We start from the raw sequence: 286,628 nt of genomic DNA on the forward strand, positions 1-286,628 counted from the left end.
TTTCATATCAGAAATTCTGATTTAATTTATCTGGTAAGGGCAGTCTTTTTTAAGGAAAAACGTTCTTATTAATTAATTAATTAATTAATTAATTAGTTTGCAGTGTTGACACTCAAAATATAGAACCTTTAAAGTGCTAGTCAAGCATTCTGCCACTGAATTATACCTCCAACCTCTTGTATTAAAAAAAAAATAGAAAACCTCCAAGATGGTTCCAGTGTACATCCAAAGTAGTAATTCACTGGCTTTGAACACTGAGGTATCCTGCAATTCTGGAAGTTAAGCTTCTTCTAACTGGTGACCTTGGGTACTTGGGAAATCTGGAAGAACCAGTATCATTCAACATTGTTAACCTGCTGTTGGGCTCTTTACATTGAAAGAATTGGAATTAGTAATTATACTTCACCTTAGCTGCTCAGTGGTGCTGTGTGTGCAACAAGTGCATTGCACACACACACACACACACACACACACACACACACACACACACCACTACCACCACCATCACCAAAAAGTCAAAATTTGGGTCCCTCCACTTTTTTCCTTGATCCTAAGAGATGACATATAACCCTAACATCCAGGGCTTTAGAAGCCATTCAAGGATAGAAGTACTCATGATGCAGCTCACGAAGGCAGGACAGCAGCCATGCTGCACCTTTCCACAGGGTAGTGATCTGCAAGGGAAGAGGACACCATCTACCTGGTCTCTTCTTACTCTGTCACAGATGGCATTAACATGGGACAAAGAGCTGCCCAGGGACCATCATTCTATTTTGCTTTCAGGGAAGAGATTAGTCCAGCTTTTCTAATTGCTCAGCCTTTCTCCTCAACCCAGAGAGGAGTCCAATCTGGGTCAATCTCAGGCAGCAGGATCCAAGCTGCTTCGTAATCTGTTTCATTCTAGCACACGACCTCCACCTCTGCCCTGTTCTTCTGCCTCTCATAACTGTGGACTTGTTAAAGCTAGCCTCTCCCCTCTGCTTTATAAAATAATCTGCTCTCATACCAGAGAGCCCCCTTTGCAACTAGTTGAGATTATTGCTTCTCTTTGGATTGGTTCTGTAAACCCAGAGCACATCTGGGCAGCTGACTCATCTCCACAGCTGCCTCTCTAGGGACCAGAATCTCAGTCCCCTTTCTACTGCACCTTTGGTGAACAACCTGATTAAGTGTACCAACAAGGATATGCTATTCTTTGGTCTTTACCTCAGCATGCATTTGCTGAGCACAAGGAGAAAGTGGGCTGGGTTGCTCTTAAAACCGAAGCTTCTATTGTAAACACCAGAGACATGGACAGTGTGATTGCACTACAGCAAGCTGCGTATCACTATTTGTGTCACCACCACCTGCCCTTAGCCGCCCACACATACAGGACACCCTTCCAAGTTCAGATGTTAGATTCTCACCCTGAGGTAATGGTATTAGGAGGTAGAACCTTTGGGAATGGGTGGATTGTTGGATCAGAGTCCTTATGGATGGGATTAACAACCTTATAAAAAGTCCCCAGAGAGACCCGTTATCCCTCAAGACATGCAAAGGCCAAGACTAGGATGGCTAACTGAAGACATAAGCCCTCACTAGACAGCAGCCTCCAGAGCCATTTGAGGTAACTTAGTCTGTTCTTTACATAAAACCTGTCTGAGACATTTTATTGTAGCAGCCTGAACATCCTCAGACACAGCTTAGGAGGACAGCAGGAACATTTGGACTGGGTCTTGAGAAACCAAGGATGTTTGCTAGGCTGCTAAAAGTATTGCAAACTGGGTGACTTAACCACACATTGCTTCTCAGTGCTAGAATCTGGAAGTTGGAGATGAAGGGTCAGTGGTGTTGATTCCCTGAGGGACATTAAGAAAGATCTGTTGCTCCCAAGTCTGGGGTACTGGCAGTCTTTGCCATTCCTTGGCTTGTGGAGCCATCACTGTGGTTTCTGCCTTCATCTTCTCATTCAGTCTTTGAGTGTATATTTGTGGCCAAATCTCTCTTATGTAAAGACAGCATGAATATTGGTTTGAGGTGTCTACTGTACTTCATTTCAATTACAGTGAAGTCGTTACCAATAAGGAAATATTGGGATGCTGGGAGTCAGGTCTCCACTAGGGTGTAACTGTGGAGAAAGGACTGGAGAGTCTGAGAAGGTGACATGTCAAAGTTCATGTTCAAGCCTGCCTTGGCTTAGGGATGCCTTGGTGGGGGGAGGGGATGGGCTTTGGTGGTAGCTGATGAAAAGCTCATATCCTAGCCTTGTGCTTTTAGGCAAGACATTCAACTCATGGAACTGAGTTTGAACCTCTGTTAATTGATCTTATTGCCTGGCCTGCTACACACTCCCTAGAAATGGTAGCGTTTTCACTTTGACCTATTAGCCAGGAGTTTAGGTTAAACAGACAAAAACAGTCATGGTGAAGGATGTTGTATGGTGAAAAGCTGGAACTGACAGTAAGCTGATAGAGAAAAGATGAGTGACAAGTGCGGAATATCTGTTAAGGACCAGTTTCTTTTAAATGTTCCCTTAGTTGACACACCTACTTCGTGGGTCCAGGTCATGTGGCAGCCTGGACAGTGGACTATATATGTTCTGTAATAAGAGGAGATTTATAAGAACTGACTGACCTGGGTCTCCTTCCCTGCAATGAGTCATGATTCAGACCTGCAGCAGGCACATGTTTGCCCTTTGGGGGTGAGAGGCAGCTGGTGCTGGGCAGTAACCAAGGGACACCGCTGGCCCCAGGGCAGAGCCCACAGATGGCTCCTCCTGCTGGAATGCAACCGAGGTCGCTGGCAGGACAAACCAGGAGCCTGGAATTGTTTTCAGCACATTTTCTACCTGACAGTGTGTAACGAGAGGGGACTTGGGTGCATGTATCAAAAGACAGACAGACACACACACACACACACACACATATACACACACACACAAATCAAGACAGAGATAAACACTACAAATGTAGTATTTTGTACTTCTGAGGAAATACAAATACTTGATAAAATACAAGCACAGATAAAGATGCATTTTTAAAGTTATTGGTGGAGCTGTGTGTGACTGGAGAGATGGCCCAGCAGTTAAGAGCATGTAAAGGTCTTGCAGAGAACTCAGATTCAATACCCAGCACCCATATCAGGCAGCTCACCCCTGCCTGTAACTCCACCTCTAGAGGATCTGACCTCCTCGGGCACATACACATATGCAGATACACACATACACATAGATGAATAATAAAGTATTTTTTAAAGATTTATTTATTTATTTATTTTTTATATGTAAGTACACTGTAGCTGTCTTTAGACACACCAGAAGAGGGCATTCGATCTCATTACAGATGGTTGTGAGCCACCCTGTGGTTGCTGGATTTAAACTCAGGAACTTTGGGAGAGCACTCAATGCTCTGAGCCATCTCTCCAGCCCCCCCCCCCCCTTTTATAAATAAAGTATTTGTTAAAAGTTGCCGGAAAACATGAAAGTGTACACTGGACCAACGTGAATGCATCAGTCCTTGTCCATTAAGGTCACATTTCCTGTGATTCTGATGTGTCAGTTTTTTCCTGATGCCATTTATTTTATTTTATTGTTATTGAAACTAATTTTAAGCAGTATACTCTAATCATAGTTTCCCCTACACCATCTCTTGCCAGTTTTTTGCCACCTTCCTACCTACCCAACACCAGTGCCTTCTTTCTCTCATTTTAGAAAACAAACAGGCAAATAAAAACAAATCAGAATTTAAAAGAAATAAAAACATATGAGAAACATACACACAGAGATACACATGAATACACAAAAAAAACCATAAAAAATAAAATTGTAAACCATAATATTCAAGCTAAATACCATTAAGGAAAAAATCTGCAAACGTATCATTGAGTTCCTTTTGTGTTGGCCATCTACTGCTGGATATGGGTCCTAGTCATAAGTGTGGTTTGTATGCCCGGTGAGATTCGGTTGGAGAGAATGAATTTCTTTTTTGCAGGCATTCTGGAGACAGATTCTTCATTTGGGATGGGAGCCCAAGTCCATTTTCCCCTCTCAGTGCTGAGATCCCTTAGGGCTTGGACCTGTGCAGGCGGCCTTCTGCATGCTGCCACAGTCCCTGTGAGTTCATATGTGTATCAGTCGTGTTGTGTCTAGAAAACACCATCTCCTTGGTGTCATCTATCACCTCTGGCTCTTAGAATGTTTCTGCCTCCTCTTCTAAAGAGTTCCCTAAACCCTGAAGGGAAGGTTTGATGGAGAGGCCACAATTTTTACTGAGTATCCCAAAGTCTCTCACTTTCTGCACTTTGTCTAGTTGTGGGCCTCTGTATGAGTTTCCATCTACTGTAGGAGGAAGCCTCTCTGATGTTGGCTGGGTGACACACGGATCTATGAGTATAGCAGGATGTCATTAGGAGTCATTTTCTGGCTGTTCTATTAGCAGAACAAATAGTGTGTGGTCTTCCTGAATGACCATTTGCCTATCTAGCCTCAGGCTCTTGGCCACCCAAGCTGTAGTGATCATAGGTTCCATCTCATGGAATAGGTCTTAAATCCAATCAGATAATAATTAGTTACTACCACAGATTTTGTGTTACTATTGCACTGCACTTCATTCAGGTCACCATTGTAGATCAAAAGGTTTGTAGCTGCTTAGTGATTACCTTTCTCCTGGGGGAGCATATCGAGTACCTTCTAGTACCATGAACACTAGTTAGTAGGAGTGATCCAGTTAGGCACTATCTTGATTTCTCTGCGTTTAATAGACATGTAAGTTTTGTCTTCAGGAAAAGGATCTCACCATCAATTTCTGGAAAGCAATCGATAACCTTGGCAATAGATCAAGTTGTTTGGGGATTTCCATTTGGCCATTTTGGCCAACAATTTAATTACATTTAACCCATTTCTGTCTTTATTTTTTGATCATTTGTTTAGCGTTTTGGGATGTTTGTTTGTTTGTTTGTTTGTTTGTTTTGAGATAGAATTTCTCTGTGTATTACTAGCTGTCCTGGAACTCTCTCTGTAGATCAGGCTGGGCTGGAACTCCTTCTGTAGACCAGGATAACCTCAATTCAGAGATCTTCCTGCCTCCGCCTCTCAAGTGCTTGGATTAAAGGCATGTGCACCATGCCTGGCCTATGTCACCTATTTCTGACAGTGAAGGTTTCACTTGGTGGCAAAAGGTGTTAATCATTAAATGTATATAGTGTATAAACTGACAACATGACTGCTCTATGGTATGGTTACAAGAAAGGTTTTTATTGTAGATATGAGGGAGAGAAAAGCTAGAGGTATCTGGAGGAGTCCAGTACATAGAAAAAGTAGTAAACTGAACGTGGCTATCAAGCTGTATTTGGCTATGAGAGAAACAGGAACAGAAGAGAAACGGAGAGAGAGGTGGGGAAAGAGAGAGAAGAAGACAAAGAAAGAAACATGAGAGTGCATAGGCAAAAATAGGAGAGTTATAAGGAGAATTGAGATGCTGAGAGAAGGGAACCCTATGAGCTGGAGAAGTTTAGGGTAGAGGAGGATGTGAGGAGAGATAGGATATTAGCATAAACTCTGAAATGTGTAAAAGGTACTTGTGATACTGAGGAAGCCTGGGGGCCAGCATGAACTTTTATGCTAACAGGCATCACAGATATCCATTTGTCTCTTCTTCCAGTGATAAGGGTAATGGGTCCTATGATAGAAAGGAATTTATTTCACAAATTCCTTAGGAATGCTGGCTTTTGTCTAACCACCAGAATTTGTGCAAACAGAGTTTCCTTTGGACCTGAAACAAAGCAGAGGTAGAACAAGGGAGAATAAGGAAGAAAAGGAAAGAGAGAAATAAAGGCAGGAGTAATGAGAGATGAAATGCCAAACACAATGTCTTAACATATGTCAAAGGAGACCTAGGTGCTAAGAGAAGAGAAAATATGTATCAATGTTTTTCAAAAATGCCTAACACAAGAGAATGCAATTAATGCATGATGACCACTGTATGTCTGACTGACTGCTGTGGTTGTTAGAGTCCTTTCTGCCTATCCAGTTACTGGCTAGGTAGGAGGCAACCCAATGGCTTCTTGTCACTTAGAGGAATGTGGTTTTGGGAAAAGTCGTAAGACTTTGTCTACTTCACTGTTCTCTTCTATGGTGGGACAGGCCATGTATGCTGACTACATGCATATGGGTGGGCAGTATAGTTTCCCAATGAGAAATCCAATCTTTTTTGTTGTTGTAAGTTATCAAACAACATTTGAAAGCCAAGAGCTGTTCATAAAGACCTGAAATCAATCTTCTTTTGAATAATGGCCAGAACAGATAGCTTCCAGCTGGCCTTGGTCTTGTCCTCTCACCAGAGTATCTGAAACTCCCATTGCCTTCCCGGTACTAGCTCTCTTCATTTATTTGTATTACTTCCCAGACTCTGTGTGATAGTTTTAAAAGAATGGCCCCCCATAGGTCCATCTATTTGAATGCTTAGTTAGCAGGGAATGTCAATACTTGAGAAGGATTAGGAGACATGGCTTCATTGGGATAGGTATAGCCTTGTTGGAGGAAGTGTGTCACTGGGGGTGGGCTTTGAGGTTCCAAAAGCCCATGTTAGGTTCTCTCTCTCTCTCTCTCTCTCTCTCTCTCTCTCTCTCTCTCTCTCTCTCTTTCATTCTGCTTCCTGCAGATCCAGATGTAGAACTCTGAACACCATCTCCATCACCATGTTTACCCATACTTTCAACTATGATGATAATGGACTAAACTCTGAAACTATAAGTCAGCCCCCATTAAACACTTTCCCTGATGAGGCTTCCCATGGTCATAGCCACTCACTTCACAGCAGTAGAACACTGACCTAGACTCCTTGTTTATTCTCTATGACTTTGTTTTTATCTCACCTCATCAACACATTCTCTTCAAATTACTTTCTCATTGGCCAGCTCCCTCTCTCTAAGACAGACACTATGCCTTGTTCACCTGGATTTCTAGTCCTAAGTATGATACCTGGTTCATAGTGGGCACTCAGGAAACATTTGCTGAACTTACCTTCCCGTGATATTGCCCAAGAATGAGAAGAAGGGAGAATGAAGTGGAAATTTCTAGTTTCTTTGGAAACTCACTTATGTCATATAATGTTTTGCTGAGGCAGACAGGAAAAAGGATGTTGTGCTGAACCAGACACATGAGAGGGCGTGTGATGTTTAGAAAGAATATAAATATGACCTCCCAGACAATGGGAGGAGGCTCTGGTATTGGTTCACCTTGCTCTACATTCCTAGTCATTGCTAATGACGTTCTGGCATTGGTTTACCTTACATCACATTTCTGATCTTTGCTTGTCATGACTTCATAGACGATAACTCACCAAAGAATCTTTTGTGACATTCTTGTTGTGTCCTGAGACTCAGGCTGATTGGTAGAGCCTCGAGGTTTCTACTGGATCCAACTGCCATTGTTGATTCGTGAGTAGTGATTGCTGAGCAGGTTGCAGCTGCTGGTTTGTGTTGGTGTTTTACTAGAGGACTGGATTGCTGACAATGGAGATTGAAATTGCCCCAAAGAACTATTTCTAAACAGGTCCACAAACCCCATTTCCTATTAACCTTTCTTTTTCCACTACCTCTGGTGGGTGGTGGAGGTTAAAGCATTTAAGGAACCTTTATCAAAATATGTTGTGAAAACTTTTAGCTTACAGGAGAGCCAGGCACAGAGAGGAAGGTGGGTGCTACAGACAGCTTCTGTGCTGGGGCAGCACAGTTTGTGTGGTGCAAGTGCAACCCAGACTCACTTTCTTCTTCTCCCAGATAAACTCCTGCCTGAACTTTCTCCTGCTGTGGGAGAAGACAGCAAACAGCTACAGGAACTCCTGCAAGGAACATCAGTGTTTCACTTGGCTCTTTTATGAAACCTGAATTTGAAAACCTCCATGCTGGAAGCAATGCTAGAAAAAACACAGAACCTGATTAACAATACTGGAGTTGGCCCAGTCCCAGTGAGAAGCTGATATTATGGACTGACACACAGTAGACACAGAGAGCAGGTCATTTCCTCAGCATATGTTGCAGGAAGCCTCTGTTAAAAAGAAGTGTGCCTTTAAGAGTGCAAAACCATCAGAGTCTGACTTCTGGGATCAAATCCTGCTGAGTTATTGGCTAGAAATATAAGCTTGAGCAAGTCAATTGACTGTTCTTGGTCTGTTTGTTTTTCATTTGAAAAGTGAGTACAATAACATTCACTTCACAGAAAAATTGCATGAATTAAACGGGGGAAGGCATACAAAGTGGCACCAATCTCTCTCTCTCTCTCTCTCTCTCTCTCTCTCTCTCTCTCTCTCTCTCTCTCTCACACACACACACACACACACACACACACACACACACATAGACACAAAGACACTGGAACAAATGACTAAAACTTTTGCAGCGTTAGAGCCATAAGTTCAAAGTCAAGAGATCTGCAAAACTTGTTCCTCTAGGACTCTTGGGGGTGGAGGGTGTATTTTTCAACTCTTCTAGTTTCAAAGTTCCATACATTCCTGGGGCTGCCCCAGCCCAGTTCCTCTTCCATCTTTATGTGATCTGCTGTACATGCCTGACTTCCCTCTGTCTCTTCCAACACTTACTTACCATTGACTCAGGGCCCATCTGTTAATCCAGGGTGACCTCATCTCAACATCCCTCATTTTATTACTTATGCATATAGCCTCTCTTTCCAAATAAGGACACATTCATGGGTTTAAGGATATATATGTATCTCTTTAGGGAGGACACTGTTAACCTACCATAGTTCCTAAATCTGTATGTTTTTTTTTTCAGCTGGATCTTTACATACATTATTGATCCTTTGAATAAACTAAGTCTTGGGCATAGGGTTCCTGAATTCTGGTTCTTCTTTTCTAAATAAGATAGGACTGTCACTATTCAGGCGCCATGCATAGTGGCCAAAGGACAAGGACTGATGCACAGAACTAGAATATCCGGATTTTTTTTTTCTGCAACCCTCTGCCTGCCTTCGGCAATATCTCTTCCTTCCTGTACAAAGGTCTGTGGTGGGTACTTACTCACAATAAAATTATATACTGACTGGAAATTGTCCTTCACTGAATTTATGCTAGTGTCTAATGATCCTGCTTTCCATATGTACAGTGGCCTTAAGGCTTTAGGCTTTAAATCATGTTTTAATTATTTGGCTATGTTCCCGGGGCTTTTCCTTACAGCTTGTGATATACAAGACGAATCTAAGGCAATGCTAAATATTTCAAATATTTTATAAGTACTTGAGCAAAGCAGCACCAGTTTGACAGTGGCTCGTGATTGGCAGTAGCTTGTGAAGCTGGAAACAGTCCTGAAGTTCAAATGGATTCACACCTGTCTCTGAATGTTTGTATCCATCAGAGGGTGTGGTCTCTAAACAAAAAGTCAAAGTGGAACACAAGGTGAAGGAGGCTCCTGAGCCGGCTGGGTTAGTCTTGTCTCTACCACCTGGTGTCATTGAACTTCGTACCTCAGTTTCCCCATCCATTAAATGGGGCTCATTGCACCAGTCAACTTGCTGTTATTACAAGAAATACCTGAGATAATCAACTTATAACAAGGGAAGTTTTCCTTAGGTTTGCAGCGTAGGGGTTTCTGCTCCAACCATGGCAGAGAACACATGCCAGAGAAAAGCCGTTGGATTTACGCCCAAGATTTTAAAGAGAGAAAGAGGAACAAGCTGAGGACTCACCACCCCGTCTAAGTAAGAGCACATACCAACAACTTGACCTCCCAGAAGGTCCCGCTTCTTCATCATCTTTCATATAGCCTTATAGCACCAGATTGGGAAACAAACTTTTAACACAAGGGTCTTTCAGAAGCATTATGGATCTAAACTGTAATAACAACATAGAAACCTCTTATGAAGATCAAATGAGATTATTTCTATAAAACATCTGTAATTGTGTATATAATAAATGTTCTCTTTTCTCTCCTACCTGAGGGAATGTATATAAACCCAGTAAGTAGCATACACCAAACAAGTTTCTGATCCTTTAAGCCATTACTTACAGAAAATTCATGAAAATATGTCTGAACTTCAAAGACAAATGCCAAATACTTTTCCAAATTAAGGAGGTGGTTATTGGGTGTTCCACTACTAAACTGACACCAGAGTGACAACCTATCAGGAAAGCAGGCAGTCTGTGGGGAAGAGCATTTTGAACAGTGGGGATAGCTAGTGTAACATCCTGTGAGGACACAGCGGGACTGTTTGGCATGACAGAAGCAAACCAAGCATTGAGGGCTGACAATGAGGAGATAAGAAGAGGTTTGGTGACATGTGACAGGTCCTTGTGTAGAATTTGGATTTTGGTAAATGAGGTGCAAAATTGATAGGTCTTCAACAAAGAGCGGTGTGGCCCTGTTTTTGTATTGAAGGGAAGCCCTGACAAGTTTCGTTAGAAGGAAGCGTGGTGGGCAAGGCATAAGACATGAGAAGAGTAGGATGAGGAGGCACTGTGGTATCTCAGGGCAATAAAAATGCCAGCAGGGACCAATCAGGGCAGGTACCTGGTGTAAAGTCAGTCCCAAACAGGCAAGATTTGGCATTGTCTTGGGAAAAGGAGAGTAGTCAGACATGACTCTTAAAGACTCAAGCTTTTCTGTCATCAGCCATTGGAAATGAACTCTGTTAACTAAGATGGAGAAGAGGAAGTTGGACAGCGTGAACCATTCTCCTGGAGACCTGTTAAGTACAAGACAACTTTCAAGCATCCATGTAGATAATGGTCAGGTGATAGTGTACAGAAGCCTGCAGCTGTCGAGCTCCCCCAGCTAGGGTGGAATTTGAGAGTCATCGACCTCTAATATATGTAGTTATTTCTAAATTTGAGGGGGGGGAGGTAAAGCACCCGGGGAGTGGTCAGAAAAGGAAGAAGGAGTTTCAGGGAGAGCATTAGTCACTCCAGAGTCAAGGGTCAGGGAGAGAGGCCATCTGGGCCCAACAAGACAGCTGCTGTGGAAGGTAGGGAAAACAAGCTTGAGTGAGCAGAGCTTTGACAGCTGAACCGGGTGTTTTAGACCAGCAGACCTCAGAATGTGGGTCCAGGCCAACCTCAGCTGGAAATTGGCTAGAAATGTACAGAATCAAGAGTCCCACCCCAGAAGTACTGGATCAGGGACTCAAGCATCAACCTCTTCAGGGGATTAAAAACAAACCTACTCTAGTCACAGAAATGCCTGCACAAGCTACAAAGAAGATTAAGAAGCAGAAAAAAAAAACAAATTTACTTTTAACTATTTGATATCAGTAAAGTAGCCCCTTCCCCAACCTCACATTAGGATGGGTGTGTGCAGAAGAGGAATCCCCCCCCCCATTTCACTGGACCAGGGAAGGCTGAACACAAAGCATGCCAGACATTCTTCTGACTGGGGGGTGGGGGGTTTACTATTCCAGGGTTAGCAACACTAGGTCATTAGTTCTGAACGCTCTGAGAATTAAAACTTATCCCACGCCCACCATATCCAAAATTTCCTCTAGAAAGCCCTAAGAGAATTCCATTCCTTTCCATTCTGAGGAAAGGTGGTTAAAATTAGGGTCACAAACCCCACTCTCCCAGAGATTTACAAGTTACATGCAGGGAAGGCTGTCCCCTGAAATAAGCTGTTTCCCACCGCGGATGGGCGGAGCAGGAGAGCCTCTGGTCGCAACCCAGCAGAGGGACTGCCCCTTCCAAGTGTATGCAAGAGGTCTGGTCCCCAGCTTTAAAATTCTGGACGAAGGCACCGCTTGCTGACCTCTCCTCTTCCCCAAGTGGTGGCTGGCCCTTCCCAAGTGTGCAGTTGTCTCCTCCCTGTCCAGTTCTGCGGTCGTCCCGGGCCCAACTGGGCTACAAGTGGTCGGACGCTGCAGCCTTGCGCAGCGCTCTCTGTGCACAGACGCCTTGGCTTGCAGCTCCTGGGACTCTACGAATTTGAGCAGCCTGTGGCATCTCCAGCAGGTCCACAGTTCCTTGCCTAGTACCCTCCCTTCCCTAGGAGCAGCGGGCCACAGTGAGCCAGCAGCCAGCAGCCCTCGCGGGTCCTCCTGCCTGAAGTTCTACTATGCTGCTTGAGGGAGTCCTGCTGGTAGCGCAAGGTAAGAACCAACGGGAGACCCCGGGGAGGGAGGGCGTCCCGGAAACTCGCTCCCACTTGGGCTGTCAGGGTGAGGTTCTCGGCGTCCGCTCGGCCATCCAACGGCTCTTCTGGATCATTCTCAGCCACTAAGCTCCCTGCTCTCCCTGGTCAAGCCTGGGATGGGGGTGGGGGTGGAGTTGCGCAGAGGAGGGTCCAAGGAGTGTTGAGGGAGATCATGCATCCTTCTCTCTCTCCTTCCCACAAGACTCCCCGAACTTCACCAGGTAGTCCCCAGGACTGGTGCAATACTGCCAGGCAGAAACCCAAACTGAAAGTCCCTTTGTGCCCGCAGCCTTGCAGCTTGCCAATGCCCTGGACCTGCCCGCGGGCTCCTGTGCCTTTGAAGAAGGCACATGTGGCTTTGACTCCGTGTTTGCGTTTCTGCCTTGGATTCTAAATGAGGAAGGTAAGAGGACTCCGTAGAAAGGTGCTCAAAGTGAACTTTCTTCACCTTTTGTCGCCCCCCCCCACCCCCGCCCCGACCCTCCGGAAGTAAAGTTATCTTGGAGTTACTTCCCTATGGGAGGAAAAGTGTGAGTCATGAAGCCTCCTTCCAACTCTCCTGCAGCAGAGAGTGGCCAGGGAAACCACGGGGAGGCGGGGGTGGGGGTGGGGGAGAGGGAGGGACAGCTGCGTACCTGGCTCTGAGCATGCGTTCCTACCCCCAGCACATCCTATTGAAAGGGACAAAAGGGGGTTGTGTTAATGTTTGTTACCCCTAGCCTTGTGCCCGCTGCAGGCTGCTAGCCTTGCCAGTCCTCAATGGCTACTTGCCTGAGCTGAGAATGCCAATGGGGCTAGCTCTGCAGGAAGCTTTGCAGAAATGTTTCCAGACTGTTGTGGGCATCCTCTGTACTAAGACCTCCCGCTTTGGTCCATCCATAGCAGTTTTACCTGTGATTCATAATTCAGCACTAGGCGAAAGAGTTAACTCCACTGGGCTAGGGGTCAATTGATGTCACATTACTCTATACCACTGGGGTTCCGGTGACAACGTTTAAATGAAAAGGAATCTGTGATGTGTCTTGTTACCCTTTATTGTTACAGTAAAAAATCATTCCAGTAACGAGCACCAGTGTCCCTCTCCTTTCCTTTGTCCGCTCTTATCAACACCATCTTGAAACCTGTTACTCTGGACCATTTATTTGGGCTTGGAGTAGACTCCCTTAAAAGACAAGCTGCTTTGTCCCAACTCAGGTATCCTCCAGTTCAAGTCATCCAGCCTGGCTCCCTGGAACTGAACCCTTGCTTACGATGTAGGGCCTGTGACCACAGTCCTTCCTGCCTGTGTTTCTTTGGGATCCTTGCCTATGAGAGCTTCCCTGACCTGCACAGGTGGCTGATAATAGTATTCATATGAGAATCTGAGCCTTCAGCTGGTCACGTGGTTCACTGAGCGACCAATACTAAACTACCGCTAGGGAAAGAAACCGGAAGGTACTGAGTCAATAATCATCTTTGTCTCCAACACTCGCCGGGTCTTGAGTGCAGTTTATTTAGGCTTATGTGAGAAAGATGAACCTGTTGTTTAAGGGGTCACTGCCTTGCTGGTGGCTTTAGAGAAGCGTTTAAGCTTGTCCCGCCATTCTATTCTCTGTTCTGATTGGGTTTGAAACATTTTGAAAGATGGTTCTACCTGTGTTATGGTAGTGGTTTTAGGAACATTATTCTCAGAGTTTCTTTGAGAAGGCATCAGGATGACCTGGTGGGCTTGTTCCAACAGTTTCCTATCCCTTCTTGAGAGTCTGATTCAGTTGTCTGCATTGGGGCCTGAGAATTTCTCACAAGTTCCAAGATACTGGGACTGCTACTGTTTCTACTGATCTGGGAGCCACACTTTGAGAACCCCAGACTACCACAGTGTAGACACACACACACACACACACACACACACCACTTAAACCCATGCCTATGTCATTAGCCCCAAGTAAGACCAGGATCAAAATGAGCCACTCACCTGAGAGCAACCAGTGCCCTAATCTCACTTGTGTCACGCTGCTGTGGCCCTAGGAGAAAAAAGAAATGGCTATCTCTCTCACAACCAGGACTCTGAGGTCTTAAGTGCTTGCTGTGGCCTTCTGTCAGATCAAAATTTCTTCCCATCCAAAATCCTGGGTGAACACTAGGTGAACACTGCCAGCCTGCTGAGCACTGGGGCCTCCCAGGCTGGCAGGAAGCGCTGCACAGAGCTGGCATCTCTACACCACTGTGACCGTTAAACAGCCCCTCCAGGGAAAACAGGAAGACGCTTATAGGAAAAGGTAATGAGAGTTTAATCACATAATAAACACACTGTGGCTGTCCCCGTTTCTTTCTTGTAGCCAGTGCTTTCTGGCTGGAGGCTAGGACCTCTGGCTTGGCTGGAGGACATTAATTCATCTTGTCCTGAGGACTCCAGGGCAGAGCAGACAAGTGGGGCTTCCATTCTACAGATCCAAGTCTCAACGGCTGAAATTTGGGCACAAGTGCCCATTGCAGACTCTGGGGCAGCAAGGCAGATGTGTGCCAGCTGCTGTACTTGCCGGCTACAAAGTGATCACTGAGAATTCCCCTTACTCTGGATTGGGAAATTAAAACAATAAAATTGTCCCAGGGTTAAAATTTGGGAAGCTATTTGAAAACCTGCACTTTATTGCAGAGACCCTTTGAAATAGTTTCCAGACACTTCTGTGGGCTGTATTCACCAAGAAAGCTGTGAATGTCACAGACTTTTACCCACAAGTCCTTGCAACACAAATAGAACTTCCTATATGTCCTTGGTCAGTAGGTTAACCTACAAAATGGAGTAAACAATGTCAATGCGCAGTGAAGAGTGAATTCCAGAAATCAATTTGTAAATTAGAGTCACCTAAAGGAAGGTCTGAGAATAATTGACAAACACCCTAAGCAACAGAATCACTCCCCTGCTGTTCTCTCTCTCTCTCTCTCTCTCTCTCTCTGTGTGTGTGTGTGTGTGTGTGTGTGCGCACATATATACATATGTATATATGTACATATTAATTTTCCTACTTATGGAAGTAGGTGACATTATGTCAAACTCGAACTTGCTCTGAAATCTTAGGTTTGAATTCAATATTAGAAAATAAGAAACACATTTTTATACTCTAAAAACTTCTGCATTCATTTATCTTTAACAGAATCACCTTCATTCATTCATCATTCAGAGACTATTGGATGCCTTTTGAGCAACAATCCCCAGCAAAAAAATGAGACTGCCCCCTTCCACTTTCCCCCTGACAGCTGTCAGAGCAGAAGCCGATGGGCTGAGGATCCTTAGAGACCAGACAGTTGGCTTCATCACAATTCAAATTAGTAGCTGAGTGGGCTTTGCTCTCAGCTTTGGCTTAGTATCTTAACCTTCCCTCTAAAGAGTCACTTGCTGAACTCTGGGAAGAAGAACAAACTAAACTTAGGTACTACTCTCTTACTTAGGAGAAGAAGGTAGATGTGGGGATTATTCTGGTTAAAGGCCAAGAAGAAACAACACACTTACGAGGAAGATCTACTTTGTGCATCTTTGATAGCGTTCAAGGAGATAGAAATTTCTCAACACAAGAAACAGATGTGTGCCTCTTGTTCCTCAGCATGATCAACAATATGGAAGCTAAGAAAGAATTAACCATTGGCAGGGCGGGGCCACGGTAGGGCGTACTATTATCTCATCGTAATGATATGCATGCATCGCTTTCTGGTACCCCTTTCCGACACACCAACTCTGTCCATATCTTTTAAGGATACTCCCCATTGGCCATCTGAGTTTCAGTTCTGCACACAGTTATGTGCCAGTTATTATTAATAGTGATAAATCCTGCCTGATTCTTCTTGAGACCCAGCTGGACCTGAAGTCTGGCAAGGGTCCCAAAGAGCCTTTATGGAAGAGGAAGTCATTCTCTTTTTACTGTGCCAACCTTTTCCAAGGTCACTGGAGCATCTCACCCAGACATCACCAGGCTGTTAAGGAAGCTCTTGTCCCCACTGGTCTTGTGTTACCTCTGCTGACTGTTTTGTGAAGCTTTCCCAGCAGAAGCTCCACTCACCCACAACCATGCTGGATAGAGGCTGAAACCCAGAACAAGTCTAAAATGTTCCTTAGGTGCCTCTCAAAAGGATACTGGCTAAGTTGTTCGTGCTGAATCAGAGGCAGCTCTTTGAAGTCACCCTGATGTATCTGCTGCCCATTTGAGCATGACTGTGTGGTCTGGGCCTGAGCTTGGGCCCTGCTCAGTCTCTGCATACGATGCAAGAGCTGGACCTCAGAGGTCCAATGTAGGCTGTTTTCCACACTGTAGCCCAGACAGGCTGACACTCATAGTTGGGTACAAGTTTCATGGCAACCCTGGGGCAAGAACCTGTCTCACCTGCTCAATACCATTTTTCTCTACATAGCTGGTAACAGTCTCTTTTTGCTGAGCCCTAGCTTCCAAGCCTCACACTTCATCAGAGATACAGTTGTATGTTTAACATGTGGAAAAGCACAGAATCCCAAAGGTAGGATTGGGGCTTATCAAGCACACAGAGAACTAGATTTGATGCCATATTATCATATAGATGATATAGATAGAGATAGATAGATATAGATATATGTATATAGATATGGATGATATAGATATAGATGATATAGATATAGAATAGATATAGATATAGATGATAGAGATACAGATGAGATACAGAGAGATGTATAGATATAGATACATATATAGATATAAATATGGGTAGGGATATAGATATGGGTAGGGACATGGATAGGGATATATATATATACATACATACATATATATGTGTGTGTGTATATGTATATATATGTATATATATATACATATATATACATATATTCCCATCTTCACCCTGTTGAGATGTTCTTCCTGATTCTGGGATTTAGTCTTGACAGCTTCCGCCTGGCTGGCTTGTGGGATAGAGGCTTTCAGTATGGCCAAGCTCTCTCCAGGCCAATGCCCCGGCTAACTTCTTCCCCTTAGATTAGAATGTTGACTAGGGAGCTGTTCTCTGGATCCAGGACCTCTCCCCCAGAAATGCCTTGGGATTTTTAGGATATTTTCTCTCTCTTAATTACAGAAGTCAGCCAAGGTCATGGGATGCTGTCATGGGACTTTATGCTTGGTTTGCCATCCTCAACTTTCTTAACCTACTGTGACTGTGTTTTGTAACTGGGTGTCACAAAATTTAACAACACAATTTTTAACAAAAGTTCTGGCTCTTTCTGGGTGTGATGGTTTATCTTATCACTCAGGAGCTTGGAGATCAAGAGTTTAAAACTTGCCTGGGCTGTAGCACAAGTTCCAAGAATGAAGTTTTATCTTAACAAAAGCAGAGGTGGGGGGGGAGAGGGAAGTAAGGGAGGAGGGAGGAGGAGGAAGAGGGAAGAGGAAGGAAGAGGGAATCTTGTTGTTTTTTTTTTAAGATGTATTTTAATTTTATATGCATGAGTGTTTTGCCTGCATATATGTCTGTTCATTGTGTGGATGCAGATCCCATGGCCAGAAGAGGGTGTCAGATCCTCTACCACTGGAGTAACAGATGGGTGTGAGCTGCCATGTGGTGCTAGGGATCAAACCCAGGTTATCTGAAGGGCAGCCAGTATCCTTAACCACTGAGCCACCTCTCAAGTGCCAAAGTCCTAATTCTTGAGTCTTTATTCTTAAAATATCAGTGTTTCTTTTATTAGGTTACCCAAAGCCTGGTTCTATTTCTATCTTGTGTAACAAACTTGATGATCAAAAGTTTGAGTTAGATTTAGCTATGCTAATAGAGGTTTGGGCATTTCAATAAGGTAGAGACAGCTGATAATGAACCCATCTTAGGCATTCCAGATGAATGACCCTGATTTTCACACTTGTCAATTTTTCTAATACTCTTCCTCAATTTTTTTCATATGCTTGGCCAATCAAGTACATCACAAAATATGTATTCACTCCAGTTTAGAGACTTGGTGTGTTTGACTATCTATCAACTAACAGAAGTAGTGCTGTTGCATACTGAAGAACCCATTGCTAGTAGTATATGAAGAAGTTATTTAAGAGCAAGAAACTTTGTCTGAAATTCCTGTCCTGAATGCCTCACTCCCTGACTGGTTCACCTAGACATTCACTCTCAGCACTGGTTGGACAGCTCCTGAACATTTCCTTTCAAGTTGTCACATCTAGTTTCTACTCCAAAGGATCCTGATTTATTTGGCCAGAAACAAGACCAGGCTTCACATTGTTAAATAAGCTGACTGGCTGGCTCACAGACGGACTGACAGACTAATGTGCACCTGTGGTTCAGAATGGAACATGCGACTGACTGCCATTCCACAGTCCCTCCAGGTACAGTAAAGAAAAGACACCATCTCATTCGAAAGCCATTGACAGCTACCATCTATCCCTAACCGCCTAGCTGGGCATTCACAGTCCCTCATGATCTGCTTCCAGTTATATTTCTAGCTTTTCCTTCCTACTGATCCCTAGTACACTATTAACACATCCTTATTCTTTTTGTCAATGCCTCTGTTTATCCTATTTTCTGCACCTACCTTTCTCTCCCCTTTTCCTACTCCCACCTACCTTAAATGCTGTCACAGCTTGATGATGGTTTAAATATTTAATTATGCCAACTGAAGAGTCTATGTCTTAAAGGCTTTGCCCCTAGTTTATAGAACTGGGGGAGTGCTACAGAATATGGGAAGTTCTTAGATGCTCAGACATGTCCTAGGAAAAGACTATAGGACCCTACCTGTCCTTTCTCAGTGTCAGTTCCAGACTTGACTGTTTTGTTCCTCTGTGTCCTCCTATAATGGTATATTGCCAGCAAGATGTCACATGAATAAGGCTACTTGATCTTGGTCTTGAACCTTCAGAAACTGAGAAACTTAAAAATTCTTTTTTTAAATATGTAAAACTAGTTGCCTCTGGCATTTTATTGTAGTACCGCAAAGGTGACTGATACAGATGCTATAGACGCTTTAGAGCCCAGCTACTCATAAAACATTCCACAAGCCTTCAAGATGAATGGATAATTCTCTTCCCTCTGTTTACACAGAACTCTCCACCTTACACCTTGTAAATTCTTATTAGTGCCTCCTATTGGAGCCTCTACCCTTCACCTACCTCAATAGAGGCCTGAGGGGGAGTATATGGCCTTAGCAAACACCCTGAACCTAACCAATCTCTAATGTCTTTCTGAGAGTAGAAAGAAAAATAAAAGCCCGCAACAGTTTTCCTTATAGTGAAAGAGGTTTTGGTTGTGTTTAGTAGCCTTTCCTACTGGATGAATTCAAAGACTTTAGAGACTCACTTTGTAATTTATAGATGTAAGAGATGTACAAATGTAATGGTCAAGTGTCCATTAGCTTAACTCGCAGATGCCTTGTCTGTGGTATGTCAGTGAACAAATAGCTCTTGGGTTATTCTGCATCAAGGCTGCCTAAATGCCTTGACCCTCTTCCATCATAAACAACCACAGTGAGGGATTGAGAGCACTCCTGCTGGCTCTGGGAAGTAGTTTTTGGCCAAAGAGCTGTTGAACATGGTGTTTCTAAGGAGTTCAAGTATGAGGTGTCAGTAGTGCTCATTTTGATGGGGTAAGGAGAGATGGATACTCGACTGCTCTATGAAGTGAATCCATATGTAGGAAGGTGATAGCTGGGGAGACCAGAGAATAGGGCCAGCCGTCAGGAAGATCTGCTGGAACGTCTGATTTTCCTGCTTCATGAGAAAGTGAAGTGTTTTGGGGAGACTCTGAAGCTAAGAATGGGATAATTAAATAACCAAGCAGTGTAATTCCAGAAGTCCATAGTACCATGAATGGATCCTATTCTGTAGGATAGGGCTGTTAAAGAATATTTATCCTATCAGTAAGCTAATTGGTGTTTGCTGGGAAGCTATGTTGGTAGGTAGAGGACACATTGCATAGGGTACATGTGTGTGGAGTTTGTAGGCACAGGTTCTGTCCTTGGTGGCAGTCATAAACCAACAGGATTAGACAAGTATCTACAGTTCATGGAAGAGATTAGAAAGGACTGCGTATAGTCACAGATTATAATTGCAAATGACGAAAGTGGCCATTTAAGTAAGACAGAAGGGAACTTGTTCAAAGGGAATCAGTTTGCACCCGACAGTAATAAGCTCTAGAGGACTTTGAATGGGAATAAAGAGATGCAAGGTATTTCTAGAACTATTCGTCTGACTGACTTTCCCACTAGATATTGGTTACCCCACACCTGGACCTGTGTGTTCAGTAGCTATGAGACTACTCCGTCTAGGGCAAGTATACTACCTCTCAGTAGTCTGAGAGGTGATACCAGGAGGAATTGGAGCTGGGGATTGGAGCTGGGGAGTTGTGTGTGAGGGTGGAGAAATGTACTACAAAGGGGAGTCACATGACATGCTAGATGTCCTTGGACCCAGTAATGAGTCAAGGAAAGCGTCCCTCAGATTTCTAGTCTGGGAAGGTGCCACTAAGATTTGGAACAAATTCAAGAAGAGTGTCATATCTAAGATAGAGAAGGACATTGTATCTTCTAGGCTGCTTGGGAGAGATCCAAGTGAGAGGTCTCTAGTGGTTGTTTGATGTAAAAATCTAAAGTCTGCTCTGCTTTCGCCTGCTGAGAGGTTCTCTCACCTCTTCCATATCAAGCGCCTGGTTCTGGCAGAGCTGGTGATGTAGGAAAAGGCAACTCCTTTCTCACCTCCAGGATAATGAGGAGTTAGGGCCTAACCTTTGAGTACATATCAGAATAGTGAGGAGCAAGGCAAAAGTCACAGACTGTGGTGCTGAAGAAGATTAAGGAACTTACTGATTTGTCCTAAGACCTTTCCGCAGTGTTCTACATGTTCAGTTGGAGATCACATGTTTTTTTTTTTTTATGTTTTTTTTTATTCGATATAATTTATTTACATTTCAAATGATTTCCCCTTTTCTAGCCCCCCCCCCACTCCCCGAAAGATCACATGTTTTATTGGCAAACTACAATTATAAGACCTAATGACAGCCCATATCAAGGTGGTATGGCTTTGGTTTTTCTGTTTTTGTTTTTGTAATTCATTTTTCTTCAGGCTACCTCTCCAAACCACCTAGGGCTTCATATAGAAGAATTTATTATCCAAATATTGACAGTAATGGCAGTATTTGTCTTGATATTCTCAGATCATAGCGTCTCCTGCTTTAACATGTCTACAGTTCTTTTATCCATTTGTTCACTGCTATGTGAACCAGCCCCGGATGGTCCCTAGTGCCAGAATTGCAGATCTAAAACAAAGACAGAGATAAGTACAACAAAATATCTCCGGACTGGGCTCAGCAGTATGCCACGAGATGCTCCCTAAGGTCAGTAGGACTGCACTATAGCTGGAATAAATCCGAAAGTATTGTTCTTTTTTTTTAAACCAGGCCACTCCCCTCTCAGACCCCATCTATTTTAATTTTATTTTTGTTTACCTCCTTCCATGCATTCTCATGCTCATCTGAGAAAATGTAAGTTCTTTGAATAATAACTGCTTTTTCCCCCTTTTTGATTGATTTCTTTTTTTTATTCGATATAATTTATTTACATTTCAAATGATTTCCCCTTTTCTAGCCCCCCACTACCCGAAAGTCCTGTAAGCCCCCTTCTCTTCCCCTGTCCTCCCACCCACCCCTTCCCACTTCCCCATTCTGGTTTTGTCGAATACTGCTTCACTGAGTCTTTCCAGAACCAGGGGCCACTCCTCCTTTCTTCTTGTATCTCATTTGATGTGTGGATTATGTTTTGGGTATTCCCGTTTTTAGGTTAATATCCACTTATTAGTGAGTGCATACCATGATTCACCTTTTGAGTCTGGGTTACCTCACTTAGTATGATGTTCTCTAGCTCCATCCATTTGCCTAAGAATTTCATGAATTCATTGTTTCTAATGGCTGAATAGTACTCCATTGTGTAGATATATCCACTCTTCTGTTGAGGGATACCTGGGTTCTTTCCAGCATCTGGCAATAATAAATAGGGCTGCTATGAACATAGTAGAGCATGTATCCTTATTACATGGTGGGGAATCCTCTGGGTATATGCCCAGGAGTGGTATAGCAGGATCTTCTGGAAGTGAGGTGCCCAGTTTTCGGAGGAACCGCCAGATTGCTTTCCAGAGTGGTTGTACCAATTTGCAACCCCACCAGCAGTGGAGGAGTGTTCCTCTTTCTCCACACCCTCTCCAACACCTGCTGTCTCCTGAACTTTTAATCTTAGCCAATCTGACTGGTGTAAGATGAAATCTCAGGGTTGTTTTGATTTGCATTTCCCTAATGACTAATGAAGTTGAGCATTTTTTAAGATGCTTCTCCGCCATCCGAAGTTCTTCAGGTGAGAATTCTTTGTTTAACTCTGTACCCCATTTTTTAATAGGGTTGTTTGGTTTTCTGGAGTCCAACTTCTTGAGTTCTTTATATATATTGGATATTAGCCCTCTATCTGATGTAGGATTGGTGAAGATCTTTTCCCAATGTGTTGGTTGCCGATTTGTCCTCTTGATGGTGCCCTTTGCCTTACAGAAACTTTGTAATTTTATGAGGTCCCATTTGTCAATTCTTGCTCTTAGAGCATATGCTATTGGTGTTCTGTTCAGAAACTTTCTCCCTGTACCGATGTCCTCAAGGGTCTTCCCCAGTGAGTACACTGTAGCTGTCTTCAGACGCACCAGAAGAGGGCATCAGATCACATTATAGATGGTTGTGAGCCACCATGTGGTCGCTGGGAATTGAACTCAGGACTTCTGGAAGAACAGTCAGTGTTCTTAACCACTGAGCCTTCTCTCCAACCCCCTGATAACTTCTTTTAGGAACTGTAAAGTAGTTACCAGAGAATAGACTGGCCCAAGATTTAGATTTTTTTTTAAAGCTAGAGCATGGGTATTATGTGGTCAGTGTCTTCACTCTAACTTATGACACCAAACTCACCCTGGTTGCTCTAACCTGTTGAAGATGCCATTAGAGTCAGGGAGGGAGATGGACACTCAGCTGTCACATCAAAGGAAGCAACATCATTCTAGCAGCATCCATTCCTGTTTAAGCCTGTCACTGTTAGAGACTTGAGGTTACACCGTGTACTTTATGATCATAACAAATGTGGCTGGAGAAGTGGTATTGAATTATAGTATCAGCAGGCATAAAACATGATGTATTTGAGGCATGTCAATAAGGGAATGACCTACCCTTGTCTCCAGAGAATGGAAATAAGAGGCTAAACACCCTTTGTATTCCAAAATAGGGTCCCAAGACATTTTTTTACTTAAATTATTGGGAGGCTTGAAGATAATACTTAATCTATCTTCCAATATTGTTTAATATTGCACTGAAAACCAATGCAAATTGTCAATGGATAAGTGGTCAATTAATAGCTCTCCTAGCAACTGATTTATTGTTCTTCAGTAAAAGTTTCAGGACCCAATGGGGTAAAAAAGAATCTGGAAATCATTTGCATCTTGGAGGAACAGTGACTGCGGACTCTCCAAGCATACAAATAGCCAAAATCTTGATCCCAGGTGATGGAGACACCTAAGGAGAATGCTTTAGGTGATACCAGCAGGAGGCCAGAAATGGAGTTTTACACTCACGTTTAAGGACTCGGTACAGGAAGGAGATAAAGGTGTGAGAGAAGCAGAAGGAATGAGGGATGCATGCCGGGAACTGGGAAAGACAAAGGTACAGCAGCCTAAGGAGCTGGCCAATGAGAGGACTCAATCAACCTCATCCTGGTCCGCACAGAGAGGGTGCCGTACAGCCTGACCGCTCTACCATTCACAGAGCATGTGTGTTCAGCAGATGCATTTTCAATGACAGCAGAAGCAGAACATGTTGAATGGGACCTATTTTTTGGTAAAAAATTCTCAGCAAAAAGATTTAAATATTAGAAGAGAGATTCAATCATTTTCTTTTGTTTTGCATAGGAAGTGGAGACCAGGCCTTGCTTGCAGATTAGGGGGAAGGACCTAAATAAAAAAAAAAAAGAGGATTCAGCAGAAAGAGTTCAAATCAAGAGATGCCAGAGGACAAATTGGACCTAAGGGAACTCTAGTGACAGAATAGTTCCCGAGGGAAGTGGAAAGGGAACCCTATGGCAGTCACACAATAGTTAGGGCCTGTGACATATAGCTAGTAGTATTGAAGAGCGCCCAGCCAGCACAGCTATTGCTATTATCTCTGACCTTCACAATAATGGAGTAATATTACAGTAATTAAAACAAAACCAACACTGAGAGTGTGGCCAGCTTCAAGGCTGGACCTTCTGTGGATTCTGGACCATCATCCCCCAGTATGTAGGATGGCACCTGTACACTTGCAGAAGTCAGAACCAGGGAAGACAGACTGGCAGACTTTGTGCGAGTCTAGAGAACATGGAAAGTCTGTTAAAAAATACATTGGTGAGGCTACAGATCCCAAATCTGCCCTCAGTTTTTCAGTTACAGCTAATGTGTGTCCCATGCAGTCACAAGTCCTTGGGCAGAGGCAGGCAAATGTACTCAGTGTTTAATTTTCTTACCATAACAGATTAGAGTTTGCTTTCAGAGCCATGTGGCAGATTCACTGCTGAGGCCTCAGTGTAATCTTGGAAGAAAACTCCAGGGAACCTCACGGCCCAGACCACCATACTTTGACTGTTTTAAAGGATACCCCTGAACTTCAAGCTCATTACATCTTACTGCAAAAGAACTGAAAGTACACTCAGCTCAGTGTGCTTGTGAGCTGGCTATCCTGCCAGACACACAAGGCCAGGGCTTAGTCCCTTCCTCGGAGATCGGCACCACTGCTGTGCAGCAGGGTGATCTATAACTCAGCAAACTACTTAGAGAAATTTCCATGCCTTATTTGAAACCGTCCTGCCTTGCTGCCAAGGGCAGCAGAAGTGTTGTTTGGGCTGTGTTTATGATGAGATGACTTTACTACGCTGCACTTCCCAACAAGCCACCCCATGTGCTTGACCGTTTCTTGGGTCTTAGGATTGAGTCTAATTTTCTATCACAATCCAGGAGCTTTTCTCTTTAAAGGCTCTAGAGCAGCCATTCTCAGCCTTCCTAACACTGAGGCCCTTTAAGACAGTCCCTTGTGTTGTGACAACCCCCAACTATAACATTATTTTTTTAGATACTTCATAACTGTAATTTTGAGGCTGTTATGAATTGTAATATAAATAATATATCTGTGCTTTCTCGTGGTCTTAGGCAATCCCTGTAAAAGGGTCAGTCGATCCCAACAGGTGCTATACCCTACAGATTGAGAATCACTGATGTAGAGAATTCTATTTCTGTAAAACAATAAAACACACACACACACACACACACACACACACATTGCAAATCAAATTCCAGATTTTCTTTTGCAAATGTGTCTTGATCCTGCAAAGAGAAAACTTAAAGCATAAACTTTACCAACAGAAATGCTTTGTGTTTTATTACACACCCTTAAATATGGGAGTAAGTGCTGCCAATCATCACATCCTTGTTCCTGAAAACGTTATCCTTTTTTCACAAATGGTAATGTGAGCTATTTGAGCCATGTGTGTGTGTGTGTGTGTGTGTGTCTGTGTGTGTCTCTGTGTGTGTCTGTGTGTGTGTCTGTGTGTCTGTGTGTCTCTGTGTATGTTTGTATGTGTGTATATTTGTGTGTGTATTTGTATGTGTATGTCAACGCAGACAGTGTCCTCCTAAGCTCATATTTGCTACACAGAAAACATGAGAAACATAAATAAAAACTGAGTTCTGCAAGGCAGGACAGATTTTCATCTTGGTTGTCGACATAAACGCTAGTATGTCGCCGCCCCCCCCCCCCCCCCGCCACGTGGTCTGTCCTGAATATTGAGTAGCTCAGGAGAAATGAAGCTGGAGATGCAGCCGACGAGGTGCTGGGCAGCCGTGCAATATGATTCACTCCAAGCTGGGGCTCATAAACTGGGCCTTATCTACTTCATGAACATGTGCTTTACAGAGTGTTACATTTCAAAGGAAATTATGAGAGCTTTAAAGCGTAAATCCCAAGTTTTTGACCACTGCAATTAGAGGCCATGTCAATAATTGCCAGTGAAGTCCTTAATTTCACTGCGCTCAAATGCACTTCATCTGTTGCTGCTGTTACGCTGCATGGAGTGCATGAGACCTGTATATTCGAGTACGCGCTGGAAGTGGGTGGTTCTGGATGTTTCCCATCTACTCACGATAAAATGTCACCAAAGGAAGAAAAGGGACCAAGCTAGTTTACATTTTTAATTAACCCCTCTCATTTGTTATTTTGGTTGTCAGGAAGCTATCTGTACTTTTGTGAATGTGTTCCTGTCATAAAATAAGTTTGGACACATTTACAAGCCATCAAGGGCTGAGCATAATATTGGCCTGATAACTGAACAAAATTAAAAAACAAAACAAAACAGACAGTATTCTCCATTACCCCCTTGATAACGCAGTTAACACCAGTTATGCCCAAGACTGTGTGAGTTCCAGACTCAGGATGATCTTCTTGGAGACATTTGATGACTGAGCAAGCCTGGAGAGTGGGTAGTAGGGATCAGAGGGTCAGTCTCCATCTGGTCTTTGCTACCAGGCACTGGTATGTTATAGCATGTTTACATGACACCTTTTAAGTTTGCCCTTACATCTCATTTTAGAGTTTCTAAACAAACTCTAAAGCTAAAGGGGACATTTCATGAGTATGTTGATATTGATGAAGACCCTGTAGGAAGGTGAATGATGACCATAGGAAGCGCTTGTGAACAGCTTATTGTATGCCGGACACAACACTGAAGCTTCGGCTCTCTGGCTTCTTGCAGTGACCCAGTAAGGAAGATGCTCCTTACTGATGGTGACGTTAGAGTGGGTTTAAAAACAAAACAAAACAAACAAACAACAAAAAAAAAAACATTTCAAAGAACTAATAGGTCCTGGATCTTATCCTAGATCTGTTCTCAAAGATGAAGAATCTCCAGGCTTGTTGTCTCTCTGGTCTCCCTGCTGCTCGGCATGGGTTCCCAACAAGCTTAGTGGTAGATATAATAGCAGTCAGGAAGCCGGCTACAGTTTATGGGAGTGATTTCTCCTATCTGAGTCTTGGTCTGCATGTTTTATGGTGAGTAATTTGAACTTCTGAGCAGCCCGGAGATCTGGAGTTCACTTTAGCATTGTAGAAAACAAGGTACACTGAAACAGGCCATGGAGACCCAGCAAAACACAGCCATTCTTTTTATTATAGATTTCTTTTCTAATCTGAATTCTGTGAAGAAAATAACATTATATTTTACTCACTGAATTTTTTTTTCAGTTCTTGGGATTGAATCCAGAATCCTGGATATACTCAGCAAGTGTTAGTTATAATTCTATACTATACTCCCAGACCAGGAGATGGAAATTTTATTATTTACATTTTCTCTGCACTGTGTGATAGCAGTCTTCTCCACGATTTCTGGTGTAGCTAAGAAAACCATATATAAAAAGTTTACTTATTCTAGATATTTCTGTGCATAGAACCCCCACCACCAAATAAAGTCTAATTTGAGAAGAATTTATGCCAATCTTTTCTTTTAGAAACAGCATGGGGGCCTGGGAGAGGAGAAGAATTTTCTGCTTGCTTCCAAGTTCAATGAGATTAAGTTGAAAACTTGTATGTGAGTCTCCCACACAAAGAGTCCCCACGACTGCCTTGTGTTGCCTGGACAGAATCCAGTGTCACATTTTTTGATACTCTTGATGGCCTTGTTTTCGAAATGAGTCAGAGATATTTTATGCAAAACAATGTAGAAATGTCATATCTGCTTGCCTTAGGGATGTGATAAAGCCATGACATATAAACCTAAGGACTACAAATTTTTTTAACTTGAATAAAGGCAAGGGGTTAAGGTAGGCTCTCTTTCTGTCTTTGTACTCTCTGTGTACTAAACATGTCTTTTGATTCGTAGATAGACCCTGAGTTTCTCTCTAACCCTTATAGCTCACTGTGAAAGATAGAAAAAAATAGTCTTTATTAAGAAAAATGGGAACCATACAGGATTAAACATTTACAATTTTTTCATAAGACATGAATATAGGCTGGAAAGATGGCTCAGGGGTAAGAGCACTGACTGGTCTTTCAGAGGTCCTGCGTTCAATTCCCAGCAACCACATGGTGACTCACAACCATCTGTAATGGGATCTGATGTTCTCTTCTGGTTATATCTAAAGATAGGGACAATGTACTCATATACATAAAATAAATAAATCCTTTTTTTTACAAAAAGGATATGAATGTATACTTTAGGAAGCAGAACAATAATAAGGTTGATGGTGTGTGAAAATGAATGCCTTCAGTTGATTTTTTTTACTTCATTTCATTTCACAGCCTACCTGTAAAAGAGTGGCAACATTGGGTAATAAGGGTTCCTTTAAAAAAAATCACAAAGATATGTATGCATCCACATTTATTTCTTTCTTATTAATGATAGCCAATAAACAAACTAGCCAAGACATCCAATAACAATATAGCAATATAAAGAAAACACTGGCTGGGCAGTGGTGGTTCACCCCTTTAATCCCAGCACTTGGGAGGCAGAGGCAGTCCTGGCCTGGTCTACAGAGTGAAATCCAGGACAGCCAGGATTACACAGAGAAACCAACAACAACAACCAAAAAAAACCAAGAAGAACAACAAGAAGAACAACAAGAACAACAAGAAGAAGAACAAGAACAAGAACATGAACAAGAACAAGAACAAGAAGAACAAGAACAAGAAGAACAACAAGAAGAACAAGAAGAACAAGAACAAGAAGAAAGAAAGAAAGAAAGAAAGAAAGAAAGAAAGAAAGAAAAGAAAAGAAAAGAAAAGAAAAGAAAAGAAAAGAAAAGAAAAGAAAAGAAAAGAAAAGACTGTGTATATACACAGTAGGTTTTTTTTAGACATAAAGAAAAATAAAATCATGACACATGACCCTGTGTGGCAGGACATGACACATGACCTGGAGATCATTATGTTAAATGAAATAAGCCATATTCAGAAGGACACTGATAGAAATCAGGTATGGTGAGACCTTTTCCATTGTTGCTTTTGCTGGGGTTGTTTTGATGATGCAGGATCTTCTGTGCTTCCATACGACTTTTGTATGTTTGGGGTGTCTTGCTTACATGTGCAACATTTGTATGGCTGGTGTGAGAAGAGGAAGTTAGACCCCTAGGTACTAGATTTACAGATGCTCATGAGCTGTCATGTGGGTTCTGAACACTGAACACCAGTTCCCTGGGAGAGCAGCCAGTGCTCTTAACCACTGAGATGTCTCTCCAGCATCCCGTGACTTTTAGGTCTGTTTTTTCCCCCTTCTATTTCTGTAAAGAGAGGCATTAGAATTTTATTGGGGATTGCAGTGAATCTGCTGATTGGTTTTGGGGCTATAACCACTTATTATTCCATAATAGTGATTCTTCTAGTTGATGAGCATGGGAGGTCCTTACAACAGCATCCTGATGTCACACAGCCAGAAGTAGCAGAGCCAGGGCATGGAGGGTTATGGTACCTGTCCTCCCACCATAGTTCCAAAGCACTATGGTTATTTTTTGCCTCTCTTAAAACGGTTGTCAATCTGTTGAAGAACAAATTTATAATTCAGTTTAAAGATTTCTTGGTTTTATTTTGCAATCCTAGAATCCAGCAACACTTCCTTCCGTAAAATAGAATAAGCGTTTCATGGGATGAGCAGAAGAAAGGTTTTCTCGACAGAATAAAAAAAAAACAAACAACAGTAAAGCAGAAGCAAGTGGCTCTGTTGTTTTGTTGTTTCAAAGTTACTTCCCTGGTAACCAGAAATAAAGAGAGAACACAATAGAAAAACTGACCAGTTGCTTCAGGTTCAGTTTTCATGGGACTAAGTCAGGGAATGTGGGTCTGGAGAGATGGCTCAGTGGTTAAGAGCACTGGCTGCTCTTCCAGAGAATGACAGCTTTATCACCAGCACCCACAAGGTAGCTTACCACCACTGTGGCTCTAGTTCGAGGGGATCCAACTCCCTCTTCTGGCCTCCACAAGCACCTGCCATTCACATGGTCCATAAAGGGGAGAGGGGGGAGGGGAAGGAGAGCAGAGAGGAGGGGAGGGGAGAGGGGGAAGGGACGGGGAGGGGAGAGAGGAAAGAGACAGACACAGACACACATACACTAGATTTTTTTAAACAGAAAATGATACTATTGTGCTGATAGAAACTGATCTTCTTTGGGCATGAGTTGTTTTCCCTCTGTGCTGATAGAAAGGAAGGTCAGATGACATCCTAATTTGGGTTTAGTGACAGGGAGCATGAGTGACCCCACTGTGAATTTTAACCTGAACCGTTGGATTCTAGTTCAAGATCTTAATCCAACGCCATGACCCCCCATGATTTCTGCTCAACAAGTCTTATTTAAGGACAGCCTTTCCTTCCCATGAGGCTGAGTCTAGAAGCCAAAATTCACATCCATCGTTTCATTCTCATACTCTTGGGTGTGGTGTAGAAAGTGCTATCAAAAAAAAAACCTCAGTGCTCAAAATCAGTAATGTTTTAATACACTAATTTAAAAACTCAAATTTATTGCAAAATTAGGTCAACAAGGAATCAGAATTTCAAATGAACACAATTTCTAACCCAACACACGCTGCATACTCCTGCCTTCCCCGCCTCCCTCTCTTCTCTCACCCTAGCCCTAACCCTGTGAAGAGGATTTATGACCAATTGAATGAATGGGCATATAATTAGCATTTGGTTCATGTGAGCTGAACTCAGGATTAAGATCTAGTGAAATGTACTAAGTCAGAACTGAACTCACTGACAAATCCTGTGGATGGATTCTTTCCTGCTGTCAGTCTGTCCACAACTGTTGACTCAGATGTAGCAGTTGTGTGGAGGCCTAGAAGAGTGGCCAGCGGCCAGCAGCCAGTGGCTAACTTTCCTATGGCCTGTGCTGCACACAGGGCTTTTCTTAACAGCTGCCTAATAAGGAAAAAATCATTTTGGATGATTCTACTATAAAGCATCTGTGGTTGATTTTTTTGTTTTGTTTTGTTTTCTTCCTTTTCGTGTTTTTGAATCCTCCCCCCCCCATAAGAAATTATAATACAGCTATCCTTTGGTGTTTTCAAGGAATTTGGTTCTAAGTCCCAAAGAGGATACCAAATCCAGTGATAAAGTATTTGCTTGTAACCTCTACATGTACTGCTGGTTGCATTAAGTCACGTATAGATGGGTTACAGCACTTAGCATGGTATGAGACCTGCAGACAGGCTGTATTGTTTAGGTAAAATAACAAGAATCAGGTTTGAACAAGTTTAGTCCAGTCACAATTTGTTTCCTGTGTATATTTACAACAACCCATAGTTGGCTGGATCTGCAGATTTGGATCCAAAAGATGGAAAGACTGACGATAGCTGTTTAGAAACTCAGGATGATGACATATAGAAATACATGCAGAAATACACATTCATAGAATATTACTTCCTACCATATGCACCCCTCCACCAGGGGTAGGACACATAGGCTTAGTAAAATTTGCACTGTTGGAGATAGAAGGTAGGGGAAAAAAAAACATGCTTTAATTTAATTAGAATTAAATTAAATCCAAAGTCACCATTACATTTTATTTGACTTTTTTATAGTCCTCTTGCCTTGTAGACAAAGAGAAGGACAACTTGTCTAATTTGCTTTCATTTAAGTTAAGCCCACTTTTGCATGCTGTTCTCATTGTTAGTGTTTGGTACTCAAAAGGCCTAGACAAATGTGGCAATGTGGTCTTAGTGATGTTTACAGTTACATGTCATGAAACAAAAACCCAGGATCCTAGTGTGTGCTGGGCAGCCTTTCCTCTCATCAAACAACTGTTCTCAGTTTCAGAACAGATCACTATTTTTCTCTGGGAAACTTCAATTTTCCTATAAAGACATGTCACTTCTAGCACATCCAGATGAAAGCTATAGAAAGAAAGCTTGAGATGAGACAGACTTAGGGCCCCTACACATATGTAACAAATGTGCCGCTTGGTCTTTATGTGACAGCAATAATAGCAGGAGCAGGGTGGTCTCTGACTCTGCTGCCTGCCTTTGGATCCTTTGCCCATAACCAGGCTGCCTTGTGTAGTCTCAACAGAAGATGCACCTAGTCTTACTACAACTTGCTATAGCAAGGCAGGTTGATATCCATGGGAAGCCTCCACTTCTTTGAGGAGAAATGGAGAAGGGTGTGGTGTAGGAGAGAAGGATGGACTGGGAAGAAAGGAGGAAGGGAAAACTGTGATCTGGATGTAGAATTAATTAATGAATGAAAAATAAGACAAGTATCAGGCCTGCAAGCTATTAAATGAGAAGTCCCACAAGGTAAAGGACAATGAGTTTCCTGTGCTAATGCATCGGGGTAGGAGCACAAGCATCTGTCTGTTTCTCCATGGGTGTGTCAGCTCTCCTAGGGTGTGAATGCTGACCCTTTGGACATAGACTGCTGAAAAGAAGAAACTGTATCCTTCCCAGAGCTCTAAGTCAGTAGTGGAACAATTTCCTAGAGTTTACAAGACTCTGAGTTCAATTCCTAGCTCAGCCAAAAGAAAACTTGTTTTAAGTCAGAGTCTCACTATGCAGTCCCAGCTGGTCTGGATCTCTCACCGTGCAGGCAAGTCTGGCTTCAAAGTCACAGAGATCCACCTGGTTCTGCCTCCCACAAGATGAAAGTAAATGTGTGAACCACCACACTCAGCCTAAAGAGGTGGTTTTCCTCAGAATTCCTGTTTACCCAGAGGAAATTCTTCAAAAGCACAATTAGCTATTTTCAGCATGACCAGATCACTCTTTCGTTCAGAAAATATCTGCAGAGTGTTGACCTGAGCCCAGTGCTGGAATTTGACAGTGAAGACAGTAGCCAAATAGCTGTCTGGCTCATGTAGAGCAGACATCATGGTGGGAGGCAGTTTAAGGTGAACAACCAAGGAAGTGACATGGCCAGGGTGTGCGGGTTGTGTGTGCTCTATTTTAACACCATCCCCTTTATAGTAAAAAAAAAAACAAAAGGTGAAGTGAAAAGATAAAACTCAGTGAACAGTATAGTCAGTTGTGGAAAGACAGATAGAAGGATAGAGACAAAACTGATAGACCCTATGGAAATAAAAGGGTATTTAAAATGTAGTCAGGGTTAAGAGAGCCAACAGCATCACTTATACAGTTTATGTAGAAAGCAAGGAGAAATGAGAATGTTTTCTAAGCTTGATGGGCTGACACATGCCTAAATATCCCAACACTTGGAAGGCAGAGACAGGAGGATCACTATAAGTTCCAGGCCACTGTGCATTACACAGGGATTTCTAGGCTATCGGATGCAAGTCCTGTATCCAAAACTAATTACAAACCACACAAAAAATAAGCAACAATGACAACAACAAAACCAGACCAAAAAAGATGGTTTTAGTTGATTTTGCAACTGAATAAATAATGGTGCCATTAATGGAGATAGCAATGGGGAAGGTAACTGGGGAAAAGCCAAAATAGGAGCCAGAAAAATTCAGTATTTCTAGTGTGGATGTGTGCCACTTGAGTCCCTAGTTGGATATTTAAATGCAAATGTTCAGAACACTCTTCATATGGGCTTCTGAAGCGCAGGAAGTAGTCTGGCAAAAAGACAGAAATTTAGGGGTTACAAGCAACCAACAGTGTTAGCTACCCAAGGGTAGATGTGATGATCCAGAAAGCTGGTGCAGCCAGAAAAGAGAGAGGGCAGACGATCAAGCCAATATTCAGCACAGGGATGAAGAGGAGATGCCAACCAGGATGGCTGAGAAGTGGTAGCCTGACTGGGAGAAGGCCACTTGGGCAGAGAAGAACATGCCCAGGTAGGAGCGCTGCACGGATTTAAAAGAAGCCATGGGGTTGGACAGCACTGAAAATTTGAGATAAGCTCACAGGAAAAGTGAAGAATCTAGAAGAACAGAGACTTGGTGATCTTGAGTGGGATGAAGGAGAACAGTTTTGAGAAGTTGACCTTTGGACAAGAGAGCCACGTTTCATAACCCGTCCGTGAGGTCACTTGTGAATTTTTCTCTGTTGGATACAGAGAGATCCATTTTGAACAGTTAAAAATGCCGTCATTCCCTGAGACAAAATTAACCGAAGTGCTTGGTGTCTTTTGCTTTGTCTAAAGCCAACCAAAGTATCCAGATTCATTTGTGCCTACCACTTTCTATGTGTTGAGAATCATGGAACAGTCAGACCACCTTGACGATCATGTATACAGTTTCTTCACTCTGTTTATAAGGACACAAAATCATAGAAAAGTGAAGACTTCTTAATTTGTTTTCTTTGCTTGGGGTTGAACCCGAGGATTTGTATACACCTGGTATTTGTTCTACCACTGAACAGTACACACAGTTTCTAGACAAGTAAAATTATAGGAGTCGATGAGAACCTAGGAATTTTTGGGGTATATCATGTATTCAAGTTTCATGATCCATACAACTTTATACCCAATTGAATGAGTTTGAAGAGTTGTCTTTTAGGAAAGGCATTCTATCTCTCAAGTGTCATAACACAGAATCAGGTCTATCTATCAACTAATTGTCTAGGACATAAAAAGTGCTATTGATGAAGAGCAGAGACAAATGACTAAATAGACAAAATACTTTTCCTTCTCATCAGAAAGCATTTCTGTTCATCCCCTTGTCTGGTTTTGGTAACATGTATAGAATCTATCCCAATGTTAGATTTCACCATCCTAGGTTAAGTAGTAGACAGCTCTGTTTGTAACTAGATCATGCAAGGACCAAGGAAACAAATCTTGGCCAAAGTGACTCAAGGTCAAATATGCTTATTTCAGTACTTTTGTTCAAATTTCACACAGGGTCTGTTCACCTGACTCACAGTATGTGTGTCTTGTGGCTCACAGAAAAATCTAGGCTTAAACTCTGCTATAATCCTGAGATGGCGACATAGCTGGGAGCAGACGAGTATGTGAGGACCACATGGTTAAAGTCAGTGTAGTAGGTAACTACAGGACTAAAAAGGATTGTGTATGTTAGAGATCTCTTTCCTTTGAACACAATAGCTACTCCCATCTTAATTAGAGCAGCCATGACCACAGAAAACCCTCAGGATTGGACCTGTTAAATTTCCCTCTTAAGGAGAAGGTGAGTGACACTGGGCACTCACAGGAGAATCTATCTTCCTCCCTCTGTGCCCCATTCCCGCTGTATATAATATGTCTCAGCTGCATATGGTCTCTGGGGTTGTCAGGTTAGAGAGGGTAGAAGATTAACTGATCGGAGGTCTCACCTATGCAACTATGGAAAAGTCATCACTATTATAGGGTGGGACATTTTAGTGATATAGCTGTTTTAGGGGTCACCCACACACCTGATAGTAACCCAGTGAGCCCGTGGTTCACCAAGCCAGTCAGGAGTAGACTCAGACCTTTGAACATCATCAGGACCCCAGTCTAAGAGAGATGCTTACTCCTATCTCCCTGGGAAGGTTTATGCAGTGCCTGGTCACATTTAATACCAGAGTACAACCAGGACCTATGAAAAAGCTTAGAATTTCTCTAAGAAGTGTCTAGGTCCAGATGCTGGCTGGGTTGTGGTGAGAGGTCTTTTGTGCTCCATACTCCTGGTTTTCTTGCTTAGAAAGTGGTGGTGGGTAGGTGGCCCCTGGCTCTTTAGGCTGCTTTATTTCTGTGACTTGGGGTATGAACTAGAAACAGCAGCACCTTTGATGCCAACTGAAGAGCATCCATCTATAAACTGATTATACATGTCAAAGCTGAGTGAACCTACGTATCGATCCTCTGGGAGATGGCTTCTCCAGTATCAGCCTTGCTCTAGTTTCTAGTCAAATGATCTTTTTTCCTTCTCTAACTCCTCTCCCATAGATCAGAAACACCTTATGAATCAGATTCATGTTCTTTTCTTCTTTTAGTATCTTACCCAATAACAAGCACAAAATACACACTTGAGAAATAGTTATTATAGAAAAGAATTTTTTTAAATATTGGAATGTTCTAGAATCCTATGTTTCATGACCAAATCTATAGACACTATTTTTAAAAGTCATGTTCCAGGATTGAAGATCCAGAAATGAACCCACACACCTATGGCCACTTGATCCTCGACAAAGAGGCTGAAAACATCCAATGGAAAAAAGATAGCCTTTTCAACAAATTGTGCTGGTTCAACTGGAGGTCAGCATGCAGAAGAATGCGAATTGATCCATCCTTGTCTCCTTGTACTAAGCTCAAATCCAAATGGATCAAGGACCTCCACATAAAGCCAGACACTCTGAAGCTAATAGAAAAGAAACTGGGGAAGACCCTTGAGGACATCGGTACAGGGAGAAAGTTTCTGAACAGAACACCAATAGCATATGCTCTAAGAGCAAGAATTGACAAATGGGACCTCATAAAATTACAAAGTTTCTGTAAGGCAAAGGACACCATCAAGAGGACAAATCGGCAACCAACAAATTGGGAAAAGATCTTCACCAATCCTACATCAGATAGAGGGCTAATATCCAATATATATAAAGAACTCAAGAAGTTAGACTCCAGAAAACCAAACAACCCTATTAAAAAATGGGGTACAGAGTTAAACAAAGAATTCTCACCTGAAGAACTTCGGATGGCAGAGAAGCATCTTAAAAAATGCTCAACTTCATTAGTCATTAGGGAAATGCAAATCAAAACAACCCTAAGATTTCATCTTACACCAGTCAGAATGGCTAAGATTAAAAATTCAGGAGACAGCAGGTGTTGGAGAGGGTGTGGAGAAAGAGGAACACTCCTCCACTGCTGGTGGGGTTGCAAATTGGTACAACCACTCTGGAAATCAGTCTGGCGGTTCCTCCGAAAACTGGGCACCTTACTTCCAGAAGATCCTGCTATACCACTCCTGGGCATATACCCAGAAGACTCCCCACCATGTAATAAGGATACATGTTCTACTATGTTCATAGCAGCCCTATTTGTAATTGCCAGATGCTGGAAAGAACCCAGGTATCCCTCAACAGAAGAGTGGATGCAAAAAATGTGGTATATCTACACAATGGAGTACTATTCAGCCATTAGAAACAATGAATTCATGAAATTCTTAGGCAAATGGATGGAGCTAGAGAATATCATACTAAGTGAGGTAACCCAGACTCAAAAGGTGAATCATGGTATGCACTCACTAATAAGTGGATATTAACCTAGAAAACTGGAATACCCAAAACATAATCCACACATCAAATGAGGTACAAGAAGAAAGGAGGAGTGGCCCCTGGTTCTGGAAAGACTCAATGAAACAGTATTCAGCAAAATCAGAACGGGGAAGTGGGAAGGGGTGGGTGGGAGGACAGGGGAAGAGAAGGGGGCTTGCGGGACTTTTGGGGAGTGGGGGGGCTGGAAAAGGGGAAATCATTTGAAATGTAAATAAATTATATCGAATAAAAAAAAAAAGATATTTGACACCAAAAAAAAAAAAAGTCATGTTCCTTTATTACCACTGTCTTTTAAAAGTGAAAATGAGAAAGAACAATAACATAGCTGCTTCTGAAGCCTACTGTTGGCTAAGCACGTTCTTTTAAATGATTTCTAGTCTGTCCAACAGATCTGTATTTAGGTATTGTTGTTTTAAAGATTTATATTTATTTGTGTAGAATGTTTCTGAGTGTGCATGAGTGTCTATCTCTCTGTCTGACTGTCTGTCTGTCTGTCTGTCTGGGGAATTATGTGCACGTTGAGTGGACATTCCTGAGAAAGCCAGGTGAAGACATTGGATCTCCTGGAGTTGGAGTTAGAGCTAGAGCCACCTGGTGTGGGTGCTGGGAACTGAACTCTCGTCTTCTGCAAGAGCAGCCCAAGCTCTTTATTTTTGAGCTGTTTTTGAGATAAGGAAAATGAAGCTTAGGTAAGCTGCCTGAAATACAGGCTTTCAAATATTACATCTGGGATTTATACCCCAGTAACTTTCATTCCAAAGCCCATGCTCCTTGCAACATGCCAGTGACTAAATGGAAACCTACAAAAGTAATAGGATTTTACTCAAAAGGTCTTTACTGGGTTTTGCTGAGTTATATAGGAATAAGTGTTTTTATCTTAAAAAATAAAGTGCAATAAGTCCAAATAAAATGTATTTTTCACATCATTGTTGGCATTCAAAACTAGTGTTAGTAAAAATGGTTGTGCATAGACATTTTAAAATAAGTTATTCATTCATTATATTTATTAAACTATAAGTCTCCTTTTTCCCTAGCCTATCCTGTAAGTAATCACTACAACCAATTTCTTATGTGTGTTCTGAAATTGTATTTGCATTTATAAGTGTGTGTGTGTGTGTGTGTGTGTGTGTGTGTGTATTGGGGTGTCTGATGTGCTGTATCTGTGCCTGTCTATCCATTTCAGGTGTCTTCAACAAGCATTTCATTACATAACTCCTCTAAGTTTAAGAAGCATAAAAAATTTATGCTAGGGGATGGGGAATCTCCAAAGACCCTCTTCTGGGCAGATCCCTCTGGGTGACAAGTGACTGTGTAAGGCCATACAGTCAGTAGAAGGTAGGAAGCTTAGGCTTGCTATCCAGGAAGAAACTCAGTCTGGTACTTTGCCTATACAACCCATATTGTAACAACAAAACAAAGCAAAAGGCAAACACTGACCTGCTGTAAGAGAATGGAGAACAACTCGATAAGAGCTTAACTATAGCCAGGCGGTGGGTGGTGGCACACACCTGTAATCCCAGCACTCTGGGAGGCAGAGGCAGGTGGATTTCTGAGTTCGAGGCCAGCCTGGTCTACAGAGTGAGTGAGTTCCAGGACAGCCAGGGCTATACAGAGAAACCCTGTCTCAAAAAACACCAAATCCAAAAAACCAAGAGAGAGAGCGAGAGAGCGAGCTTAACTGTATGGGAGTAAATACTGATCAAATGACCAATGTTTCCATCTGTCCATGTTAAGTATAAGAAGGATAAATTAAGAAAGCATCTCTCCTTCAAATCACAGAGGAGACATACCTGAGAAAGGAGTAATAGAATACAGCATGCTAGCAAAGCCTTGGGCATCAGCTTTCCAAATCCGGACAGCCGGTCTGACATAAGATACTATACTTGCAAATGCATTTGTTTCCCTGAAAATGTGTCTCATGGCAAGCATTCTAGTACATCAGCTTTCACTGATGCCTTTTCTATTTTTCACTCTGCCTGATGTCCAGGGTTGAAAGCAAATGTGTTTCATCCTAAGAATCCTGGCATTTGTGCAAAAGATAGATACTTTTGTTGACCACTAGTCTAGCCATGTGTAAATATGGTTGTCCCTAATCTAGCCATAGGTAATATCTGAGGCTTAGAGCTCCATTGGTGATCTAATCTATCCACACGTAGATTTGCAGACCAACATAATCTATCCATAGGTAACATCTGAGACGTAGAGCTCTATTAGAATTGGCTTTAAGCCACTGAACTCTCAGTAGCTGGTAGTTCCAAAAGCACACTTTTCTTCTGGTCTTTCAGCATCCTAAGTGGAAAAGCAATTGAATCTTTATCAAAGAGAATGGACTGAGCCTCATCCAGGCAGGAGTCCAAGCCTTTCCTGGTTCATGCTTAAAGGCCTCTCAAATTTAGAATAGGTCAAAAAGTTGCACAGAGTTAGGATGTCCCATTTCACAATGAGCATGTGCTCTTCAATCTGCCCCTTGCCTAGCCAGTGCTCTCACACACAGAGTGGTGAGTGGCTGCTGCTTCTTTACCAGAACCACTTTCCAGACTTATGGGCTACTTTTGCAGAACTTTCCAGGGCCCAAGATTCTCACAGTACAGAATCTAGGAAGCTCCTCCCTGCATTCCCTCACCATCCTGATCCTGTGTGCTTTCAAGGATGTTTTCTCATTTTTTATTGTTTTCTTTTATTTTATGTGTATTACAGACAGTTATGGACTGTCATGTGGCTTCTGGGAATTGCCCTGCATGCATCCTCTGGAAGATAAGTTAGTACTCTTAACCACTAAACCATCTCTGCAATTCATAGATTTTAGCAGGAATCAAAGTTTTTTTTGTTCTTATAATAAAATCCATGAGTTACTCCATGTGGTAACAAAGAAACTGGGTATATGACAGTAAACAGGACAAAATCCTACACTCAAGGAACTTACAGACTAGTACAGGGGCATTGAGAATAAGTAAATGTGACAGTACTAGTTGAGTATTCTTTCTCCAAAGTTTGTATTGTGGTAGCTAATATTTGTTGACTCAACATGACTGAGTCTAGAATCACCTGAGAAATGGGCTGTTAGGCATATGTGTGATTGATTGATTATATTCATTGATATGGGAAGACTCATTTTATTGCAGATGGGACTATTCTTTGAGCAAGGGACTCTTGGCTGCATAGGAGAGAGGGATCTGAGCACTAGCTCACATCTCTGTTCTGGGTTTACTGGTGTCACGTGATCAGCTTCTTCAAGCCCCTGCTGCCTCGAATTCCGCCCCCTCCCCATGGTGGCCTATACTGTGACCTTCCAGCTAGAATAAACTCCCTCTCCTTTAAATTGCTTTTGTCAGAGTTTTTTCACAACAGGAAAGGAAAGAGATATTTGGGAAGAGAAATGTTTCACCTTTGAGATTTTTAAATGTTTGCATATACATAATGAGAAAGCTGGGAGATAAGACGAAAGACTGAACACAAAATTCATTTGTGTTGCATGATGCATCTTATACATATAGCCTGAAGATACATATAGCCTGTACAATGCCTTTAGCATAGCTGAGACTATTTTTTAAAGGTATTTCTTACTGGAAGTATCCAGCCAAGCCTTGAAATCATGGATGCATGTGATCCTCTGGCCTCTACCCCCTGAGTAGCTGGGACTATAGGCATGTACCATCATGCTTGACCTACACCTCTGCTTTGACCATGACTTGTCATGATGCCAGGTATGGAATTTCCCACTTGTGGCAACATGCAAGTACTAAGAAGTTTTGTATTTGTGACCATATTGGGTTTCAGATTAGAGTTTCTCAGCCTGCATACAGATATCCTGTGCTATGAAAAAAATTAAATCACAATAGGAGACCAGGTGTGGAGGAACCATCTTGGAAGACCTCTCTCACAGCTGAGTAGAGAGACCCCAAGAAATAAGGGAGGCTTTGTGTCTCTTTCTACAGTTCAAGTGCTACAACAGGTAAAGTGTGAAGGAAACTCAAAGTCTCTGAGGATAAAGTATGCTTGGAGTGTATAAAGACATATTTAGAAGATCATGAGTAAAAATGAAGTTGGAAGTAGCTGGTTTACAGCAGTTACACACTGACAAGGTGATTTCGAGCTGAGAAAGGACATGACCTGTTTCCTTGCAAGGATATGGTGGCTGGTACTGAGGAGTACACTGTAAGTAAGTCAGGGAACAACTAAAGGACATAATTACACAAGAGGTCGTAGTAGCTTAGGAAGAACTGGCTACACAGCCTTTGTGTTTGATTGTTAAGTTTTTGAATGTTCAAGAGCATCTGGGTTTCCTCATTAAGCAAGGCAGTTCCTAGAGAGCTTTCTTACAGGCCTTGTGTCATTGTCTGAGTTGCTTGCTGGTGCTGAAAATCAACACTTAGCAACAGCTCAGATAGCTGCAGAAATGAGAAGGAAATTGTCTTATAGAGGATATAGTTGAAGGATAAAATTGTCGCCTATAGTTTCATGCTCTACCAGGATTTAGCTCTGGGAATTAACCTTGTTACCAGCCCCAACCCAGCTTCCCTTGAATCGTCACATAAAAGACACTCACATAGTTGTTCCTTTTCAAATTGCCTTTGGACACTATTGCTGGGCACCACTATCTTCCACCTGGAAAATTATGCCCTTATCAATTTCTTATCTCCATCTCTTTCACCTCCCCTAAACTTCAGTTGCTTAACCTCCCTTGACCTGTAGGAGTAGCCACAGCTCCTCCAGAGACCTCACATGACTGCTGGCTTCTTCTCCCTCCAAAGCATGGCCAAACCCTCTTCTCTCTTCCTTGTGTCTCCCTTTTCTTCCTGGGACCCAAAAGTCCTGTGTGTACCTTCTGCCCAACAATTAGCCCATAGTTTTCTTTAATGACAAATCAAGAACCAATTGAGGAATAGGACCTTAGCATCAAAAACTGCTCCTTCATGAAACCAGAAAAGTTTGCTAATAAGGTACTGAAAAGCAATAACTCAAAAAGCATTATCCTGTCTTGGTCCCTGGATGTAAACCCTAAGAAGTTTACTGGACAGGAAACTTAGAAGAGCATGCTTGAGGGTTCATCTCCAGGGAATGGGTGAAGGAGGAAACAGGACCTGGTAAGGAAGACGCTGGGTTGAGATGCAAACTCAATGGCTAAAACTTACTTCATGGACATTGAGGCACTGGGAGGGCCTTATCTTATTTCAATTTGGGACAAGGGAATCAAGCCTTTTTAAAATTAATTTATCAATTTATTTTTTACACTTCATATTTTATTCCCTGCCCCACTCCCTGTCCACCAATGGACAGAAGCGGCTGATCCCTGTTGTTGAATTAGGGAAGGTTGAAAGGGCAATCCTGTAGAAGGACCCACAGTCTCATTTAACTGGGTCCCCTAAGATCTATTAAACACTGGACCACCAAACAAGGAATCAAGCCTTTAAATCCATTTCTTTTATACCCAGGAAAAGCATGAAATCTCAGGTGTGCCAGCCACTTTCAACAAAGACACTCTCCATCAAACTATCCAGCTGGTACTGCCTTCCAGCAACTGTCTGATAGGGTGGAGGAGAGTCTCCTATTCTGATGGACCCATGGCAATGTCTTACAACAGTCTGTGTCCCAGAATATACTCCATGCCCCTGTCTATGGCACATATACAGTCATATTTTTTCCTGTATATCCAGTTACAGTCATCAACAACTTTCTGGTCAGTTGTCAGTGAAATAAAATATATTCTCTTCACAGGGTTTATGATAATAATAAAAGTATCCATGCTCATACCCTCAAAAAAAGTTTCCACTGTTCAAGAGCAAAACTGCATATACAGCAAAGAAGTACTAGACTCAAACTGATCTGGCATGCACCTTCCAGTCTGTCATTGGCTAATACAGTCAACATAAGTTTTGCACCTGAGGCTGGGTCTTAAATTTGCTGATATGGGTGGAAAGTAAAGTGGAAGATGCAGCTCTTCCAGATAACTTAATAAAATCACTTGAGACTCCCATTGTCTGACTATAGCCTTACAGTGTGGTGTTGCCATGGTTACAGTTCCTCATTGGAAGGCTAGGTCAGAGAATCAGATTGGAGCCAACAATTATATATATTCCATCCAGGCCTACAGGGATGGTGTTGGATGTGGCACTTATCCTGTTTGAGTTCCAGTGTCTGTAACATGAAGGGAGCAAGGTCTGTGTACCCCATGAATAACATAGCATGTTATATGGCTCAGGAGCAAATGCAGGTTACAAATTCTAAAGCACAGTGCTATTTGAGGATGTTATAGAACTTAAAGAAGGAATCCAAAGCAGAGTTAAGCTTGACAAAGTTGACATCCTGAAAGTATGAATGACTATACAAGTAAGGAAACTACTTACTTTATTTAAGCTGTGAAGTAGGCAAAGATTATTTTGTGATTATTTGTACATGCATACCATTTAAAAGGCAGGATAGGAACTGTAGATATAGAGCAGTCAGTGCTTACGGAGCACAGCCTGGAACTGACAGCACATAAAACAGTTTTTGTTGGACAATTTTTCTATTGGTCCTGGAGCATTGGTTTGGCAGTATTATGTGACAATGGAAGCATTGTTCCTTCCCTCCAAAGATAAAAAGTCAGGACAGCACAAGAGTTAGACATTGGACTCCCTGGACCAACTCTTATGTGTGTAAAATGAGAACACAACATCCCTTCGTGGTCCAAAGAATGGAAGACTTTTGCTGGGAAAGAGAGGGCAGATGTCTTTTACATCTGTAAAAGAAAAATCTTTTACAGAGACAGAAATTGGCATTGTACACAACTGTGTGCAGGGTAGGACTCTGAGTTTTGAGTAAGCAAGCCAGCATAAGGCAGAGGCACAAAGATGGGTACCAAACTCAGTTCTGGTGTAGTTCCCTGAGACCGGAACAAAGACTAACAATGGAAGAGTTGTCACAGCTAATATTAAACCCTGACTTAAGAGCAGTAAGAGTATTTTCTTCAGAGAATTATCACAGCAACCAAGTGGATTATATTTGTTGGATATGTAATGTGGGGCACAGAGATTTGAATAAGTTACCCATCCAGCTAGCAAGTGGCTGAGATAAAAACTCAAGCGAGTATCATGCAAGAATCCAGTCTTTAAACCACTGTGCTGTACTGTGCCTCCAGGACCAATGAGCAGAAAAGTAAGGTGAGCCTTCTCTTTTGAACTTGCTGTGGAGGTGATAGGAAAAGATATAAGTGTGTCCTTAATTCATTAGACACCAGAGATCCTGAAAATTGGTGTGTGGGCTAGTGGTAGGCCAATGGATATTTCAAGAAGTGCATTTTAGTGTTATATGTTTAGTTTAACATGCATTAGTAAAAGTGTATTTAGTAAATAAAAACCTGGATCTGCTGGAAATGGTTTCTTAGAATGTTACTCTATTTCTAAAAGTTGTGTCAATGAAAGACTTTATTAAAGTTGCTTATGAAACAAAGAGTAAACAGTAATACAATTGGTTCTTAACATGGTAGGCCATAGATTCAGAGTTATGGAAACTCCAGAGGAGCCATTGATTCCCAGTAGAGCTGTGAAACTATAGTGGATCCATGGAAACACAGTGGGGCCGTAGAACAATGACAGAGTCAATCCCAATCAAGCCATGTAACCCTGATAGCATGGTAGGACCGTGATGGCATCAGAATCTTGGAATCCTGGGGTAGCCAGTGTATCATGTTGAAGCCATGAAACTCCAATGGAGTCATGACAAGGGTGACACCATAGAAAATGTAGCCACAGTGTAAATGACACCACTTAAAGCAGAAAGGGACAGGTAGAAAATACCCAAAGTTCTCTTTCCATTTGACTCTACCAACTTCCCCCTAGAGTGCCTCTCATTGGTTGAGTCCTGCCTCTAGAGGGTAGTCCCATAGTGCAGAACAGGGGTGGGGAGGGAGAGGGGAATAGCATTGGACTCCAGCACCGGACTCCAGCACCGTTCTACTTGGGAAGTAATTAAAGGATAGCCGACTGAATAACGAATAAAGTGCATTCTAGAGGCATTTACAAAGAGAAAGGATAGGATTTCCTATTGCCTGAGGGGCAGGACCTGCAGGAAAAGCTGTAAATGAAACAGGAGGAGACTGACCTGAACCCATGAGTAATAGCTCCAGATTATCTCCCGGATATTCCAGCTCATACGTAGCATTCCATCTCCATGGCCTCTTTCCCATGCCAGTTCATTCCCAACCACACTAAAAGGCTTCATTCTTCTGGTTCCTGATTTGTTTACTTGTACTTATTGTTTTGTGGGTTTATAAAAACGTTAAAGAGACAAATATTAATAGTGGCTCCATTTATGACAACTCCGGGCAGTTTTTGCTGTTTTTCCAATTTTAGCACAACCTATGTGGCTCCTGCCTCCACATGCCTTCTCTGATATTCTTATAGCTGGGATTCATCATCATAAACATTTCATAGACAAGAGAGTCAGCAGTGAGATATGAGAATGTACCTGAAGTCTTTAAAATTAAAAACTACCTTAAGCCATGTATGATGGCGAATATCTGTAAGCTAAGCTGAGGCAAGAAGACATCTATGAGTTTGAGACCTGTCTGGACTACATACAGAGTGATGTATGAGCTATAGCCTGAGCTATAGCCTATCTCAAGACAACAGCAGCAGCTGCTGCAGCAGCAACAACAATAACAATCCACAATCCTCCTTTATTTCTTACTGGATAGCACAGGCTACAAACACTCCAAAATATTGTTTTAAGAAATAAATTTGCAATTTTTTTTAACTTCTAATGTCAAAAAACCCTTAAGATGGTCCTGAATTGCCCTTGAACCACCCTTGTGTACCTGGAGAGACAGTGTGTGCTCTGACTTCTGGAACCTAATGACCTTGAGGAGTTCCAGGAAAATTTGGAAACAAATTTCAAGCAGAACCATTTGTTTTTTCAGTTGTGCTCCCTCTGGTTCCTAGGACACCACTTTCGTGTCAGCCTGATCTTGGCTAAGTAGAATGTATCCTTCTTGACATTTTCCTCCACTCAGAGGAACTGCCTTAATTGCCTTTTTGCAACCCTGCCCAGTTGTTCTGACCTCTCCATCTCAGGAAAAGATGATTGCAAAAGTCACGGGCAGGACTTTAGAAATTGTGTGTAGTGGGTGCGTGAGGACTGGTGGGCAGAGCACATTTTCATTATGCATTATTAAATCCTAGCACATCACTTGGGAGATTATCAATAGCTAAATCCTTCCCTGGTCAGTGGCACCTGGATTTATTGCACTTGCTGAGAAATATTCACACACAAAATGAGCATTGGCCTGGCTGCTCTTTGGAAGGAGAAATAACTAGACTGAAGCTCATAATCAGGAGGAGTGGAGCTGGACTTTAACCACCTAGAGCAGAATAGAAACAAAACAACAAAAACAAACCAAAAAACACATCCTTTACAGGATTATAGAGTCTGATATATTTAACACTGAATAATTGCAACCCAGGTGTTTCTTATTTAAGAAATAACATTATTTTTGGTGGAGAGTTTTTGTTTTGTTTTTGAGATTATAATATAATTACATAATTTCTCCCTTCCCTTTCCTTCCTCCAAACTCTCACACATACCCTTCCTTGTTCTCTAGTGAATTTATGGACTCTTTTTTCGTTAATTGGTATTACATGCATATATGTATACACATATATTTCTAAATATAACCTACTCGAGTCTGTATAATGCCACTTTTGTATGTATGTTTTCAGGACTGACCAATTGGTATTGGATAACCAATTGGGGTGTTCTTCCCTGGGAAGATTGTTTCTCCGGCTCTCAGCTTCCCCTAGTTACCTGTAGTTCTTTGTGTAGAGTTGAAGCCTCCCGGTCTCTCTCATGCTCCCACCATCCACTTTGGTTTGTCTATTATTATTGTTCAGCTCATGTTGAAGCAGTCATGTTGGTGAGACCTTTTAGTTGTAGCTTCTGACATTACCAGGGGACACAGTTTTACAGCAAACTCCCTGGTCCTCTGGTTCTTAAGATCTTTCCACCTCCTTTTCCGCAGTGCTCCCTGAACCTTCTGAGCCAGAGTTGTTTTCAGATGTCTCCATTAGAACTGAGCATTTTGATTGGTTGTGGTTTTCTGTAACGTTCTTCATCTATAACAAACAGATGTTTGCTTGATGAGCGGCAAGGACCACACTTATTTGTGTATACAAAAACAAATATTTAGAATGTCATTGGGGAGTATGCTGTTTTGGTAAGGAAGCTGTTGTAGGTCCTCCTCCAAGACCCAGGACTTCTCTAGCTTTGGGTAGGTGTTTAGGTTTCCAGTTCCAGATGTTTCTTCCTTCTTGCAGAGCAGGTGTTCAGTTCTCTTTGGAAAGTGAAAGGCAAGAAGCAAGTTGTTGAGTCATCAGTTCTTTAAAAAATAAAACATTGACGCCTAGTATAACTTGCAAGAGCTAAGAGCCATCCAAAAACTTGAGTCCTCGAATATAGAAGTAGAAATTAGAAAACTGAGCAAAGAAGCTGTTTAATAACTTCCTATAGATTGGTTATTTGAATGATTTGAAAGACTAGGTCTTATTTTGACATAATTCATCTATAGTGTGATCTGTGACTTTTGACTAAATAGTAAACTATATTCAATCTATAGCACATTTCTTGACCTTATTATATGCATTTTCTATAGATCCTTGACTAATATATCTATCCCATTTGCTATTTTCCTATTTTACAATACTGCATTTGGTTTTTGTTCTTGGATTTTTTTTGATTGATTTTTAATTTTTGCTTGATATTTCTATATCTACTTGTTTTCTCTCCCAACTTTCTTAAACAAAAGTTTGACCAGTCAAATAATTTAAAATGAATAGCCTAATTGTAGTAGCCTCCTAATAATACTAAAAAAAAAAAAATTCCAAAATCTAAAGTTCTATAGACAAAAGTTTAAAAGACCCAAACTAATTCCTAAATAGTGCTTTGCAGAAGGTCCGGAGGAAAATACTGGTCAACCTGGAAGTACTTATCAGAGTTGGTTTGTTAGAACAATAAGGTTAGTTAATAAGGTTCATAATGCTGGGGTATACTCTTTAGTAACAAAGACAAGCTATACGATATAGGAAGCAGCACTGGGTTGAACTAAGCTGTCATGATTTCCACTCATGAGTCTGAAAATTTTCTAATTGGGCACCATCCTACATCCAAGGGCTCCCAGAACAAAGTAACTACTCTGTTTTTTTCCATTCAAGTAGAAATGGAAATTAAGTGCTGAGATGTCTCTTAGCACTTAAGAATTATGCTAAATTTCCCATACTTTCTTTTGTAAAGAACCTATGGCTCAACTACCTGCCTGTTACTTTTCATCTTCCAAGGAGATCTTAAGACCTGCTCAGCAAGAGGGAAATTAATCAAGCAACAAAGCATGAGTTATATATAAGTCTACAGGCTCTTCTTTTTCATATTCTTTCTCATATTAATATTGTGACATCAGAGTGACAGCTGAGTAACTTATCTGAGCTGAGCTGGTGTTTGCCTCACTGTATCATCTCCCAGAAGTTCCGAGCAATTAAAAAGGACCGTGAAGCTAGAGCATATTTTATAAGCTTAATGGTCCCTATACAAGTAACCTATAGTTTTTATTGTGACTTATTAATAAAATGAAACCATGGAAAGAATTTGCATTATATAACCTTTATGTAACTTTTTTTGTCAGCTCTGGTTGAAAGCATTTCCATTTATGAATTTGTGGGTAGGGGAAGTATCAAAGACTATAGGCTCTGTCATTCTAGAAAGAAACCAAAGTGATAATTTAAAATAAGAAGAAGAGGGGGACTGGGTTCAGACAGGCTCTGATCTCAATAGACAGAGAAGCTGAGGGAAGAGAAAAACATAAAATTGGCATTTTTCTAAAAGTTCCTTCAAGTACATTTCATAGTGAATACATGCACTCTAAAGCAAGGATTCTGGGCCACTGAATTTAGGAATGCAAACATTATATGTTCTAAAGAACCTTCATTTCCACTACTTTAGGGGTTGCTCAAGAGTAAAAGGTAATGGAATACATTGAAGATTGGCGCCCATTTAGTGGATGCCATGAATATTATCATTAACGAAGAGACAAGCAGTGCATAATTCTCTTATATGGTAGAACCTGAGGGTCTGGTAGAAGGGACTGGCACCTAGCCTGGGTTACTCAGTGAGACCCTGTTTTCTTTTAGTCAGGAACTAATAGGAGGGGAGAGGGATGAAAAGATCAGGGTAGCAGTGTATACAGATAATCTGCTCAAAGATCACTATGTGCTTTCATGGCCTCAGCCCAGCATAATAGAATAAAATTAAAAGAAATAGAGAAATTGGTTCTCAGTGATCACAGGCCCTATCACTGTATGATGTTTCTGACAGACCTAACTTCCAAGGATCAAATTTCCCATTCTAACCAGGGCCTTTATCTTCAGGATTGATGATGATCTTAACTTCTAGCCCCTTGCTCAGTTGTCTCAGTCTATGATTCTGCTCACACTAGACCAATAGTGGCAGTTACGTGTTTCTCAAATATGTCCTACAGTAGCAACCAGGGCTCATCTGGCCCTAACTGCAAATTTCTAGGCTGTAGCACAGATAGTCACACTTTAGTTGAAACTGGCTCTGCTCTGGTTAAACTTCCCTGATTTTGCATCTAGCCAGTGAGGTTTCCCCACACACACAGTAGGCCATGTTGTATTTCTAATCTCAATAGCTGCATTCCCAATGTCTTGAATCAACAGGAGATTACCACACATTTGTTCCCATCTCAGCCACACTAAAACCTAAGCCTAAGAAAGGCATAGGCCAAAATGAAAACATATTTCTATTAGCTCCCATTTAAGATGCAGCAGAGCCCGTGTGAGGAAATGAGAAATGGGCTGTCAGTGACTTAAGCTCTCATTTCCTAGGTTAAGCGTTTACAAATATGTGGTTTTAAAGAAGGCGGTTTTGCCTTCTGACAAGCCAAGTGTGTTTGAATTTGTGGTACTTGTACTTCTTGTACCTGAGAAGTCGTGAATATTTGCAATAAAGTGTTGAACGAAATAAAACAATAACAAGAAACCCACAAAATAAAACAAACCCCTGTGGGAAAACTCCCCCTATCGGGGCAAGACGAAATTCTCTCCAGAATGGACTGACTGGTCCAAGTGCCGACAGGGGTGCTTCACCATCAGTGTGATCTTTGCAGCTGGAAAACATCTTCTTGGACCACTGACAGGGTTATTGAACTTTGGCCTTTCTCCAAAGACATTGGAAAGACCAATTGGGGGGAAAAAAGACTATTCTGCAGTGATTTATAAACAGTATGTTAGCAGCTTTCAAATAATGTGAATTATGTGCAAGATGCTAGCAGCTTTCAGAGACCAACTACATCATTTTATGGTACTTTGATCAACTGCATTTTATTTTGACATTATGTTTCTTAAGGTTCCTGGAAACTTTGTAGCCAGCAAGTCTGTTGATATTTTGTTTCCAGAAGCTCAGATGAGTACTAGCATTTTTACTTTTTGCAAGTAAGTTTTTCCCCCCTCTGCTGTGCTGGGGATGGAACTCAGGGCCTTGGTCAGTGCACATGGCAGGCAAGTATTCTGTCGATGAGTTTCAGCCCCAGTGCAGTAAAATGTGTTGTAATAAATTTGCATGCATTGTTTTTTTGGCTAATGCTGTTGTACACTTGAATGATTCCACTTCCACAAACATAACTTCTGTGTGCAGTAGAAAAGAATCATGGGACTTGTAGTGCTGTTCACTTTATTGTATTAGTCTTAACACTGCGATTGCTCAGAGATGTGCCTGAATGGACCAGGAGGAGTTCGTTTATGACTCTGGTTTAGTCGTGAATCTCTACTAAGATAGCACTGGAAATGGAGAGGCTGGCTTTTCTCTGCCCCACAATCTCCATCTTCCAGTCCAGTCCTACAGCACCCCCTCTGTGTTGTTCTGCTCTGTGCCCTACATCCATTAACTAGGTACCATTACTACTTCAATGTGAACACATTGAACACTGAGCAGATATTGAAAGCTCAGTCCTTAATAGCTGTGTTACTATCTCTTGCGATCATGGGTCTTTTGGAGAATCTGATGGAAAACAAGCAAGCTATGCTCCCCTACAAAGCATTCAGATATCTGAAAGTTTATGGCAAACCTCTAAAATCAGCACCTGAGCACCAGGGTAAGAAGCCTGGCCTTATTACCTTTACATCAGTTATATCGTTTGAGATGGAGATGTTTTCTTATATAAACTGAAGGCATGACCATTCCAAGGTAAGTTAAATGGAAGGCTTTATTGTACATATGAGGGAGAGTACAACCAAAAGCATCTGGAAGAGTCCGGAGCAGAGAGAGAAAGCAGTAGATTAAACAAGGCCAGCAGACTGGACTTGGCCATGAGAAGAGAGGCAAGGAGAGAAAGAGCTGAAAAAAACCAAGAAGACCAAGAGAGAGGGGCAAAAGTACAGAGCATAGAGAGAGGACAAAGGAGAGGAGTATGGTCAACAGAGCGGGGTTATAAGAAGCGTGAGAAGCTGGGGCATGGGAAACCTATGGGCTGGAGAATTTTAGGGTAAGGGGCAGGATGAGAAGCAGCAGGATGCTAGTGTACTCTCTGAACTGTATAACAGGCACTTGTGATACCGAGGCAGCCTAGAAGCCAACATGTGTTTAGTATGCTAAAAAGCACCACAGAGAGACTTGTGTCCCTTCTGCCAGTGGTAAGGGAAATGGCGGCTTTGTTAGAACTGGCTTTGGAATGGTCATGAATTTGAGGAGTTCAGAATTTGGGGAGTGGCGATTCCTTTGGACTTGATACTTCTAACTCATTTGCTATTTGTATTAGGACATAATAGTTTTTGCTGTAATAAAATACCCAAGGGTAGATGTTGTGTTTTATAAAAAGATAGAGAAAAGCCAGCGATCCGTTCGGTGGAGTAGAGGTAAGGTGTGGGGGTAGGGGTGCCTCTGTGGGCCTGTGCTGAGGAGTCACTTCCCCACCCCCAGGGACCAGCCACAGGATGATAGAATATAGAATAGAGTTTATTTAGGGCATGGGGAGGGGAGTTGAGGCAGTAGTAGAGACAAAGAAAAGCAGAGAGAGAGAGAGAGAGAAAGAGAGAGAGAGAGAAACTGGCCATGAGCAGCACATGGAAAGAGATGGGGAGGGGGAAGAGAGCAAGAGAAGAGAACAAGAGCAAGGGAGAGAGGAGGGGCAAGCAGCTCCATTTTATAGTGAGTTAGGTACATCTGGTTGTTGCCAGGTAACTGTGGACAGAGCCTGGACTAAATGCCAACAGTGGATATTTCATCCAGCTCAGAGTTTTAGAATTTAAAAAATCCAATAATATCAACCATACAACCTCCTTTCTCTATTCAGCTCCCTAGAACCTGTTTTTTAGGGTCCCCTGGCTCTTCACCTCACGAACCTTCTCATTTTCTTCCCCTCCATCCATACCATTGTCCTGGGAATGAGGTCTCAGGAAGGATCAGTACCCAGGAAGCATGTCCCATGGCTTCTTAGAGCAGAGTATGGTGATGGTGGCACCCAGCTTGAGCTGCCGGCGCCACTAGCAAGAAAATCAGACAGCTAAGATGAGCAGATTACTCTGCTCCATTGTAGTTGCCTAGCATGTTCCTGTTCACAGATGTTTCAGCAGCCTTAGACATCACTGGGCTGCAGGGACTGGGGAAGCCTGATTATGGGGTGAGTTGGTGTCTAGCCTGACTTCCTCTCACCACTGAGTCAGCAAACCAAGGCTTGGTATTTGTCAGCAGGATGACCCAACAGTCCTGTAGACAGTTGCCCTGATCTACACCAATATAAGGGAACGTTATATTGCCTGGTGCACGCATGCGTGTGAGGGATGGAAGAGAGGTAGAAATCACAGAGAGGGGCCATCCTGACAAGTCAAGAGAGAGACCCCAGAAGAAATGAAACGCTTTGTAATTAGTAACTTGAGCAACATATTTTCCTTCTCTTTCAAAGAAGGAGCTCTGCATTTTCTTTTGAACTGAATCCCCAAATTATACATCCCATCCTTCTGTGTCTTACAGGCCAGTCACACAGAGTTATAAAGGAAGCTGAGAAACATAGCCTTTATTTTAGATGCTGGTCACCACAGAAAAGTCTGTGGCCACACAAGACTTCTGTTGCTGTGGAAGATGGAGAAAGTGACTGCTGCAGTAGATAACTAGTGGTTTATTCTGATTAGGAAAATATATGTAAAATAATTACCACAGATTAACAGTGTTTATAACCTGTAGTTGATTAATTCCACAATCAAGTCTTTCTGTCTCCATTTACTTAGGAGGCTGAGGCAAGAGAATTGCAGTTTCAAGATGTGACTAGGCTGTTGAGTGAATTCAAAATCAACTTACGGAGACCCTGTTTCAAAAACAAAGAGGCTTAGGGGTATAGACCAGCACAGATGAGACCCTGGGTTCAACTCCTAGCACCACTAACACACACACATACACACACACACACACACACACACACACACACACACATACACGATGACAAAGAAGGATTCAATTTAGCAAGTACACATTTACACAGGTATGACGTCAAGTGCAAACCTAGGCAGTCTGGACTTCAATTCCCAGGCCCCAAGCCAAAGAGAACTTTTATTTGAAACAAAGCCTCCAAGGTGATTTTTATAAAATATCGCTGTAGAGCGTAAGGACACAACAAACTTCCTGGGATAAGTGTTGTATTTGAGATTGTAAAGGATGCATTGGAGTTGCAGAAACAGGAAAACATGTTCATAGCCTGCTCATGACCAACAGTGCAAAACTAAAAGCAGTGAAATAAAAGAGAATATGTGACTAATTAGAGACAGGAAACCCAAAGGTTACAACACAGTGGTGGAAAATTTAACAGTTTACACTATAGTTTGAGATGTGTCGGCCATGTGACCACATAGGGACACCATGCTGCTCTAGATCTCCAATGACTTGGGGCTGGATGTCCGCTGGGTCAGCAGAGACAGCCCTGGCCCTCTTTGGAAACCCTGTGCTGGGGAAGACTGTGATCCTGTTCACCAATTCCAACTGCCCTGCAAGGCTTAGAGATTGACTTGACTGGGAAGAAAGGGGATGAAAAAAAACGTTAGCGCTGGGTACAGAATAGCTAGGAGCAGGTGGGCAGTGCACTATGATACAGAAGCACCAGCTGCCTGGACACCCAGCCCATTTATTATATCAGCAAAAGGGGAAGGCAGGTTAGTAAATCTTGAGAGCAGAAGCAGTCTCGGGCTGCAGTCACCCCTGTGACGCTGTGGTTGGCGCTTTCTGCACACACTGTGAACATCTGTACTCAGAGCAGGGGAAGGCTTTGTTATCCCCATGAATCTGAGGCACTGGTGTCTTTGACATGACCAAGCTCACATCAACAATCCACGTTCGTTCAGGACTTCTTCCTCTTCCCACACCATGGCAAAGGGAAACACCTCAGTGAATCTCTTTGGGGGGATGCTATGTTTCTGAGATTGTATTAGCTTTTACACCTCCCTGATGAGAAAGGCTCCATCGGAATCCTGGACTGGAGACAGGCTTTCTATCCTTTAGTGTAGTGCGATATGGGTATCCCTCTGCCTGATATGTATGCTATTCCTCTCCTGCTGAATTCAGATGGCTCACAGCTGGCATGCTCGTCCTGACAGGGTGCTTTCTGTGCTTGGAAGAATGCTGACTTACACCCTTGAGCGGGCACATGCCAGAGCCTCCATAACAGATTGTTCTCTTAAAATAGTCCTCTCAGCCTTTCCAGTTAAGTCAGGTCTCAAGGCACAGAGTCCGTTGCTAAAACAGAATGGGTATTTTCCATTGCAGACTGTCCTTTAGGGCTGTGAAGGTGGTGGTGGTAGTGTGTGTGTGTGTGAAGGGGGGTGCTTAGGGGACATACCTCAACCACCAGCAGCTAGGGAGAAGAGTTGAAAATTTAGGTCAAATTTTCTTTACTTAAAAAGCAATAACTAAGAACTAAATAAACTGCATGATGAAAGGTTGTCATCCTATCTTGGGGACTTGAGTTTATTTATTCTAGGTTTCTTCTGTCTATAGTAGCTGCAAAATGAGAGCTAAGGAGGTCTTGAAGCTGTGTTTTTATAGCCCTCTCATAGAAGTAAAGAGATATAAATTGGCCGTGTCAACAAAATCAAGGAGTAGACACAGGCAAGTAGCTCCTTAGCTCATACAAAGACCTGGGTTGGATCCCCAACAGAGCATAAAGCTCAGTGTGATGGTCCAAGTCTGTAATCCTGGCCTCAGGAGATGGAAGCAGGAAGTCTGCCACAGTCTTGAGGCGAGCATGGTTTACACAGTGAATTCTACACTAACCAGAGCTACACAGTGAGAACTCGTCTCAGTAAACAAAACAAACTAGAAAAAAAAAAATCCACAGATGTGGTATTAATGTGTGACATATTAGCAATAGGCTGGTGTGCTGGTGCCTGCCTGTAATCTGAGCACTTCAGGGAGAGGGGGAAGGGAGGCTGGAGGATCAGAAATTCAAGATCATCATTGGCTACATAGAAAGGAAGAAACACCTTGGGTTTTTGAAACTCTGTCTTAAAAAACAAACAAACAAACAAAAATCCTAATGGACAATAGAGTTTAAAGCCCTCTTCTCCACCCTGTGCCTCAGGCCACACACTGGTACTTTAACTGCTCTGACTTCATAAAGGCTCAAAGTTATTTCTAAGATCTATCAATTTCAGAGAAATCTTCCTTGATGGTGACAGTTAGATATATACCTGGCTGTCCTCTATAGTAACCATGACAACTGCATAACTGAAATGTGGTTACCATGGCTGGGGAAGTAAATGTTTAACCACATGTTATTTCAAATAGTTTAAGTAGCCACATTTAGATGGTCATTGTCTGCTACTCAGACATCATAGATCCTCGATGCTCAGAATGGGTGTTGGGGATTACTACTTCTGAGGTCTGTCTTCACTTCCAGTTAAGATGTTAGTGTGTTCATTCTCCTTATGATTGGCTCTCACTTTGCTGTTTTGGACAGTCAGAGAGGTGTGGGCCACTTAGATATCCTTGCTCCTTACTGGTCTTCGTGGAACAGAGGTGGTTATCAAGGGTTCCTTGTCTGTGCTGGTTTTGTTTTTGTTTGGTTTTTGTTTCTGCTTTTGCCAAACAGCAAGTGTTGATGGAAAAACAAGACATAAAACAAAAACAAAAACAAAGACAAAAGCCACAACTTTCATCTTAAAAGGAATCAAAATACAGTTTATTCTGAAGCCATTTTGAATAACCATGACCTGAGAACACAGTTATGAGCTATTCGGCATGGAAGCAAGCAGTTTCATAGTCTTATAGAACAAGAAAAGAAAATCAGCGAGTCAGTCTCAATAGATAGACCTTCTCTCTATGCGTTCTCACAGGAGCCAATCCTGGAAGGGAAGGGTAGCATGAAAGTAGACCCAACAAAGAAAGTGATAAAATCACAACCCACCCCAAAACCCCACCCCACAGGTGAGAAACCTTATTTGCATGCATATCTTCCTTGAAACTGAGACTCAATTCTTTCATTTGATTTGACCTTAATTCTACTCATTCCTGTTTAGAATTTTTATCTGAACCTAGAAAGCAATTATTACTGCAGTGCCATTTGAGGAAATGTACCATTGTAAAAACAAAACAAAACAAAACAAAAAGAAAACAGTCTTATTACAAAACATGACAGTACAGACAGCCATGATGGCATCTTAAGATCAAATGCCATTTAATATGGAGTCTTGTTTAGCCCTATATTTGATAACTCTCCTACATCTGGTTTCTTCTCTTGGGAATGTTCTCTTCTGCATTAGTTTCAAAGGTCCTATGAATTCTCTTAAACTGCTGATTAAGACAACATGTAGTTGAAGTCTCTTCTTCTGGGTTCTTCCATGTCAATAAAAGTCTTCATTCAAGACTCTGGACCCAGTCCAGAATCCTCCTTTAATTAGGAAGTCTACCTTGGGAAAGGCTGAAGATAAGTCGAATGGCTCCGTAGCAAACCTACCCTACCTCAAGTCCAGTTATCTTTGCTCCTAAAATGACATATCACACATAAGTCGCCATCTTCCAGAATTAGGAACTACATCTCCAGACTTAGCTGGTTTGTGTTGTGATCCCAGCAAGGGGTGGATCACCACCTCCTCCTGATTCTGACCTCCACTCATGGGTAATAAAACCATGCTCTGTTTCACTGACCTCAAAACAGAAGTCCCTAGATGCCACAGGCAGGTGGCCACTGGCCCACTCACCCTCCCTAACAATTAGGGTTAGGGAAAACACAAACCCTGCTGGCACAAAGTTACCCTGGACACATGGATGTGGTGTGGAGGCACAGAAGCTCTCAAAGGCCTCATTCAAAGAACAAACTCACAACACATTCCAAGCAGCTATAAGAATGACATTAAGTATTCCTCTCTCCCGCTGAGAGAGCACCCAGCAGAGTGTCATGAATATAAACAGCCGGAGAATTGCAGATCTTATTGTGCTGTTGATGAGCACACATGGTTCTTGAGCGTGCAGTGTGGGTGGTCTGCTGGGGGGTAATGGATCAAAGCCACCGGGTTTTCTTCTTTGCTCAGGCTCAGTCGATTGTTTCTGGTTGTTTCTGGGCACTTGACTAATTGCTCATGAGCTGCACATTTTATGGCCCCTTGTGAGTTTTTGACAAGAAAATGGCTACTTGTTTACTAGTTGTCATAATAAATCTGTCTTTTACAAACCAGAGAGCCAGTCTGGCCACATGGGTGGGTGAGTGTCAGAGGACTTCCTGGGAACTTCACAATTCACTGGACAATCTTGAGAGAGTCATGAGGCAATGTGTCTCCAACCTCTACCAGACACAAGCTAAGTGCACCTGCCCTTGGTCTGCTAGAGTGGGAATCTATGCAGATGCAGAGGAATAAAACTGAAGCAGTCTGTCTACAGAGTTCCCTAGTGCCCTGTGTTATGTAAGTGTGAGCCTTGTTGTCCAACGTCACTCCTATTTACTCCATATTTATTTGCAGAAGCATTTTAAACTCAACATTCACTCTGCAAGGCAGAGAGTATTTCCTCAACTTCCTCCTTGGGGCTTGGATATCCTGTAGTGATTAGAGTTCTGTTTGTTTGGATTTTGGTGTCTTGTTTTTTTCCTTAGGGATGAGAATTAAACTGTGGGCCTCACACATGCTAGGTCAGTACTACACTGTAAATAAGCTAGGCTTTTAGCAGCCTCACTATTTATTACTGTATATGATTTCAGGAGAGGAATGTGTGTGTGTGTGTGTGTGTGTGTGTGTGTGTGTGTGTGTGTGTGTGTGTGTTAAAGGCTGGCTATTTTAAATGGTCAATAAAAACCCAAGTAAAGTGTGGGTATACACAGATGATGAGTTGACCTGCTTCTTTGTCCTGCTACCATTCCTTTGAGGTGAATGGTGTTTCCCTCAACTGCTCAATACTCATAAAAGCATAGACTCTTATTTGTATCATTTGTAAATGCACACTATAACCTTTATGTGCCATAGTGATAAATACATATCTACACTTACACATGTGACATATCTCTAAGTCATTGTTTTTAGTAGTTGTCTAAAAGTCTGTAACACAGTCATAATCTATTTAGTCATATCTCTATTGCTGAGGTTCCCCTCTCCACTTCTCCCTACAACCCCTATCCCATCCCTTCTCCAGCTCCTTATGTTTTATTAAGCACAAAGCACCCTCCTCTGCAGCAGAGGAGTTTGCAGTTCTCTGAGTTGCTTGAGCATTTGGGAAGATTGTTTGTTTACACAGTCTGTTCCCTGGGTTTCCATGTATCATTGCCAACCCATGACTTGGAGACCAAAAGCTAAACTGTAGCTTGTGGCCAGATGCAAATTTAACATCGAGGAATGGAAAATCTTGCAAAGTTTCTAAATAGTCAGGAAGATTTTTTAACTCCAAATCAGGTCTCGTTTCTATTTTACAAAAAATAAAATAAAATAAAAAAGCAGGAATCATCTAATTTTTAGCAATCATTTTAAGTACATACACTCCTTTCTCACCCCAAACTAAGATTACATGGGTTCTGGGATTTGAATTCAGATCCTCATGGTTAAACATCTTTCTCCTCAGATCCCTTGATCTTATTTCCATTTTTCCATACACCAAAGCATATTTAGGAGGGGGGATCCGGGAAAGGGGAAATCATTTGTAAACAAATGTTTACAATGTAAACAAAGAATATAGAAAATAAAAATATTTTTTTAAAAAAATCCCTAGTGTTCTACCTTGTGGATTTGTCTATAGTAAAGGTATGAGGGTTGCACATACCCTTCCTGAAGATCAACAAAGTCCAAGTACCTTTAAAAACAATGAATCTTCTGTTTTTGTCCTCTCAAGGCTCTTGGTAACCTTAAGATATCATTGTTCAAAGTGATACAGAAATGTGTAAATAGTTGAGCAAATTGGAAGGAAGATCCATACTTATTCAAGGAGCTAGCCTTGGGCTCAATGCAGAAGGCGGGATTTCATATATTATCCTTCTTTGAAGACTCGTTATGGCTGAAAGTTCCTCCTGGGAATGTCCAAGGATTCACGTCATGCTTGCCCATTACTCAGTCTTCCTGTGCTGGGGGGTTTACCCTTGTTCCCATCCCACATCCAGTCACACTTCCTAGGTCTGGAGAAGGCCAGGAGATGGGTGTGGCTGAAGCCCAAAGGAAAGGCTAGATACAAAGGGCAGTAGGCTTACAGAGCCTTCCATCTTCCCCCTTGATTTGGCCAATGAAGTGCTGTGATGTGAAAATTTAGACAGAGTCATGACTGCTTTAAATAACCATTGCCAAGTTCACAAAAGGCTAGTGTTGGCAGCAACCCTAAGCAAATTGCAGAAATATGTAGGAATTGCAATATTTTTAAAAATGAAAAAGAAAGAGGAAGAGAAGGAAGAACATCAAAATCCAAATTTGTGTCTGCTGTGAGTTCCCTGGGAAAGTCAGTAATTCCCATATTTAAACATAAGTGTGCTCACCCATCGAGTGCTCCAGGTGTTCATGGTCTGACTTCAGTCATTTCTGACTTGGAGTGTCCCTGACTTCATATCTCTCCAAAGTTATTGGGGCACATTTCCCTCCCTTCCATAAACCCTGTCTTTTAATCTAAAAATTCAGAGAAGTGGCCGGGCTTCTCTGTATCTGAAAAGAAAATTACAAGCTCTGGCAGCCTTAAGTCTAGAGAGATGTATGAGCCTCTCAGCACAGGTTTGGGACTACGCCTAGAATGATTGATGCTGAAGGGCCAGTTAGGAAACAGTGCCAATCATGGAAGTGATTTTCCTCTGGAGAGCCCGTTCCCTGCTCATCCAGACCTGCAAGCTTAAAAAGCAATTTCCTCTACCTGGTCCACTCACAACACAATGCCACCTGCAAATCAGAACTTTTTACTAAATGCCTCCTTCTTTCTCCCAAAAAAGGAATGTTGAAAATGTTAGCAACAAAAAAAAAGAAGGGACAATACTCTAGGAGATGCTCTCTTCACTAAAACTTCAATTTCAATGTTCCTTTTAGCTCCTAACTTCTTCAAAAGGTTAAATCAGGTTGAGCTTGGCCATTTCTCAGTGCCAGAACACTTATCTGGTATAGGTGAGAGCCTGGGCATCTCTCTCTCTCTCTCTCTCTCTCTCTCTCTCTCTCTCTCTCTCTCACACACACACACACACACACAATTCTTTAGAATTAACCAAGGAATCAAAGGACATTTACTCCTGTGAATAAAATCAGAAGGACAGAGGTCACAATGGCCATTACAAGCAACTTTGGAAAACAGAAAAAGAGAAGTCTTCGTTTCAGTCATGAGCACTGGCTTTCAATTCCAGAAGTCCTCTCCCTGTGTATTAAAATTGTATCCTCAGCCACTTAACAGTAACTCAGCATCCTTATTTCAAGTGTTTATCTGTTGGACCTTCCAACTTTTGGTTCATTAGATAATAATCTGTTTTGAACTGATTTTCTAGAAAATAGTTCCCATCTCAGATTTTCCTTCTTAAATGTTTCTTATTCTACAATCAAAACAACAGATGAAAGGGCTACATAGTCTGTGAAACTCTTCTTGCAAAGGTATATTCTGTCCCACAAGCCATAAAAACAAGTCCTTCCCTCTAGGTTTCTCACAACTGTCTGATCTATCAATCACATGACAGAAGCAACTAGAGAAAAGGCTGACAGTTATCCTTGCATGTGGATGCCTTCCTGCATCCCTAGAGTGGTATTCTGTTAAACTGATCTGAGCTCCTGGTAGGTGCTTTTACTTCTTGCCACACACCAGAGTTCTCTGAATTTGAGAATGAAAAGACACACACACACACACACACACACACACTTACTTTATATTTTGATATGCCTTAACTAGCTCAATGGCAGAGCCACTCCTGAACCTCCATGTTGCTAACAAACTCCTCTCCGATATTCCCAAGTTAATAAATCTGTATTTTTATTTCTTCTACCCCAGACCCAAGTGAGGAAGTGGCCCCTGGGACAATTTCCCTGACTCTTACATGCTTTTTCCCCTGCGGCTCTTAAGTCTGATCTCTCTACTTTCTCATCGTGGTGATTCTGCTTTTTCTTCCTCCCTTCATCCCTTGTCCAGTAAATCTGAAAATCCTGCCTCCATCTCCCTGCCCAGCCATTGGCTGTTAGCATCTTCATTGGCCAATCAAAACACATATTAGGAACAGGGCCCCTCAGCATCTGGACACAGATTCCCGTGTGATTTGGGGAGCCCAATTAGAACCAATGTCCAACAATCCTTTAACTTTTCCCTTTTTCTTTTCCTTTGCCCTTTCTACCAGACCCATGGAAGAAAACAAAAACAATTGGTCTGAGGCACCTCAGTTTTTCATTCATTGCTGGAAGTCAATTAGATGACATTTTACTGAGGAGTGCTTCTGCTAGACACAATTAAAATGTGAAAATCAGACAGAGAAGCAGCTTGTGTCCACTCCAGTGCAAATGAGCAGGCTCCATCTAGCTCTACCATACCCTAGCTGACAGGCTTCAGAGCCATCTAGAGAAGAACTTAGACTAAATGGCTCCTCAGCTCTTGTCTAAGGTTAATGTTCCATGATCTTAAAGACATTCAACTGGGTACCGCTGTGTTACATAGTCCTATTTGGGCCCCAAATATCACAGGAAACCATCTGCTGGCAATTCTCAGTTTCTATGCTGGTGCTTGGTTTTTGTTGAGTGGGACACTCGTGCTGATTTCTACTCAGGCTTTTCACATTCTATTCCTGTCCTTTCCCTATCAGGTATGGTTTTGCCTCCACCTAATATTATATCCTGTCCATTACCCCAGCAAGCTTATGAAAAGTAACCTAGCTTCAGATTGCCAAAAAAAGCTTATATGATGCTTTAAACAAACTCTTTTGTTTACAGCTATGTGTCTAAAGTCTGAAACAGTCACTGGCATGGAGAAGCTACTCTGTCAATGCTGTTGAATGAGCAACTATCACAGCTCTGGCTCCACAGAGTCACATCTCATGCTGGAAAGTTATTATGTAACTACTGATTCTTGTCTCTGGTGCCGTATTGTCCCTTGCTCGGTCTTTACTTAAAGTGTGGGGTTTTCTCCTCATCTGCCTAATTCCTTTCAAACACTGATGTTATTCAAAGGTCTTCTGTTTTGAATAATGACCCAAGTGCCTTGCCCTCAATTCAGTAAATAAGCCATTTGGAATGAGTCTGATTTTCACAAATTTTTTCTGTGATCCCCTGACACCATCAGCAAACACAGCCAAAGAACATCGTGAGTAGAATATTACTTTGAATCTCAGGAGTCTGTGGCCACCTCCAGTGACAAACAGAGGGAGAGAGCTATCTCCACTGTGAAGGCATCTGGCCAGTTCTAGGGAAAGCCTGATGCCTGCACAAGAGGCATATGCAAAGCCTTATATAAAATGAACTTTACTATATGTGAAGTTATAATAATGAAAATGAAACCTGTTCCTCTGATAAGGTATGACACATGCTCAATCTTATCCCTTGGAAGAAAGATGGACCTTGAAGCTTGAGCCTCAAACCAAAAGGATATATTAGAGTAGTTCCATGATAGAACTTTGTAACATCTACAAGGATCTATTGTTCTATATCATACTCCCTGTCATCACCATCAGCACCAAAGATCCAGCATCCACAGAGGATGATCTGCTCTAAGGACTCTGCCAGACCCTGACACGGACCACTGTGAGGTCACATTGTTCCATCAAAGGGTGGTGCTCACTGCAGAGAACAGGGCTTAGAGGATAAAAATCCTTTCTTATTGTTGGCTTTGTCAAAGAACCCAGTGCCGAGGGAGCTATCCAAGGTGCTGTCTGAAGCGGGTCTTCTCTGTATCTCTTGTCCTACTAGCATTTATGTGTCTCTCTATCTTCTGTTTTTTGTCTTTTGGCTCTTTTTTCCCCCAGAAACAATGGTAGCTCAATCGCTTGGGTTACCAAGAACAACTAAAACTTTATCTTGTAATCTGAATTAAATCTGATTCCTCTGGTGGCAAATCCTGATGAATCTGCCATGATACCAGGAAACTCTAGCAACTACATCTTGCCCTTATGCTCTCCCCATTCCAAAAGCCTCTAACCCTTTCCTCCTTCTTCTCTTCCTCTGTCCAACCCAGAAGTCCCATCTTCTTTCCCAGTGATTGGCTCCCTTATTCATTAGGGGATTGGATCATAAGAAGTCACCTAAGTATGTGACTCACTCCTTGTCTGCAGCCCCTCTTGGAAGAGCAGAATTAGCACCAAAATACAAGCAGCACCAGGCCCATCCACAACACTTCCCCCTTTCTGTTTTAATAAAACACAAAACTTTTCTTTCAAATATAAATAGAGCACAACTATTACCATTTTGTAAATTATAAAGTATAAGATAGACCTAATATCTAGTCCAGTATTTATGTCATTAAGATAGAACACTGTCCTTTATCTTAACTTAAAGGATATCTTAACTTTACATCTGACTTATGTCCTGGCTTTAGATTGTATGCCATGTGAAAACCATCCTCTCAAATATGCTCTCTCAATGTAAATAGCCTAGGTTGGCTATGAGACTATAAGTAGTCTTTCAACACCACCAGAAATCTGAGAATGACCAACATAAACTGAAAATATACAGGAAGCTTAACACAGCTTCCAGAAGTGAGATAAATTGTAGAGACAGCCGCCTACCTCTACAGCCCCAGTAAGTCAGTAAGATGGAGCATGCCTTCAGCCTTCTGGCCCAGGATCATCTGACATTGAGAAACAGGAAATTAAGGACTAGCCTATTCTGTCTCAGCAGAACTAAGCTGTCCTAACATGTAAATTGTATCCCTTTTCTGGACAGTACAGGTCTGCAGGAGAGATTGGCAATTTTCTGCTCAGTGGAGACCTAGTCACAAATATACAGCCTCACCTGGAAGTAAGATTCTCAGCTGCTTCTTTGAATCCACAAATGGGAAGCTGTTAGAAGCAGATTTGTCTCAACAAGTGAATAAATAACATTAAATGTCACATTCTGTGATTTCTGATGTTTTTGGAAACCAATATATCTATACAAAGTAACTGGGACTGTTCTCTGTTAACTACTCTCAGCCATTTCTACTTAAAATAACTGAAAACACCCTAGCAATAAACTCAGAGGCATGAATTTGCTATTTGGACCTTAACTCACAGGCCTAATCATCACAGATCAGTTTATAATAACAGTAATAGAAGAGCTGGGTCTAAGCCCTGTACTTTCAAATTTTTATTATCAATAAAAGAAATTTATACCAATGAAAACCTTGATTTTTGCATCAAAATAAATTATGTTCCAAAATAAGAAATTATGACTTCAGCTTAGTAACAATTAATAAGATTGTGGCTATACAATCAATTATAGCTATGCCTCCCTGTTCCAATTATGACCTAGAAAGACATTTCTACATTCCCTAGAAAGACAACCTATAATAACCACCTCCAGCCCCAAAACCCGGGAAACTGGGATGACGACTCTTCATAACTTCTTCAAGCTGAATATATGGATTGAAGTTGGGGGGAAAAGTAGAGAAATAGAGTTGGTTGACCTAAGAAGGTCACACCAATGACTGATTTAGTCTCTGATGTCTGTGTCTTGACTGGATCTGGCTGAAAGTCCAGGACATCAGGAGTTCAAACAGGTCAGTTTAGCATGTCTGATGAGGAGATTCACCAAGGCTGTATATTCTGTAATATACAAATCTTAAAACAAAATTTTAGTATCATCATGATATATTTTTTTGCTTGATTCTCAGGAATCTAGTCCTTTGGGGGTCTCCCTTCACATATCTGATTCATATAACTCTGGAATGTGTAAAGACCTTAATCACCTTTTCTAAACATGCAAAGACTAAACCTTTTTTCTAAAATAGCATATCCTTCAGTTGGCAACCATGAAAGCTTGTATCCTGCCCTCTCTTCCAGAGGAATAATAAAACCACAAAACTTAAAATCACACCCATTTTGAAAGTTAAAACAATCCAAAACAAATGAAGTAAACTAAAATACTGTATGTTCTTATTCTTAGGCCTTGTCTATTTTGCCAAGCAAGACCAAAAACCCAAGATTCCCATGGGGGCCCATGTTAGACAGAATTTGAGTATCCTGTGAGGCATATAAAGCAATCTTATACCAGCTTAATGTTTGGCTCTCTGCCTAGAACAGCCATCTTGTTATACCATTTATCTGTTTGGCTCTCTGCCTGGAGCCACAGACATATTTTAATACCCATATAATATCTATCTTTTGATCTCTCTACCTGGTGTCACAGTCAATAATTAATACCTGATCAAAGCAGGCAATGATTAGCACTGCACTCTCTACTCTGGAGTCAGTAACTAATTTTCCCTATCCTAGTTCCAAACCACAGGTGAAATTCCCCACATGATTCAGACAGAATCTTTATATAAATCTATCCTAAAAACAAATAATCCCAATTTTAAATTCACCGTTCAATCCATCTCTGCCCTAAGAAGTAGGCAACTTCATTCTTTTTCTCTCTCCTGACTCAGAGCAGCCTGTAACTCCCCACATCAGCGGACCTCAGAGCTGATTTCTTTGTTTCAACACATGACTCATCTCAGTGCTCACTTAACAAAATAAAAAAATAAATCAAATAAAACTCTAACTCTCCAGCTAATAATCTTAAATTTCTAATGGAGTCTTGTCCAACATGTTAGTTTACCACCTGTTGCAGGAAATATTAAAAAAAAAAAATCAACTGTAAAGCTTCCCACACTACTGCTGGTCACTGGCAACTCTCTGCCCCATGGAGCTGGTTGGCCATGAACTGGCAGGCAATGGCAGACCTGTTATTATCTTATGGAGACTCTGACTCAGAACTCCAAAATCTCAAGACCCAGCTCACTAGGTTCCCACTGATGGGCCACTGCCACGCCAGCCCCATCTATGCTTCAAAGCCCCCACAGCCTTTGTGGTGCACATCAGGTGAACCCATCTTTCTCTTTGGAACCACTGTGAGAAGAAAACTACCTTACAAACTTAGCTCAGAAACAATGGTAACTCAATCTCTTGGCGCAACAACTGAAGCCTTATTTTGTAAGCCCTATTAAATCTGATTCCTCCAGTGAGGAATCCTGATGGATCTGCCATGATACCGGGAAACTCTAGCAGCTACATCTTGCCCTTATGCTGCCCTATTCCAAAAGCTGTGTCTGTCTATCTTAAGCTTTTCTCTACAGTTAGGTTTTATTCTAAAGCTATTCCCCAATCTTGATCTTCTCAGACATTCAGACCTCCAATAGATTCTGAATGATAAGATGTTTTCTAGGGCTTTCTTAAATTTCCTTCAGCTTATTTGTCTGGTTCTACCCACCCCTAAAAGTCCCCTTTTAATGCCTGAGTCTTCCTATACAGCTCTAGCTAGCCTGGAACTTACAATGTAGATTGTGCTGACTTGAAATTACTTACAGACATCTACCTACGTCTGTATCTCAAGTCCTGGAATAAAATGCATATGTCACTACTTATGGTCTGCCTTTGCTTCATCTTAACTCTGCCTCATCTAACAACTACTGCCTTCTCCTAAGATTGATCACATCTCTCTGATCCAAGATTTTTGTATCTATATCCCAAGTCAACAAGATGCTGAAAATCAGAAGCCAAACACCAAGAGAAGTTAAACCTCAAGAGTATGGTGTTTTTATTTTGTATTAATATAAACTGCTTGAATTATATATTGTCACTAAGACAGCATGTTTATTAGAGTGAGTTAAGTGTTCAGCTAGTGTTGGCAAGGTAAATATTCTTAAAACATGTATTTACTATACAGACATCAGACCTATTGCAATTATTACCTAAAATTAAACTATGAAATTATTTTAACTATAGCAGTGGATGACACAGTCTGGAAATTGGTACTAAGTTTTATTTTTCAAGATATCCCTTTTTCTTTTAAGATTTCCAACATATTCAATACAAAATTTGCCCTAATATTTAGGTTTTTGTAGTTATAATACTTCATATTATAGTTAAAATTGCTTTTATATACACCCATAAAAATTGCCACTACTTATGGACTACTTACATACATGTGTACATTGTCCATAAGAAAAAGTAAATGTATGTGAACTTAGAGCACAGTGGCTACATATCAAATTCTCCATCGCTGTGTGTGGGGGTGACTGTTTCCTGGGCTTTGTTTACAAAGATCATTCTACTGTGAGAAAGAAAAGGGGAACTCAGCTGGGAGTGGCATGCCCCTAATCTCAGCACCAGGGAGACAGAGACAGGAGGGCTAGTTCTTGCCACTGGATGGCTGAGAGTTAGTCGATCATAGAAAGAAAGCTGCTTTGACCTAGAAACTTAAAAAATTCTTTCCACAAGCCACATTTACCTGAATTGGTCATATGATTTATCTCAGGGCCAGTCACTTTAGCAAAATAGCTTGAATCTGATTAGCCAAGCCTGGGTCACATAGCTATCCTGGGGTGAATACAATTAGATATTTATAGTAATAGTACATGGTACTAAAAGATCCAAGGCTCTGAAGGTAGTTTAGAATTGCAGGAAACTCGGTAAAATGCATCAGTAGAATTGTATTATAATGACTTGGCAGACATGAAATCTAAGTTCTTGTTTTGTTGAGAACTTACTTTCCACCAAATAGTGTACTAGGTACATGCATCGTATTAAGTATTTACCTACATTCCTGTGAGATCATGTTGTGATCCAAGTCAGGACACCCAGAAACAGGCAGAACATGAAACTTCCTACTTGATTCAGTTCTGTGCATCCCCCCAACATATTAATTCATTCTAAGAGTCCAGATTTTATATGTATTTGAATCTTCACATCTTAGAAAAATATATTTGCATTCCAAAGTCTGGATGACCATTTGGTTTACATCCTAGTAGGGACTGGCAAGAGAATCCAGGAAATTGCAAATAGTCACTTTTCTGGAGTGTGCACAGAAATATGGGGAAGACGGGGTCGGGGAGACATGAATGGAGGAGAGAGGAGAGTGAACAAGTGCAGTGTCAAACAAAGAATGAGTGGCTGCAGGGCTGAGAAGGCAACAAAGACAAGTTCATGGGGTCCGCATCTCGGATCTCAGGAATTGCTATTACAGTGACTTCATTGTGTCTTCCCCATAGTCCTACTGGACTGACTTGAACAAGATGGAAATGGTTGTCATAAACTTGATAATATCATAATCTCAAAAAGTCCTTCCACAAACAGCATGTATTTCAGCCATCACGACAATCACATGTGTCTTTTCCTAACCTTGATGTGTCATACATTTATTTAAATATTGTTTATTTTATTTAAATATTTCTTTAAATACTTTTAAAACTCAAGAACTTCATTACAACAATACTGATCAATGACAAATGATGCGCTTGAAACTGTTATAATACCCATAAAAATATTGGATTAATTTCCTCAATAAGAATTTCTGTAAATAGTACTAAAGGACTTAATACCCACTGGCAAAATAAGTTAAGAATGCCACATGATGGGAATACCAATTATCTGTGGCTTCTCTACTTGTAAAAATATTCTGTTTCACCTATAGCAAGAAAAAGTCATGTGATAGCTTCAATAAAATGGCATTTTTATCTACTAGACAAACCGCCATCATTTTGCTGAGTTCCAAAATTGATTGGAATAGCAGAAATGTTCCCATGTATTGCCACTGGGAAAAGAACCAACACAACTTCAAAAAAGGAACATTTGATAACAGCAAAGTGTAAATTTCTGTCGCCTTTAACTCTTCAGTGTCATTTCTAGAGCCTTTTCCCATGGCTGTACCTACTATAAAGTCTGTACTTAGTCATAGACACAAGATATCACCATGTTGTTTTTAAATGCAAATGGCATGAGGATATGTTCTTCACCAGGGCAACAATTAGTTAAATATGATGCTTCTAATAGGAGGGAGACCTATCCAGGAGTTAGAAATACAGGTTATAGAGAGCTCCTTGGTAGAGTTACATCATCCATCGATTCTTTTATGAAATTTTACATTTGAGAGTCACTCTGAATGCTAAAGTTCAGGTGGAATGAACCTGCGGCCCCTCTCTCCTCCCCTTCCTTGCTCTCTGTAATGAAGCCATAGGATGTGAGTCTTACTCTGGCTTAGCCCTGATCCAAGGTGGGGCAGATGCAGGAGATAGAATGTGTCTGGGTTTGATCTGCAGCACTGGAATAAAAACAAGTACAGATAAATAACTCAATCTATAGATAATGGATGAAGGATAATAAAGTCTCTAAAGTATATTCAGAGAAAATGGCACGAAAGGGTATTTTAATTATTTGTAATTAAATAATTAAATCATCACCTGGGAAGAAAGTGTTCACTATCTAAGCCTATGGGGAGATACCCTCCTTCAAACCACTACAAAGGGTTCTGTGTGTTTGCATATATACAATCACATTACAAAAAATAATGTCCTGGAATTCAGAATAAGAAACTTCATTGGTTAACTTATATTTTAAACTACTACTTTGTATTAGTTATTTTACAAATAATCAGCCACTGAATCCATATAAAGTGTGAAAGCCATTACTCCTGCAATTCTTTACACATAGGCGTGATGCAAATACATGGGCTTACACACACACACACACACACACACACACACACACACACACTGCCTTGGCTTATTCAAAAAATCAGCCCAGGACCAAGAGTTGCAGGATGCTCAGTTATTTCAGAATTGCAAATATGTAACAAACAAAGTCTCTTAAGGTCAGTATGGGCCATGCAATATTTAGAACATGCATCAATTGTTCCAACTGCTCTGTCTGGCCATCTGAGTGAATCTAGAGCCCACTGCTCATTAGGCGGAATACAGTATCCAAGCCAGGCTTCTGCAATCCGTCAAATGAGAAACAAGTGTCCAGCTTTTTCATGGGATTGATGAGAGGCTCAAGCTGGCTCCAGTGATTTGTAAATAGTTAAGTCTGTCAGTGTGCTGATATCAAAATTCAAACCACTTACTGAAACATGATTTCTTCCACTTGTTGTGGTTTCTTAGAAGCCTCAGATAAGTACATGCCTATGTATTTCTCTTCGTAAAAAAAGCAAGCAATGCTTCTGAAACACAGAACATGCTATACTACACAGCAAGAATTTTCTTCTTATTGTTTGACCTCCTGTACTGAGATGCGTAGACGGCTCCGCTGTTTAGTTAACTTATCAAACACTATGTGCCACACCTTGAAGCTTGAGGTGAATAGAACAAATACAGTTAACCATACATGAATGGTTAAGATCTAACTGGGAAAGCAAACACTTAAAAAACAAACAACAACAACAAAACACTTTTCCAGCTGCCTCTTCTGAATCACTTAGAAGGTGTCTGAAGACCATGTCTCCTTCAGGGACGCTGATGTGCCTGAGGTTGACAGCTGGTGGATACAGACTGTTTCATAAGTGGGGGCTTTCATGAGCACAGGGAGCATGGTTGCCTGTCCTCTACCAAACACCCAGCAAACTGTGCCAATTAGAAACAAATAGGACCTAGGCACCCGATGCGGTGCCAAGCCTCTAGTTTTGAGAAGATCTGAATTATCTAAGATAGAGGTTTACAAACCACCACAAGCTTCAGACATCCTACTCCAGGGTTTGAGAGGAAAGAGAATTGGTGCATAAAACTGTGCTAAACAGAAAATGTCTGTATAAAACTGTGCTCTGCCTGGCTGTCCCAGCTGCTCTTGTTTGCTCTGTCCATCAACGGACTGCTGCATTGACTTGCACTAAGTTGTAAAACTACAATTGCAGAGCAAAATGCTCATTTTGCAGATGTTATGGGGTTCTTTTTCTTCTCTTCTTTCTAATATTATGTTTCTACCACTGAACATTGCATCTTCTTGTGTATGTGCCCACACATGTATGATGTATACACATGCATGTAGATATGTGTGTATTCATGTGTGTTATGTGCAAACCTGCACAGGTTCCACTGCACATGTGTGAAGGTCAGAGGACAACCTTAGGTATTGGTTTCATACAAGGTTTTGTTATTATTATTATTATTATTATTATTATTATTATTATTGCTGTTGCTGTTGCTGTTCTATTACATGTGTCAGGCCAGCTGACATGCAAAGGTTCAGACATCCTCCTGTCTTCCATGTTACTACAGAAGCATTAGATTACAGACATGTAGTTCTGTTCCCCTCTTTTATACGGATTCTGAGAATTTGAACCCTGGTCCTCATGCTTGCATGCAAACATTTTACCCACTGACCCATCTTCAAGCCCCACATATCCTATCTTCCATCTTCTATATAGTACATCAAGATGAAATGTGTTGACATCTTTTTTAATAGAATATTCTTCTGTCCCTTCTTTCTATTACTCTTTTCTAATATACATGATGTGATGCAGAATTTAAAACAAGAAAATGTAACTATTTTAATAGGTAGATAGATAGATATGTACCAGTACACACACACACACACACACACATACACACATATGCTTATTCAGATATTTTTGTTTGTACATACCACAGTGAAACCTTCACAGGCATGCACATTTTCTTCTGGTCAGAATGAAGATGAAATGGACATCACTTCATTTGACACACCATCTTGTATAATTCATGAGCCAAAGTACTCAGCTGTGCTCTGAGCAGCATCATTAGGCAGTGACACAGAGAGCTCGAGCCGCCTGTCCTAATAAAGAGCACACTTCTCATGGAAGCAGGATGCCTTTTCCCCTCCCAATAGACTTGTGAGACTAATAGAGGTGGTGAGGCCAGTTACCCATTGAGCTTGACATCATCACTGTCCACATTTATTTTGTTTTTCTTTATTCCACTGTTTTCTTTTCCAGCCAGAGGCCCTCTAGAGAGACCAGGCTGACCTTGAACTCACAATCTCCCCCAACTCAGTCTCCCAACTGCTAGGATTAGAGGGCTGTGACACCAGACCCAGCTCTTTTATGTTAAATAGAGAAGCATGTCAGTATATCTAAGGAGCATCTTTTAGAATATATTCCTAAAACTGGTGTCTAACGGAGCAACACTCTCATCTAATGGAGGCTTTTTTTTTAACTTGCCCAAGCTTATAAAGCTGTGTTCCCTTTCCAACAGCCTCATCACTTGCTTTCCTGTTGATAGTTGCTAAGGTAAACTTCTCTTCCAGAAGGGCCACTGAGGTCAGCAGGGTTTAAACCACACCCTGCATAGCCCTAAAGAAAAAGTGCAGCCATCTGAAAGGCAGTTTCCAGTGTTGGCTGCTGTTTACACTGGAGATAGCTGCTGGCAGTCCCCTTAAGCCCTCATAACATTCTGTAATCTTTTGACACAACTTTTGCAGCGTTAGCTACAATGAGAAGTTTCCCTGATGTCAGGGGGAATGTCCTTGGAGACAGCTGTGTAGTCATTGTGTAGGGAGTGCTGATCTCTGTCCTTTGGAATGCCTCCAAACTAGGAGTTTAACTTAAAAATATAAAATAAAAGCATTGCTCTCTTTAATGTGGAAATGTCACCCGTTGGAATGTCTTCTGAATGCTCCTCACAAATTCCACATTCCAGAAAGGCAAAGGAGTGTGCATTTTAACACTTCTTCACATATCCCAATGTATCATGGGGTTGATGTTTCAGAAAATATTAACAGTAGGGACATATGTTATGGTAGTTAAATGTGGCATGAGTCACTAGTGAAGATATTGGCTGCCATTAAATGTCATATTTCCTGGAGTGGAATTTAGGAATAACAGTGAGTAATTATTATAAGATTAGAAACTAATGAGAAATCTCCATAGTGAGAGTGATTTTAATGTGTCTTCATATTAAAAAAAAAAAAAAAAAAACCAGAGGCATCCTAATGTCAGGAGGGAGTTTACTCATTTATTTAAAAATAGAGAAAATAAACCAACTAAGAGCCAAGCAGATGTGTTGTGTGGCCTTAAACATAGAAAACCCTAATAAAGATTGTTGTATTCCATAGACTGCCTGCAGCTATTATGAACTGGGTTGCTGGAACAGAAGCTGAGGGATAGATGGGGAAGGGGCGAAAAGAAAGAAGGGCCAAGACAATATTTCACTGATCAAGGCTGGGAACTTTAATGGCGGTCGGACTTTTTAACAGTTTGGGCAAACCCTTCCCCCCAAGACTCCCGGGCTGAATTCCGATGGAAGTTGTCTAGCTTCTCTTGGAGGTCCTTGTCTTGACTGCTCTGGCAGCTGGGTGGGTCACCTGCTTAATTCAGGAATTCCTAGACCTGGAGGAACAATGAACTTAACCTTCACTGAGCTTCTCCACCCTAGGATAAAAATTCCTGCTTTAACCTATTAAAGGCAGATTCCTGCCGGAAGCCAGGGATTGACCTTGACCATTGTCAAACTCAAACCTTGTGCATGACTGCCCCAATATGGCTCTGTACAAAAGATGATAGACAAGGAACAGGGCAAATATAAATTAATATAACGGGTGCTAAAAGAACTTGGAAGAGGTATCCAGTAATGCAGATGTAGCTCAGCAAAGACTGCCTGGGAAGGGAAGTATACAGACAAGATCATCATGCAGAGTTAGAGTTGCACATTGTGCAGCTACCTACGGTGGCTCTGTTTAGATTAGAGTTTAATGAATGATCAAGGAACACAAGTCCGTTTCTATACCGAGAGAGGATACACCCTGCCACAGCCCTGTGTGTGAGTTGAGCTCTAAGGGAAATGTGTACACTGTAATTTTGTTTTGCTCTTTAAATGCAAGTTCCCCTTTTTCCTGCTTTAAAACAGTGTTTGAAGTTTCCCACAGGAGAGTACTTTGCCATGGTAGATTTTTATTCTGGAAGGAGTTTCTTAGCAATGAGGACCCAAATAGAAGTGCAAAGTTGTTCACTCTTTCTCAATTATAGACCACTTTTCCCACTACACTTTAGGAGTGGGTTGCCTATGAAGGAGGCAGTTCAAAGCAACATCCTCAGAACATCGCTTTCTCTGGACAGTTGGGTCTCAGTTAATACCTCTTAAATCTCTTTCTCTGCACAAAAATAAATCTAGAGCCAAGGGTTTCATATACTTTCACTGATTCAGAAAGAGAAGTCTATGGGACATGTATCATTACTAGAGACCTCAGATGGCAGCAATAGAAGAGAAAAGCCATTACCATGGAAAACATACTGGAAAGGCCATCATGAAACACCTGGTCGAGTGACCCTTGCTGTTCAAAAGGGGCCTACAAGCCTATGGGCTGATTTGTGTCAGCTAGTGTGGAGTACTATATTGTCCAGCTACTAACAAACCATAAATCCTTTGTGAAAATGAATTACATTAAAGATGTATCCTGAGGCCTTCTTCTTGGTATCTGGGCTGGTCGTAATAGATAGGCTTTAGTAGAGTGACTCTGTAAACCTTCATGCCCTTGCTGCCATATCTCCAGGACAATTTACTTTGGGGTGGGGAGGTCTTCAGAACCAGAGGGTCTCTGATAATCAGAATGTAGCAGGAAATATCTTTGATTGTATCCAGTGAGTCCATGATTTGTCAATATTTTTCCAATGTGAGGAAAGATTGACAAATATCTAGGACAACTATATGGCAAACTACTGCACAGACCAACACAGTACACTGCTATAAATCAGTTGTAAGACATGTAAGTGTTGGAAACCTTGATGTGTTTAGAACCTTCAGTATTAGAGGCAATGTGTTAAAATCTAGTGGTTGTGTACCCAGCAGGCATGATACTAATAGAAAGGTCTCAAAAGCTCCCACACAGAAGTATCTGCTCCCAGAATAAAGAAAAAGAATAAGAGTTTGCTCACAACAGAAATATTTACTTCTCGCCAAGGATATAAGTCACTGTGATGAAAGACAAGTTCTTCTTCTTATAGTACTATGAATATGATTGTGAAAATATAAGATAACAAATGTGGTAGAGAAGAAAGTATTTGGAGACAGCATGGTACAAGGAAAGGGCCGGCACTGTCAGCCATGCCTTTGTTTCTGGCTGTGACCATGAGATGATGGGTTAACTTTTGTGACTCTCTGGTTCTGCTTCATAGGATGATCTGATAGGAATAAGATACAAGAATAAAGATGAAGAATCCATTGAATAACAAATATCAGTGCTCTCCCTCTCTTTCCTCTGTGTCTCCCTCTCCCTCTCCCTCTTCCTCTCTTCTCTCTCTTTATCTCTCTCTCCTCTTTCATATTGGGGATTGTGCACAGGACCTTGTTTGTGCATATTGTGCATTTGCTTTACCACTGAACTTCCTCTGGCTGGCCTTGAACTCGTGCCCCCTCACTTCTGCCTCCAGGCAGCTGAGGTCTGCAGCTATGCTCAGCTAAGTCTGTTTCTTAAGAGATAAGTTAAGAATTCTTAAACGTTATGCTCATTTTTCTATTATTAAAATTATGATTTAAAAAAATAATAACAGGGTAACATTCCAGAAAATTAGGAACCTCAAATAGGAGAGAATATGAAAATGACAGGTATTTGTGCTAGGAATTTTCAAACAATATTTTTTGCTAGAAGTAATCAGTAGATTTATTGATGATTATGAATCTGGTTGAGAAAACTGGACACTAATACTCAACTGTTTACTAGAGTTCCTTTAACATTTGAAGAGTGTTATTCCAATTATTTTCAAGTAGCCAACTGTTTGTTTTTAGGTGTGTGTATGGGGAAATGTACAACTGATTGCAGGCACCCAGGAAGGCCAGAGGTATCAGACCACCTTAAACTGTCCTTACAGCCATCTGAGTGCTGCCCAACATGAGTGCAGGGAACAGAACTCAGGTTCACTGCAAGAGAACCATTTCCATGTGACCAACTGCTGTTGGGAACCCTTACCCACCGCATTTTCCATATATATTCAGAAATTTTTCTTTTTGATAAGCCTTTGATATACCAGAAAATCACAATTCTTTCAAATGTAAGTTTATGGCTTACATGGAACTGGGATACAAGTCTTTGGAAGAGCCTAACTCAAGAATAGGAATCTGGTCCTTGGTAGAAAGGAATACTTGCCACTTGGTTTGGATGTATTGCTCTGCAGAAGGCTTTGATCAGCTGGTGGCTCCAGAGATGACTGTTTAATGCAGAGCATAATTGGACAACAGAATGGACAGCTAGGGAGAGGTTGGGAATGAGAAAAGGCTGTGTGCCCAGTAGCAGAGAAGCACTAGCCAAATGGATATAGCTGTGAAGGGCAGAAGGGGTCATCTGTGCAGTGGAGGAGTTGATACCAGATCAGAAGGGTGGGGCACTGCAGCAGTGGAATGTAGAATCGCTAGTATCAGAGAGTACAGCGTAAGGTGACAGTGAGGTTGCCAGACATCCAAAAGATCATACTGACTGGGTAACTGGAAACATAAGAACTAACATTTATTAGAAGCTCGGCAATATGCTAATTACTATATGGTATGCTCTTATTGAATCTTCTTTAAAATGCTCTAAAATCAGAGGGTTTTTTTTTTTTTTAATTCCCATCTTACCAATGGAGAAAGCGAATCTTGAATACTATAATTAACTTGCCCAAAATGACAGGGTTTCTAAATGGTGTGGCTGGAGTCTGAGCCAACATCTGGCTGACGTGCGAGCTACACTTGACCACTCTAGTGTAGGGTGAGATCCAGAGAGGGAAAGGCATCAGGTAAGCAGGGAAGAATAGCAATGCCATCATCTGGGCTCAGGGGCTAGACTACAGCCCTGTGGAGGAAGGCAACAAAAACAATCAGAAAATAACAAGAATGGATCTGCAGGTTGCACTTAAATATCCGTGCACAGGTATGTGCAGCAATAATAATTAGGGAAAGGGGTGCTATCAGTCCTACAGTGGAGGAGCACAGGAAGGGAGGAGGGAGAGGACATGGGAGGGACTGAATGATCAAGAGAAGTGATGTCATTATATTTAAACTTAAAATTTATTTTAAAAAATGAACATGAGGCAATGTTGCTCTCGTACATATAAAGAGCCCTAAGAGTTCAGCAATATGGGCATTGCTGTCAGGTCTGCCTTACCAAGACTGGAGGCAGAGCCTCCCTCCCAGGAGTAAGCTGGACTGTCTTTACATGACACTAGGTGAGAACCAGCAGTGAACGGAGTTGCTGCTGAGGATGGAGAAGAATGAGAAGCCTCTCTCTGGAGAGGGCACAGCTATCAGATTTAGCATCAGAAGCATAGTTTAAAAAAAAAAAGGAAAGTGAGAGAAGATTGTTCTTACATCATGGTTGACCACGTGTGTGCAGTTAATCTACTAGCTGAACAAGCACCTTGCCCCGCTCCAAACCTAAAGACAGTAAGACTGTAGTACAAACTTCCCATTCTCTGGAAAAATGAAAGGACTTGCAACTCAATAATAAATGACAATTAACCCATCCTATTTATTTATTTATTTTGTTTTTTTTTAATGTATGGATAGTCTTCTGCAGGTGCACATGCATACCACAAGAAGACATCAGGTCCCTTTACAGATGGTTCTGAGCCTGCGTGTAATTGTTGGAAATTGAACTCAGTACCTCTGGAAGAGCACCCAGTACTCTTAACTGCTGAGTCATCTCTCCATCCTCAAATAACCTATTTTTTAATAAGGAAAAAATTTGAATTTTTTTTTGCAAAGAAGACATACAAGTGGCCAATAGACACAGGAAAGGTGTTCTGCACCATAAACCATTAGATATACAAGCATACTCAAATACCACTTTATATGTACCAGGATGACTCATAAAAAAAAAAAAAAAAAAGATGGGCAATACCAGGTATACGTAGTTCTATCTATAGGTAAAGGAGAGGATGTTGTGGGTGGGATGCAAACACTGTATCATAGAAGAATTTCTGGCAGTTCCTCAAAAAGCTAAACATAGTTACTATATGAGCTAATGATCAGTGAATAAGGGTCTCATCAGTGAGAGACTTGAGCGTTCATCTACTGAAAACACATTGCATGCTCATAATAGCTTCCCTGCTCATCATAGCCAGAAGATAGAATAGCCCAAACATCTGTCAGCTGGGTACTGCAGGATGCAAAATGAGACTTCATCTTAAAAGGAATGACATTCTAACATAGGTGAACCTTAAAGACATCTGAAGGACGATACAGGCCATATGCATACTATAAGACTCTACTTATGAGCCACTCCCAGAACAGGCAAAATATATAAATCCTTAGACTGTGGTCTCCAGACGCTGATGAGAGAAGAGTGAAGGGCGACTGTGAATGAATTTAGGAATTTGGTTTGGATGTCACAAATTTTCTAGAATCCAACAATAATGAGATGATTGTTCAACTTTGTGAATGCACAGAAAACCACTGATTGTATTAAAAGGGTAGATTCTATGACAAGTGAATTCTATGTAAAGTTAGAGTCCTGATGTTAGTTTAACCAGTGTGGAATAAATCATGGGCATTGTTTCCCTCTGTGGTATGTTTCTCTTTAATGAAGTAGGTTCTACAGGAATTTTACTAGTTATGGCACAGAGAAGCCGCTTTATAGCCATCTCTTGCCCATTCTGTATTTGATTTCACAAATCTCCTCTAAATATATCATGTTCCTTCTAGTTTAATTTAGCTGTAGCATGACCACAAAATACAGTATTGCTTTGAAATCCCAAGCAGCGGTTACAACCAGCTTCAGTCCAAGGGCCTACTCAACCTAATTAGTAACAGCTCCATGGGGCTCTGTGTTTATAAAGATCCTGAGGCTGGATCCAGGCTAGCTATGAAAAGTGGTCTCAGATATTCAGAGCAGTGATCTTAGACTAGACAGTGGAAGATAAGTTAGGAACATTTGAGTTGGTTAATTAAGCTAGGACAATGCATTGTTCTACTGGGTTAGATAAACCTGAGAATATACTCTGATACAACTGGTAGACATATTCACACAGTGTGACCTACAACTGAGCAGGAGATCCAGAATCTCAATATTTTGAAACAGTCAGTATTTATAGATGACATGTCAAAACTCTCAATAAATAGCACCAACTTTTTCATATAATTTGATATCAAGGTATTTTGAATAATACTGTGTATGCTTCAAAGGCTCTTTACAAATGATCATTAGCATATGCTTACAAGGAAATACAATGTGAGAAAGAATATCTAGACAGATTGGGGGCTGGTAGTCTTCCATGGGAGAATGATAGATTTACCAAGGGCTATTTTGGAGAAAGTTACTTCACCCTCTCCCTGCAGCTAATATAATTGTTGACCATCCCATGACTAGGAGTAGGATTGTATATGCAACTCCTTTCTCTCCATACTGGAGTTTGGTCTGGCTTAGACTTAGGTTTTGGGCATGGTAGTATAACCACTGGGAGTATATATATGCACATCTGTCCTGCTGTGTCCAGAAGACAATGCCTCCTTGGAGTCATCCACCTCCTCTGCTTGACTCTTGCATTCTTTCTACTCTTTCTGCAATGATCCCTGAGCCTTTGAAGGGAAGAGAGTTTGGTATATATGTTCTTTTTAGGACTGAGAATTCTGTGATTTCTTTTTCTTGGAACCTCAGCCAGTTGTGGACCACTCTGCTAACAACCACCCACTACAACAGATTTTTTTTTTATTGAGATGAAGTCATCCTACTGCCTGGTCCTTCGTCCAGAATTAGAGATGTTCATCGCTGTGCCCAGCTCAACACAGGCTTTATAACCACCCTCATCAAAGTGGGCAGATATCACTGATTGTTGGGTGTTATGAACCTGCTATTACATACATTCAGTGATATTTGAGTTCTAGTTAGAGCCATCTCATCCCTCTCAAACATGCTATGATGCACTTTCTCTGATAGGCAAAGGGAGCCTAGAGAATGAGCCCTATTTCATTGGAGTAGAAGTGGTCCCTCCAGATGACTCCACATGCAAACTTGGAAACCTCAGCTTCAAGTCTTGAGCTTTCTCCGCTGTAATATGGAAAGGAAGGAGGGAACTGAGGCAGAAGAAACTGGGAAATGCACAGCAGAGCTGGGCCTCTAGAGCAGCAGCTTTGGGATTTGTCATGAATGCTGGCAGCCACAGTGCACTTTGTTCTTTCCGCTCTTATGTCTCACTTCCCACCCCTTTACTTCTGCAGGAAAAGCAGCGCTCTCCACACCTCCCCATTGGTCTTAGTTAGGGTTCTATGGGTGTCAAAAAGACGATGACTGAAAGCAACTTGGGCATGAAAGGGTTTCTTTCTGCTTTCAATTTTCAGATGAGAACCATCTCTGAGGGGAGTCAGAGCAAGAACACAAGACAAGTACCTGGAAGCAGGAGCTAAAGCAGAAATCATGCTCCTCCTGACTTGCTCAGTTTGATTTCTTATGCACCCCAGGACAACCTTCCTAGGGATGGTGTTGCCCGAAGTGGGTTGGGCCCACCCACCTCAACCATCAATCAAAAAACTGCCCCATGGGCTTTCCTATAAGGCAACTAATAGAGGTGTTTTCTCCACTGAGGTCCCCTCTCCTCAGATGACTCTAGCTTGACTCAAACTGACAAAAATCTAACCAGTATACAGTCACTTCTCCACTCCACTTCACTTCCTACCTACTGAGATGTCCTGGACAAAGAGCAGTGAAAACAGGATGATATGTACACATCCTCTCAGATCACAGTGATCCAAATCTTTACTAACAAACCCCTTGGTATCTAGAGCTCAGTTTCATGACTGAGAGACAGTAGGCACCACAGCTTGTGGATGGCGAATGGGTACCATGCATTTAGGGCAGTGCCTGGGACCTGAGGACTAGTTGTACACATAACACCTGGTGGTGGCAAAAGCTTTAAGGGTCAGACTTACCTCGTGGTGGCCTGAGATAGCTCTCAAATCTATTGTCACTCATGAGCAGCTGCCACGTGAAGATTGCTTAGTGGAGATAAGCTTGATCTTGGAATCTTCCGGCTTAGCAAGATGGCATTCTACATCCTACATGGATGCTGACCATTGACTGAGCAGCTGCTGGCCTGTCGGAACTGGCCACCGATGCAGAGATCCTAGCTGTGATGGCCAGTTGGGGCAATAAGTGTGGGAAGATGAGCTGAAGAAAATCAAGCAAAATATGCGTACTTCAGAGCTTTTTGGTATCAGTATTAAGGACCCAATCTACCAGGGGCAGTGTGGGCAGCCACATGATAGGAAGCAATGGGTTAATTGAGGCACAAATCTGGAAGCTTTATGTGTAGACATCTGCAGTCTACAACTTCCATTTCCAAAGACCAATAAACAAATGGATCACTATAGATGAGGAGTCCAAATAGATGAGGAGTCCAAGTGGCCAGAGTCGTGTGGAAGACTTACATTAGTATTCTTGGCTTCATCACGCCACACCCACCCCGTCCTCCATAGGAATGTGATTCCATATCCTGGTCATCTGGGAGAACACCATGCATCCATATTAGCGGGATAGAGGCAGAGGCAGAAGATGATGGTAGAGAAATAGAGAACACAGGAGGATGGGGAATTGGGGAGGGGGTAACAGGAGACAGAAGAAAGAAAGAAGAGGGGAAAACAACGAATTAGAAAAGGAAGACAGAATGGGAGAAATCCCACTGTGTCCACTGCTTTCCAAGCCCTATGCAATGTATTCTACATGCACTTTCTATTTAGATATCAGAGCTGTGAGATTTATATTTGCTTAGAAACGAGTCTGGGGAAAGGGAAGCTAATTTTTAAATTTAAAAAAAAAAAAAGCTTACACTTTGTCTGGCTAGGTCCCAAGAGCCAGGCTGAGTAACTAAATCAATTTAGTGTATTCTAATGATACAAGCTAAATGCAAATTAAGTCATTTGTCCTGGGGAGGGGGTGCTGTGGAAGGAGATGGTTGAGTGCACAAAGTCATCTATTTGGAGGTTTTTGGGTCCAGGCTGCTCATCTTGCTCCCTAGATTTAATGCCCTGAGCCTGCACCCTACCCATTTAAGGACTGGGGAGCCTAGTTCAGTATGCTAAATGGACCTTATGTGTGGGATGTAGAAAGACACCAAACACTGGCCTGCATCAGAGTTCAGAGGAGTTGAAGGGATGGAAAACCGGGCAGGGCACTCTACTCTCTTGAGAGGTCCACATCTCAGCCTCAGCCTGTTTTTAAATGGGGAAGTGGCTGCTGTATGGTCAAACCATGTAGAGGTATCCAACCTTTGAGACTGTCATATGATATCCTTTACAAATGTGTTGGCATGCATTAATACACCATGGAATGCATGAGGCCCTCAGAGTTCAGGGTAGATGTGGCCATCTCACAGGAGACCAGAGACCCAGTGTTGAGGTAATACTGTTGGGCAGATACAATGCAAGCTCTGCCCTCCTACAGTTTTAACAGACCAGACATCTGTCTTTTTTACAAGTTGCAACAGAAGACTAATTCCTTGTTTTTGATCCTCTCTGTTTTAGGACATTATGTTTATGTGGACACCTCTTTTGCCAAACAAGGGGAGAAAGCTGTGCTGCTGAGCTCTGATTTGCAGGCTGAGGAGTGGAACTGTTTGCGCCTGGTCTACCAGATAACCACACCTCCAGGATCTGTGTCAGACCCCAGCCAGCTGAGCCTCTATGTGAGATTCGAGGATGAAAGTTTTGATCGCCTGCTTTGGTCCACTAAGGAGCCTTCAGATAGCTGGCTCATAGCCAGTCTGGATCTTCAAAACAGCTCCAAGAAATTCAAGGTAAATGGGATTTAAGAGGAAGATGTAAGGCATGCGACATGTGCTTTATTCTATATGAGGTCTTAGAGCAGTGGTTCCAATCTTAAATGTTATAACCCTTCAGTTCCTCATGTTGTGATGATTCCCCAACCATAAAACTATTTGTGTTGCTACTTTATAACTGTAATTTTGCTACTGTTATGAACTGTAATATAAATACCTACGTTTTCTGAAGGTCTTAGGCAACCCCAGTGAAAGGGTCATTCTACCCCCAAAGAGGTCACAACCCACAGGTTGAAAACCACTGTTTTATAACAAGTCATTCATGACCGTCAGCTATATCATAGAAAATTAATATAAGCTAATATTTGCTCATTCCTAAAAAGAGTATCTTCACGGACTTTCTCCATCTATTAAAAAAGTAAGACTCTAAATGGTGCCTAAGTTGACCTCTTCAGTGAGAACGGATCTTCAAGAGTACTTTTGTTGCCAAAACTTTTGCTTCACCCTTCTACATCATTTGTGGGATAGGTTTATATTATCTTCCTAATGTGTTAATTGCTCCAAGGTTTGAACAAGACACTCTCATAAAAGGAAACACTAAAATGCTTGGAAAATTATTTACCAGGAACATTTCTTTTCCTTTCTAAAGAGGCTAAGTGTTCTGTCTATGATGCTCTGAGAGAAGGGCAGAGGATGTAAGAGGTGGGGTGTGGAATTGAGCTGGGACAGAGCTAGAGTGTGGCACACATGAGAGTGTCACTGGGAACACCACCGAGCCACCAGGAGACCACGTTCCTAGTACATCCCATGCCTAGACTCAACGCTCTTCTTTGAATGGCTTTAAAACAGAGCATCTCCCTCTAGCCCAGTTCGTTGGGAGTCTCCCCAGCAGGTGGCTACTGAGAAAAGGAACATGGGAGGCTGAGTTCCTATTTCATACCATCCTCCCATGGTTATCAAACCCAATTCTGCCTGAATACTTGCAAATTATCCTGCTGAAGCCACAGAAGTAAAAGCTATCTAAGAACTAAGGTCAAATGTACACTCTATCCACCACCCCCATGAACACAGGAGGATGGGAGGTTAGGATAGCATTGAAAGGCACATGACTCCAGGCTTCTGATGGAGACTTCATTCATGTCAAAGTCCTCAGGGTATATCTATATGTTCATGTGTGCATAGGTGTGAATAGACACATACACAGTCCATAGTAAAATTCATTCAACAGCTGTGAGCCACACTGAATAATAACTCCTAAGTAAGAACTGAAATATTGGACAAGAAACATGGTGTTTTGATACCTGATTCCTTTTCCCCCCTATGCTGTGCAGATTTTGATAGAAGGTGTCCTGGGACAAGGAAACACAGCTAGCATTGCCCTCTTTGAAATCAAGATGACAGCAGGCTACTGTATTGGTGAGTGAGTTTTGTGATCATGGCAGCGGAATGCAAATCTCTTCCTATATCCACAGCCAGAAAGCAGCAAATCGATCCTAAAGGCCAAATGAGTCATGGAGCATACTACAAAATGCTAGCATTTGCTAGAGCCACCTGAAGATGCGACATCGATCCTCCCACATTGATCGTCCATCTTCAGTGTGGAAAGGCTTATTAGCATTTGCTCTAACTGGCTGGGTTAACAAGTAGAAGCAACTTCTCCCTCGGTGATGCTCTCTAACCTTACCCAGCTCTAATAAAAATAATTGCTGGTTTTCTGTGAACTCAGTGTGTGTGTGTGTGTGTGTGTGTGTGTGTGTGTGTGGCCTTTGCCAGAAGAGCAGACAATCCATCCCGCCACCTACTTTCCTGTTACACTGCTGCTGCTATCTTAATGATCTCTATTGTCACTTAGATCTTAGCTGGTGTGGGCAGGATTGTTTGCATGACAGTTTTGAGAAGGCAGGAAAAGAGGACAGCCCCTGATTCATGGGTGCCTGACTATTCCTCATCAGCCACCAGCCATAACCCTTTACATAATGAGAGCCTGGTGTCTTGAAGGTGCACATGGGAGGAATGGGTTCTTTGTGGAGCAGAGGCTGTGGGATCTGAGCATACAAGGTACAAACCCCAGAGCTTAGCAGTCAGTAGCCCTCAGGGAGCTTCTTACGGATCTGGGACTCAGGGCAAAGAGTCTGGGTTCTGGAATTATGAGGTAAGGAGGTGCTAGAGTTAGCCTACAGGGGACAGGCATGCAGCTGTGCTTTCTGATGATGACAATGGTGTCCATGAACTGGAAACAAGGAAATACAGATACATAGGATCTAGGAAAATCCTAGAAGAGACACAGATTTGCAGGGATTACAGAATGAGAACCTCAAACTCAGGGGTGGAGGTCAGAGAGAAGAAAAGAAAAAAGTCAGTAGATCTGAGAAATGGCTCAGCATTGACAATATTAAAACCGAGGACTCAGAACTGAAGGGGTCAAAGACGGTCTTGAACAAGGAGCCTACGTAAATGCCCTGTGCTCTGGTTTCTGTGTTTGGTCTTTTACTGATACCTTTAATGCAAAGAAGAAAGCAAGACTGGAAAAAAAAAAACGTACTTTCTGTAGATGCAGAAAACATCCTTCTTGAGTAGTCTAGGTGCTGCCCCTCCACACACAGAAGCAGTCAGACATACTTGGGGAGCTCCGCCTGCTGGATCAGTCGCTCACTGCAGGTGCATGCCCACATACACTCAGGATTGTGTGTAAACATCATCAGCTGTAAAAAGAAGCTGGTTCCTGGGACCAGTTAAAGTGGAGTTAAAGGTGGTTGATGAGATGCTGGGCATTCAAGAAATGTTCAGCTCTTGCCCCCAGATGACATGATGGCTTCTGGTTTGTTTAAAACAAAGAAAGGATGCTATATCGTCACCCTTCCCTGCTCTCTGTTCACCGTTTCTCTCGGTCCCCGTCGGTGCAATTGGATTAATAACAGTTTCTATCTCAAGGAGTTGCCGAGGATTAAGTGAATTCAGAGAAAAAGCTGAGAAGGATTCTTGCCTTTTATTCCACTCTGTGGCAGCCCTTGGCACTAGATGTTGAGCATCAGTTGGCAGATACTGTTGTGGAAATTTGAAAAGAAATCTTAAAATCTGTCAGTGCTCACCGACAACTGTACCAGCTAGGATTCTGAGGAGAGCAGGGTGGCTGTGTGGGGCGTGGGAGCAGAGGCGGGGATCAGCCTCTGTAATTGGAAGAAAACCCATCAACATCAATGAGACCATAAAGCTTTGCAAAGTAAAGACGCCAGCAGGTGCTGGCATGGTGACCAGAATTCGTCCCAGCTATGACTCATAACCCGTCATCTGGCTAGCCAAAGATGGCAAAGACCGTCTTTGACCTTTCACTTCCTAGCCAGGACAGGAGGAGGAGTTTCTAGCAACTAGAAAGGGTGGCTGTATGGTCAAGACTTCTGGCTAGGCTGTTGTTCCTTCTGTAAAGGGCCATAGCTCGCCATGGTAACCTGGCAGTGATAGAGATGGGTACCAACCCTGATGTCACCCTCCTTCATCTCCATTTAGTGGAACCCAACAAGGGGGTGGAGCAGTGGAGGAGAACAGGATGGAAATCGTGCTTCGTTTGATAATTGCAAGATTAGGTTTATACATTCCCAGCTAAATGAATTGGTTAATGAGAAACAATGTATAGGAAACATGACAACATCCCCAAGCAAAGAGATTTTACTTCAGCCTTTCTCATCTCTAGGCAGGAGTTGCAGAAAGACCCTGGGCCCGGTGTGCACCTTTTCCACATACTCTTGAGTAGACTCTTATTTATCAGACAAGTGGGGGATTTTTCAGCATCTTGGAAACATGCCTCTGAGTTCTGGAAATCTTATTCACCATAAAGAGACAGAGGGCTGGGCCATCAGGGAGCAGTAAGGGTGGTGGAGAAAATGTCTAGAACTGAGGAATAACCCTAAAATAGTACATTAAAATCGATGCATTGGAACTGGGAACACAGGTCAGTGCTAAAGACCTTGGATGTGGCCCCAGCAGCAAAACACTGACCAATTAATTTAGTAGGTTGACAAAAATCATCAGCTAATATCAAGCATGGGCCATGTGCTCTGATTCTATCCTGAGAGCTGCCTGTGCATGCTGAGTATGATGATGTGGGGATGTTGTCTCCAATTCACACATCAATAAACAGATTCAGAGAGATGGTGAGTCCCACAATAAGCTACATGGCTAATGGCTACGCCTCAGAGGGGCGATGGTGAAGCAGAGTAGCTACTCCTTCCTGGATCTCTCTCTTTGACCGATATTGATCTGAGTCACCATTGTCCACCGTTGAGGAAAAGAATGAGTAAGGCCGGGCTCTGCAGTGGGTTCGGGTGTCCCCCAATGTAACTGCAAGCCCACGAATTGTCTGTCTATGTCTCTTCCTCCAGACTGTGATTTTGAAGAAAACCATCTCTGTGGCTTTGTGAACCTCTGGAATCCCAATGTGAACTGGTTCGTGGGAGGAGGAACCGCGAAGAACACCCACTCCATCCTCCCACAGGATCACACCTTCAGGAGCGAGCAGGGTGAGCCAGCCACAAAGGCAGTCTTCTTTCCAGGGTGAACGTTGCCTTCAACTCCCACATTCTGACTTCTGTCGACAGAAGAGGAGTAGGGACACACTCGAGGACCAGGTGGAAGAGGCAGGTGACAGGGACAATCTGTGAGACAGAAACAACTGGAGACATGAGCGTGTAGCTAAGGAAGCCACAAAGTCTTTAGCTCGTCTGTAACCTTGGCTGTTTTTACATTTCTGTGAAATGTTTTACTTCTTATCTATTAGCTGTTCTCATTTCTAAAGACAAGCCTGGGATACTTCCAATCTTCATTAAAAATAGACCTCAGGGTGACCGGCCCTTAAGAATTTCCCATGAGACCACCAACGCTAATGATTACTCCTTGTGAAGGGTGCAATAGTGCCCCCTGGTGGCCAAGTACGCAGGCACTCTGCAAGGAAAATGCAGAGGCTAGGCTCACAGTGAGGACTGGGTCCTTCCTCGTGTGTCTCAATGGTTACTTCTGGTTCTGATAGTTTTGTAAATCACTATATCTCCTCATCTGCAAGACAGTGCAGTCCTCCACTCTGTGGTCTTTTCTAAATATTGAGAAAATCCTGGCTTTTCTCGAAAGAGAAGGTAAGAACATTGGATCCTTTGCATTTTCATTCTTGGCACATCCTCTGGCATCTATGCCCAGATGGTATGTCAACCTTAAAGATACACATCCCTCTGTGGCCACAGAACCCACACTAAAAATGATGATTCTATGCAGAGTGAATGATACTCAACAGTAGCAAAGCCACCCATAAATCTGCATGAGTATTGTAGAAAGATACTTTAAGTCAAAACCTTAAAATGTCAGCAACACCTCTCCAGACCTTTGTTTAAGTGAATAAAGCTCCTAACAAGGGTTCAGGGTTTCATAAAAGAAAAGTCAGGTGGCTTTTTTTCTTTATGTATGGAGCCAGGGTAGCATGTGATTGTTTTCCCATTATATTGTATAAATCAAGTGCAGAGAGTGATATGAAATTGAAACTGTAATAATCCTGGGTCTCTATATCACAGCTACAAAGAGGTGAAAGTTGAATGGTAGGCAAATGTTAGAGAGCTTTCCCAAGCCACTCAAAGCTTAGCTCCAAGGTGGTGACCATGACATCACAATTTTATGACAACATATTCACAGTGTCACTGTCATCCTCAGCTGACTGGAGGGAATGGGGATTTGTTAGGAAAAGCAAGAGCACTATGTATTAGTGTCAAACTGCTCATTTGATGGTGTTGCCTGAGTTCAGTCTCTCCTTAAAAGGGTGTAATGCTTATAGTGCTTGCTCTGTGATCAGAGTGTTCTATTTCTATGGAGAGACATCAGGACCATGTAAAAGCATTTAATTTGGGGCTTTCTTACAGTTTCATAGGGTGAATTCACAACCATTATAGCAGATAGCATGGCAGCAGGCAGGCAGATATGATGCTAGAGTGTAGCTAAGAGCTTGCATCTGATGCACAATCCAGACGAGGGAGGGATTGAGCCTAGCATGGAAAGCCTCACAGCCACTCCCAGTGACACACCTCCTCCAACAAGGTCTTACCTCCTTCCCCCCCCCCTTTTTATTAGATATTTTCTTTATTTACATTTCAAATATTATCCCCTTGCCTGGACCCACCCACCCCCAAAACTCCCTATGCCATCCTCCCTCCCCCCTGCTTCAATGAGGGTGCTCACTCACCGACCCACCCACCTACTCCCACCTCCCTGTGCTGGCATTCCCCTACACTGGGGCATCGATCCTTCATAGGACCAAGGGCCTCTTTTCCCACTGATGCCCAACAAGGCCATCCTCTGATACAAATGTGGATGGAGTCATGAGTCCCTCCATGTGTACTCTTTGGTTGGTGGTTTAGTCCCTAGGAGCTCTGGGGGTGAGGGGTCTGGTTGATTGATATTGTTGTTCTTTCTATGGGATTGCAAACCCCTTCAGCTCCTTCAGTCCTTTCTCTAACTCCTCCATTGGGGACCCCATGCTCAGTCCAATACAGAGGTGGATGCTTGCAGCCAAGGTCTTACCTCCTAATCCCTACCAAACAGTTCTACGAACTGGGACCAAGCTTTCAAATACATGAGCCTATGGGAGCCATTCTCACCCAAACCTCAACAACCACTCAACATACATATGCTACACACACACACACACACACACACACATGCATGAATTTCCATAAAGTCATTATACTACTTCAGTTGCAGCATAAAAAGATGAGTTCTGAAGATTCTAAAATATTTATCTAAGGAGTTCTGGCCACAGGATACCAAAGGTTTGCCCCCCCAGTGTGACTTTTCTTGCAGAAAAGTAAAACTACCAACACTCTAAAAAAGATAGAAATTGCCTCTCTTATTTCATTTGCCTTGTATTGGATATATTGATTTTCTCTGCACTCTATCAATTTTGGTGGCAAAGGAAAGATTAAATGATCCAGATGTCTGCCTACAGCAGCAGATTTTTTTCTCCTTGGGCTCATCTCATGTTCATTCATATACTGGAAACACGTTAGGCCCTTGCTTTTGGGAAGAAGTAGAGAATCACATAGCTGAGATCAGGGGTGCAGAAGAACACATTCATGGGTCTTTGTGTTGTAGAAAAGAGAACAGTGAATACAGCATCTGCAAAAGTCAGTGTAGTTATCAGTTTGTTTTCATTAGCTTGTATGTTTCTAACAGTTTTCCCCAGACAGTAAGTTCTGACTTTTTCCAATGATGCTGTCCCCAACATCTTGTTAAATGGTATTAAGATACCACACTACAAATTGTGGGATTTCCTTGAGATATGGAATGGGACATGCTTTTTAATTTGTTTTCTTACCCAATTCTGATGTGCTACATAAGGGTTTCCTTCTTAGTTAATATTTTACTAAACAAAACAAAATCATTTCTGGAGGTCAGTTGCTGGCAGCACAGATCAATACTGTTTTCTATGCACCTTGGCAAAGGGGGATAATTGATGAAAAAATAATGAGGAGAATTCATTATTTTCCTGAGGCTTGAAGTTTTTTTAAACCAAGCTGCTCAGAATCCCACTCTTCAGGGAGCTGGACAAAGATCCAAAACCCAAAATCAGATCAGAATGATTTTATTCTCCCAAAGCCCATGAGGTGGAGGAATCAGCTCTCCACAGTCAGGCCACTTGGATTTGGATGGAGTTTGAGTGTCATCAGCACCAGCGCCTACTCTTTCTCTCAGATCATGGCATCAGCACCCAGTGGGAGTGTGGCTTCGTTAATTTCTTCAGCATTGCCTGTACACGTGGTCTGCTAGACACACACACACACAACCACACACACTATGTATTCCTAGTCATCTTCACATATCAACAGCCTCAATTTCAAGGATCAACTCCCACATGTCTCATGGGACGCAGATCTTCTCTTAGGCTCTTCCGCAGAGCAGCGGCAGCAGGGAGACGTGCTTTGTCTCTTCCTGTGTCTTCACTTTTCTCTTCTCTGGCTTTTTCCCACTCCTTGCACCACTTTAGCTTCTTTGCAGTTCTGGAGGCATATGGGGTTCAGGGCATAAACGAAGGACAGTGGGTATGAAGCTTTGCCTGCCTGGTGTTACTTAGTCTCAGGTTGATTCCCTTAAACTGGAAATGGCAAAGGCTACTTCTCCCATGGCTGATGAGATTTGCATTCTACAGTTCCAAGAAGGAAATGATGCTCTTTCTGGTCGACCATCTCTGAACCTCTTCCAGCTTTTAGGGGTAATGGAATTAGTCAGACCTTCTCTACAGCAGTTACCATGCAAACAGTCTTGAGAGATTTTTTTTCTGACGTGCAGTAGCCCACTTAGGCAAAGGGAAAAGCCAAAGTCTATTCCATCAAACCTTGGAAAGTCAGTGGCAACAAAAGGCTCTGTCCCGACATCTCTACTATCAGATTCTTGCCTCTTCCTACATGCAAGGGAGGTGGGCCCTTCTCTCTGTACTCTACACAGTTGCTTTTCAGGGACCACGTTCTCTCTAGAACTCTGATCTGATCTGGGCCAGGTAAGTGGGGTGGACCATTTCCAGCTCTGAAGGCAGATTCAGGGGATTAGTCAGAGCAAGTTGGCTAGCCAGGCCAGCTGTGCCAGCAAGTTCTGGGGTCAGCTGAGAATCCCTGCTTCAATGAATAAGAAGGATATTGAGGAAGATTCCTTGAAAAAGAAAGGGAAGAGAGGAAGAAGGAGAAGGAGGAGGAGGAAGAAGAGGGGGAAAACAACAACTCTCACCTCCTCCATGCAAAGGCCCAAAGCACTTGCAGAACTGAGACCTGTCTGCCTATATGATGATGAGATTAAGAGCCAACTTCCCTTTTCCATTCCCTCTCTAAGCTGCTCCCCTTGGATCAAGGTAAGAAAGAAAAACAAAACATGCCAGAATCAAGTATAGTGATGACAGTTCCTTTTTTTAAAAATCCCATCTCTAGCCTTCTCATATATCTATATTAGAGGGAATATGTGAGATAAAGTTTGGAAAGTCGCTTTAACTGACAGGTGTTGCCACCTGCTGTATTAATAGTCCATCTCTATACTCTTTCGACTATGGAGATTCTTAGCTATGTATGGTGACACATATCTGTATTCCCACACTTGGAAGGAAGAAACAGAAGGATCAAGAAGCCAAGGCTAGTCTGAGCTACACAGGAAGATCTTGTTCGAAGAAAAGAGAGTGCTTTTCTTCATTTTCTTCAAACAAGGTCCTGCTATGCAGCTCAGGGAAGGAAGGAAGGAAGGAAGGAAGGAAGGAAGGAAGGAAGGAAGGAAGGAAGGAAGGAAGGAAGGAAAAAAGGAAGGAAAAAAGGAAGGAAGGAAGGAAGGAAGGAAGGAAGGAAAAAAGGAAGGAAATACAGATTCATATTTCCCATGTCCTTGGCCTTGAGATATTAGCTGAAAGTAGAAGTCTGTCTGACAGACAGAGTAGAAGTTTGTTAATGTGAGAAAAGACCTGGGGGAAATAGCCTAAAAGTAGGAAACATTCATTTTGTTCACAATTTCAGAGCTTTCCAGTCTTCATGGTCCACTGACTGGCCCCATTGCTTTGGGCCTGAGATGAAACAAAACACACATGCAGAAGCTGCTCTTTTTATGTTCAAAAGTATAAAGAGTAGAAGGGCCAAAGACAGGCACACATCCAGGGACCTATCTACTCCAACTTGGACCTGCCTCCTAATTTCTACAGCTTCCCAGTAATGCTATCAAATTACAAATCCATTAATCAATCAGTCCACTGATTAGATGATCCATCTGTTTCCCCAAGCTCCACTTCTGAACATTGCACTGGGGACTAAGGCTTCAACACATGGCTTCTGAAGGAAAATTTCACATCTGAGCTATAACAACATCCCACCCAATGTTCCTATACAGCTCTTTCATCTTTGCTATATAAACAGACTGGAATCTGGCTCTATTAGTATTAGACTAAAGCTCTACTCCAGCCCCTGAACTGAGTGTTCCTGAATATAGATATGCAACCTGGGAAAGTAGATGGGTTGACTTATCATGTTTGAGTGATGTCAGTTCAACATGGCACTAGTAGAGTGGGTTATTTCCATCTGGAACATGTTTCTTCAGCCCAAGTGGTACCAGGAGACAGCTAGTCCAGGCAGCTGCAAGACTGAAGCAGACAAAACAACTAGAGCCAAAACTGTGGTCAAAGAGAGATGAATCCTAGCTGAGTCCAAGACTGCCTTAGGCACTATGGTCAAGCTGTGGGCAATCTTTAGGGAAATTCTGGGCAGCCAGGCTGTTCAAAGACATATGTTCAGAAACTGTCCTCTGAATTCTTTTCCTGACCCATGGGGAGATGGATGCTGATGAGGAACCACTAAGGTTACCTGAAAGGTTTCACTAGCACAAAGGGCAGCTGCAAGGAGGAAGGAAGGCTTTCTTCAGAATCAAGTGCACCGACTACATTCAGGCGTCACTCAGGGGGCCTGACCTTCGGCTGGTATTGCTAGGGATTACTGTCTTTCCATGAACTTGACAGCCATCTTACCTGAAGAAACCTCAGGTTTTTAAGTGTATAACTAACTGCTGGGGACAAGTAGATCCACTTCCTCTCTGAGTGTGGCAAAGCAGCTGATTCTTAATCTTCTGAGGAACCCATTGTCTCTATTTACACATTTTCATTTTTAGTTAGATTGGTTTTTCTGGTTGGTTGGTTAGTTTGTTTTGAAAAAAAAAAAAGTATCTCTCATTGTATGTTCCATAGCCTAGGCTGGCCTCAAATTTGTCATCTTCCTGCCTAAGACTCCACAGAGTTAGGATGTACTACCATGCCTGGCCTAAAGTCTTAATTCTGGTCATGATTTGGTTGATTATAAAAATCCTGTTTACCTAGAATACACCCATATCTAGGTTTTTTCTTATCTAATTGTGTTTCCTTGTACCCAAATCCTAGTGATCTAAAATTATTAAAAGTACCTTTCCCTAAATTAGTAGAAACTCTGCAACCCTGACCCATATAAGAGGGTTGCCCTAAGCTGGGTAAGAAAACTCTCATAATGCAAGGTAATAGATATGGTTTCCTAAATATGCCAAGCTACCTTTGTTCTTTCCTGTGGTCAGAGGCCCAATGACCACCCTTTACCCCCAACTAGTCCCCAGCTGCTCTTCCTCAGAGTATATTTCACAAGAGATGCGCTCAGCCAGGATGTTGTCAATTCCCAGCCTGGTCTCCTGTAGCAGACACATGAACCGTGGATTCTGAGTCATCCTAGACCTATTAAATCGGATGATGAACTTGTGATGAGCCATCTTTTGTTCCTGGGTAAGAAACCTCATGTTACTCAGTTTGTCAGTAAATAGTACCCAACTGTGTCAACAAAGGAATTCTAGAGAGGAAAAGAAAGGCAAGCGCTTGTGGTCTAGTCTGGTGGGTCCATGGGAGACTTGGTGTCAGCAATCTCAGTAGCATTCACAGCAACCTCCCTGGCTTGCTTTGGGCCAGTCACATGTTGTTTTCTGGATGCTCCTTGGGCCAGAAATGTGACTGTGGTTTGCTGGGCTCAGCACTGTGAGCATGAGTTGCTGAGGAGGCACTTCAAGTACTAATGCAGGGATAAAAACAGTATCCAGACAGCAGGTAAGTAACTGTCCTTGACCATCTGATGTCTGTCAACTGCAAAGATGTGTTTGTCGTGGGGATGTGGGTAAGAGATTTCTCTATCTCTGCACAGTAATAACACACTCCAGGAGTGGAACAGGTTGTTTCAAGTGGATCGGTCAAGAGCTTTCTAGACTCGTTGAAAAGAGATCGTCTCATCTTGGGCAGAATGATTTCCCTCCTTGAGGCTGTGTCGGTTTGAGTTCCACTAGAAACAGACACTAAACTGGAACTGAGGGTAGGGTAGGGTGTGTGGGATAGGGTAGGGTAGGGTGGGGGATGCATGTGAAGACCTAGGGCAGAAACTGTCAGCTGCGCTCATTAGTAGAGTGGGTGCATGGATGTAGGAGCCACTGCGGTTGTAAGGTTCCATGACACTGCTTTAACTTTAGTTATTCCCAAAGCAAGATGAATAAAGAAACAAAAATAACAAGCTCATCCCAGATGACTTTATCTTTAAACCTATGCAGTCATATACTAGAAATCTGTATATGGTATGGAAAAGCGAGAGTGACTAGCGGCCACAGAAATCATAATGTGTCCTCAGTGAAAAGTACCTTTGGTATAAGATGCAGACCCTGAGAAACGGGAGAGGCCAGGCCTCCATCAGAATAGCCCAGCTGTAGTGTCCCTGGTTACTGACTCATTGGCTAGGGGGAGTGTGGACTAGTGTGTTCTTGGTAGGAACACCGTCATGAATCTACAGGTGGCTCAGCTGAGACTGACCGGCAGTTTCAGTGACTGTAGCAAGTTCTCTTGCAGAACTCTGACCCACCTCTGTGCTTGCAAAGTGAAGTATAAGACACGAAATCTCACAGCTCCTAGCACCACCACCTTGTGAAGGAGTGCAACAAGACAAGAGGCAACAAGGACTTTTGCTCTGTTTTTTATGCTCCTGTGGATTCTTGTGTTAGGATGGAGTCCTCCATTGTTAGGACAATGCTCTAGGCTGGCTGGACACTAGGGTTGTATGAGAGGGAGGGGCACTTGGGTGACCACTCTTTTTGGATAATGTCCACACAGGAGGCAGAAACAAAGGGAATGTTGTATTGTTCCCATTGTTCTTAGTGCTTTCTCACTAAAATAAGAGAAAATGTCATGATGCAGGCACTAGATCCTGAAAACAAAAATAAAAATTAAGGTATATCTGTTCTGAGCTTATAACTAATAAAAGAAATTCTGTCCAGGTCACACTGAATAGCTCTTCTCCATCATAATCTAAGTAAGCATATACAAAGTTGCTAATAGTGATAACAGCTGCTGTCCCTTATAAACCACAGACCATGGAACAAGTATAGTTCTAGATTCATAAATGGTATTGCTGTTTCTTTATAATCATGTTGAGAAATTATAAAATGTCAGGCACACAATAATCACTTTACATACATAATCTCATTTCATACTCCTATCAACCCTATGAGGAAAGTACAGTTGCCTTCTTCCTTGGGTTCAGCTACCAGTAGGCCAAAAGTATCAGGAAAATGACTGTGTGTGTGTTACACATTTGTTGACTTCTTTCTTGCTATTATCCACTAAATAGTAAGAATAAGTAATTGCATTGTATTGGTATTTTAAGTTATTTACAAGTGGTTTAAAGTCTATAAGAGGAGCTGAGGTTGCAGCCCTGTGGCAGAATACCTGTTTAGCATATAAAAAGATAGGGGCTTAATCCATAACACTGCAAAAAGGAAATAAATAAATAAATAAAGGGACAAGCACACTTAGTGATACATGCCTGTAATTGTAGTCTTCCAGAGTCTGAGGCAAGAGGGTTGGAGATTAGAACCCATCTTGGGTTACATAGCAAGGCTCTTAAATGAATAGATAATTAATAACTTTTAAAAGCATATAAGATTATGTACAAATGCTAGTCCACCTTGTATGAAGGATTTAAGCATTCACACAGTTTAACGTCTTCAGGGGCTCCTAGATCTATCACATCCAAGTAGCAAACAATGACAGTGTTCTCATTCTAGAGACCTCACAAATTCATAAACCCGCTCAAGTCTATATCATCAAGGAAATGGTATTCAAAGTCACTTCTCTTCAGTGGAAATCAAAACTCTTTCCTAGTTTCCATATTGTTTCTATTTCAGCTTGTAGTGGGGTCAGCCAAGTACTGTGATCACCATGGTCTATCAACAATGCCATCACAAGTTGAGACTCCCAGACCTTACCCATGACATCAAGAGCTCTTAGAATCACTCAAACATATAGTATGCATTTGATGCGTGTTGTGAAAATATGTCCGAGTATGTCTCTCCAGGCCCTTTAAATAAAAGATAGTACAATCTTTTTTATTAGATATATTCTTTATTTATATTTCAAATGATTTCCCCTTTCCTGGATCCCCCTCCCCGAAAGTCCCATAAGCCCTCTTCCCTCCCCCTGTTCCCCAATCCACCCCTTCTCACTTCCCTGTCCTGGTATTCCCCTACACTGCTGCACTGAGCCTTTCCAGGACCAGGAGCCTCTCCTTCTTTCTTCTTGGACATCATTTGATATGTGAATTGTTTCTTGGGTATTCTGAGCTTCTGGGCTAATATCCCCTTATCAGGGACTGCATACCATGTGCGTTCTTTTGTGACTGGGTGACCTCACTCAGGATGACATTCTCCAGTTCCACCCACTTGCCTAAGAATTTCATGAATTCATTGTTTTTAATAGTTGAGTAGTACTCCATAGTATAAATATACCATATTTTCTGTATCCATTCCTCCGTTGAGGGACATCTGGGCTCTTTCCAGATTCTGGCTATTATAAATAAGGCTGCTATGAACATACCAAAGGACCCCGTTATACAACTTGATGTCTTATATCTCAAAGAAGGCTTGGGAAGGGATTGCATCTGATATAGTGATGGATTTATCTGTGAAAATGCAAACACTTCAAACATGACACATCTTTCCTGTGGGGACAAAATTTACTACAATCAAAAGTAAAGGGATATTTAAACCGTGTCTCATCTGGCATTTGCAGTGTGCAATAAACACCTATCTTCATCTCCCAGCTATGACACTTACACACTCCTGACTAGACTCCCTCCTCATCCCTTCCAACGGATTGTGTTGAAGTGAGACCCAGAATGTCACAGGTTCACCTGCAACTTACCAGCCTGTCTTACCCTCTCTTCCATCTGTGTGATTTCCAGGCCACTACATGTACGTGGACTCTGTTTATGTCAAGCACTTCCAAGAAGTGGCCCAGCTCATCTCCCCAGTGACCACAGCCCCCATGTCTGGCTGCCTCTCATTCTATTACCAGCTTCAGCAGGGGAATGACAATGTCTTCTCTCTTTACACACGGGACATGACTGGCCTGTATGAGGAGATCTGGAAAGTGGACAACCCAGGCAATACAGCCTGGAACCTTGCAGAGGTGGAATTCAGTGCTCCTTATCCCATGGAGGTAGGTGAGCCTGGATCTGGTCTCTCAAAGAGATGCTACACACACACACATACATACACACCACACACACACACACACACACACACACACACACACACACATACAGAGGTCACTCCACTGTACTTTCTTACCAATTTCAGTCCTGACTCTGAAGATAGGTACATATTGACATTATTTTTTATTTTTAATTTGGGAAAAAACATTGTACCGGGGCATTGTACAAATCTTTAATCTGGTACCAGTCCACAGGGAAAGTCCCAGAACAGCCTGGGCTTCATAGAAAAAAATAAAAGCAAAGCATAAAAACATTATACCAATCTGTATAGTAAAATATGATGTTTTGATTCATGTATATGATGTGTGACAATCAAATCATAATAGCTAGCACATGCATCACCTCCAATAAATTTACTATTTGTTGGTAGTGGCAGCATTTAAAAACCTCCCTTCTGTGTCTTATGACATTTACAATGTATCATTATTATAATTATAATTGGCCTACTGGGCATTAAGAACCAAACTGTACTATTGTAGTATAATTGTAGTTTTGTATCCACAGACGAGCATCCCCTTTTCCCTCCTACTCCTGCTATTAGAATCTTTTAGAGGGAAGGGCTGCAGCGATAGCACTGGCCCTTGGGCAGGCAGAACTAGGGCGGTTGATCTCTTGGAGCTGGAGCTGCAGGCCTTCTTCTGGAGCACCTGGCTTGCTCTGTGCGAGCTGAGATCCAAACTGTAGTCCTGACTGTGTAGTGAGCACTCTTAGCGAGCAAGGCATCTCTCCAGCCATTCAATCTTTTTCTTCCCTCTCTTTCCCCTTCCCAATCTCATTTCTCTCCCTTCTTCTGTATTCCTTTCTTTCCTCTCTTATTATCTTCATTATCTATCAAAATTATTGTTCTGAGGGCCAAGTGAGGAAGCCAGTTCTACCAGCTGAATTTTCTGGTGCATTTTACCTCTGATCTTGTGCTATAGCCATGGAGAGTTTGAAAGGAGAGCTCATGTATATGACTCTTTCCAGAACCTCCACCCAGGGTCCCCAGTCATCTAGGATCCTTTGGCTTTTCCCAGCTAGACATCTGGGTTGGCAAAGAGGAAACTCTTTGGGCACTATTGTTTTTAGCCATTTTAGTTTCCCTCTGGTTTGTGCTGCAGTGATGGGCAGCAGAAGATGGGTGGGGCACCAGCCACAGCCGCAGGAAGCACCCTACAAAGACACAGTTCTTGTGCCTACCTCTAGTACCCAGACCCCAGCCCCATAAATGTTGCCCTTGCCTGCAGGCCTAGGAAGTCACTGTCCTCAGCGGTTTATACCAGCCAGTGTTGTAGCTGAGACCCAGCATCCCAGACCCTTGCCAGGGCTCTGAAACTCTTCCAGCGACCAAGTCCTGCATGTTCTCTTCTGGGGACCCTGTGACATTTTATCCTTCTTCACTCTCTGCTTTCCCGCTTTCCTTGTCTCTCCCAGCACCAACCACAGCCATGGGGGCTTACTTTTAAATCAATCACAACCTTGCCTCTTTAGCACCAGTCACAGAAGCCACCAAGAAGAAATACACTTAGGTAGAAATGGCTGTAAGTTCATCTAGAATTCACTGAGACATGGGAAAGCAAAATGTCTGGTACAAACTGTCCAACAGTCCCGGATGAAGCTGTGCCTTCAAAAGGCAGGACAGTCTTCTGTGATCACAGTATAGTTTTGTCCTCCAGGCATTCAAGCTAGCCAGTGCTGGCACGAGGGTAGTCTGGCTGGTTATTCAACTGATAGTCCTTTGGCTCAAAGAATCCAGGCAGCAAGAGAAGTGTCCCAAAGCTGTTAATTGGAGGGTTGGATTGCCATGCCTAACATCTTTGCTTAGTTACAGAAAAACACACACTAGATCAATTTTAAAGAATTTTCTAAACAAAACAAACAAATGAATGACCCACAATCTGCTTTCTTCTTTGCAACAAAAAACAATGTTATAAAATCAGAAGTAAACTTAACATTACAGCCTTACTTTGAAACGAATCTTGGTGTTCTTACATTACAAACTTTTACAACTATATACATGATAAATATTCAAAGTAAAAAATTAGAAAATTCAAAGAAGCAAAACTAAGTTAAACAGCAATGGCAAAGACAAATGACTTTATAGTCTTTATTGTGATAGACCTTTGTTTAAGCACATATCCAAATCTGTAGCTTTAGCTGTGTCTTTCAGAACTTGTATGTACTGTCCATGTTTACTGCCCACTGAAGTACATACATAAGGTCATGCATTCACAGAGGACAAAAGAGGAAACAGAAATCCAAGAAGTCTGACATCTTTTTTCTAGGTCACACAGATGCCGGAGCTGAGAGATGCCAGAGAGCTTAGGGGACTTCCTAGACTAGAATCTAATATGCAGCTGTAGGAAGAGCTTCAGTCTGTCTGAGGCCCCCACCAGGCCACACACTGGGTGTGCAGCATCATAGTTGCTATGTGTGTAAGACTGCTATGAGCATTTACACCTAGCTATAAGGAGAGGCTTAGTTGCCATGGTATTAATACCTGCGCCATTTCACTTTGTACTTTCCGCAGTATCTTCTCCAGTTCCCTTTGGAGAACAGAAATGGCTTATTCCTCTGGCTGCTTTTCAATGGCTCCATCTGCTAGCCTGCTGCAGAACCAGAGAAGGCTGGCTTGGTCTCCATTTCCAATGTGCTCTGTCTGCTGCTGGTGTGTGACACTCCTCCACCTCCTTCATCTCCCTCTCATCTCCCTAACCCCAAACAGCCCCAGAGAGAGCACAGTGCCTTTGTAGAATGCATGCTATTTCCTGTCACAAAGTCTGACCAGTCTTTGATTTGCTCTTACAGCCCAGTGGAAATTTTTCTATGACTTTGGTTACAAGCAGGAAAAGAAATGCTTCCCCAGAACATATTCCTTCTATTAAAGTCAAATGAGTCACATGCTAATACACTCTCAGGCAGGCATGTGTATACACATGTGCATGTGCATGAATGACATGCACACATACTTTTGTGTACGCATATATACACACATGGATGGTGTTTTCTTTACCAGCTCCTTGTGTACAACATAAACTCTTTAGGCAATATTTGCATGAATAGAGCATTGCTGAATTTTTTTCTTTTTTCAATCGGCACTCGAAAGTATTGCTGAGTACTACCAACCGTACAGTTCATCTTTGGATCCACATGTGTGGGATTTTGCTCCACTAGTCTGAGTCTGTCATTTGGGTTGTTTGCTCTTATTAATTGCCAAGAAAAGGAACTGGCACTGGAGAAATCATAAGGAATGTGGTGCATTTCAAAAGGAAAATAAACATAGACTTTTATGAACAGAGAACCCTGGCATATGGGCTGTAATTGCAGCCCCGTGTCAGAAAGAGCTTCTTAATCTCTCTGTTCAATATGAACAAAGTCTTTCCCTTGCCTCTAACAGCCTCAGTGTCATTGTTGGAGATGGGAGGCATGTACACATCAAAATCTTCCCTTTTATAAAGACTGTAAGAACATCAGTCAACTGGAATAGAGACCCAGCCTTCTATAGTATGACCTCATCTTCACTACATTTGCAAAACCTTACTCTCCAATGGGGCATCAAACTGAGATCCTAGGGATTAAGGTGCTGGGTAGCAGCAGCCTCCTTTAGATAGGTTTGCCTTCTCCACTCTCAAAAGTCTGCATTCCAGACTTCATGCAGCTTCATGCATTTGTGCCTTCCTGGCCCTGGCATGCATTTGAGTTTGAAGCCAAGACCCACAATGTACCTTAGTCATCAACTCACACAGCACAGACTTCACACCTGGATTGTTTTCCTAAGGACTTGGGCCTGTGCTTATCACACCTGGTGCCTTGTTGTCTCAGACAGAAAGCTCAAAGTTAGTGGGTGCGAGACAAGAAAGTAAAGCTATCGCTGTCCCATGGTCTTTGTGAATCCATTGGAACATGGCTTGGAAAAGCCGAGTCACAGCGTTCATCTCTGACTGCTGTGCCTTTGCGCAGGCTCTTGTCTGAAATGCCACTTGGGGCAAGGGACACAGACAGATTAGAGGTTAGCGTCCTATAGATAATGAAAGAACCTAAATTATTTTCTTCACTTACTTCTTCCTGTAGGTGAAGGCCATGGTGCCAATCAATTCTGGAAGCTGTCAGAAATGGCTGAGGCATGCTAGCGGGTTCTCAAAGAATAGGGAATAAGGTGCCCAGTAAATACAAATTCAAGTGTCTCAGTCCATTATGGCTGGGTTGCTAAAACAAAATACCATAAGGTTAATGACTTATAAACTTCAGAAATTCATCTCTCACAGTCTGGAAACTGAGACACCAACGATCAACACACTAGCAGATCCATTGTGGCAAGGGCCCTTTTCCCAGTGAACAGATGGCATCCTCCATTGTATCTCCATATAGAAGATGACTCCTCGGAACTCTCATCAATAAACTCGTGAATGAGGGCTTCACCCTCGTGAGCTAATCACTTCCTCAAAGGACTAATCATCTACTATCATCGAATTGAGGATTAGACGTCAGGAGATAGCGTTTCAGCAGGCTAACATAGCGATTTCACTTTCCTTGAAAGACGCTGTAGGTTGATTGGGATACTGACCAAACACTTAGATAGTGGAAAAGACTTGCATGAGTCCTTGTCCCTTGGCCTCAGTTGGGTTGATCAATGTGTCATTTTTAATCATGTATGAGCAAGAAAGTATGTAAATACATGCTAATCTGTCACTTTCCTTCCCAGGTTATTTTTGAAGTTGCTTTCAATGGTCCCAAAGGAGGTTATGTCGCCCTAGATGATATTTCTTTCTCTCCTGTTCACTGCCAAAATCAGACAGGTGAGTCCTGCTTACGCTTCCTCGATTGGAAGGTGCCTGCCTCGCCAGATGCCCAGAGTTGGCTCTTGTTTTAAACTGTCTTTAATTTCCTCACCTTTTGTCTTACCTTGTCTTTAAGAGGTCATCAACTGAATAATCATTTTTGCTGATCTGTTACCCTCTTCCATCCTCATATAGTGGATTTAACTTCACTGATACTATACACAAGCTTTCATGAGACACTTGGTCTTTTCTCCCTATTTGCAAAGGAAAACTTAAATATTAATTTACCTAAATTCATTTATTTCTTTAAATAATACCTTGGTTCCATACATGAATAGCTCAATAGACTGAAGAGGAAAAAAACCTTACAACCTACTGGATAGAATTATTAAAAACTCTAATTTTCAAGTCTCCAAGATCCATAATGTCCTTATCCATATATATATATATATATATATATATATATATATATATATATATATATATATGTATTCAATGGATATCTCTGGAGTGGTTTTGGCTAAACAGTATGCGCTGTTAACTTAGTTAACTTCTTTTTTAATGTGAACCCTCACTCAACTTTATCAGGGCCAAAATTAAAATTCCATAACTTTGACATTAAAAAAGAGAAGGAACTCTACTCTCTGAGAAAATGGATAAACACAAGTGTTTTTACAATAAGAATGGCGGTAGTTAATGACACAGTTAAATGCGATTGACCTTACTGTTCAGTAAATTTGTTTCCTCACAACGCCCAGGGCGATGCTGTGCCCATCCCATCTTACTAACAAGCCTTCTTTCTGTGTCTGGAGCATGGGAAATCATTACTGAAGCTGACCCATGTGGCCTGACTTTCTCTTAAGATAGAACTGGTCTGTAATATGCCTTTAGCTATATCCTATCAAATAGACTAAGATAACATTTCCCCCTTGAGCTAAATTCTCATTTCCAAATTAAAGAGGAACCTAATTTGCTGAAACTAAGGACTTTTTTTGGTGGTGGTTTGAATGAAAATGGTCCCCACAGGCTCATAGGGAGTGACACTATTAGAAGGTGTGGCCTTGTTGGAAGTGTGTCCCTGGAGATGGGCTTTGCGGTCGGAATGCTCAAGCCTGGCCCAGGCTCACACTCTCTTCCTGCTGCCTAAGGATCTAGAACTCTAAGCTCCAGCACCATCTCTGTCTGTGAGGCACTGTGTTTCCCACCATGGTAATCATAGACCAAACCTCTGAACAGTAAGCCAGCCCCAATTAAATGTTCTCCTTTACAAGAGTTGCTGTGGTCATGGTATCTCTTTGCAGCAATGAAACCCTAATTCATTCGTTGTTTTACTCATTCTAATTCTTTAAGGGGACTTAAATGAGACCATCCCAATTCAGAGCCCCATGCAAGGGAGGGAAGTACCCCACCTCCTAATCTACCCACCTAACTCTGTGTAGGGTGGATGTAAAAGCAGCCAGGAGGTAATAAAGGTGACCTTGCAGATACTTCCGAAGAGATACAGAATGTGAGTTAGCCCTTCCCCACAACATCCGTCTGACCGGTGAACATGGGAAAAAATATTCCAGTAAAATGAGGCTACTTGAGAGGAGTAGTGTCTCCTCAATGTGTAATTCACTCACACAGGCCCCTTTCCCTGCAGGAACCCACGTGCGTTTTCCATACAGTAGACTCTATATTGGCTTTTAGAATTCCTCATTGTACCAACCTTACTTTTAAAAATCACTTCATTGCATCATGTTAGTATTAAGACCCAAGAACTAGGAACTCAGATTCTCTTCTCTTTCCTCACACTTCCAAGCTGTGTGATCAATCTGACATGTTAATTTTTTTAAAGATTTGTTTATTTTTATGTAGGCAAGTATTTTGCCTGCGGTTATGTCTGTGCCTGTAGGCAGTGCCCACTATGGGCAGAAATAGGTGTCAGAATTCTTAGTTCCAGGTAGGTGTGAGCCATCATGGGCGTGCTGGGATGGCAACACTGTATTACAGTGTCAAAAAGTTAGGATTCTCCTGGGAGTCTACACAGTTGCCTCCCTGTCTATGTCTAGGAGGCCTAACTTAATGTGGGACTCTAAACTACTGAGACATATGCAGGCCCCAACTTCTCTCCATTCCACACCCAGGCCAGGGACTGCAAGAATCCTGACACTCATGGTTACTCCTAGACACTCCTCAGAAGACTACAGGAGCCAACAGTGGCCATTCACCAATAGCTGGATGCCACCCGGGACTCTTAGCTAGTTTATAAGTTCCACTCCAATTGCTGCCTAAACTGGAGATGAAGTTGCTGACATCTTCCTTGTCTCAAGTACCCTAAAGTGCATCTGCTACTTGTTCAGAGGCCAAGCCACTGGGTCGTCATGGTTCTCGGTTCTCTAGTCTAGGTCCTGGCCAGCTTTGAACTGTCTCTGTCTCTGTCGCATTTAAGATTCCTTGTGGGAAATAAAACTACTGTCCAAGGTTTGCGTCCTTTATTGTATACTGTGTCCTGGGCTTGTCTCTTGTAGTACACTGCAGGGCTGGGAGCCTTTTAGTTGTAGCACTGGTGCTTAGATGGTTCGAGGGGGCAGACGAAGGAGGTACAAACATGCCAACTGCTCTTCCCAGGCTGTAGTACATTCTAGCTAATGAAGTTATCTAAATCGCCTCCATTTCTAAGAAGTTCAAAAGTCAGAAAGCAAGTAATTACAAGATGATACTTTCTGATAAGTTGTTTCAAAGGGTTTGCTTTCGTTTCTTTTTCCTACTCAGTGGCTTGCATCTGCATCTGCATCATTCCTGCTTAGCGGTTTGCATCTTCTTCTGCATCTGCATCTGCATCTGCCTTCAGTCCCTCCCCATGCATCCATCATGCCATTAACATGCCCCAGACACTCAACTTTCTGTCTTTCCTTGACCCAAACTTCTCAAACAAGCTGTGAACAAGTACTCTGCCTCCACCTTGGATGCTGGGTAGCTACATGCTACCAGATACCTTAGCTTTCAGAGACTGTCTGACTATTCTACATAAAGCAGATTTAGTCTATGACCCGCACTTTTGAAATTTTCTAACAGACAATAGAGAAATCATTTCTGAGAGCAGGTATTTATAAAGTGAAAAAATAACAACCAGAAAACCATGGATAAAAGGGATTTGTGCTTAAAGTTGTGTTTTATTAGGACAGTTTGGGGTTTAGCCAAGTGATCACAAGTCACAGTGGTAACACATGTATTAGTCCCCCCATACATATTACTGTCACTCAGACTCCAAAGTTTACATTAAAGGTCACTGATAGTATTGCATGTTTTATGGTAGTGGACACGTTTGTAATGACACATACCCAGCATTACAGTGTAATACAGGCTCACTCTCTCCACCCCCAACCGCAACTACTAGACTTTTCCTTGTCTCCTTAATTTTGTCTTTTCCATCATGCCTTGAGGTTGTGAAGTCCTACAGTATGCAGTGTTCTCATACTGGATTCCTCCACTTGATATTGCACATTTATGTTCCCCCCCATTGCTTCATAGCTCCATAGATCATTTCTTTTTAGCCTTGAGTAATAATCCGTTATCTAAATAGATGTACTGCAGCTCACGTACCTATTCACTGACTGAAGACCACCATGGCTGATTCTCCATTTCAGCTGCTCTGAATGAAGCTGCTATGAACTTCTAAACTCCAGCACAAATTCTGCCCCTCTTACAGACCTAATAAAGGGGTTAAGCTTCTCTTGCAGCCCCTTAGGGGTGTTGCTCTGAGGTTCATTTGTGATGAGCGATTTTACTGACCTAATCATCAGTTTATGCCAGGTATTTAGGAGTACCTCACCATCTCCTGAGCTACATGGCTGGCTGTACATTTTAAATTTCTCATCTGTTTTTTTATTATTAGGTAGAGGGAGGTTGGCTAAGAATTGAGATGGTGGTGTTTAATTTTTCTCAGGCTTTGTCTCCTGGGCATAAAGATCCACCCTCGCTCTGGCAGACATGAGCAGAGCAGCGTGCGGGTGACTCACTAGGCTTAGAGCACAGCAGCACTCATTTCCTTTTCCCCTACCAAGCTTGGGCATGTGACTGAAATGCCACCATGTTCCAGTTACATGGGAACAGTTTCTTCTTATTCTTTCTCTATAATGTGCTGTTAGTTAGTCACTACCAAAAGGAGAGAGAGAGAGAGAGAGAGAGAGAGAGAGAGAGAGAGAGAGAGAGAGAGAGAGTTATTATGGAACTCCTTTTATAGCATTTCAAACTCAGATAAAATTTGCTGGAATATGGGAATATGGGGAGGAACTCCCATAGACTCTTTTCTTAGATCTACAAACTGATAGCGTAAGGCAGGGCCAGCATTTGCCTTATCAAGTCTTGAGGAACATTGTACTCCTTCATATATTGATTTGTTTCAATATGTATCTGCAGTGTAACTATGGAATACTTAGTAAGATCAGGACTTACTTAATATTGATACAATGCTATCAGTTCACAAAGCATATAACTGTTCCAACCGGTTTTTTTTTTTTTAAGCTATGTGTTTTTCTGGGTCAAAACTAAATCTTGGGTTCCTTGTAGCATTTGGTTGAATGATTCTTTTGACCGTTTAATCTGGCTGTGCTCTTCTGCCCACATGAGTCCTTTCTTGGTTTGAAAATTAACTGAGAACATACTCTTATCCTAAACAGCCCTAAGTTGCCAGCTGGCTGTTGCCAGAATGAAAGTTTCTGTAGAAAGAACTTTTCAGCTATACAAAACAACACGCTTTATCTCTCTGGCCCTAAAATGTCCCAACTGTGTCTCTCATCAATCAGACTAGACTCATACTGAGCATCCTAATCTGCTGTGGTTACAGCTGCTCTAATTCTAGAGGGCAACCTAAGCTTCTAAGTCCTGCATTAATAGGACTGACCATTATTTCCAAGGTAGCAGGACTCTCATACTCCATCCCAGTCTGGGCCAAAGGGACACTTGTGGACCATTGTAAAGGGTAACAGGACTCAGCAAAGCCAAAGCAGCAGCCCCTGAAAAGCCCAGTATGACTTCTGAACTGTGTGGTTTCTGGGAAGGGCTGTTTTTCCTCAAGAACAGCAGTTCCTAACAGCAATCATGACTGCTTTGATGCAGAGACTAGTCAACAAAGGGGAATTATCTCTGGAAAACACTATTTAAAACACATCTTAGGACTTAAGAGCCTCTGAAAAATCCTCTCCTTTTCCTATCTTTTAAATGTTGTAGGAGCTGATTTGAAAGTTTTGAGTAAAATATTCATGGCCTTTACATTCTCAAAGGAAATCCCTTCAGAAACTAGCACTTGTTTATTTGTAGATAATGTGATCAGAGCTGCTTCCTGCCCTCTTTTCAGAGAAGAAAAGAACAATTTTCCTGTCATGTCCAAACACTGTTTTGATGATAAATCTGTCAGCCTATTTTGCGCTCTCTCTCTCTCTCTCTCTCTCTCTCTCTCTCTCTCTCTCTCTCTCTCTCTCTCTCTCTCTCTCTCTCTCGTCTCCCTCCCTGGCACAAATGTAGCCCTATCTATCGAGTGTCTGATGGAGTCCTCTGAGAACCCGGGCTGAGTGTAACTCTGGTTCTCATTTGCCCAGGGCTTCCTTTCAGTGCTGTGGAAACAAGCTGTGATTTTGAAAAAGACCTCTGCAACTTTTATCAAGACAAAGAGGGTCCAGGTTGGACCAGAGTAAGAGTAAAAGCGAACATGTATCGGGCAGGAGACCACACAACTGGAACAGGTGAGTCAGAGACCTGTCAGGCCACACCTCCTGGGTTTGCTCTCCCAGACTGCTTGCTAGCCTCATTCCAGAGAACGATAAGAAAAGAGGGGAAACAAAGAAGTAACAATTGGTGGCGTTTGGCCATTTTTAAAACTTGTAATTCAAGATACTACGCTATCCAAAGTATTTGCCAGTTCATTAAGTAGAGAAATCTTTGGAAACTGTTTTGCTCTTCATTTCAGACAAAATACTTTAAAAAAAAAATCCACTTGGATTCCATTTGCATTTCAATGAGCAAAGGAAATGATAGATAAGCATATAGACAAACACAATCCTAAGCATATGGGGGGGGGGGGCTTTAGATAGCTGGCCTGCTTTAGATAGACCGTGAGTGGGCACAGAGCCCTTCCTGCCTCTATGGTCCTCAAATGCCTCCAACTCAAAATCATCAATGTGCCAGAGTGGCATATTTGGGGTGGTCTGTTCTGACGGCCTTTGGTGCTCTGAGAGAGAACAGAGGAGAGAAATTCTGGCTGGGGATTCAGGAGTCGTCTCTACAATGGGAGGACAATGTCCTCTACAGAAGACAAGCATCTGTGAGGTCTCTCAGTGTGGAGACGGGCGGCCGTACCAACTGGTAGGCTGTCTGTAGGGAGAGGAACAGTGAGAAAAATGGAGAGGATAACTGGACCACAGGTTTGGCAGAGCAGAGAAAGCACTGGGGGCTATTAGAAAGGCAGTAAGAAGGCACTGAAAGGCTTTGAGCAGGAAACAGAAAGATGATATTCAGGTTGGAAAAAAAAAAAAGGCCTGACCATTGTGTGGCCACCTGTATTTGTCCATTGCCCTCACGAAGACTGGGGCTTACACAACACAACAGCTGCTTTTTGTCAGGTCATGAGACTGGAAGCCTGGAATCCAGGGACTGGTGAGGCCTTCCTGAGAGTCTGATTTGTGGACACAGTCCTATCACTGTCTGCACATGCCCCGCCTCTGTGTAGGAGAGAACAAGTCCCCTGACTTCCCTTACATGGATGAGTTTTTAAAAATACTTAGAGTAAACACTGATAGACCATGAAGAGAACTCACTGAGAACAGATCAGAAAAGAAAGAAACTGTCGCGTTCTGCCTGGCTTCACATACGAGGATCCACTTTAACTTGACTCTGTGGGTAGGAGTGGTAGTAAGGGGACCCTTGCTGCTAGAAATTCCCTTCTGTTATTTAGAACTAAGAAACAAGGAAATTGAACACAGCCATAGCATCTGGGAGCATCAGCAACTAGTCAGAAACATGATTTTTCAGGGACAGGTTTAATATGTAGGTATAACAAGAGAACAATGTGTCCTGTCCAGAACTCTCACGTGATGCTAGCCGGCCTGCCTTTCCTCCTCCTGATAGGCCACTACAGACAGAGCAGGAAAATGAGCTCTTTGACTGCCACTGACTATGATTCAGTAGTCCCAAACTCATTCATTCTTTTTTGTGTTATTAAAAAAGAAGTATAATTCCTACTTAATGCCAAGAATCTGAGTCTGTGTACTATAAGATCTATACTTCTTTATGACATTCACTTGAATTTCTAGGAGGTTTAATTTGTATCCAGGTCTAAGAACATTGTATAGATTTTTTTTGTCATTTAAACCACAGACATTAGAAAGCCTCCTTTAAGGTTTAAAACTTATGGAAGTTGTCTCAAGGGAAAACCCTTAACTGGTTTCCACTTGACTATGTGAGCTCATTCTGCATCGCTGTTGACTAAGTTGTTGGTTCTCAACTTTCCTGACACTGTGACCTTTTAATATGGCTCCATATGTTATAGAGACCCACAACCATAAAATTATGTCATTGCTACTTCATAATTTTGCTACTCTTATGAATCATAATGTAAATGTCTGATATGTGACTCCAAAGGGGTCGTGGTGATACTCCAGGTTGAGCAGTAAGTGGTTTGTTTCCCTCACAGGGCATTATCTGCTGGCCAACACTAAGTTTACGTCCCAGCCTGGCTACATCGGAAGGCTTTACGGTCCATCGCTACCAGGAAACATGCAGTACTGCGTGCGCTTTCATTATGCCATCTTTGGGTTTTTGAAAATGAGTGACACCCTAGCCGTTTATATCTTTGAAGAAAACCATGTGGTTCAAGAGAAGATCTGGTCTGTGCTCGAGTCCCCAAGGGGTGTTTGGATGCAAGCGGAAATCAGCTTTAAGAAGCCCATGCCCACAAAGGTACAGTAGAACCTGTACTACCTGTGTCCTGTTTTAGTTGCTAGATATGGTTAATGATTTCTGTTTAGCTGATGATGTATTTATCCCTCTGTTCAGATTAACCTGCATTTGACACAAACCACCCACCCCCTAGACAGGTGCATGTTAAGCCTTTAATTCCTTTGCATTTTCTGAATTATATTTACCTATTTCCCTCCCCTCCCTCTCTCTTTCTCTCTGTCCTTCCCTCCCCATCCATCTATTCTTTCTCTGTCTCTCTCTCTCTCTCTCTCTCTCTCTCTCTTACACACACACACACACACACACACACACGATAAAATTTAAAAAGATAAGATTGATGTGCTTGAGTCTTCTCTGTGGCTCAAGGCCTTGGCAAAGCCCAGGCTAAAGCCAGGCTGCTCACTGACACAGCGAGCTATCAGCAGCTGCTCTTGCTAGCAATGAGAAGACAAAAACAGACCCAATAAATCAAGGAGAATGCTGAGGACTGGCAGTAACCTCCCAGACTTAACAACTCATAAGCTCAGGGAAGTTTCACAGATGCAATAAATTCTGTGACCCACAAGATATGAAACCAGTGTGGAAAAAAATCATTTTATTTCCACCTGTCAGCCAACTAACCAATTTTTCTTGAACGTCTTCTCTGTGCAAGAACGAGGCCCAAAGAAAGTAAACAAAGGACCTTTCCTCCTCCCAATGTATGTCACGCACTGGGAGCTCAGCCGCTATCGTTGAATGAATGGGTTAAGGAAGCTGATCATCCAGGAGTTACCCCAACTCCAAGTCACCCAAGAAAGGTTACAACTATGGGAAAGCTTGCTGCCTAGACAATCCCAATGAACCTTTCTTCGTACATATATCTCTTGACATGTGCAATATTGTGGTACTTCCTCTTTGATCTATAAGCACTGAAGAAGCCCAGGACTCTCTATTCCTCTTAAATATCTCAAAGAATGAAGTTGTTTTCCCATTACCAATCACTTAACTCTAACAAATAGCTATCCTAACACACACACACACACATACACACACATTCCAGTTTTATGTAATCAGGGTGCATCAGAAAGTAGAGTTTTTGTTATGCTTTAAGTTCAATTTTGTTGCTTTTTAAAAGAAAATGTTTATAAGCATCTTGTTCAACTATTTGGATTACATGTCTTTTTATTCATCCGTGTGTCTGTTCCTTTATTCAACCATTATTTATTTTGTATATGTTTGATGCAAGGGACATAAAAGATAAATGAATCTCAGATTCTAGTCATGAGTCTGAGGTCACAAGTGACATCAGGTTGAGATACCTAAGATTGTGGCCATACAGTCAATAAATGACACTATCCCAAGATTGCTCAGAAAGTTGTAAATGTGACTCCACTGTTGGTTATTGAAAATAATGTCATCCAGACTTGGCAGTGTTAGTGTTTGGAAGGTCAAGGTTCAAACCACAATGGCTTTTAACCTCTGTTCCTCCTCTCCTCCATAATCATTACTGCCAAGTACTGAGCTGTTCAGGAGTCTGCTCAATCCTTTACAGTGAGTGAGTCTCAGTTGCAAGACATTTCCTATCCAATAGCATTAAGGTAGTGAGGGCCTGTGGTTGGAGAGAAAAGGGGAGTCGGAGCTAAGGGTTGGGAGGTCAGAGGAGACCCATGAGCCCACGTGGGGGCGGGGGGTGGAGGGGAGGAAAGCACTTGGCAGGGGAGAAGAGCCAAGGAGCAAAGAAGTTAGGTTAGAAAATTAGGACAAGACTTTTATCATTGTAAATTGGCATCTTGTAATTGGGAGTTTCATATACATAAATACAACTGGTTAACTATTTAAGAGTCATGCTTTACTGGGTAATTGGAATGAGTGGGTGCTGGATAGAAGAAAGATAAACACGCGGGACCTCCCCTGGAGAGATGGCCAGGCAGGCAGGACTGCCGGGGAGCTTGGGTCACACAGAGCAGGCCTCAGAGAGTTGGCAGGCAGGTTCTTTTTAAATTTTCCTGCTACAAGTCTCTGCTGTTATCTGACTCCCGTGAAGCTGGAACAAGCCTCCTAGTAAATAAGGGTGCCCCAGAGCCTCTGCCCTTTTCTTCTTTGGAAGCTGAGCACCAAGAAGCCAAGCTACTGCGCAAGTTCCTCAGCCAGTGAAGGGAACTGGGAGCCAGAGCCAGTCAGGGTAGAGGAATTAGGATAGAGCACCTCGAAGGGACTGGGCGTGGATTTAGATGGAAGTTCAACACAGAAATCCCCAGGTGCTAGAAGATTCTAGAACCTCTACTTCTAGAATATTTCTGCTGGGAAGAACTAGCTCCTCAAAGTAGTAGAAGTGTTCATAACTCATTAGAGAGTACAGCAAGTAGGGAGGAATTAAAGCGTGCCTCGTATGGTATAGACACATGCGGATTGACATGTTTATATATGCTATGCTTTCATGAAAACTACTTAAGACAAGGGATACAGCAAAGCACCAATGCCATCTACTCCTGAACACAAATTCCAATTCTTCTGTCTTTTTTAGAGGGGTTTCCTTCCAGATTTGCCATGTTTTCCTCCATTAACCTTAACTGTGTTTTCTGATTCTCTGCTGTGAAAAAATAAGAACTTCTCCTTTTTATAGTTTTTAGGTATATTTATTTGTGTTCTTATAACTTTACCTCAATGTCAAACTTTAGATGTTGTTTATTTACACCTACTTTATAAGATGAATAAATCCTTACTCTTTTAATTTTCCTTTGCTTTCTTTTCCCATCTCAAATATATAGTTATTTTGGCATTGTTATGATCTAAATAAACACATATTCCTACTAAGCCCTCTGTGCATGACCTTGAACAAATATCCCAGCAGGGGTCCTATTGACCTCATAAGGCAGACAATTTTGCCATTGAATAGAACCAACACTCAGATTATTGGATTTTAAATGTCTATGGTTATTGCAACAACCAAAATTATTTGCACGTTTCTAAAAACCCTGAGAGGTGCCATGGCAACCTTGGATGAGAACCATTGCCCCATAAGCTGATTCTAAGACTTACAGTAGCCTTAGCATCCATCCTTAGCATCCTCCAAGTCTCTACTTGCAAGCCCTGTTTGCTCCTTTACTCTCTGTCTGCAGTTTCGTAGCAGAGCTCCATTGAACCCGGCTTCTGCCATAGCCCCCTGGCTAATTCTTATTAGTGTCTGTTTGCTTTGTTTTGTTTCCTATGGTAAGGGAAATCGAACTATTTCAAATCCAGAATTGGTAGAACAGCACGTTTTCAGTGACTAAAGATTTGGACAAGTGCATGCTTTTGTGAAATCCTTGCTTAGCTCTCTCATCTCAGGAATATCTGAGATGCTGGGAGATGTTCCTGCGTGCTCACAGATTTGCATGGCTGCTCTTCAGATCCCTCAGAAGCTAGAGTTAGATGTGTAGTCCTTGTGTAATCACCCTTCAATGCCTCCAAGGGAACTATTCCAGAAGTACAGTACCAAATCTATGTGATTGTTCCCCATACGTGGTTTCTGTCCACAGAAGGTATGTTTCTCCAAATACTCATCACATTTAGAAAAGAGCCTTAGGTCACAAGGCACTGAAACTAGGCACAGGGTAAGGGCTTGTCAGCTGTTACATGTTTTCTACAAGTTTCTTTCAGCTGCTTTCTACGGTTTGATCACTCAATATTTATTTTCACTTATTCCAAACTAGAGGAAGCATAAGAGTTTTTTTTTTCTGAGCATCTTAAGCTTCACATGCATTTTTATAATAGTTGGAATTTATAATGACTAAGATTCTGCAGTGAAATTCCTGGGACTTCTAGAATGTTCCAGGATCAACCTAGGTCAAAATGAAGGCCTACATGGCTGTTCATTGACTATCTACTTTTGTGCTCAGCAGTGTATTCTCTCACTATCAATCCTTAGCATCCTCCAACAATCCATTTACAGGGGAGGAGGCTGAAATCTCAGCACGTTGGAATGTCGGGTTCTTCTTAGTTTCTCAGTGTTTTCCTTCAGCCTTCAGGCAAGATCATTACGTTGGCTCTCTAACGTGCACCCCGTATTTGTTCTCTCTGTCTCACTTGTCAGCACCTCACACAGAATCACCATCATAGTCACCCCAGTGCCATAAGACCTCACTAGTTTCTGTGACCCGCCCCCCCAACTGCTATTTCTCTGCTCTGAACCAGCAGTCAGATCACTTTCCTGAAGTGGAAGTCAGAAAGTGTGATTTTCCCCTATGAAGCACTCCTCTACAAGATAGAGCCTCTTTGAGTATGGCTTCTAGAGGCCCAGAGATCTGGTGCCCACCTACACTGCTTTTACCCTCTCTGCTCTACTCACAGGTTCACAGTCTTGTAGGACTCTAACACTCAGATTAGCTAAGTAAATAAATCCAAGGCTTTATTAAACTGATTCTCCAGTGATATATTGTAGACATAAGTTTGGCTCCTAGAGGGGATTGGAATTCAAGGTGGTTCATCACATATCCATCAGACCGGTGAGTTAGAGGGGAGATGCAGAAGACTACCTTCGGTGCTTGGCGGTGGGTCCTCTGTCACCCACGGCTTCATACTCTAGGCTAGTTATGTGACAGTTACCTGTGTAATCTTCACTTTTCTCCCATGTAAAAGGGGCACCTGGTAGAACTTGCTGCATAAAGTTGTTCTGTGTATCACCTGCAATTGGATGAAGTATGTAGTCTGTCTTCCAGCACATGATTAACACTATTAAATTCTGCTCAACACAGACACAGAGGAAAAAAGAACAAAGGCTGTTTTTCTAGGTCATAATATTTATTTAGTGCACGGATAATTCTATATCTTGATTTTTTTGTTGTGCGGTGTTGAAAATGAGGTCAGAGTTAAACCTTTTTTTAGCAATATTAGATCTTCCATAAATGGAAGATGTGAACAATTATGAGCCTATAATAATATTTTGCATGTGTTCATATGTATGTGTATGTGTGTGTGTATGTACACTTGTGAGGTATAGAGATGTGTTTGTGTACGGTGTGTATGTACACGCAGGCATGTTTACTTGGGTGTGTGTCAGGGTGTGTATGTGTGTGTGTCAGTGTGTGTGAGTGTTTGTATGTGTCAAGTCAGAAGTTAATAGTCAGGAGTCTTTCTCATTTGTTTGCCACCTTAGTTTTTGAGACAAAGCCTCTCACTGAACTTAGAGCACACTGGTCTGGTTAGACTGTCTGCAGTCCAGCCCAGGTTCTTCCTGGCTCTCACATCTTTTGTGGCAAGTGCTTTATTAGTAGAGTCATTTCTCTTGCCCCTTCTCTTCTAAAAAAAAAAAAAGACATCAGAAACATTTTCAAAGGTTCATAAACCATGAAACTATATCTTCCATGGTTCCTATCTCTACCATCACGCTCTGCAGAATAGAGAGTAGGTGGGAAGAATTATTTTGGGACCATGTGTGATAGCACACACCCATAATTCCAACATTTTGGGGGATGGCTAAGGCAGGAGTACTGGGAGTTTGTAGTTACGTTAAGATCCTATCTCAAACAAAGAAAACAGAAGCAAAGTTACCTGAGAGAGAGAGCAATTTGTGCGGGTGTGGTTATAGGTTAATGAGAGGATAATGGCCAGGGAAAACAAGAGGGGGGAGAAGAGGGAGGGAGGGAGAGAGAACACTGGAAGGAGAGAGACAGAGAGAAAGACACACAAGGAGAAAAAGACTCAGGGGGAAGGAGGGAGAGAGGAAGGTAGGGAGGAAGGGAAGGAGAGAGGGACCATGCTCAAAGGAGGGAGACAAGGAGAGAGACACAGAGAGAAAAGGAGGGAAGGAGAGAGGGAGGGAAGGAAAATGAGTGAGTGAATGAAGAAGAGAGGGAGAGAAGAAAAGGAGGGAAGGAGAGACAGAGGCAACAACTTTCTATCAGATGCTTTTATTCAAAGCCAAACTGTGAGGAGAGACACCAGAATGAGATCTGATATTCTATAATGGTGACAACCAAACATTAGCCTTTCAGCCTTCAAACGCTACCTTTTACAGATGTTTGGTCAGTGTGTCATGGCGGTTAGGCTCTGAGTAACTTCTTGCCTGCAGCTACCTTTAGCAACGATGTTTCAATAGACATTTATTAAAAGCGCTGAGGTTGGGGACAGACTCTGTACTTTGTTAACTAAGTATCTATTTGAGCAGAATGGGTTAAGAGGCCAATAACCGAGAGGACAAGACAGTCTGTCTCTTCCAGGACTGGGCTAATGATCAGCTCAGCAACCATTAACGTAGCAAACCAGTCGAACTCTGTATCCTTACTCAGCTGCAAGACTAAAAATCAGACATTGAAAGCTGCATGCATTTAAGGGAAAGCCCCATCTAACCAAATATAAATAATTTTCCCTACTAGGTTAAAAAGACCAAAACAAAAGCTAAACAGTGTGTCAGCCCTTCTTAGCAACACACCATAAAATACAACACATTAGATATGTTCCGATGAACAAGTGTTCTGTGGTAAAGGAGTTTGTTTGGAGGATTTAGTACCATACTAGAAACTCTTGCTAATGTCCCACTAAAGAGTCCTGTTTAACTGTATTTAAAGGGATGACTCCCTCAAAGCATTACCTAGCTTCCATTACTGATATGCATTGTAACACCATGAAACCCACTTACTGAAACTATCAACTTAGTTGCCTGTTTGCTTAAACAAGGCCATGAGCTTCCAGAGATTAGGAAGCTGTATCTCATCTGATTTTTATTTCTAGTGCTAACATAATCTCCAATAGAGAATAGATATGCCATATTCAGAAGGGGGAACTGCCAATGGATGTTTGTTAACAACAACGTGGAAACGTACCTCATGACAAGAGGAGGGGGGAATAATTGCATAGCTCCTAGCCAGAATGATTTGGATTAGTTTCAGAGATTGGGATTTGTCCCATCCGGTGGGACCTAGTAATTCGGGGTGTTGAGGAGAACCCAAGCTTGAAAGAGAGAAACGGGCGAGAGAGAAGAGGGAGGCCAAGCAATCGGATTGTCTTTGTCAAGGCCTCTTTAATGAACTGAAAAACACCTGGTTATGAACCCTCAGTGAGAGGAAGTTGGGGGGCTGAGGGGGATACTAGAAGCACAGAAAGAGAAAAAGTCATCCGGGGTGAAAGTTGACTCCCTCCGGCTAGAGGCATCTGCAGCTTTCCTGGAATGCTGGTTCTGCCCAGACCATCCCAGGTGTTCGTCCAGGATGAGCACCGGTTGATCAGCCTTGTGTGAAGGGGGGCGGGGGGCGGTCCAGCTGTAAACCGCAAGGTCGGTGAACTTTCAGGGTGAGGGCTGTTGAAACTCTGGTTTTCTAGGGTTTGGTCTCTGACAGGGATCGACTAGGCAGCTGACTCCATTGTTTCTGTGTCTTTGGTGAGGTGAACTTCACATCAAAGAGCATGTTAGCTTGGATCTGCTCACCCAGTGAAAGCCAGAAAGCAGTAACAAGGAGTTGGAGCCAAAGACCTGGTGATCCTCTTCTTCTAATGCTCCTTTTCTCCCACAGTTCTGTCATGTCCTACATTGGCTGGTGTTGTGTGTCAACTTGACACAAGTTAGAGTCATCAGAGAGGAAGGAGCCTCAGTTGAAGAAATGCCTCCAAGAGATCCATCCATAAGGCATTTTCTCAATTAGTGATTAATGGGGGAGCCCAGTCCTTGGTGGGTGGTGCTGTCCCTTGGCTGGTGTCCTGAGTTTTATAAGAAAGCAGGCCTGAGCCACACAATAGGAAGCCAGGCAGTAAGCAGCACTCCGCCATGGACTCTGCACCATCTCTTGCCTCCAAGTTCCTGTCCTGACTTCCTCCAGTGATAATGGACTCTGATCTGGAATAAATCATTCCTTCCCCACTGGCTTTTTGGACTTGGTGCAATAGAAACTCTATGACACCTCCCAACATGTTACCTGAATTTGCAATTAACAGACTAATCCATTTGTGGAATCAGTCTCAATGGTCCTGTCACTTCCTAAAACCCACCTCTGCATGCACCTCCTTGTTGTGTTTTATAAAAAAGAAAAAGAAGCCAGGGGTATGTTTGGTGGAGGCACAGTATGGTGGAGGCACGGTTTGGTGGAGGTGCTGCATGGTGGGTATGGTATGGGGGAGGAGGTGTCTGCCACCCCATGCTGAGGTGTTCCTTCTCCCTGAGGTACCAGGCACACAATGGTATAGTATAGAATAGAGTTTATTTAGGGTGTGGAATGGAGAGGGAGCTGAGGGGGAAGAGGCAGAGAAAAATGAGATGAGATGTGTGTGTGTGTGTGTGTGTGTGTGTGTGAGAGAGAGAAAGAGAGAGAGAAAGAGAGAGAGAGAGAGAGAGAGAGAGAGAGAGAGAAGGAATAGAGGCCAGCCATGAGCACCTGGAGAGAGAGAAGAGGGTGAGAATGAGGAGAGAGGAGACAGAGCGGGAAGAGCGAGGAGTAAGAAAAGAGAGTGAGGAGGGGGCAAGCAGCCCCTTTTATACTGAGTCAGGCACACCTGGCTGTTGCCTGGTAACTGTGGGGCGGAGCCTAGGAGTGCCAACACCCCCTTCCACCACTACCATACCTCGCCCTACCAAAACATATCCCTGGCTTCCTTTTCTTTTTCATAAAACACAACAATCTGACCATTTGGCTCTGTTGCTCCCTGAATCCTTACCTGACACCTTTCTGTCCTGATTACTCTTGCAGTACAAGGAAGTACTGTCCTTGCTTTTAGGATACATGAGCCTGCAAGTCTCCACCCCTGAGGTCACTCTCCTGCCTCCTTCTGAGGTTGGATCTCATCAATTCTCCTGTCTCCACTTGTACAAATACAGCCAATGTTGGCCTCCTGCATTCTCCACACAGGAGTGAGGCTTCCTCTCCTCTCGGTGCATTTACGCTGCCCCTTGTCCTCTACCTCAGACTCCAACTCCTCATGCCTGGCCCTCTGTCTTCCTTCTCCAGCATTCCTTCAAAGGGTTTGGGCAGCAGAAGGTATTTCTCACTGAGAATTCCACAGGGATCATTTGCTTAGGGGGTAAGGACACCATGGGAACACCACCCTTCTCCCAGCCTCTCTCAAGTGTCCCTTCCTTTGAAGCTTGTGTTTATCTGTAGGAGTGAAATCTGAGTCATGAAAGAGCACTGAGTCGGGAATGTAAAGACCTGGCTTTGCACCTTGTCTCTGTAAATCAGAACGCAGCCAGGGCCCCTCTCTCTGAAATGAGGACACATGCCTAGATGGCCTCTCAGTCTCTGCTTGTTAGACTTTTAGGCATCTTGGTGGCTGGAATTATGTTTTACTCTTGTGCGAAGTGTATCCTTTTGTAGATGCTTTCTTCTACTTATTTCCTCTTACAAAAATCTCTTTCCTTTAAGGGAAAGAAAAAGTTGAAATTCAAGTTTGTGATTCTGATTTTTGCATCTTTAAATTCTTCATCTTAATTGTGTCCTTAAATAATGCCAGTGTGTGATTGTAACTACCTGGGGATCTGAATTATTTTTATTAACTTATCTATTCACTTCACGTCCCAATCAGCTCCTGTGCCCATCTCCTCCCAGTCCCTCCCTTACAAATACCTCCCCCTATCTCCAGAGAAGGGAAAGCTCTCCCCCCACCCAGAGTACCTACCGACCCATCCTGGGACCTCCAGTCATAGTAGAACTAGGGATCTGGATTTTTAAAATGTTTGTGTGTGTGTGTGTGTGTGTGTGTGTGTGTGCATGTGCACGCGCGCATGAGTGTTTTACTTGCATGTGTATGCACCATGTGTATTACTAATACATTTAATATCAATTTATTCTAATAAATTGGTAAATAAAAGTAAGCTAAGCAATATAAAAATAGGTAAGATAAAAAATACAATTGAAAATCTAACTTTGTCATTAAAGACATTTTAAAATAATATTTATAATCAACTGGATATATATTTTAAGAATACAGAGAACACAATCCACAGAATCAGCTAAGCAGGGCTCATGGGGCTTACAGAGACTGAAGTGGCAGTCACAGTACCTGCATGGGTCTGAGCTAGGTCTGTATATATGTTATGGCTGTTAGCTTGGCATTCCTGTGAGGCTCCTAACAATAGGAATGGGGGTGATTCTGACTCTTTTCCCTATTTGTGGGACCCTTTCCTTCATACTGAGCTAAGAGCTGCTCATTTCTGAAAGGAAACGAAGGAGGAATGAGTCCGTGGGTTGGGAAAACAGGGAGGAGTAGAAGGAGGAAATATACACATACACATACATTATACATACACATATACATACACATACATTATACATACACATATACATACACATACATTATACATACACATGTACATACACATACATTGTACATACACATACACATATACATACACATACATTATACATATACATACACATATACACACACATACACATATGTTGTATTATGAATACACATGGTACATACACATGGAAGCAAAAATCTCATGCACACACCCTAGAGTGTGATGTTTGTCTTAATAGCTTGGTTTATACTTTATTCTGTTTGTAGTATTTGATTTATGAATTATAAAAAGCAAACCTTTGCTTTAGGAAGAAAACAGAGAGGCCAAGATATAACTTGGAGGTAAAATGCTTTCCTGACAGGCATAGATCCTTGAGGTTTGACCTTCAGCACTTCAAAAAAAAAAAAGAAAAGAAAAAGAAAAAGAAGAAATGTATATGCCCTTATGTATTTATATATTAAAAGAAAATCTTTTACTTTAGATCCCCAAATATATCAACATATATACATAGAAACTTTACTTATTTTAATTAATAAATATATTCATTATAGGATATACATTTATAAAGTTTGTATATACACACACATATATAATTAGTTATATGTGTATATATTTACATATATGTATAAACATGATCCTGGAAACGTGAGTGTCTTCGTTAGGGTTACTATTGCTATTAGGGAACACCCAAAAGCAAGTTGGCAAGGAAAGGATTTATTCAGCTTTTGCTATCCCTGTTCATCATCAAAGGAAGTCAGGACAGGCACTGGAGCAGGGCAGGAACCTGGAGGCAGGAGCTGATGCAGAGGCCATGGAGAGGTGATACTTATTGGCTTGCTCCTCACAGCTTGTTCAGCCTGCTTTCTTATAAAGCCCTGGAGCACCAGCCAAGGGGTGGCCCCACCCACAGTGGGCTGGGCTCTCTCCCATCAATCACTAATAAGAAGATGTCCTACAGGCTTGCCTGCAGCCTGGTTTTATGGATCTCTGTCAAGGTTCTCTTTTCTCAGATGACTGTAGCTTGTATCACATTGCCATAAAACTAGCCAGTACAGGACAGATGCAAGGAATGTATCTTCATATCCTTGTATGCTCTTTTTATAACTTCTGTTTACCTTATTATTATTATTGAGGGAGTGTATGATGTATGCTTACACACATGTATTATGGAGGATATGTGGAGACAACCTTGTGGGGTCTGTTCTCTCCCTCTACATTATGTGAGTTCTGGAGATAGAACTCAGATCATCAAGCCTACATTGTCAGGCTGTAAGCATCTCCACCACTGAGCCAAGATGCTAGCTGCTCATGCAACCTTTTATGAAGGGAAATTAGTACAATCTTTCAATTACCATTTAATCATATTTATAAGAAGCAGAAACATCCAAACGCATATAGCTTTGGCATAATGTACTCATTCTGGATGAGAGAAGCCTGGAGCTGGTGGCTGGCTTGGGCACATCACAGGCCATCCGGGTCCTCCCTTTCCACTATTTGTCCTGTTTAAATGCCCGCTTCCCGTGCCTTCCCATCTTTCCCCTTGTAATGTTTCCTGGGAACATTACGCATCCATCTTAGGAAGCCTGTTTTCCTGTCCTAGTCTATCTACATGCCTCTAACTCTCCTTCAGAGGAGGAAGAAAGTTTGCTTCTGGGGTCCTGCCAAAATCCTTTTAGTCCAAAGCAGTTGAGATGGTCCAACAGTATATTTTAGGAGCCCCAACTCTGAAAACTCTTAGATGTGAGGCAGAATCATCTGGTATAAAGTCAGGCCCGAGCTCTTTAACTGGGATGTTCTAAGATCAAATCTTGCAGAATCGTGATTTTTATTTTATTTCCTTTTATTAAAAATAGCTTGTTTTTCTCACATGATATAACATGATTATGGTTTCTTCTCCTTTTACTCCTCCCAGTTCTTCCCACCCTCCTCACCCATCTGAATCCACTCCCTTTCTGATTCATTAGAAAACAAACAGGCTTCTAAGAGATAACAATTAATATAACAACATAATATAATACAATATAAACTAACACATTGGAATTGAACAAAACAAACTGAAGGAAATAAGCCCAACAGAAGGGACCCAAATCAGAGACTCACTCTCAGGAAACCCATAAAAAACTGCTAAACCAGATGTAAACCAGATGCCAGCCATAATACATATGTGAAGAACCTGGTGCCGACCCATGCGGGCAGGCACTGTGCAAGCTGCCTCAGTCTCCGTGAGTTCACAGGAGCTTCGTTCATGTTGATTTGGAGGGCCTTGCTTTCTTAATATCTCCACGCCCTTTGGCTCTTACACTCTTTCTGCCTTCTCTTCTGTGGGGTGCCGGGTGGAGTGAGATGGGATAGGATGTTCCTTGAACCCTGAGGGCAGGGATTTTTCAATACATAAAGGAAGGAAAGAATGAGCAGGGTGGTCTGCTTTTCTCTATCACAAACTTAGCAAGGATCTGGTGTTTCCTGCTTGGATATGCAGGTTGCTGTTGCGTGAATGTGTATCAGAGACTGCCTTTGTCTTCCTCTAAAACGATAGATTTTGGGTTTCATATGCCCACCCTCTAGCTCCCACTTTCCAGTGGCAGGGAGATCTAAAAATGATGCAGATTTTTGAAACCAGGGAATTGTGAGGTTTGAATGTTTACCTCCCATAGAGCAATGGAAAAACTTGGCTGCAGCCTGTGTTCTATCCCAGCATGCCTGTGTCCTATCCCAGCATGCCTGTGTTCTATCCCAGCATGCTCTCTGCCTCAGAACTGAACTTGTGTGAGCAAAGAGCACTGGGAAAATCTGCAAGTAGATCAGTCTTTGTTGCTTGTCAAAGCTAAAAGTGGAATTAAATCATGTGAGTATTTTCAAAGAGAAAAAAAACCAAACAGATGGGTCTTTTAGGGTCTTTCAAAAAGAAAGCATTGGTCAGCAAAAGACATGTTTAAAAACACATGGTCCGTCTGTGGTTTGTGGGACATGAAAACCAAATATAGAGTCTGCTAGAGGCATGCTGTTAGGATTTAGCCAACAGTTTCCTAAAATATAGCCAGATCTAAGAATGCTTAAATCTCACACTCTTTTTCAGATACAGCTTCATGCAGTTTGTCCTTCGACATCAGTGAAAATTATATCCTTTCTGCTCAGTATCTTAAGTTCGAAATTTGTGTTCTTGGCTTTGTACTTTTCTTGTTGTAAGATTCAAACACTCACTCACCGCCAATCATTTAAATGAGAGCAATGGCATTCAATCCAACTCTGGTTGTCCACAGCATCTTAATGAAATACTGTAGAGTTCCTCCAAGGAGATCAATGACTTTGTGAATAATTCCACCAGCTCTGTAGTCGCCACATCCAACTATACCTTTGCAAATCATTTCAAGGGATTTTAGCATCATCAATCACTAGTTATGTTCAGTTTAACCTGGCATCTGAGGTTAAGGTCCATTAGTGATAACAAGAAATAGCTGGGGCTCCCTTGGTGGCCATGACTTCTATGGTTTCGCTGGCAAAGGATTGGGATGTTTTGACCTGAAGCTGTCCTTCACATCCTAATTATGGGGCTAAATGGAGCTTGGGAGTAGTAAAGTCAGTGTTGGTTTATCCCACCCCTCGATAACTTAGTCGATCAAGCATGGGAACACCTTCAGACATCACTGAGATGTCTGCAGTTAGGCCAGGCTAGCTCTTTCATACAGACAATGCCTGTTGGTGGTTCAGCATAGGCCTTGTTTATTATAGTCCACAGATCTTACAAAGCCTGACCTCCTCCCCGTTATAAATCCTATACATTCTGCTGGCAAGTGTTCATACTGAAAACCTCTAAAGTGAAAACTGGTACTTTTGTTTTAAAACAACCTGCTGTGGTTTGACAAAATGAATTCATAATAAAAACTGTTTCTCTATCCACCCCCACCACCCCAGTGCTCTAATCAAGAATTTATCAAGACTATCCTGGCCCTTGGCCTAACATGACCATGACTATATTTCCACACAAACCCTTTTTTCACTCTCCCTTCAAAATCAGCCACATGTGTTGCTTGCCCAGTTTCCTCCTAAGTTCCTCTGCTTGCCATAGTATCTTGTTCCTAGAAAGTTGAAATTATTTTTTTTGAAAGCAAGAAAAAAATGAAAACATAGAGGCAATTCTATTGCCCTCTGACTGTTACAATTTTGGGGCACAAGTAATTGCAACAGCAAAACCCTAAAAGTGGATAAATAGCTTGCCACTCATAACCCCAGTACTGCAGAGGCAGAGACTGGGGAATCCCTGGGCAAACTGTTTAAGGAGAAAAACAAGGGCCATCAACTCTAGGTTCAGCAAGACACCCTGTCACCCAACAATAACTTCCAGCCTTCATACACACGCATGTACATACAGACACAAACATTCATGCATACCATATATGCATATACATGTAACAAAAAAGGAATCTAAAAATAAGCAGACCTGAAAATCTAGGGTATGATAATTGGTTTGAATATTCATCACTTGCCTTGCCTTGTTTCTTTATCTTTCATTTTCAGGGATTGGAGATATGCAAAACAAAAAAAAACAAAAACAAAAAACAAATAGCTTAAAATCAATATGAATCAAAATATAAGGTAGCTGAGCCCCAAAGAGACAACACATTATAGGACTGTAATTAATGGCTTTTATAATTCACATAAAAGTTTATTCTATTTTTTCCAGTTATTCTCAGCCAGGAAGTTTTTCCCCTCGCAAGGAATATTTGGCACCAGTGCCTCGTTTGGTTTGGTTTGGTTTGGTTTTTTTTGAGACAGGGCTTCCAGTGTAGCCCTGGCTGTCCTGGAACTCACTCTATAGACCAGACTGGCCTCGAACTCAGAGCTCCACCTGCCTCTGCCATCCAAGTGCTGTGATTAAAGGTGTGCGGTACCAGTGTCTGGACACATTTTTGATTGTCTGGACTGGAGGGCAATGCCAGCATCTGGTGGGCACAGAGCTGTAAGGATGTGATCCCATTGCCATCTAATAAAACCTTGAAAGATGGGGTAGTTAGAACAGAGCTTCATGGACAATGAGTGCAAGGATGGCCTTACACTCTTGCAATAACCAGCTCTCTCGACCTGGTGTTGCTCATGTCCCCAGGTCACCAGGCATTCATGTAAACATAGATTGCTGCTCAGGTGGGTACATGACTGGTAGTGTTCTTGGTTATTTTCCTTTATTCTTCTCTTTGTGAAAAACAGATCTCATTGGCTAATTATTTGGAAGATGAGGCAAAAGAGAAACAGTGAAAACAGCCTTGCTACTGCTAGGGCCCAGTTAGCCTGTCCGTGAGCTGTAGGTAGAGGCCAGCGATGCTGTATTCAGTGACTTCCAGTCTTCATGCACACACATGTACATACATACACAGACATACATGCATGGATTCCGTATATACATGTCACAAAAAGGAAGCTAAAAATAAGCAGACCTGAAAAATCTAGGGTATGATTATTGGTTTGAATACTCATCACTTGCCTTGCCTTGTTCCTTTATCTTTTGTTTCCAGGGCTTCTCGGTGTAGTCCTGGCTGTCCTGGAACTCACTCTGTAGACCAGGCTGGTGTCAAACACAGAGATCCACCTGCCTCTGCCTCCCAAGTACTGGGATTAATGGTATGCCGGCTCCAGTGTCTGAATGTATTTTGATTGTCTGGACTTGGGGCGATACCAGCATCTAGTGGGCACATAACTGTAAGAATGCAGAGTCATAAAAGAACATATGTGATTTTTTTTTCTTAATAAAATGTAGACTAGTTTAAAATAACGTTATCTATGGTTACTTAACTATCCTATTTGCAAGAATATTTATGTGGTTCTCCATTTACTATGTATTCATTTTCAAAGCTAGTCTAGAGAGAGGTTTCTTCAATGGTGAATATTTTCCAACAAAACAAAGATCTCAAGCATTATTAGTACCCAAGAGCTGAAACCTTTAGGCACTTCAACACACTCATTTAATGAATGAGTGTATTCCTAACTTCTGAGCTATCCAGTACAACCCAGAACATGTGCCTAAGAGATACCATCCAACTTCATGTCCAAAGAACATCTTTCTCCTTCTTCAATACAATTTAATGTACAGTGGGCAAGGTTTATTTCCCACTTTCTAGAGATGATGTGCTGTCTTTGAAATAATATTGAAACTAAACATCGGGGCTTTACATCTAAATATAAGAGATTAACATGAACTTAGCTTATGACTGATCCTTTGACATAGTCTCATCCCAACCGCATGGAAAGGGTTTTTAGTGAATATTCATTGTACGAAATAATGGGTTAATATATTTCATTTGTACAGAAAGTGAACTTTGATGATAACCCCCTTTGTCCATCTCATTCCTTCTGGCTCCCTTCATCTTTCCAAGCAGGGCCTCCTGTTATTTTCATGGCCCACAGATGTCTCTTTTTATCTAAAATTTGTATACACAAGGAAATGTGTGGTGTTCATCTCTCTGAGTCTGACCTAATTCACTTAACAAGATGGTCTCCAGTTCCATGGGTTTTCCAGAAAATGTTGCAATTATATTTTTCTGTAGAGCTGAATAAAACTCCATTGTGGATATATCCTTTATTCATTGTGATCTGGACACCTAGGCTGAATCTATAAATTTGGTTGTTGTAAATAATACAGTAAGTAACATGGGTGCACTGGTCCCCATGGGAGAGTCCTTGGAGCAGGAAGCAGGTCATCTTTTTTTTTTATCCTGGACAAAGTCAGCCCAGAGTAAGTCAGCAACTCCTTCTGTCACCAACTACCTGAAAAATCACTTCCCCATGCCAAACAGCCTTCAGGAACCGTAGCGCCTAGTGTTACCCACGCCTAGGCGGAGGATGCCAGGTGCTAGACTGAACAAGATGATCTTGTTAGATTTCTTTTATTTTCTGAAACACTGACAAACAAGTGCCAAATAAGTCTGGGGTTTGAGGACTTAGCTTGAGTGTGGTGAGTGGACAATGGACTGGGGGACATCTTCAGTCAGACAGACGGATATGTGAGCTGACTAGTATTTGTGGAAAACTTTGAAGACACCTGGTGTCATGCAAAACTTCTTTAGCATTTTTCTTAACATACTTGGCATGGCAAAAAAGGAGCCATGTGTGTTATTTGGTATGGCAAAAAGAGCCAAGAAGTCCATTCAGTGTTACTTTTTACAATGAGGAAATTATCTGTTGGGTCAACTCAGGCACTAGGCTGTGTGTGGCTACAGCACTGACTACTTTGACATGTCGCTGATGAGACTGAATGACTTTCATTTGAATAGACTGTGTGCCTATGGGCTGCCATCATCATGACACTAGTCTACAGTAAATATTAACTCATTATTCTGCTCTTGTCTCTATCTATGCTGGGATTTGAACCCGGACTCCTCCACAAGCTAGGCAAGCCCTCTGTGATTGAGCTACATCACAAACTGGTTATTCTACATTTTAGATAGAGACATCCTGATTCCCCTTTTTATTTTCAACCATAACTAGTGGCAAAATATAAAACACAGGAGGAAACTGTGAACTAGCCATAATTTTATGAGTCTAACATAATAATTATATAGCTGGTAAATTTTCTAGGCTTTTTTTATTATTTTAGATGAATTGGGGATTTTTTTCTCTTTTAATCGACTATCTTAACTTAGCATTGTATTTCTGTATCTGTAGTGCTGAGTAATGTTCACAACACTCAGATTTAATGGTCGCCGATTTCTCAGACTGTTGTACTCTAGTTTATTCCTTTCTCTTTGAAAATTTAGGCTATTTCTTCTGTTGCATGCCCGCATGCTTGTTTGGTTTAACATCATTGTAAAATAGTGCTATAGTAAACATACAAAAGCAGGCTAATATTTCTCAACTTTAGAATGGATTGCCATGCAAAATGTTTGAGTTTTCTACAGGGACAGATTTAGAGGGTGGATCCTTTTACTACTTCCTATTCATTGTACGAAAGTACTCCTCCAGTGTACTTGCAAAGAACGGACATTAAAGCTGACAAAAGGAAAGAAAGCCAGTGTTTTTTCCTCTGTGTAGCACAATTAATTTGATAAATCATGAGACATATCAATGCATTCCTTCTCATATAACAATAAAAATGCTAATAGAAGTGATACTGGCCGGGACTAATGACAGAGATCTTTGCTTTCCAGATGCAGAATGAGTTTCCGGGCATGAACCTAGAAAGCGAAATATTTTACTTATTATTTATAGAACCTCTACAATCTCTAAAGATGAAAGATTAACAGAAGCTTTAAAAAAGGACCATAAAAGCTACCCTATTTTTTGTCATGAGTAGTTCTACAGAGATAAACATTTATATCTCTTAGCTATCCCATTTATAAGAGGGTATGAATGCAAGGCTAGAAAACATTTACTCATCAGGCAGTTAGCGCTTCATCTGGGGAGATTATCTTAGGGCATTTTATAGTTTGTATAATGATAAATGACCTCATGATCTAAGATTTCTCTCTTAAAATAAATTCTGTATTCTAATAAATCTGATCATCATGAGCAAAAAGACCCTACTGGTAGCACACATAAATAAAATTAAGCCACAACATTTAGAATAGTAAAACCTAGAAAGTCAAGTTTTCTCATTAATCATAAGTAGAATTTTAACTTCTGTTATGTCACCTTTTGTCTTCTTTACATGAATGAAGATTTATAGTGGTGAGATGGGACATGGGCCACACTAATTATAAGAAATCAAACCCTCTTTTTCCCCTTCTCATTAATTTAATAATGTATGCTATGGATTTGTTTTTCCTTCACACACAACAATAAAACTACTAGGACTGATAAAATAACTATGTCAATGCTTTTATTCATGATAACCAGGGATATGGATGTGTCCTTGTCTTGGAACTAGAACAGGAGTCTCTAGATGGGTGGCATATCACTAGACTAGTCTTTAAAAACAACCCATAATATTTGTACTAGAGACATTTGAAAGATGCTTGGAGAGCAACAGTCCCTTTGGAATTATCAAGGGAAGATACTTGGAACCTACCAGGCTTTATCCCTGTCACCCAGCTAATTGCTTGTTTCCCCCAGACTGCCTGCCAATCTTTGAGGACCACTTCCAGTTTTACATTCTGACACGTGGTCTATTATTATAAAGTCCACTCTGCCTATAAAGTCCACTCTGCTTAAAAGAATGCAGCTGCAGGGTCGTATCCCAACAGGAATCACGCTTCACACCACTGTATCCTGTCCCTCACATAGCAATAGAAAGTGTTTCTAATTGCTTGGCAGTTCTGTTTTGCAAAGTAAATCCCAGGTTGAAAGGATTTCCATTTTCAGCTAACAGAATTCATAGCTTCATTTTTTATGAATTACAGGTGGTTTTTATGAGCCTATGCAAAAGCTTTTGGGACTGTGGACTGGTAGCCTTGGATGACATTACCATACAATTAGGAAACTGCCGGTCTCCAGGTAAGAGATCATTTCATACACTTCCAGTTCCTCTGGGAACTTCATACATTTGACCTATGCCATTCTATTCTTTGCTTTTCTTGACAGACATGCCTCTCCACAGTTTTGTAGTGTAGTCTACAAGTTGGAAATAAAGACTCTAGTGTTCGGTATGAGTTCACATGTATGACTTTCCCTCATTGTAAGAAAAGTGAGCAATGCCTCCCTGAATGTTTGGGGACATGCTCATGAACTGCCCCCAAAAAAGGGCACTTTAAAGCAAGTGCCCTTTAACTAACATAATTATCATTGTTCTCTTAGAGAATGACCACTTTCAAGTAATATTGATGGCATTTTTATTTCACAAATGCTTGTGACATGTATACTATTAAATTTTTAATAAAGATGATATATTCTAAATTAATTAAGGGACAGTAAAATAAACCCCATGGCAGCAGCAGGGGGCATAGCTGCTTATGTCAGCCTAGTGATAATTTTTGTTTTATTTTTTAGATCCTTGAGAGTTCTATAGAACATTGTTTTGATCATATTTACCTCCCCAGCTCTTCCGAACTACTTCCTTTCCCTATTTACTCAACCTTGCGGGGGGTTTTCCGTAAACCATTCAAGACTAATTTTTGCCACCCAAAATATTCTTGGATGTGTGTCCTTCCACTGAAACACGGTCCACTTATGAGTGAAAGATTCTGACAAGCCTTAGCTTACTGGGGACCTCCTGAGTAAACAACGTGGAGTCGGGAATTGATGCAAAAAGCAAGAGGAATTTATTGTTCCAACATGTTGGGGCCACCCTGCACACTGGGAGAGAGAATGCCCATCCACAGCCTGTCCAGCAAGCCTTTATACAGTTCTCAGGGCAGCTGCCATTAGGCATAATGTGATTGGCAGAACAGTGTGACTTTTAAACTGATTGGTCTTTAGAGAATGAGGTAGGTGGCTTTGGGAAAGTGGTCGCTGGTCCCTGTGGTCTAAGGAATGTAATTTAGTCCCTGCCTTCTGGAGAGGAGGGGTGCCTTTGTTCTTTATGACCTTTCTCTTCCAAGAGTGGAGGGGTCTGGCAGAATTTTCCTAGGCTTCTGAGCTGACCTCTTCATGAGAAACTCTTAGATAATCCAATCCTTCCTTTTCAACTAGCTATATTAGCTGTCAATTGTAAGGGGTAAGATTTTGTGCCCACCGGCTCCACTCCATGCTAGAATTTAATTTGGCTTAGCCTTGCACAGATTTTTGTGCATGCTGCCACAGCTACTGTGAGTTCATATGTGCAGCTGCCCAGCTGTGTCCAGACGTCCCTTTGCCGTCATCTACAGCCTCTGGCCCTTACACACTTTGCACCTGTGCTTCCACAGTGATCCTTGAGCTTTGGGATGATGGTGGAGCAGTCCTTTCAAAGACCTCAACTCAGAAAAGATTTTCTGAATGAGAGAGGATCAGAGTTGGAACTTATGAAGAAAAGGTGTTAACACAGATTTAGGTTCTGGTATCAATACAAGGTGGTTAGAAAATGGACAGTAAACACCCAAGACATGACTGTGGAGCCTCAAGAGTCTCAGTGGTCATAGACATATATTTTTGGTGGCCTTTGGAGTAACATTGTTCAAAGCTTTTCTAAGCCTTTTTCTTTTTTGGTAAAAGAGATCATAGAGCTGTTTCTGATGTACACTGATAAACTTAAAGGCTGTTAAAAAAGACAAACCATAGGTGACAGGGCTGAGGGATTCCTTACTATATTAGTCAAAAGGGAGTTGCGACATATTCTATCTGCAGACTAAGTTCATAATCTCATTTGTGAGGTTTTCAGAGCATAACATACTTGCATCAGGTAATGGAGTAAGGCTAAACATTAAAGTCATATTTGTTTTATGTATATGAATACACTGTAACTGTCTTCACACACACCAGAAGAGGGCATCAGATCCCATTGCAGATGGTTGTGAGCCAACATGTGGTTGCTGGGATTTGAACTCAGGACCTCTGGAAGAACAGTCAGTGCTCTTAATCACCGAGCCATCTCTCCAACCCAACATTAAAGTCATATACAATTCACAAGCAAGGCTCGCTGCTTTTTAAGCATTATTATTTTAAAATAGTTCTAGACTTGTCAAAATCCTCCACTCTTGGCTGGCTTGAGATTTTAACCAGACTGTAGAATGAGTTCCACTAAGCTATTTCTTCATAAGTTCCCTTTTATTTTTAACTTACTTCAGACTAAGTGTTGATGGTGAAATGGGAGCATGCTAGGCATGGTGGGTGAGTGAGTGAGTGAGTGAGTGAGTGAGTGAGTGGTGTGTACCTCAGAGATCCTCCATAGGTATCTCTTAAACATGCAGACAAAGTGCAGTACCTGTCTGATACTGGAGAATAGCCAAAGACAATTGTTTTGATGGAAGCCAAGCTCAGTAGCTTGCATAGCTTACGTGGGCTCTGTATTTACTCTCCCATGGAACTAAAAACAGAGTAAGGAAGACACCTTGTTTTCTGAGCCTCTGGAAGGACAGTAACAATAAGAATATCTGCACTCAAGGCATAAAACAGGGAACGGGGCTGCAGTAATTAGCATTGTATACAAAATTGAATACAAGAGAAACAAAAAGTAGATGGTCATCAACATTTGACTAAGAATATGGATGTAGGGAGTTGTAGCAATGTTGAGACGAAGGAGAAAATCACCATTGAGTTGAGAGAAAGCATTGCTCTAGTGGTAATGACTCCTGCTGTTAGTAAAGATATCATTCAAAGACAAGTATTGGCTGGGGGATGCACAGCTTGCCTGGGGTGTGTAGAGCCCTGGTTTCATCCTCAACATGAAATACAATTATGTCTGGAAATGGAAAACGAGAGTTTTATTAGCAAAATAACTGTTCTTAGTATTTTTTTTACTAATAATAATTGTATTATTATGTGTTCTAAATTCTTCACACACATCATCTTATTTAATCCTTGCAATCCTATGAAGTGGATGCCATCAATATCCCCGCATACAAGTATAAACACTGAGGCTCAGAAAAATGACATCATTTGAGCTGCACAGTTCTGTTCCTCCTCCAGAGGAGTTATGGAGTTGATCTGAGAATAGCCTTTATTTACCCAGGATTTTTGAAGAAAGCTCTTACATTATACAACTTTTTCATTTTTTTTTAAGTTTTTATTTTCATAGGGGAAGTATACCTACAGTTTTCAGAGTTCTGTAATTCCACTCAAATCCCTGCATTAAGGGAGTGTCTTCCCCAAAGTAACCCAATATTTTAGATCTAGAGTTTTGATTCTGTAACATCATGATAGAACCCATGAAGAAGTATAGATTCCCTAGAGGTGAAGCTGGGTAGGCTGCCTGGGAAGGTCTGCCTCTCCATAGGCTTAACATATGGCCAGACACCTCTCAGACATGCAAAGTGGACTGCTAGGAGTTGCTAGAAAATACATATTCATGGACTGTCTCAGTAATTGCAACACCCGCTGTTTCCTTGCAGAGAGAGTTCTACCTCCACCTGGAGAGTGCACTTTTGATCAAGATGAATGTGCATTTACCCAGGAGAAAAGGAACCGGAGCAGCTGGCACCGGGGGAGGGGAGAAACACCCACCTCCTACACAGGGCCCAAGGGAGATCACACTACTGGGGTAGGTGAGTTATGCCACATGGTGCTGTTTCCTAAGAACATAGCTTAGCATACTAGTGGGCATTTACTGTGTTTTGAATGTGCAGATTCATGTCTTGTGACTAGAATGACATACATAATATTCTATACACACAAGATTTTTTAATAGGTTCATAGGAAAAGCATCTTTTTTTAATTCAATATATTTTTTATTTACATTTCAAATGATTTCCCCTTTTCTGGCCCCCCACTCCCTGAAAGTCCCATAAGCCCCCTTCCTTCCCCCTGTTCTCCCACCCACCCCTTCCCACTTCCCTGTTCTGGTTTTGCCCTATACTGCTACACTGAGTCTTTCCAGAACAACGGGCCACTCCTTCCATTCTTCTTGTACCTCATTTGATGTGTGGATTGTGTTTTGGGTATTCCAGTTTTCTAGGTTAATATCCACTTATTAGTGAGTAAAAAGCATCTTTTTAACAGTGCTTAATGTGTATTACAAAGGTAATCTAGAATTAGGTTCTAAAAACTGAAAGAGGAACAAGGGTAGAGGCAAAGAAGAAAATCAAAATGGAAGCTAACTGAGGTTTAGTATATAAATGCACAGGCAGATGGGGAGCAAGTAGATAAGTTCAACTCCACGCTTTCTACAGCTGAAACAAAGACAGAAAATTCATCTGTGAATCGTCAGTCACTGTTCTTGGAGTGAAGCAAGGAGAGCGGATAGCTGGAGGTATATGTGACACAGTCTCTCTCTCTCTCTCTCTCTCTCTCTCTCTCTCTCTCTCTCTCTCATTCTTTCTCTCTCTCTCTAACACACACACACACACACACACACACACACACACACACACACACGGTCTTGCTCAAGTAGTTGGCCTGGAAGTCAGACTCTCCCTACCTCTACCGCCTGAGAGCTCAAGGATTTCCATGTATGCCACCTTGCCTGGCCAAGGAATATATATGTTCAGCACAGAATGTGTATGTTAAAGTAAGACAAACTCAGCATTGGTCTTACTGTTACTACTACTGTATATCAGCAAGTGAAAACAGGTCATGGTAAAGTATGCCCCTATTTGGTCTAAAAGATTGAAGTTCAAGGAAGCCTTTAGTTCAAGGAAGAAAAATTGTCCCTGAACTAAACTCACAGAGATTATTGATATTTCCATATAGAGAAGCCAGTAGGATCTGGTGGGTTAAATGTTGTTGTACCTTATGACCAACCTCAAGATAATCCTATGTCCAAGTAGCATGTCCATGGAGCAACATACAGTGTATATAACCTTTCTACTGAATTATCCAACCATGGTAAACAACCACAAGTAGTTTTATTTTTCTTTATATCCTTCATCATATACCCTGAAGACTTTTTTCCTCATTCCTGGGTAAATCCTGTAATTCCCAGTTCTGCTGAGTTATTAGAACAGTCATAATTCAGACATATTAAAAAGTCTAGTCCGAATCAAAACCTCCTTTTGTCATTCCATTAAAATGCTTCTGATGTCCTCACCTGAGTCTTGACTCCTTGTTTCAGGATGATAAAGGGGAGGGCTGTCTACTGTTACATCATTTCAACACCTCCCAGCCTTCCCTGTTTCTCATCTTCTAGTCAGAGCAGATAGAGGAAGAATTAAAAGAAAAGATCTTTAAAATATTTGGTGCTATGTTGCATTCTCTCCTGGCGATTGACTGTTCCCTCATTGTGACAGATGCCAAATGCTGGCCAATTGGAAGGTCTGCAACTCAGCATTTCTGGCAGTGTCTACTCTACCTAAACCCTTCGGAACCAGCCCTTTGTACTTACTGCCTCCCTGTTAAGGTACACACCTCTGTACAACCACCCAGGTTTTTCTGAAAGTTTCTACTTTTTTTTTTTTTGAAGAACATTTGATTTCATCTACCCTCCAAGATTGTCCACTGGCCTCAGAAACTATTGCACTCTCACCTAAAATGTGTCACCCAGTCCTACAATTGCCCTTTCCCCATGCCGCTTTGCCAGATTCAGGAAAAGTATTTCCTCAAGACATGATGCTATTGAAGAGATTCAACACTGGCCAAAGGTAAACCAGATGTCCACTCTCTGAATGACTAATGATTCTAAAATTACTACAAGATTTTCTGAGGCTCCATCTGAAAATGGATCCAGAAGTTACACTAATAACTATATGTCATATATGGAAACCCTTGGGTAGCATACAACCGAAACAGAACTCCTATCAGCTTAAGTGGACAGAGGGCTCTTTCTGAATTTTGCTGCTGGAAAAAGTCCATTCAGGCATATCCTAATGCAAGGGATGAAGGATATAATCATGAGACTCTTTGTTCTTTCTCTACTGGGCTTTCTGGATTGACTTCAGTCTCAGAAAGGATTTCCTATCATGGTAAGCAGAGGTAGCTTCATGGACTTGCAACACTTCTGTGAAAAGGGATAATTATGATGAAAATCTCCAACTGAGACCTTTTGTGAGAAAGGGTTTTACAATGGAGCCCTGGATGGCCTGAAATGTGCTATGTAAACAAGGCTGGCCTTCAATTCACAAAGATCCATCTGTCTGTGTCTGCTTCCCAGGTGCTGGAATTAAGGCCTGTGATACAATGGCCAGCAACAATGAGCCTTATTGGCTCAGAATAGCAAGGTCACAGAGGCAGAGTGCTATAAGACTGTTGAATCCCCACAGTACTTAATATTGCGACTTATACATGATAGACATGCAAAAATCATTGTGAGATAAGTGAACAAATGCATGAATGAGTGAGTGAATGAGTGAGTGAATGAATAAACAAAAACTTTTATTAGAACAAGTAAGAATGGTCATTATTTAGCAAGACCTCCAATAACTGGCATGGTGGTACACACTTATATCCCCAGCACCCAGGAGGCTGAGACATGAGCCTGGAGCACATAATGAAATCCAGGCCACACTGGACTGCATAACAAGTCCTGCCTCAAAACAAAGACAAACAAGCACCAAAACCCTCCCTAGAAAAAACAGGGATTGTGGAAAGCTACCATTTTTGCTATCAGGTATGCAGTACAGAAGAGCAGGTCAGTTTAGCTCTTCTGCTACAAAACTGTTTTCCTGGGAGAAAGTTGGTAGTGTTTATTCCTTTTATGCAGACATAAAGAAGGTTTCATTTAGAGGTATAAAAAGATGCCATCAAAGATTAGCATGACTATGGCTATGGCGGAGGGGTTGTGGAGAGTATTCTAGACAGCAAAGATTGTGGCGTGACTTGGACTTGGAAGACAGGACAGAATCAGAGTAGTAAATAGTGAAGCCACCTCTCCTTAGAAAGAGCAAAGGGAAGCACTGAGGGCAGGAGAGGAAGAGATTCAGGCATGGGGCTTTGGAGTTGGGATAACCCAACAAATTCAGAGTATGGACTTAGGGAAGCTACCTAAATTCTCAGTTTCAGCTTTGACTTCTAAAAAATGAGAATAACTACAACTACCTACTCACTTACCTAACTACAAGGAGTGGCCCAAGATCAAGGTATCAGCATGGATGCTTTCCTTTGGCTTCTGGCTATCTTCTGCAGTGTGCACACATGGCCCCTCCTCTGCGCCACCACATCCCTGATGTCTCTTTTCTTATGACCCTTGTACCAACTCGAGATCCACCCTAACAGTCCTCTCTTAATTCAGTTTCATCTTGAGAAGCCCAGTCTCTAAATATAGCCACACTCTGAGGTAGTGAGGTGAGGGCTTCATCACGTGTGTTTTGGAGAAATGCAGCTTAATCAATAGCAGACTCCCTCCCAGGAGTCAGTGTCACAAGATGGCTATCAAAAGAGAAGGAAGAATTCTTTCAAGTTTCATGCCCAGGTCTGCCCCTGCTCCTTGTGGCTTTATGCTGCACTCTAGGCTTGTCCGACTCATAGAATACACTCTACTTCCCCCTACACACATTCAAAACTCTATGAAAAACTATCAAAAACTATGTATTAAATAACTCATAGTTCTAGTCCTTTACTGATATCATAACCTGCTATGGGGACATATATTAATTAACTTGGAGTAGTTTTGTTTGAAGATGGTGTGATTGTGTTTCTTTAGACTCTTTGAAAATTTAAAAGACTGCTTCAGCTCGCTAGGTGAAACTTTACAGCAAGACAACGAATACAAATGTTTCTTACTGAACTCCATACTTATTCTGAATGAATACTAGACAAATGAAATGGAGTTCTTTGGTGCACAGTGTAGAGAATGTTGATTTTTAAGAAGTAAATTGTTTCACCTGCTTCAATATTAAATTGCAAAACACTCTCAAGATGCCTTTCAGATTTTTAACTAGTAAAATATTTTGGAAACTTTTTATTCCTGTTTTATTCTTGCTTGCATTGCAAGCAAGAAGACAAATTCTACTATACTATACCCAAGGTACTTATAGATACATAGCGTTGGGTTAGAGCTATCAATTACTCTAATGACCTTTCACTGTAAAGCTAGGGATTATTTGATGAACATTTACTTCAGTCAGGGCTCTGTACCTGGAATCGTTATACCTTCCTACAATGTGTAATGTATGTTAAAGGTCCCATTTTCAGACAGGGAAATAACAGCTTGGAGGAGTTAAGTATCCTTCAGAGCTACATAGTAGTCACTGGTAAAGGAGGGACTGCTTTTCAGGTTTATTTGGTTCCAGTGACCATATTCTTTGCACATTGCCTCATTGGCATCACTGACACATGACTCATGTGCATGCGACCAACAGAAATAATCTATAATCAACAGAAACGAACTATTTCTAGTGTCTATATTCTGATACTATGAGTGTAACTCCAGGAGTGTACTCCACTCTCTTAACCACATGGAAAAGTTGCTTTCTTTTTTTTTTCCAGTGTTTAATAATGTGGGCTAAATACGGCTGATATATCAGCTCTGAGATGGAAGAGGGACAAGTGTGACCCTTTCAAAAATTAAAGCATAAACAGAGTGACTGGGCTTCTCAGTACATTTATTCAGTTAAAGAGAGAGCATGGGTGTGTGCCTACATATGCCACAGTGTGAGCGTGGAAATCAGAGGACAACTTTCTGGAGTTTGCTCTCTGTCTACCATGTGAATTCCTGAGATTGACCTTAAGTCATCAAGCTTGAGGAAAGCACCTTTACCCTCTCAACTATCCCACCAGTCCCCCGCCCCTCAAGTAACTAATTATTCAAGCTACCAGCATCAGAAAGTATATGTATACAAGAATCAAATATCTTGCCAGGCAGTGGTGGCACATGCCTTTAATCCCAGCACTTGGGAGGCAGAGGCAGAGGCGGGTGGATTTCTGAGTTCGAGGCCAGCCTGGTCTACAGAGTAAGTTCCAGGACAGCCAGGGCTACACAGAGAAGCCCTGTCTTGAACCCCTCCCCCCAAAAAAGAATTAAATATTTTAATATTTGAAGTTACCATTAATATCACGCAATTCCATTCAATATCTCCCAGATGCTCAATACCCATTAAAAAAATCCAAATAACTCAGAGCAACAAGTAAAGCAATAAAGGTCAAGTTGTAGAGATGGTGGGATGATGGAGAACAGCATCTCGTTCTGCCAGTGTCTTGAAGGATAAGCCAGAGTAGACGAGGAATGGTACCGAATATGATCATATGTCAGGATGAAGAGACACCAGGTGTGAGACATGCAGCCCTTTAAGCAGTGAAACAGCTTTCGGGGACTTTAAGTTACAATACTGGCTATAGGATACTGTCAGCCTGGAGTCCCATGAAAGTGGCCCCTCAAGTGTGACCTTATATGGAGGTAGTATACTTGAAGCTATGAGTTCCCCCAGTAGGAATTGGGGGACAAAGCCATACAACATCAAAGTATCCGTCCATACAACAATGGAGTATCCTTGATTTGGCCACTGCTGTGTCTTAATTGCTTGAGATAATGGAGACATCTAATAAATATGTTGAATTATGTTTCCCAGCCATTAAATAGAGAGTAAAAGGGGAAATCCTTTTTCACACACCCACCCTCACTGGCTTAGATATATGTCATTTCACATGCAATTCCTATCTCATTCGATGGGTGCAGAGAAATTCTGCAGGGGCTTAAGCTAGGCATGACTGAAGACAACTCTATACTGAAAACCAAAGCCATCAGTACCTGACTGGGGTCCAAGGAAAGGCCTCTACCAAGGTGCTGATGAGTCAGTTCTATATTTGGACTTTCCTTGCTTAAGGCCTTCAGTTTATACTTAGCAGAACTCAAACAAACAAGGGAGGCACAAAGATAGGTAGGGGGAGGGGTCAGGAAAACCTGTTTTATAGACAGCTGCACTAGATGGTCAGTCGATACATGTCCAATAAATGAAAAGAAAAGCTCAGGAAAGCCACACTATAAATATGTCAGGCTGCTGTGTGTCTGTCAGAATCAATACATCATCTCAGGTTAAATAAAGACAAGCCCTGTGTCAAAAATAGAGCTCTTTGATTTGCTGCCAAATGGATCAGATAATGCCGATTTCCCAGGGATGGAGTGTTTGGGAGGTAGCCCACCTGTTCTGACTCAGTGTCTGCTCCCATCCTGCTCTGCTGCTCCCCGCCCACCCATGCCTTAGTAGGAAAGGTGCAGAGGAAAAGAGGCTTGAGTAAAACCATCACTGCTCTTAGCACGAACCAAGCACTTCCCGGAACAAGCACTCTGGAGCTGCTAGAGAGGCTGGTTAATTGTCAGAATGCTGATAAAGTTAGCTTCGACCATTGTTTCTGCCAATGTTCTTGTTGCTTCTGTGGAGGTATTCGTTCTGCTTCTCTGAAACCCTTCCCACCACCTGCTTGCTTTTTAATAGATTCAAGTTCGTTGGTGAAATTCTCCATCTTATCTATTTTCTTGAATATATCAACATATTTATATACTCATATAAACATATGCATGCATGTGTTTTGTGATGCTGGGGATTGAACCCAGAGCTCTGCACATAGCAGGCAAGAGTAGCATTATTAAACTATACCCTAACCCCTCAAACTTGTTATTATATACTCAAGTTATTAAACTATAATGCCTTTTATTTTAAGTTTCTCCAAGAGTCATTTTAATACACGTAGGTTACTTTTTCAGTTTATCATGTGACTTTTATTACTTTCCTGAATGAATTTTTTTTTTTTTTGGCTGTAGCCTTGCATCTTTTTTTTTTAATATTTTTATTTTCTATATTCTTTGTTTACATTCCAAATGATTTCCCCTTTCCCGGATCCCCCCTCCCCATATGTCCCATAAACCTTCTTCTCTCCATCCATTTTCCAATCACCTCCCTCCTTTTTCTCTGTCCTTATATTCCCCTCCAAAGCTAGATCAATCCTTTCCAGGATCAAGACCCTCTCCATACTTCTTCATGGGAGTCATTTGTTATGCAATTTGTGCCTTGGGTATTCAGGGCTTCTGGGCTAATTAATATCCACTTATCAGAGATTGCATTCCATGTGTATTCTTTTATGATTGGGTTACCTCACTTAGGATGATATTTTCCAGATCAAACCATTTGCCTAAAAATTTTGTGAATTCATTGTTTCTAATTGCTGAGTAGTATTCCATTGTGTAAATATATCACATTTTCTGTATCCATTCCTCCTTTGAGGGGCATCTGGGTTCTTTCCAGCTTCTGGCTATTATAAATAAGGCTGCTATGAACATAATGGAGCATGTGTCTTCATTGCATGCCGGGGAATCCTTTGGGTATATGCCCAGGAGAGGTATAGCAGGGTCCTCCAGAAGTGTCGTGTCCAGTTTTCTGAGGAACTGCCAGACTGATTTCCAAAGTGGTTGTACCATCTTACAGCCCCACCAGCAGTGGAGGAGTGTTCCTCTTTCTCCACATCCTCGACAACACCTGCTGTCTCCTGAGTTTTTGATCTTAGCCATTCTGACTGGTGTAAGGTGAAATCTCAGGGTTGTTTTGATTTGCATTTCCCTAATGACTAATGATGTTGAGCACTTCTTAATGTGCCTCTCGGCCATCTGAATTTCTTCAGGTAAAAATTCTTTGTGATATATCTGTACCCCCATTTTTAATAGGGTTATTTGGTTCCCTGGGGTCTAACTTCTTGAGTTCTTTGTATATATTCCTACAGCTGATAAACAACTTCAGCAAAGTGGCTGGTTATAAAATCAACTCAAGCAAATCAGTTGCCTTCCTATACTCAAAGGATAAGCAGGCTGAGAAAGAAGTTAGGAAAATGACACCCTTCACAATAGCCACAAACAATATAAAGTATCTTGGTGTGACTCTAACCAAACAAGTGAAAGATCTATACGACAAAAACTTCAGGTCTCTGAAGAAGGAAATCGAAGAAGACCTCAGAAAATGGAAAAATCTGCCATGCTCGTGGATCGGCAGGATTAATATAGTTAAAATGGCCATCTTGCCAAAAGTGATCTACAAATTCAATGCAATCCCCATCAAAATCCCAACTCAGTTCTTCACAGAGTTAGAAAAAGCAATTCTCAAATTCATCTGGAATAACAAAAAACCCAGGATAGCTAAAACTATTCTCAACAACAAAAGAAATTCTAGGAGAATCAGTATCCCTGACTTCAAGCAATGCTACAGAGCAATAGTGTTAAAAACTGCATGGTATTGGCACAGTGACAGACAAGTGGACCAATGGAATAGAATTGAAGATCCAGAAATGAATCCACACACCTATGGTCACTTGATCTTCGACAAAGGAGCCAAAAACATCCAGTGGAAAAAAGCCTTTTCAACAAATGGTGCTGGTTCAATTGGAGGTCAGCATGCAGAAGAATGCGAATTGATCCATTCTTATCTCCATGTACTAAACTTCACTCCAAGTGGATCAAGGACCTCCATGTAAAACCAGACACACTGAAACTAATAGAAAAGAAACTGGGGAAGACCCTTGAGGACATGGGCACAGGGGAAAAGTTCCTGAACAGATCACCAATAGCTTATGCTCTAAGATCAAGAATTGAGAAATGGGACCTCATAAAATTACAAAGTTTCTGTAAGGCAAAGGACACTGTTAAAAGGACAAAATGGCAACCATCAAATTGGGAAAGGATATTCACCAACCTACATCTGATAGAGAGCTAATATCCAATATAAACTATAATGTCTTATGTGAGAACTCCAGGGATGGGATACCCATCTCCCACACATGGGGTTTGTCTACACACACACACACACACACACACACACACACAAACACACAAACACACACAAATTAAAATCTATGATAAATTTGACTGAATTCTTGAATTATCATCAGTGAAAACTCACAGAGCACATCTGTAATGGTGTTTTTTTGCCAGAAGATAAGAACTGAGGCAGTAGGATGTAGGGTTGTGACTTTGCTTCCACAGTACATATCCAGTTCTGCCTATACCACCCAGGGAATGGTTTCTAACAGAGGCACCTGGGTCTATGGAGGGATTGTCCTTCTACTATGTACTAAATATAAACATTGCCTCTAGCTGGAATGTCTTTTGGTCTCTTCAAGAACATGACAAATACCCCAAAAGAACACTGCCAAGTGATATGTTCTTTTCTATCCCCCTTTCCTCACCAAATGTGGCCCTCCCAACCCGGGAGCTGCTTGAGTGACTTTGAACACTAGTTACTTTCTGCTCACATCAATGAGGCTGTTGGTGTCTCTGCCATGATGCCTAAAGAGGGAGGCAGCTAAGGACATCTTGAGTTCATTTTGTGGACCTTCCATTTCCTCTGGAACCTGTGGGTTCCTTGATGACTTGCAGCTTAGAGCATTCCCCCGAATACTCTGAACCTGGTGCCTTCCTATTAGATCAGGATTGATGAAGACGATGCAAAAATCAAAGAGGAGAGTGACCTGTATCAGAACAACAAAGGGTGGCAGAAGTGAGGACAGCACACAAAGAGGCAGTGGGCTGAGAGATTTTATAGGGCAGAAGAGGGAACTTTTCGGGTGGAAGGTCCCTCCTGTCGATCTGTTCCCCTGCAGTCTCAAAGTATAAATGCAAACCCACTGAGTCTGCAAATGCATGGGTGTGGGGTTATCTAGTGAGGCATGGACCTACTAGTGGCCACACCTCAAAGAAAAATGGCTCCCTTATCCCCACAACCATCATAACTCCTCAATTATGAATGGAGTATCATGAATTTCTCCTCCATCCACTCCACAATGTTGGCCGACTTGATCTTATGCAGGTCCTGTGCAGATAGCCATAGAGGACATGAATTCATGAGTGCAGCGGCCACGTTGCGTCTCAGCACCCTCTACATCCTCCAGTGCCTATACTGCGTTCTGCCTTTCCCCAATGTTTCCTGAGTCTTAGAGGGTGGATCTTGATGTCCCATTTGGAGCTGAGCGTTCAACAGTAACTTACACTCAGCATTTGGACCTAGTATGAGTCTCGGCATTGATCACCATCCAATATAAAAAGAAGCTGGGTTTTTTTTTTAAAAAAAAAGCTAAGTTTTAGAGAATCACTAATCTCTAAGTATAAACACAAGTATTTAGAAAGCAGTTTGACATCATGTTCATTTGAAAAATAACAGTAGTAAGTTCTCTCCTAGGGTCTATGACCTTCCCAGCTATGGGATTTTCACCAAGTTTATAATACCAGGTATAACATCCTTCTTAGGAAGCAGATCTCAAATCCAATTGGTTGTTCTAATAATATCCGTGCCACTATTTCACAGGTAGGGACATCTTACCTAGCAGCTCAGTCTTGCGGCATGTACGATTCAGCTCTAAGTAAGCCTACTGATGAGTGACTCCCCAGCAGTCACTCATCAATATAACACCAGTACTCTGAAGGCTAGCCAGCTCGTGTGTGCTACTATTCCCTACCCCCATTAAGAATCTCGTCCTTTCCCTCTTTCATGTGCCCTGTCCAGTGTTCTGCCCTCCAGAAATACTCCACAGTAAATACAAAAAATGAAAATTTGAAGCTAGGACCCATGTAAAAGGATCCAGGAAACATTTGTTTTTCTGAGCCTGAGTTACCTTACCAGTCCCACACATTTCTCTACAAATTCAATAATTACATTTTCTTTATAATTGAATAAAACTCTATTATGTAAGTAGATCACGCTTCATTGTCTAATCATCAGTTGATGGACAGCTAGGACAATTCCATTTCCTAGCGATTGTGAATAGAGAGGAAGGAACACAGTTGACCAAATACCTCAGTGGTAGGATACAGAGTACACGGAGCACATGGCCCAGAAATAGTGGAGCTGGGCTCAGTCATATGGTAATTATAGTTTTAACTTTTATTACTTTATTTGCAGTATATGTGTGTGTGCATATGTGTTCTATGTTTTATATTTTGTATTTTCTTCTCTTAATCTCTTTGGGAATCAAATCATAGGCATATAATGAAGAAAAGTATATAGTTTACTTAATATTTAATTTATTATTATTAATTATTATTGTGTGTATAAGAACACATGCATGTATGTGTGCCATGAAGAACATGTGGAAGTATTCATTTTGTTCAGGAATGTTTTGGATATCTAGGTTCTTTTGTGCTTCCATGTGAATTTTGAGATTTTTTTCCCATTTCTTGGAATATTGTCCTTAGAATTTTGATGTGGATTGCAATGAATTATAGGATGCTTTTTTTAAAAATAAATTTATTTATTTTTTTACATGTATGGCTGTTTGTTCCTGCATGTATGTCTGAGCACCATTTACCTGCAATGTCCTCAAAGACAAGAAATGGGTGCTAGGTCCTCTGGGATGAGTTTTTAATCTGCCACTTTACCCATAAGTCTTACCTCCTGATCACAGTATTTAGAATCCTTATATCTCTGGTATCTTAGAACTGTAAAGCATTTGTTGGTGTGTTTTGCCTCTTCTGCCAAATGTCTTGTTATATCTGAGATGGTATTGCCTAGGGTCTTATTCTTTGGCAAAGGGTAATAGGAGGATATTAAAATTTATACAAACTGTGTTGTAAACTGCACAACAGTGGATGTTAGGGTCTGTGTCTTTCCTTGTATAGCTCCCCATCCTGAGTAATAAATACTGGGGATATTATGCTAAGAAAACTATCCACACTGTACTTGTGAAAGCACAGTAAGGTGAACATTACTCACGACCATCATGGCGGGCTTAGGACACAGCACAGAGTGATTTTTCACTGGAGGGGAGAGATGGAATACAACATGGCCAAGAAGGGATGGAGAAACAAGGAGCTGTGTGAGATCAGGGCATGGAAAAGGAACAGGAAGTAATGTCAGGGGTAGGAAGAACTCTGGATGAATTGACCTGCCAGAATTCCTGATGAAAGCAGCCCACGGTTGTCATTAATGGGATGGTGGAAGACAAAGCAAATGGTTATGTATCCTTGATTAGATATCCAGGAGGAAGACGCCTGACTTAGAAAGTGTCCTACAAAATAGGATTTTGTGAGAAAAAGGTAGGCCTAGGGAAAGATTTAGGAAACTAATGTTGCGTCAAGCAAGAATTATTTGGTTTCTTTGAGACAGGGTTTCTCTGTATAGCCCTTGCTATCCTGGAACTCACTCTGTAGACCAGGCTGGCCTGGAACTCAGAAATCCCCCTGACTCTGCCTCCCAGAGTGCTGGGATTACAGGCATGTACCACCACCACCCAGCATAAATGTCTTCTTTCTATCCTGTTGTCACAAAAAACACTTGGACAATTATATCATATTATGTAAAGCAACAGTTCTCAACCTGTGATGTCTTTGGGAACTGAATGACCCTTTCACAGGGGTTGCATGTCAGATATCCTACATATCAGATATTTACATTATGATTCATAACAGCAGCAAAAATACAGTTATGAAATAGCAATGAAAATAATTTTGTGGTTGAGGGTCACCAAAACATGAAGAATTGTAAGCTTGAGATTTAAAGTGATTTGAATAGTCAATATAATGTTGCTTGGATGATTGCATTGAAATTTTTCTTTAATGGGGGACATATCCTGAAATAATGCATTTTGAAATATTTTATTTATTCAACAAATTAACAGCAATTCATCGATTTTTTAAAGGATGCTGGAGGTAGATAGTCTAGTATAGATCAGCTGAAGTAACATATTAAATATTGTGGAAATCCATTTAGTGATGTTTTGATAATTACCTGCTGTTTTCCTTAGATAGCAGCAATGAGTTTTTTGTTATTAGGTACACACTGCAAACAATAATAATAATGAGTTGCATTGAAAAAGAGAGAACAATTGCCTATGTGGGAGACTTACTGCATTTAGTCCTAACAAACTTTTCTAGGGCTCATTTTCAAATGTAGATAATAAGATAACAAAAGAGGTCTTAAAGGTGGGACTTCCTGGTTTATACATTGGAAAGGGTTCCACTGAGACCTGGGAGCAGTAGTACAGTGTGTGTCTCCTTGATGCCTACTGTGTATTTGTTTAGTCTTTGTACTGGCTGGTTTTGTGTGTTAACTTGACACAGGCTGGAGTTATCACAGAGAAAGGGGATTCAGTTGGGGAAGTGCCTCCATGAGATCCAGCTGTGGGGCATTTTCTCAATTAGTGATCAAGTGGGGAGGGTCCCTTGTGGGTGGTACCATCTCTGGGCTGGTATTTATTGATTCTATAAGAGAGCAGGCTGAGCAAGCCAGAGGAAGCAAGCCAGTAAGAAACATCCCTCCATGGCCTCTGCATTAGTTCCTGCTTCCTGACCTGCTTGAGTTCTAGTCCTGACCTCCTTTAGTGATAAACAGCAATTTGGAACTATAAGCTCAATAAACCCTTTCTTCCCCCAGCTTGCTTCTTGGTCATGATATTTGTGCAGGAATAGAAACCCTGACAAAGACAGTCTTGATGGTCACAGGGCACTTTTTAATTAACATAATGCATTCTGGGACTTTTGAAGGATATGTCTGTATCTATACACTACATCCTAACTTTTCACGTCCCATCCTTAAAGCCTGTCAGTCTATACTGGGAGAAGCATATACAGTGAGAAGGAAAGAAGAAGAGAGGCATCAAAGCCATTTTGTAGATAACTGTATTAAATGGTAAGTCAATATAAATCCATTAAATAAAATGAGACGCTCAAAAAAAAAACCCTCTATAAATATGCCAGGTAGTTCTGTGCCTGTCAGAATCAATACATCATCATATATTAGCAGCACCAAGGGAGATACAGAGTCTGGCTTACTAAATGACAATGCAGAAAGACCATTCCACAGTCTGAGGTTAGCATGGTATAGTCTCATAGAAAGACAAAGCAACCGGCAGTGAACTGTCTCTGCTCTTTGCTGGCTGCAGAGCCTGGGGCATGATTACATGGTCTTTCTGAGTCTGAGTTTCCTTATATAAACCAGCAATAATGGTTAATGGCCTATTAGTCCCTGGGGTTGCTCTGATGATTAACTGGTAATATATAAAGCCACTGAAATGTGTGGTGTGGTTATTTTTACAATTCATGAATCTTTTATTGAATTTGATGTCTGGCTCATAATACTTTTCCTGGATTCACTGTTTAATGCCATATGTCCCTCTATAAAATAGAAAGCCATTGCCTGGGACCACTAATAAATTTCCTTAGCAGGAAGCAAAAGATTTGGTAGAGTCATTAAGCCCCCTAATCATATTCTATCCACCCCCCAGATCATCAAGTGATAAGAGTATAGCTATTTTTAGGTTTGCCAGTAATACCCATGCATATGAAAACCCATAACCAGCTTGCCAGACGTGTTATTTTATAGCCTTGCAGCTTGTTTTCTGTCTTCATGATAACATGAAGTTTATTGCTTGAATAATACATATGAGTAACAAAACTAAGAAGTATTATGAGTAAAGCATTAAAAGGGAAATACTAAATGCAAGTCGCATATGACAGACAAAAAGCATCCTGAAGATAGAAGCTGGATGATGAAATCTTGGGGACTACATATCAATAAATCACTGTACTAAAATAACAACAAAGGTGCCCTCCAAAAGACTCTAGCCCTACCACCTCACTGCTGATAAAAGAAAGAAAGCGTTCTGTGGCAGATGGAAAGTGGCTGGCATCGAGGTAGCATGGACTTTGCAGGATTTATTCCTCTGGTCCCTGCACCATCTGCGTGAGCAGCTCTCTCGTCCAGAAGCAGCAGAGTTTCCTAACACCCATGCCACCGCTCCTCTTATTTACAAGACCGTGACAGCAGGTCATAAGAAACTTCCTGGGGTTTTACTGCCTTGTATGTGATGCCAGGCTGTCAGAATATAAGTATTTTGTTTTAGAAGGTTGTTTTTAATAGGGATTCTTGTGGCCAAATGATAAATAAATAAACCAACAGATAACTATGCCGTTTATAAAAAATTCCTTCCCCACAACTCCCGTAGCCTCAGCTCCTGAACTTAGTCACCTAACAGGTCTTTCTACCCCATCTTTTCTCCTCCCAAAAAAGCATCTCCATTCACTGTCTTTATGATTCCAAATAAAGACACCATCACTTTCCAGATGTTCTTGAGTATTTGTTGAGTATTAACTTACCTTCCAACATACTAATAAATCAAAGTAGGAGTCTTCTTTATTTCTAAGAACACACATCAAAGGATAATTCATCTATTGAAATGTGCTGTTAAGAGAAAAAGAAAAGCCGGGTGGTGGTGACACACGCCTGAAATCCCAGGCAGAGGCAGAGGCAGGCGGATTTCTGAGTTCGAGGCCAGCCTGGTCTACAGAGTGAGTTCCAGGACAGCCAGGGCTACACAGAGAAACCCTGTCTCAGAAAAAATAAATCCAGAGAGAGAGAGAGAGAGAGAGAGAGAGAGAGAGAGAGAGAGAGAGAGAGAGAGAGAAAGAAAACTATGTATTTGAAGTGTTGTTGGGTTTGGATATTTTTTTTGTATTGTTTCTTGAGGCAGGGTCTTGGTAGCCAGGTGGCCTCAAACTTATGATCAATTTATATGTTGTGTGTACATGTGTGTATGTGTGTGTGTGTGCCTGAGCATGTGTATATGTGTACATATTTGATTGAAGAACAACTTAGTTCAAGACCTTGTCTTTTAAGATTTGTGTACCTAATACCCAGGTATGTAACCTAGTGGCTCCAGTGTGCTGCAGTCTTTCCACAGCTAAGCTTCCTGCAACAGTGTCTGTTACTGTCAGATCCCACTTTCCCAGGGAAGACTTCTTTTTTTTTTTATTATATTTTTTTTCTATATTCTTTGTTTACAATTCAAAAACTTTCCCCTTTCCCAGTTCCCCCCTCCCCATATGTCCCATAAGTCCTCTTCTCTCCATCCATTCTCCTATCTTTCCCCCTCCCTTTTCTCTGTCCTGGTACTCCCCTACAATGCTGGATCAAGCCTTTCCAGGATTAGGGCCCTCTTCTTTCTTCTTCATGGGAATCATTTGATATGCTAATTGTATCTTCAGTATTCAGAGCTTCAGAGCTAATTAATATCCACTTATCAATGATTGCATTCCATGTGTATTCTTTTGTGATTGCGTTACCTCGCTTAGGATGATATTTTCTAGTTTCATCCATTTGCCTAACAAATTCACGAATTCGTTGTTTTTAATTGCTGAATAGTACTCCATTGTGTATATATACCACATTTTCTGTATCCATTCCTCCATTGAGGGATCTCTAGGTTCTTTCCAGCTTCTGGCTATTATAAATAAGGCTGCTATGAACATAGTGGAGCATGTGTCTTTATTGCATGCTGGGGAATCCTCTGGGTATATGCCCAGGAGAGGTATATCAGGGTCCTCCGAAAGTGTCATGTCCAGTTTTCTTAGGAACTGCTAGACTGATTTCCAAAGTGGTTGTACCATCTTACAATCCTACCAGCATTGAAGGAGTGTTCCTCTTTCTCCACATCCTCGCCATCCTGAGTTTTTAACCTTAGCCATTCTGACTGGTGTGAGGTGAAATCTCAGGGTTGTTTTGATTTGCATTTCCCTAATGGCTAATGATGTTGAGCATTTCTTAAGGTGCTTCTCAGCCATCCAAATTTCTTCAGGTGAAAATTCTTTGTTTAGGTCTGTATCCCATTTTTTAATAGGGTTATTTGGTTCCCTGGGGTCTAACTTCTTGAGTTCTTTGTATATATTGGATATTAGCCCTCTATCAGATGTAGGATTGGTGAAGATCTTTTCCCAATTTGTTGATTGCCGTTTTGTCCTTTTGACGGTGTCCTTTGCCTTACAGAAACTTTGTAATTTTATGAGATCCCATTTGTCAATTCTTGATCTTAGAGCATAAGCTATTGGTGTTCTGTTCAGGAACTTTTCTCCTGTGCCTCAAGGGTTTTCCCCAGTTTCTTTTCTATTAGTTTCAGTGTGTCTGGTTTTACATGGAGGTCCTTGATCCACTTGGGGTTGAACTTAGTACAAGGAGATAAAAATGGATCAATTCGCATTCTCCTGCATGCTGACCTCAAGTTGAACCAGCACCATTTGTTGAAAAGGCTATCTTTTTTCCACTGGATGTTTTCAGCTCCTTTGTCGAAGATCAAGTGACCATAGGTGTGTGGATTCATTTCTGGATCTTCAATTCTATTCCATTGGTCCACTTGCCTGTCCCAGGGAAGACTTCTATGAAAAGCTTTTTAAAGATGTAGTAAAGTGTTTTAAAATGCAAAATGAAACCTATTACTCCATATTCTAACCTATAGAATTGATTGATAATAAACTGTTAAAATGCTGGACTTCTGGTGGGTATGACTGGACTGGCCCTGCCCCCATACCTCCCCCTCATTTTTGCCAAAAGTTCTTTAAGGAGAGCCCCTGTCTAGCCGCCTATAGCTCCTGCTGCCTGGGCCCCTCCTGCTAGACAAGAGGTCCCTGCACCTCCTCCCCTTTCCCCTCCTCAGCCTGTGACTTTGTAATTAACTTTTCTCTAAAACTCAGAACAGTGGGAAAATACACTGGACACATTTGGTGTGGTGACATTCATCATATCACATCGCTGGGCAGCCACCATCCCTATCCTGCTCCAGATGTGTGTCCCCATTGAAAACTAACTCCTTGTTGATGACAGTTTTTTTTTTTAATCATGGCTAAATCAAGTGGGTGACACAGCAAGCTCAAAAGTCATGAATCTGGGGAAGGGACAGATGGGGAGTCAGGGGTAGAGGGAGTTATTGATGGATAGAAGAGTGTAAGAGAGGGTTGGAAGAGACTGACCGGATTGCACTGCGTATAGGTAAAATGTCAAAGAACTAACCTAATAATAAGTAGGGTATTGTTAGATGGACACTTTTTAACAGTTGTTTTTTTCCCAGAGCCTTGATGATTCCCCTTACTATCAGGAGTGCTCTTCCAGCCCGGTGAAAACAGCTTGCTTCTCCTTCCACAGGGCCTCAGGCCACAGGCTGTCAAAACCCCTTCCCAACCCTGTAAAAGAGAGCCAAGAACCTACCAGAGAAGCTGCCTCCCAGTTAAGGATTGTGAATACAGTGTTAAGTTTCTGCTTCTCAGGTGGCTCACAACCATCAGTGCCCCAAGCACTAGGAGAGTCTCACGGGACTCCTGCACCCTAGATGTCAGACAGTAGCCCACAGAGAGAATAGACTTTATTCCCCACTCTCACCCTGCTAGCCATCCTTTCCACAGTCTGAAAGGATGCAGGGAGCCATGAGCTAGCCTCGGGCATCATTTCTGCGATGCTCTGCTCCACCCCAAGCCTTTGATGCAGAGACAAAACTAACATGGAGCCACGGTCAACACACTCTGCTTTTCTCTATTTTCCAGACACGTGTGAGGCACATGGCCTCTGTGAAGTTCTCTGATGGTTTCAGACAAAGGAAATCTGATGTACAAATCAAGAAGAGCTACACAGAGAAGCTCTGTCCTGAAAAACAAAAACAAAAAGTAGGGGGAGAAGTACTTATAGTCAAAGGAATAACTAGTTCATACATGGTTCATCATACTCCTATGAGCTGACAAAGTTGTTAAAATTATTTTTTTAGGAAGAGAAGTTGGTCTATATTGCTTCAATTCAGTATTTCCATATACATGTGCCCGTAATACAAATCTTATGCTGAAGTGATTTGCAAAGGCTAAAACTACTGGAGTGATAGACTGAAGTTAGCATCCTAGGGGAAAAAACCCTTCCAGACATGACCTCTCTTCAAAACAAAGCACAGATTACCTGGGTCAAGCAGAGTGGACTTCCTTTCATATCCCACAGCTCTAAGCTGAAAGCCCTTTGGAACTATTAGTCTTAGCTGATAGCTTTCACCTGACACCCAAGGCTCATAACTACAGAACAGAAAGCAAACAGGCTGCAGAAGTTGTACCTATAGGAATATGTAGTCCAAAGCGAGGGAGGTGAGGCTGCAGGAGGCAGCACAGGCAGCCTGATTTACAGTCCACTAGCCTGCCGGGAGGAGCCTGGCACAGCATAAGACTATCCCTTTCAGTGCTGAAGAAACTAGTATCTTGTACACATGAAGGAAAGAATTTGAACCAATACTCAGGGAATGACTGAGAGTTTGTTGATCTTCTAGGACCACAGAATGACCATGGCCAATAATCATCATCATTGAGTGATCCCAGGCCATCTGTCACTCGTGATGAATCCATTGTTTCCTCCTTCATCTCTCAGCCCCTCATAGTCTGTCCTTTGTGCTTTCACAGTGAGGGTATATTTAAAGGGTAATAATGCCTGTCCTACTAGAGTCTCATCTGTAGCAAAGGTCTTTTTACATGGGATTTCTGGTGACCCTTGGAGAACTCCAAAGCTAAATACAAATTTCTTTTCATTGTTTTTTTTTCTTGTTACCTTAAAATTTATTTCTTCAAATATTTTTTCTTTTTATACAGCTCAAGCTGACATCAAACTCACAATCCTCCTGCCTCAGTCTCACAAGTACTGGGATTGCAGGGGTATATTACTACACACACCGCAGAATGCTTTTTAATTGAGCATGTCTTTTTTTCCTATTATTTCTTTTTTATTAGATATTTGCTTTATTTACATTTCAAATGGTATCCCCTTTCCAAGTTACCCCTCGAAAATCCCCTATCCCATCCCTCCTTCCCCTGCTCATCTCCTCCCCCACCAATTTCCTGACTTGCATTCCCCTATTCTGGGGAATCAAGCCTTCACAACACCCATAATCTCTCCTCTCATTGATGTCTGAAATGTATGTATGTATGTATGTAGCTGGAGCCATGGGTCCCTCCATATGTACTCTTTGGTTGGTGGTTTAGCCCCAGGGAGCTCTGGGGGTACTGGTTGGTACATATTGTTCCTCCTGTAGGGTTGCAAACCTTTTCAGCTCCTTGGGTCCTTTCTCCATAGGCTGCTCCACTGGGGAGCCTATGTTCATTCTATTGGTTGGCTCTGAGCCATGGGTATTTTAATAGACTTTCCAATAAGGATCAAAGTATCCCCCACTTTGGTCTTCCTTCTTCTTGAGCTTCATGTGGTCTGTGAGTTGTATCTTGGGTGTTCCGAGCTTTTGGGCTAATATCCACTCATCAGTGAGTGCATACTGTGTGTGTTCTTTTGTGATTGGGTTACCTCACTCGGGATGATATTTTCTAGCTCCATCCATTCACCTAAGAATTCCATGAATTCATTGTTTTTAATAGCTGAGTAGTATTCCATAGTGTAAATATACCACATTTTCTGTATCCATTCCTCTGTTGAGGGACATCTGGGTTCTTTCCAGCTTCTGGCTATTATAAATATGGCTGGTATGAATATAGTGGAACATGTGTCCTTATTACATGTTGGAACATCTTCTGGGTATACGCCCAGGAGTGGTATAGCTGGGTCCTCAGGTAGTGCTATGTCCAATTTTCTAAAGAACCACCAAACTGATTTCCAGAGTGGTTTTACTAGCTTTTAATTCCACCAACAATGAAGGATTGTTCCTCTTTCTCCACATCCTCTGAAGCATTTGCTGTCCCCTGAGTTTTTGATCTTGGCCATTCTGACTGGTATGAGGTAGAATCTCAGGGTTGTTTTGATTTGCATTTCCCTGATTATTAAAAATGTTGAACATTTCTTTAGGTGTATCTCAGCCATCTGTTATTCCTCAATTGAGAATTCTTTGTTTAGCTCTGTACCCCATTTTTATTAGGGTTATTTGGTTCCCTGGAGCCTAACTTCTTGAGTTCTTTGTATATATTGGCTATTAGCCCTCTATCGGATGTAGGATTGATAAAGATCTTTTCCCAATCTGTTGGTTGCTGTTTTGCCTTATTGACAGTGTCCTTTGCCTTACTGAAGCTTTGCAATTTTATGAGGTCCCATTTGTCAATTCTTGATCTTAAAGCATAAGCTATTGGTGTTCTATTCAGGACATTTCCCCCTGTGTCCATGTGCTCCAGATTCTTCCCCACTTTCTCTTCTGTTAGATTCAGTGTATCTGGCTTTATATGGAGGTCCTTTATCCACTTGGACTTGAGCTTTGTACAGGGAGAAAATTGAGCATGTCTTAAGGTATCATCACTCTACTGTAGCACCAAGTTTCACATAGGAAGCAGAGAACTCCTTAATACATGGATCAGTAACATACCACGGCCATTCTCATGCCTTAACCTGTTTTTTTCATGGAACTAAATTAAACATACTCTTCCATTAGGATTGTGTATGTATGTGTGTGTTTGAATGTACACCCACAAGCATGTGTGTTTGTTTACTTTGACACTAGCTTAAGTGGTACAGAGTTATAGAAAATGAAATACAATAAAGTTTTCTTGCATTGTGGAATGTGAAAAACATTCAGTGTAACAATTTTTGTGCTAATGAACAAATAAAAGTTACATAGTTAAGGATTATCATACATGTGGAGTATTTTTGAATCAATGTTTCAGGTTTTTTTTTCAATATGTTTTCAAGAAAAATTTGAGACAAGGTCTCAAGTAGCCCAGACTGGCCTCAAACTCACTATAAAGCAGAGCATAACCTTGTGCTTCTGCCTCTGTCTCCAAAGAGTTGGAACCCCCGGCGTGCACCATTATTCCCAGCTTTATGTATGTTCATTTTTAAAAATATCTCAGATTACTTGGAACTTGTCTGAAAGCATTTTCTTTGACGAGACTTTGATTTCATCACCTCCTGGATCTGTAGTGGCTTTGCCTTAGAGCATCCAACTGAAATGCCTATCTCATCGCCAAGAATCTCACACTTTCAGTGTGAGCTTGGTGGAGCCATGTGCTCTAAAAATGATCAGACATTTGTGGCTTAGTGCAATAAAAGAAGAGATGCTCGTCCATTCACTCACAAATATGTTTGAGCATCTACCATGCCTGAAACCTTACTCTAAGAACTGGGAATATGGTACTGAACTAAACAGGGAAAGTCTCCATGTAATGCAGAAGAGAGAAACAAAGATTAAAGAGGGGGAAATTAGGTGACTCATTAAAAGGCAATTAAATGTTACAAAAACGTAATAAATTAAAGTATAGGACTGAGAAGAGCTAGGGAGCAGGTGAGAGGGGGAGATAGTGATTTGAATTAGCGAAGTCAGAATAGGTCCAATAGAAACGGTAACATATAGACAGGCACTTACAGAGGGACTGAGTGAAACTCAAGACTATCTCCAGAAGAGCCAGGCAGGTTGTTCAGGGTGCTGAACTAATGGAAACTTTTCACAGACATGGTACAATTTAGATTTTCAGGTTTGAGAAGATGCCCAGTAGGTAAAATCACTTGTGAAATCATGAGGACCTGAGTTTAGATCCCCAGAGCCCAGAGATACAGTAGCATCAGCATCTGTAATCCCAACGTTCAGTTCCTCCAATTCCTATGCGGAGATGAGAGGCAGAGAATAAAGGATGCCCAGAAGCTCCTGTGGCTGAGAATTTGGCCCACACTGCAGAAAAAACAAAAACAACAAATAAACCCTGTCACAAACAGGATGGAAGGCATGGACCACCATCTAAGGTTCTGCTCTGACCTTCACCCTTGCACGGTGGCAGACATGTGCTCACATTGATACACACAGGTATGTGTAAACACACATAACACACAGCATACACACACATATTGACCATTTAGAAAGATTGCTATAGAAACTGCTGAGGTTAGATTCTAGGGGATAAGGGAAGAGCAGACACACAAGCCAGGAATCTGTCACATTAGTCCAAGTGAAAGGACTGGACCAGGACACTAGCAGTCGAGAGAGTAGGATGGGACTTTGACTTCATCTTGGAGACAGATAAATTCCTGATTTTATCTGACAGGAGCTCTGACAGCCTGCATGAGGAAAGAGAGCAGAGGGGCTGATGCTATATGACTCCCATGGTTGGGGTCTGACCAACTGGAGGAGCTGGGATAGGTTTGGGAGGGGGCTATGCTTGGGCTGCTGTGACAGATGAAAGCTGGGCAGCTTGGAAACAGCATGGACTTGCTTCTCACAGGTATGGGAGCTCAGGAGTCCAAGATCAAGCTGCCAGCCGATCTGACGTTTGGGGAGGGCCTCCTTCTTCAGATGTGGCCTTCCGTCCAAGCTCCCCTCTCGTAGTGTAAGAGATGAGTTAGATTCAGAAGGCCCTGATAGGGGCTGGAGAGATGGCTCAGCGGTTAAGAGCACTGACTGCTCTTCCAAAGGTCCTGAGTTCAAATCCCAGCAACCACATGGTGGCTCACAACCATCTGTAATGAGATCTGATGCCCTCTTCTGGTGTGTCTGAAGACAGCTACAGTGTACTTACATATAATAAATAAATAAATAAATCTTAAAAAAAAAAAAAAAAAGAAAAAAAGAAGGCCCTGATAAAGATGCTGATCTCATTAGGGGGCAGTCACTGCCCTCGTGATATAATGTGATATAATCACCTTCCAACCTCTCCTCTTCATATGGACACCCTACGCATTAGGATTTCTATGTGTGAATCTAGAGGGAGTACAAAAACATTTGGAATGTTATCTATAGTAGTAAAATATTCTGATGTGATAATAATACCGGTGGTATGTGAATCATTAAATGAAAAAAATCATTTTGTGGTCTAATCCTTACAGCATGTCTATTTTTCTTGGCTCATACATACTCTTCAGGATTATAAACTCTTTTTCTCAGTACTAGAGCCAAAGAGTCTATGTCTCCAGGAATTTTACAAATGAAGAAAATGTGCTGGGGTCTTTTTTTAACCATGCTTGCTTTACATTCCTCTCTAGGATATTACATGTATATTGAGGCCTCCTACATGGTGTATGGACAAAAAGCACACCTTTTTTCCCAGCCTCTGAGAGGCGTTCCTGGGAAACACTGCTTGACTTTTTTCTACCACATGTACGGAGCAGGGACCGGCCTGTTGAGTGTTTATTTGAAAAGGGAAGAAGACAGTAAGGAGTCCCTGTTGTGGAGAAGAAGAGGGGAGCAGAGCATCTCCTGGCTGCGGGCACTGATTGAATACAGCTGCAGGGGGCAACACCAGGTAAGTCAGAGGAGTGCCAACCCATTAGGGAAGGCTGTACCGAGGTGCCTGGTGCTCTCCTGTTTTTGCTAAAAAGAGAATGATTTGTCTGTTTTCAGAGTCCGAGATAAAGGCAGGATTACTTGAAAAGTAAACCTAATTAGCCCGTTATTGATTAACTCTAAGCAGTGAATGAATAATTAGACAGGGAGCTAAAGCTTTGGACATTCATGCATAAAGTGATTGGTTTTTTCTTTTTCTAACAATTCAAGGATGAAAGGATACCTATTTTGTCTTAGTGTGTTGTGAATATCAAGTACATTCCTTCCAAAAGGAAGTCACCTTTCTTCTAAATACACTACTCCTGCTCCTAGCATCCATGATCCACTTGCACGTAGGGGCCTTTGTTCTAAATCTCCACTTATGGGTGTGTATAGCCTCTAGTAAGTTGTATAAGCCTCTGTATGAATGTATGAACAATATAATATGAATGGCTATATTGTTGTAGAAGAAACTGGTGGGTCCTTATCCCAAGTCCATGGTCATCACCCCAGACCCCTAACTTCCCATGTGCTATAGAAACTCCCTGTCCTAGAAGTATGCAGTCATTCCCAGGATAGCCAGAGACTTCACTCAGCCACCAAAGCTAAAGTTCTGAGTGAGATAACCTTCAGATTCCCAACTGTTTTTAAAACCGCTCTATAAAATTCTGGTGTGAGCATAACCCTCCAAAAAAAAAAAAAAAAACAAAAAAACCAAAACAACAACAACAACAACAACAAAAAAAGCTCCAACTTCTTCTGCAGCTTTGCTTCTGGGTGGTAAGCCTCTGGGGCCCACTCAGCTTTAACCACTGGGTGGATGCCTGGTCTAAGTTCAGATCTTCCTTGGAAGAGGCATCCAAAATCTGAAGTTTTTTTTCCTCACTTTTTTCCCCCTACAATGCAAACTAATTTTCTAAAGATCTAAACTGAAGATATCACAACTCAAGTGGCTGGATACATTGCCACTCAAGCTGCTACACTGATGGGCAATAAATGACAGGAGGAAGATGCTCTTCTGTCTAGGAAGGGTCTGCCAGCTAAGCACAAACAACTGTTGGGAGATGTATTAGAGAATGGCAGATTGCTCCATGAAGATTTTTTATGACTGTTACAGAAGGTACATGGACCAGATGAAAACTTACTAAGAGAGTTGATCATCAGCCAGAGATGGCAGCTCAATCATGTTAAGCTCCTCGGGAAAGTCAGACTCTTCATCAAATGGGTCTCAAGGCATGGTCCAGGTACCAGCAGCATCAAAAATACCTGAAATATAAGTACACCCAAAATGTTAATCTCAGGATCCACCACAAAATACTAAATCAGAAACCCTGGAGGACTTTGGAGTCCCAGAAATGTATTTTCAATAGGTCCTACAAATGATTCTGAGGCAAGCTAAAAATAGAAAATCTCCAGACTTAATTGAAACTAATTCTTTGGAGATGGCATCCAAACATTGATACACACATTCACACACACACACACACACACACACACACACACACAGTTTACAGTATAGATGATTGTGTCCATTGCCTCGTGCATGCTAGGCACTGAGCTATACTCCCAGGTACATAGATAGATAGATAGATAGATAGATAGATAGATAGATAGATGATAGATAGATAGATAGATAGATAGATAGATAGATAGATAGATTAGATAGAGATAGATAATATAGAGTAGGACTCATCCTACTGAGATTTTATATATATATATATCACATAACACTAATACATAAATTCTCTAAAATTGAGTTCTAGAAATCAATATACAGAGTCTTGCTGGGGAGATGATCTTAGAAATTGGTTTTGTTTTTGTTTTGAGGGGTCTTGTTATGTAGCCCAAACTAGTCTCCAGCTCAAGATTCTGCTTCTTAAATTCCCATTGTGGAGATTCTAGGTGCAAACCACCACATGCAGCTTGAAGAACTTTTAAACATAGCCCACAGCAAAGCCTATGGGCCACCATTTTGAAATTTGTAGTCCAAAGAGTGCAAAATGGTTATAGAGATTTTCAGTTTACAATCTAGAAGGAACACTCTGGAGTAGACTGCCACTTTAGCTGATAATGGAACAGGTGGTCATTTTCCTCAACTGCTCCTAGGGCTCACCTCAGGAATCCCACATGACTATAGTGGGACTAGGCTACATGCTACTGTCTAATAAACACACATTCATGGCCTGGCCATCTGTTATGTAGTGGGTACTAACAGTGCTAAGAGCTGTATATAAGTTGTTCCAATTAATGCTAAAGCTCCACTTTATAGATAGAGAAAAGCAGATGCCTGGTAGAGAACTCACACCCCAGTCTGCCCAGTACCAAAGCCTGTTTCCCCGCTGCCCTAAAGAACTTCCAGATTCTCCTCATTCCCTCAGGGTCACAAGCATCAAGTGGCCTTGGACAAACCTTCTCTGCTCTGGGATTGTTTCCACATCTTCAAAATGGATAAGTAATTCCCACCATGCTGTCGCCAGCAGAGTAAAAGTGGTCATTAAATGATATTGGATGTGGGAAAGGGTTTTTATCAATTTCAATATACCAAACTATTTAAAAATATTCCACTGTTTTTAAAAACTACATCTTCCCCAATTTCCCTGGAATCTAATTCTCACCACATGGCACAACTGATATTCTCAATAGCTGTATCAGGCATCCAGATTGAGTTCTTGTGGTTTTATAGAAGATATCTCATTTTAATAAATATTTATTGACCACAGCTATGTAATATATGCTAAATTTTGGCAATAAATATAATGTGGAATTCTTTTTCTTTTTTGGAGTTTGTATTCTTGTAGGAGAGTGATTTTTAAAAAACACTAAACTATAAGCTGGGAACTGGAGAGATGGCTCAGCAATTAAGAGCACTTTATGTCTTCCAGAGAACCTGAGTTTGCCTTCAGCACCCTTAGTGGGTGGTTCTACACCTCCTGCAACTCCACTTCCAGAATCTGACACCCTCTCCTAGCTTCCATATGTACACACACACACACGCACACACACACAGGACATAGACATACATGTAGGCATATACACATACACATAAGTGAAAGATATTATTTATTTATTTATTTATTTATTTATTTATTTATTTAAGCTAAAATTAGATAATATAATATCAATGCCAAAATAAGTAAATCAGTTTGAACGGACAGAATCAAAGTTGAATAAAGGACAGCTAGCCTGGATGTGACAAGAAAAGTGATGGAATGATAAGTTCTTGGTCAAAGCCCATGATGTTTTAGCTAAACAAAAGATCTATTGTACAACAGAGTGACTCCAGTCAATAACAATGTATTATATATTTCAAAATGACTAGGCAAGTAAATTTTAAATGTCTCATCACCAGAAAAATGATAAACCAAAAATGATCTGCCTGATTTAATCATTGTATATTATTAACATATATTGAAATGTCATGTTGAACCTTGAAAGATATAGGATGGTTTGCCTAATAAAAATAATATTAATTGGAGAAGGGAGGAAAGGGAGAGGGACAAGGAGAGGGAGAGGGAGAGGGAGGAGAGGGAGGAGAGGGAGGAGAGGGAGGAGAGGGAGAGGGAGGAGAGGGAGAGGGAGGGGAGAGGGAGGAGAGAGGGAAAGGGAGGAGAAAAGGGAGAGGGGAGAGGGGAGAGGGAGAGGAAGAGGAAGAGGGAGGTGGAAAGGGAGAGGGAGGGGGAGGGGAAGGGGAGAGGGAAAGGGAGAGGGACAGGGACAGGGACAGGGACAAGGGAAGATGATTAGGTGATAAAGCCAAAATGAGTCCTGGAATAGTTTTACAAAGCTTCACAGAACATGGTAAACATTTTGAAATTATTCCAAAAGCAGTAGGAACACAGCCAGTGGATTTAAGGTAATGATCTGTTTTTAAGCAGTAATTCTGGTAGCTACTTGGAAAGCACAGCACTCAGGGATCCTGGTAAGAACACCAGGGTAGCTAGGAAGCAGCAGTAAGGAGAAGTCATCAGAAGACTCCAGGGTCTTGCTTTGCATCCCTTCTGATATGCAGCCAAGGCTGACCCTGAGCTTATGAACCTTTCTTAGCCTTTCAAACTCCGTGATCTGAGGGCATTAAATCACCATGTTCGCCTTTACTTTGATGTCTTATAGGTGCCTAGGTGCCTTAGTCTTGGTAATTTTGACGTGGTTTTTCTTGGCCAAAAGAAGTACCCATCAGTTCCATTTCCTATGTCTTTAGGACCAAATAACTTAAGAAAAATTATATCCTAATGACTTAGTAGTTGTTTCACATGTAGGCGTGTGTGTGTGTGTGTGTGTGTGTGTGTGTGTGTGTGTACTATGTAATGGGCAAACCAGCCAAGGCTTCAGATCTTGTGAAAGTTAGACCACTCTACATATACCAACTTCATTAAAGTTCTGCACAGAGTTTTACATGATACTTGTCCTTAATTATAGGTGCTACCAAAACCTCTACTGTATAATGAAGTTATCAAAAGGAATTTAGACCCATCTAACGTTGACTCTTTGACTTTCAACTGGTAGTTTCCACAGTATTGCTGAATGTTGAATATTTTTATCTGAAATTTCAAATTATCCTCCAGCACTCTTATAAATACACTTGAGCAGTTTGGGAACCAATAACATATCTAATACAATCCTATATTTGTTTGTAGTTGTTCTATAAATAAATACTTGTTTATTGGTTGCTACAGGATGGGGTTGGTTAGACTTAAAGCCCAAAGACAAGACAGAATACTGTTGTACATGAAGGGGGGAAAAAACGATTTGCTACCATATATCTACAGTCACAACAGAAAAGTCATAGGTATAGCACATGGTTCTCACTCAACTATTAAGGAAATTCATAATAGGTTTATAAAGTCCAGAGTTTGGCCAAAACACAGATTATACAGAATATTTTTCTATCAGAATTTATCTATTATTGTAATTTAAATCCAAAAGCCAGATTGTTGTTGGTGTTCAGAAACTGAAATGTTTATTAATTGCACTCATATATTCTCCTATGCAGATGCACTAGAACATTTTACCCCTTTTTCTCGCCACTTGCTTTGATCCTTGTTTAGGGTTATACATTAGAGTTATCCAGAGAAATAGAACTCTGGAAGGATGGACAGGCAGATGGATGTGTAGATCAAAGGAAAGAGAAGAATTTACTATAGAAATGTAACATGCAATCAGGGGGACCAGGAAAGCTGTAGCACAGCTGTGTCTCTATATGAAAACAGGAAATAATGGTCTAACCTTCAGGAAAACCTGAAGCCTCAGCTGATGTGAGTCTTGGAGACCAGAAGCCTCAGAGCCTCACATTTAGTGCCCAGCAGCTAGAGGTGATCGGTGCCCAGTGCCAAAAGCGAGAGAACCCACTCTTCCTCTGCCTCTACCCACACTAAATAAAGGCCTTGAAGCCTAACCTGGGCTGCTTCTTCAACAGCCACTCTCCTACAGAAAGCCCTCCACAGACATGCCCAGAAAAAACACCTTGTAACCACCTTGATACGCCTGAGCCTGAGCCCAGAAAGTATCTGAGCCCAGATGCTTAAAATTAACCATCACATGTTATGTCCTTAGAAAGTTTTCTTGACCTTATTTTGTTATGTCTATTATTAAAGCTTCATTAATTCCAAGATAATTACATAAACTTATTAATTATTCCATTTATATTCTTAATTTTGTGTAGCTTTAATAAAATTAGCTTAGGGTCTTTTTATTTTAATCTAAAGCTTAAACTAATCTAATGACACAGGTGGAGCATGTCTTCTGGACAGTTGTCATTAACCACAAACCTCTCCAGGGGGATTCAGTCACTTATTAGCCATTATTACAACATCCTTAGAGATGATGATCTATTTTTCTAGACCAAGAATATTTGATTCGTTGTTTTCTTCAAAGACTCATGAAACAGAGCACCCCGACCCCATCTCATTGGGCCTTTGATGAATCTCTATCTTTTGGTCAATTTAATTATTAAACTTTTCCACCTAATGCCAGCAGCACCAAAGGTAAATTCAGTGGCAGTCTAAAGAAACTGAAGAGTCCAGCCTAAAGACACTGGGAGATGCTAGACATAGAGTGTTCTAATTAGCTTGGGTTTGTCAGGTCATTAGGAAGCACTCCTGGTTAAGCATCTCTGGGGAACTCCCTGAAGAGGCCAGCAGAATCACTAGTCATCACACTTCACTGTGGAATATTTAAATTCCAAATAATCTAATTTGAATCTGTAATTTTATTTTAGTTATTGTCTGATTTTATTTTATTTTATTTTATCTTATCTTATTTTATTTTATTTTAGAATCTTGGTTTCTCTATGTTTCCCTGGCTGATCTCAGACGTGCAATGTAGACCAGGCTGAGCTAGAACTCACTAAGTAGTCTACACTACCTCAAATTTACAGCAATCCTCTCACCTAAGCCTCTAGATAACTGGGACTATAAGGACTAGGCTTAGATTTGTAATTTTGTGTCCTTTTCCTTAAAGTTAGGCCCAGCAGTTATCAAAGTTTCCAAACCCACAAAGATCTTCCTCAGCCAACACAGTTGTATCATCCTGGACTCCGTTTCTAAATTCAAACTTCATTCTTTTTCAGATAATTTTTGAAGCTATTCGAGGAGTGTCAATAAGAAGTGATATAGCCATTGATGATGTTAAATTCCAGGCAGGACCGTGTGCAGGTAATATTTTCCCCAGTTACATAAGCTTGGTTGGAAAGGGGATTTTATAATATAGTGTCAAGTTATAACAATTCAAAATTATCTTTTCTGTAGACGTAGTAATTATTGTCTGTCTTTTCTGACAGAAATGGAAGATACAACTCAACAATCATCAGGATATTCTGAAGACTTAAATGAAATCGAGTATTAAGAAGTGATCTAACTTAGAGTAAGAAGACAAAAGTTGTACCTCTCTTCAGTCAAAGAGAAAACAAAAGAAATGGCTACTGGATGTTCTTAACTATTGCATAAGTTGAAATGATGTCAGAAGACCCACTTTCATTACTTTTGAAAACTATATCTCTATATATTGACTCAGGGCTTTCCTCTGTTTTCCCCTGCACATCTGACAACTGTTACTAGAAGTACAGGCTACTGGTTTTGCAGAAACCATTTCATCTTAATTTTGGTGCCAGTTGAAATACGAATGTACTATGTTACAGTCACTTCAAAGTACACATATAAAGGGCACAGTCAGAATGAGTGTGCTTGTAAGTCTGCATTCAGTGAATGTATTGGGAGACTAGGTCCTGGTGGTTTTCCTTTTGAGTTTTAAGAATGGAGTTTTCTTAAATAATAATGCAAGGTCAGTAATATCTGCAAAATGGATGCAGTGTTTTATGGTAACAAGCTATTCTGGAAATGAGGTCACATTTGTGTATGTGATTCACAGAAAAGGAGCTACAAATCCTTACTATTTCACTATAGGTATAAGAAAGGCATTTTTTTAATAGAGCCCCAGGGTAAGTCTATGCTAATTCGTGTTGCCTTACAAGACAGTGCCATCTTCTTTCTTCTCCCTTTGCACTGCCTTGGACAGTCACCAGGAGCCCGGGACAGCAATGCACCTTTCCAACAAGGCAAGCTTGAATTTTTTATGCACAAACACCCAACAATTTTTATAAACTTGTTAAACAATTTGACTGATTTTTATAAATATATTTAGTGAAACTTTTAGTAGTATGAGTTCAACCACATTTGTTAAACTATGGTTTTCTATTGACTAATTTACAGAATTGTATATATGTGTGCAATTGTGTGGCTAATCAGCTGTCTAAAACTTCAAAATTACCTAATAAAAAGATCATTTGAAAATCTTTTCATTAGCAATTAACTCATTAATACATTGTCTTTGTCAGAACATATCCATTACATAATTGCAAATTCTAATTTGAGTCTCTATTCTGCCATAATTAAAAGTTTTAAGTCACCTTATCAGTGACATTAATACATACTTTCATATAATATTAATATTTTAAAAGATTATTTTGTTTCATGTAATAATCTCAATTTCCCTAAAATTTATCTCTAGAATTAAACACTAAAGACACATTTTTTTCTTTTAGCTTTTAAAATGAAATGTATGTGTTGGAGAGTGGTTTTGGCTTTTCACTTAAGAGTCAGTTCTCTGAGTGGATTCATCTAGAAGTTGGTGGAAACAGATGCAGAGACCCACAGCCAAACAATAGGCAGAGCTTGAGAAGTCTTGTGGAAGAGTTGGGGGGAGGGGGGGAAGGAATGAGGGAGCCAGAGAGGTCAAGAACACCAGAAGAAGGCCTACAGAGTCAACTAACTTGGGCCCATGGGGGCTCACAGAGACTGAAATACCAAAGTACATGCATGGGCTGGGCCTGGGCCCCTTACACACATGTCACAAATGTGAAGCTTTGTTCTCCATGTGGGACCCTCACAGTTAGAGGAGGAGCCTGCCTCTAACTCTGTTGTGAGTCTTGGGTCCCTGTCGCTACCAAATCCCTCCAGCCGAATAAGGGAGATGACATGGGAGACTCTTCTCGATGCAGTTTATTCTGGAACATTACTTCAAGAAGCCCCCCCCCCATCCTAGCCCGTTGCCCCAGTTATATATCCCAGGCTGCACCAGTCAGCAACCGCTATGTAGAGGCTCGTGATAGGATAGAGACGATGGCCCGGGAGTGGCCTGGTATGATGTCAAAGGGCACATGCGCACTTCTCCAGTGACTCTTAAAGGGGAACGTGGGGGAGCGCTGCTGAGTCATGTGACTTGGCAACCAGCCCAGGCACCATTTTAGACTGGCCACTGTGCCTGCTCCCCACAGGTCCCTTTCCTGTAGCTGGGCTGCTTTGTCTGTTCTCAGTGGGAGAGGATGCCCTTAGTCTTGCTGTGACCAGAGTGGATGGGTATCCATGGGAGGGCCTCTGCTTCTCTGAGGAGAAGGGGACAGGGAATAAGGGAGGAGGATGATAGGGTGGGGGAGAGGAGGGAAGGGACTGTGATCAGGCTGTAAAGTGAATAAATAAACAAATTAATGGGGGGAGGGGGAGGGAATCAGTTCTACCACATGACTAAACTTGATTTGGCAGGTTTATCTGCACATACCTATATGTACTGAGCCATACCACTAACCCAGGACACAGAATCTGTTGTTATTTTTATGTTATTAATGCCCAGAAACAAAATCAAATGAGCAAGTGAGTTTAATCTCTCCCTGATCCCTGAAATGGAAACGCTAGTAGCATTTTTTCAGACTTTCACAGAAAGCTAAGCATCAATAGTAGTGTTTTTCCACAGACTTTCAAAGAAAGCTAAGTATCAATAGTGGGGCTGTAGCCCAGTGACACAGCACTTGCTAAACAGAGCAAGGCCTGGGCTTTGATCCCAAGCACCATGAAGACAAAACAAAGTCAAACAGCTGAATGTCAAAGTTACTTAGGACTGCATAGCTCTGAGATGGTGGCAAAAGTCAACTTCTTAGCTTTGCAAGCCTGTAAATCCACTGGCCCCATCTGTGAAGAATACCATGTCTCCCTGTGTGCCACATTACTTAGAAAATAAAAAATACTCAGCCATACGAAAATCAATATCCCTAGTTTATAGAGAAAAACTAAACTCATTATGCAATAAGATAGGATTTTATTAATGAAATTTTTCCTATGATGATTAATTAGACACAGAGGTGTGATTGGAGTTTGACATACATTAGGCATCGTAAGTGCGTCCCTCCCACCTATAACTATGTTACATTGCTGAATGAAGGAATGAATACTCTGCTCACACATATCTGAGTACAGAGTGAGGTGTTTGTGCTGTGTGACAAATGAATAAAGTATTTCTCCAGCATCCTTGGTGGTGACATAGTCTTTGTGTCATTCCAGCTAACATTTATTGAAGACCAAGCCAGGCGGTGTAATCCCACACCTGTAATCCCAGCACTTGGGAGGCAGAGGCAGGCAGATTTCTGAGTTCGAGGCCAGCTTGGTCTACAGAGTGAGTCCAGGACAGTCAGAGCTACACAGAGAAACCCTGTCTCAAAAAAAAAAAACAAAAAACAAAAAACAAAAAACAAAACAAAAAAAACAACAAAAACAACAACAACAAAAAAAAAAAAAAAAAAAACACCAAACATTTATTGAAGACAGGGCAAAGATGTCTGCACAGGCATTAACTTAGTTAATCCTGACAACAACCCGTGTGTCCCATCCTAGCAGCAGTTTCACTTTCTACATAAGGACATTAAATTTGTGTCCAAGGTCAGCAGTCAGTGCAAGACCCGGGTTTGAAACCCAGCTAATTGTGTTGCCCATCCTCTGTTCTAACATTTTCTAAAACGGCCTCCTGAACCCACCATTTCCTCCCTCAACTCCATCAGCAATATGGATTATAGACTAACAAAAGGTTCTTAGCTTCCCCCTTCCAGGGTTTATTGGCTATACAAATAGCTCCAAGATGGGGCTAAGGAGATGGGTGGCTCAGTCAGCAAAACACTGCCACACCACCATTGGGACCTCAGTTAGGGTCCCCAGGCACCTTGTCAAAAAGCTTGATGTGAAAAAAAAAAAAAGCTCGAAGTGGTGGTAACTCGATGAGCTCTAGGTTCACTGGGAGAGCCGGTCTAGGGCAGGGTGGGGGGTAGGGGGTGGGGCGGGGGGAAGAGGTTAGTGGGTTGGAGAGACGGCTCAGTGGCTTAGAGTATTATTTTTGGGCAGCAAGGAAAGAGGCAATTATTGCTGGCAGTTGCTAAGAAACGACCTGCCATTTTAGCGTCCCCTTTAGAGTCAAAGAGGTGGAAAGTGAGCGCGCTGAATGATTCACAGTCCCTCGTTCCTATCCATCGCAGGTTTCCACCTTTTCAAGCTTGCCTTTCCTCTCCAGGTTGCCCTTAGCATTTGACTTCATTCAGTGTGGATGAAAATAGAGGCAGATGGTAAGCACTGCGTAGTTCCCCAGGTTTAGCGATGCCCAAGGGGAAGGCACAGCAGTTATTAGGTGCTACTTAACAATGTAATCTCAGTCTCTGCATTTATTCCAATTCTCGGCAGCACCTAACCTTGAGAGAGAGACAAACTCTTGAAAGAGAGACAGCTTTCTCTGCAGATTGCCTTCCCTCTTATGATTCACCACCTGCAGTGGAGGTTATTTATGCAGAGAAGGGAGGAACAGAACACATATGGAAAGCGCGGTAGCGCGGTACCTCTGACACCAGGTCGGGCTTCATATGGAAGAACAGAGTTCAGAGATGATTTCTTTCTTTCTTTTTTTTGGTTTTTTGGATTTGATTTTTTTCGAGACAGGGTTTCTCTGTATAGCCCTGGCTATCCTGGAACTCACTCTGTAGATCAGGCTGGCCTTGAACTCAGAAATCCACCTGCTTCTGCCTCCCAGAGTGCTGGGATTAGAGGCGTGTGCCACCACCCGGCCAGAGATGATTTCTTAAGATGCCTACTATGCTCTGGGCATCTCAGTAAGCATGGAGGTTACAAAGACATGTATAAATTAAGGAAGAAAATGGGATATAAGACAGCCAGCACAATTTCAGGAAATACATGCGGTCACGGGCTCAGAGTCCACGGGAAAGCCTAGGAGCAGCACCTGACAGTAGAGATGCACGGTGCAGGATTCCAGAGGTCTGGGTGCTTTCCTGCCTTACTTTTGGAGAGATAAGACTTTATCTTGGATAAGGTTTATCTTAGAGGGATAAAGTAGTTACTATGAAAAATAACAAAAAGTAATAGATAAGACACAGTAGCACACTCCTGCTGTCCCAGCATTGTGGGACTGGAGGGAATCAGAAACTCAAAGTCATCCTTGGTTGTGTAAGACATTCAAAGCAGGCCTGTGCTATATAAAACTTGGTCTCAAAACAAAGTAAGGCCCCCCAAAATGCCCAACAACAACAACGTAATACAGACAAGAACATAGACACATTTAATTTCGGACACAAACGTCTTCCCAGGTTATATGATAAAGAATTAGTAAAATTCAGTTACTTTTGTGTCTCTTTCTATATAAGGGAAGTGTGAGCTTAGAGTGCCATCTTAAGGATAAAGCAGCCATAGAATCCTGCCAGGTCACCATCCTTTTCTTTAACCAGTGACTAGGCAAGTCTTCTCCTCCTTCCCACAGAAGTCACTGACTGTTGTTCTCCTGAATTGTACATGAATCCCTCAAAGGCTTATGCTAAGTTAGACTTCTTTATAAACCCATATTTTATAAAATAATAATCACCTAATTTAGTTTTTGTGAATTGTTTCTGGATTATCTACATGTTCAAGAAAGGCACTTAGTTTACCCCAAATGTGCACATGGGTTCCAAATTCCAAAAGGAGTATAGAAGGTCGCCTTGGGGGTCTATAATAATTTCATTGGTCCTTTGAATTGTATATTAGTTTTTATCTTGATATTACTGTCCCCTATTTAGCCCCTCTTCTAACACTTCATAAATTATTAGGCTGTGAATGAATAGTTGCATATTGTAAAATATGCAACGGATCCACACCCAACCAAAAGTCTCCTAAAACCATCTTTAAATAAGGCAAGATGGTGAGTTAGACGGCTAATCAGATAAAGATGCTCACTGGTAAGCCTGATGGACAGAGTTTGATTCCCAAATCCCACATGATGGAAGGAGAGAACAATGCCTGTGAGGTGTCCTCTGACCTCCACATGAGTGTGCCCATGTGAAGTGGAAATTGCTGGTTCCTTTGGAGACTCAGCTTTTGTTGTGGGATATTTCTCTGGAAACCGAGTTTTTGTCATATGATGTTTCTCTGGAAACTGTCTCTGTGAGGATGCTTTTGCTGAAGCAGACACATGGGAGGATGGTTTACTAAGAACAGACATGTGGCGGTTTTTGTTTGTTTGTTTTTGGAGGCAGTCTAGAAAAAGGGCCTATGATGTTTTGCTAGAGCAGGTGCTTGAGAGAACACGTGATATTTGGAAAGGATATAAATATAGCCCAGTGGACAGTGGACGATGCTGGATGGTGTTGGTATGCCTTACCATTCTTCACTGGTCATTTCACTTTGCTGAAGCCATTCTTCATTGAAGATACCAGGTGGTATTGGTACGCCTTACCATTCTTTGGTCATTGTTTGTTGTGACTTTATAGAGAGAAACAACACCAAAAAACTTCTCATAGTGTTCTGGCAGCTTCTTGCCTTCTACTGATTAGCAGAGCCTTGCGGTTTCTTCTGAATCGACCTTTTGTTACTGATTCGTGAATGATGTTGTCTAGTAGATCGAGCTGCTGCTGCTGGCTTGTGTGACATGAACTGCTGATATCCTGACAATGCAGATTGTATTTCCTCCAAAGAACTAATTTTAAACAGATCCACATCCTCCTTTGTTTTATTAACCTTTCCTTTCCCCTACCTCTCATGGGTGGTGGGCTAGAAGGAATATCAAAGCATTTAAGAACCCTTATTAAAAGAAGGATTTAAAAAAAAAATCCCAGCCTACACCCATGTGTGCATGCACAGAGACACATACACACTTAATTAGTTAATCTAATTAAAACATTTTAGCATAATATGCTAAAAACAGATGAGGGGTAGAAATGAGGTGGACTGGGGAAAGGAATATCAGAACATATTTTATAATGTGTAGCTACTGACATATAAATATGTTGCTTATTTAAAATATTAAAAATGTGGTAAGAAATAAGTGCCAGGGGAGTACTGAGATGGTTCAGTAGTTAAGACCATTTGCTATTTTTCCAGAGGACTTGAGTTCTGCTCCAACACCCATGTCAGGTGACTCACAGCCAATTGTAACACCACCTTCTTGAAGCACTACCCCCAGGGGATCCCATATGCTCTTCTGCCTCCACACACACACCAGTACATATACACAGACAGACACCTGAAAGTAATTGTCTGAAAGGGTAACATAAACCCCATTTGTTTCCATTTAAGGACCAGGCCTGATTTAAAAAAAAAAAAAGCCATAAGGCACCAGCTCCAGAAAAGGACCATATGTCCCAGAACTAGGCCATAAGACATAACCTCCAGGAATAGACCATAAAATCCAGAAACAAGGTCATAACATCTCCCCAACAATAGCCTGGGGATAACCACAAAAATGGGGAAATATGAGCCAGCTGTGCTGGGCAGCCCTATCTCATCCTATGGTTAACTGTTTATGACATAGGAATGCAGACCACTGACCACCTGTGCTCAACACCCACCCATGAAATTTTAGATTACTTAATCTTCTAGAGAGTTCTCCCAGTTCCCCATAAGAAGGCCTGCATGCCTTTGTCTGAGGTCATAATTTTGGAGAATGGTTGACCCCCGAATGTTTGATACTTCTGCAGAATAAACGCTCTTTGTCTTTGCATACTATCTGAGTCTGGGGTCTTTCTTCGGTAATTTTCAGACCCTTACATGCCCAGTAGGCCAGCAGGGTGATATGCAGTATCCTGGAATTCATGTAGGCTCTGCCTCTCAACCCCCATAACATGATCATCCTGGCTCTGAGCAAAAATAAGATACATGCATGAGTTAAAGAACAGTTCATTTTCTGGATTAAGCCTCCTCGAATGACCTCCATGGTGTCTGCTGCCTCCAGAGAACATGCTGATGTCTGTAGTCTGTGCTGATGCTGAAAGCCATGTTAATGTCTGTGATCCTTGCTGCTGCTCATTGTTATAGGCAGACATACTTCTGCAGTGACATCAAAATTGAGAATGAGAGTCACTGAAGGCTTCTGTGGCAACCTCTTCCTCCCCAAAAAGGGGAGTGCCGTCTAGACAGGAAGCCATTGAAGAGTCCTTAAATTTTGTGATAAACATGATGAGGTGTAGCTTTTCACAATTGATGGCTTCTGGCTGAGATGGGTGGAAGGGGTGGGAACGGACTCAGTTATCTTTAAAGGGAGCTTGATCATGCTCTAATGAGTATATGAGCAACACAAATTAGACTTAGTGTATTGGGGGGGAGGGCATCACAAGAGTAGAAGGTGGACCTGGGAGGAATGGGGAGCAAGTATGATCAGGGGCATTATATGAAATTCCCAAATAATTAATAAAAACATTGTTAGAAAACTATGGACTGCTTCATGAATTTTCATATCATTCTTATGTAGGGGCCACGCTAGGGTTCTCTTTATCATTCCAGTTTTTGTACATGTGTTGCCAAAGCCAGAACAAGTTAGAGCCAACTCTTCTAGGATGTATAACTCCCTGGGCTTAATTTCCAACATGGGAATAGAAATGTTTTTATTTAATTAAAGAAGATAAGGTACAGTAAGTGGCACCCAAATGTTGGTGGCAACCAATAGCTGTGTAATTGACCTTAACACCTAAAAACAGAAAGAAAATTATGCCTAGAAATGGAAGCCTAGCCACCTTCCTGGGGCTAGTGAGGTCATGGACCTTAGAAAAGTATGTGCTGCCACTGCTTGGCTAGACCAGAGCATTTCCTTACTGTATTCTAAATCTTATCCTTATACACATAGTGTAGCTACCACTCCTCACTAAATAAGACTCTCTTTACAGCAAGTGGAGACCATGACAAAAAAACCCACAACTTGATACAGTGCAGAGGCCGAGGGATCATAGAGAAGCCAGCCCCAGCTGACACAGCTCCTGCAATTGTGGCTCAGGGAACATTCTGGAAGAGAGGGTAAAAAGATTATAAGAGTCATAAAATTAACACATTTTTGTGAGAAAAATCTCTCCTAGAAATGGCATAAGTTAGAAATAATAAGTCAGAAATAATGGCAATATCAATAGATGTGCAAATGTGGAATGGAGCAAAGCTATCACAGGTTCCACACCTAGACAAAGAATTATAGGCAGCTTATGACTGCTGAGAAAGGGAGAAATAATCTCTCCCAAAGATGAGCCCTGTATTTATTGGTCAGTCCTGAATATATATATGAACAACAAAATACAAATCCAGCAGGTTGTATTTATATTGTATTGTTATATTATACATACATAATATGTAAGTAACAATGAAAGAAAAGGAAGCTATCAACTTGAAAATTGGGGAGTCACGGTAGTCTGGAGGGACAAAAAGGAAAGGAAATGGTAATAACTAATAAAATTAAAAATTCAGGGCTGGCAATATGGCTCAGGAGGTTAAGGTGCTTGTGGTCAATTCTGCATTCAGTGACCTGAATTCAACCCACAATGGAAGGAGAAAATCAAGTTCTGCGTATTAAATAGCAAGTGTTGGCAAGGAAGTGGGGAAAGAGGGAGTCTAATGAACCATTAGTGGGGATTTAAACTAATGAAGAGTATGGAAATGACTCTAGGGGCTTCTCAAAAATATTAAAATAAATCTACCATAGAATCTATCCACTCTTAGGCATACAGCTCAAAGCAAAGTAAGAATCACCTTACCATAGAGATGCTCACAGGCCACCAGTTGCTGCACTATTCATGAGAGCCAAGGTATGGGATGAGCATTTGTTCTTTACTTTCTTCATGACATCCATTCAGACTAGCTGTGAGACAGTATCTCCAGTCAGTCTTCATTTCCCCATGGGTAAGGGTATCGAGTACTTTCTTAAAATATTCATTGGCCATCTGTATTTCTTCTTTGAGAATCATATGTTAAATTTATGCCCTTCTTTTGCTTGGATGATTTGGGGTTTTAATTTAAAGTGTTCTTGTTTTGTTTGTTAGCCTTTTGAGTTCTTTATAGATGCTAGATACTGTACCCAGTCAGCAGTACAGTTGAGAAAGTTTTCATCCCGTACTGTAGGCTATCTCTTGATTCAACTGGTTGTTTCTTTTGCAGTGCAGAGACTTCTTAGCTTATTGCAATTCCATTTATCAATTTTTGGAATTATTTATTTAGCTAGTAGAATCCTTTTCAAAAACCCTTGATGATGTCTATATCTTAAAGTGTTTAACAGTTACAGGATTTTAGGTGTTACCTAAAATTTTTAGTGCATTTTTGAGTTGATCTCTGTACAGAGGATATAGTTTATTCCTGTACATGTAGATAACTAGTTTACTCTGAACCATTTGTTGAAAACCACCAACTAATTCTTCTCCAACATTATGTTTTTTATATATGCTGTCTACATTTCACTGCTGTAGCTGTGTAGGTTTGAGTCTCCTATGTATTGCATTGATCACTTGTGTGTTTGAGGGCCGGGGCTCTACTGTGTGTGGCTTTGGTGCTGTAGCACAATTTGGAAACAGGTCTGTTCCTCTTCCAGAACTACTTTCTTGGATTAGCATTGGTTTGACTATTCTGGTCTTTTGTGTTCTGAAAGTTTTTGTTTGATTTTTCCTAGTTTTGTAAAAACTATTATTTTGATTGAGATTGTATTTAATTTGTAGTTCAACATATTTTGGGGAATAAACCATTCCACAACATTCTGTTAAAATTTGACTGTTGGAGACCTTTCCAACTTTTAGGATATACTTCAAGTTTTTCTTCCAATGTCTTCAATTTTCATTGTTTCGGGGGTATTTTTATAATTTTGAAGCCATTTTAAATTTGTTTTCTTTTCCTGGTCTCTTTCGTGTGTGTGTGTGTGTCTGCATATGTGTGTATGTGTGTGTGATCTAAGCCATCATTTGTGTGATTTTTTTTTATATCCTGCTAATTTTTTTTAACATGTTTAGCAACCCTAGGGGCTTTCTGAAGAATTCCTTCAGAGTAAATGTATATCACATCATCTGAAATACAGATTATTTGAATTCTCTTTTCCTAATTATATCTCCTTTATTTCTTTCTCTCTTCTTATTGCTCTAGGTAAGACTTAAAGCACTATAATACTTCAAGTACTATAAGACTTGAATGAATGGAAATTTTGTCTCATTCTAGATTTATCAGAAATGCTCTCACAAAATTCTCACAGGAGTAAATATGAAAATAAAGTGTAGAGCAGAAACTGAAGGAAAGGTCATCCAGAAACTGTCCCACCTGGGGATTCATCGCATATACAGCCACCAAACCCAGACACGATTGTGGATGCCAAGAAATGCTTGCTGAAAGGAGCCTTATATGCCTGTCTCCTGAGGAGCCCTGCCAGAGCCTTGCAAATACAGAGACAACCAACCATTGGACTGAGCATGGGGTCGCCAATGGAGGAGTTAGAGAAAGGACTGGAGGAGCTCAAGGGGTTTGCAATCTCATAGGAAGAACAACAATATCAACCAACCAGATAGCCCAGAGCTCCCAGAGACTAATCCATCAACCAAGGAATACACATGGCTCCAGCTGCATATGTAGCAGAGGACGGCCTTATCAGGCATCAATGGGAGGAGAGATCCTTGGTCCTATGAAGGCTTGATAGATGCCCCAGAGTAGGGGAATTCAGGGTATGGAGGTGGGAGTGGGTTGGGTGGAGGAACACCCTCATAGAAGCAGGGGGAGGGAGGATGGGATAGAGATTTCCAGGAGGGGGAGAAACTGGGAAAGGGGATAACATTTGAAATGTAAATAAAGAAAATATCCAATAAAAAAAACTATAGAAAGAGAGAGAAAGAAAGAAAGAAAGAAAGAAAGAAAGAAAGAAAGAAAGAAAGAAAGAAAGAAAGAAAGAAAGAAAGAAAGAAAGGAAGGAAGGAAGGAAGGAAGGAAGGAAGGAAGGAAGAAAGAAAGAAAGAAAGAAAGAAAGAAAGAAAGAAAGAAAGAAAATGCTCTCAGTTTTTCCCATTTAGTGGATATAGTTTTGTTATGTATGATCTTTTATTTTATGTTCAGATGTTTCTTATATTTCATTTTATCAAGACTTTTATTGTAAGAGTGGGTTGAACTTGGTCAGCTTTTTTGTATATATTTAGATAATTGGATGTTTTCTGGATACAGTAGACTAACTTACTTTTAGTGATTTGTATTTTTTGAAGCAATCTTGCATCCTTGGAATTTAGTCCATGTACAATGGTACATGGCTGATGAATTGTTCTGGAATTTGATAAATCTTTTTATTTTGTAATGTTTGTTTCCTCCACACACATACCCCTCCTTCTCTTGCTTACTACAGAGAAAATCTCTTGTGTACCGTGTAGAAGCATCACCTGTCAATAAAAATCTGATGGCCAATGACCCGAGGCAGGATTAGAAGGTGGGACATATGGCAGAGAATATGGGAAGAGATTCAACACCTGGACTCTTAGGAAGTGAGATACATGAAACTGAGGAGAGGTAACTAGAGTTGTGTTAGAAATAGAAGCATTTAAATGGGTTAAATAAGTTATTAGCTACTTAGGGAACAAGTAAACAGATGGCCTTGGTATAAGTGTTACATTATTCCAAGTAGGATATTAACTGAGAGAGCAAGCACGGGTGTTTGGTATTACCACGATGCAATGGTCATACTCTACAACTAATGCTGAAAGGATGGCTTAGCAGTTAAGACTTACTGCCCTTCCAGAGGACCTGAGTTAGCTTCCTAGCAGACATATCAAACAGATCATTACTATCTGATATCCCATCACTACTGTGAATCCCATCTCCAAGAGGATTTAATATCTCTAGCTTCTACCAGCACCTGCACTCACATATGCATACCCACACAGAGATACATGATTAAAAATAATAAAATAAATATCTTTTGGTTTACAAGTTTAATAAAAATTTAAAATAACAGTGGCCCTTTAGACTTCAAAAACTGTTAGTAAACAACCAAAAAATATGAGTATACCCATATTTCAGTTAATAAAATTACGTATGAGAGGGGAAATATAATGGGTAAAATAATAAGTATTAAATTGATTATGAAAGGGTAAGGTGTGTATAGTGAGGAATTAAGTAGTAGATTGATATTGAAAAGATAGGGCTGGTGAGAATAAGGACCAAGTATGAGATCAATTTTGAAGAAGGAAAATCATGAAGGGCAAAGCAGCCAGGAGGGGAAAGCTAGAATAGAGTTGGGGCTATGAATTTTAGGAATTATTAAGCTATGGAAGATTATATAAGAAGTAAAAAGAGGAAGATATTATTGAAGTCAGGATCCAGTTCTTCTTCCCAGCCTCATGATCCCAGATATAAGACTCAGACTCAAAGTATTTTTTTCCCAGAAACAAGATTCATACTCAAAATATTTTTAAAAATACCTTGGCCATATAGCTAGGCTCTTCTCTGACTAGAAACATAACTTAAGATAACCTGTTTATTTTAACCTACATTCTGCCACATGGCTGGTTGCCATGTGTACCATGTGTCTGTCTCATATCTTTCCAGCGAATCTTCCATCTGGCTCTATCCCAGAATTCTTTCTCCTCCTGGATGGTCAACCTCCCATTTTTCTGCCTAAGCTATAGGCTATAAGCTTTTTAATTGACAGGTAATGTATCCACCCAATACACAAGATATTCTCTTGTATAAGATTTAGAATGGATTTAATAAAGGCAAGATGAGTTGGTGGTGAAAAACAAATCTAACTGTAAAGTCCTTTATAGTAAATATTGTTATTACAGAGTTCTTCCCCGATGAGTTTGGGGATAAAAGCAGTATCCTAGTCAACAGAAGATTCAGTGCACATTTGAAGATCTTCTATCAAAAAAGACTTAACTGTTGTTGTACTGTTGTTTCAGTGTGGGAGATGCTGTCTGTACATGGGAGGAAGAAGTACAGAGGTCAACAAGGGAGTGGGGGGGGGGGGTGAGAAGTGAATGAAGACTAAAGAATGCCTTCTAGTAAACTGGGTAGAAAAACACAAACAACAATTCTGAAGCCGAGCAGGGTAAAACCAAAGGCAAAATCATTAGATGTATGTAAGTGTAGAGGGTAAATAATAGAAAATAAGAGATGGGAAGAACTGTGGAATGAATTGCTGGCACAGCTGTGCCAGGTTGACAAGAGAAATTCTAAGATGACACTGGGTATAGTAGATTCCAGGTAATAGTATATGGCTGAGGTATGAATGGTAGCCATTGGTCTCTAAAACTGCTCTGATACTTTTTCTCCTTATGCCCTTATCTGGATTTGCTACCAACATAATACCAGTTTCATACAATGAGTTTCAAAGTGTTCCTTCCATTTCTTCTTTATAGAAAAAAAATATTGGGCTAGAGAGATGGCTCAGTGGTTAAGAGCACTGACTGCTCTTCCAGAGGTCCTGAGTTCAATTCTCAGCAACCGCATGGTGGCTCACAACCATCTATAATTGGTTCTGATGCTCTCTTCTGGTATATCTGAAAACATTGACAGTGTACTCACATATGTAAAATAAATAAATCTTTTAAAAAAATATTGATGATGATCTCTTCTTCCACGGTTTGGTAGAGGGGTAGTATCTAATCCTGAGCTTCTGTTCATTACTGGACTCTTTTTACTACGTCAACACCATCAATTGCTTTTTATAATGTGTTCAAGTTGATTGTATTTCTTGCTTTGATTTTGACAAGTCATATGTGTCTAAGAACCTACCTATTTTTTCATATATCTTCCAAGTGTTTTTATATTCTATGGTTGTGAGCCTAGCCTTTAATGGCTGAGCCATCTCTCCAGCCCCCAAGTATTTTTAAACTATAACTTTACAAAGTATTGCTTGATTTCTGTTAGATTTCATTAGTATCTGTTCCCATATCCACTTAGTTTGGGCCTTCTCCCTCTATGTTAACTACTTTTCTTTTACTGTGAAAAAATACCATGAAGGAAACTTATAGAACAAAGAGTTTATTTGGGCTTTTGTCTCCAAAAGGTTAAGAGTCCATGATGGCAGAGCAGAGGCAGCAGGCATCAGGCAGCTTGGTGATGACTGGAACAGATGCTGAGGGTTCACATATTGACCAGCAAACACAAAACACAGAAAGCAAACTAAAAACAGTTAATCTTTAAACTCTCAAAGATTGCCTCAGGTGACATACTTGGTCCAGCAACAAAACACATCCTGAGGCTACCCAAACAGACCCACCAACTGGGGATACATCCAAATGCCTTAGAGTATTCAGGACATTTAATTTTCAAATCATCACAGCCCCTTTCTTCTATTAGGGGGGGTCTGTTAATATTGTTAATCTTTTCAAAGAACCAGTTCTGTGTTGATTGAAATATTTGTTTGTTTGTTATCCTCAATTCTTTTATTCAATTCTGCTCTCTTCTGAATTATTTATCACTGCCTATTACTTTAGAGTCTGTTTTGGCTTGTTTTTCTAAGACCTCAAAGTTAATTTTTTAAAGATTTTTTTTTATTTTTTAAAATGTAACAATTCATAGATATGAAATTTCCTCTTGCTATATTTTGATGGTTTATTTGTCATTTGAGTTTAGACATTTTTTAATTTCCTCTATGATTTTTTTCAACAACCCACTCATCATCCAAGAGTAAACTGTTCAGTCTCTAAGTATTTGTTTGTTTTCTCTTGCTAATGCTTTCAACTATGATATAAAATACGAGAAATTTTATTCATTTTTATTTTTAATATTTATCTTGCATTGTAAAATATTATCTATATTAGAGTAGCCTCAAGGGCTGCTGAAAAGAATTTGCATTCTATAGCTCTTGGGTTTAATGTCCTATAGATTTTATGTCCATTTTATCTAGAGTACAGTTACCTTTTGTTAAACAAATATTAAGTAATTGGATATTATTAAACAAATATTAAGTAATTGGTAAGTAACCCAAAATAGAGTTGTTTCCCAAGGCTGGAAAAGTTTTGTAACAGCTGTGCTAGAGTCTGGTCAGTAATTAACAATGATTAACATGGTAGAGGGAAGAAGACATAAATATTGAACAATATAATAGAGCAAGGGGAATAAATACTGTTAAAGATCAATTGTTTGGTGAAGGGTAGTATTCTGACCCACAAGAACAAATTTGATTTGATGATTCCATTTTATAGCAATGTTGCTTGGGGGCTTTAATAGCTTGGGATAAGTTTGAGGAGACCAGGCAAAGGTCCACCTTATTTACTGAGAGAATAGAAGGTTCTATAGAAGACTTTACAGACTTCTTGACAAAATTGGTTTCATCTATAAACAAAGGCATATCAGACCCTGATTCCAGACAGGTGTTGATAGAGACCTTAGAGTTTGATAATGCAAATATGGAATGCAAGAGAGTTATTAGACCATTGAAGGCATAAGCAGCATCAATGAGTGAATGGATGAAACACAACTGATACTGGCTCTCATGAGCATCATGCCAATATCATAGGACAAACAATAGCAAGAGGTCCCAGATATCAAAATATCCAGTACTATAATTGACGTTAAAAAAATGCCTTAGAACTCAAAATGTCTGGTTTGCTAACTGTGACAAATATAATACTTTCTGATCCAGATCTCAAAATGGCCAGTGCATTAACTCTGGGGTAAATGGTACTTTCTGCCAATGTGAACAAGCTATTTCTGGTAACAATAGGTTTCCTGAAAGAATTCCTAGGCTGTCAGAGGTTTGCAGAGCTGTGGTAAGGGATGCCACTGGACTAATGAGTGCAAGTCCAGAAAGGACATAGAAAGTAATCTCTTGAGGTTGAGAAATGAAATGAAGGTGTCTGCCAGCCCGAGGCCTTGCATCAAAAATATAAGCCATTTCCTTCTGGTAAGCCAGGAAGTAACAAGCAGGTAAAGAAATCAAAATTAAGAATTGTTAATCACACTATTGAAGGCACACTATTAAAGGCAGTGTTGCCTTAGATTTGGCAACAAATAAACCTCTTGCCCCATCACCCAAAATGTAATGCTACAAAATAACTACTGTATATATTGTCCTTTGCCTCTAGGGATGGTAAGGATGATCCTGGGAAGAGGCAGATTAACTTCCCAAGGATTAATTGTGTATCTAGGTATTATAGATGGGGATTGCAATGAGAAAATTAAAATTATGGTGTATGTAAAAAAAAAAACAGATGCAATTTAATCCAGGGGATAGAAATGATCAGGGTGGGGAAGGGGGGTCACTGCTGAAATACAAACAACCCTACTCCTAAAATGATTGGTTGACAAACCTGTGTGGGTAGATCAATGGCCGGTAAGTAAGGGAAAATTGCAGGCACTTGAACAGCTGGTGCAAGAGCAGCTGGAGACTCCACATACAGAAAAGTCTACCAGCCTATATTACAAAAAAGAAATCGAGAAAAAGGAGAATTTTAACAGATTTAAGAGCATGAGTTATTCAACCAATGGGTTCTTTATAGCCTAGAATTCCTTTACCATCTTTATTACCTAAGTCATAGCCTATGATAGTAATTGATTTAAAAGACTGCTTTTTCACAATAACTTTTCATGAGGGACAATAAAACAATAGGGAAAGTTTTGCTCTCTCAGTACCTACTTGTAATAATAGTGGTCCAGTAAAGAGATGTCATTGGAAAGTTCTCCCACAGGTAATGTCAAATAGTTCAACTTCATGTCAAGATTTTGTACAACCACTAGAAGTAATTTTTAGGCAATTTCCTCAGTCTATTATTTATCATTACATGGGTAATATTTTGCTGGCTGATTCTTATGCATATACTTTAGATAAAATGTTCAAGGAAACACAAAGAATTCTGTAATGCTAGGGGGTTACAGATTGCTCCTGAAAAAATACAGAAAGGAGATTCTATTAACTATTTGGGCTATAAAATATGATAACAAAGAATTTAACCACAAAAGGTACGGATGTGTAGAGATCAGCTGCAAATTCTTAAAGATTTATGGAAGATTTTAGTTGACTGCAATCTATAATTTGATTAACAACTAGTGAGTTACATAATTTGTTTTAAACATAATAAGGAAATTCAAACTTAACCAGTTGAAATGGTTAACAGCTGAAGCAGAAAGAGTTAACTGTGATGAAAAGAGACTGAAAGATGCAGATGTGGAGCCAATAAATCCTAAACTTGATTGTATTTTGATTATTTTGCCTTCAACTCATTCTACTGGAATCATTATCTAAGAGAAAATAGTATTATAGAATGGATTTGCTTAGTACATAAAGTAAAAATTAAAGACTTACATAGAAAGGTTTCTGAATTAATCATATAAGATGTAATAAGACTATATCAATTGTCAGGAACAAATACAGAAAAAAATGTAGTGCCTCTTACGAATGTTGAAATTATGTAATTATGGGTAATCGATAAAAATTGGCAACAAGCTTCTAGTAACTTTTTGAGGGAAATTAATAACAAATATTCTAAAAGCAAGGGTCTTCAATTTATAAAAAGAACTAATTGGATTCTCCCACATACCATAAAGGGAATGCCAACTCCCGAAGCACCTACATTCTATACTGATGCAAATAAATTAGGAATGACATGCTATAAGTCAGATAAAATAAGCAAAGGATTCAAAACCCATATACTCCTGCTCAATAATCATAGTTATATGCAATCCTATGGTATTATTAGATTTTTCAGAATCTCTGAATATAATTACTGACTCTCAAATACACAGAAAGAGTTGTTTTGCATATAGAAACTGCTGAATTTATTCTTGATTATTCAGAATTAACTTTGTTATTTATGCAACTGCATAATATGTTTTTCAGAAACAGAAACTATTCATTATGTGTTACTCATATTTATAACTTTAATTTTTTCAAATCCTATTTTTTCATTCGACACATTTTTTATTTACATTTCAAATGATTTCCCCTTTTCTAGACCCCCACTCCCAAAAGTCCCATCAGCCCACCTCCCTCCCCGTTTTCCCACCCAACCCTTCCCACTTTCCTGTTCTGGTTTTGCCCTATACTGCTTCACTGAGTCTTTCCAGAACAAGGGGCCACTCCTCCGTTCTTCTTGCACCTCATTTGATGTGTGGATTCTGTTTTTGGTATTCCAGTTTTCTAGGTTAATATCCACTTATTAGTGAGTGCATACCATGATTCATCTTTTGAGTCTGGGTTACCTCACTTAGTATGATGTTCTCCAGCTCCATCCATTTGCCTAAGAATTTCATGAATTCATTGTTTCTAATGGCTGAATAGTACTCCATTGTGTATATATACCACATTTTTTGCATCCACTCTTCTGTTGAGGGATACCTGGGTTCTTTCCAGCTTCTGGCAATTATAAATAGGGCTGCTATGAACATAGTGGAGCATGTATCCTTATTACATGCTGGGGAATCTTCTGAAAGGGGGATATAACAACAGAAACTGAGGAAATTCAAATCCTATTTTTAATGGTGGTTTATCCTCTCTTCTAGTCTACCACCCACCAGAAGTAATAGAAAGAAAGAATATGGAAGAGGTGGACTTTTTAAAAAATGGTTCTTCAGAGCAAATCCCATCTGCATTGTCAGGAAATCAGCAGTTCAGTTCACAGGTCAGCAAAGGCAACTCAATCCATTTGTAAACATTTCATGGATATACCAGCAGTGGCATGATCTAGCAGCAACTCAGTAGAGTAAGAATAGCAGCAGTAGTGGTGTGATCCAGCAGGAACAGCCAGGCCTCAGCCAAATTGGCATGAATCAGCAGGAGAGACCAGGATCACCAGGAAGACCAGAAGTTCTCTGCTGTGCCTCTCTCAACAAGCCAAGATCATCAAAGATGCTAGACCAAGAAGTATCTATCTATGAAAGCAAAACAAGCCCACTCACAGTCCATTGAGTCCTATTTATACTCCAAACAACACGTGTCCTCCATGGGTCTTACCTCAGTACATGTCTTGCCTCAGCACGTGAGTCTGTCTCTGCTGATATCACTCCACCAATTGGCCAGAGTCCACGGAAGTGGCAAAAAGCCACAGCACACTACCAGAAATTTTCTGATGCATTTCTTTCTATAGAGTCCTGTCAGTTGGAGCTCGACTACACTATGTAAGGTGGACCTTACATGTGTGTTGTTAGCGAAGACTCCTGTCATCTTTGTCTGATTCAGTGAAGTGTTCCTTCACATGTTTGCCCCAGCAAAACATCGTCCAACATAACTGACTTTCTAAAGAACTCTTCAGTTTCCATTTCATGTATTTAGTCCCAGTCAGGGTTGCCAAGCCCACTAGCAAAAGAAAATGAGGAGCCTGATCAATTATTAATAGGAAATGTGTTAGAAGCCTCAAATTTTTATGAAGAACACGATGTTATTAGTAAAGATTTATTTAAAGATTTATTTATTTATTTTTATACATATGAATTCACCACCATTGCTCTCTTCAGACACACCAGAAGAGGGCATCAGATCTCATTACAGATGGTTGTTAGCCACCATGTGGTTGCTGGGAATTGAACTCAGGACCTCTGGAAGAGCAGTCAGTGCTCTTAACCGATGAGTCATCTCTCCAGCCCTCAGAAAAGGTTTAAAGAAAAAATTTTCTATCACTTGGCAACAAGCTGAAGAAATTATAAGACAATATCCTATTTGTTCTCTGCATAACCAAACTCCATTACATGCAGGATGAATCCTGAGGGGGTACCAAAAGAAATAAAATCTGGCAGATGGATGTGTTACACTTTGCAGCATTTGGAAACCATGTTTGTACACCATACCATTGATATATATTCAGGTTTCAATGGGCAACTTCTTTGAGTTCTGAAAAGAAGTGATTCTGTAACTACCCATTTATTGGAAATAATAGTGATACCTGCACAAATTAAGACTGATAATGCCTTTGTATCTGTATCCAGTAAGATGAAGCAATTCTTTGACTATTATAATATAAAGTACATTACTGATATACCCCCACAATTCTATAGGACAAGCATTTGTAGAAAGATCCTATCATACTTTAAAAGAGATTTTATAAAACAAAGAGAAAGAGTAAAAAAAAAGGGGGGGACAGATTAAATGGTGCTTTGTTTACTTTTAATTTTCATAATGTTAATGAAAGCAGGACAACAGCAGCTAAGAGACACTAGGTGTAGGGATGAGAAAACCTATGGGATTAAATTAGCCAGTGTGCTATAAGAATCAAAGCCTACAATTACAAATTAGATTTGACCAGGGAAGACATCCTGCTACCTGAAATGTGGAAATCTCCTCAGAGCCAATGAATCCTTTTGGCTACCTGGTCCTCATGACTTATTATTTCATGTCACCTTTCATATAGCATGGATGGAGATTTATATCACAGTTTGGTTACACAGTCCAGATGGACTTATAAAGTTGATAGATGCCTTTTACCAGCTCAAACATAGAGAAGAAAATCATCCTTAGCTAAGTTATGCACATGACATATTCTCTATATATATGTTAATGCAGAAATGCACCTACGGTATTACCTTTTAAGGTTTGTGTGTTTGCAGAGCAGAAAGACAGACAATGAAAACAAAGCAAGTAGCCCACGTGTTCCAGCCTCACAGACCGTCTCAGTTACTATTTCCTCAAAAATCTGCATGCAGGTCAACTTTAAAACAGCTAGTTCAGATGGTCCAGCATCAGAGACTGTTTCAGGCAGGACTTCAGTTAAACCCTGAATTTTTCCATCCCAAAGAATCTCAACAGCAAATAATACAGCAAGCTCTCCTAGGACTTTCTCCCAATTTTCATAGGGCCCCCAAAGGATGACTCTGCCCTCCCAATTTTCATAGGGCCCCCAAAGGATGACTCCGCCCTGAGACCACAGGAAGCAGTTTTAAGAACAGCTCCATTCCCAAGAGGTGGGATGGGCTGGTTTTTGTTGTATGGTGGGTTATGAATGCTTATTCTTTAGAACTAACATCTTTGGTGAGAAGATGTTAATGGTTATGGTCAGGGAGGGAAAAAGTAAAAGAGGTTAGAATTAGGGATCTCTTTCTCTCTTCCTCTTTCTCTCCTATCTAGTGTTATGGAAGAGGAAGGAAAAAAGGGATTAAACGATTAGGGGGTAATATAGGGAAAATGAAGAAAAGAAAGGTAGATTATTGTTATCTCCATTTAGACTAAGAAGTCTTAAACATTTTAATTGGTGTGGATTATTGCATATTGATGGAAACTTTTATTAGATATTTGCTTTATTTGCATTTTAAAAGGTATCCCCTTTCTGAGTTACCCCTACAAAAACCCCCATCCCATTCCCCTGCCCCTGCTCACCTCCTCCCCCTCAGTTTCCTGATTTGTATTCCCCTATTCTGGGGACTTGAGCCTTCACAGCACCCATGGTCTCTCCTCTCATTGATGTCTGAAATGGTCATCTTCTGCTACATATGTAGCTGGAGCCGTGGGTCCCTCCATGTGTACTCTTTGGTTGGTGGTTTAGCCCCTGGGAGCTCTGGGGTACTGGTTGGTACATATTATTGTTTCTCCTGCAGGTCTGCAAACCCTCTTCAGCTCCTTGGGGAGCTTTCTCTAGCTGCTCCACTGGGGAGCCTATGTTCATTCTATTGCGTGGCTGTGAGCCATGGGTATTTTGATTCACTTTCCAATAAGGATCAAAGTATCCACACTTTGGTCTTCCTTCTTGAGCTTCATGTGGTCTCTGAGTTGTGTCTTGGGTATTTGGTGTTTTGGGGCTTATATCTACTTATCAGCAAGTGCATACCATGTGACTGGGCTACCTCACTCAGGATGATATTTTCTAGTTCTATCCATTTGCCTAAGAATTTCATGAATTCATTGTTTTTAATAGCTGAGTAGTACTCCATTGTGTAAATGTACCACATTTTCTGCATCCATTCCTCTGTTGAGGGACATTTGGGTTCTTTCCAGCTTCTGGCTATTATAAATAAGGCTGCTATGAACATAGTGGAGCATGTGTCCTTATTATATGTTGGAGCATCTTCTAGGTATATGCCCAGGAGTGGTATAAGTAGGTCCTCAGGTAGTGCTATGTCCAGTTTTCTGAGGAATTGCCAATCTGATTTCCAAAGAGGTTTTACCAGCTTGTAATCCCACCAGCAATGGAGGAGTGTTCCTCTTCACAACACCCTCTCCAGCATTTGCTCTCCCCTGAGTTTTTGATCCTGACTATTCTGACTGGTGTGAGGTGGAATCTAAGGGTTGTTTTGATTTGCATTTCCCTGATGATTAAGGATGTTGAACATTTCTTTAGGTGTTTCTCAGCCATCTGGTATTCCACAGTTGAGAATTCTTTGTTTAGCTCTGTACACCATTTTTTTTAAATAGGGTTATTTGGCTCTCTAGAGTCTAACCTCTTAAGTTCTTTGTATATATTAGATATTAGCCCTCTATCTGACATAGAATTGGTAAAGATCTTTTCCCAGTCTGTTGGTTGCCATTTTGTCCTATTGATAGTGTCCTTTGCCTTACAGAAGCTTTGCAATGTTATGAGGTCCCATTTGTCAATTCTTGATCTTAGAGCATAAGCTATGGGTGTTCTGTTCAGGAAAATTTCCCCTGTGCCCATGTGCTCCAGGTTCTTCCCCACTTTCTCTTCTGTTAGATTCAGTGTACCTGGTTTCGTGTAGAGGTCCTTTATCCACTTGGACTTGAGCTATGTACAGGGAGATAAGAATGTATCAATTTGCATCCTTCTACATGTTGACTGCCAGTTGATCCAGCACCATTTTTTGAAAATACTGTCTTTTTTCCACTGGATGACCATAGGTGTGTTGGTTCATTTTGATTCTATTCCATTGATCTTCTTGCCTCTCTCTGTACAAATACCATACAGTTTTTATCATATTGCTCTGTAGTAGAGCTTGAGATCAGAGATGGTGATTCTGCTAGAAGTTATTTTATTGTTGAGAATAGTTTTTGCTATCCTGGGTTATTTGTTATTCCAAATAAATTTGGAAATTGCTCTTTCTAACTCTATACAGAATTGAGTTGGAATTTTGATGGGTATTGCACTGAATCTGTAGATTGCTTTAGGTAAGATGGCCATTTTTGCTATATTAACTGTGCCAGTCCATGAGAATGGGAGATCTTCCATCTTCTGAGATCTTCTTTGATTTCTGTCTTCAGAGACTTGAAGTTCTTGTCATACAGAACTTTCACTTGCTTGGTTAGAGTCACACCAAGGTATTTTATATTATTTGTGACTATTGTGAGGGGTGTCATTTCCCTAATTTCTCAGCCTCTTTATCCTTTGAATACAGGAAGGCTACTGATTTATTTGAGTTAATTTTATATCCAGCCACTTTGCTGACGTTGTTTATCAGGTTTAGGAGTTCTCTGGTGGAATTTTTTGGGTCATTTAAGTATACTATTATATCATCTGCAAATAGAGATACTTTGACTTCTTCCTTTCCAATTTGAATCCCTTTGACCTCCTTTCATTGTCTAATTGCTCTGGCTAGGACTTCAAGTACTATATTGAACAGGTAGGGAGAGAGTGGACAGCCTTATCTAGTACCTGATTTTAGTGGGATTGCTTCAAGTTTCTCTCCATTTAGTTTTATGTTGACTACTAATTTGCTGTATATTGCTTTTACTATGTTTAGGTATGGGCCTTGAATTCCTGATCTTTCCAAGCCTTTTATCATGAAGAGGTGTTGGATTTTGTAAAATGCTTTCTCAGCATCTAATGAAATGATCATGTGTTTTTTTTTTCTTTGAGCTTGTTTAAATAGTGGGTTACATTGATGAATTTCTGTATATTGAACCTTTTCTGAATCCCTGGGATGAAGCCTACTTGATCATGGTAGATGATCATTTTGTTGTGTTCTTGGATTAGGTTGGTGTGCCTTCCCCTCCCAGTCCTTGAACAGGAATTCCAGACCTGTGTTAGCCATAATCCCCTCCAAGACCAAAGTGAAGTTCCTCATTCTTCCAGATCTACAAATTCCTGAATTAAGCAGGTGACCAGCCCAGCTGCCTGAGCAACGTAGCCAATGCCCAGTGAACAGTCAGACCAGTTCCCCTAAACACACCCTGGAATTTGGGGTAGGGGTCTCTCCTGAAGCTTTAAATTCTGAATCTTCCATTAAACTTTGGGACCTTGATCGGCAACTGTTGTCTTGGTCTTGTTCTTCTCTCACAGCCGTCCCATACATCCCCAGCTTCTCTTCCAGGTAACCATTCGATGTAACTGCAGGCAGTTACAGGTTGGCAAGAATTTTATTGAGTATTTTTGCACTGATATTCATAAGCAAAATTGGTATAAAGTTCTCTTTCCTTGTTTGGTCTTTGTGTGGTTTAGGTATCAGAGTAATTGCAGCTTCATAAAATGAATTGAGTAATGTTCTTTCTGTTTCTATTTTGTGGAATAGTTTGAAGAGTATTGGTGTCAAGTCTTCTTTGAAGGTCTGGTAGAACTCTGCATTAAACCCATCTGGTCCTGGGCCTTTTTCGATTGGGAGACTATTAATGACAGCTTCTATTTCTTTAGAGGTTATGGGATTGTTTAGATCATTTATCTGATCCTGCTTTAACTTTGGTACCTGGTATCTGTCTAGAAAATTGTCCATTTCGTCTAGATTTTCCACTTTTGTTGTATACAGACTTTCGTAGCAGGATCTGGTGATTTTTTGGATTTCCTCAGTATCTGCTGTTATATATCTTTTTTCATTTCTGATTTTGCTGATTTGGATACTGTCTCTGTGCCCTCTGGTTAGTTTGGCTAAGGGTTTATCTATTTGTTGGTTTTTTTCAAAGAACCAGCTCCTGGTTTTGTTGATCTTTTGTATAGTTCTTTTTGTTTCAACTTGGCTGATTTCAGTCCTGAGTTTGATGGTTTCCTGCCATCTACTCTTCTTGGGTATATTTGCTTCTTTTTGTTCTAGAGCCTTCAGTTGTGCTGTTAAGCTGCTAGTGTATGCTCTTTCCAGTTTCTTTTTGGAGGCACTCAGAGCTATGAGTTTTCCTCTTAGCACTGCTATCATTGTGTCCCATAAGTTTGGGTATGTCGTGCCTTCATTTTCATTAAATTCTAAAAAGTCTTTAATTTCTTTATTTCTTCCTTGACCAAGTTATCATTGAGTAGAGTGTTATTCAGCTTCCATGTGTATGTGGGCTTTCTGTTGTTTTTGCATGGAATTATTTCAATCTTCTTATATCTGCTGAGGTCTGTTTTGTGACCAAGTATATGGTCGATTTTAGAGAAGGTACCATGAGGTGCTAAGAAGAAAGTATATTCTTTTGTTTTAGGATAAAATGTTCTATAGATATCTGTTAAATACTTTTGGTCCATAACTTCTGCTAGTTTCACTGTGTCTCTGTTTAGTTTGTGTTTCCCTGATCTGTCCATTGATGAAAGTAGGGTATTGAAGTCTTCCACTATTATAGTGTGGGGTGCAATGTGCACTTTGAGCTTTAATAAAGTTTCTTTTATTAATGTGGGTGCCCTTGTATTTGGAGAATATATGTTCAGAATTGAGAGTCATCTTGGTAGTTTTTCCTTTAATGAATATGAATTGTCCTTCCCTATCTTTTTTGATTACATTGAATGGTTGAAAGTCAATTTTATTCAATACTAGAATGGCTAAACTAGCTTGTTTCTTGGAACCATTTGCTTGGAAATTGTTTTCCAGCCTTTTACTCTGAGCTAGTGTCTGTCTTTGTGCCTGAGGTGGGTTTCCTGTATGCAGCAAAATGTTGGGTAATGCTTATGTATCCAGTCTGTTAGTCTATGTCTTTTTTATCATGGAATTGAGTCCATTGATATTAAGAGATATTAAGGAGAAGTGATTGCTGCTTCCTGCTATTTTTATTATTAGAAGTGGAGTTATGTTTGTGTGGCTCTCTTCTTTTTGGTTTGTTAAAAGATTAATTTCTTGCTTTTTCTAGTGTGTTGTTTCCCTCCTTTTGTTGGCGTTTTCCATTCATTATCCTTTGAAGGGCTGGATTTGTGGAAAAGTATTGTGTAAATTTGTTTTTGTCATGGAATACCTTGGTTTATCCATCTATGGTAATTGAGAGATTTGCTGGGTATAGTAGCCTGGATTGGCATTTGTGTTCCCTTAGGGTATGTATGACATCTGCCCAGAATCTTCTGGCATTCATAGTCTCTGGTGTGAAGTCTGGTATAATTCTGATCAGTCTACCTTTACATGTTACTTGACCTTTTTCACTCCAGTGTTCCTTGTACTCCTGGCTGTATTCACCTGCTCAGTTGCCAGAGAGAAGATGGCTCTGATAGAAACTTAAGATCATTTTGTTCAACTCTTTTTTAATGTAGTGAACATATGTAACTCATTTAAGAATGTAAAGTTCTAGACTTATGAAAGCTATTATTGCAAACTGTATAGGATAATCAAGAAATGCAAGTTAGAAGTTAGTCACCTATAAATAATCCTATTTGTAGACTTGTTAGGTACTAATTTAGCTAATTGTAAAAGTAAGCTCTATTTAGTCTCCTGTGTGTTGGGATAATTTTTGTGTACACTTTGTGAAGGTTGCCTTTGTATTATTCAATTGTTGGTTGTTATACTGGCAGAGAGCTGAGTATTGGCTGGATTTTGGTACTGTTATCCTCATTGTTCATCGCCTGCCTCAGTATTTTGTAAACATACACCTTTCTCTCTCTCTCTCTCTCTCTCTCTCTCTCTCTCTCTCTCTCTCTCTCTCTCTCTCTCTCTCTCTTTCTCTCTGATTGGCTTAATAGCGAGCTGACCACTGATATATAGACAGCAAAGGAAGGTTGGATTTGATATATAGACAGGCTGAGAGAGGGTCTCTGGGAGAAGAAGCAGACACAGGAAGTTTTACAAGCAGGACCCAGAGGTGGTTAGGTACATCAGACAGAGAGGGAGGTAAAGAACTAGCCCAATGTATCACGGACTACAATAGTCGGGTTAATTAAGTTAGACAAGCTAGCTGGGAGGTAGTCTAAGCTAAGGTCGAAGCACTAATAAAAATAAATCTCTGTGTCATTATTTGCACTGCTGGTATGTCCAGAAAGTCAATGTTTTTGACGTCCAATGAGAAAGCACGAAAATCCAAACTTAGAACGCTAGTTCAAGCATTAGGACAAAAGACTTAAGTGAAAGGTAAGGAAAACATATCCCTAGCAGCCACGGCTTGCTATTCAGGCAGGAGCCAGAGGCCCCCAGGAAGGAGGCGAGGCCCCCTGAAGATTGAGCAGGGTGCCTGGGCAGTGGTAGTGCATGCCTTTAATCTCAGCACTCAGGAAGCAGACACAGGCCGATTTCTGAGTTCGAGGCCAGCCTGATCTACAGAGTGAATTCCAGGACAGTCAGGACTACAGAGAAACCCTGTCTAGGAAAAAAAAAAAAAGATTGAACAGGGTGGTGGGTGAAGGAGCTTCTGCACTTTGCAGTCAGGGAGCAGTGGAGCCACCCTTCCCTGTGGGCAGAGCACCTGAGATCCAGTCAAACTGGTAAGTGGCTTATGGCCTGGAATGCCAGGGGCACTGCTCCAGGCAGGGGGTGGGGCATCCCAGGAACACAGGAAACAGGACAAACACTTCCTGGAGCTTTTCTGTCTCAGGTCTGGGCACTCACTGCAAGTGAAGTCTGTAGTTTCTTGGGCCAGGCACTGTGGAAAGCTTGAAGCAAATGCCTAGAGGTATGGCGGGGATGCCCCTTCCTGTCAGGTCAGTCTCTCCTGCAGGCAGCCTGAACCTTCAACGCTTGACCCTTGTGGCAGGCACACAGGAAGCCAGATCCAGACTGAGAAGACCTCTGACCTGGTACAGTATGCTTGAAAATGTGCTTAGGAGCCAAGGAAATAAAGAAACTGGGTATGGACACTCATAGAAATATTTCGTTTGAAACTAATAAAGTGTATCAAAGGCCAGCTTTGACACCCAGGTAGACTGAGGCAGTACAGAGTTGGACCAAAATCTGATTGCTCTGGGCAATTGGGCTCCAAAGCTGATAGCTTCTGGCAATCACTCTTGCTGACTGCAGCTGGGGATTAGGAAAAAAGAAAACTTAATTACTTGAGCTCTTTACTCTTTAACTCAAGGGCCTGGTCACCAGTGGCTAAAAGGCTCAGAGCTCATTAACTCTTCATGAACTGCAGACAAAGAAAAAGAAAGATAGAAAGTCAGGCACACAAACGCTGGATGAAGCACAAAGGGAATCCACCGATGTTAATTTTTGCTTTCAGCTTTTTATAGATTCTCAGACAAACGTTCTCTGTGTAAGAAACCTCATACATAAAATGTTACACAAGAGGGAGTTACAGCAAGATAATTGATTGTATGTCTTTCTAAACATTTCTACATTTCATAAGTTCATAGTAATTTTCAAGTAATAGTTTATGTCATGGGATGATAATGTTTACAACAGAATTATTTCCAGCCTTTCCACTATTTCCTGACTGAGCATTCCTTGCCTATTTTTAGCTCCAACAAGCTCATTATAAGTTTAAAGCATTAGTTTTTATCATACGTTAGCAATGTTTTGTCAAGAGACAGGTCAACTGTCTTGTATCTTATTATTTTGAAATCTTATATAGACAAATTAGTCAATCATATTTTATGTTTTGACATCCATAGTAAAAGGTCCTCCATTCCTAGTTTATGACCTAGTTACCAAGATTAGTGGCCTCATTCACAACCTAGAAGAAATATTTCCCTTGTTTGTAAATTTGTTCCAAATCTATTTTTCTTCTTAGCGCGATTAGCTCATGACACATGAAAGTTTGGAGAACATGCTTTTCAGCTTTTTTTTATTTTTGCAACGAACTTAAAATGACTTGGATAAATCCAGGAGTTATATAAAACCATTATCAGGAATCGTGAAATTATCCATTTGTTTAAGCAATATTACTAAATGAAAGTACATCTTCATATTGATTCTGCAGAAAATCTGCCTTACAGAGTTGGTAAATGCCCAGGAAACTATAGGCAATGAGGGTTTTTTTTCCATCCCATGACAGATAAATGAGGAATATATCATGGAAAGGCATATCAGCACGCAAAAAACAATTCTGGAACAAAGTCCCTAGGGTTCTTGCCTCCTTAGAGCACACCCATCACAGCCAAGCAAAATGGCGGGCCATCTCCAGAAAGCTGGCTTGCTTGCAACAGCCTTTCCTGCATGGCTCCTGCCAAAAATGAAGTTTCCAAAGGAAGAATAGAGTTAGAGAAATTAAAAAGAAAATGTTTTCTGTGTTAAAAAAATTGAGAAAAAAAGTATTTTTGTGTTTAAAAAAATGGAGAATACGATGGCAGAGGGTATTTGAACCCTGTGTAACTTCATTTCGATTATCAACATAGAAATAATTATATATTCAGTAATGATTGTAGTTGTATATATCCTTTTTAAGGAAGATCAGAATATAGCAGACTTAGACAGGAGAGGGCTGAAAAAAATCTGTGAGAAGTTAGGAACAATAGAACAAAAATTAGACAATCAACATATTCTTCAGATGAATCCAATCTATAGCCCATAGTGTCTGTGTAACAAGACTGCCCAATGACACTCCAGGGCTTATTAGAAAACTCGAAGTGAGTTTTTCCAGCTACAGTATGAGAATTAACTCCAGATGAGAGAAATCCACAAGGATTTGAGGAATTTGGGTGGCAGCCCATAAAGGTGCTAGCCTTTTAAAGAGATTTAAAGAAGTAGAAACATCCTGCAGCTTGCATTCTCCCTGTGTAGACAGCTACTTAATAATGGGGCCACATATAACCATATAATTCCAAAAGATTAGAGAGATTTTATGTCAGCTGTCTTCGAACCTGGCTCTCAACTACAGTGGCTAACGTGGGAGAAAGATGAGGCTTCGGTTATGGAGCAGCGAAATCAGACTAGAGGCACTAATATTGTCAAGGATTAGTTGCTAGGTGAAGGTCCATATTCTGGCTTAAGAGTATATACTACGTTTGATAATGCCTTCTTAGAACAATGTTGTGCAATAGCTTTAAATGCTAGGGACAAGGATGAACAACAAGGAAAAAAAATCTGAATCATTTATAAAGATAACCCAGGGTCCAGATGAGTTTTTTGATGACTTTTTACTTAAAGATTAACTTCGTAATTGAATAACTGAATCCTAGGACGTGGAGAAATCATGTTGGGACTCACCTCGAAGCTTTATCCCTACTGGTTGGCTTTCACAGTGCTGGAGAGTGCTATGCATGATGCCAGAGGGACGAGGTAGCCAGCACTCTTACTTAACTGTGAGCCCTGGGCGCTACAATAACAACTGGCCTAGCAAGGCATGCCCACTGGTGCAGTAGTGCCATAAATGTCATAGGAATAACAAACTATTTTTTGCTCAACTTTAAAGATTCCACCATACAGAATCCAAATCTGGAACCATTATCAGGTCCAACAACCTGTGGCTGGACAGGTGAACACCTTCTTAGGAGGGAATGTACTAATATTCTGTACCTAATATTAAAATGAACATAATATTAAACAAACCTCCAATGACTTATTATACCCCAAATTTAGTATATCAACCCTCATAAAAGAAGCTTCTTTTTTTCAGCAGATAGCAATTAGCTCAGAGACCCACAACTGGCCAAGGTACAATAAATGAGAAACTGTGGCATGCCTAGTCCTAAATGAAACAGCTGTATCACCAGTACTCCTTCCCAAGGATCAGGGCCTTTTCTCTCCCAATATGAAAAATAAAATCATGATCAAAATTTTGTATTTCTAATGTTATGCATCTTAACATTAGAAAATGTTAATCCTTACAAAATTAAATAAAATTAAATCCTTGCAAAAATGAAATAAGCTTCAGCCCCCACAGACCCTGGATCTGGAGAAGAAAACATTTTGGAAGAGATAGATGTGGATGACCTGTGCAGCTGTTTGGCAGAAACAGCTAGGAAGCTAACACCATCGCAGGAGAAAAGAAAGGGCAGAAATTTCTGATGTGGCTTCCAAAAGATCTCGGTTCCCAAGAAAGTTTCCATGGCATTAAAATAACCACAGTACCAAGAAACTAAAGGAGAGCTATCCATATAGCATATGGTTTAATGATCCTAATTCTTACAATCTTACCCAGGCAAGCACTTACAAATGTATACAAAGCTGAGCATAATCCTAACCAAAAGTCTGAGGCCATCTGCGAGTTTAAGGCCAGCCAAGTCTATATAGTAAGTCTTTGCCTCAGAAACATTTTTTTAAATCTCTTAAAGGGACATTCATGTATGGTTTCTGAAATGAAAAACTGAAAGCAATCTATAAACCAAAGCAGTAAATGAATAAAGTGTGGTACACTCAGAAAAGCTAACAAGAAACCAGGCTTGTATTTGTCAACCTTGGCATTTCTCAAAACCATTACTGCTGTTATTATTTTGCTACAAGGGATTGCTTTCGGGGTTTTGTACATGCTAGGCAAGAGTTCTAGCACTGAATAACAGCCCCAGTTCCTAAAAATGATTTTGTAAATTAAAATTTAAATTGAGTAGCTATTGGTACTGGATGTTTATATTTGTATAATATAAAATAAAAAATATCATTTGTATAAGTTATATAATAAGTTCATATTCATACTACTACTACATAATTTCTGTAGATAAAATGGATATAAATACTAAAATGGCCTGGAAAAATGGAACAAGTATGTAAGAATAGTTAACTCCAAACCAGGCTTGGCATTTGTGCCTGTAATACAAGGACCCAGTATGCTGAAACAGGAAGATCTTATACAATCAATCAGGACTACCACAGTGCATGTGATGCCACCATGAGCCACATATTGAGTTTCCAACTAGCCTGGACTTCAACATGAATCCCTTTTCCAAGACAAAAACAAACAAACAAACATAAAAAAAACCCAAAACAAAACAAAATGAGGAGTTAGGGTGCTTGGTACACAAGTATGAAGACTGGAGTTTGGATTCCCAGAATTCAAGTAAATACCAGTCAGGCATGGTATCTGCTGTCATTGTGGCAATTGGGAGGCAGAGGCAGGAGATCCCTGGCACAGGCTGCCTACACAGTCAGTCAGTGAGCTCAGGGTTCAATTAAGATATTCTGCCTCAGTAAAGCAGAGAGCTATCCAGGAAGACACCTGGAATCAACTCCAAGTCTCCATGTGCACATATACATATGTGTATTGGCACACATGTGTATATATACAAACACTGTGAACATGTGTACCGTCACAAGAAACATTTCACATGGGGGTGGGAGGAGAAAAACCAATAAACTCTGATGTAAAGGATATAGGAACAAGACAGAAGGGGGAAGATCAAGTGCATATTAAGTTTACCTATATTGTTGTCCTGCTTAAGAGGAGTATTCAGGATTCAGTTAATTTTTCAAAAGAAGATAACAGGAAAAAAACTGAAAAAAAAAGCCAAACTGTTAAAAAGATTGATTATAGTAATATGGATTATTGGGGTATTGGTTTCTGCTTTCAGCATCTATATTTTCAATTTTCCCAAAAAACAAAATTTTAATTATAAAAAGAAATGCCTGGCTAATGATGAATGGGGGGTGGGGTGGGGCTGAAGAGATGGCTCAGCAGTGAAGAGCAACGGTTCAGTTGCTCTTCCAGAGGTCCTACGTTCAATTCCCAGTAACCAAATAGTGTCTTACAACCATTAGTAGTGGAATCTGATTCCCTTTTCTGGTATGCATGCAACAGAGCACTCACATACATAAAATAAATAAATCTTAAGAAAAAGCAAAAGCCAGGCAGTGGTGGTACATGCCTGTAATCCCAGCCCTTGGGAGGCAGAGGCAGAAGGATTTCTTAGTTCAAGACCAGCCTGGTCTACAGAGTGAGTTCCAGGACAGCCAGGGCTACACAGAGAAACCCTGTCTCAACCCCCACCCCACTAAAAAAAAAAAGTAAAAAGAAAGTTATGGAAATATGACTCCAAGCCAGGAGCTAAGGAAGAGCTGAGTAGAACTCTAGCTTGTTAGACTTTAGGGACTGATATGAATGGATTCACAGATTTTAGTTGTTTGCTTTTATAGTATTTCTACGATTTTATTGCCAACTCTCTTTCCTTTGGGAAGATATAGGGTTTGTGGTGTTTTGAATATGTTTGGCCAGGGAGAGCCACTACTAGGAGTTGTGGCTTTGTTGGCGTAGGTGTGGCCTTGTTTGAAGGAAGTGTTTCACTGTGGAGCTGGGTTTTCAGACCCTCCTCCGAGCTGCTAGTGAGACAGTCTGTTCCTGGCTTCCTTTGGATGAAGCTGTAGAATTCTCAGCTCCACCAGCACCATGTCTGCTTGCTTCTTGCTATGCTTCCTGTAAGCCAGCCCCAATTAAATGTTGTCCTTTGTAAGAGATGCCTTGGTCATGGTGTCTCTTCACAGCAATGGAAACCCTAAGACAAGATTCTATGCTCTTGTCCAGGCAGAAGATTTTCAGTTGAATTGGTTTTTTGTTGTTGTTGTTGTTGTTGTTTGGTTTTTTTGTTTTTTTGTTTTTTTGTTTTTTTGTTTTTTTGGTTTTTTTGTTTTTTGAGATAGGGTTTCTTTGTGTAGCCCTGGCTGTCCTGGAACTTACTCTGTAGACCAGGATGGCCTCAAACTCAGAAATCCACCTGCCTCTGCCTCCCAAGTGCTGGCTGGGGTTAAAGGCATGCACCACTAGATTTTCAGTTGAATTTTCAAAGTCTGTTGAATTTTCAAAGTCTGCCAAAGGGACTATCCACAGCTCTGCTAGGGATCGGTCTGGGGCTGCTATGTATTCAAATGCTAAATTCTGCAACCCAAAATCTGGCTTCCCCAAGATAAGCAAATTCCCACATACACCAGCCTTTGTTATATAAACCTGGTTTTATATAGCAATTATTGGTTAAATAAAACTGGCGACAGCCAATTACTGGGGAGAATAGAAAGACAGGGTTTGAGTTACAGGTTTGGGAGAAAGGGAGGGAGAGAGAAGGGGCTCAGAGGAGGAAGAAAAGAGAAGAGGTCTCTGTTAGACATGATGGACCTGGAATGCATGCCTGTGTAAAATGCTCCCCCAAGACAGACTGCTGGAGCAGAAATAACCTAGGAAAATCCAAACTGCAAGTATTTGGGGAGTACATTTGGGAAAGTAGCCAGTCTAGCCATTAGAAAAGTAGATGCAGGGGTAACTCCCCAGTAATTGTGCTAGAGCTGATTTTAAAAATCCATAGGACTTTTGCCTTGATTATTAGGGGACTAACTGGGTCATATTAATAACTAATAGAGTCTATTAAATTCCATTTACACAGCTTTTCAGCCCTTCTCTCATGATCCCTCTAAGACTGAAAGTCACTTTCTGATCTTATGTTCTTGATAATGTAAAGGTCCTTTTATCTATAGACTTGTAATACATCAAAGGATTACTCAAAACTTTATATTAATTTCTAAGAAATGTTTAACCTTTCAGCTAGCATTTATAAAAAAAAATAAACATTTTATAAAGAGGCTGTTGAGACGCTCACCCAGCATGTAGAAATGAAATATAGAAAAGTGTTTCAAATAGTAACTGGTATGGTTTAAGTATTGTTACTATTAACTACTGTGATCAATTCTATAGATATTACTACAAGTGCCATCACTAATAACACTATAGTAGAAATATGCACATTTTGATAGTTTTAAACTTCTGTGTGTGAGTAAAACTTTTTTTTTTTTTAATGAAAATCACTAGAGTTTAAGCGACTCCATTTCTGTGTAGTTTAAGTTCCCTGTGGTAAGGGGCTGGGTCCCTCCAGGAATGCTCATTCTTACCTAGATCTTTCTCATCTGTTGGTTCTTTGTCTTCATTGATTAGAAAACACATGTGTGGTTCTTGGTGTGGGGGAAAAGATGCTCCTGGATGCTCAGGCCTTGGGTATTCCCAATTGACCTCTTCCTTCCCTCCTACGCCCTGGAAGGCTCACTTCTCTATGACTTCCCTAAAAGTAAAAGTGTTATCCCCATCCACTTGTCATTTAAACTAAGGAGATTAATCCTAAGTGTCCTCATTAGCAGACAGATAACAAACTGTCTTAGAACTGATCTCAGCAGAGTGTGATCCAAGCATCTCCTACCTCGTGGCCATTGTGGTACCATTTGCAAGGTGCAGCCAAGAAGAAAACACAGAAGTGGTGTCTATGTCTGAATGTCTGTGACTTAAAATTTCTATTGAAATTTAACTTTCAGGACAATGTTATTTTGAGACAGGGATGTTGGGACATATTAGGCCCTTTGGGTGCATCCTTCTGAGTGGGATTAAGTGCCCTCACACGGGGCCAACAAGACCAGTGTTCTTCCTTTATCTTTGGGAAGGAATGACTCATGGGAAGTAGGTCCTCATCAGACACCTGATCTTTTAATGCCTTCCTTTCAGGCTTCTCAGTTTTCACAACTTTGAGAAATAAAATTCAACTGTTTAGAAAGAATTGGCATCTTGTTATGAGGTGGGCTAAAACAATGAAATTCTGAAAATGAAACATTTCTAATTCTTGACTGTAACTATGCCTGCTAACTGTTTTGGTTTTGCACAATTAGAAAGCTGGTCCCTGGACACACAATCCTTGGTAGAGAACTGCAGTCTTTTTATCATATTTCTATGCGAACAGAGGGAGAGGAGTAATGTTAGCTTGTGACTTACCTTAACTCATGGAGTTGTTTGAGAGTTGGCTCTCTCCTTCCACTGTAGATGCTAGGGACAGAAATCAGATCGCCAGGCTTTTAAAGCAAGGGGTTTTACTTGAGGAACATGCAAAGATTTTGCTCTTGTGACTTATTGATCATTAGCATAAAATTCCATGTATGTGAGAATATTTCTGAGCATATTTCCAGCCTCCTCCACATTACTTCTTTCAGTGTCATTTCTGGGTGTCTGTGTGGGGTGTGATAGTGCACTTGGGGAGATAGTTGCCTGGGGAGACCAGAAGGGAGGGAGTGAATCCCTTACAGCTGGAGTTACAGGCAGTTCTGAGCTCTTGAAATGGATGTTGGGAACCAAATCCCCATCATCTGCAAGAGCAGTTTACACTCTTGACTATGGAGCCTCCTCTCCAGTATTCAAAATAATTCTTTTGTTTGCTTTGTTTGGGGATTTTTGGGAGTTGTTTGTTTTTTTAATGCTTTTTTTGTTTTTGTTTCATTTTTTCTTTCAGTTTTTTTTTTTTTTTTTGAGTCAGGGTTTCTCTGTGTAGCCCAGGCTGTCCTGAAACTCACTCTGTAGACCAGGCTGGCCTTGAACTCAGAAATCCACCTGCCTCTGCCTCCCAAGTGCTGGGATTACAGGTTTGTGCCACCACTGCCCAGCTAATGCCTCTTTAAAAAACAAAACAACAACAAAAAAAACCAAAAAACAAACTTTTGTATTAAATCTTTGTATCCCAATCTCACTCATCTTCCTGTCCCTTTGTATCTATCCTCCACCCTTGCAACCTTCTGCCCAAAAGAAAATAAGATAGAATTAAAAAAAAAATCGTGCAATAGAAGCTATTGTCCATAAATCTTTACTTGCAAACATCCATAGCAATGAGTCACTGGTCTGGTTGGACGCCTCTGGCTTCTGCTACACTATCAATACTGGAAAATCACCAGGACTTCTCTCAGATAGCTTGTTTTGTTTTGCATCATGGAGACCTTGCAGCTTTGGATCTGCAGGACTGGCCCTTTATGCACTCCAGTAGTTCAGAGATGGGATAGATGTTGGGATAACTCAAAGCCCTCGATCTGGGCCTGATTAATAGCTCGGTTGGCAAGCCTGACAGCTCTTTCAGGCCTGCACCACCAGGGCAAGCTCTACAGCACTGCCCTGCAAGGTGCAGGGCCAGCTCATCTTCCCCATGCCACCAGGGTCTGTCCTACTGTGCTGCCTAGTTGAGGTACAGGGCCAGCTCTCTTGAGAGCCGAAGTTGTCCCGAGTAGGGTGGGTGAGGCCTGGTCTCCAGTTCTTATGACCTTGGGGCCAGCACAGTGCCTCAGGCAGCAGTTCAGACCATGGACATCTGCATGGACTTTGGCGGTAACACAGACCCAGACATGCCTCCCCATCAAGCAGCAACATGAGCTTAATGTCCCATGGCCTCAGGCAGTAGCACAGGCCACTCAGATCTGCATGTACCCCATCACCAGCATTACTCTCAGACATCCATATGGTCTCTGGTGGCAGCCCAGACCATAGACATCTACCTAGTGTTTGGTACTGTGTTTATGATTGGATTTTTTTTATTGCATGTGTATGGTGTTGTGTGAGTGAAAGCACACGTGTAAAGGTCAGAGGACAGCTCTTGGGAGTTGGTTCTCTCTTTCCACCGTGGGATCCCAGATTGCAGCAGGTACGTGGATGTACTTCACCATCTTGCTGGTCCAACCTTATCCTTTCTCCAGGATGGTATCTGTTAGGTCTCAGGCAGTTCCTATATCTAGGTGAGCTCAACCTGGACTATAGAAGGACTCCTGGCAGTTAGATAAAAGCCAGCATTCCTCTGGAACCAGAGAGATGACTTTCTATCCCCCAAAGGAATCATTTCCCTTGCCACTGGCCAAAGGAACATAAGGCTCCACTGACAAGCACCTGTGGTGGTATGTCACACTCCATGCTCAGGTCCCCCATCCCCACTCACAGATGCTCATTAGGCATTTCCCAACCCCCACAGGAACTAACATCTTGGCCTCTCTTATCTCTTACTCAGTCTCTTTAAAACCCTCATTCTCCCCTACCTGCTTTCCTGGAGAGACAGTCTTGGCAGTTTGGAATAAGCTTTTCCCTTCCAACCACTGAGCAGCCATTTTGGTAGTTTCTTTCCTGTGCTCTCATATACAGTGGTAACCATGACTAGCCAGTTAAAACCTATGGCATGACTGTCTTTCTGGAGTCATCCAAATGTGGGGATTTGTTCCCAACTTTTAAGTTTGGAAACATAATTTTCACAGCATTCTAAAAGTCTCATCTAGGCATGAAACAGTAAAGCTGGTCCCCTTAACTCTTAACTTTAATGGTGAAGCTCTTAAGTCCCGCCATTGCAGGTAATATTCTTATTTGCCCATAGAATAGATTCCCTCATCACTAATTACTTGTTCAGAATTTCACTCTCCTCTCCTTCCTCCTTCTCCTTGATAGAATTTGTGATCCTCCTGGCCAAGTACCCTGAGTGTTGAGACTGCAGGCATATACCACCACACTTCCCTTTAAGTTCTTGAAGCCAAGACTAGACCAGCTATGTGTACAAGTACTAATGGCATGGTATCCTGAGCACTGGGTTTTTTTGTTTCTTCCTGTTAGTTGAATATTTTACAATTTATTCCTTCATTTACACACACACACACACACACACATATGGCACCCATAACAAGTTTAAATGCTTTCTACAATGGTTGTTTTCTTTCATTATAACTTTTAGTGAGAGGATTCCATTTGTATGAGAAGCAGGGACCTGCAGAAAGGAGTGTTGGTCTAGTGGTCAGGAAAGGCCTCTACTGTGCGGGCGTTCTAACTGGCCTCCCCAGGTCTACATTTGACACCTTTCAATCAGTTTTCCACACAGCAAGCAGAATGACTGAAAAACTTTAATTAGATCACAGGTTTCTCCTCATTTCCCCCTTATGCTTGTCTCTGGCTGGTTATTACGGGTTGGGTGAACGTTGTCTATGGGCCTTAGTGGCATCATCTTTGAAAGGGCTAATGAGATGAATGTGGGCACAGGGAGGTAGAGCTATTTCTAAAGAAGCTTGCTTATTCTCACTCAAGGATTTCTAGAAACCACAGGAGAATTTAAGCAAGGAATTAAAAAAAAAAAAAAAAAAAAACAACCCTGAAGGGACCCCTATGGAAGAGTTAAATGGAGGATTGAAGAAACTGAGGGGAATGGCAACCCCACAGGAAGACCAGCAATATCAACTAACCTGAACTCCTAGGAGCTCCCAGAGACTAAGCCACCAAACAAAGACCATACATGGACTGGTCCAAGGCCACTAGCACATATGTAGCAGAGGACTGCCTTGTCTAGCCTCAGTGGGAGAGGGCGTGCCTAGTTCTGTAGAGACTAGATGCCCCAGGGAGCGGGGATAACAAGGGGGAGGAACCCTCTCAGAGGCAAAGGGGAGGAGTGATGGGGAGAAAGAACTCTGTGAGGGGGGACTGAGAGGGGGGGGCAACATTTGGTATATAAATAAATGAAATAATTGATTAATTAAAAAGGAAGAAAGAAAGAAGAGAAAAAGAAAGGAAAAGAAGAGAAAAAAGAAACCCTTAAGGGGGAGGCCATCTGGTGGCTGCGCTGGAACCTCTGTACTAAGGAAGAAGTAGTAAGAGTTCAAGACCAGCCTGGGCTCTATAGTGAGTAGTAGTCCATCCAGAGCTATATAAAGAGTATGTCTCAAACAAACAAATAAACAAACACACACAAATAAATGTGCTGGGGGCTAGCATGATGGCCCAGTGGTTAAAAGTACTGACTGCTCTTCCCGAGGACCCGGGTTCCACTGTCTGTAACTCCAAGATCTGGCACCCTCATAGAGACATACATTCAGGCAAAACATCAATGCATATAAAATAAAAATAAGTAAATTATACAATAAAAGGACAAAGAAGTATGAGTGGGAAAGTAATAAATACACTTCACAATTTTGATAGCATCAGATGATTGTTAGTGCCATGTTTCCAACAACAGGCACAGAGTCAACAGGCATCTTTTATATTCTTTGGAGTTCATTTGAGCACCAGGGAAGGAAACTGCAATGTAGAACATGAGCCTGGGGTTCTGGGAGACAGTCGCAAACTAGCAAGCAACCCAAGCACGGGAGATGCCGAGACGGGTTTCCAAATAGTAAATGCAATTCACATCTTGCGCTAAAGTTAAAAGTCTCCAAGAAGAAAATCCCGACGCGTATGGAAATCGTCCTCGAGTCACATTCCCTTCGAGTCGCACCTCCGAGGCTAACTCCGCGAGTTGGTCGGGGCGTGGCCTCGTTTTTGCGGGGCGGAACTGCGCAGGCGCGTCGGGGCGGCGGGGCGGGGTCAGGCGGGGTCAGTTAGCGCGGGAGCCCGGCGCGGAGGCTCCTGGGCTGCGGCTCGCCGGGAACGGAAGCCGCTGCGGGACGCGGAGGAAGCCAGGATGGCGTCTCCGAGCGGGAAGGCTGCTGTCCCCAACCCCCAGGTTCCCAAGAGGCCTCTCCCGAGAGATGCTTCCTCCGATGTCCCGAACAAGAGAAAGAATTCGAACCCGACGTCGACGCTGCCGCGGCCGTCCGGGCCCTTCGTCGAGGGCTCAATCGTCCGCATCGCCATGGAGAACTTCTTGTGAGTGGCGGCAGGCCGCGCCTGGGCGGGAGCAAGCGGCCCGCAGGCCCGGGGCGGTGGGGTGTGCCCGGCGGTGAGGAACCTGTGCCAGGCTAACCCTGAGGCTTTCCTGTGCCAGGCTAACCCTGAGGCTTTCCCTGCCTAGGCCGTGGAGACTGGTCGAGTTGGCCGTAGTAGACGTGTGGCCTGGTGTTTTTTATCCACCCAGTGGTTTTGGAAGGCATCGGCCGCAGTCAGTAGATATACTAAGGGGCCGGGTCTCTAGTCTGCGAATCTTGATCTACCAGCGACCTGTGCACTTCACAAAATTCGATAGGTAACAGTTACAGTGGAGTGGCAAATTTTGAAAAGTGTACAGGTTTTCCGGGTGGGTAGATGACATGGTAATGATTGCTGATTGGAGATTAGAGTGTACCAGAGAAATTAAATCATGTTCCCAGTTTTTGTACCTCCTTGCAGATTACTGAACCTTCCGATCCTCCTTACTTCCTTGTCCCCACCCCAACTAGTTGAGTAGATTCTAAATGTTACTAAAAATATCATCTGTTTGGCGCCTTAGAGTTATTCTTTCAAGGTATTTTTCTTAAATGTAGGCTCGAATAAGTTATAGAATCGTAATAACAATACCATTATTTTTCAAGCACTTATGTATCAGGGGTACGTTTGTTTTATTTACACATCACAGTGTTTCTACCTGTCTTTGTTGATGATATAAACTCATAGCTAATTAGTTTTTGCTGGGATCTGTATAGATTCTAATAGCCGAATTGCTAATTTGAATCTAGATCAGGAAAGGTAAATGTACTCAGCATGAGGTTATCTGCTGTAACTTATCTACCCGGGATTCTATGGGAGGCAGACTGAAAAAGGCTGTCTATCCACAACTATCAGAGCTCTGAGAAGATACTAAAATCGAAAAGATGGGAAGATGGTTACACAAAGAAGGAACTGCCTGAAAGCCAGTCTATAATGTTTAATGAGTGACCTAACGTATAAAGTAAGAACTTATGTGGCTGGAGGTTGGAAGCTATTGTTCTAGCATCATCCTGCAGGCACCTGGGGAATGATTTTTGAAAGGATGCCAGAGAGCAAGCAAGAATATTTAAAGTAAGAAAGCAGGAATACTGGGCTGAAAGGTTATTTGATAACATCTGCCTATGGCTTGTGAGGCCTGGGGGTGGGGGTAAGGAGAGTGTCCTAGTTCTTCCTGAGCCTGGCTCTGGCTAACTGGTCAGGTATTTTTCAAGAGAGAGGCGTGGGTGGAGAATAAATAATGAGTGTAGTTGAGTACCTCTGTCTTGAACTTCCCTGTGGGATAACTAAGAGAAATGTTGTATTTATGGAATTTCTAAAGGCCTCGAGGGAAAAGGGTAAGTCACAGACTCCGGAGTCATAATGTAGAGGTGGTTATTGATGTTACAGAAGCCTTTGAAAGTACAAAAAGGAAAATATAAATTGGAGAAATTAAAAAGGCTTTATTGTAAGACTGAGAGAAGATGAGCCCAGCGATCTATCTGTGCGGGAAGGTAAGAATCGCGGGAGACAAGACTTCAGAGAAACTTGGTTAAAATAATACTTAAAATATCAGCTCCATTGAACTGGTAATGAGACTGAAGCCTCCTACATTGAGCAGTTGGAAAAATGTTTTCCCTTTGATAAAGTAGTACAAAAGAAAACTTTTTTAGACCGAGGAAGAATAAGGAAGAAAAGCTTAGACCAAAACAGTAAAAAAGAAAAAGTAGATGGCAAATGCAGACTTGGGTATGGTTTTGTTTATTTTAATAAAATAAGATTTTAGATTTGGGGAGTATATGTGGGTTTTCTAGAGGAACAGAACATATAGAATGCATCTATATCCATATATAGAAAAGCCATTTACTAGAATGACTTATGCAGGCTTTGGTTCAGCTAGTTCAACAAAGGCTACCTACCACTGACAGTGGCTCTAAGAATCCTGTAGTTATTCTGTCCATGACACTGGATGTCTCCGCTGGTCTTCAGAATCCCAGGGAATAGCTCGGATGCCAGTGAAGGAGTGGACTTGTCGGTGAGAGCAAGAGTGGGAGCAGGCAGGCAGAGAGCAAGCTGCCTTCTGTGTCCTTTCTATGGGCTGCCTACAGAAGGTGTGGCCCAGATTGAAGGTGGATCTTCGCACCTCAGAAGATCTGAATTAAAAGTGGATCTTCCCACTTCAAATAATTTAAGAAAAATCCCCCACAGATGTACCCAGCTGCTTGGGTTTTAATTAATTCTGGATGTAGTCAAGTTGACAACCAAGTTGTCACAGAGTGAGGCTGAGAGAAGTGAGTACCAAGTAAGTAGGGAGGCTAGGCTTAGAGAATTCAAATGGACTAGAGATAGGGCAGGGGGTTGCTATGAGTGAATTAAGTCAGATGGGGTTGAGAGTGGAGAGAGAGTTCTATGCTAAAGGAAGCACAGATTAGTCAAGAAACTGGAAGAAATATATAATAGAATTTCGAATTTTGAGTAGAAATAGAAAAAGAAGATAGGGAAAAGTTGAACTAGGGCTAAGTTACAAAGCCCTTTAAGGTGTGTGTGTGTGTGTGTGTGTGTGTGTGTGTGTGTGTATGCACACATGCATGCACATACACATATAACCAGGAGCAGGCATCATATTGCTTAGGGCTCCAGTTACAAGTGGTTGTGAGCTGTACTACATTGGTGCTGGGAACCAAACTTGAAGCCTCTAGAAGAGGATAATAAAGCTCTCTTCGGTGGATCCATCTCTCCAGCCCCACCTCTTTTATTAAACAAGTGATACTGGATTTGCCATGTGTATCAGTGTAGTTCTTTGTCACATGTATACTGTTGTTACCACTTGGCTTGTTGAAGTTTTAAGTGTTAAAGTTGGTATGCTTTGTTAAATTATTTATATATTTAGCATGTTAATAGCATTCTGCCATTTATACTTAGAGATTAGTTAGGTATACCTAAGCACTAAAAACCTAGAGAAGGAATATTATTTATGGATTCCAATTAAGGATTTTGAAAGGCAAGCTAGAGAAATGTCTAGGCTATAGCTTGCTTCATACCTTGCCGAAGCTGCCTTGATAAATAATGATATTTAAACACAAATTAAAAATAAGTAATAAAGACAGACATCTTGCTCCTTCAATCCTTGTACTTACTAAACAGAGATGGGCAGATCTCTGCATTCAAGGCCAGCTTGGTCTACAGAGTAAGTTTCCAGGATAGCCAGGGCTATACAGAGAAGCCTTGTCTTGAAAAACATGAATAAATAAGTAAATTAAAAAATAAAATTAATCTTAAAAAAATAAGTAGAAGAAAAATTAAGAGCTCACAGAAGCAGCAAATTTAGAAGCAGATATATAAAACTTATAGGTACTGAATATAAATTAAATGTTTAATTGGTGTAACTATGGAATAACTGTGCAGGGAGGGAGGTCATTCTGGATGCCATGGTGTGTATAAGGATTACCGACCTCCCTGCTTATGGATCCTTCTTCCAGGGAAACAGGGATTATTACAACATAAACTGTCGTGGATTCTTGGACTCTTCTTGCAGCATTAAAAGAAATGAAGGCCCTTTTCAAAAAATGTTTTAATTGATGATAAAATGAAGCTATTGATTTAGTGATTATTTTGTTATTTGAATAACTGTTCGTTTGCTTTAAATACTAAAATATGAGAAGTAACTACTGTTTTACTTCAAGGAAAATATGAAAATGGAAGACATTAGGAAAGAAGCCATGGCTTCTTGTACAAATTTGTTTTTAAATTATTTTATGAAAATAGAGGTAAAAATAAGTGCAATAGTTTTGATAAGTCTCCACAAAGAGGATAAATGGCTTCAAACTTGGGTTGTGTGTTGCTTGACAGGAACTCACTATGTAGCTCTGACTGGCCCCAAACTTGCAGGTTTATTTTAGCCAGGTTTTTAAAACCCTCCCTGAATGCTAGAATTAAAGACATATGCTACCATGCTGAGCCCCAGTGCTCTTATTTTACATCTGCATTGTTACTTTTTCCTATGATAGAGTTTTCCCTCTATAAGTTGATTATTTCAAATTTAAAATGTTAAAGATAGAGCTAGGTGGTAAAGCACTTACCCAGCATGTAAAAGGCCCTGGCTTGATTCTTCAGTGCTTCATCCCCCTAAATATATGAATAACATTACATTCATAACGTTAGCTGGCTGTTAAATGAATTATAAAAGGGTTGTGAACAGTGATAATGCAGAACAACAAAAAGATGCATTTACAAAGAAAAGGTTTCTCTCTTACTTCTGTTTAATGATTTTGCGTCTTTATAATTCAGAACATATGATATCTGTGAAGTGTCTCCTGGTCCCCATCTGAATATGATAATTGGAGCCAATGGGACAGGGAAGTCAAGCATAGTGTGCGCCATTTGCCTCGGACTAGCAGGAAAACCTGCTTTCATGGGACGTGCGGATAAGGTGAGCTAACATAATGTCCTCTTCGGTTTTTGGAATTTCAAGACAGGGTTTCTCTTTGTAGCAGCTCTGACTGTCCTGGAACTAGCTCCATAGACCAGGTTGGTCTCAAGCTCAAAGATCTGCCTGCCTCTGCCTCCTGAATGCTGGGATTAAAGGCATGTACCACCATGCCTGGCTTACTTAAATTACATAATTTTTAAGAAAATTCAGAATCATTTGTTTCTAGAAACATGGTTACTTTTACATTTTATGTTCTTAAGTATACCAAACGAGCTTTCTTTTACCTAGAACTTCTAGAAGAACATTAATAGTCTCAGGAGAAAGTTCTGGTTACTTTTATTTATTTATTTCTTTTTATTCGATATATTCTTTATTTACATTTCAAATGGTTTCACTTTTCCTGGATCTCCCCTCCCCCGAAAGTCCCATAAGCCCTTTTCCCTCCCCCTGTTCCCCAATCAACCCCTTCCTGCTTCCCTGTCTTGGTATTCCCCTACAATGATGCCCCAAGCCTTTCGAGGACCAGGAGCCATTCCTTCCTTCCTTCCTTCTTGGGCATCATTTGATATGTGAATTGTGTCTTCGGTATTCCAAGCTTCTGGGCTAATATCCGCTTATCAGTGAGAGCATACCATGTGTGTTCTTTCGTGATGGGGTCACTTCACTCAGGATGACATTCTCCAGTTCCACCCACTTGCCTAAGAATTTCATGAATTCATTGTTTTTAGTAGCTGAGTAGTATTCCATAGTGTAAAATACCACATTTTTTGTATCCATTCCTCCATTGAGGGACATCTGGATTTTTTTCAGCTTCTGGTTTTTATAAATATGGCTGCTACGAACGTAGTGGAGCATATATCCTTATTACATGCTGGGGAATCCTCTGGGTATATGCCCAGGAGTGGTATAGCAGGGTCCTCCTATAGTATTATGCCCAGTTTTCTGAGGAACTGCCAGACTGATTTCCAGAGTGGTTGTACCAGCTTGCAACCCCACCAGCAGTGGAGGAGTGTTCCTCTTTCTCCACATCCTCACCAGCACCTGTTTTCTCCTGAGCTTTCGATCTTAGCTATTTTGACTGGTATGAGGTGAAATCTCAGGGTTTTGATTTGCATTTCCCTGATGACTAAGGATGTTGAACATTTCTTTAGGTGTTTCTTAGCCATTCTATATTCCTCAGGTGAAAATTCTTTGTTTAGCTCTGTACCCCATTTTTTAATAGGGTTATTTGGCTCTCTGGAGTCTATCTTCTTGAGTTCTTTTTATATCTGTCAGATGTAGGGTTGGTAAACATCTTTTCCCAATTTGTTGGTTACTGTTTTGTCCTTTTGACAGTGTCCTTTACCTTACAGAAGCTTTGTAATTTTATGAGGTCCCATTTGTCAATTTTTGATCTTAGAGCATAAGCTGTTGGTGTTCTGTTCAGGAACTTTCCCCCTGTGCCCATGTGCTCAAGGCTCTTCCTCAGTTTCTTTTCTATTAGTTTCAGTGTGTCTGGTTTTATGTGGAGGTCATTGATCCACTTGGACTTGAGCTTAGTACAAGGAGATAAGAATGGATCGATTTGCATTCTTCTGCATGCTGATCTCCAGTTGAACCAGCACCATGTGTTGAAAAGGCTCTCTTTTTTTCCTCTGGATGGTTATAGCTCCTTTATCAAAGATCAAGTGACCATAAATAGGTGTTTGGGTTCATTTCTGGGTCTTTAATTCTATTCCATTGATCTACCTGCCTGTCACTGTACCAATACCACGCAGTTTTTAACACTATTGCTCTGTAGAACTGCTTGAGGTCGAGGATACTGATTCCCCCAGAAGTTCTTTTACTGTTGAGAACAGTTTTAGTTATCCTGGGCTTTTTGTTATTCCAAATGAATTTGAGAATTGCTCTTTTTAACTCTTTGAAAAATTGAGTTGGGATTTTGATGGGGATTGCATTAAATCTTTCTTTGAGAAAATCAACAAGATAGATAAACCTTTAGCCAGACTAACCAGAGGGCACAGAGACAGTATCCAAATTAACAAAATCCAAAACGAAAAGGGAGAAATAACAGAAACTGAGAAAATTCAAAAAAATTATCATATCCTACTACAAAAGCCTATATTCAACACAAGTGGAAAATCTGGATGAAATGGACAATTTCCTAGACCGATACCAACTACCAACGTTTAATCAGGATCAAATAGACCATCTAAACAGTCCCATAGTCCCTAAAGAAATAGAAGTGGTCATTGACGGTCTCCCAACCAAAAAAGCACAGGACCAGATGGCTTTAGTGCAGAATTCTGTCAGACCTTCGAAGAAGACCTAACATCAATACTTTTCAAACTATTCCACAAAATAGAAACAGAAGGAATCCTACCCAATTCGTTCTATGAAGCCACTATTTTGCTGATACCAAAACCATACAAAGATCCAGCAAGGAAAGACAACTTTAGACCAAATGAATATCAATGCAAAAATACTCAATAAAATTCGTGCCAACCGAATCCAAGAACACATCAAAATGATCATTCACTAGGATCAAGTAGGCTTCATCCCAGAGATGCAGGAATGGTACAGTATATGGAAATCCATCAATGTAATCCACTACATAAGCAAACTCAAAGGAAAAAAACACATGGTCATTTCATTAGATTTTGAAAAAGCATTTGATAAAATTCAGCATCCTTTCATGTTAAAGGTCTTGGAAAGAACAGGAATTCAAGGCCCATACCTAAACATAATAAAAGCAATATACAGCAAACCAGGTAGCCAACATCAAACTAAATGGAGAGAAACTTGAAGCAATCCTACTAAAATCAGGGACCAGGCAAGGCTGCCCTCTCTCTTCATATTTATTCAATATAATACTTGAAGTTCTAGCTAGAGCAATTGGATAACAAAAAGAGGTCAAAGGGATATAAATTGGAAAGGAAGAAGTCAAATTATCACTATTTGCAGATGATATGATAGTATACTTAAGTGACCCAAAAAACACCAGAGAACTCCTACAGCTGATAAACAACTTCAGCAAAGTGGCTAGATATAAAATCAACTCAAGCAAATCAGTAGCCTTTCTATACTCAAAGGATAAACAGGCTGAGAAAGAAATTAGGGAAATGACACCCTTCACAATAGCTACAAACAATATGAAGTATCTTGGTGTGGCTCTAACCAATCAAGTGAAAGATCTGTATGACAGGAACGTCAAGTCTTTGAATTAAGAAATCCAAGAAGACCTCAGAAGATGGAAATGATCCAAGATCTTCCATGCTCTTGGATTGGTAGGATTAATATAGTAAAAATGGCCATCTTGCCAAAAGCAATCTACAGATTCAATGCAATCCCCATCAAAATCCCAACTCAATTCTTCTCTGGTTACCTTTAATATTGCTCTAAGACAAAAAAGTGATAACAGCAATCAGAAACAAAGAAAGATTATTCACTAATAAAGAATTTTCCAATAATCCTGATGCTTAATAGGGAAATCTGTTGGGTTGTTAGATACCAGTTTAGATAAAACTTAGTTGATTGTCTCCATGAACAAAATGATGTAGTAAAAAGTACAGCCGTTTTTATTTTGTTTTGGGTTTGTTTTCTTTTGTTTTGTTTTTTTAAAGAGTTTGCTTGTCTGTCTGTGTATCTGTGTAGGCTGGAAAAAGGTGTCATATCTGCTGGAGCTAGAGTTAGAGTTGTGAGCCATGCATTTATTGTGGGTGCTGGGAACCAGATTCTGGCCCTCTGTAGCAGTGCAGAGTGCTTCTAACCACTCTCTATCCCCAGATTTAACAATAAGAATGCAGGTGTAAGTTACCTAGGAGTAAACTAACAAAGATGTAATAGTTATATACAAAAATTATTAAAATTGTATCTTAAAAGTGTGAGGGCAAGTGAGATAGTTCACTGAGTAAAAACACTTGCTACCAAGAGGACAACTGAGTTCCGTCCCTGAATCCCGCTGGTTGGGAGGAGAGATCTGATACACGGGATATGACATGTGTTCTGCCTGCAGATAAATATAATTTTAAAAACTTAAGTAAAAAGTATTTTGGTAAAGCTTGAAGTGAACTGCTGAGAACACTGCAAAATGTAGTGTTCTGCACAGTGTCATGTACAGTTGGAGCTGTACATACACAATGTAATATAATGCTACTGAATCGAACCAATACTCCCCAAAATTATAGATAAGTACATTTAAAATGCATATTTTAAAAACAAGCTATACCAGAGATATTTGTGGGCTAGAAAAGATACTTTGCTGTTAATAAATTAGCCTTGTGACCTTTAACTGTAGTCTGGACACCAAACTTTGATTTAGAAGATAAGGAGGTTGAAATAGTTAATTTGCAAAGGCTAGCTTAGATTTTTCTATATCCTTTGTCAAGCCATGAGTTCAGTCCCTCCTCAGTGGTCTCTTGAGTTATAGTCTTTAATTCTGTGCAGTTAGAATGGCTTGTGCTGTAGTGGTTTTTACCAGCCTTGCAGTTTTAATTTTAAACTACATTTCTTTTTGGACTGGTAGGGATCTTAAGGGAGGCCCTGGAGTTCAGTGGTTCCTAAATACAGATTCTTGGCCTTCTGTATCTACAGATTTAATATTTAAGTGAGATCTAAGTTCTCGCAAGAATACTTTATTTCTATTTAAATGTAAGTATAAAATGTTATTGTAAGTACAACCTAAATCATCTGTATGGATACTTTATATTTATATAAAATATTTTAATTGTTGCAAGACAATCTGCTCTTTCAGAAAAGATGTCTTTCTGTAAGTAAACAATGTTAAGTGACCTTGCAAGTCAAAAGTCAAATAACCTGTGCATGTGTAACATGTTGTTATTGGAACCTATAGTAGAGATTAAAGATAGTACTCTCAGGTTATAAAATACCCCCCCCCTTTTTTTATCTGTAATTTTATCATTTATAAAATTGGTATAGCATATATATATTCATGGTTGGCAACTGAATTTGGATGGTTGCCAGTTTATCTTAGCAGCATATAAAAAACGGTAGTTGTTTTTTTACAGTCATTCTCACAAATCATTAGCATGATTAAAAAGATTATTGCAAGATCTTTTTTGTGTGTGTTTTTAAAGTGTGTGTGTGAGAGGGGGAGATGGTGCACCTATAGAGGTCACAAGAGGCTGTCATTTTTCTACACAGTTGGATTTAGATGATGGCACCACCCAGCCTGGGTACTGGAAACAGAGCACAGGTCCTCTGGAAGAACAGCGAGTGCTCATAACTCTCCAGCTCTTGCTCTTCATTTATATATTATATAATGTTTGCTGTCACTACATTCTGATTTAGCTTTTTTTCAATTTATCTCTCAATACCTTAAAATACATAAACTTTATGGTCTGTACCTACCTTATTTTGTGTTGCCAATTTTCCTTGTTTTTTAAAATGTTTTTATTTAGTCTTTGATAATATCATACAATATATTTGATCATATTTGTTTTTCCTGCTCTACTTTTGTATTTTGAGACAGTTTCTCATGTAGCACTGACTGGCTAATACTAGTATGTTGTTGAGGGTGACCATGTACTTCTAATGTTCCTGGCTGTTTCTACCAAGTGCTATCATTTTAGTATTTAGTAGTGGAAGAATAGTTGAGGGAACTGTCCTGTACATTCATGTGCTTACTGAAAAAATTTGATTTGGCAAACAGTAATGACTCTTCTAGTGCTCGTTGTCACTACTCACTTATTCTTTTATTTTGTAGGTTGGGTTTTTCGTGAAGAGAGGATGTTCCAAAGGCTTGGTTGAAATTGAACTGTAAGTGTTAAACACTCCTTTTTAGTATAATTTTTCAGCTTGTATTTATGCTTTCTTGATGACTTTGGAAAAGAATATTAGCGTAATATTATGGCAAATATACTTTTAAAGGTATCTCTTAGAAACAAATTAAAACAATTTATTTTGGAAAGTTCTCAAGAAATTGCAATTTAATGAAGCAATAAAAGTATATTACTGATTAATATACACTAAGAAGTTGTAGTGAGGTCTGATGGTGCACTTCATAATTCCAGCACTTAGGAGGTAGAGGCCAGAAAGTAAAGAGTTGATTCTATTCGGAAGAATCAGGAATTCAAGGTCATTTTCCACTAGATGACAAATTCAAGGTCAGCCTGGACTACTTACTTATCTAGAACAAACATACACCAGAGAGAGGGAGAGAGAAATTATAATTTTTAACATTTTTAAATATCTGTTTCTTTTTGCCAATAGCAGAGTAGTAGAGTTCACCTGATGTCCTTAAGTCCTTGACTTTGATCGCCTTGTGAAGAAGATGGGTGAACAGATGAGCAGCAAGTACTTCTGAAAGCAAAAAATGAGTGAATATCCTCATTCAGATTCTGTATGTCTTAGAGTTTCCATTGCTGTGAAGAGACACCGCGACCAAGGCAACTCTTATAAAGGACATTTAATTGGGGCTGGCTTACAGGTTCAGAGATTCAGTAAGCCCCTTATCATCGAGGCAGGAAGCATGGTGGTGTCCAGGCAGGCTTGGTGCTGGAGGCGCTGAGCATTGTATATCTTGTTCCCAAGGCAAATAGGAGAAGATTGTCTTGCAAGCAGCTAAAAGGAGGGTCTCAAAGCCCACCCCCACAGTGACACACTTCTCCAACAATGACACCTCAGAACAGTGCCACTCCCTATAGGCAAAGCACATTCAAACCATCACACTGTATTACTTAATGGTTCTCTGGAGGCATATATTATAGTTCTTTCAGGATTCAGAATGAAGTATGTGGTAAGCAATCCATGATTTATCCTTTTGTGTAGAGAGGTTTTGGTTGGGAAAATTTGTATTCTATGGAAGTCAGTTTTCATTCATACATTTTTCAAGTATAGGAAGTTTCAGCTGACTATTAGCCTTTAATGTGCTAATACATTTTGAATTAGACAAAGGATGTGATTGAAGAATAGTATGATGATTAAAGGATAAACTTGTTGTGTTTTGGAATTAGAATTGGCACCTGTTTCAGTTTCAACAATTTAGGTAATTTTGAATGTTAACTGAATGGTTAACAAATAGCTAATTGTGGGATAATAACAAACAAAGAGCCAATGTTTCCAAGGTGGGAAGGATTAAAAAATACCAGAAAGAATAAAAATTATAGTACTATTTCTTAGACTTTGGGTATAGGAAAAGTAACAGAAATGTTATTCTTAATTTACTGTGTGTTTTGACTGTAGAAGCTTTTCAATTATTTTTTAATTAGGTTCAGGACATCTGGAAATCTTATAATCACCCGTGAGATTGATGTGATAAAAAATCAGTCCTTTTGGTTCATCAACAAAAAGCCTGTAACCCAGAAGATAGTGGAAGAGCAGGTTGCAGCCTTGAACATCCAAGTTGGCAATCTCTGCCAGTTCCTGCCTCAGGTCCGAGCAAAGCTATGAGTGATCCTGGGGAATTATCTTCCTTTGTTTGTTTGTTTGTTTGTTTACTTTATATCCCAGTCCTAGCCTCCTCTTCCTTTCTTCCCAGGACACCCTGACACCTCCCTTCCCCTTCACCCTCTCTCCCTCGTTAGGAAAGGGGAGAAACATGGGAAAATTTTTGTGTGTAATGATTTCACTTTATGCTATGGAAAATATACTGTTCAAGAGTACAGTAATAGTTGGATTTGTATAAAAACAGCACTCTTAATATTTGTAGCTCTTTGTTAAAGGAAGCATCCTATCACTTAGGTTATTAATTTCAATTAATAAGTATGTAATTATTACTCTTTGCATTCAACACAGCACTGTGCTACACAGAGTTCCAGGCCCACTGGACTTCAGTCATACATATATTGTGTTAATAATTTTAATAAGTTTAAGTTACAAAATGTTTAAAAACATAATTTTTTTCATGTTTAACAGTGTGTGGTGTGCCTAAGTATTTGAGTACACATGTGCATATATAGTCTTAGAGGCGAGAGGTTAGTTTTATATGTCTTTCTCACTTCCTGACAACTTTATTTACTAAAGCATTGCCTGAAGCAAGAGTTAGGCAGCTTGACTAGAAAATTCCCTGTCTCTGCCATAACTGGGATTATAGGCAGCTCGCCATGTTGGCCTAGCTTTTGTATGGCTACTAGAGACCCAAACTTGTCCTCACACTTGAAAGCGCACTTTATGCATGAGGTGTCTCCCCAGCCTGTAAGAAAGGTACTTGAAGTACAGAGCAGTTTCAAACTCCAATTTGCAAGAGTCAAACAAATTATTAAAAATAATTTTATTCTTTGACATTATCATACAATGTGTTTTGACCATATTTCCTCATTTCCTCCCCTTAACTCAAGGTATATCCACTTCTACCTCCCCTGCCTAATTTTTATTTTATTTTATTTTATTTTATTTTATTTTATTTTATTTTACGTTTTGGTACTAACCTGTGGGCTCAGATTTATGTCTGGGTTTGGGCCATCCATTAGTTTATGTATCAAAAGCCACTCCCTTAAAACTAATTCTCTCTCAGAAGCTACAGCGCCTCAATTAGGGGTCCGGGCTTATGAACCACTTCCAGATAGAATGTTAAACTGACTTACTTGTTCTTGTTCAAGCAGCTGCCATGGGTTCTTAAATGGGAGATCCTGAGAAGCCATAGTTCATGAACAACTTTTTGTTGTTTTGTTTTCCTTTTCTTTTCTTTTCTTTTTTTTTTTTTTTTTTTTTTTGGATTTGGTTTTTTCGAGACAGGGTTTCTCTGTATAGCCCTGACTGTCCTGGAACTCACTCTGTAGACCACCAGGCTGGCCTCGAACTCAGAAATCCACCTGCCTCTGCCTCCCAGAGTGCTGGGATTACAGGTGTGCGCCACCACTGCCCGGCTTTGTTTTGTTTTTCAATACAGGGTTTCTCTGTGGCCCTGGCAGTCCTGGAAATTGCTCTATAGACCAGGCTGGCTTTAAACTCTCAGAGATCACCTGCCTCTGCCTCCCAAGTGCTGGGATTAAAGGTGTGGTCCACCATGCCTGCCTTAATTAGTGAAAAACTTTTAATCAGTGCATTTGTATAGTATATTGGTCAGAATAAACTTCTTTTATATGTAGCTATACTTTGTAAAGTCTAGTGATATTTTTATTTGTTCGTTAATAATAAAATATCCTGGTCTGAAGAGATAGCTCATTTGTTAAAAGCACTCCCAAAGGACCCACATTTGATTGCCAGCACCCACATATGAGCAGTTTACAACTACCTGCACTCTGCTCTAATGGACCTGATGCCTCCTGACTCCTTAGGCACTGCACTCACATACACAATCCAACACATAGGTGCACAATCTATCACATAGGTGATAGAAAAGAAAAATTTTAAAGATTTTTTAAAATATTCTAATAGTCTATATTTAAAATGATAGTCCAATATTTTTTATTTTAATGTTGCTTATATAGCTTATTTTCCTCACAGACATAATGATTTGATTCATATCTCAGACTTTTATTAAGTGAGACCATCCTGGCAAATTTAAGAAATTTTAATGTTATTTTTGAATGATAGTTGTGTTGCTAATACTTAATTTTGGTGCTGTAGGACAAAGTTGGGGAATTTGCTAAACTCAGCAAAATTGAACTCCTTGAAGCTACTGAGAAGTCAATTGGTCCTCCCGAGATGCACAGATACCACTGTGAACTCAAAAACTTCAGGGAGAAGGAGAAGCAGCTAGAGGTATTTAGAAATAAACAAGTCATTTCTGTTGTCATTTACTGAATCTGTGTCTCAAAATGTGTTAAGAATAACTAGGTGGTGGTTGGTGCCTTTAGTCCCAGCGCTTGGGAGGCAGAGGGAGGTGGGTCTCTCTGGTCTACAGAGTGAGTTCCAGTTCTGCCAGGGCTGAACAGAGGAACCCTGTCTTGAGGGAAAAGAAACAAACACTTAATACAAAATGGGTAGTGTGTCTGTATGTTGAGTAAATTCATAATTGTGGTTGATTTTTCACCCAAGCTTGTATTTAACATCAACTACTGACAGAAAGTGAGAATGGTTTTGGTTATATGAAGTTTGAAAATTTTGACTAGTTCAGTAAACACATGTTACCAGTTGAGATTTTAAAGAACTCTCATAGGAAGAAGTTATGTTTTTCTTTCGTTTGGAACCTGTCAAATAATTTGTTGTGTGCCATGCACTATATGAGGTTTTGAGATTTACAGAAGATAAGGATGTGGTATTTGAAAACACTCCTGCTAATGTCATTTGATGTATTTTTTTCTTAAGTAAAATGAAGATAGACTTTATACACAAACTATAGTATTTAGCTTAAGTGTTAATTTAAAAAAAAAATTTAAAACCTTTTAGTAAATAGATAAGTAGAAATGCTATATAGAAATGCTATATAACCTACCCAGCTTGGTATGTTTTTGTAATTTAAAAAAACCAAAACAGATAACCTCTTTAAGTATAACTATCTATATTTGATAAGTATCTCCTTATAATAAAATATTAATTTTGGTGTCTTAATTAAAAAGAATTGGTCTGGGAATCTTTGTGATCATTGAATTCTGTGTCTAGTATTCCTTCAATTCTTTGGTCTTGGTGAGAAGTCATCAATTTTGCATCAGTCTAGTATCTACACCTGAAATACATTTCTTTTCTTTTTTTTTTTTTTTTTTTTTTGGTTTTTGGAGACAGGGTCTCTCTGTGTAGTCCTGGCTCTGTCCTGGAACTCTGTAGACCAGGCTGGCCAAGAACTCAGAAATCTGCCTGCCTCTGCCTCCCAAGTGCTGGGATTAAAGACGTGTGCCACCACTGCCCCGCCTGAAATGCATTTCTAAATTACCTTCTATGAATACTGCTGAAGGAAACAAGCATGTATTTTTTTCTAGGTTGTTCAGTACATATTTGTGTTTGTTAATGTGCAATAGATTGAATTTTATCTTTCTGTCTTCTCACAGCTCTTTTGTATTAATCCTAATACTCCTTTACATTCATATGCCATTTTTACACATTTTATTAAGCTTTCATCTAGACAGAGAGGGAGGGCAAAAATCTAAACTGCATCAAACTCCAAATCATGAGTCATATAGGTGCATTCAAAGCTGCAGTGTGGGAGCATTTCGGAGCTTCAAATTACAGATGTTTAACTGGTAGTAACATCGATGCACATATATTAGAATCTGATAAATTTCAAAAATAGAAACACTTTTAGCTTTATGCCTTTCAAAAAAAAAAGATTTTTTTTTTACATGTGTTAAGGAATTGCTTCTTTATCTCTAGGCAAAGCTCCAGGCTGAGGTGCTATAGGCTTCTTCTCAGTTATGTAACTAATGTATTTTAAAGTCTTGAACCAGAATTTCTCTGCTGCAGTGTTACTTTCACCTGATTTTGTTGGTTGTGTTTTTAGACAGGGTCTTCTGTAGCCCAGGCTGGCCTTTCACTCCTGAGTAGAGCTAAGGATGACCTGACCTTCGGATGCCCTTGCCTCTACCTCCTCAGCACTGAAGATGCAGGTGTGTATTAGTCTGATTATGAGCAGTGCTGGGGATCCAGTCCAGAACTTCCTGCCTCACTAGGCGAGCATTCTCGCAGCTTCCCTTTCACATAGTTCTAAAGAGCCTTACAGAACTTTCTTGTGGAATTTTGCTTATGTTTTGTGTTTCATTGTTAAAAGATATGACTTGCTGTGCTCTTTTTTCATTTAAACTAATTGTCAACAAATACTATTTTAGACTTCTTGCAAAGAGAAAACTGAATACCTAGAGAAAATGATTCAGAGAAATGAAAGGTACAAACAAGATGTGGAAAGATTCTATGAACGAAAACGACATTTAGATTTAATTGAGATGCTTGAGGCAAAAAGACCATGGGTGGTAAGTATTACTTATCTGAGAGAAAAATAGGAGACTCTTCAGTTGTCTTAGGTTGTTTTCTATTGCTGTGATAAACACTGACCAGAGGGAACTTGGGGAGAAAGTTTTTTTCTATTTATAATCAGGGCCCATTTTGAAGAGATGTCAGGGCAAGAACAGGATGTCTAGAACAGGAAGGAACCTGCAGACAGGAATTGAATCAGAGGCCATGAGGACTGCTGCTTACTGCTGTTTCCCATTTCTTATATCCTCAGCCTGCTTTCTTATATCTGTGGAACTTCCTGCCCCCAGGGAAAGCGTCACCCACAGTAGGCTGGGCCCTACTATAGCAATCATATTTTTAAAATGTGTGGGCCAGTCTAATGGAGGCATTTTCTCAATTGAGATTCCTTCTCAGATGAAACTAGCTTGTGTGACAATGATCGCACCCCCCCAAACCAAAAACAAGCAAAAAGAAATCACCAAAACAAAACTAATGAATGACTTAGTACCTACAAAGTTTATAAGTAGGCACTTGTTTTGTATAAAAGTTAAATATTTCTTTTAAAATCTTATATTACGTGTATGCATATATATTTTTCTTAGTCTTTATTTGATAAAAGCTAATTATCACATAGCAAATTCAGTTACCAACATTAGTTCTTCAGGTTTTAGTCCTTAGCAGTTCTTTACTTTTTCCCCTTAATGTTAATGATCTAAGATATTAACTCACATTAAAAATTAAATTTGCAAAGTGAGAGCTGTCATTCAGTACCACTGAAGGGAATAGCTTGTCAACCCCCATTCACTCTTATTATTTGTATTTTAGCATTCCATTTTCTTGTTATTCAACAAATAGCTAATTGCTGTGGAATGGCATTTTTTTTAAAGGTATACTACTAACTTCACCAGGAATTTAACTCATGTCATGTCATCAGGCTTGAAAGCAGGCACAGTTGCCTACTAAACCGTCTCTCTAGCCCAGACATTGTTTTTATCAACTGGCAGCTACATATTTCTTTTTATTTTTCTTTGACCCATTTTTTTACCTTTCAAAATTGAAATTCTTTTGTTTGCCTATTCCTTAATTTTGTCTATTGATAAAGTAAAAGAAAATCTCTGACTTTAGGATACATTAACTTAAATATCTAATATATTTACTTCTGTTTCTTGAATTATTTTCAAGGAATATGAGAATGTACGTCAGGAATATGAAGGTGTGAAACTAATTCGTGACCGAGTGAAGGAAGAGGTCAGGAAACTTAAAGAAGGGCAGATTCCTATGACTCGACGGATTGAGGAAATTGAAAGACAGCGTCGCACTTTGGAAGTTCGAATCAAAGAAAAGGTACATTTGTTGTTCCATTTGGGATTGTCTGAATTTTATTCGACATAGAAAAATACTTCTTGTGCCTTTAAAAGTATTTTCTAGGGGTCACTTCTTTAGGAATTAATAGAGATTTTAAAAACTTGTTATGATTGGAGAATGTTGTCTTAAAGAAATTCCAGGATGATTGTTGCTGTGCATATTGGTTCAGGTCTGTGACTTAGCACTTGGGACATTGAGGCAAGAACATCACTGTGACTTTGAGGCTATCATGGACTAGAGAATGAGACATAGCCTTAAGAGAAAGTTTTAGCTACAAACTGATAGATTATATTTCTTAGAAACACTGAGTCCTTTTTGTGAATGTAGTGTGTATCTCTTATAACTTTAAATTGCTTATGGAGGTGAATTTTAGTTTTCTAGGGATACTTAGGGATCAAAGGTGTCTTGCTGAGATAGAACACCATGACTAAAAGCAACTTGAAACTGAAAGGGCTTCACATGACAGATTACATACTTTCCTGAGGGAAGTCAGTGCAAAACCTGGTAGGAAGAGCTGAGGCAGAAACCCTGGAGGGGTGCTTACTGGTGCTCTGTCTGTTCTCTCACACAACTCAGTACAACCTGCCTCACTGGGCTGGGCCTCCCCACATCAGTTCTTAATCAAGAAAATGCTCTATACAATTGTATGAGTGGAGGCATTTTCTCAATTAAGGTTCCTCTTCCTAGGTAACTTTAGCTTGTGTAAAGTTGGCCAAAAAACTAGCCAGCACAAGAGGATATTTTGAAAATGATTACATGTCTGCTTATAGAATATGGTAGTTTCCTCCTGGCTGAAGGGCACTATATTTCAGTGGTTACCTAAAACTGAAGATAATACCAAAACCTATGTAGTAGTTTGAATATGCTTATACAAAAATATTTAATCCTTCAGTGTTTGAGGAATTTACAGTTTGCATAGACTTTACCAGTTGATCATCCATAGTGTGAAAATCTGAAATGTGAGCCTTTTTGACCAAAAAGTTGTGAAGTTTGAAATAGGGTAGCTTCCTCATTTTCAGATTTGGGGTGTTCAGCTTGTATTTATTTCCCTCCTGTGTGTACATACATGTGTATTGTATGGTTACATTTTTTCTAAAGAAGGCACATTGTATTTTTTTTCTTTAGCACATTATATTTTTTTTTCTTTAGCATTTTTGAATTGCCAGCATTCCCATTTTTTTTTGCTTTGGGACCATTACTATGTAAATAAAGCTTACCTGAATAAAAACAGCAGTCAGCCTGATAACTGAGAACTGCTGAATGGTAAACTAATTATGGACAGATTACACCCAGTGTGAGGTTAAGGACAGGACAGTGGGCAGCTTGAGACTTCATAATGGTACACAGTTCAAAAATGACACACAAAAACTACAAATAGGTTATTCCTGCAATTTAATCTCCTATTTAATATTTTTGGGATGTAGTTGACTACAAATAGACTTGGTAATGCAAAAACATGGATGGGGGATTACTGTAATGCAATATAAACAGATCCAGAATTTTGAATGCCATTTTGGAAATTCAAATAAATGCAGTGAAGTCAAGTATTGACACCTGCTCTGGTACTTCTGATGTGCATTAGATGACTCAGATAATGATCCATTCAAAATTTATAAATGTTTACATCTATAAAATATTGTAGATTCTAGTTCTTTAACAGGTTTTCTCACTTTATGATTAAGGATCATTAAGTTTCAAAGCTTCATATATATAATAGTTGGCAGTCATGTTAATGGTAACTAGTTATAATTAAGTTGTGGATTTATAGTTGCTCTGTGGCGCCTGAAGTTACTCCTAAATTGATTTAAAACTTGTTTTTTTATGAAATAGAAAATAATGTCTACAATAAATTTAAGAATTATATGTAAATTACTTGTTTTGCTTCTCTGTTCCTAAAAGAAGGCAGCTGTTAAGACAGTCTCAAGGTAACTCTTGAGTTCATGCTTATATACAAATAATCATGGTCTAAGATACCTTAGAATTGTTCTCTTCAAGAGGTTCCTATGGCTGCTGAAGAAAATATTGTATTAGTCTATGAGTGTATATCTTAAAATTATTAATCTTCTAAATCATGTAGCAGAAATAGTTAATTATATTTACTATATTCTGTTCCTCTCTCTTTTCAGCAGAAATCTTTATAACACTCTGATTTTTTTTTTCTTTCCCTAACATTCCAAAGAGGCCCTGTAATGTTATAGAGGCCATTAGCTCCAAATTAATGCACATCTGTAATATAAAAATGCTCATGCCATCACTTAATAGTTGCTTGGTCTTCTTTTCTTCATATAATAAAACAATATATCTAGTCTGTCTCGTCAGATTGTTGTTGTTTTGTTTGTTTGTTTGTTTGTTTGTTTGTTTTCAAGACAGGGTTTCTCTGTGTAGCTCTAGCCTGGAACTCACTCTGTAGATCAGGCTGGCTTCGAGCTCAAGAATCCACCTGCCTCTGCCTCACAAGTGCTGGGATTAAAGGCATGTGCCACCACTGCCCGGTAGTTATTTTATTTATTTATATTTCAAATGTTATCCCCTGACCAAACCCGCTCAGTCAGTCAACAGGCCCTCCAGCGCAGGAGCAGAGGATTGAAAAGAAAGAGACTATTAGACAATGCTGCAGCATGACCCCAGTCAATTCTGAGACTGAAGGCAAGGCACATTTAATTTTTTCCAATCCACTTTTATATCATTTTAATTACATGCAGGTTAAGAGTGAGTAGTACAATGAGGAATCAAGCAAGACAATAACCAATAAGCAATTCAAGGAACAAGCAAGACAATAAACACAAAGCCCCATGATCACTCAGGTCCTCATTGTTTCTAAGGATGGTCAGGATGTCTGAGCCTACTTCCTTGTCCTAGCCTAAAGTCATAATCATGACTGAAGCCTCCTTCTTTGTCCCACCCTAATGTCAGATTCCTGCCTGGATTTACTTATTTGTTATGCCCTAATGTCAGATTCCTGCCAAGCAGCCCATTTCCTTGGCCAATGTGACATTGGCTCCTTGGCCAATGTCAGACTCCTGCCAGGTGGCACAGCACCCCAATAAGGCTCTCTACAACCCCCCTTGCTGATTTCTCCTCTGCAAACTCCAATTCCATTGCCCCCACCCAACTGCTTCTATGAGGGTGCTTCCCTATACAACCCCCCAAAGTTGTTTTCATATCAGACAAAATATCAGGAAAACATACATGGAAACAAGTGTGTGTACATGTATTACGATACACTAGATACACTAAAAAGTGTAATACTTTTAGTAATGATAGCAATAATCTTTATAGAGTTCCTGTACCATTAGGAACTTTGGTGGTAATTATTTGATTTGAATTAAAATGTAGGAAAGTATTGTGTTGGTTGATTTATAAACTATTTGGATGGATGGGACCATAAAATTTGTTTAAATGAGTTTTTAATTAACCTTTTCTGGTTCAATTTTGCAGGCAACTGATATTAAGGAAGCATCTCAGAAATGCAAACAAAGACAAGACTTGATTGAACGGAAGGATAGGCATGTAAGACTCCCTGCCAAAAGTTGATTACCTTAATTTACCATAACTTGTTTTCACAAGGTAACAAGTGGTTATTGTAATTTTTTGGAAACTATCCCAAATCCTCCTCATTCTGTTACAGATTTTCATTTCCCTCACAAAAAAACAAAAACAAAACAAAAGAAAACAAAACCCCTAAGTATAGACCAGGCTGGTCTCGAACTCAGAAATTCACCTGCCTCTGCCTCCCAGAGTACTGGGATTACAGGCCTGCACCACCACCTCCTGGCTGTTATAGGCTTTTATAAGTAGAATGAACTTTATCAGATTCAGGATGTTTCTCTACAGTAGCTGCATAGAAGATAATTGAGAGATTTTCTCAGTTACTCTGAGTATCCCTGGCTGTCCTCGAACTTACTCTGTAGACCAGTGTGCCCTCACCCGCACAGAGATTCACCCATCTCTTCCTCTCACATGCTGGGACTAAGGGTGTGTGCCAAATGCCTGACTTAAAATGTAACTTTTAGTATTGTCTTTCAGTTAATAGTTCTTAAAGGATCTTACTATTTTAGTTGACCTGCCACAATATATAATTGGTGTTTCTTTCTTGCAACTTTCAATATAATTTCTTTGATCTCTATTTTTGGTGTTTTAATAATAATATGACCAGGAAAGGTTATCTGGTCTTAACTGTTTTGTGTTTTAAATGCCTTCTATACTTGGATCAGTATCTGGATCTAGAGTTGGGAAATTTTTCTGTTATGGTTTTGTTGAAAAGTTTCTATGTCTTTGAAATTATTATTCTATGATCATGATTTGGTCTTTGGTCATAATTCTCCATAGCTCTTGAATCTTCTGTTTTTAATCTCTGATTGTTCTGACAGTTCTAGTTGTCTGAACGTTCCAGTTTCTTCTACTCGGTTTAGGTCATGATATCCTGTCCTTCTCTTGGTCCATTATGTTGGTAAGGGGTTTTGTGGAGCTTTTTATTTGACTTAATGAATTTCCTATAGCTATTTATTTAGTGCATATGTGTATGTACATGAGTGTGTGTGTGTGTATGATTGTGTGATGTGTGTGTGTGTGTGTGTGAGAGAGAGAGAGAGAGAGAGAGAGAGAGAGAGAGAGAGAGAGAGAGAGAGAGAGAGAGAGATGTGCCATGATGTGTATAGAGGTCAGAGAACAACTTGCAGGAGTCAGTTCTGTCCTTCTACCATGTAAAACCTGGGGATCAAATTCTAGTTTTCATGATGTCTGGCATGCACTTTTACTTGCTGAGCTATTTCACCTTTGAGGGAGATCTTAATGAGACTATTGGATATGATTAGTCTCTTTCTTGAACTTACTATGTACATAGTCCAAGATAATCATGAACTTTGGACTCTCCTGTCTCTGGTGCTGGGATTATAGGTATTAGCCATCACTCTGGGTTTATGCGGTGTTTAGGAATTCATGCTTGGAGGGCAGTCATGCTGCCAGCAGAGCTACCTCCCAGCTTCCCTCATGTCTTTGGTTTTCACATATGTCTGCTTCTATGTGAGACTTTCTTTGAGTCCATCTTCCTTAGAATTCATGAGTTTCTTTAAAGTTGGAAAGTTTGGGGCTATTTGTTTCTTCAGTATTCTTTTTACCTCCTCACCTTCTGATACTGTATTGCATTTTTGATATACCAAAGATCTCTACAGTTTTGTTCTTTTTCTTTTGTCTGTTGCTCTCAAACTACATAATCTTGGTTGACTTTGTTTAGTTTACTTATTCTGTGTTAGACTTTTTTAGATCTACTTTTTGAGTCCTGCTAACAAAACTTCATTTTGATTTAGAAAACTTCAATTCCAGAATTTCTTTTTTTTAAAGATTTATTTATTTATTATGAGAATACATTGTAACTATCTTCAGACACACAAGAAAAGGGCATCAGATCTTATTACAGATGGTTGTGAGCCACCATGTAGTTGCTGGGAATTAAACTCAGGACCTCTGGAACAGCAGTCAGTGCTCTTAACTGCTGAGCCATCTCTCCAGCCCCCAATTCCAGAATTTCTAACTGGAAATTCTGTTTTTGTATTGTATTCTAACTGGAAATTAGTTTTTGTATTGTTTGTTTTTAGTGTCTGGTATAGTGAGTATATTGATAGTATATCTTTAATGAAACTTACTGTTTCTTTTAGATAGTGAGAGACCCCCTAACTCAATGTTTTTTAGACCTCTAACAACTAGCCCAGCACAGAGTAACTTGTTTTTCTGCTTTCAGCTTGAGAAAGATAGCCCGCCCAGTTCTAGTTCCAAAGTTTAACTATACAATGCCCCAAAGACATTTGCTCCAGATAATCTCTAACCTTCCTTAAGGCATAAACTATTGCCAGACTTCCTCATTCTGTACTTCCCCATTCCGTGCATGTTTTGTCTTCCACCCTTTGCCTTGTGAATTGTGTCCTCCAACCTTTGTCTTGTGATTTTTTTCCCCTTTAAATACCCCTGACTTCAGTTGCACGGGGTCCCACAGTCCTCTACCCCTGTGTGGTATATGGTTGTGGACCCCAGAGCTCTGAAATAAAAGAAATCCTCATGTTATTTCATCGAGACCATTTCTCACGAGTGATTTGGGTGTTACCTTCCGAGGCGTGGGGTGCTGGGGCACCCTCGGTTTTGGGGGGTCTTACAATAGGATTTTCTTATGTTTGTAAAATATAAATAGATATTTTAAATAAGATCTTTAGTCTTCTCTAAGTCCATTTATGGTCTTACTTGGGTATTTTTCTGTTACCTATTTTTTCTTTTTTCTTTTTTTCTTTTTTTCCTTTTTTTTCCTGTGTGGCTGCCAACCTTTCTTACTACTTAGAATGAATTGATCAGTTTTGGTTTTTGGTCAAAAGTGCAGTTTAAATAAGAAAATATGGCAAATATAAAAATTAATTCTCTTCTTCCATAAAAGCTTGATGTTCTCCCTCATTGATGATTAATGTCTGCTTGTTGTAGTGCTGGGACTAAAGGTGCCTTGTCACCACTTCCTTAGTCTTTAAGGAAGATTGGCTTTTAAGTCACCTGGGCAGCCCTCTTTAAATGCCTGGGGCTGTTATGCCGGCCAGGCTTTGGAGAGTGGGTTTGGTAGGCTGTCCCCTCAGCACTGAGTCCAGGCAAGTTCTGACTTCCAGTGTTTTTCTTTTTTAATAACTGTTGCCTGGACGTTAATAAACGTCTGGTCATTTCCACTGCAAATATGCACATCTGTTCAGCTCTTGCTTCCTGTTTTTATAGAGGTAAAGGTAAAATAGGCAGTCCTGTTCATGTGAGCACTACTCTGGACTCCAGGTACTTCCAGAGAAGTAAATGAACAGCTCAATCCTCGTTTCTCTTAAGATTTTTGCTTTGTTTATTGTTTTCTATAAATGTTGTTATTGTCCCTCATCATCAGGCAGCTGTGATACTCAATAATTCTGCTGATTGTTTTTGACAGATAAGTTCAGGAATAAAGTTGCTTTGCACTGGTAACCTGTGAATTAGATTGGAGAAAGACAAGCCTTATGAATACTATTTTCTAGGAAAGTGTCATATAGAGCAAATAAATGACAGTTTCCCAAAAATCATTGGGCTGCTAGCTTTTACAGTCGGTGTGGGTTATTTTCAAGACTATGGCAAAAGTAGGGAGACAAGCTGGATTTGGGAATTGGGCAGGGTTAAGACTTTACAATATTTGGCCTGGATTTGGTTTGGCTAGTAAACACTTTTCAGTGGGCTGCAAACATTAGATTTGTGACCATTCATTGGTTTTATAAAGAAGGTTGTAGAGTTCATGACTTCACTATTCCCGATGAAATTTAAATCTTTTCTAAATCTAGAAAAGTGTTGCTGGGTTTTTAATAAGAATTGTGTTAAACCTTGGGGGAGAATTGACCTTTTTACTGTTTTGAATCTTCCAGTCTAGGAACACGGTATGTGTCCATTTATTTAGAGTTTTGGTTTCTTCTGTCAGCATTGCCTGTGTTCTGCACACATCTCATCTGTGGTTTGTTAGATTTAAATCTTAGTCTCTCCATTCCTTCTCTGTGGATTTTTAAAAATACTGTTTCACATGTAAATAGAAATACCTTTGAGCTTCTTTTGTGTTCAGTTTCCTTTTCTTGCTCCACTGGTTAATATTTCTAGTACTGTTGAGTAAACGTAATGAGTATAGACTGTCTCATTTTGACCTTAGGAAACATTGGATTATTGGATTTCCACCATTAAGTGCGTATGTTGTAGGCTTTTTTTGGTTTGGTTTGGTTTTTTGGGTTTTTTTTTTTTTTTTTTTTTTTTGGTTTTTTGGATTTGGTTTTTTCGAGACAGGGTTTCTCTGTATAGCCTTGGCTGTCCTAGAACTCACTCTGTAGACCAGGCTGGCCTCGAACTCAGAAATCCACCTGCCTCTGCCTCCCAGAGTACTGGGATTATAGGCGTGCACCACCACCTCCTGGTTGTTGTAGGCTTTTATAAGTAGAATGAACTTTATCAGATTCAGGATGTTTCTCTACAGATGGCTTTGTTTCTGAAACCTTATATTTTGAATTAAAACTAAATTTTTGTCTTTGTCTCTATTAATGTTTGTATTGTTTTCTTTAGGTTTTTTATCTTTATATTAAGTTTTTATCAATTTTTGAATAGCAAATCTACCTTACTTCCCCAACATGAACCCCACTTGATAGTGGTGTATAAATGTGCATTTGTCTTTTTCGTATGTGAATGAATTCTACTTGTTAACATTTTGGGGTTTTTTGTTTTGTTTTGTTTTTGTTTTTCGAGATAGGGTTTCTCTGTGTAGCCCTGGTTGTCCTGGAACTCACTCTGTAGACAAGGCTGGCCCAAACTCAGATATCCTCCTTCTCTGCCTCCCAAATGCTGGGATTAAAGGCGTGCACAACCACTGCCCAACTAACATTTTGTTAGTAGGTTTTTCACTCTGTAGTTTTCTTTTTCATTATGTCTGTTTAGGGATTTGGATAATAACACTCATTTCTTTTTCTATTTAACATGCATATTTTTATTCTTGACAATTGCATACACAAACAAACACACATATATATATTCCTATATATACTCATACATATTATACATAATCTATATATAAATTTTGGTCATCTCTATCCCCATCTCCCTCTTTCTCCTCTGTCTCCTCCTGAGACCCTCCCTCCTTCTCAACAAGTTCCCCTTTAACTTTGGTATGCTTGTGTGTATGTGTGTGGGCGAATAACACTCTTCTTAAAGTGAATTGGGAAGTGATTTTGAAAGGGATTGTGTATAGAACTAGTCTTAATTCTTTAAATATTTTACATAATTGTTTTATTTTTAATATTAATATACATTTATGTGGGAGCAGGGATGAACACTCACGTGTCAAACATGTTTGAAGAAGTCAAAGGAAAATTTGTGGGCGTCAGTTCGTTTCTCCTACTACATAGATTCCAGCGATCAAATGAAGTCAGGTTATTGGGCGTGGTGGTGGGTACCATTACCAACAGAACCATCTTACAGGCTCCCTAGGAATTTATTTTAGTATTATGAATTTAATTTCCTAAATGCGGCTTTCAGGTTGTTCAAATAGTCTCTGTTTCATATTCTTTTAAGTTTATGTTGCTTTCTTTTAGAAAGCAAATCTGTTTGTTCTGTTCAAATTGTCAGTTTTTGTGTGTGTCTATATCTAGAGGCTGTAGTAAAACCCATGTGTTATTTCATGGAAACATATTGTATTTGTTCCAGTTTTTCTCCAGTTCTTTCCAGTTCCAGTTCTTCTGGAAGTTTGTGAATTTCACTGACTTACCCCTCTCAGTCTTACTGCTTTCCAGTTTTATTTTTCCTCTTTCTTTTTTTTCTTTCCCTTCTGCTGCTTGATGTGGTTTCATTTGCTACTTTTCAAGGTTCTTGCGCTGGAAGCTCCCGATCTGGGGCAGTGTGAACACTCGCTCTACGCTCTCCTTCTCTCACTGCTTGAGCTCTGCCCTACACATTTTGATGTGTTGTAATTTTACTTTCATTTAGTTCAGTGTATAAATACAGTTTATTCTGTTTTCCAGTTTTCTTAGGGTTAAAATTTATTTAATCTATTTTCCACTTAATAGACATAAAATAGTTTCTTTGTGAATATTAACTAATCTGTAACTCTTTGTGTTACACTCTTGTATATCTTTGTGTTTGTACACATGTGGGGAGGTATATACAGTGTGCATGTAGAGGTGAGAAAACAGCAGGGCTCAGCCCTCACCTTCTGCCTTGTTGAAGACAAGTTGTCTTTTGTGCTTGGCCATTGCATATGCTAACCTGGCTAGCCCATGAACTTGAAGATTTTCATGTCTCTGCCACAGTAGGAACACTGGGATTACAGAAGTACAGGTTGTACATGGGTTCTGGACTTCCATCTTAGTTAGGTTTCTATTGTGGTGATAAAGGCCATGACCAAAAGCAAATTGGGGAATAATAGGTTTATTATCATCGGAAAATGAAAGGCTACTATACCTCACTGAAGCAAGTCAGGGCAGGTCTCAAGGCAAGAACCTAGAGAAAGGACCTGAAGCAAAACCCATGATGATCCCTGTGCACTGGCCTGTGCCTCATGTTTTTCTCAACTTGCTTTCTTATAAATCCCAGAATCACCTTGCAGGGATGGCGCTGCCCCCACACCTGTGCCCTCCCATATCAGTCATGCATCAAGAAAACCAATACACAGTCGCCTTTCTCAGTTATTCCCTGGTAACTCACTTGTGTCAAGTTGGCAAAAGCTGTTCAGCACAGGCTCTGCCTCAGTCCTTACACTTGCTCAGCGCATGCTCTATTTACCCTCTGAGCTGTCACCTAGCCACTTGGTTTATTTATTTATTTATTTATTTATTTATTTAGGTATGGCCATATGTTTTTATTTCTCTTGGGAAATTTTCTTATATTTTATGGTTGTGAGTCTAGCCTTTAACGGCTGAGCCATCTCTCCAGCCCTTGGGAAATTTTCTAAAAGTGCATTTAGATTAGACTGTGTTTTCTAAGACATTTGATAATTTATTATAATAGTAATTGATAAAGCATAGCTTGGGGCTCTTTCTAAAGTCATTATAAATAAATTGAAAAACTCTTCTGAAGTAGTCTTAGAGGGGTTAAATTTAGGTGTTTATAGGAACTGCTTTTACCTTGTGAAATATGAAGACTACAGATGTGCTGAGTTTAAAGTATAACAAGAGAAAGTACTCTAATTTTAAACTAACTATTCTCTTAATAGAGTATGGGCAAGGACATGAGCTTACTTAATAGAGGAAGACAACTGGAAGGCTTGGCAGTGGTGAAATGAGAGGAATTTACATAAGGATTCAAATGTGTTAATGGTCAAAGTTTTAACTACCATTTTTGTGATAACTGTAAATTTAAAATGAGGCCAGCTTTTCAGGATGTCTTACAAGTCACAGAAGAGATATGGTTAGAATTAAGCTTATTTTTTAGTATGTCATGAGTTAAGGATCAATGGGCCTTAGCAACGGAGTGAATGACTGGCAGGTTACAGAACACAGCTGGTTAAAGAAATAAAGGAAAAGATGGATTGAGATGGTAGAAAGTATGTCAGTAGACTACAACACCCTGTGGATTTTTTAATGAATAGGTAGACTAGGAATACCAGGCTGAACATAGTGGAAAGAAGGAAATAATTTTCAAAAACTAGGATTGCAGAAATACAGTTTCGGAAGCTGTGTGATTTTTGGTGATTTACATTGTCTATAGTAAAAGGGAAATATCTTGGAAGTTTAAGAAGAAAAGAAACACAGACCGAAAAGATTGACTTTGAGTGTTTAGGTTGAAGTCACATGACCATAGGCATAATGATGGATTAAAGAAGACAGTGATTCAGGTGCCAGAATGATCAGTCTGTAAGTAGTAAGAGAGGACTTTGAGGGAAGTAGTTAATTCACAACAGGATGATGGGTAGCCAAGTCTGATCTCATGGTATTAAAAGAATCTGAAACAATGCATTAAAAGAAGAAGGACTCATTGCCATCAGGGGGCCTCCGTCCTTGGCTTTAAACCTGAAATAAAGGTTTATGCCAGTCATTACTGGAGAGAGCTCTGTACAGAAGTATCTTTCAGAAATATTCACATTTCAGCTAGAGTAACAAAGTACATTCAGAGAGATTGAGCAACACAAGAATAGGACCTGATAAAACCTGGAGAGATGAGGTTGTAAGTGTGCTGAAGTTCAACATCAGAACCGGTCATGGTGGGACCGATGTGGTTATTGACAATATTGATAGTTTGCTGGACGAGGGACACAAGTATGTCACAGTTGAGAAGACGTAGTCAAGAACTGAGGTGTCGTAGACGGATTTCTGTTTTTTAAGGTCCACAGTAAAGACCATCTTTTAGCAAACTTTTTTGCTAATGCACTAGATATTCTTTATTTTCTTCTCTTTTTTGTAATAGCACGATGCTGGGAGTACACATGTATGATCAGTTTCTTGTCTCTGTGGATTTGGACTTTTTCATGTGTTCTGTGGATTTGGACTTTTTCATGTGTTCGGTGTTAGCTTGTTCTTATACTTTGACATGCTCACTTATTCTTCTGAATGGCTTAGATTTTTTTGTGTTTCATGGATGAACATTGATTTCTTGTCTATTTTTTAAGTGTGTGTGTGTGTGTATACATAAAAACATTTCTCCGTGTTTGATATAGTAGACAGGATTTGGCATATGTTTAATTTCTTGATAGTACCAAATTTAAATTTTCAGAAAGAAATTTCTAACAATAGGGAATTAAGATGTGGTGCTTTCATATGACAAAATATGATACTGGTGTAATACTTCCATTATAAATTATTTTTATTTGTTCTATGTATTTTCCATATTCCTTATCATTAATTTATTGTAACTTTTATAATGGAGAACAGGAGGAAATAAATATGACTTAGAAATAAAACTGGTTAACAGCATATGCAGTGTGCTAACATAATTTAATTCAATGCAGCCTTATAGTTATAAAAGCAAATTAAATGTATATATTTATATGTATCTTTTTTTTTTTAGATTTATTTTTTAATGTATATGGTGTTTTTTGCCTTTGTATGTCCGTGCACCATGTATGTTCCTAATGGTCTAAGAGACTAGAAGAGTGCTCTGGACCCTCCTAAACTGTTTCAGATGTTGTGAGCTGCCACGTGTGCTAGGAATCAAACCCAGCTCCTTCAAACAAGTTCTTAACCACTGAGTCATTCCTCCGGTACCCTATTTAAAGAAAATGTTTTTGATAAACTATGATATTAATTAAATTTTGTTGACAACAGGTGGCCAGCCAATATATCTTATTTTAAAAATAATTTATTCTGGATTAAAAGTCAAAAGTTTAAATATAAAGATTCAATGTTAACTTAAAGTGTTGGTAAAAAAAACATGTAAGGTTCTGATGTGAAGATTCTTAGACCCAGCCCCAGGTTTCCTGTGTGCTAGATTAGTCAGCTCTTAGTGAGCACCATGCCCTTGTTCTCGGCAATATAAACAAAAGTTCTGCAAAACTCAAACAGACTAGAAGAAAACAGTCTCAGCGCTAACCTACTTGTGCTTTTCAGATTAAGGAGCTTCAGCAGGCATTGACAGTCAAGCAGAATGAAGAGCATGACCGGCAGAGGAGAATCAGTAACACCCGCAAGATGATCGAGGATCTGCAGAGTGAGCTCAGGATTGCTGAGAACTGCGAGAGCCTTCAGCCTCAGATCGATGCCATCACGAATGACCTGAGGCGAGTGCAGGAGGAGAAGGCGCTATGTGAAGGCGAGATCATTGACAAACAGAGGGAAAAGGAAATGCTGGAGAAGCAGAAACGGAGTAAGTTTCCTGGAGGGAAAGAATAGTTTATGAAATGGGGACTTGCTTATTTTCCCTGACTTTCACCCCTCAAACGTATTTACCATGGGTGTATTTTAATGTGTTTCTCTGAGTGCTGGGTACATACAGTTGAAAGGAGCTCAGGAAGAGACCCACTCTTAACTTCTAGCAGTATTAGTAATGCTGGTATTTGTTATTTAAATAGTAGTCAATGTTAAGTAAACATTTTTATGCTTAAGTACTGAATACTGTATGTTATCTCTGCTTTCTGTTTTCAAATCTAAAGTTTTATTGAGTACCATAATTGTACTTTCTTAGCAATTAGACTTTTAAACTTATTTACCGCTAGGTTCATTATAATTGAGTTGCCTCTTAAAGGTTTAATTTGCTTTTTTTTCTGAAAATAGCATTTATTGTAGTGTATCTTTAATTTAAAAATAAGTTGTCATTATTTATGTAGCTGGGCATACATTTACTTTTAGGCATACATGAAGATCAGACAATCTTTTGGAGTTGGTTTTTCTTCTTAATCACTGTACGTAGGATATGAGGATCAACCTGAGGTCTGGGGGCTTGTGATGAGCCCTCTCATCCTCTGACCTTTCTCACCAGTCTAGCGGTTCCTTAAATTTGTAAAGAGAAAAATTCAACCATTTTTTGTATTGTTTTTTGAATTCTGCATCTTGCTATCTGCTTGCATCTAAGCAGATTGCTTCCAAGGCCATCTCCATGGTCCTCATGTGGTATCTGTCTCAGTCTTCTCCTTCACTGAACAAATCTATTCCTGAATTCCATTATCTCCTCCTACTACTTTCTTTTATTTTTCTTAGATTTGTAGATAACTTGCTAAGAATAGATATTGATGATTAATTTCAGTGTTTTTGTATTACTTAACATTTTAAATTTAGTATCTCTTTATTGATTTTGTTATAGATTTAGTTCCACATTAAAGGCATTTACTTTCTGAAGAAGAAAAAAACCTCCTATGCCCCTTGCCACTGTCTTTTCTTATTTCTAGGTAACCTGCTTTTCAGTAGCTTCAGATCACTTAGGTTACACTTAGGTGTTATATAATTTTAGAAAGACTTTAAGATATTTGTCCTAAGTGGTATTTTTATACCCTTTATATTTAAGATATTCTGTATTGCTTAGAAGTTGATATACTAATGTTTTCAGAGTGATATTTTTCTTTCCAATTACAGGTGTGAGTGATCATATCATACGTTTTGACAATCTTGTGAATCAGAAGGAAGATAAGCTGAGACAGAGGTACCGGGATACGTATGATGCAGTCTTGTGGCTGAGAAATAATAGAGATAGGTTTAAACAAAGAGTCTGTGAACCCATAATGCTCACGGTAAGAAATGTTATTCATTTTGTGACATCTGTTAGTTTTATTATTAGGGTTATTGTAGATTTTTGTTAGTGTACGAATTCTTATTCTTGCTAAGACCTTGGTTTTCTTTGTTGGATTTGTAATCACTGTGAGGCTGAATCCATACTTAAGCTTTCTAACATGCCCTTCAACCAAAATGTTATATAAACTGAATTTTTCCTAGAAAGCAGTTTAAAACTAGGGAACCAGTCTATAAACCAATCTATAGTGTTCAATCTAGAAAGTACTGCCATGAAAACATAAAAACCTTAGTTTAGTTATCAAAGCTTATATAAAAGGGAGGGTGAAAGAAGGTAGGTGTGGCATGCCTGCAGTCCCGACCATAAGTATAACTAAATTTACAGCTCCGATTCAGTGAGAGACCCTCTCAAAACCAGATAAATTGGAGTGAGGTTAAAGGAAGTACCCGACATCTACCCCTGGCATACACACACACACACACACACACACACTACCCCTGGCATACACACACACACACACACACACACACGCGCGCGCGCGCGGGGGAGGGGGGGGGGCTGGGGATTTTCTAACTAGGATCCTGTATAAAATAAAGTTTCTTGACTAAGTTTTAGATTATAGTATTAGATGAAAAATTGCTTAAGAAGTGGGAAACTGCTACACTTGACAAGATAAACAAGAAAATTATCTATTTAGAGCACTCTGAGATTTCAGAGAGCACTCTGAGGATTTGCGAATGAAGCAAGTAATTGATATCATACAATAGATAGCTTTGACGACTGAGTCATCAGGAATACAAAAGCTGTAGCGATTTAATGAGGGTTGGTCATAAATTTCATGGCATAATTTCTATCAAACTCTCAGGTGATTAGTTTGGCTTTATAAAGGGATGTAAGAATAAGAAAACACATTCCTTAATAGTAATATACTAGATACAGATACATAAGATTAGAACTCCCCAAATAACCTCTAAGAATTGTTTGCACTACATATTTTTTGTTTGATAATAATAGATCTTTATAGAATTCATGTCAAAGTCTATCTTCTCTAGCCTTTATTAATAATAGCATAGGTTCAACTATCTTAATATTAGTAAAATTAATATTTGTAATACGTTCTTTTCTTCACAGTTACATGTACCTGTAATCTCAGTTCTCAAGAAGCTGAGACAGAAGGATTGAGAGTTTGATGCTAGCCTTAGCTACATAACAAGTTACATTCTAGCCTGGGTAACAGTAAAATCCTGTCATCTAAAACCAAACAGAAGCAACAGCAAAGAGAATATTTTTCCAAAATTAAGAAGAGAATTTATATTTAGTATATTCATGTTGTTTTGATCTAATAAGGAATGAAAAAAAAACCCTTGCTATGAGTTATAATGCAATTACAGTTATTTGCTTGTTGCAAAAAAACAAAAAACAAAAAAAAAAACTCAGTAATAGTTCAGAACTTAGGTTTGCTATCTATTTGTCTTAACTAGCCCATATCACTGGTACAGTGATATGATAGGTAATATCACTAGCTGGAGTATATTTACATCTCGGCGTCTATGACAAGATGCACGCTACTTCTATGTGGTGCTTTCACCTAGCTTCTCTTTCCACCCAGATCTATATGTACCTAACCTTCATTTCTACTTGAAAATGAACCTCCTTGTCAAGTTAAGAGTATGTACATTGAAAATGTCAAGATACTTGTCAGTATTTCAGTTCCATCATATATTTCTGACAACTCCAGTCTAGAACTGGAAAATGTACAAAGGAGTTATTGGTATTATTTTTATTACCATAGTAATATTTATAATCACAATTATACCTTGTATTAACATAATGTGCATAAAGAGGAAAATTTATAAAGATACTGGTAGGTAAACTAAATCACCTCTAATTCTCACAGTAGAATATAGTACAACCATTTAAATATTGCTGTGGAGTCTGGGGTGATAGTTCATTTGGTAAAATGCTTGCAAAGAACTGAATTTAATCCCCCAGAACCCATGTGTAAAAGCAGCCGTGGTGGTGTGCTTATAATCCTAGCATTCAGAAAGTGGAGGCAATGGATCTCTGGAGTTCTCTGCCATCCAGTCTTTTTTCTTTGGGAGTACCAGGCCATTGGGAGATCTTGCTTCAGAAAATACGATGGATGACATCTGAGGAGCAATGATAATTGTCCTCTGACCTCCATTTACACACATATATATGAACCTGCACATATACATACACAAACAATGCTATTAGGTTAGGGTTAATAATAAAGCATATGGCACTTAATGAACTATAAAACAAGTTGAATAGGGTTTATAGAAATTTTTCATTTAAGAAGTTGTAAAACAGAAAGTTACATTAACCAGATGATCTGAAGATCTGTATGTCTACTGTACTTGCCAGTCTGAATTTTATTACTTTGTGAAGGTGTAACTGTAAAATTCTTTGAAAAACTTGGACAAATATTATTTCCACTGAATACCACAAAGAACAGAACAGTATCCTAAGATACAGAAAGCTAAAAAACCAGTAGTTTATAAAATTTTACTTGAGGATATGTATTATACCTGGGTTTTTAAAAAAAAAGTCACTTTTAGGATTTCACAAACTGGGTAGTGACCAAAATAACTATTTGTGAGATTTCAAAGAACTGAATGGCCATGTTGTGAACTGTTTATACAAGACAGAGGCTTTGGTTCTCAAGTGGAAAGATATTTCTAATAAATACACCCTGGAAAAACATGAGAACCAAGTCCTACACTGGTTAATCCATAGCAATTATTTTTGTCCATTCTAGAAGTTGAAGTGAACATCAGCCTACATTTTTCTTAATTTGCACTTTTTACCATAAAGTAATTGAGTATGAAAAATGTGAAATGACAGATACCAAATGTTTATAGTATGCATGCTTGGTGATCATATTTTATAGTGCTTGTTGTCTGTACTTGATATTTTCTAGAAAGTAGTATTGGTCAGTGTTTATATAACAAACCTTTTTTTAAAACCATACTTTGTTTTGAGCAGTATTAGAAATTGAATGTAGGGTCTAATGCATAGTAGAGAAATGCTCTCCCACAGAGCTATACCCCCAAACCAGAGCCCTAGTTAAAAATAGCATGGTTCATTATAGCATCCTGTGTAAATAAATACCTTGTTGGGCTGGTGAGATGGCTCAGTGGGTAAGAGCACTAACTGTTCTTCTGAAGGTCCTGAGTTCAAGTCCCAGCAACCACATGGTGGCTCACAACCATCTGTAAGGAGATCTGACTCCCTCTTCTGCAGTGTCTGAAGACAGCTACAGTGTACTTACATATAATAAATAAATAAATCTTTTAAAAAAAAAAATACCTTGTTGTTTATCCAGCTCTCCTATAAAATCTTCTAGTGCCATTGTTAATGAGAATTGTATGATGGCTTGCTTTTCAGTTTGCTTATTCATGATAATAAAGACTTAGTATTCTTGAAACAGTTCTTCCCCTTACCGTCTTAATATCTCCCATAGAATTGGGCCACTTGTGCAATAGTGTCTAATTAGTAAATAGTTTTTAAACATGTTAGTAAAAAGTGTGTGTGGTGGTACTTGCCTGTAACACCAGTACCTATAAGGTTGATATGGGAGCAGCACAAGCTACACAATGAATTTCAGGTACAGTTTCATAGTAGGAAACCCCCAAAACCCAAATAAGTAGGTTTGTGTTGGAACGATGTAAACCCTTGACTTCTCAATGTCTCTGATAGCTGATTGCCATGACAAGTTTTTTTCCACGAGTCTAAAGAAGGCTTTGTTATGGTTTTGTACCTATCAGCCAAGTAGAATAGGAAGTTATGTCAAAATTAAGAAAAATACTAAATTTGTGAAAGATGAGAACTGTTTGTATTTGTAGGTAGCAGTCTCTGTCTTTCAGTGATTTAACCAGAAGGAAGCTAAAGCTGTTTCTATGAAAATTTAAAGCTCATTGGAGAGGAGATCCTCATGTATGTGCTTGTTCTGAGTACCAAGTGAAATGTTTTGAAATTACTCAACAGTAAATTTATTCTAATTAAATAAATCCAAGATATATATATATATATGCACTCTTAATAGTACATTTCAGGAAAACTAATTTCTTCTTTTTTATAGATTAATATGAAAGATAATAAAAATGCAAAATATGTTGAAAATCATATTTCATCAAATGACTTAAGAGCCTTTGTGTTTGAAAGTCAAGAAGATATGGAGATTTTCCTCAGAGAGGCAAGTACTAACCAATAATACACTCTGATTGACAAGGTACCTTCCGATTTTCTCCTTTATGGGCTTGTAGTTTCTCTGTAGTTTCTCAAATATCACCTTCCATATCAATACACTTACTCTTTTATGTAGGAAAAAAAACAAACAAAACATTTTAGAATAATCTGTCAATCACAAATAAAATGCCTCCATTCTGCTGTGTGTGTTTGTGTTTGTGTGTGTGTGTGTGTAGGGGAGTGGTTTAGTTTGGGTTTTGTTATTATTTTGGTTTCGTTTGCATTTTGTTCTTTTTGGAGTCTGGGTAGGTTTTTGGTTCCTTTGTTTATTTTTTTTGAGACCAAGTTTCTTACTCACCAGGAACTCACCAATTAGGGTAGACAAAGTCTGAAAGGCCTGCCTGTCTCTACCTCCCCAGCACTGGAATGACAAGTGTCCAGCCCTATCCTCCTCTCCTTTTATTTGTTCTCTGGGGATCAAACTCAGGTTCTTGTGCTTACAAGGCCCACACTTTACCCCAGGCACAATCTCCCTAGCTCAGTGTATGCCTTACATATCTTTTGGTGAATGTTTGCTTTATGGACTCTTAGATTCTATTGCTGGGAAGAAAGAGCATGACCTCAGCAACTCTTTTAAAGGACAGCACTTAATTGGAGCTGGCATATATTTCAGAGATTCAGTCCATTATCATCATTGCAGGAAGCATAGTAGCACCCAGGCAGATGTGGTAGCTGAGTATTCTAAGTCTGGATCAGCCTGCTGGAGAGAGAGAGAGAGAGAGAGAGAGAGAGAGAGAGAGAGAGAGAGAGAGAGAGAGAGAGAAGAGGAGAGGAGGGGAGGGGAGGGGAGGGGAGGGGAGAGGAGAGGAGAGGAGAGGGGAGAGAGGAGAGAGAGAGGCTTGAACATTTGAAACCTCAAACTGCCTGTGACACTTCTCCAACAAGGCCACACCCTGTAATGCCAGCCCCTGAGCATTCAAATATGTGAGCCTAGAGGGATCAATCTTATTCAAACCACCACATGGCCTTTGGCTATTCAGAATGGGTTTCCAAAGTTCAATTTGAATTGTTTATATATTAAGATTCAGTGAGAGGGCGTTTTGATTTGTTTTGTTTTTGAAGTAGGCAGGCCTAGAACTCCAAGGATCCTCTCATTTCAGCCTCTCCCGAAGTGTTGCAACTACAGTACACACCACTGAGCCACTCCAGCTTTTTTTTTCAAATTTCTGTTTTAAAAAAATATATACAATATATTTTAGTGATATTTTTACCATCCCCAGTTCCTCCCAAATCCTCTCCATCCAACATCCTGTTCTCTCTCACTAAACAAAAGGGGCAGGGCATGCACACGGGTAAAATAGAAGAAAAAAATCAATAAAACCAACAGAAAATGCCAGGAGCAAACAGAGCACATAATACTCAGCACACACAACCGTGAGTCTATTTTATGTCAGCCAGCTGTTAAGCGTGGGGCCTCCTCTGGAGTGTGCTTCATGATCCATACCCAGAGATACTCTACTGCAGAAAACTGATTTATCATTTCCTAGCAAGTATCAGTTGCAAATAGCTTCTTGGTTAGGGGTGGAACTTTATATGTCCATTTCCCCTGTTGTGTGCTGACATTTTGATTGTACAGGGCCTCTGAACAGTCTCTGAGTTGTGTGTATCAGTTTTGTTGTGTCTGGAAGACACTGTTTTCTTGGAGTTATCCTACACCTCTGGCTCTTAAAGTCTTTTCATTCCTTTTCTGTGTATATCCCTGAGCCTTGAGGCAGGGAGGGGTTTTGATAAAAACTTTGGGAGAGTGCTTCACATCTGTCACTCTGAGCCCATTGTCCTGTTGTGAGTTTCCTTGTTATTTACCATCTCCTGCAAGAAGCAACATCTCTGGTAAGGGCTAAGAGAACTCTGCTCTTTCGGTGTCTTTTTCTCTCCTCCCATATCAATTTTTGTAACAGGGTCTCTTACTTAACATGTAGCTTACTGATTGGCTAGGCTGGCTGACCAGTAAGTTCTAGGGATTCTCCCGTGTTCTGTACTTATCCAGTGCTTTGGTTATAGATACATGCTGCTCTACCCAGCTTTTATGTGGATGTTAAGGCCATCTCTCTAGCCTCTCCCATTCAGTGCCTCACCCCCAACCCAAGGCTTCTGTTGCTTTCTCATAGTTCACTGGGTTTTTAATAAGAATTGTGTTAAACCTTGGGGGAGAATTGACCTTTTTACTGTTTCGAATCTTCCAGTCTAGGAGCATGGTATGTGTCCATTTATTCTATTTTCACTGGAATTTTTCCATGCATTTATAGTTGAATGATCAGCAAAAGGTTGAAATGGTTTAAGTATTCTAAAGCTTCTCACTGGACAGCATCCTGAGAATTACCCTTTCATTTACATAGCCATTCTAGTCATCCCAAATGCAATCCTCTGGTTTTTTTTCAAGCCACAGACTACATCTTTCTACCTAAATTTTCATTCCTGTATCTCTTCTGCTAGTTAATGGGATGCTCTCAGGTCGCAAGTCACATTGGCTCAGATCTTACTCAGTTCCATCCCTCAAATTTGTTGTCCTATTACTTTAAAAATGGTTGTCCAAAATTTTGCTTATAGTTTAAAATCATTATTTGCAAATAGATAAATCCCACACAAGATAATATAGTATTAAGAAAGTATAGCTCTGCCATCTATTTATTTTGAAGCCAATTTCAGACATCCTATTTCATCTGAAAATTCAGTACATATTTCTGAAGAAAAAAAAAGGATCTTGGTAGGTATAGGGGCACATACCTGTAATTCCAGTCCTTGACAGGCTGAAGCAAAAGATTGTAGGTTTGAGGCCACCCTGGGGTACATAGTGAGTTCCTGTCCACACACTGTCTCTTGAGTAGCAAAACCAAAGCAGAAAAACCCATAAAATAGAAAAGTTCATATTGACTTTAGGGTGGCTAAATGTTAAAGGAAAGAAATAAAAGATAATCTATTGTTTACATTTCTGATTACCCTAGCAATTTCAGTAGCAATATGGTGATTTTAAAAAATGATTTCAGTTAAACATATGGTAATTAATATTGTCTTTTTTTCTGGGTTCAGGTTCGTGACAATAAGAAGTTAAGAGTAAATGCTGTCATTGCTCCCCAAGATCTCGTATGCAGACAAAGCACCATCAAGATCTCTGAATGACTTAAAGTAAGCTGAAAGTATTATTGGAACTAATTTGAATACCGAATAATCTTAAGTGACTTTTAATTCTCCTTCACATGGTATGTTTGTTATAAGCTGTATTGTCTGTCTTAGGAGTTCTGCTGAAATCTAAAACTTGGAAAAGCTGAAGCTTAGGAATTTGTCAAGTAGCGTGTTCATGTTTCGTAAAGGTGATCTTTTAAATTGTGGAACAGTATTGAATTAGTTAAGGATATCTTTTACTAAAGGTAAAAGGGATAGATTAGCCATTAGAAATAGAAAGTTATGTATTGTTTTCTACAGCCAAAATAATTTCTGTAAAGGGCTAAATGTAAAGAAACACAGTTTCATACAATTATGTGTGAATATCTGGTCTTTGAATTTAAGGCATAAGCTTAACATTAAGGAAGAAAATAGTAGCACTGATTTTTTTTTTTTTATGTAAAAAGCCCTTTTCTTCTATTATTGCTAAAATGTGCATCTTAGTCACCTTTCTTTCTTCTTTGTTTGTTTCATTGTTTGGTTTGGGGGTGAGGGGTGTTGAGACAGGTTCCTACTGTATCGCTGTATCTGACCTGGAACTCAATATATAGACCTCACTGGCCTTGAACTTACAGAGATCCCCCCTGCCTCTGCCACCCTAGTGCTGAGATTAAAGATGTGTTTCTACCTCCCCCAGCTTTAGTTACTTTTGTATTGCTGTGAAGAGACACCATGACAAAGGCAACTTAGGGTCTTGTTGCGGGAAATATTAAAAAGAAACACCCCACTAACTCCACGCTCTCTCAATCCTGCCATCTTGGCAAGGCAACCTGTGGGGTTCCCTCGGGGTTATCTCGCTTCCACACAACTCTCCACACACTCATCACAAGGTTGGTCACCTCTCAACACCCAAATTCCCAGGTAGAGCAGGACTCTTAATGCTTAGTTAGCCAATTAGATTTATGTATAATTAAAATGACAGTTACATGATGCCAATTAAAAGTGATAAAGCTTTATCCCAATATTTCTAACTTTATAAAAACACAACAGAAAAAAGTCAGAAGCTGTCCTGGTTCTCTGGCCTGCCACCTCTCCTCCACTCGTAGCTCCGCCTCTCCTTTCCTGTCCAATCACAGTCCTTCCACTGCCCCAATGTGATTGGACAGGAAATATCCTGCAACAGGGTTTAATTAAGGGCTTGCTTTCACTTTCAGAAGATTAATAGAGTCCATGACCATCCTAGTGGGGAGTATGGCACCGAGCAGAGAGGCATGGACTATAGCAGTAGCTGAAAGCTTGTATCTGATTCACTGGCCCAGGGCAGAGAGAGAAACAGCCTGGTGTGGGCTTTTTAAGCCTCAAAAACCACCGCCAATGATACCTTCTCCAGCAAGACTGTTCCTCCTAATCCTTCCCAAACAATTCAGCCAACTGGGGACTGAGTAGTCAAACATGAGCCTATGGGAGCCGTTGTTATTCAGATCACCAACTCTGTATTTCACTTACTGCTTGTCAGCAGTCAGGATGTATATCCCTGAGTGCAAATGTATATACATGTGGAAAACAGCCTCAGGTGTCATTTCTCAAACTTTCCATCCTCAGGCCTTTTTTTGGTGTGTTAGTGTGTTGGTGTTATGGGGAAAGGAAGAAGTCTCCTGCTGGTCTGGAATTTACCAAGTAGGGTAGACTGTTGCTTGAGGCCCCAGTGTTCTACTGTCCATCACACCATTGGATTATAAGCCAGGGCCACCTTACCTGCCTTATGAGTTGTGGGTTTTGAACTCCACTGCACCTGCATGTTTTTGTTGTACTTACAAGACAAGCTTTTCGTCTGCAGACCCATCACTTTAACCCAATATTCAGGTTTTTAAAATAATATTTTTAAAAGAAAAACCAAATCAGCACTTTACTTTTCAGACAGTATGGATTTTTTTCATATCTTCGAGAGTTATTTGATGCACCTGATCCTGTGATGAGTTACCTTTGCTGCCAGTATCATATTCATGAAGTTCCTGTGGGAACTGAAAGGACCCGAGAAAGAATTGAACGGGTAAGAATGTAAACATGTAGAGACTCTCTACATTTTAAGTCGTGATGTATCATAAAACTGTGACAATTAATTAATATTTTACAACAAAAGTAAAACAAAGTTACCTGGAACAAGTTAATAAATCTGTTTGATTTTTAGAGAAATTGAATAAAGCTAAAATGTGTAATTCCTGGCTGCTCTTAGGTGATTCTGCCTTGCTTGATGAAAGTCTTGTATCCTAATGATCTTTCAAGTGCACTTAGCATACTAGACTGGGATATAGGTCTGTTCTGATAGGCTTTCACCTTTTTAAAGCTTTAACTGAAGACTATCTCCATACCCAAATGACTACTTTTCTATTTTTTTCTTTTTTTTTTTTCTTTTCTTTTTTGTTCTTTTTTTTTTTTTTTAGCAGATATATCCATAAGGTTTTTTGCAAGCAGAGACGGGTCAAATCTCTCTTAGAACCAACTTTTTTGGGAGGAGGAGGATTGGGTGGAGGTGGGGGATGTGTGAGGGTTTTGTTTTGTTTTTGTTTTATGAGACAGTGTCAAGTTCTCAGGCTTCCTTGAACTTACTCTGTAGCTGAGCCTGGGTCTTGAATTCCTCTCTCTTCTTACTCAACCTCTCAAATGCTGGGGTCACACTTGTGCAACACACATCCAACTTGAGCTGGTTACATTGTCTGTTGGCTTCCTTTACTTGAAATGCCCTTTTTGCTGGAAATACCTTCCCTCACTATTTTGTGTCAATTCAACCCCAGTTAAAACTTGTTTTCATGAAAATTCTTTTTATTTCAGATTACTCAAGATTTAGGATGCCAGCTTATAACCTATTTATTCATTATGCTTAAAGAGTCTTATCTCTTCATTTAGACTAGGAATTTCTCTGGTAAAACAAGCCTCAATAGTATTGATTATGAAGCTTCAGAGATTGGGGCGTGGGGTGGGAATCACAACAGCCTCTTGATAGAAGACAATCAAATCTAATGATATTATGGTGTTTAGAATGTTTTGATTTGCGAAAGTCTTGTATAAGCAAAGAAAAGTGATCAAAGAACAAAGGTCAAAATAAAAACTCTTTGAACTCTTATGAAAAGTATTTTCATCTAGTATTGTAAACATGGGGGGGAAAGTCTGAAATTATGTACCTTTGAACAATGCAGTGAAGGGGAGGAAAGTGTAAACCATTTAGCTGAGATAGCATAGTTCAGCACTGGGCACTGGGCTCTTAGGGTCTCCCAAACTTCAGGTCCTTTGGAGAGATGTCAGAGTGAAGTGAAAGCACAGCCTTCTTACTGCTTGGTTAGCTTTCTCATCACTCTGAAACCCTTTCCAAAACATTTACATAAGATACATTAACCATAGGTATATTGCTCTTAGAATATTCTCTATAGAATTCTTCGGGATTTGTTCTTAATTCTTTAGTCCTTTAAAGCATATATTATACTTTTTAATAAGATATTTATGAATTCCTGCTTTACATTACAGGTAATACAAGAAACGCGATTAAAACAAATTTATACAGCAGAAGAAAAGTATGTGTTAAAAACTTCTTTCTATTCTAATAAAGTTATTTCTAGTAATACATCCCTGAAAGTAGCCCAGTTCCTCACTGTTACTGTGGATCTAGAGCAAAGAAGACACTTGGAAGAACAGCTAAAGGTTGGTTCACTTGATTTAGTTAGTAAAATGTCAACTGGGGTTTTAAGACTTTAACTTTAAAAGGTTTTGTTAACAAGTTTTGAATATTCCATAGGAAATTAATAGAAAAACTGGAAGCAGTGGACTCAGGATTGGTAGTCTTGCGTGATACAAACAGGCATCTTGAGCTCAAAGACAATGAGCTAAGACTGAAGAAGAAGGAGCTTCTTGAAAGAAAAACCAAGAAAAGGCAACTGGAACAGAAAATCAGCTCCAAGCTGGCAAGGTATCTTGTAGCTCTCGATGGGAGTTCAGAAACACGTGCAGGAGTGTCTACTAGTGCAGTCGTGGAATGTCAGCAGTGGTTTATAGGAATTTCTAAGTTTTAATATCAGTGTTAAAATTGCAGTTGTGATGCATAGGGCAAAAGTCAGACTAAAGTGTTCTTTCCAGTCCTTTGACCCACTGAGTGCCTCTGAGTGTGTTTAAATTAGAATGCAGTTAGAAATTATATTCGTATAGGAAAATGACAGTTGTAGGTTCTTTCCTAAGGTTTGTGACCTCCAGCCACGAGTAATTGTCTAGGTTTTTAATACCAGGAATGAAATACCTCCTATTGATCAGGCCTTAAGTCCAATTAAGACAACTATTGGTTGCCTCTAATAGAGAAGTGCTACTATTCCACTGTTGAGGATTCTTTGTTGAGCTCATAAACATGACAGCATAGACTGGGGACATTTCACAAGGCCCCATCCATAAAGATCTACAAACAGTCAGTGGCTGTTGAGAAAGGAGGAATCTATTTTCACCTGCGAAGAGCTTCAGGATAGGTTATCTAATCTCAAGTGGTAAGCCTTAATATATCTACAAATGAGAAAACACTAAACAGACTCAGAGAGACAGACAGACAGACAGACAGATCTAGAGATATCATGAATTTGAGTGGGTGGGATAGAGTAGTTGGAGACGGGTGAGGGAGGTATATGGAAATGATGTGAATACAGTATTCCTACTAATTTCTCAAAAAATAAGATTAAAAAGCTGGGAAAATCAGAAAAGATATTTTAGTATATGTGCTGCCGAAGCGAGCACCAGAAAAGATATTTTAAAAGACAATAAAGTATATTACAAAAATTTTCTTTGCTTTTAATCTTTTTTAAAAGCAAATAGCTTCTTCCATTCTCTTTTTCAATTTTTAAACTTGTTTATCACCTTCAAGCTTTTACTTTAATCCTATCTTCAATTGTTGACAAACCATTTAAACTTTACTGTGTGACTCCTGTGGCTCCCTTGTTCAAGCTTGTGTAAGACTTTCCTTTTTTTTTTCTTTTTTTTTTTTTTTTCTTTTTTTTTTTGGTTTTTCGAGACAGGGTTTCTCTGTGTAGCCCTGGCTGTCCTGGAACTCACTCTGTAGACCAGGCTATCCTCGAACTCAGAAATACGCCTGCCTCTGCCTCCCAAGTGCTGGGATTAAAGGCGTGCGCCACCACCGCCTGGCAATTTAAGACTTTCTTATCAATGATTTTTGTCTATTACAGCTTATTACCTTTACTTCTGCCTTTATTCACTTTGGTGATTCTGTGGCGATGCCCTGCAGCGGTGGTTGGCCCCTCCATTCAGTTCATCCCGAACACTGTTTTACAAGTTTGGGGTGGATGGTGGGTAGGTTGGCTGGGTTTTGCCAGGCTGCACCCTGTGCTTCCTAAGACTGGCTTTGATAATTACTCAGAATCTGGATCTCCTTTCCAGCAACTCTCTCCTTGGACAACCCGGCTGTCCTTGTGGGTCTTATTTGTGACTACTAATACCCTCTGTCTCCTTGGAGCCACCCTGGTCTGCTGGAAAGACTGATTACTTAGTGTCTGTAATCCTAGGCGATTACTTAACTTTTCAAACTTTGTTTCTTAATCTTTAAAATTATTTTAATCATATTTTGTGTGGGTGGATGTAGTTCATATAGCCCAGGCTGGCCTCATGCTTGTGTAGCTGAGTTACCTTAAACTTGTGGTTTTCCTGCCTCTGCCTCCCAAGTGCTGGATTGTGTACCTGCACTCCTGATCAGTGCTGCTGTGGGGGATTGAATCCAATCTTTGTGCTTATTAAGTAAGCACTCCACCAACTGAGCTCCATTCCCAATCCTTGTGTTGATTTTTCTTTTGGCTTTTTACTTATGGGTCAGCTCTTCCTGGTTAAGGATTGTGTTTTATGAACAATGTCAGTATCAACCTATATTAATAAAAAATTTCTGGGCCAGGTATGTTGTGTGTTTTTTCTTCCAAGTTCAGACAGAGGAAGTTTCTCATCTGCAGTGCACAGGTGAAGAAGCTAAAGCTCCAAGTGTAATTGTCCAGTTCAGCTTCTCGATGGAGAACAATGGGGACTCAGACTTCCTTTCCGACCCCGTGTTCTGTGTCAGCACCATTACTGACACTAGACGTAGCTGCTTACGTAGCACCACAATATATTTTGATCCTGACTGATTGTATTAGGAGGTGCTTAATCTAGAAACTAGTACTTACACTTCTGATTACCATTATTACTATATAACCCCGAAAACTTCAGGGGACCTGAAGCTTTGGACTTGGTCCTTTGTTTAGCTCTGATCTCTCCATCTTTATATGTGTCTGTCATACAGTATAAGGCTGATGGAACAGGATACTTGCAATCTGGAAGAGGAAGAACGAAAAGCAAGTACCAAAATAAAAGAAATAAATGTTCAGAAAGCAAAACTTGTTACTGAATTAACAGGCCTTGTAAAGGTAAGGTATATTTTTAAAAGCACTTACTAAGTACTAAAATTTAGTAATATTTGGAGGACTTTATGAGAAATAACCATTTTAAAGTGTTTTTCTGGTTTAGTGATTTAAGCAAGAGATTTTTATAATCAGTTTCAGCTTATTTAATGCTTACAGAGAATTTTAAAAATTATTTTCTTTCAAATGACCTAAATATTTAGGAAGTAACTTTTAAAAGTAGTGTTATATTAACTGTTTGATGAAGATGTCAATTACAAGAAGATGTTATTTTTTTCATGATTCATAATTTTGTTTTGAAAAAAGAACTATGGCATTTTTCATGGTTGTAAAACTTAGGCAACTTAGACAGCATAAAAACCAAAATCTTATGGGTTGTTTGTTTCTAGGTATGCACTTCTTTTCATATTCAAAAAGTTGATTTGATTCTTCAAAATACTACAGTGATCTCTGAGAAGAACAAGTTGGAAGCAGATTACATGGCATCATCTTCCCAGCTGCGTGTCACAGAAGTAAGATATATTTCTCTTCTTTTTTTATTTTAGGGTTGAACTGCAAACCAGTTTAAAAGTATACATTGCATACTACTATTTTTAGTGTCCAGTTTTTATGTACTATATAATTTCAAACTTAAAGGCCATCAAGGTAGCTCATTGAAGAAAAGCACTGGCCACAACATGGCAATGACCAAAGTTTAATCTCTTAAATCCAGGAAAGGTAGAAGGAGAAAGCTGACTGCACAGTTAGTGCAGCCACACCTATGCTCTCAGACACTGTGGTAATCATTATTAATAAAATAAAACTTAGTATTTTGTTAATGAGGAAGCAATACTTGAAGGATGTTTAAGAGTGGGTAGATGAATAATCACTACAATTTAACCTTAACTTTAATATTTCACAGAAGATGATAAAATTATGCAGGGAAAAGAGGTATAAAATAATACACAAGCTTAATTCTGAAGAGATAATGGCAAGGTGATAGTGACAGTTATTTTATTTTTGTTTTTGTTGTTACTTAGCATTTTAATCTCTAAATTACTTTCTCAAGAATAGAAGAACACGAGGCTGGAGAGATGGCTCAGCAGTTAAGAGCACTGACTGCTCTTCCCTGAGGTCCTGAGTTCAAATCCCAGCAACCACATGGTGGCTCACAACCATCTGTAACGACATCTGTTGCCCTCTGGTGGGGTGTCTGAAGATAGCTACAGTGTACTTACATATAATAAATAAATAAATCTTTTTAGAAAAAGAAAGAATAGAACACTTGTTATTCTAAACATCCATGAGAGACCTGTGCGGTAGTAAAACTAAACTTTGAGAAATCCCTGTTGATGTCTTACAGTCCTGTTTTGATGTTAACCACATATAGATAGTACCAAATTGAACAATTTATAAGGAATATCCCAGTAGACTATTCTTTCTTAAAAACTGGCTTTTTTAAGTTCAAGGATCCTGGACCATCCGTACCTCTGACTACCTTCTACAAAACCCTGGTTCCCATGGACCCTTCATCATTAGTAGTTTACTAAAAGAAGCACAGACCTCTTAACAACACTGACTTTTCATAAAAAGTCACACCGAACAATATCTGAGAGAGTCCCAAACAGTCTCTGCTCTTTTCATGAGGAAGTGTAGTATGCCATCTCCTGATGATTCTTTGTGGTTACCAGCCAGGAAGCTCCACCTGCAGGGGTTCTGCTGAGTTTCTATGACATGAGCATGATTGCACCATAACTCAGTAGCCAGACCTCTTGTCTTAAGTTTGGGGAGTTGTGGAGTTGTTACCTGTATGACTCAAAACTTTCTAACTGTAAGATCAGTCTTTCTGCCTTTGCCCACTGACGACTTCTTCATTCATTAAATTCTGACTTCTCCCCTTAAACTTAGATGTGATCCAAGGAATTCTTGAATAAAAAAGAATCTCTTGGTATTGATTTTCAAAGACTAATCATATTCATTTCCACCTGAGAACTCCAGAATACAGTTGGGTATTTAATTCAGTAGGAACTTCCAAACAAACTGCCAGCAGGGTTTCTTCTCTGAAGAGGTGAGGCCCCATTAATTGTGGAAAGCTCAGTAGTCCAATATGAAAAGAGCTGAAACTGAGAGAGACTATTAGAGAAATCCTACACACAGTGGACTAGACACCAGTCTAATAATGCTTACATCGTCTAGAATCTCAAACTCCTTTGAAAAAGCAAAACTCAGTGAAAAGAGTAAGAACTACATTATACATGTACTGACTGTGCTTATAAGTCTAATATGTACCTACATTCTCTGAAAGGGATGAAAGTTACAAATAAAATGGCATATGTTTTCTGCTTGTCCTTTAGATATTATCTGTATTATTATATGAATTGATACTTTCAGAGATGGAAATAAGGATTGTTTTACTATTATTTATTGTGAGGAACCAATAGATAACCTTTCTCCCAAGAAGCTCTAGGGAGGTATGACGATTGTATAAAGTGCTTGTAAAGGAGAGTGATGAACAAAGAAGAGGTGTGAAGAGCACAGGCAATACAACTCCAGAGTAGATGTTTTGTTTACAAATACAAAACACAGAATGAACTCCAGGCAAATTTGTGACTATAATCCCAGCACTTAGGAGACTGAGGCTGGAGGATCTGAGTTTAAGAGTTTGAGACCAGCATAGGACCCCATTTCAAATAAATAGCAAAATAGCTATCAGATTATTAACTTTAAATGTCTATAATTTCTCAACTAATTTTTTAAAGAAAATTCTTTAACATCTTTGAGTTAGAAACCTAGCTTTACAGAAAAAAAATTATTTCAAAAAAGACTGATTCTAAATAATTCTAAAGGATTTCAAAGAGAATCTTTACCTGGTTTCAGTAATTAAGCTGTTAATATCTGTGATGTTCTTTTTTGTAAACATGAGGAAATAAATGATGTCATTAGGAGTTTTAGCCTAAAAGAAAACAACTTCAGTATAAAATAAAGATATGAATTAATAAGAACCTTGAAGAGTTTGAGTTGGAAATGACCAAAATAACTTCAGTCTGTTTTCTCTAAATGGGGCTAGAAGGACAAGCCCCACGGTGGCACATGGCTTTAGTACCCACTAAAGGCTGGGTCAAGAGGGAAAGTTTGAGGGCACCTGTCTTTAAAGAGTAGCAAGTGCTTTTAACCAAAGAGACCTTTCAAATCTGAGCATTTAGATCTGGGACCCCCAAATAAAGGAGAATGTGCTGCATTCTTCTTCCACAAGAGGGCCTTCCAGGAAAAGTTTTTTCTTGTTTAATATTAGTCAAGCTATTTCTGGACAACTTTTAAGACAATTCAACTTTCCAGAGAAAGAATTTCAGAGAAAAGGTAATAATTGTTTCTTTAAGATAATTACTTAAGGTAATTTTTTCTGAACTACTAATTAAAGATGTTTTATAAATTTTGCCAATATGTTGTGCCAAACAGATAGATTATTCTTAATACTCGGTTAACTATTTAAGACCAGAAATCCAAATAAAGCCTTTTGGTTAATCTTCTATAGATATATATTCCTTTTTTTCTGTGTGTTCCACTAACAAGGATCAACAATAATTGTGGCTTAATGTGATCAGGATCTCCTTTCTTGCTTAACTACCATGGAACTTACAGTGTCTTTGACTATTTCCTCTCTCCCTGTATCTTTTGTTATTTTTTTATTACAAATTTTGAGAATTTCATGCATGAATGCACTGTATTTACATAGATTCTACTCCTTCTCCAATTCCCTTTCAACTTCATCGCTTCATTTTTTATAATTATATGTTACATACATAAATGTATACACATATATACACACCCCATGCATTTGCGTGTTTTTGTGTGTGGTCAGTGTGTACATACAACTACTGAGTACATTTATTGATGTTCGTACGTACGTAAATTTAGGACTGACCACTTGAGTTGGAGAACCTGTAAGAGGTCTCGCCCTTCAGTAACCATTGCTTAGGTGCTTACCTTCATCTGGGTGTGGAGCCTTGAGCATTTTTCCCATCTTCCATGGTGTGTCCACTGTACGCTCCTTAGGCACATTTTGTAGAGTCAAACATATTTTTGAGATTTTTGTGGCTATAGCATCCTTCTCACATCTGTATACCTCAGAATAACCACCCAGTCTTCTGGTTCTAAAAATACTCCCACTCATCTTCTGAAGCTGAGGTATAAGGGTTGTGTTACAGATGTGCTAATTAGCCTACATTCCTGATTCACTTACTCTACATTTTAACAAATAGTAGGTCTCTATAGAAACCTCCAGCTGCTGCAGAAAGAATCTTTTCTTAGCAGGGCAGTGGTGGAGCACGCCTTTAATCCCAGCACTTGGAGGCAGAGGCAGGAGGATTTCTGAGTTTGAGGCCAGCCTGGTCTACAGAGTTCCAGGACAGCCAGGGCTACACAGAGAAACCCTGTCTTGGAAAACAAAAAACAAAAACAAGAAAGAAAGAAAGGAAGGAAGGAAGGAAAGAAAGAAGGAAAAGAAAGAAAAAAATCTTTTGATGAAGGATAACAGCTGCTCTAGAATACAGTTAGAAGTTACATTGGGTTAGAAGAATGACAATAGTAGTTTCTCCTCTGAAGTCTGTGGCATCTCCAGCTGTGGGTAGTTGGCTACATTTACAGTACCAGCCATGAGTTCCCTCATACTGAGCAAGCCTTAAGTTCAGTCAGATGGCTGTTGTTATCCCAACAATATAAAGTGCAAGTATCACACCACTGGGGATATCTTGCCCAGCTGATTACTATGTGCTTCACCCAGTTAACAACTGGATAGAACTTTTGAGTACTTTCTCTCTGGGCAGCATGCATATAATATAGCCTTCCCATACTACAACAGCTGATCTTCAAAGAGGATAATTTAAGAATTATTCCAAGTCCTGTGTCCAAAGTGTTTGGTATCTTCATAGTGTCTAACTTTAAGTTCTGGGAGGCAAAGATAACGACAATCATCCATGTTGTCTTGAGAGTCTCCTAGACACCTCTCAAAGAGGTATATCTTAGACTCCTCTTTTCCAACAACTCAAGGAGATTTCCTTGCCTGACACTAGATATTTATATTTGTTAGGTAGCCTTTTAAGGAACATTATCACCCGGTGTGGCATAATTTCACATGAAGTACACATACAGGTTATTTGCATTAAGTTTATAAAGTAATGTTTCCATATGGTTTGTTTTTTAAAAATTATTTTGTAAAAAAAAAAATTATTTTGTAAAACAGGCAGTGGTGGCACACACCTTTAATTCCAGCAGTCAGAAGGCAGAGACAGGTGGATCTCTGAGTTTGAGGCCAGCCTGGTCTACAGAGAAAGTTCTAGGACATCTAGGACTACACAGAAAAAAAAGATACTCTGTGTATATATTTGAATGCCTGGATGTATGTATGTGTACTATGTGTGCCTGTGAACCTTGTTGTGGGTAGTGGGAACAACCCAGGTTACTCTACAAGAGCTCTTAACCAAAGAGACATTTCAAATACAAGCATTTAGATCTGGGATCCCCAAATAAAAGAGAATGTACAGCATTTGCCTTTCCAGGTTTGAACTACCTCACTTAATATAGTATACTAGTAAAGTCTATCCATTTACCTGCAGGTTTTATTGTTGTTTGGGTTTTTTTTTTAATGGATCAATAGAATTTATTATCCATACACTGGTGATATTCTAGACTGCTTCCAATTCTTGGCTATTGTGAATAGAGCATTCGTGAACATACTGAGCAAGTATCTCTAATAGGATAGATAGTAAGCCCTCTGGACTTACGCCCAGGAGTAGTATGTCAGGTGTAGATCTGTTTTTAGCTAGTAATTAGAAAAAGGCTTACTTTTATTTCAGTTCAATTCAGTATATGCCTTTTACTTTTTATAATTTTATCTCATTGTTTGTTGTCAAACTAAATGACCCAAGAACCTTGTTAATGATAGATCTCTCCAAGTCCTTGAGAGATGTTAATCACTAGACTTGACGTATGACAAGGCCATCAACCCCTTACTTATAAGTGTATTTGGGGGTTTGTTTTTGTTTTTTTAGGGAAATTAGTTTGTAGTTTTCTATAGTGTGAGGTAAACAGTTTCATTATTAGAAACCTCATATAGCATCAAGCAATTTTCTTGGTGCCTCTCAGTCACATCTAAAAGATAAACAATCATGTCTCGAATAAATTGCTGAATTCTGATTATGATAAGCCTGTGTATGATGTTTCATTAAAATTAAACATTTACAAAAGAGTAAACTTTAGAGTTCTTATATATTAGAGAAATACTGGCTCTGATATCTTAAAGTTTAGATTAAATTTTTACCTTAATAAAAGGCTAAAGCATTTTTATAATAAAAAAGACGTGGTTCAGATAACATGGTTATCATAATCAGAATTCAGCAATTTATTGGATATGTGATTGTTTTATACAGCAAGCCTCTGATTTAGTAGTAACATTTTAAAATATTATTTTTGTAACAGCAACAGTTCATTGAATTAGATGACAACAGACAGAGATTGTTACAGAAGTGCAAGGAACTTATGAAGAGAGCTAGGCAAGTATGTAACCTGAGTGCGGACCAAGCTGTTCCTCAAGAATTCCAGACAGTAAGTATAAAAATAAATAATGCTACATTTGACGTAACATAGATTTTTAAGTTTTAAGATGTCCAACTCTAGGCATAGACACAGGACATGAAAACACAAAGTGGTATTTAAAACTATGCCTTTTCCCATTCTTATACCAGTGATCAGATTCATAAAGTAACTTTAGTTAACTTACTTTCTCTCAGATTAAGTCACCAGTCTTTTCTTAATTTTAAAGTATGGGCATTATCTTAAAATGACAACATAACATTCATTTTCACAATTAAAGTCTTTTCTCTTAACCATCATTGAGATTGTTGGAGTATAAAACATCCGTGGAAACTAGTAAGTAATTTGTGTTTGACAAACAGTAATCAAGGGTGAGATTGAGAAAGACAAAGGCAAGTGGTTTGTTTTTCTTTCTTTTTTTTTTTTTAGAAGTCTGTCTTTAGGGGTTTTCAGGTGCTGAATCTTCAGAGATGATACCTTCTTTCAGTTATATGCTGGTATGTCAGAGTCCTACTAAGCAATGCTACCTTTCAGTTCACACTCCACCATTCATTCTGTCCCTTGTGTTCCTAGGCTTTATCTGATATTGAAACTTTTTCTGCATACCTACTCAAAGGAATATCAAAATAGCTACAAATGCATTTTTAAATAGTAGTATTGTGTGTACTTTTAAAAATCTTAAATATATCAACTCTCATAGATGATGAACTGTCCACTAAGCATAGGAAAAGGCTAGTATGGATTTTAGTTGTCATATCCTAGACACAGAAAATCACAGGGCATGGAGATGTTTTGGTACAGAGTAAGAATTTAACAGAAATTCATAAAACTAATTAAAAGGTTTATTTCTAAAGATAGTTGTAGAATGTATCTAAAATATGTTTTGCTTTAATAAGCTATTGGTGTGATATATATACTGTAAGTTACAGTTTTTTGTGTGTGCTGGGCATCGTGGCAGTTATCTATAATACCAACACTTGGGAGCTGGAGGCAGGATGATCCCAAGTTCAATGCCTACGGCTAGAACTGAACTCTGTTTCAACCCTGCCTCTCCAGAAGTTACACTGTTTTTGAAAGAATGAAATCAGGAAATAATATATTTATTAAAATATATTGATTGGCTGCTATGGCCAATTATTATTAAGTATTACATATGTGCTTTCCTCACTGAAACTTGAATTCTGGTTTGGAGGATGGACCAAGCAACATGAAACAGATAATCAGGTCAGGCAGCAAGAGAGAATAAGGAAAATTAAAGGTGGTAGCTAACATAGCAAGGATGGGCAGCTATTTAGGGAATGTTTATTTGAACTTTTACTATTTTAGATAAGTCCTAGGTGAAGAGAAGAATCAGTCAAGTGGGGATGTGTCCCAAGCAGAGAAGTAGTTCATACAAAGCTGCTGAGGTGCATCTGTAGTGCAAGGAATCTGGGTGGGGTTAAAATTACATGCCAGCATGGTAGTGGTGGCATATGCCTTTAGTCCCAGACTCAGGAGGAAGAGGGAGATAAGTTTCCAAGTTTGAGGCCAAGTTTGTTCTAGGACAGCCAGAGCCACAACAGAGAAACACTGCTTTAAAAAAATATAAATTTCAATCGGAGAAGAAGGCATAGTTTGGTTTAATATGACCTTATATATAATATACAAAGAGTTTGGACCCACCCCCCCCCAACCCCTTTTTAGTGTTCAGAGATTAGGCAAGTATTCCATCACTAATCTGTATCCCTTACCCTGAGCTCTCTTTTCTTTAAGATAGAATCCACTGAAGGATTTTAAACACAAGAATACTGATATTAAAATCAGTTCGTAGATGAATACTTTTAGCTGCTCTATGAAGAATAGAACTTTAAGAAAAGAAGCAAGGAAACCCTTATAGGGTTATTATTTTTGATCAGGGAAGAGGTTAATGTAGTAGCACAAAGGGATGGGGGAAGAGGGAATTTTACTTTAGTGATAACTATGACAGAGCTAAGAGAAAACTCCTAAATTTTTGTCTGAACAAACTGTCAAGCTAAGTATTGATGAGAAATTGGTTTGCTTACAGTGGTGGGGAAGGTCGATGAAGTAGAAATTATGCTTCAATATTATAAACTTAGTATGCCTGATAGAGTCTGGTGAAGATACCAAGTAAGTGTTGAAACATAAGCTCACACCTCAACATACAAGTCGAGGATGTAGCACACGTACATAACAATTACCTAGAGACCTTTGCAGAGATTGGACTGTGTTCCAAAGTGTTAAAAAAAGATATAAATCAAGGTTATATCCAGTTAATATATATAACTCATCAGAACCTTTTTTCAAGCTTCAAATTCATTGCCTACCTTTTACTGTAAGGGCTCTGCAGGTTGTGCTAGGCAAAACAGTGTACTGCATGCCTCTCCTTGTAGGAAAGTGTCAGCTCTAGTGAGTTTCTGTTGCATAGGTTCAGAAGATAGTCTTGATGAAATTCTGTCTCCGTGATTGAGTTGTAAGGATGCTTTTGTAGGTCTTCATAAGTACAGTATAAAGCTCTAACTTCTTGCTCTCTTTCAATGCCCCACATATTCTGGACCCATTCTACCAATTCAGCAAGTACCCACCATTCCAAATGGACACAGCTCCTCACCCCCCATGGTATGCAGTACTCATTCTTCTTTCCAAATTGTTATCTCCTTTTTGCATTGCTTTTCCCTAGCCATTGCTTTCAGACCCAGAGATAAATTATAGGCCTTTGAACTCTTAATTCTCACGTAGCATGAACTGACCCTTCATTATTTTGTATTCTAAAGCCGATGTGATATGTACTGCTTATTTTAGATTCGACATCAATACATTGCCTTAAGGTACTATCCAACATGTATACATCTTTTAAAGTGTAAGCTTTTTAAAAAGAAAATGCCCTCTTTAAGATTCTTTTGTATTGCTATGTGCTAGCATGCTATTAATCAGATAGTAGATAAGTAGCAAATTATTTTCTTATAACTGGTCTAATAAAACTTTACTGTTCCATTTTTAACGATATATATTTTTTTCCTCTTTAGGCTTTTCAAGATCTCCCAAACACATTGGATGAAATTGATGCATTATTAACTGAAGAAAGATCAAGAGCTTCCTGCTTCACAGGACTGAATCCTTCGGTATGCCTCTTTGTTTCCACCCTACAGTTCTTACACTGCTGGCTTCCTCAGTGCACACATGCACACACATGCCTATGTGCACCCCTGTGTGCACACACACATACAGACACACACACACAAAGTTCCTTCCAGTACTTGCCTCCCACACTGTACTGGAGCTCTGGGTAATAATAAGCTAGACAGCAGGAACAATGCCTTAAATGCCAGATTCTGAATCTATTAGAATTTTAAATAGAGTCTTCCTAAGGAACACAGTGTTCTGTGCCTTTTCTTTATAAAAAGAATAGTTGAGTTAACTTGAAATATAGCAGTGTGTATTTTTTTTGAGGATTAAAAAGTAACACTTTCAGTATTCAGTAGTATAAATTAATTGTGTTCAAATAATGCAATGAATTGGATTTTAGCTAGTAGTTTAATTGATGAAATTTTTTTATAATTTTATCCTTTGATAAATTTTTCTTAAAGAATTTTTTTTTTGACCAGGTGGTTGAGGAGTATACAAAAAGAGAAATAGAAATACAGCAGTTAACTGAAGAATTAAAGGGGAAGAAAGTTGAACTAGATGAATACAGGGAAAACATTTCACAGGTAATTTTTATCATTTTCCTTATGTGTTTACTATTATTAATGGGATGAGTGTACAAATTATACAAAATAAATTTTATTCTCCTGAGACAAAAAGTATTTTTATAACCAGATTGACTCTGTTATAAAATTTGTTTTGTATAGTTTTATATCAGAATGGATAGTACTACTTTCAGTTTCATTTTGTTTTGTCTCTTACTTGTAGGTGAAAGAAAGGTGGCTGAACCCCTTAAAGGAGCTCGTAGAAAAAATCAATGAGAAGTTCAGCAACTTTTTTAGTTCCATGCAGTGTGCTGGTGAAGTTGATCTTCATACAGAAAATGAGGTAATTACATTTGGGATGTATTTTATGACCAGTAATTTTAATTATGTACAAGGAGTACATTTGTTTCCTTTGGAATTATACATGAACTTTTGCTTACTGAAAAATTATGAAGAGGAGGAAAGAGATCACCTATGGGTTTCTAATATTAGATTTGCTTGGTTTGGGGTTGGGGATGGTGTTTATTGAAGTGGCTAATGCCTTGCTATTTTTCAGCCAGTATGAGGGAATTCATTCAGCTGTGTTGAATGAGTACAGTGCTTTATAAATCTACCTCTGCTCAAGTTAAATCTACCACTGCTCAACTTAAGAGCCATAAACAAACTAGCAGACGCAACTGAAATATAGTTTATATCAATGAGGTTGAGTTCGTTTTTTGTGCTGGGTGTTTTCTAATTTTTTTCAACTTGGAGTATAGGCAAAGATGACATTTGAACTCCCCTATCTACCTTGCTTCCACTACCATGCTCAGTTTTCTTAGTTTCTTTTTTATCACAAATTTAAAAGAAAATAGGTAATATGCTAATTCCTTGAACACTTTATGCACTGCTATTTTGAATAAAACAAATTTTTCATTAAGAAAAATTATGTAAAGAAGGGCTGGAGATGTAATGTCGTGATCATGTATGCTTAGCTACATGAGCCCCTGGGTTCAGTTCCCAGCACCATAAGCAGGTGAGGGAAGGAAGAAGAGACGACTGGATTTCTCTGAATGTAAGTGGGAAAGTGGAATAAATGGGGTAGGAGTTTAAGTGACAAAAGGCTAACCATCTTTTGATCTTTGCTGGTACCTTAAGGTCATTTGTTCTCATTTGCATGTGTCAAAATGTTTCCAAAGTGAAATTCAAGTTATTAAGAATATTTTAATATCTTTAAAATTTTAGATTTTAGAAAATGTTCAGGTTTTCATTCTTTTACATATAAAACCAAATAGCACATTTTGTCCTTTGAGGAGTTTTGCCTCACAAGCTCCCCTCTGCTTCATGTGATGCATACCTGTTGAATGCCATTTTATTATAAGTCCCAGGTTTCAGGTTTTAGACCCTTCCACAGCAGTTTACCACCCAGTTCTTGCCTACTGTAACTAAGAGAAGTATATGAATAATACTTCATTTCTAAGATGCTTCCTTTCCTAAATTTATCTTGTTTAATCTCTTCAGATCACCTTTTTGGGTTTGGTTTTTTGAAACAGGGTTTCTCTGTGTAGTGATGACTTTGTTGACCAGGCTGACTTGAAAATCCACCTGCCTCTGCCTCCCAAGTTCTGGGATTAAAGGCATTCATCATAACCACCCCATCCCACCCCTCAGCTTTTTAATCTTATAACTATCCTACGAAGCAGAAACTTAAATCTACCCTCTTTAAAAAACCAACTGAAATTTACTGTAATTTTACTGAAGGTCACATCGTTAACAAGTGGCAAAAAATCAGACTCCTTATCTAATCCCAGACAGCCTAAGCTCTTAGATAAGTTTGATTACTGGGAGCATCATCCTGCTCAAAGTAACAAAATATTTCTCAGTAGGTTGGCTGTGTGGGGTATCAATGTGGTCACATAGACTAGGTGAGGCCTATGTCATAGAAACCCATCCATCATAATTGTGTCCTGTGCATGCGGCACCTCCTTCATCTTGTACTGTTCTGAATAGTCTGTTTTCAGTGCACTGCTATAGAAAAACTTCTCTTCCCTTTCAGTGTGTTGTTCCAGACCGTCCTTCTTCTCAGCCTTTCCCTTTGTCCCTTCTATTCTGGTTTCCTCTGTAGTGAATCCAGAATTGGCTTCTTTAACCAGAGCCTTCAGTGAGGTGGAAGAAGCTAGAACGAGGCAGTAAAAAAGACCATCAGTGACAATGAAGAAATACGGTTTAAAAGTAACTTAGAAATTAAACTCATCCAAATGATCCTATTAAAAAATGGGGTACAGAGCTAAACAAAGAATTTTTGCCTGAAGAAATTCGGATGGCCGAGAAGCACCTTAAAAGAAATGTTCAACATCATTAGTAATTAGGGAAATGCAAATCAAAACAACCCTAAGATTTCACCTCACACCAGTCAGAATGGCTAAGGTTAAAAACTCAGGAGACAGCAGGTGTTGGCAGGGATGTGGGGAAAGAGGAACACTCCTCCACTGCTGGTGGGATTGTAAGATGGTGCAACCACTCTGGAAATCAGTCTGGCAGTTCCTCAGAAAACTGGGCATGACACTTCCAGAGGACCCGGCTATACCACTCCTGGGCGTATACCCAGAGGATTCCCTGGCATGCAATAAGGATATGTGCTCCATTATGTTCATTGCAGCCTTATTTATAATAGCCAGAAGCTGGAAAGAACCTAGATGTCCCTCAATGGAGGAATGGATACAGAAAATGTGGTATATTTACACAATAGAATACTACTCAGCAATTAAAAACAGTGAATTCATGAAATTTTTAGGCAAATGGATGGAACTGGAAAATATCATCCTAAGTGGAATACAAATCTAAAGGGTGGGGAGATTCAGCAACTTAGTGTGAGAGCTGATACACAGTTCTTCCTCCACAATCTGGAGACACCACATCAGTTATGAATGGCATCACTTAGGGGTGGTGACATTCTTAGAAAGAATGTGGACTGGAATAACTGTAGCATCCCGTGAGCTAGCCCGTTCCACTGATGCTCTGCTTCATCCATAAATAATTATCACACCTTCTTTATAATTAATTGATGATACCCAAGTTAAAATTGAATAAATAAAACACCTTTTGCTGCTCTTAGGCCTCTGCTATGAATATGTGCTATATACATACATACAATTTCAAAGATTTAATGTGAAAAAAATGTAAAATATTCATTGATAACATTTTACATTGTGATGTTAAAATGGCATTTTAAATAAATTAAGTAAAATATGCAGATGAAGCTGATTTTACCCATTTTCTTTTTATGTTTTAAAACTATGACTATTGAATTAACTTTTTCTTTTACTGTGTCTTGCTTAGACACTTATCTTAGACCTTTTTACTAGTGTTAGCTACTTCACTCCTAAGTAAATCTGAATTTGAACCTGAATGACCTGGAATGGCTAAGAAAAGTAAATAAACTTTAGAGTGGTCTCAGAGTTGACAAAAGTTATATAACACCAAGTACAATCTTTTTTAATATTAAAATTTACATTTGTGTGTGTGTACACCCATATAGGCCCTTGGGGACTATTAAATTTTTTAGGTAGTAATTGTTTAAATTTACTTTTATGTTTGATATATTTTCAGATACTGAGTGAAATTACCATAGAAAGCACTCATTTTTCAATTTTTTATGTTTTACAGGAAGATTATGATAAATATGGAATCCGGATTAGAGTAAAATTTCGCAGTAGTACTCAGCTGCATGAATTAACTCCTCATCATCAAAGTGGAGGTGAAAGAAGTGTTTCTACCATGCTATACTTGATGGCACTTCAGGAGCTCAACAGATGTCCATTTAGAGTTGTTGATGAAATTAATCAGGTACAGTGATTCTTCTGGGGGGAACTGCATTCTCTAATAGGTACAAATGTACCAATTATTGTTTTTATGGTTTTAGGGTATGGACCCAATTAATGAGCGGAGAGTATTTGAGATGGTTGTGAACACTGCCTGTAAAGAGAACACGTCCCAGTATTTCTTCATCACACCGAAGGTGAGTATGATGCACTCACAGCAGTCATGCACTTAGATGCCCCGTGTCTTAGTTTTGGAGCCAATTGGGGCTGAGATGTAAATATGAGCAGGAAAACTAAGAGTGAAGCTAAAGGATTGTGATGTTACCTTTATAGGAGGGACAAGTTGAGTGACATACATAATTAGAAACGTTGTCTGTCATCTAAGGCAGTGGTAAAGGAGGCACATCGTGATAGTCCAGAACTTAGACTCCGTCCTTGCCTCTGATACTCATTGCCTTTCTAAAAAGTTCTGTTTTTCTAAGAGACTACTGGGAATGCAAACCCCAGAACTCTCTAGTCTTCTCTGACATGCCACATACTGCTGTCCTGACTGCCCACTGCCACTACCCTGGCCCTGAATACCCAATGTCTTGTATTGACAGATCAGCTTTTACAACAGCATAGTCATCTTCATAGAGAATTTTCCATAATCTAGAACTATTGAAATGGGAATTTTCCTTTTGTTAAATATGTGGGTAAGTTATCAAGTAAATATATTTAAGTTTGTTTTATTAGTAATCATACTTTTTCCCTCTTTTCAACTAAATAGTCCTAAGTAACTCATTGGAGAGTCCACATAAATGTATATTTTTTTTAATTTAATCATCTTTTATCAGATCTGTGGGCTACTCAGATCTACCCCTATTCTATTTCTTACCAAACTCCTTGGTTTAGAAACCAAACTTCTCTCACACATTTCAAAGTACCAGTCTGTCACAGCACAGTGCTTAGCCATAGAAGTTTGAGAAGTGTTTTCAATGCACACTCCTAGGAAGTGTATAGTCCTAGTTTACTTGTGAATAGACGGGATTTCCAGGCAACTGGATATTTCAGGTCAGTAATCAGGTCAGACTTCAGACATGCTTAATCGGGGAGCTGACCGTGTATAAGGTTGAAAAATTTTGTTTTTCGGTATATACTTTAATTATATGGCAATTTGTTTTAATCCTTACAGCTTCTGCAAAATCTTCCTTATTCTGAAAAGATGACAGTATTGTTTGTCTACAATGGTCCTCATATGCTGGAGCCAAACCGATGGAATTTAAAGGCTTTTCAAAGGCGTCGGCGAAGGATTACCTTTACTCAACCTTCTCAGTGAAAGGAAAGGGAGGGGCCTTCAGAGGTTTTTTTCCGTTTAACTGTTTATACATGTTGCTCAAGTAAATAAAAGTTAGCAGATTTATTGAAAAAGAAAGATTGGTTATTTTTGGAAACCTGCTTTTAAAAACGAATAGGTTGATGAAATAGAGACCACAGTGACTTTGGAACATTTTCTAGTGAAAACTACGTCTTCAGCTTCAGTGACCTTGTCTCATTAGTCCTCTGTGAGCACAGGATTGCTGTGTGTGAAGCTTCGTGCTGCCCCTCAGGTGTGGTGGCACACATCTAGCCCAGAAGGTCATGAGTTTGAGTGGTTTCATGTGTCATAACAGAAAAAGCTATTTCCTGTTGCAAATCAAAGGTTTGGCAGAGTGGAATTTCATTCACAGAGCGTTTACAAACTACAGTAATGCTGAGTGCTGATTGCAGAACATTCTGACTTTGAGAGAATAAAGGCAACTCAGGATTAGAAATCCCACTTTTCTTCCAGTATTATATTTAGTTTATAAAAACTAATATGGGAATGTCTGCTTAATAGATAGTGATTGATGGCAGATCTGCTCATTTCTTTGTGTTAAAATAAAGGTTCCCTTACTTTCATAGAAAATATGCTATAGGCAGCTTTTATTGTTATTTCAAAGAATTGGAAAAACACGCGCGGGGCTTCAAAATGATAGGACTTTGAGAGGTCACAAGGTAAAGATGATACAGAATGCAGCTCAAAGCTTGTCAGGGTGAGATCAGGTGACAGTAGTCAGAGTGTAAGTGGTGTGCTGGGGTGTTTATGTTTGTTTGTTTAATTTAAAGTCAAATGTATTTTACATCTTACATTTCTAAAAAGCATTTTTATAATTACTTAAGTAAGATTTTTCTTAAGATTTCATATACGAGTTTTTACAATTTGTATTTGAAATTTCTCAGTGCTATGTAAAGAGTGAAGGCAAAGAATTGATTAATTTCAAATCATAATGTTTTTAGAATTTGTAGGTTCTTCCTTATACCCAGTATTTTAGAAAAAATCTCATCTAAATTGTTTTCTTCCAGCTTGAAAATATTAATTGAAAACCATTTATTTTTCTCTGAGAATGCTAATTAACAATGCCAAACAAATTCTGTTCTTTTAAAAACTAAATATTGAAAGAAAATAGAAATGTCTTTGAATAGTGGACTGAACCATATCTTTGATGGTAATGACAAAATTATTTTTTTGACTTGCTAGCCTGAATAAACTAAAGTTTGAACTTGTATATTATTGTAATAGCCAATGAAATTTATATTCTTATTAGGTTAAAAAATAATGGAACATGAGTTTATGTCCTCTCACTTACACATTTTCTCTTTTAGAAGGTGTATTTCTTTTTAAAACTTGTAAAAGAAACCTTCCTTCTTCAACTAAGTCTCATACAGGTAGCATAAAGATATTTTAATAACACTTTTATCAGCATGAACGAGTCAAAAAATTGAAAACTTGGTAGCATATTAGCGAAGGGTATTACATTTCTGTTGATTGGATTTCTGATATACTATCTTCATTGATAGGCACTTGATATAGTTTGGTTTTATCATATCAATGTGAAACAAAAACAAAACATACTTAAAACTCCCATCAGCGATTCCATTTCAGTTTACATATGCCAAAAATAATTACATATCATGCTTATAAGCTTTCAGAGAGCAAAATCAATATTCTGTTTTATATTGAACTTTGGGCTGGGAAGGATAAATTATGTATCATCATATTAAAAAGACAAATATAGTATAATGTTATTTTCTGCAACTGTTGATTTTTTTAATTACATTCAGATTGTAAAAATTCCAAGTAAAAGCCTGATTTGATGAATAAAATATTTAAAACCTGACAATTACAAATATTTTTATTTTTTATTTATTTTTTATTTATTTACATTTCAAGTGTTATGCCCTTATCAGGTTCCCCCCCCCCGAAACCCTCTATCTCATCCCATCCCCCCTGCTTCTATGAGACTATTCCCCCATCCACTCACCCACTCCCCACCCTTGATTCCCCTACACTGGGGCATCTATAGCCTTCATAGGACTAAGAACCTCTCCTCCCATTGATGCCTGACAAGGCTATCCTTTGCTACAAATGCAGCCGGAGCCATGTGAACTTCTTGGTTGGTGACTTAGTTCCTGGGAGCTCAGGGAGGGTCTGGTTGGTTGATATTATTGTTCTTCCTATGGGGTTGCAAGCCCCTTCAGCTCCTTCAGTCCTTTCTCTAACTCCTCTGTTGGGGACCCCACACTCAGTGTAATGGTTGACTGCGAGCATTCAGCTTTGTATTTGTAAGGCTCTGGCAGGGCCTCTCAGGAGACAGCTATATCAGGCTCCTTTCAGCAAGCCTTTCTTAGCATCCATAATAGTGTTGGAGTTTGCTGACTGTATCTGGGATGAATTCCCAAGTGGGACAGTCTCTGGATGGCCTTTCCTTTGATCTCTGTACTTTGTGTCCATATTTGTTCCCCTGAGTATTTTGTTCCCCTTTCTAAGAAGGACTGAAGCATCCACACTTTGGTCTTCCTTCTTCTTGAGCATCATGTGGTCTGTGAATTATATCTTGGGTATTCGGAGTTTTGGGGCTAATGTCCACTTATCAGTGAGTATATATCATGTGTGTTCTTTTGTGATTGGGTAACCTCACTCAGGATGAATATTTTCTAGTTCCATCCATTTGCCTTAGAATTTTATTGTTTTTTTTTTTTTTAATAGCTGAGTAATACTCCATTGTGTAACTGTACCACATTTTCTGTAGCCATTTCTCAATTGAGGGACATCTGGGTTCTCTCTAGCTTCTGACTATTATAAATAAGGCTGCTATGAACATAGTGAAGCATGTGCCCTTATATGTTGAAGCATCTTTTGTGTATATGCCTAGGAGTGATATACCTGGGTCCTCAGATAATGCTATGTCCAATTTTCTGAGGAACCACCAGACTAACTTCCAGAATGGTTGTACCATCTAGCAATCCCACCAACAATGAAGGAATGTTTCTCTTTCTCCACATCCTTTCCAGCATCTGCTGTCACCTGAGGTTTTGATCTTAGCCATTCTGACTAATGTGAAGTGGAATCTCAGGGTTCTTTTGATTTTTCTTTCCCTGGTGACTAAGGATCTTGAACATTTCTATAGGTGCTTTTCAGCCCTTTGAGTTTCCTGAGATGAGAATTCTCTATTTAGCTCTGTTCCCCAATTTTAATTCTGTGGAGTATACCTTCTTGAGTTCTTTGTATATTTTGGATATTAGCCCTCTATTGGATGTAGGATTGGTAAAGATCTTTTCCCAGTATGTTGGTGGCCGTTATGTCCTATTGACAGTATCCTTTACCTTACAGAAGATTTGCAATTTTATGAGGTCCCATTTGTCAATTCTTGGTCTTAGAGAATAAGCCATTGGTGTTCTATTCAGCAACTTTTCCCCTCTGCCCATGTGTTTGAGACTTTTCCCCACTTTCTCTTCTATTAGATTCACTGTATCTGGTTTTATGTAGAGGTCCTTGATCCAGCTGGACTTGAACTTTGTACAGGAAGATAAGAATGGATCGATTTGCATTCTTCTACATATTAACCACCAGTTGAACCAGCACCATTTGTTGAAAATGCTATCTTTTTGTCCACTGGACGGTTTTAGCTCCTTTGTCAAAGATAAGTGACCATAGGTGTGTGGGTTCATTTCGGGGTCTTCAATTCTATTCCATTGATCTACCTGCCTGTCACTGTAGTAATACCATGCAGTTTTTAACACTATTGCTCTGTAGTACTGCTTGAGATCCAGGATACTGATTCCCCCAGAAGTTCCTTTATTGTTGAGAGTAGTTTTTGCTATCCTGGGTTTTTTGTTATTTCAAATGAATTGCTCTTTATAACTCTATGAAGAATTGAGTTGCAATTTTGTTAGGGATTACATTGAATCTGTAGTCTGTTTTCAGCAAGATGGCCATCTTTACTATATTAATTCTGCCAATCCATGAGCATGGGAGATCTTTCCATCTTCTGAGATCTTTAATTTCTTTCTTTAGAGACATCAAGTTCTTATCATACAGATCTCTCACTTGCTTGGTTAGAGTCACACCAAGATATTTTATATTATTTGTGACTATTGTGAAGGGAGTTGCTTCCCTAATTTCTTTCTCAGCTTGTTTATCCTTTGAGTAGAGGAAGGCCACTGATTTGTTTGAGTTGATTTTACATCCAGCCACTTAGGTGAAGTTGATTAACAGCTGTAGGAGTTCTCGGTTGAGTTTTTGGGGTCGCTTAAGTATACTGTCATATATATCATCTGCAAATAGTGATATTTTTACTTCTTTCCAATTTGTATCCCTTTGACCTCTATTTGTTGTCTAATTACTCTAGCTAGAACTTAAAGTTCTATATTAAATAGATAGTGAGAGAGAGGACAGCCTGGTCTAATCCTTGATTTCAGTGGGCTTGCTTCAATTTTCTCTCTTTAGTTTGATGTTGGCTACTGGTTTGCTGTATATTGCTTTTACTATGTTTAGGTGCAGAACTTGACTTTCTGATCTTTCTAAGACTTTTAACATGAAGGGGTGTTGAATTTTGTCAAATGCTTTTTCAGCATCTAATGAAATGATCATGTGGCTTTTTTTTTCTTTGAGTTTGTTTATGTAGTAGATTACATTGATGGATTTGCGTATATTGAACCATCCCTGCATCCCTGGGATGAAGCCTACTTGATTTTAGTGGATGATCATTTGACGTGTTCTTGGATTTGGTTTGTAAGAATTTTATTGAGTATTTTTGCATCAATATTCATAAGGGAAATTGGTCTGAAGTTTTCTTTCTTTGTTGGGTCTTTGTAAGGTTTTGATATATCAGTGTAATACGTTTCATTGAACAAATTGGGGAGTGTTCCTTCTATTTCTATTTTGTGGAATAGTTTGAAGAGTATTGGTATTAGGTCTTCTTAGAAGGTCTGATAGAATTCTGTACTAAGCCCATCTGGTCCTGGGTTTTTTTAGTTGGGAGACTTTTAATGACTGCTTCTATTTCATTAGGGGTTATGGAACTTTTTAGGTGGTTTATCTGATCCTGATTTAACTTTAGTAGTTGGTATCTGTCTAGAAAATTGTCCATTTTATCCATATTTTCCGGTTGTCTTGAGTATAGGCTTTTGTAGTAGGATCTAATTTTTTTTTTAATTTCTTCAGTTTCTGTTGTTATATCTCCCTTTTCATTTCTAATTTTGTTAATTTGGATACTGTCTCTGTGCCCACTGGTTAGTCTGGCTAAGGGTTTATCTTGTTTATTTTCTCAAAAAAAAAAATCTCTTGGTTTTGTTGATTCTTTGTATAGTTTTTTGTTGTTTCAACTTGGTTAATTTCAACCCTGAGTTTTATTATTTCCTGTTGTCACATTTTCTTGGGTGTATTTGCTTCCTTTTGTTCTAGAGCTTTCTGGTGTGCTATTAAGATGCTAGTGTGTGCTATCTCCAGTTTCTTTTTGAAGGCCCTCAGAGCTGTGAGTTTTCTTCTTAGCACTGTTTTCCTTGTGTCCCATAAGTTTGGGTATGTTGTGCCTTCATTTTCATTAAATTCTAAAAAGTCTTTAATGTATTTCTTCCTTGACCAAGTTATCATTAAGTAGAGAGTTGTTCAGCTTCCATTTGTATGTGGGCTTTCTGTTGTTTTGATTGCTATTGAAGACCAGCCTTAATCCCTAGTGATCTGATTGGATGCATAGGATTATTTCAGTTTTCTTATATCTGTTGAGGTCTACTTTGTGGCCGATTATATGGTCAGTTTTGGAGAAGGTACCATGAGGTGCATATTCTTTTGATTTAAGATGAAATGTTCTATAGATATCTGTTAAAACCATTTGGTCCATAACTTCTGTTAGTTTCACTGTGTCTCTGTTTAGTTTGTGTTTCCATGATCTGTCCATTGAGTGAGGTGTTGAAATCTCCCACAATTACTGTATTAAGTACAATGTGTGCTTTGAGCTTTAGTAAAGTTTCTTTTATTAATGTGAGTGCCCTTGTATTTGGAGCATGGATGTTCAGAATTGAGAGTTCTTCTTGATAGATTTTTTTTTTTCCTTGATGAGTATGAAGTGTCCTTCCTTATCTTTTTTGGTGACTTTTGGTTGAAAGTCGATTTTATGCTATATTAGAATGACTACTCCAGCTTGTTTCTTGGGGGCATTTGCTTGGAAATTGTTTTCCAACCTTTTACTCTGATGTAGTGTTTGTCTTTGACACCAAGGTGTGTTTCCTGTATGCAGCACAATGCAGGGTTCAGTTTATGTATCCAGTCTGTTAGTCAATGTCTTTTTATTGAGAAATTGAGTCCATTCATGTTAAGAGATATTAAGAAAAAGTGGTTCTTGCTTCCTATTATTTTTTGTTATTTTTATGTTTGTGTGGCTATCTTCTTTTGGGTTTGTTGAAAGAAGATTACTTTCTAGCTTTTTCTACAGTATAGTTTCCCTCCTTGTATTTGTATTTTCCATCTGTTATCGTTTTTAGGGCTGGATTTGTGGAAAGATATATAAATTTGGTTTTATCATGGAATGTCTTGGTTTCTCCATCTATGATAATTGAGAGTTTTGCTGGGTATAATAGTCTGGGTTGGCATTTGTGTTCTCTGAGGGTCTGTATGAGATCTGCCCAGGATCTACTGGCTTTTAGAGTCTCTGGTGAGCAGTCTGGTATAATTCTGATAGGTCTGCCGTTATATGCTACTTGACCTTTTTCCCTTACTGCTTTTAATATTCTTTGTTTTGTGCAATTGGTGTTTTGACTATTATGTGATGAGAGCAATTTCTTTTCTGGTCCAATCTGTTTGGAGTTCTGTAGGCTTTGTGTATGTTTATGTGCATCTCTTTAGGTTAGGGAAGTTTTGTTCTATAGTTTTGTTGAGGATATTTACTCGCCCGGTTACAATCTTTTTGTTTTTTTTGGGTTTTTTTGTTTTGTTTTTTTGTTTTTGTTTTTGTTTTTGTTTTTTTTTTGAGACAGGGTTTCTCTGTGTAGCCCTGACTGTCCTGGAACTCACTCTGTAGACCAGAACTCAGAAATCCGCCACCTGCCTCTGCCTACCAGCGTACTGGGATTACAGGCGTGTCCCGCCGCCACCATCACCCGGCCTTTCTTTCTTTCTTTCTTTCTTTCTTTCTTTCTTTCTTTCTTTCTTTCTTTCTTTCTTTCTTTCTTTCTTTCTTTCTTTCTTTCTCTCTCTCTCCCTCTCTCTCTCTCTCTCTTTCTTTCTTTCTTTCTTTCTTTCTTTCTTTCTTTTTACAATTATTTTTAATGACTCAATTTTTACATTGATTTGCCTGAGATCCATCTGTGTTAGAAAGTTTCTCATCTTCCAAAAAAAAAAAAAAAAAAAGGTTGGTTGTTTTGGGTTTTTTTGTAAGATTTATATATTTCATGTGTATAGTTGTTTTGTCTGCATGTATGTCTGTATACCTGGTACTTGCCAAGGCCCGAAGAGAGCATCAGATCTCCTAGAAGTAGAGTTAAAGATAGCTGTGAGCTGCTATATGAGTGTTGGTTATATATTATATCCTGTGGATAAGAGCCAGTAGAGCTAACCACTGAGCCCTCTCTCCAGTCCCAAAGAGATTTCTTGCTGCTTTCCAGTAGCCTTAGTCTATTGCACGTGAGGAGCATCACTTCATTTTGGTTTGTGTAAATGTAATTGATTAAAACTATGTTGTAAATGCTACTCTGTTGGTAATAAATATGTATTTTTCCATTGGTATAGGTTATTTAAGATGAGAGTATTTTAATACTTTAAATTTTCTTAAAAGACATTTTTATTTTCAGGATTACAAAAAAATCAATGTCTGTTTGAATGTTCACTATTTATGATGCAGTGTTTAATAACCTATTTGTGTTCCAAAGATAAAAACTTAGTGTTTTGTCCATTTGCAGTGAAATTAGAATCTAATAGCAGTAAACATGGGAAAAGCTTGAAAGCATCCAAAGAAGCCATGCTAGAAGGCAAGTATAACTGTTTTGTTGAAACTGACTTTTCTAAAACTGTGCACAATCGCCAAGTTATCTTACCATTTCTTACATTGACCTATTACTCAAAGCAGCCTTTTAAATCTTGAATCAGAATGCTTTGCCACTTGCATACAGATGAATTATTCAGCTGCTTTCACACTAGCAAGATGAGGGCATATCTAATTCACAGATTTTAGATGAGAATCAGGCTTGTGAGGAAACCTAGCATCATAGTTGGTATTTTATTAATCTTTACTTTTTACCTAAGTTTAAATCTTTTGAGCTATGAAGTACTATGTCTGAATTAATTAATTGTTCACAGGATGCAGATAGTGATGGACTTATGGATACAAGTATTTCATATACCATATTACTTTCATGAAATCTGAATATGAGTTTAATGAACCTAACTTATTTATACTAGTTTGCCTCATTACATCATAGTTAGCCATATATTTTAGGAAGGAACATTAGTATACTTGTGTATACTGAGGAGTTTGACTGTTCACAATTTGAGCTTCTTTTTATTCCCAGTGAAACAATTGAAGGTATGAATACTTTTCATTTCTCCCCTCCTTCCTTCATTGTGGCAAATGGCCATAATGTAAATGTTATCATTTTAAAGTAAACAGTTGAGTGGCATGAAATATATCAACAATCATCATTTCTATGTATTAGCCATTCAATATAATCCTAACATGATATATTGTATCTATTCAGACTGACTTTCCATTTCCCTCTTTACCGCAGTCAATGGTAACCTCTTTCCTTTTGTTTAATTTTCAGTGTAGCATGCAGAGTAACTAGTTTCATTTTGGTATTTTCATACATGTATATATGTCACTGTATATTCTGTTCCCACCCATTCTCTATTTGCTGCTCTTCTTCCTCCCCCACTCCCCTTCCTTCTTTCCCAGTGCCATTTCTTCATTCCCATTTTCCCCTGCCTCCTTTAAGGACTCATATTCCCCTTCCTAGTTTATATACACACACACACAACTCTCTCTTTCTCTCCCCCTCTCTCCCCCTCTCTTTCTCTCTCTCTTTCTCTCTCTCTCTCTCTCTCTCTCTCTCTCTCTCTCTCTCTCTCTCTCTCTCTCTCTCTCTCTCGTCTGCACATAAACATTTAAATCTATGTTCAGCATGTGAGAGGAGGAAACATGAAGTATTTGACTTTATTTTGCTTAATGGGTGGGCTTTAGGTTTCAAAAGCCCAGGCCAGCCCAGTGTCTCAGTTCTGGTCTGTTTTGTCTGTCTCTTTCCTTCTCCCACACCAACCCCTGCCTGCTGCCTATGGATCAGAATGTGAAGATCTCAGCTACTATTCCAGCAGCATGTCTGTCTGCTTCCTGCCTTGTGAAAACTGCTTTGATTGACTAAGCATCTCTCAATAGCCCCTGTTGTATCTTTTTTATAGTTCCAACTGGCCTGCAACTTGCTATGTAGACCAGGTTGGCCTCAACTCACAGATAAGATTACCTCTTTCAAGTGCAGGAACTAAAGGTGTTGTAAAATCCAATGATCTCTTGGTCTCTTTTAATCTCAATTTTATCAGACCGGCTATGCAAATTTGTATTGGGCTTCCATTTTGCTTGATAGGTTGATTTTGATCATTTGATTCTCAGTCTTTGGGTATCTTTGCTGTGAGTTGTAAACAATAGATAATTTTGTCCTGATATTTTTTATTTTGTCTTTAATGTTTACTTTTATTTAATGTTTATTCTATTATTATTATTTATTTCTATTTCTATTTATGATCATGTATGTATGCCAGCATGCACAGGCCCACAGAAGCCAGAAGGTATTGGATCCCCTAGACTGGGACTTGTGAGATACAATGTGTGTGTGCTAGCAACCAAACCTGGGTCCTCCACCAGAGCACTATATGTTCTTAACCTCTAAGCCATCTTTTTTACCCCCTAGGTCTTTTAATTATCTGTCTTTTTAATGAGTTGAGGCCATTTGTATTGAAGGTTACTTCTGAAAGGGATTTGGTAATTTCTGTGGTTTTGTTGATTGTTTTCTGTTTGTTCTTTTCTTCCTGTCTCTGAAAGAAGTTTGTGTTAAACATGATAGATATCTTCTCATTTCTTTTTTGGTTGTCTTTTTTTCTCTCATGAAATGTATACATGTTTGTAGTTTTAAGATTAGAATTTTCTTCTTGCTCTGTGTTTGTTTTAACTTTAATTTTTAACTTTAACTTTTTAAGTGCTGGCTTACCTGTCATGAGTTATCTTAGTTTTTGTCAGTATTGAAATATTATCTTTTTTGCTGGGTATAGCAACCTTGGTCTGATGTTTGTCTTTATAGGTGCTTTGGCAAATCCCTTATAGCCTCTTTTTGTATGTTTGTGTGGTGTTTTAATTTTCTTAAGTATTTATTCTTCTTACATATGTTTGTAATACTTGTTACATATTTTTATGTGTAGCTGTGTGCATGTTTATATGTCAGAAATTCCTGTGTACAGGAGTTCACTTGTGTGTTTAGACAGTATGCATAGTATATGCATATATACTGCAGTCCAGAATTCAGCCTCAGATATTGTGCCTCAGGACTCAGCCATCTTGTTTTTTGAGATAAGGTTTTAGTTTTTCAAGACAAGATTTCTCACTGTATCCATTGCTATCCTGGAGTTTACTCTGTAGACCAGGCTGGTCTTGAACTCAGTGAGATCTGCCTTCTGTGTGCTGGGATTAAAGACCCTGCAAGATAAGATTTCTTACTGGTATTTAGAACTCACTGATTAGACTAGGCCTATTGTAGGCCTATTAAAGGCCAGGCGGACTTAAGAATCTGCTTGTCTCTACCTCTCCTGAGATTATGAGCATACCTCTTCCATACCTGGCTTTTACATAGGTAGTAAGAATTGAACTGGGGTCCTTATGGCTATTTAGCAAACACTTTACCTACTGATCTATCTTCCCAAACCCTGCTTTGCAGTTTTGACATCTTGACCTGTACATCATAAAGACTTCCGTCTCTGATCATCTGTTCGTGCTTAGTCTTTATTATTTTTCTAGTATTCTGACAAAACACTGTGACCAAGGCAACTTATAAATAAAATCATGTAATTGGGCTTATAGTTTGCAAGCTTAGAGTCCATGGTGGCAGGAACATCTGAAAGCTCACATCTATCTGCATACAAGAGGTAGAGAACATACCAGGAATGGTTCAGATTTTTTGAAACCTCAAAACTCATCCCAGTGGCACACCTTCTCCAGAAAGACCACACCTCCTTCAAAACAATTCCTCAGCTAGGAACAAAGTATCCAAATACTTTAGGCCATTTCCTGTTCCCCATAGGCTTGTGGCCATATCATAGTATAAAATGCATCCAACCCAACCTCAAAATTCCTCCTAGATTTTTACAGATTCTATAGTGTTTAAAAATCAAAGATCTCTTGAAACTCAAAGCAGTCTCTTAACCCCCTGTAAAAATCAAAAAACAAATCATATATTTCCAACATACAGTGACACAGAATATATATTACCATTCCAAAAGGAAAGAATCAAGACATAGTGAGGAAACAAGATGGGAAGCACATCAGGGCAAACTCCACATCTTACACCTCCATGTCTGATGTCGGGGTTACATGCCTTCAGTCTTCCAGCTTTGCTGACTGTGGCATACTTTTCTTTCCTGGGCTGCTTCCATCCACTCCCTGTGTGTCTCTTCTTGACAGATATCCTACACCTCTGACACTTCTAATACCCTGGAGTCTCCAAAGCAATCTAAGCTTCTCTGACAGCTTTACAAGATGGTCTCTACAGGGGCCTCAACTGCCCCGCTCACTTCCCTCCACACACACACACATATCTGGCCTCAGCCATTCTGTTTAACCTCAGAGAGTATCTTCCATGACTCAAAAGCCAGAACCATGTGGACATTCACCTGCTTGCTTGAGGTGGAGTCTGGACCCTTTAACTCACACTTGTAATAGATTTTTAGGAGCAGAAAATTTCTTAGATCTTTTCATTTTAAAGTTTAGCTGACTGTGGTCTTGCCTCCCTTTATTCCAATGCAGATAAAGCCTCTCCTTCTCTCTTAGAGCACAAGCTTCGGTGCCAACATTAAATTTCCTAGTGCTCTTTTTCTCGTCAAACTATATATTTTTTAAAAGATTTATTTATTCATTTATTTATTTATTTATTTATTTATTTATGTAATGTGATGTAGTAAGCCACCCTTTGTTCATCTCTATTACAAGATGGCGCTGGCCACATGCAGCTCCCTGGTAGTAAATCACTTGAGTACATGCGCAGTGTGCTGTATTCCTTATCACACTTACATGCTAATGAAGAACTCTCTTAGTTCACCAATGAGGAAACGCTGGCTATCTCCCTGGGCAGACAGAGCTGAGTAGGCTATATAAGGTCAGGCTGGGAGAGAGCCCGGGCTGCCAAAAGAAGAAATAAGCTTAATTCAAGGTTTCCCAAATAAACCATAGAAGGAAGAAACTCCCTGGTGTTGCGTCCTCTTTGCTGGCGAGGGTGGACGTGACAATGTGAGTACACTGCAGCTGTCTTCAGGACTTCTGGAAGAGCAGTTAGTGCTTTTAACTGCTGAATCATGTCTCCAGCCCTTCAAACTGTATTTTATGTAGAGGAATTTTGATCCAGTGACACTGATACTCTGACAAGGGATCCGGCTGGGATACCGACATGCCCCCAATATAAGCCTTTAATTCCAAATAATGATGTCTAATTGAGGGGTAGACAAAGTGATGAATCAGAGAAAGATTTGACAGAATAAGTCAGCCCGACTTTCAGTAGAACAGAGAGGAAAGAGAGACTACTTAAGAACGATGCAGGGAGAGAGGCGGAATTGAGTTCAGTTGAGCTTGGTGCAGTTCTGTTCAGTTTGTAAAGTTCAAAGGCAGTTTTTCCAAGCAGAGCAGTTCTGTCAGAAGCTGAGAGAAGTCAATTTGAATGAGTCAGCTTGGAGAGGAATTTGGGCCAGAACACTTCAGGTGAACCAGCTAGTGAGAGTTCAAAAAGAGCTAGAAAGTATGTTTATTCAATAGTAATTCTTGGAGGCTAAAATGTTCTAGACCTAAGTTAGCAGATGGAGGCTAGAAGCTGAAGCCTTCAAGGTCAGAAGATTAGATTATAGGGAAGCTAGAGGCTTCTAGGCCTAGGCTTAGGGATAGTTAAGATAGAAATACTCTGGATTCAGCCCAAGCTATGTATTTGCACAGCTTAGGTATGACTCTGATCTCATTCCATCATCTGAGGATAAAAACATCATTTGTGATTTTATTTTTCTTTTTGCTGCATATGTACATTTTTCACTGTATACTTGCATAAGAGTGATTACTAATAACCATGACAGAGAGTCAATATTAGACGGTCCTGAAATCTCTTCTGTTAAAGAAAGTAGGCCATTACTTTCCAATTTAGCCTCAGGCAAATTATTAGTACAAGGGTAGAAGGCAGCCAAATATGTAGCTAAAATATCACAATAAATCTGAGACCACCTTGAGCTATATAATGAGTTCTAACCAGTTGTAGTTATATTGCAAGACCATGTATCAAAAGAAAAATGCTCTCTCAAGACTGTTGACTTTACCACAGGTCACTTAATTCTTATATGTACAGGAGTAGTGCTTTATACTCCAATTTGAGGAATAAAAAGTTTTGTATGCCCAAAATTCCTTTCTTGCACCATCTACCAGGTGCTGTAAAGCCTATTATGTGATCTCTCTTAAATTGAACACTATTGGAGCAGTGAGGAATAGCCCTAGGGCTACTGGGGATCTGCAAGCCTTCATAGAGTACAGAATGTAGGTATTTACAGTGAACCTTCGGAAAAGAAGAAATAGAACATGGAGGAGGGCAGCTACAGTGTGCTATAGGAAGTAGAAAGTATTGATAGGGTCAGCAGTGGACATCAAACTGACAAGACTTCTTGATTTGAGTATAATACACTTCTGGTCATGACTTAATTACATTCTACATGACCAAGTGAAATAATTCAAAGGCAAGATTCAGTCTATCTATGTCTGTCTTGTAATACTGTAAATTAAACCTTGGGCTTAGCATGGTTCTGCTATTGAGTTACTCATCCCAGCTCTTTTATTTATTTATTTATTTATTTATTTATTTATTTATTTATTTTAATTGATTTCACAGGGTTATCCAGACTGGCTTTGAACTCACTCTATAGGCAAAACAGGCCTTAAATCTTCAGTCTTCCTGCTTTATCCTTACAAATAACTAGGGTTACAGGCCTTCTGGTACCACCAAGTGTGGTAAAATGGTATGTATTTGGGAATGAAGCAAAAGAAATCCTTAGACCTCTCTATCTGACCACAGAACTCTTGGAGCTTCAAGCTTTGAGAGCCACCCCCAATGATGGAGCATAGCCCTTGAAATTCTTAAACTTTGTTCATGAAGAGTGGGGATAGACAGCCAATCTTTTAATACATATTTTGAATATCTCATTCCTTAGAGAAAACCCATTGCACAAATTCATCAAGTTTATTATGAGCCATTAGTTTAATTAAAAAAAAAAACAGTTCAATACTCTGACATTTGTGCTTACAGTGAAGATGTTAATCAGTAGATGGTAGTTCTTGTGACAGTGCTATTTTAGTCTTAGTGTTGGGTTTAGAGCACTTAGGTCTGAACCATCAATAGAGCTAACTAACTATTACAATTTACCCCAGCATGTAATTTCCACTTCTAAAATATTTAAAGAGATCAGCAAATATAAAAGGCTAAAGGCACTAGTAAAAATCATTTAGGAAGGCAAGGTAGGTTATTGGGGCTCAGTGGTGTAGGATATAGGGCTGGAGAGATGGCTCTGGGGTTAAAAGCATTTGCTCTTCTTGCAGGCCTGGGTTCAGGTCTTAGAATATACACAGAGGCTTATAGCAATTCCAGTTCTAGGGTACCCATTGCTTCTAAGCTCTACAAGCTCTTGTATGCATATGGTGAACATATATCCATCCTCTCAGACACACACATATGCACATTAGGTAAATATTTTTTAAATGTAGGATAAGGTTCAAAATTTCATTTTTGTTTTGGATGTGTGGGTGTTTACCTCATACCACGCAGGCTGACCTCAGACTTTAGTATGTAGCCAAGGTGGCCTTGAACTCCTAATTTTCCTTTATCTCCCAAGTACAAGGAGATTAATTTCATGGAAGATTCATTTGGCCAGGAGATTTGTTGGATAGTGGGCAGAGTATATGAGAAAGGCAGTAAAAACAGAATAAGTAATAAAACCAAGATGCTTGCAATATCAAGAATAGATGGTACACGCCTTCAATCTCAGCACTTGGAAGTTAGAGGCAGGTGGATTTCTGAGTTCGAGGCCAGCCTGGTCTGCAGACTGAGTTCTAGGACAACCAGGGCTACACAGAGAAACGCTGTTTGTGGGAGGGGGGGATAGAAGTAGGGGGAAATTATAAGGGCTATTTATATATAAACTAATCAATTTTGGTTCTCGTGTGCCTAATGGTTGGTCTTTTAACATCTCATTTAATTTTCAGTGAGGTTTTAAAGTGGGTTTTGTTTTCCAACAAAGAAGAAGACTTAGATTATATTGACTTATATAAAGTTGAAACTAGTAAATGGTATTGGAACACTGCGACAAGTAGTGGCCTGGAAAGAGTACAGGGAATGACAACTCAGGAAGGTAACACACTCAGTGAAAGATACATAGGCATTGTTGATGAGTGTAATATTGATGCCTGTTTATTGTGAGCAGCATGTATTTATATATCCCTGTCCACTTAGCAAACCCTCTTACTTAGATTTACTGTGTATTTTCTCTCACATGTATTTCTAAATACATGTGAAAATACCAAATTTCATATTATTTAAAACAATATAGATTGAGGACTAATCATTGTAATGCATACATCCACTTAAGAGAATATAGTTACTAAGGAAAAATAGGATGCTCTTTATAACCTGATTTGATCAGATGTTCACATGGTGAATAAAAGAAGCAAAGTGTAGGTCTGTGTGTGTGTGTGTGTGTGTGTGTGTGTATGTGTGTGTGTTTGTGTCTGTGTTTTGTTTTATCACACACACAGAGCAAGGTTTTTTTTCTAAATAGAAACTTAGCAGTGGTTGTCTCTGGGAGAAGTAATCAGGTATATTAAAAACTGGGAGGAAAATTCAGATTATTTTATTTTTAGTGTGTGTGAATGTATTGCCTGAATGTGTGTATGTGCATGCCTGGTTTCCTGTAGAGGTCAGAAGAGAGCATTTGATCCCCTGGAATCGGTAATGCAGACAGTTGTTCACTTCCATGTGGGTGCTGAAAAGCAAACACAGCTCCTCTACGAGAGCAATGCATTGCTCTTAGCGCTGACTCATTTCCCCAGCCATACTTTTTTTATAGGAAAGTACGTATTGTGTTGCTCAGTTCTCCAATCTCAAATATTCTTTGAGAGAACAGCTTGAGATTTAGAGTTGATTCTGTTGTTTAACTACGTATGTGACCATGGGCAACCTTTGCTCATGTAACGAGACCTCTGTCACTGAGCTACATACACCACTGCTGGAGTTTGGATCTAGAAAATACCTCAGAAGCCCATAAGTAAAAGGTGTGGTCCGCAACCTGTACCCTGTTGGTAGAGGATGGAACTCCTGGGAAGAAGTAGGGCTAGTGGGAGGAAGGCAGGTCGCTCGGCACACTATTTATGAGTATATTCTGACTCTTGACTCTGTCTGTATGCTTAACAATGTCCTTATCCTCTCTGCCATGGAGTAGCACCTTGCATACGCTGACAAGCAACAAGCCAGCCAGTGGGGTACCAGACCCTAAAACTGTGAGCCAAGGTAAACCTTAGAAAGTAATTTATCTTGGGTAGTTGCTGCTGTGGTAGACGAGCATGGAAACCACCAACCCGATTTTAGTTTTAATTTAGTGTGACTACATAGAGAGTAGTGCATGCCTGCAAACCCAACACTAGGGAGGCTGAAGTAAGAGGATCGCACGTTCAAAGTCAGGCCAGACTGAATTGCATAGCAATACCTATCTCCAAAAAAAGTGGAGGGGAAAAATATCCTTATAAAACCAACACTTTATGACACAATTTAATTCTGCCTGGTCTTTTAAAAAGACATTTTGGCTATAAAGATTTTAAATTTATTATAAAATTAATAACCCATTATAAGGTACATATAGTTTAGTGACTTATTCATGAAGAGTAGAGAGAAAGTACCTATATATATACATATTGTTCAACAAGTATACCATAATTTCTTGTTCAGCTATGGTTATCATCTATGTCATGAATACATTCTTCCACAATCTACATTCTGGATAATGTATCCACTCTAAGGGGAAAGGGAGAACAACACTTACTAATTTAAATGCCACTGCACTAACTTTGTGCTAAAACAATTTAAGTTACCTTACATATGCAGTTTCCTAGTCCCGTTTATTTATTGCTAGTTACATTATCTTGTGAGAGTATGTCATCCATTGATTTCCTGTGACTGTCAAAGATGCTTCATGTGGTTCATTGATTATGAGGACAAATACAAGTATTACTCAGAATGTACAGAAAGATATGAGCCACAGCTCATTTTCTGACTGTGTTGTTTATAATTGAAAATTTTATGGCATAAATGTAAAACAAAGTATTTTCTAATAGTGCCTTCACATAAGCTTTACGCCATGATCACTTTTGTCCACAGCCCTGCCTTTCACATTCTTCCAAGAAGAGAAAGATAGGACAGAGCATCTCTATTTACTCAAGAAGTATCTGTCTTTTCTTGATATAACTGAAGACTAGCCTGAAAGGTCATGATGTAGCTACCTCAGTTGGAGGCAAGACTGAGCACTAACTGAAAGAACCCATTGGCTTAGTGATAAAAGTCTCAAAGGCAATGAAGGACTCTTGGATGCAGACCTTGTGAAGAGGGGTAGGAGCTGAATAATGGGACCTAGAGCAAGGTCTCTGCTTATGGAGCTGTTCAGGTGGACCTAGAACATTGATACCTGTAAGGAGCCATACCAGGAGGGAAGTCATACCAGGAGGGAAAAAAGGAAAAATATTTTTAAAAAACTGAGTAGACTGAATATGTACAGAATTTTTTTCTTACTATTCCCTAAATACAGTATGACAACTAAAAACATTGTATTTGGATTCTTTTTGCTCTCACAGGGAATATAAAGGAGAGTTAAAGTATATGGGTGTAGTGCAGTGGCTCCAGGCGCATGATACACTATTCTACACAAGAGACTTTCATGTCCCCTATTTTGGTGTTTATGGGAAGACCTTTATAGAGATAACTGACGGACAAAGGTATTTTACTTTAGGCTTTTTATTTTTTTATCTTAGATACAGACATGATGGTTAACGTGGCTTGTTAGCTTGGCAGTGTCTAGACTCATCTTGAAGGCAAACTTCTGGGCCCACCTGTGAGAGGTTATCTGGATTGAGTTAATTGAGATGGGAAGACTTGTGTTTTGTTTTTGAGGCAGATGTCCTTTGTATATAGTCCTGGCTATATTGTCCTGGAACTCACTTTATAGACCAGGCTGACCTCAAACTCAGAGATCTTCCTGCTTCTGCCTCCTAAGTACTGTGATTAAAGGTGTACACTACCAAGCATTGCTCTTCCCAACTGAAAATGTAGTGTGACCAACTGCCTCCTGCCCCTTCTACCATGTCTTCGCCACAGTAATGGAGAGTGTACCATAAACTGTAAGTCACATAAACCCTTACTTTTGTCTGGAAATATTATAGCCATGAGAAAAGGAATGAAAGGAATACATGAGGACAGGCTTATATTTGGTTCTTGGTTTGACAGGAATGTATTCCTATCATGGTGGGAAAGGCATGGTACACCATCCATGGTAGGAGAATATTACAGTGCAATGTGTTACAGCTCATCACATCATGAAGCAGAGAAGGCCTGGGCTGTAACGCAGGACTCAATAACAGCAGGCAGTCACTTCACACACATTTTGACAGGTTCAAAAAATAGCTCTACCAGCTG

General features: G+C 40.1%; 2 protein-coding genes and 1 non-coding gene across 4 annotated transcripts; 2 read left to right on the plus strand and 1 right to left on the minus strand.

Annotated features, from left to right (window-relative positions):
* Window positions 1-11,641: 11,641 nt before the first annotated feature.
* On the plus strand, window positions 11,642-166,342 carry Mamdc2 (MAM domain containing 2). 2 transcript variants are annotated; one of them, XM_052188223.1, is made up of 14 exons: window positions 11,642-12,064; window positions 12,398-12,511; window positions 83,032-83,303; window positions 84,617-84,701; window positions 87,662-87,799; window positions 98,060-98,316; window positions 103,053-103,146; window positions 108,708-108,851; window positions 110,798-111,063; window positions 130,576-130,669; window positions 134,140-134,292; window positions 158,275-158,534; window positions 165,120-165,204; window positions 165,330-166,342. In XM_052188223.1, exons 1-14 carry the CDS (start codon window positions 12,031-12,033, stop codon window positions 165,392-165,394), a joined length of 2,061 nt encoding a protein of 686 aa, XP_052044183.1. In that variant the 5' UTR covers window positions 11,642-12,030; the 3' UTR covers window positions 165,395-166,342. The 2 variants fall into 2 exon arrangements, with proteins under 2 accessions (XP_052044183.1, XP_052044191.1); XM_052188231.1 differs by lacking the exons at window positions 165,120-165,204; window positions 165,330-166,342 and having other exon boundaries at window positions 134,140-134,288; window positions 158,275-158,428.
* Window positions 166,343-173,542: 7,200 nt separating this feature from the next.
* On the minus strand, window positions 173,543-173,651 carry LOC127676639 (U6 spliceosomal RNA). The gene has a single exon (XR_007976087.1). It is a non-coding gene; the product is annotated as a U6 spliceosomal RNA (small nuclear RNA).
* A 32,333-nt stretch (window positions 173,652-205,984) lies between these two features.
* Smc5 (structural maintenance of chromosomes 5) lies at window positions 205,985-269,522 on the plus strand. Its single transcript, XM_052188277.1, is given in 27 exon segments — window positions 205,985-206,269; window positions 210,569-210,710; window positions 216,415-216,467; window positions 217,919-218,081; window positions 220,218-220,352; window positions 222,350-222,490; window positions 223,656-223,817; window positions 227,277-227,348; window positions 236,888-237,143; window positions 238,346-238,500; window positions 242,605-242,718; window positions 245,799-245,840; window positions 245,842-245,894; window positions 247,788-247,920; window positions 249,390-249,563; window positions 249,658-249,669; window positions 249,671-249,828; window positions 252,178-252,301; window positions 252,685-252,807; window positions 258,749-258,874; window positions 261,434-261,478; window positions 261,886-261,981; window positions 262,465-262,569; window positions 262,772-262,891; window positions 266,194-266,373; window positions 266,450-266,545; window positions 267,523-269,522. Coding segments are annotated over 27 exon segments (3,309 nt in total). The 5' UTR covers window positions 205,985-206,084; the 3' UTR covers window positions 267,667-269,522.
* The last annotated feature ends 17,106 nt before the right edge of the window (window positions 269,523-286,628 follow it).

Source organism: Apodemus sylvaticus, chromosome 1, assembly GCF_947179515.1.
Source record: "Apodemus sylvaticus chromosome 1, mApoSyl1.1, whole genome shotgun sequence".
NCBI classification, from domain to species: Eukaryota; Metazoa; Chordata; class Mammalia; order Rodentia; family Muridae; genus Apodemus; species Apodemus sylvaticus.

What these genes read in the sequence shown, in the direction of transcription:
- Mamdc2 (XM_052188223.1), top strand. Translation starts at nt 12,031, where the DNA reads ATGCTGCTTGAGGGAGTCCTGCTGGTAGCGCAAG. An exon ending in CACCTTCAGGAGCGAGCAGG is followed by an intron (nt 87,800 to 98,059) that starts GTGAGCCAGCCA and finishes TGTGATTTCCAG; the next exon opens with GCCACTACATGTACGTGGAC. An exon ending in AGATCACACTACTGGGGTAG is followed by an intron (nt 134,293 to 158,274) that starts GTGAGTTATGCC and finishes ATTCCTCTCTAG; the next exon opens with GATATTACATGTATATTGAG.